The 288,358-nt window shown below is 38.2% G+C and overlaps 2 protein-coding genes and 1 non-coding gene across 3 annotated transcripts in view; 2 read left to right on the plus strand and 1 right to left on the minus strand.

Annotated features, from left to right (window-relative positions):
- The first annotated feature begins 2,648 nt into the window (after positions 1-2,648).
- Positions 2,649-192,650, plus strand: LOC124167252 (apolipophorins-like). Its single transcript, XM_046545138.1, has 58 exons — positions 2,649-2,721; positions 24,344-24,379; positions 25,666-25,910; positions 26,956-27,141; positions 28,070-28,219; positions 30,345-30,537; positions 31,055-31,322; positions 32,202-32,367; positions 33,390-33,572; positions 33,844-33,993; positions 37,564-37,711; positions 40,085-40,208; positions 40,696-40,855; positions 41,111-41,332; positions 46,664-46,846; positions 47,092-47,279; positions 47,381-47,528; positions 54,203-54,318; positions 55,278-55,495; positions 56,453-56,608; positions 61,816-62,031; positions 70,736-70,947; positions 71,261-71,386; positions 76,583-76,712; positions 86,460-86,623; positions 102,852-103,060; positions 107,555-107,802; positions 109,001-109,139; positions 109,598-109,988; positions 114,139-114,414; positions 114,867-115,079; positions 115,584-115,694; positions 118,320-118,512; positions 127,925-128,154; positions 128,442-128,618; positions 129,640-129,792; positions 130,570-130,735; positions 131,149-131,333; positions 132,178-132,398; positions 135,001-135,106; positions 136,358-136,550; positions 146,390-146,517; positions 160,957-161,029; positions 170,447-170,562; positions 171,829-171,969; positions 172,561-172,753; positions 174,141-174,346; positions 175,227-175,354; positions 177,313-177,421; positions 177,524-177,657; positions 178,379-178,530; positions 178,947-179,130; positions 179,784-179,919; positions 180,332-180,538; positions 180,633-180,759; positions 181,832-181,953; positions 182,193-182,384; positions 192,175-192,650. The coding sequence occupies exons 1-58, from the start codon at positions 2,661-2,663 to the stop codon at positions 192,274-192,276; spliced, it is 9,810 nt and encodes a 3,269-aa protein (XP_046401094.1). The 5' UTR covers positions 2,649-2,660; the 3' UTR covers positions 192,277-192,650.
- Positions 192,651-242,528: 49,878 nt separating this feature from the next.
- On the plus strand, positions 242,529-242,603 carry Trnan-guu. Its single transcript has one exon. It is a non-coding gene; the product is annotated as a tRNA-Asn (tRNA).
- A 5,214-nt stretch (positions 242,604-247,817) lies between these two features.
- The window catches only part of LOC124166851 (neurotrimin-like), a 495,488-nt gene continuing 454,947 nt past the window's right edge, over positions 247,818-288,358 (minus strand). The window contains exons 10-11 of the mRNA XM_046544557.1: positions 259,016-259,126; positions 247,818-249,210 (exon numbers count right to left, since the gene is read on the minus strand). Of these exons, the coding sequence (XP_046400513.1) occupies positions 249,053-249,210; positions 259,016-259,126 (269 nt within the window). The 3' untranslated portion in view covers positions 247,818-249,052. The remainder of the gene's footprint in view (positions 249,211-259,015; positions 259,127-288,358) is intronic.

Genomic DNA, 288,358 nt, shown 5'->3' on the forward strand with positions numbered 1-288,358 from the left:
AAACTAATATCATATTTGGATTCAGCACCCCACTTATACTTGAAATCAGCTTTAAAAGCTCCGGCACCAAAACCACTGTTGACCTGTGTTATTAATACCTTATCAAACGAGGAAAACTGTCCGACCTCAGCCAGTTTAAATAGGTGATTATCAAGAAATGTTTCCCTGACCTCTGTGCCTCATGCATGCATTGATAAACTCAGACGATGTCAAACTCCTATCAATTCGTATAGAATTTAGGTCCCTGTGACGTCACGTGGAGTGGAATCGTATGAGCGCCAATCTGGCCTTTTTCAAATGAGGTTAAAATTCACGATTGCCATTCGTCTAATCTGGGATTTCTAAAACCAAATAATTTGTATATTATGAATACACTAATGGTGGGTAAGGAATCGGAATCAATGCATTTCGTTTTCTTTGATGAAGGAAACTACCCCATTGTTATTCGGCGGCCCGGGATTTATCTCCATCGAAAGTGGTTCGTTTAAACTCAGTATTTCATAAAAAATATAATCGAAAAAATTAATTATTCCACAATTAGACTACTTTGCTAATTTTTTATTGTGCAATTTTTAGCACTGCAATTTTACCAATCTCAGCTTATGCTTTCATATTTAAAATAAAAAATTCAACCGAATAAATGTAAATACGTTAAAAATTATCACGAAATAAATAGCAAATGCTGAAGTTTGATACATAATATCAATATGTGTAAAAAAAAACCTTGTCATTAGTTATGTCGTTTTTATTAGTGTGAGTTGATTTCACTAGTTGAATGATCAAATTAGAACGTCTAGGCAATTTAAATGTAAAAGTGGCTGTTACCTTTAATTTCAATAGCGTGTTATTTACTGTCTGTGCCAAATCTAGGAAATACTTCTAAGAGCCATGACGATAATCTTCTCATTGAATACTAATATACGTTTTAGCTATATACTAATTTGGTTGCCTATTATTATGAAAAATTTTAAAGTTTAAAGGGTTTAAAAAAGGAAATTCCAATAGTTTTCTAAAATTATATTTTTTCCACTTCTCAAACTATCTTACTTATATTTCAGCCAAATTGCTTTCGGCTTTTCTCAGGATAGAATAATGTTTACTGATGAATTTTTTATCACCTTTGTAGAGCACATTGTTTACAGAAGTTTTTAATTATGCATAAATATTCTACTCAATTTCACAAGTCAATGATTTGGTTTTAAGTGCCACTCTGAAGAAGTCTTTCGCACTCGTGATATGCAAAAATACTCAATATTAGTCTTCTCTAATTTCAATGAAATGGAAACATGCTTATGTTCTTGTTCTATTTTTTAGCTTAAAAATATCAAAAGATTCTGATGGTAGTGTTGCTTCTTCCCAGCATGATTAAAAAATGTTAAGTGTTACGTCCTTAGGTTTTATTAAATATCTCATTCTCATTCGTCCTTAGTTTTTATTAAATATCTAGTGGAAATGAGAGAGGAGAAAATACATGATATTGTATATCATACGAACTTACAATTACAAATTCCCCTGAGATATATATATATATATATATAAAATCTTGATGAAAGCGCACTAAGCGATAATATAAATATGTGGCCGATCGAGGCGAACGAACAAAAATTGTACTACTAAAACATAGACACACGTAAAAAAAGGGGACACTCACAAATAAACGTTCAGACGTTTCAGCGGATTGATCCGCTATCCTCAAATCCGCTGAAACGTCTGAACGTTTATTTGTGAGTGTCCCCTTTTTTTACGTGTGTCTATGTTTTAGTAGTACAATTTTTGTTCGTTCGCCTCGATCGGCCACATATTTATATATATATATATATATATATATATATATATATATATATATATATATATACTTTACTAATATATATAATATATATATATATATAATACTTTACTTCATTCATTCACACGACGCCTTAAGCGCAAATATGCATATAAATTCACAGGTAAGGAAAGAAAGGGAAAGGAACATGGAATAGAAAAAGGACAAGGACAACGGTGCTGTGGTAGATGGAAAAAGCCAGAAATCAGAGGGTAAAAATGCGGCCTGACTGGGACTCGAACCCAGAACCTCCTGGTTGCCGGCCAGGTGCTCTACCAGTTGCGCTACCAGGACGCTTAGATTTACCATGATTTCGGCGGGGGTTTATATACAGTAAACTCCCTTTGCTTTGGCCCACAAGAGTAACCAATAGATGGCACTGGGGCAGCTCACCACTCACCAGCAGAAGGAATGGACGAGGACACAAGGATGAAAGGAAAGATACACACTCACACGATAGCAGGAATATATATATATATGTACAGAAAGGTATAATTGTCGTTTTCTGCACTCAACTTTGGCCTTCCTCTTTTTAGTTTTACTGGATGTCTGTTATCCAATATTTGCTTGGGCCATGCGATTCCATGCATTGGCTAAACCAGAGTAGTTACTTTCTTTTTACCTCTTCGAATTACTTATCAAAATCGTGCCTCCTTTCGCTGGTCGAATATGGTGGACCTTCCGAGAAGGGAGGAGAGGCATCGCTTCAAGGGTGGGGGTAGTCTCTCCGCACGAGGCTCCTTCCTGCCCTCTTCCAATGGGTGCTACCCCAGCGCCATCGTCCGCTATATAAACGTCGGTTACCGCCAAGGTAGCGGTCATGCCGCCTTGAAGCATGGCGAAGTGGATCGTTTTAGCGCTCGTGGCGCTGACGGCGCTGAAAGACGCAGCAACAGGTAAGTGGGAGAATTGACTGTTTTTTCCCCTCTGTCAGGACCATGGTAAGGACTCTCCCAGTATAACTCCATTCTCGGTTAAATAATTGTGCGTGAAACAGTGAATTAAATTATGTTTCTGAGGACCGAGTTGTTGGTGGAAGATCAATTAGCGTGCTCCAAGTATTGAAGTGTAAGCGCAGATGCTGTGGTTGCTCCTCAGCATTTTCCATTTATTTTATTGTGTTATTAGTTGAATAAAAGTTTTTATTTCAGTTTTTGTGAACTAGGGAGGGATGGTAAATGTGGGAGGGTGGACATTAGGGCGGATCGCAAAAATCGATTTTTTTCAAATCCATCTGGCCCAATGAAAAAAAGTTGTGGGACCGATCAAAAATAAGGGCTGAAAAATTTGAGACCTGTACGTGAACCCCTGACCCTCGCTCAAATGCAATTTAGGGGGGGAGGGTCAAAATTCGAAAAATATAATATTTTATGGTCATTCCCTATAGATTTTGCCGAGTTACTGCCCTTCTAGGGCAAATATTTCGTGCATTTTGACGTATCTGCCACCGTTTAGCCACAAAATTCCTAATTTGAGTCCGCGTCCGCGAAGAAAATATTCCAACGCCCACGCAGCGTCGCGGATACCAGAGCCGCAGGCCGATCCCTTCCCCTCCACGCTCGCTTCTCCCCCTCCCACGCCTCTAACACAGCAAAATTCATCCCGCGCATGCTGCTAGGAGGTCGTTTATCTTTCATAATATAAATCAGAAGATGGTAGACGGTAAAAAACGATGCGTAGTGAGGCGACTTATCCCTTATTTGGCGCCTCGTCGGCGTTAAACAAATCGATGTTACCAACTTTTATAGAAGTGATGAAATAATTTTAGACCTGCGCGCGCAGGAAAGGAAACTGCGGTCTATGAAGACGCCTCTCGAGTGGCTATGAAGGTTAGCGAACTATGGTGACGCGCTTCTCTTCCATTATGAATGTGACTAAATAGATTTAGCGGTACCACAGGAAGTACTAAAACTTACGGAAAATCTAATACTACTAATAGGCCAAAAGTAGGGTTTTATTGAAGTATAAGACTCAAACAATTTTAAAGGAACATTTTAAATTATGCAAAAATTTTGCGTGTAAGTGCATGGAGGAGCATAAGGTTCCCCCAATGAGAAGTATTTTGAGAGACCATCTGACGAAAAGAAAGATGATGGCTGCTGGATTGAACCCTAAAGAAACTCGACAACTGAGGAAAAAAGCACGGAAAAAAAAGATTTGATTAAAACTATCGAACTGGTGTGATAGGGAGTATTTTTGTTAAATATACTTAAACTTTGATGCAAATTACTAAGCACTTGATTTATTTTACCTAACGCTAGCGTGAGCTCTTGATATATTTCATCAAACATTTTGGTATTGCATAATTTGGTCAATTGTACGGAAGAGTTTCGTAAAAATAACCGAATTAATTCAATACGATTCTGAGTTTGATAACTTTTATCGAAGTTATGATTAATTTTACGAAGGTGATTGCTTGTTTGGTAAAAATTATCAAGCTCTACATTGCTATGCAAATTTGGTTTGATAGAATTTACCAAGTGTTTCGTAATCTATCGAACGGTCTATCGTTCCTCTTATGTTTATACCAATACACATTTGCAGTTGAAAGATTCTTAAACAGGCCTTACATAAAAGATAAGTTGGTAGAAATGCTTTTGATTTCATTATTTGTGATGGCGATAACGTTTTAATTTTGTTTACGTTCATTTTTCTGTTTTTTCCTGCTTTAAATTGCAATACTACCCGTTAGCTGGTGCATCAAAGACATTGATTGAATCGCATATTATCATAGATATTAAAGCTGTAAGGAGATGTTTGTGTATTTCGACACATTAAAACTTTAATTATAGGTATTCCTGAGGTATAATCATTCGCGATCATGTTTAATAACGTGATAAAAGCCGTGATACTACACCCAATCCATGCTAAGGATATCTCCCAGCACGTTAAAGCCATCTCTATATCGATGTAATAAGCCTGCAAATAAAGTATTCTTGCGCATCTGCACTAGATATTCATATGGAGTAACTACGTAATGCAATTGTGTGCATCAAGTATTCCTCTTAAGCATACAAAGGGAAACTGTAGCCACACCTTATTCACATTTCAAAACAAAGGTTAAATACTTACAATAATAATATATTACAGCGTTTAAGTTAGCAATTATTATGACAACCGATTTAGACTAGTTGTTAGAGTCCGTTGCTACCACGCGGAGGGCCCACGTTCAATGCTTCATGCAGGCTTGTTATTTTTCCACTTTTTTTTGTATTTTTTTTGCAGAAACTTACGCCAAACTCCTAATTTTATTATTTTCAATCATAATAGTGTTTTCTGGGTTGAAAATCTTTCACATGTGCACGCTACGTCGATTTTATTGCCCTTTCGATTTTGATAGTTTTTATCGAACTGCTGTAGCCATTTCGGTAACAATTACCAAATCAGTTTGATAGAATTTATCAAACTGGTTTGGTAATAATTACTGAATTTTTCAATGTGCCATATGAACCCAAAAGTTTGATAAATTTAATCAGAAATCGATAGTTCTAATCAAACTTTTTTTTCCGTGAGGGAATCGTAGGAATCGAGCGTTGAGTCATCATCGTCAATTCTTGCACGGGAAAATAGTATCAAAAGTTTTCTTCATGAATTCATCCGAAGAAAATTAAAATGGCGAGAAATTAGCCGATTTGTATCTCTACTTTCCTCATGAAATAAACATTAACGACTATAACCTCAAATTGGAAATTCTTCGGGGAAAATACGTCTGCCAACTGTGATAGAGGTATATGCAAGAACCAAGCAATAGCATTGATCGTTCCCGCAACTTTAGCTGACGCAAAAGTCATAACTTCGTAAGATATATCAAAGCTAGTGTACCGGAATTACTTACGTAGACAAAAAAAGATGCTAATTACTGTGAATAAGAAAAGAGAGGTGTCATCAAAGGGTCTCATTTTATTGGAATGAAAGACTATACTCTTGTCTGATGAAAAAAGGGAAGAGGACTTATCAATACAAGTTTATAGGGGAATTTGTGGTGTTAGTTGAAGAAACAGGGTCCCACTTTTGGAGGTTTGCCTCCTCCGTCGGAGGATTAGCAAAAGTTATAAAATCTGCGATTATCGATTCCTTTCCGAGTGAAAATTAGATACACAGAATTAAAAAGGATTTGATTATGATGGTACCAAGCGAATACCGCCCAAAAAGGAAGCATCATCCCTTTGCTATAAGCATAATTCCAACATCCCTTGCAGTGTGGGTAGACTCTTCTCGGGATTCCCACCGGGTTAATTTTTCCATAATGGCCAACATTTCAAGCTCCGACTGGGGGCTCATCATAAGAGATAAATTTTGTTGAACCCCAAAAAGAGTTTACCCACATCATTCGCCGGGATAGCATCAAATCGTATTTCATCCCTTACAGTGGTCTATTTGCTAATTGCACTATGTTGACTTGGGTTTGCGTCATAAACGTTGGGAGGGTAATCTAGGGACCCAAATGCGTTTCCGCAAGGATGCGTTTGGCGACCAATCCGAGATATTTTTTAATTGCTGGATTTTAATATCGACGTAAAGTACTACCCGCTGATGATATATTGGAGAGAGACTCCGGTTCCTTCGGCTGTATCCGAGCTTAGCGCTGCGGGATTTAAAAATCTATTGATGAAAGTTCAAATTTAAATTTCAATATTCCTTTTATTATACATACGGACGAGAGATTCGCGAAATAATTTACCAAAACTTTGTTGACAGCAGCAAAAGACAAGGAATGACAATAACATAAGAAATACAGACTGGAAAGCAGGTAATTGAATAATTCCTTCGTGATTGTTCCTCACTGGTCGATGCTGATAAATCAAATATTAGTAAGACTAACGAAGAAAGACGCACTTGGTGTGAATTGTGCTGCATCTGGGGCGTTCGAGAGGGGAGCGGGGAGGGTGCGCCGGCGGCCTTCACCCTTATTCATCTATTTAGTCACAGCTGTCGGACAATACCGGAATAGAAGTGCATAACCTAAGTTCCCAAACCTTCATAGCCACTCGAGAGGCGTCTTCATAGACCGCAGTTTCCTTTCCTGCGCGCGCAGGTCTAAAATTATTTCATCACTTCTATAAAAGTTGGTAACATCGATTTGTTTAACGCCGACGAGGCGCCAAATAAGGGACAAGTCGTCTCACTACGCATCGTTTTTTACCGTCTACCATCTTCTGATTTATATTATGAAAGATAAACGACCTCCTAGCAGCATGCGCGGGATGAATTTTGCTGTGTTAGAGGCGTGGGAGGGGGAGAAGCGAGCGTGGAGGGGAAGGGATCGGCCTGCGGCTCTGGTATCCGCGACGCTGCGTGGGCGTTGGAATATTTTCTTCGCGGACGCGGACTCAAATTAGAAATTTTGTGGCTAAACGGTGGCAGATACGTCAAAATGCACGAAATATTTGCCCTAGAAGGGCAGTAACTCGGCAAAATCTATAGGGAATGACCATAAAATATTATATTTTTCGAATTTTGACCCTCCCCCCCTAAATTGCATTTGAGCGAGGGTCAGGGGTTCACGTACAGGTCTCAAATTTTTCAGCCCTTATTTTTGATCGGTCCCACAACTTTTTTTCATTGGGCCAGATGGATTTGAAAAAAATCGATTTTTGCGATCCGCCCTAGTGGACATACTGGGGTGATTCGCTAAATGCCGTATTCAAACCTACCCGATCCGGTGGAACGCTTGAATAATATATTAAATCGAAGTCTGGACCAAAATTTTGGGCCGCAACGTTATAGTCCAGTGATAAGTTATCTATTTCCTATTAGTACAGTATTAGGGAGTGTTATTAAGGGAGAGAAGACTATCAAATCCCTATCTTCGTTCGGATGACCTCTGGACGCGTAGTTGAATTGTAACTTTTGAATTATATAATAACTGTAATAGTTTGCGATCTTTGAATAATGATTACGATCACGTGGGATAAATTTCGTGAAGTTTATTAAAAAGCCTCTGGATCTCTGTTGAATTTTCAAAGTAAGTGTTTTGGCCCTAGGAAAAGGAAGTGAAAATTCTATGGAGATAGAATCTATGTTCACGACTGAAAATCTAGTTTTTGCCTATCATTTTTGTCCCTATGCTATAGGTTGTGATCGCAACAAAACTTTTTTTTCGAATTTCTGCTTCTACCTTGATTCACGTGTGTCGCAGTATTTCGAGATGACACATAACTTTCTCTCAATCGGTCGTATTTAATCTTTTTTCGCGACGAATCACTCATTTACAACTTACGTTATCCACTCGAAATTTTCAGATTTAATATAGGAGATCTTTTTCAGCTTTTGCGTACATCTCGAGTATAAAAATTTTGCGTATGTGGAAGTATTGAGGTAAATTTTTCATAGTTCAGCTCCAAGAAAATGTCGACTTCGGTTTATTTTTTGCTTCCTGGAAATTCCTAGATGATAGCAGAAACTATTTACGAGTAATTCGCCTCGGAAATAGATCGGTCGAGTGGGATTGATGCGTACCCTTATCTGGAAAGTTAATTAATTATTTGAGGAAGTGATCAATATGTTATTCATAATTATGCCCGGTTGTTTAGTAATGCAAGAATTCTTGCCGCTGTAATTATATTAACATTGTCGTTAGCGTTGTTTTTTTTTGCCTTGATTTTGGGACGCATTACTTGTTAATTATGGAAAAGAGTGGATGAGGTGAAGTGGTTGGAAAGGAAATGGAAAGACTGATTCATGATGACCTAGACGCGGAGGGCTGGGAGGGGAAAGTTTTAGAGGAGATACGGAGGAGACAGAGGGTGTGAATGGAGCGAGTGAAATTATTTTAAGAGCCTGTTAGGGGGAAAATGTCAGGGAGAAGGTGGAGGAAGAGAACAGGAATGAAGGATAGAACGTAATGGAATATGCATAACTGGGAAGTGATGAGGTAAGTTGAAATTGTTGGTGGGGTGTAATGAGGTTATTAAAAAAAATGCTCCCACTTTATCCATTAGAATACCACTTAATAACATTTAGTGGACCATTTAATTTTCAACTATGTCTGAAATGTGAACATTTTATCGTAAAGAAAATACTGAGGCCTAATTTATAAAACAAAATAATGCGTATATAATGTATTGACTTCGGTCTTCTTCATATGCTCTGAAAATTTGAAGGTGATAGGGTGAATTTGAAGTTAGAAATATGTCAGGAAATTACATATGTATATTGTACGAGTGGAAATGATCTATACTCGTAAGAAAAGCTGTTCCCTCTCTGGGCTATGAAGTTAAACTGTGATCTTTCATAAGAGCCACCACTTATGTGAAGTATAATGTTATGTCAACTTTTTTTTTCTACTCCATTTATCAGAATCGCTCTGTTATATACTTGCTACAATATGTTGCATAGCACTCATGCTTTCAGTTTTATTTGCATAGCTATATCCAGGGCTAACCAATAAAGTTGCGGGAACTCGTGAGCATGGCGGTTGGCTAATTTACGCGGAGTGATTAGTAGTTTTGAAAACCGTTCGCATGATGAGATAGTTGGTCCTGATTTGAATCGGACAAGCTATCTTCTGAGTTTAATTATTAGATCACGCATGGTCTTCTTGATAGCTGGGCAGTATTAAGAAGACCTGCGCTGGCCTGACTGAACGCTTTGAACGAGATTCTGTGCTTTATGCCATTAAGACTGGTTGGCGACGCGTCGGCATGGCCGTCGCGACGGCTTCGCTTCAACTCCGCTAGATTGTCTCATATCCCGTCATGTAGTTTCGTAGCTGTGGTCAGCCTGGTCCTCAGGCACCCCAGTATTATAAATATGGTGCTCTACAAATAAGCGTCGCAGAATCTGATGAATAAGCACAATTTAGATTTTCAACTGTGTTTGTGATAATATATCCTTTGATTTTACTTTCCCCCTTTCAATTAGTAGCGTACTAATATATATATCGCAGTACCTAAAACGTTTGATATGTTCGAACATTTTCGAATTTTTCATGCGTTGCTTTATACTCCGTAATTATTCGAATTTTTCTGTACGCTAATTACTAGAATGTATTCGAGGAATGGACGAACGTATGCCTTGTGGCAATTTGATTAATATACCTACTTCAGGCAGGAGCAGTTAGATTTATGCGTTCCCCTCGTATTTCTCTTCTAGAAATATGTACCAATAGTATATGGTGATTTTTATGCTTTCTCAGTTATATTGTTTTTTAAAACGCTCGTAGACTTACGAACTTTGCTAGATACGCATATGAACGTTTCGATCCGATATATTATATCAGTGTGAGGCAAGCAATAATAAGTAATGAGGCTATTCAATGACAATTGCACCTAAAAGAACCATTGGTTATGATGTTGCACTCTGCATTCGAATGGAAGTGCATCTTGACGGAACGAAGTAAATGAACCACTATTTTAGGTCTTGTGCCCCCGATATTTCATTGTAACATTTTATTCAATTCCCGGCCCATTGTTCACGGAGTGCTCTCCATCATTTACATAATTAGGGGTCGGTCTTCCTCTACACAATTCTTTTACAATCAATCGTAGACTGATATTTTTATAATCAACTCTTTTTTATTGTTTTACATTCAGGAGTAATCATTGGGCCAAAAGTCATAAATTGAATCGCTTCATGCTATTTTTAATCCTCCGCTTCAGTTGAACTTGTAGTTGCCCCAGCTAAATCCAGTAATATCGAATACTCGTACTATAAATTTCCTGCGTTACGCTATTAGTCAATGTTATTAATTATTACAATTAGTTATTATTAGAATGAAACACTATGATTTAATCGACCAACTACCGGATAACGATGAATTTCGCAGAGCAAGAAATATTTACTAAATTTTACGATATATCTTCAGTGCCGGACTAATTTTTACAACTTTAAAACGTCCTCTAATTAAATTGTTGGTTTATAAGTTTTGTTCATGCCTCGTATTTTGATAATTTTTATTTGACTGTAACTAGAAAATGGAATCACAAATGTCGCCAGATCAATTGCTATCGTATATCTTGACCTCATTAGTTCAATCTTTTTGGAAGTGCCATTAAGAATTGATGATCTAATGGCTCGCCATTTTCGAGAAATGTTTACATCCAGGAACGTAGCTGATTCTTATCCATCCATCATTTTCGCTCGCGTTGGACAGCGATTATGGGGAACTTGCATGAATTTTATTTATTTCACAGGCGGACAGAAAATTATTTTCTGAATACAACAAAGAAAACCGCATGTATATCTGAGTTTTCCTTCGCGAGATTTAATGATAAATATAACGAATTTTAAAGAGCGGGAAAAACTCCCTCTCCCCCCAAGCCACTGCCGACGAAGCCTCGATGACGTCAAAGGTGCCTAAACATCACGCGAAGCTATTGTTGTGATTGTTTGTAATAGTTGCCAGCAGTTGTGAGAGCTTCGTTTGTTTGACGCGTTGATTATTTTATATTTAAAGATAAATATCCGACGATAGAGGCTTGGAAGCACTCATATTTTGCATTATTTATAATATTAATATCTGAGTAAGGGCATAAAATATATAAGTGGAGCAGTTAAACCAAAAATTTTATAATAAGTACCTAAATAACATCGTTGTAGGAGTCTGAGCCACGGTCATTGGAAGGGGGATACGTTAATTGTAAGTTGATGTTATCGACGGCATATCATTCATTTAAGTATGTAATTAGAACGATTTTGATGTTTACTAATGTCCGCTTAGCTTTTATATACAATAACTTCATCCGTTTATTCGTAGATACCGGAGAATTCGTCGTTTAGGACTGTCTGTGCTTGTATTATGGGGTGGATTCCAGTCAATGCAACTTTTGCTCGCTGATTGGAGACATCTAGGAACATTTTTGTGCCAAAATAGTGTTATTTTCAACGTGACATCTCCCGTTAAGCTACTGCTAATAATCACTGTGCCAGTGGTTGTAATGCACAAAGTTTGACAAGGTTGAAAAATATCGGCCAAGAGTTATCAGTGTTCCATCGTGATTGGATAGAAGGGATTACAACACCAAATATTATCCTTGATTTATAAAGCAATGGTTGTAAGAAAGCCTCTCACCAAATTTACCACTGAGCGCTGAATAATTTCGCCCCTAGAAGAGTTTGAAGTTTCAACTTGAATTCCGCGCCAAAAACGTATTTCTCGGGCGACGCCATGTTGTTGACGTGTGAACCTCATGATATCTGCATTACTTGTATAAGGAGTGCATTATCATAGGCGTTATTTCGAGTATAAAGAAATGGTATATGAAACAGAGAATTTTAAATGAGTGGGAGGAAACCTTACGTGTACTGTTGTGTGCCTAATGTGAATCTACCTCTCGTTATACTCAAGAAAAGTATTTTTTTATTGTGCCAAACGACCCAGACCGAGGAAGGTCGTACGACGAAGACCTGGGTCGTACGACGCTGCACGGAGACCGCATATTCCTTCAGATATGGGCTATTATAGAATTTGTGAGGGCCATTTTAATGTAAGTCTCTTCTGCTTCTCAATGGGATTTAGTTTCCATTACTCCTTATGTTGTCTTTGGCCACACATCGCAAAAGTTCGTATGTGCTTAAATAAATACGCGCTCAACGGGAAATTTTACTATTTAATTGCAAATAAATCATTATGTTTCAATTTAAGTTGATTTTAATGATTGTTTCGTGTGCATTTACTATATATTTGCCCCGGTTTTCACTCTTTGTTTCTATCTTGCGCATTAAAAGTCAACTACTGTAACGGAAAGGGTCTTCGACGCTAACCTGGTAATGTGTCAAATAGTACAAAGTAATACATTGTTATCACAAATTTGTACTCCAGGAAATACTACGATATAGTATTACTCACAGCAAGCAGAAATAAGCACATTTGAGTCACGGTGCCGCCAGGTATGTAAATAGAAGCACAAATAGTAAATATTAACTTTTCTTTCTTTTTTAACTTTTCTAATCTTACAGCAAAACAGAGAAACCAAAGGCAAATACGTACTGAATGAATGCTAGCAAATAGTTTGAACTATCATCAATCGAAAAAGAATAAACTTATGTCAAATTATACAATGTAAGGTGTGACTCCTCTCGCTAGACTTCAAACTGTACGTTAATGCCGACGTCATTATTTTATCCGCCATTTTTTCTTAATTAAAAAAAATTGCATTAGCTTCAATGCCAGCGAAATTACAAGTGCAAAAAACCTGCAAGTAAGAAAGAAAACGAGAGAAAAAGCTGAAAAAATTATGAAAGACTGTCCCGATCCCTCAACCTTTAATAGCACAGCTCAAATCGATGGCCACTTGGCCGCCTCGGAAACATAAAATTACTCAAAAAAGAAGTATTTAAAAAAGTAAGGGTGAAAACCAGCTCAATTATGCAGTAAATGCATACGAAATAATCATTACATCCTGCATAAATAGAAGCGGAATGATAAATTTGCAGTATAAAATAATTTATCCCTGTGAGTGCATATACGTATATATATATATGATTCATTCATTCTTCAGCTGACGAAGAAGCCTGAAGTGCTTCGATAGCTTCAAGTTTATTTATTCAATGTGAGTGTTTCTTTTTTGTGTCTCTGTGTGTATCGACATTAACTTAAACTATTTATATTACGTGCCACGTGCATTTCGGATTTTCCAATACATTGTATATATATATATATGTATATATATTCACTCACAAGCGGAATGTTAGTGGAGCACAGCAGAAAACTACGGAAGTAGTATGGGATACTAAATTTTCTTTAGAAGCATAAGTGGTGCCACAAACTTTGTCCCAAAACTTTTGAAAGTGACTGCACGTGAAATCAGACGTAACTATAAATGAACTAACGGATATTTTCATGTAAAAATACCATTTTTTAAAGTACGAAACTGACTTGAAGAATTATCAGGAGCGCAGTTGACCAAAGCGAGGCATCTACTTTAAAAATGCTGTTCCAGCGGAATTTGAATGCTAATCCTAAAAGAAACGGAGAGAACCCCAAACTTTCGCACTTTCGAGAGCAAGAAAATAGCTACCGTAAAACGGCCTGACTTTACCCCAAGCGGCCTGACTTTTCACCACCCCGTCAACAATGTTTCATTTCATGGAAATGGATACTATGTTGTCGATTGGGAGGGGTTTTTTATTTTTCTTGGATTCTTTGGCAACACTGCAAGACATTAAAAGGTTTTTCCAGTAGTCTCGGATGTTCTAGTGAAGGGTGCTGTTGATTTTGTGAGGAGGGTGTTTTTGTGGCACTAAAGTTTATATGCAAAAAGCTGGTGATTGTCGGCCTCCTAGACGCTTCCAGAAAGTGAGTTATGTATTTTTTTACTCTAAAGTTACCATAGATCACCTGCATAAATCATGTTTTTGTTCACATCAATCACTAAGAATTATATTAGCAAGTTTCTGGGACAACGTACCTTTTCAGAGAAATCCGGAATGACTTTACCCCAGACATATTCTTGGGGAAAAGTCACATTTCAGCTTCTCATTTCATGGGAATGTTCAATGTTTTATCGTAAAATTACTGTCGAATTTGAGTTTTCTGTTTTCCTTTCCCCTCCCATGTTCTTATACTTTATTTTCGTTCATTTTTGGTGTAGGTAGTAAAATGCCCTCTAAACATAAAAGAAAGCCAGGAGTCTAGTGTTAAGGTTGATACTTTCTAACATATAAACTCTTCAAAATACTCCTATGATGTGTCATTTCTCCAAAAATGTGTGTGTGTTACAATAGGAATAAAATGTTGGGGAAAAGTCACCCGATTGCCGCCTGACTTTGCTCCAACGACATTGAAAAACAAAAAAAAAAAATATATTTTGAATACTTAACTGATCTAAAAAGGTGATTTTCAGTAACTGTAAAATATCAACAATCTAGCCTGAAAGAAATAAAAATTTTTTAAAAATATTTCAAGCAATATTAAAACAAAAAATAAAGTGAGGAGTCAAAATATTTGGGGCAAAGTCAGGCCGTTTTACGGTACCTATAACTATAGCACATTTTAAAATTTATTTAATAATTTAATCCGGAAACTAAAAACCATAAATAAGTTGAGGATTTTACGATGGTATGTCCACAAATCAAAGAATCCACCATAATTGCCGTGATTACTGTCTCTATCAAAACTGTAAACATTTCATCTTAAGAAGTTTCATTTCAATGAAATGATTCGTTTTAAGACAAAAATATTGTTCATCGAGCCTCGGTTGATAATGTCAGTACATTTCGAGAATCACCCAGACCAAAATTAACGTTTTTTTTTACCATGATGATAAAATTTTGGCCACTATTTCCAAGAACCCAATATGTTTACGGCTTCTTCAAGAGTTACTCCCGCGGCATTCATGAGGTTCACACGTCACATGGCGTCAGCCAATAGAAGTACGTTCCGCGTCGTGGGCGTGGCCAAAGCTCCTAGCGGACATTTAAAGCTACCCAGACGGCACAGGAAGTTTTCGTACCTGAATACGAGGGTGGACCATCAAGATACAAAAATCGCGCTTAGGAAGTTACTAAAAAGGTTTTGTTTCTTTATTTCCTTTAATGACGAAAAAAGATGCAAGAGGACTGGCAAATTCATATGCATCGATAAAATTGTATCTCATCGATAAAACTGTATTCGGTCTGGGACTATTTTCTTTCGCGGGTGGTGCCATTGTGCCATATCCTCCTAGAAAGATCACATGCCTTCACAAGCTGGCACAAGCCGTTGGAGATCGCGTCGTCTACGTCACGTCTTACCACATTTCAGGGATTTTTGTGGTTAAGTTTGTGAAAAATAGAGTGTCTGGTAATGGTGAAGTTTCCCTTATTCTTTAATTTCATTCCCTGGGCTTCAGAAACGTGTTTGTGAGATATTTTTGTTAAAAATGTCTTTCGTGTGTGTATTGTCGGGATGTACCCTGACAAAAATAAACTCCACCATGGTGGGTACAGGAAGGGTGGCATCCTTCATGGTGGGTAGTTACCCTTGCACAACCCACGCCCTACCCACCATTAAGGGTAAGGGAAGGAGAGAAAAATCCTTCGTGTACCCTTCCTTGGAACTCCTTCCCTTACCATCCGTGTACCCTTCCTCAACCCACCATTAAGGGTAAGGGAAGGAGAGAAAAATCCTTCGTGTACCCTTCCTTGGAACTCCTTCCCTTACCATCCGTGTACCCTTCCTCAACCCACCATTAAGGGTAAGGGAAGGAGAGAAAAATCCTTCGTGTACCCTTCCTTGGAACTCCTTCCCTTACCATCCGTGTACCCTTCCTCTACCCACCATTAAGGGTAAGGGAAGGAGAGAAAAATCCTTCGTGTACCCTTCCTTGGAACTCCTTCCCTTACCATCCGTGTACCCTTCCTCTACCCACCATTAAGGGTAAGGGAAGGAGAGAAAAATCCTTCGTGTACCCTTCCTTGGAACTCCTTCCCTTATCATCCGTGTACCCTTCCTCTACCCACCATTAAGGGTAAGGGAAGGAGAGAAAAATCCTTCGTGTACCCTTCCTTGGAACTCCTTCCCTTACCATCCGTGTACCCTTCCTCTACCCACCATTAAGGGTAAGGGAAGGAGAGAAAAATCCTTCGTGTACCCTTCCTTGGAACTCCTTCCCTTATCATCCGTGTACCCTTCCTCTACCCACCATTAAGGGTAAGGGAAGGAGAGAAAAATCCTTCGTGTACCCTTCCTTGGAACTCCTTCCCTTATCATCCGTGTACCCTTCCTCTACCCACCATTAAGGGTAAGGGAAGGAGAGAAAAATCCTTAGTTTACCCTTCCTTGGGACTTAGCATTTTAAACTGAAGAAAGCATATCCTGAAAGAGTCTCCTTAGCTACTTTCACCTGCTAAAGAGTATTGAGTTCCGTACAAGAACGTAAGCAGTCTTTGAAAGCAAAGATAGACGGGCTACACAACTAATCTTTAAAATTTCCTTAAGGAAAACAATAATATACATATTCAGGGGCGTATCCAGGGGTGGGGTCCGGAGGGTTCGGACCCTCCGCCCCCCCAAAGTATAAAAACACAATCATTTTCCTTCATAATAGAAATCAAAATATTGAAAAATAATGAATTTAAAAAATATTTCTTTGACTATTGAAGTGTTTTCGATTATGAAAAGTGTTTGAATAAGTTGAATTCCAATACTTACTATCCTGTTTTTCAAAAATTTTCCCACCTGGTTTTGGACCCCCCCAAACGAAATTCCTGACTACGCCACTGTACACAATAGTTTCTGTAATTGTGTGAAAAAAGCTCATTTAGAAGTTCTTCCATTCACGTTTTAGGATGTAACCTATTTGTGTGGCTGACAATGAGACATCGCTAGAGCGATGTTCAGTATTAGAATGCCGATCTTATTTTCTGAAACGAAATAGGTGTGGTAGAAAAAAGTCACAGCTTTCTTCCACATAGGCCCGGATGCGATTCTCATCTTAAGATTTTGTAGTATAAGTTCCGTTGAGAAACTACTCCTGTCAAGTACCTCGATAGTCGAGGTTGTTAATTCTCTAGTTCGTGAACCTGTAATACGTAGGTCCAGGGTTCAAGACCACGTGAAGGTTAATTTTTTTATGCCCTATAACTTTAGAAATCACTGTAGCAACTCTTCCCCATTCGTTTAATTTAGTTTATTAGCGTTTTTTTAAATTTTTATGTTAATTTATGGATTTTTAGTTTTTATTTTATCCTACCCTTCCTGTACCCTTCATTGAGGCTGGCCAAACCCTTCCCGTACCCTCCAGGAAGGAGAGGGCGTACCCACCAATGTTCTAAAATACCCTTCGTGTACCCTTGCTGAAGGGTACAGGAAGGGTACACTTATCCTTCCTGTACCCTTCATCGAGGCTGGCCAAACCCTTCCCGTACCCTCCAGGAAGGAGAGGGCGTACCCACCAATGTTCTAAAATACCCTTCGTGTACCCTTGCTGAAGGGTACAGGAAGGGTACACCTATCCTTCCTGTACCCTCAATGGAGGGTAAACCTCTCCTTAATGGAGGAGTTTATTTTTATCAGGGTAATGGAAACTCCGGGACATGGTTCAAGTTTTTAGCTTTCCAAAAGATCCTGAGTTGAAGGAGAAGTGCATTTGGGCGATAAGAAGAAAAAATTTCACCCCTACGAAAAACTGTGAGGTATGTACTCTTCCTCGCTGTAATTATTTGGGTGTAATTTTAAGTTAGAAGTGGCTTCGGGATGTTGATGCATCAACATCCCGAACTATTCAGTGCTGAAGTACTATAGTACTATTCAGTACTAAAAATGGTGATTCAAAATATTGTAGCAGCAATTCGTTTGAAAATTCTTGCATTTTAGTTGTCTTTTTTGTATTAATTCATTCGGTGAACGTGTGGTTAAAAGGTGAAACTAGGAATAAGCTGCCAAGTTTATAGGATCGAATATTGCTTCTTAGCTTGCCCTATGGTGTTTTACACGTCGGCTTTCATCATTTCAAATTATCTCATGCTATAGTTTAAAACAATAAAAATATCAGGCATAAAAATATTTACTATATTTACGAGCCTAGTAATTTGATTTCTCATGCAGAAATGCCAAAAATTGGAAATGATTTGACCTAATAAGTTACATGGTATTTTATTATTTATTAATTTTAGGTGTGTGTGTGCTTCACATCGCACCTTGTGATATCGGAAAATAATCTGTGGCCTTGGGCGAGAAGACGAGGAGAAAATTCTTGCTGAATTGAAGGTGCCCAGATTGGAGGAAGGTACCATTGCTTCACTGTTACCTGTCGCCAAGAAGACAGACATTGTGGCAGAAGTGACATATTTGTGGATGTGGATTTGATTTGTGCAAGTTGATGCTGTGATAGTGGACGCTCATCGGAGAAAGTATTGAAGATAGTTTTTATGTATCGACCAGTCCTCTTTTAAATAATTTTCTAATCGAAAGAGAATAAGAGTAATTGTTTCGCTAAATTAGATGTGGGATAGAAGAGAAAATTGGAAATATTATTGTGGTTGACAATAGAAAATACATAATATATGTATTGTATTTCTGTGGGTTTTTTCTTTCCTGCCTCTTTAAAATTTCTTGTGGTGGTGACTTCATGCAAAGTAAGTATAAAATCGGAGGTGTGATCTAAGAGATAACATGTTTTATTTTACAAGTGTTTATGCTGGTGATTTGGCAGGACTTTCATATTTTTAATAGGTTTATACATTTACTGCAGTGACCTAGAGACTTACTCATCCCAAATAATTTTTCAAATACTTTAGCGCCTGATATGGGTAAGTTTTAGTAGCTGAGACTGAACTACACGTTAATTTTTGCTTGCATTTTGATGAATTCGATCATACTAATAGAAGATGTGTCAGCAATCCTGTTTCATCGGCAATTTTTATTTAAAAATTGTATTTCGTCAGGCTTTAGGGTAAGCTTTTTAATGCTCGTGGGCTATGTGATGTCTTATTTAGTGTCAAAATTAATAAGAATTTACTCTTATTAACATCTCAAGGTTTCCAAGTAAGTACGAGCCACTTAAGAATGCTGGATGCTGGGGATGCGTGAATTAGCCTTGAGAATCTCATTTTTCGCAGTTATTTAAGTGGCCGAATAAGTTTTGTAAGTTCTCAATAGGTAAATAGTACTGTATCATGGTAATTAGAATTCATGATGTAGTAATATTTGCCTATTGAGAACTTACAATTCATAATGATTCATAACATTCTCGCTACGGTTGGTAGCTATCGATTGTGTTGCGTTCGATACATTTTTCGATCTAAGATATATCTAATTTTCGACCCAATCGATTGAGATTAGCCTCATGCCCCGTTAACGGATCGTTGTGTAAATTTAGCCTCATGCCCCGTTCAAACATGCACAAAATGTTAACCAATTAAATCATTGTATAAAGGATTTCACAACAAATTTCGCCAGAAATAACCATAACATTTAGATGAGGACGTGGAGATATCAATACTTGTGCCGAATCAAGCCGAAATCTAAGCTTTTTCTAGTTAAACTATAACAGCAATATGTACTGTCTTTAACGCGTGAATATTCTTGAATGTTTTGAGATATTCTCTCGAAGAATCTAGTTTCTTAAAGACTTCACGGACTCTTGTGACTAGTTTTAGTTTTATCTCATCATAGCTGGGAGTTGAAGACATAATTTGCTCTATGGTAGTTAAAAATAAGCAGGTGAGGATTTATATAGCTATGACGGGATCCATTAAAAGTTACTAATAAAGGAGATAGGAACAATCTAAATATTAATTGATAATTTTGTAGAGGAATATGCCTTTGTTGGAGGATCCTTGGTCGTGCAAGAGTTATCAAATTAACTAGGGAAAGAATATATGAAGTGTTGTAATCAGACAAAGAGATTAATAAATCGCAATTATTTAATTTGAAAAATTTATTTTGGACACCTTCAATTCGGATTGAGTCGATATTATAATAAAGTCACCAGTTAGCAAAATATTCCAATTTGGAACGTAGCAAGGAGACATATCTACTGTCTTTACCGCATGAATATTTCTAAACTTGGGACAGATTCCCATAAAGAAACCTACATTCTTTAACGTTTTACCGACAGTTCGGTCTAGCTGCAGTTTCAGCACATGAAAACATTAATATTCTTTTGCTTCTTAATTTCCAGGATTTCAATTTTCTCACGCAGTATCGTCGTCAGTTGTTACCTGACACAATTCCACAACGAGGGCAGCACTGAGTTACGATGGTAACTTTTAGACGTGTAAACGTGCAGTAGTCGCGATCAACGTCGGTACGATCGTGGTGTAAACGGGGCATGAGTGCTATGTTCCTGCGCGCTTCGTATCCTATCGTACGTGCTTCATAGCGGACATTCACATGCTGCGTACGCGCTTCGTCGACAGGCCGCGAATGGAAATTATCCATTGACGAAAAGCGACGGAGCGGCATAGTATCCCCGTAGTCAATGGGTACTATGTTACATACGAATTAGATACGAAGGGTTCTGTGCCGTCTGGGTACTTATCTCGGTTAAAAATCGAATTTGAGCTCTGAAATTTGGCGTGTGTGTTTTTAATTTATATCTTTTTGGTTAAAAATAAAAAAATACAATTTCTAATTTTGAGTGTTCCCTCCTATTGTAAAAAGTGCTATTACGCTATCGATAAATGTCTAGCAGTAGTGTAAAAATTGTAAGTGGCATGCTAATCTCCGTTGTTCACCGTCGATATGACATTTCACGATCACGCTATTGAAATAAAAACTGTGTGTGATGTTTGTTATTCCATTATTTCAACGAATAGTAGTGAGAAAAGTCACTTGTGTGGGCTAATTTAAGGGTTTAAATCAGTGAATAAATAGTTGTTTTCATCATAACGAGTTCTGTTATTGTAAGTTGTACGTGAAGAATATAAGAATGTGACATTGACTTCCAGTTTTTGATAAGAGTATTTGCCTATTTCCAACTATATTTTTATGGTATATGCTAGTATATTGTTTGTGGATTTACCAATATTATTGAAATAGGTTGTAGCTTGTGTGTGTGTTGGCAGCAGAACCGATTCGTGATCTCACATGTGGATTGTGTGCAGACTGTTTTGCTGTGAATTCGTACCATAGGACGGATAGGACTACCTTCTCCGCTAATTCGGCGTTGCCAAATTCAACAGCACAGCTTACTCTGATGTCAACAGCACAGCTTACGATCGTTATCCTCCAGTATTACAAGTTTCTTTTACATCTCCATTTGCCGCCGACGTATAGCAATAATTTGTCTTAACAAATTCCGTGAGGGTCGTGGCATCAATTTTTGGTGTCCTAAAAAAAGGCTGGTGTCCTAACACCCCATGCCACACGCCTTTTAGGCGACTTGCGGGGTATTATGTAGATGTATTTCAGGTGTACTATTCGAACGAGTGGCAGCGTTATCATCCATTTTTCTGATAACTAAAACATACGAAGTGAAACGCTTGTACTTCAGCATCCCGATGCCACATTATTAATATCCCAAGTAATAATCTAGGCACAATAGCAATAGGAAAACTTGCCCAAGAATAACAGAACAAAATAAAGTGACGATGAGCGGCTAAATACTCCCTCAAAACAAATTTTACACCATGCGCTCAGCGTATTTCCCAACTCCCTACGGTTGTTGAGGCACCTATGACGTCACGCCTGGCCTCGGCAACGCTCGGGTGTCTTCGCGCAGTGGTCGGCTCAGAGAAAATTTTCTCGATTTAAATGCAATTTTTTTATTTCTTTTGATGTTGAATGGAGAAACTGAAGGTATTTTTGCGAGCTAATGTATCCATTTGACTGTAATCAGCTACCCGCTAGCAGCCTGCGTCGTATCAGCGCTCAAGCCTCCCTCAAGGTCACCTCACGGGGCGGCTGCGGGAACGAGAAATACGTCACACGGAGAGATTTCCAGGCATTCATACTTAGCCGTCGCATTTTCGCGCGCTTGAAAATTTTCACTTTTCATTTAATCGCGAAAAATAGATATCGTCACTTAAAAATCTAAATGCGTGAAATACGTACTCCAGGAGTAATAATCTTTCGATTTAGGCAATAAAAAAATAATAGGAAACCACCCTATTGCATCACCTATATATAATATGAATGTGGAAATCGGTGGAAATCAATCTTTCGCATTGGATTTCGGTTGAAAGTAAAATATGTTAAGCTTTTTATAAATATGTAAAGGATTGGGGATGGGTGCGAGCCTTGCCACTCTCTCATCATGCTAAAAGCTGGTGAGGGGAATAGGCTTTTAATATTATGAACTTATAGAAGTGACGTTGGCAGTTTAGGTAGAATGATATTATTCCGTGTTAATCGTCGAGGACGCATCCCACCCTTTTGACTGATCCTATTTTGATGTTTTTCGTGGCAAAATCATCTTTTATAAATTATGTTTTCGAAAGGAATTTTTACGGGATATCGAGTAGATCTTTTTCAATATTTGTATGTATTTCGCATTTAAAATGTATACATCTGAGGAAATAATGTTGTTAAATCTTGAAATATGACGTACAGACAAGACCGGAACTGGGAGTTATTTCGTTGGGGGGGGGGGGGGGGAAGGTCAGTTTAATAATTTATAACTTAATGATTACTGTTAACCCTGGATCAGTAAACGTTTGTCATTTTTACGAAGCTCCAAATTAATATTCCAAATTTTATGAAAATGCATGTTGTAATAAAAAATTACGTATGTTATAGTATCTTTTCCCCCGCACTTACAACAAAATTTTTTTACAAATCATAGTAAAAAGAATTATCGAAAAAATATTTTCAATGAAAGACTTGTGGCCTACATTATAAAGTATACAATAAAAAATAGTGTCGTTAAAATGACGAAGGCTTAGTGGCCACATGACTCTGAGCCAAGTTTAGTAATCTATAATTAAATGATTTTATGCGAAAAACGAATTAACTTTTCCTTATTAACTTGTCAAATGTTACCGTCCCTGAAATTGCCGCCCGGGCACATGCAACCTCTGCCCCACCCTAGTTCGGCGACTGGGTTCAGACTAAATTTTACTTGAAGGATCGCGTAAGTTTTCAACGAGAAACGCGTTTCTAACGAGAAATGCGACAACTACGAGTGGAATGGGATTGATGCGTTCTCCTCATTGAATTGCCTTCCTGAAAGGTGTAGGAATAGCTACTTTTGAGGTCGAATTAAAAACAACAGCAGCAGACATTTGACTGCTTGGGAAAATTAGACCTTGAAAACTGATGTTTTTTGCTGCAGACTATAGATACCATTGAAATGCGAAAGGTTTACACAGATAGTGCGTCAACTACTGGTTATTTTGCTGTAATAAAGATGGGAAACATAAGGAGACGTCGTCGCACGTAGTTTTTGGCTGGAATTTTTGTCTGGGAAATGCGGTGAAAGTGATTATACCTTACACTGGCCGTATGTACGCTGCACGCTTCCTAAATTTGCTTATTCGTTGGATAGTTAGTTCTAGAAGTGTGCGCCGGCAACGGAAACTAGTCCTCGCCGCGGTGTCTACGCGAAGTCTGCTGAAAATTAGATTGTGGATCTCTCGGAATATGCTCAATATTTCATCATAGTTTCTCTTCTTTTTAAGTCTTGGAACCCAATTTATTATTATTAGTGACCAATTCGCACTGTAGAAATCATCGGCGATAAGGTCGGCGCACACAACAAAAAAAAGCCAGCCCGCCGCTATGGAGCTTTTAATTCCTTTATTCCTTGAGAGTGCAGTATTAAGGGAATGCAAGATATCCATTATGGCGTTTGAATATGAGTGCAATTATTGCTCACTGACTTTCATTGTCACACAATTCAAGATCCCTACCTATCAGGCTCACATGAAAAGGGCAAGATATTTTATGCTTATCATTTCTGTGACTCTAAGTATAAAAAAAAATGGATTATACACTAACAAAAGGAAATATCACTGTCGTGAAATTTTACTTAAAATGCTTTTTCTATTGGAAGCATATAAACATACTTGCTTTGCCGGTTGTAGCTTACAATATCTGATTTTTCATATTACCCATGTAGTTTGTGAGCTCACTGTGTATTTTTTGCTTTGGTTGCAGTGGATGGGGTTGTTCTATTCAATTTTCGTTTCTAAACTTGTATTTTTCCATTTCAGACTCCCCCAGGAAATGCAGTAAAGGATGTGGAACTGGTATGTTTACTCTTAATCTTTATATCTTAATCTCTTAATTTTCTCATAAAGTCAGGGAGAGATGCATTTGAAAAAAAAACATTAAAACCAACAACAATTAAAAAATCTCAAAATATGTGTTTTTGTATCACTAGTGCTCACCTGGTCATTGCTTTTTGTTTTGGTATTTATCAAATTATCTAAGGCTCGTTTTTCGTATTTGAGGAAAACTGAAAAAAAAATTCCCAAGGCCAAATAAATTAATATCAAAATATTAGTTGCTTTTTGGTCATAAATATGTATGCATACAATGAATACTTAATGAAGACCATAATGCATCATTATCCCCCCTAGACCAAGCCTTATCCTCGTAGCCCTGCATTCCAATCTATTACAGTCGTTTTCCATTCTTTGTACATTTGAAATTACATATTATGTACTTCCTTAATCATCAAGACATGTCTTTCTTAGCTTTCCTCTATTAGTAGAGGAAATTATAATCCTTCTATTTCATTTCATTGGGATTAGTGTTATTAGTGCACCCTTTCCTCATTGCCCTTCAGTCAGTATTTATTACCATCCATATATCTAAGGAAGAAAAAGGAAAATATGATGCATGCATAACTGCCAACATTTCCATGTTTTCAAGTTTTCACTATGTGTGATGGGAATAAATTAAAATAATATCCTAGCCATGCTGCAACCACCATTACTTAAAGAGATTTTGACTGCGGTAGGAGCTTTATGCTCCAAAAAAAAGCCAACATTCAGGGCAGATCAAATTAATTTTTTTAAATATTATAATTATGGCGTTTGAATATGAATCAGGGGCGGATACAGAAAACACTCAAGGGGGGGGTGCAAAAGATATATTGCGTTGCCTTTACTTTTTATCGCGATATCGCAATAAAATGTGTCCTGCAACGGTCGCGAAAGCTCGCACGACAAAGCGCAACACGCAGCTGCACCCGGAAGCCATTATCAACGATGCCCCTCGCTGCGAAAACCTACGTTCAAAAATTTTAATTAATGTAATTATACACATATATAAGACAATGCCATCTTATGATATAAAAAAAGTCACAATTGTGGTTCTGCCATGTTTGCCAATACGGCCGGACCCGCAAGGGAGGGGCGCGCGCCCCCCGCACCCCCCGTCTGTATCCGCCACTGATATGAGTGCAATTATTGCTCACTGACCTTCATTGTCACACAATTCAAGTTGCCTATCAGGCTCTCATGAAAAGGGCAAGATATTTGATGGTTATCATTTCTGTGTCTCATATTCTCTTTTCTTAACCTTTCAGCCCCTCAACATGACTTCAAGTTCAATGTGCAACCGGGACATACGTATGTGTACTACTTTGAGGCATCAACTGAAACGAGCGTACCAGGTGCCGCTGTAACCTGTGAAGATGAGGAAGCCGGCGGACACAAGGCACCTGGAGGGCAGAGGTTGCATATAACTGGTCGGGCAGAATTGCATACAGGTGCAAACTGCGATCACGTTATGCAGCTACTGCAGGTCCATGTGACTGGTGCCGATGGCAAGGTAGGTAAAATTGGAATACTACATGTTTGGTTTATCTCATCATCAACAATCGTGTGAAAATTTTGATGTTTGCAATGATAACACATCAGATATGTGGGGGTTTCTATTAAGGGGAATTCCTTGGTATGTCCTATAATTTTAGTGTTGCTGAAGACCTAAATACTTTGAACTTACAAAAAATCAGATTGATTGTGGACAAGCTCACTTTGTGGAAATGCATTAGTAGTAATAATACAAAGAGCTATAGTAATTTTCTACACTTTTTAATTTTATTATGAGCAAATTAAATATTAAGTGAAAATTAAAAAGTGCTGAAAATTACTACAGTTGTTCGTATCATTATTACAAAAAATCTCTCTCTTCAGTCAGATTTGAAGGATAAAAGAACGGTGATTGGAATTCACTCTGCAAAATATGTGGGATGTTATTAAACGGTAAAATTTCTGGAATTAGCTAATTTTATGATTTAGACATACCATTGGACTATAAATCTTTGTGACAAGGAATAACTCAAATGACTAGACTCAGACTTCCCTGGCATGGCTTTGTTTCATGAATGGTTTTCCAGCCATTAAAATTCATGCAGTGTTTGCTGCCGTAATTAAGCCAGCAGAAGTTTTAGGGCTATTTAAAGTTTGCTAATGGCATAAAGTTAAGTTAAAATGGGCTGTATGGCCTGCTGGCAAATTGCTGAGTGATCATTCTCTGTATTTGCCTTGTTATTGCTTAAGACGGATATTATTTCATCTCTTTGCCTGAGTAGGTTGTGAACTTAAATCTATATAATCATTTCAAACAAAATATTTTCTAATATTATTTATTTGAATGTTTTGTTCTGTCAATTGTATTTTGAATCTAAAATTCTACATGTAAATAAGTATCTTATTTTTAAGTTTTGTATACGGCATCTGAGTGGTTACTTGTTGTAGTATAATTATGGAGATACAAAATTGATAGATGGAGACACAATTATGTACATTGTGTTGCTTTTTTAAATTTTGAGTCATTCTTTTGCATCAATTGTCATTTTATGTGACTCTTCCAGAAATTCCAAGATTTTGCCAGCTGTGAGAGACATCCTCTTGGTTTCTCATGGAACAATGGTCGGCTTGGAACTGATGTTTGCGTTGAGGATGGTGATACCCCTGTGGATGTCAACGTAAAACGTGCAATTCTGTCACTTATGCAAGTGTCGAAAGTACAACCATCTGGATCTGCTAGCCTTCATGAGGTAGGTTTCCTAGGAATACCCCATGAAATACTTCCATTGTGTTGGTGTTGACCATTAATTGCAGTTGTATCCTATAGTTGAGAGATGTGTCAGGCCATAATAATGCCAGCCTGTCACAGAAATAATTTAACTTGAGACACATCCAAATTTCTGTGTCTAGTTTTCTTTATGAAAATGTAAAGAAATCTTGAAAATCAACTTTTGGGAAACTAACCAAATTTAAGGCACTAAAGTTCAGTGTATTTAGGTGTTCCAGAAATTCAGCTTTTGTATTCATCTTGATTCCTGAAGTAATTCTTGCTTTAAAATTATGATTTGATTATTCCAATCAATGCATTAAAATGTTAAAATTTTTGGTTTTATGGCTATGTGATCAGTAGTTTTTGTGCTTCCAAAAATTCATGTCTTACAGGTTATTTTGGTGGAATGTTTTGTTAGTGGTATCTATTGCTTGTCCTTCAGGCATCTTCTGCCGGAATTGTACAAAGAGAAGATACTCACTGTTCAGAGCAGAAATTTTTGTCACCTAACCAACCATCTGACTGTACATTCCTTGAAGTGAAGTGGATTAACGTTATCAATTGTTGCATATGGGTTTGCAGTATAATTAACTCCTTGCATGACCTGGTAACTTATTTTATTTTTAATTAATCAAGTGGAATATATTTGGCTGGCTTAGTGTTTATCTTTTATCAATCTTGGTACCATGGCTTGGTAATTTTGTAGAACAATCACATTGTTTTTATTTAGGTTGAAATGAGTGTTTTATAATTCATGGTGATGAACAAATATATCATCTGATTCTTGTGACATGAAGGAACTAGTGCAGTATTCTTTCGTCATCATCTGATCTACATCAAAACCACGACAGAAAAATCTTGGTAATTTGATTCTCTGGTATGATTTTAATGTTCCTTTTTAATTTCAGACTGACATCTTTGGTGTCTGCCCAACAGATTTCACCTACCATGAAGAGGGTGGTGTACTTAAGGTGACGAAGCACAGAAACTTAAATCGCTGTGCACATCGTGAAGGCCTTCACAATAATTTCTTCTCCACTTACTATGATGAACCTTCGGTAAGAATGTTTGTCTTTATAATGGTAGAACTTTCTCAATTGCATCATTTTAATTCTGCATAATAGCTAATAATTTGCGAAATTGACTTAAGTTATCTCCTTTTTCAAATTTTAATTCCATAATCTGTGGAATGTTTACAATGACTTACCGTATAAGCGCGTGTAAGAGGCGCACCTTTTTTCCCAGATATTGCAGCCGAAAATGGGGGTGCGCCTCTTACACAAACTTCTTATCTTCCCCCCCTCCCCATCACCGGTTGCAAGTTCAAGGGGAACTGAGTGGCCTTGGTTTTCAGCGTGAGTCAGTCATCTGAAACCCTGGGTCAAAGTCAAGCGGCAGGTAGGGGAGTTTCTCCCTTAGTGACGTATTTTTAAAATGCTCCTGTTTGAATTTCTTGCAAGCATCGCGCCGTCACGTCGGTACCTCAGAGGTGAACATTGAAAAGATCGCGCGGGGTGATTCGCTCCGGAGCGCGCGCTAAATTTATTGCCACGAGTGGGCATCCCGCGGCATTTATACTGCATATAGTAATATTGGTGTCAAAACCTGCGGTTGAAAAAATTCGAACGAGTGTACTCATTGTTGGAATTAATGGTGGATAGAAGAAATCGGAAATGCTTCTAAGTGAAGAGCGCCGAAGGAGAGGTCGAGGGGAAGAGGGCTCCCTCCCCTCCGTATTTAAAGCTACGAGCGAAGGAGCAAGGGAAGAACACGTCCGATCTTGCATGTGACGTCGTTACCTTTAAAGCGAAGGGGCGAAGGCGCAGCAATGTGATATACGCAGTTTGCGTTGCCTGAGTTTCCAGTCCGTCTCGTCTTGTTTGAATGCGCTTATGCTACGCTTGTTTCTTTCGAAATTGTGCTGTTTCGACTATGTTGAATATTAGTAGCCTTATTTTAGCTATAAATCTTTGTGTCAATCAATTAGAGCTCAAAAAACTTAAATGCTGTAAGATATACGTCGCGTTAGGTCTAATTCTTTTTAGAACGTCGTGCGTGTCATACAATTGCTGAAAGATATCGAGATATCTTCGAGCTCAGAAGGTGACTCACGTAGCATTTGACCTCCAGAAACTCGGGGAATTGAACCTGGTAGACCGAAAAAGGTCAGTTGGTGGAATGGGGTAGGGATGAAACACGTTTCCATTGTTCCCCTGTAACTTGATATTTTCCTGTGGAGTCTCGGAAAGGAAAAAAACGGCAGAGGCATTAGCTGATGGAGAGCCGAGTGTAGTTCCGTTAGGCCCCTTTCACACACACCGATTTTGGACGGTCGGTAAAATATTGGCCGCTATTTTACCGGCGAAGCGATGCTTGCACACACGCCGGATTTTTACCGGTCAAACGATACGTTGCTAAGTTTTTGAGCCGGCATCGGCGATCCACAGTGACAATGGCCGGCAGCTAACCGGCATTTTGCTGGTGCCGGCGTGTGGTCGGTACGTGTGCAAGATCCAATGCTCTCCCATTGTTCACTGTTGGAATGTGGACGGCTGACATTTTACCGGCCGTCCAAAATCGGTGCGTGTGCATGGGGCCTTAAATCTACGACGTGGTTATTATCCTACGGCGCTGAGATTGCCCCGATTGTTGTTCAATCTCTTGGGAAAGCTCATGCCATTTGCCTGTCGTGTTTTGCCTTAAAATTTTCCACGGCTGCAATTCTATTGCAATGCTCCTGCGAGAGCTTTTAAACAAAATTGTTCGTGAGTAGGACAAGCAACGTAGAGCGATGGCGTATGCAAAGAGAGGATCGGAACTCTTTCTACTCCCTCTTATGCCGCCGCAGTTATCAAAATTTCCTCTTTCAAATAGTACTGAAAGAGGACATTTCGATAACTGTCGAAATTCCAGGCATACGTCTGCAACACCGCACGATAGGATAAAAAAAATGTCGCAAAATTTTTTTTCTTTATTGCTTCGATCCTCAAAATAGGGGTTCGCCTCTTACACGTGTGCGCCTCTTACACAAGCTTATACGGTATTTTTTTGAAGTAATAACTTGTTATAGATTTAATTTTTGTTTATTGTTCAAGTCGTAATTGCTTTCTTCATTTTATCTATATTGTAAAATGGTGTTATCCATTGGAAATAAATAAATGCCCTTGTCATGCCATCCCTTAGGAACTGCATTCATCGCCCCTGCTTCAGTCCACTCTTCAAGTTGAGCAGACCATTAAGGATAAGATGGTTGTTTCTGCTGTTGGTGAAGAAAGTTATCTTTTCCGTCCATTCTCAAATGGTGGTTCGGGTGCTCAAACGACTGTGACAACTAGGCTAACACTCGTCAAACATCAACCTAGCCCTGCTCCACCTGGTAAGACTTCTCATCAGTGAACCTCAAGAAGTGCGCAGTCTGTGATTGTTCTCAGAGAGCTGCCACCTTTGCTACATACAATTCTTATTCTTGATTGGTTCCTAACATCAGTTCTCGACCCATGATCTTGAAAAAAATTATCTCTTTAATGGGTCAGCCTTAAAAATCTAATAAGTAGTTCTTATCTGGAGTAATGCCACCGTTTAGCTTGTGGTTAAAAACCTTGCAATCTTATTATTTATGAATTCATACTTTCCTAGCGAATACTTCGAATGAACTTTTCCTGGGCTTTCCTCCGGGTAAGATAATGATAGGCAGTTGATATGTCACATTCCAATTCATTAGCTACTTTTAAGTTGATGAGAATGGGCTATGAATAAGAATAGGAAACATTCGGCTGGCTTAAATTTTCTTGCCCAGTGGTGGGTCTGAAGAATATTCATTCACCGGAGCTTATTGTTGTAGAAATGAAGTGTAGTTAATTTGTTCTAATTCAGTGTTTGTATTCTATCTCTAGTCACCAATGGCCATGGATCATCAATCCTTTTTGATGCCCACAAATGGAACCTTGGAGGGGCTAACCCTGAAGATCAAGCTACAGTTGAACACGTCACTCATGCTCTCAAGGCTGCTGAAAAATCACTTGTTGGAGGAGCCAGTACTGAATCAGCTGGTGCATTCCGTAGCCTCACCCGTGTCATGCGTTATGCCAATGCAGAATGCCTGATGAGTGTTTACTCTCAAGTGAAGGCTGGAACTGGGTTCACTAGCAAGAAGCTTGCCAAGTAAGTCTTGCATTTACTACACCTAAGGTACAAATATAATATTCGCAGCTATGGCGTTACTATGAGGGAGGATGGATCCGCCCCCCAATGCCTCAGATAAATTAAAAAAATATTTACAACCATTGTCTAGATTTGACTTATAATAACTGCATCTGCTTAAAGTTAAAGTTCATTTATCAATATAAAATTTTTAGTGCCAAAATGATGTAAAATGTATTTGGAGGCGGGTCATTTTTCAAAAATTTTCTTAGTAGCTTAGGTGAGGAGTTGCCCTCCCATACCCATCAAAGTATATTCCCAGTTGTGCCACTGCTACTCAGAAAAAATAAATTCAAATCTCTCGCAAAGAAAAATGCTTCAAATTAATCAATCATCTTCTTTGTTGTCCACAATTAATAAAATTAAAAGAAGAATCCAAATTTATAAAATATGATCTGGAGGACTTGATTTGTTGTGAAATTGTAAAGCTTGTATCCAGAGGACACAACAAAAAAGAATTAAAATATGCCACTTTTTTCACATCTATAATTCATTTTATATTAATTCCAATAATCATGAGATATGTGGCGGATAACCTGCTCATCTCACTGGAATGGGTGGTGATTGTATTTTTTATTTATTTATTACACTTTGAACCTCCCACAAATTTCATGTTTATTTGTTAAGTTCTGAAGATACATGCCCTTCTCACCCACACCAGTGTTATCAGTTTCCTGTTCAGAATTTTGTATACTGGTTCTTAGAAACTTATTTTTGTACTCAGTTTTGACTCAACCTAAACTTAATAACTTATATACTTCCTCTCTAAGCACACAAGATTTTTGTTTATTTAAATGTTTTTCTCTATTCATAAAAAAAATTATCTGTTCAATCCACCAGGTCCGTTTTTCTTGATGCTCTCCGACAAACTGGCACTGGTCAGTCAATTGAAGCAGTGGTTCAACTGATTAATGCTAAAGAATTGTCACCTGAGGTTTCCAAGCTGTATTATCTTGGATTTTCCTTCATCCGCCATGCCACGCGTGGATCCTTGAAGGCTGTTGCTGTAAGTATCAGCAATGCAGCCTTAAGCCTAGAAGGATGGAATGGGATCATTTTGACCCTTTTCCAACTCTGCGATTTCTTTACTTCTTATGAATGATATCAAGATCAATGATTTTTCACCAGTTACATTTGCTCAACTTAGGTAATTCTTTTGATCTTGGCGTAGTAAACTCTCCAAAAATATTTGAGGTATTTTCAAAGCTTTAGCTACAACTTTTATTTTGTTTCTGAAGTTTGGGAAGGCATGTTGTGATCCCTTTTCTTTTGAGCTGTATAAAAAAATCTCAGAAAAATATATTTTCCATTTTTGCATTCAAATTTGTCTTTGCTGAATCGCTAAATTAATCAAAGTCAATATGGTTGACCTGACAGCTAATAATGGCAATCACTCATAAATTAACCATTATATCCATAAGTAGGCAGATGAATGCATGTAGATTAGTACAAAATAGAATTATATCACGTCAAAAATTCTGATGGAAGCTGTCAAAAGACCTAGATCACTGTCAGAAGTAAGAACTGTGTAGTGTGTGCCCCTTGAAATTTTTGCAATTGCGATAATTTTTACATATGATACCATAAACAATTGTCACATGTGCTTCAATTGAGTAAAAGACTAGATAAGTACCAATAAATGGAAGATCCGTAGCAGAGTTGATGGAATTCAGTTAGTGGTCAGAAATAAAGCATCATTACGTATTTAAAGTGAGTCCAAATTATAAAAGTTTGCACCTGTGGCAAAATACATTAGGTAAATATTTACTTGTAAGTGGTTAATCTAAAATACTCATGTGTGTCAAAATTAGTTTTTCATGCTCGATCACTAGGTTTTTTTTCACTAAATGTTGATATAGTTGATGCAAGCATATTCAGGACCACTGAATGATAACAAGGATGTCATTTGACTCCTCAAAGTCTTTCTTGGGTGTAAAACAAGCTCTTTTCCGGGTGTGTTTAGAATAGTTGTAAAACAAGCTCTTTATTGTGTTCGAGCTGTTGATGATTTCCCCGTTTTGTTCTCAGTCTCTCCTTGAGTCACCATCATTACCACTTGCGGCTTATCTTGGAGCTGGTGCCCTTGTTGGACGTTACTGCTCTGAACATCAGTGTGATGACACTATTCCTGAGTTCAAAGTTCTTGTGGGAAAACTTGCTCACAAGCTTGGAAAAGGATGCAAGCCAGTCAACAGGGAGCACGAAAATGAGGTGAGAACATGCATTTGGCTTCAAAATTCAAATGATATTTGAACTTTGGTGACTGAAATTAAATAAATTTTAAATGTGATGAAAGAAAGTTTTATGAAATGCTGTTTTGTCCTTGCAGAAAGACTTTCCCATTTCTACGTAATTGCTAATTTGAAATTCGACAAACATGTTGTGAAAATTATTTTTACTACGATTGTGATTTTTTCTCTTGAAATTTTTGGTGCCATTTGTATGGTGTTATTACAGATATTTCAATTATTGCTAATTTTAGATTGTTGGAGCCCTTAAAGGCCTTCAGAATGCCAAGAAATTGACTGCTGAAGCTGCTGATGCCATCATGAAGTGTGCCGTCAACGATGTCCCAACAAGAGTGCGCGTGGCTGCCCTTGATGCTTTCCTTGGAGATCCTTGCCAACAGAAGGTATTGACTGGATTTACTCTTTACAGATTTTCATTAAAAATGCTGACAGAGGATCCTTTACAATATCACTCTCTTTTCAAAGGGAGGCACTGGAATTTATCCTCTTGCCCTAGTTTGTGTATGCTTTTTATAGCATTCCATATTTTAAATTTTCATCTGTCACAATGCAGGAATACAAATGTCTTGATTGTGTTTCTCGTATGCATGAAACTTTAACAAATTTGGCAGTCATTTTTGCATGCCCAAGCTTTAAAACCATGATTTTTTCTCATGAAGTCTTGGATGATCTATTTCTTATATGAGGGACAACAGTCATGATAAGTACTTTTTTGATTAGCTCCGAAGGATTTAGTCTAACCATAAGAATAAATTTTAGCCATAATGCCATGTTGTATGTGCTTATAAAATAATGTGCATCCGTGTTCTTGAATGCCAGTTGAATCTAAAAATCTCTTTCAAAGGTTTCACTGATCCAGTTTTAACTTATTGGTAAATTTTTCTGTAAATACAGTAAAACCCCTTATTTACACTTTTCCAGGGACCTCAGGAAAAAAGTGCAAATTGCGGGAAAATGCAAATATGTAGTGGGAAATGGAGAATTTTCACTTTTACTTATAAGTATACTTATTTGCTTAGGAAATGTCAAAATAAAATGCTGGCTGATACACTGAAACAGAGGATTAGTATTACATATATATTTATTTGAGATTAATGAAAGAGGATATTGTTAACATATGCAAGGAATTACCATGGCAGTGGCATTTCAGTGCTACTTGCAATAAGAAATCATTAAAACAATCTATTGTTTAACATATTACTTAGAAAAAATGTCTGATATTTTCAACTGCTTGGGCTTCCATTTTCTATTGATATCGTGTAGTTTATTTTCAATTTTTTGTACTTCATCTAGCATTTTCTCGCTGCAGTTTCCACCTAACAAGTAATTCCTTAGAGTGTGAACGGCATATACTACTGTGTCTTGGTATGAGGGTAAAGGAGTCTCTTCATCATCTGTATCCTCCTCATCTGCATCTTCCTCTAGGTGTTTATCCAAAATGTCATCTAAACTCTCTACCGCAGTTGTCACAACACATGAATCTAAGTTTACAAACTCTGAAAATGTACAATTTGTCTCAAGAAGATTCCACTCGTTGTCTATAGTATCATCATCACAAGTCAAGTCAGCTGGAATTTCATTGTCACTATCAACATGAAATCCTGCCTTTCTAAAGCAGTTGTATATTGTGGAGTCCTTAACCTGTTTCCAGGCCCATGATATGTAGTGTAAGGCATCCAGAACACTCAATTACATTGTTTTTGTGTCCTTACCACAATCATGCAGAGATATTAATTTTTGTACAATCATTTTTCGATAATGCACCTTAAACGAGTGAATGATTCCTAAGTCTTGTGGTTGGAGCACACTGGTACAGTTTGCGGGAAAAAATCTTAGCTGTACATTCCTTAAATGTACATTAGGTGGATGGGCTGGGCACTGATCAATGAAAAGGAGAATTTTTCTGTTCTGTGACCCCATTTTTGCATCCAGAGCATGAAGCTGATCCTCAAATATTTCTGAGGTCATCCATGCTTTGGTATTTGCAGTGTATCTCGTTGGCAACTGTTTTACATGCTTGAAACATTTAGGACTTTTTGATTTGCCAATCACTAGTGGCTGAAGTTTCTCACTTCCATCTGAATTAGCGATTAATAAGACAGTAAGTCTTTGTTTACTAAGGGCCCCTCCATGACATTGTTCCCGTCTGATGCACAGTGTTTTTGCTTGAAGCACATTAAAAAATAATCCTGTTTCGTCTGCATTGAAAACATCTTTTGGGCTGTAACCTTCCATAAGTCTAATGAGCTCAGATGCTTTCCACTGAGTTGCAGTCTCGATATTAACACTTTTACTTTCACCACTCACTGTCTTATATACAAGATTGTGCCTGTTTTTAAATCTATCCAACCAACCATTAGATGCCGTGAAATCTTCGATTCCCAATCTTGTGGCGATATACAACGCTTTTTCTCGTAAGACGACTCCATTCACTGGGACATTTGACGATCTTGCACCTGTAAACCACTCTTTCAGCATTCGCTCTAATTCTTCATACCTGAAATTCTTCACGTATTTTCTTTTTTTTTTTTTGACAAATGTCCGCACTGGTTTGAATGTTTTACAATCGCATCGCGGTTTTTCACAATCGTATTCAATGTTGAGACTGGCAATCCGAGTTGCTTCGCCAGATCGATGCGGGTTCCGGCATGGGAATCAACTCGCTCTAAAATTTTCACTTTGTCCTCAATTGAAAATGTCCGTTTTTCACCTCGCCTTTCCATTTTCAAGCAGTATAAATTCAATTTTTCGTACTAATTGAGGGTAATTTGGCAACACACTAGTATCTGAGCTTCCTCGCCGATCGACTAGCGCAAACTGTCTTGCAACTTAACCCTCGAGCGGGAGCACTGGCGTATGCCAATCTTCGGAAACCAAAGATTTCAACATTGTACATACATTCTGGTCTAGAATGGACTCGTGTATTCTCACAATGTTCTTTGACAGTTTATAGTGCAAGGTTTTAAAGTACAAAGTATTTTAGCAATTTTTTTAGATCGGCAAGAGTAACCCGACACCCGTGGCGTTAAATTACGCCGCGTGACCGGCCGAGTGTGTACCTTAATATCTGTATCACCTATAAATTTACAAGCTTGAGCTAGTTTTTACAATTAAATATAAATTTTAACAAATATCGAGTGTTATCATATAAAAGCACTTATCATGGACAAAGTATAACGCATCGCGCCCGGTCGTGTGAAAATATCAGGCGCACCCGCTCGAGGGTTAATAATTTTTAAAACTAATAATAATTAGCGATGCGCTATGACTTGAATGGGATAATGCAAGTTTCAATAAGATCTATATGAATTTAATTAGCGCAAAATTAAAATTTCCCTGTAACCCATGGCTGTGGAATCAAGTCAGCGCAAATGACCCCAGTTGTCGATCACGTTTTATAGTTCGGGCATTTAACACGTCTTCTTTCCTTTCAAACTTAATCATATCAAATTATGGACTAAATCTATGTTGTCAACATTCCAACTGGAGTTCTTACATTATAAATTACGTAGATGGAGAGTCAAACATCCCCACATTCATCTCATATCATGAATCTTTTTCCTCGCAGATGTAGTTCAAATTTCCGACACTAGTGGCGTTGCGTCCCGCCACTTTTAAATTCTTCCCGAAAATATTTCTTACGGCTCACTTTCCCTTGTATTTTAAAATAAAATGTGCGAAAGGAGGCAAAAAGATGGTTTGTAACGGCTTATATGCACGAGTAACAGTTTTAGTGGGCAAATTATTTTTTTTAGTTAGCGCACATCGTGATGCAGATAGCGGGAAAACGAAAAAAAACACGGCGTAAATACAGGGTTCCACATACGTTGGAGGGATAGGATTTTGGATGGCACCCAAAAAAAAACGTTCAATTTGCGGGAAAACGTAAATTCCGATAACGCAAATACGGGGTTTCACTGTATGTACTCATCTTATTCTATTCCTTTATGTAGCTAAATAAGACTGCACTTGAAATGATGAAGAACCGGGATTTAGATTCTGAATTGAGGATCAAGGCATACCTTGCTGTGACTGAATGCCCATGTGAAGCAGTGGCCAATGCTGTCAAGGAAATGATGAAAGATGAGCCCATTCATCAAGGTATGTTAATAGAATTAGGTCTCTAATTCATCTCCTTGCTTGTTACCCCTCTCACGTTATGAGGTAGGATTTACTGTTTGTACTGTGGTCACTCTAGAGTCAAAATATGATCTCTTCTTTTAATTGTGTTTTATCTTTTCACATCTTTTTTAATGTCTATAATCCATTTTCCTAGACTCAAGTTTTCAAATTCAAATCGGCATTGAGTTTTGATTAAACTAAAATTTAGTGTGAAAGCAGTTATTCATTCATAAACTTGTAACCAGATATGTGTGTGGTGCAAAACACTTGTATATTTCAACATAAGTGTGCTGGCATCTTTCATGTGTGACTGACAAATCAGCCAGTGCATGTAAAGATGATAGTATTTTCCCTATTCCATATTATATTTTGTTATTTTGGGGTAGCTATGCATTTTTGACAGATCCATTTCCAAAATTTGCATTTTATATTTGCGAGGGAGAATAATACGTGGTATTCAATTATGGACCTCTCCTACAGATTATGAAATGTGTCAATAGGGTTATTTTCAAGGAGCGAAGAATCCTGCATATCTTTACCCATGACAAAATACTGTGAGAATTACACCCATGTCTCGTATTGTGCAAGGGATGCGTTCCTTGGGGTCTTTGCGCTATACGAATTTGCGTTATACGAGAGCGTTTTAACATTGGGAAGATAGGGATGCGTTCCTGGTAGCATAGGTCTTGGGTATTGAATTTCCTCTAAAACATATATATTCCCATAAATAGCCTTAGAATACCTTATTTATATAGGTTTTTATAGTTTAAAGCATCTTTAAAGATAGTAGGCACGCATTCAAAGAGTTTTATTCACGTTAAAAAAAATTCGTACGTGCTTTTGAAATTCCGTCCTATCGTGCGGGTGGGCTAACATCTGCTATCTCAGGGGTTCGTAATGCATTGCCGGCAGTTGACGATTTTTCAAACCAGTCTAAAAACAACTATTGTGTCACCCAGGCCCTTTTGTCGCTCATCGAAATGACAGGCAAATGCTACTTTGAATGCCATTTCATAGCTAGCGGAGTTTATGAATGATAAATCATTTTAATTTGAAGTCCTCCGAGTCATTAGCAGCTACGTGAAACAGTCCTTTAAATGCCTTGAAACCTGACCCAGGTTTTCCTTCCCTGAAAATGAATGAACGAGAATGCATTCTTTTGCAAAAGAATATCGTCTCATCAACACTAAAAACTAGTTGAGGGGGAAAGGAGCCACTTTCAATCACTGCTTGGAGTTCATCAGAAAATGTTGTGATGACTGCGCTATCAACACTTGCAGATTCACCTGATTACGCCGCACTGAAAATACCTGCTTGCCGTTTAAATTCTGGAACCAACCGGAGCTTTCACTAAATGTCTCGGAACGATTACCACTCTCGTCTTTTTGTACTGATTCACTATGAACTTTCCGTATGTGTAGACCGCTTGGTTGAAGTTGGTGTGGCTGAGGTCACTGATGTTTTAACTTCGTCTTTATTCAGAATAAGGCATCGTGCGTTTAAACTTCCGCGCAATATCGCTTTGACGTTCTCCATTTTCAAAGCAATTGACCTTTATCAATTTCTCTTCTAGGTTTATGGTTTTTCTTGATAAATTCTTGATTTTTCTACCCGCATTCCTATTTTTTGCCATTTTCTCTTGGTTTTTACTCTGCATAGCTCTATCGATATCACCTTCTACTGCTGAACTGTATTCGCGAGACGCAGAGGGCCTACGACTGCGGGGAGGGAACGAAGCTATTGTGTTTGAGACTCTATAGGGGACCCTCTTATATGTTGACGCTATTCATGCACAACTCGGCCACCGCTCCATTTCTCCCCCGTGAATACCGATGACCTTGAAGGCTTTAGCGTAGACCCTCTACCTGGAAGTCAATCGCCCGATAACCTATGACGGCAAAAATTACGTCTCAACCAGTATTGCTGAAAAAAACTCATTTCCACTAGCCCCACGCTTAATTAATAATCTTAATTAACTCATTCTGTTTAGGAGACAAGATAAATTACTTCGGTAGGCCGGCTATCTGGACCCAATGACGAGTAATACTTTTGGCCATTGCACAGCAATGGATTTCGATTAATACATAAACAAAAAAGAAGATTTGAGGCAAGCATTAATAATAATATGCATAAAAATGATAGAAATTTCGTGTGTACTTAGCGCAAGTTCACGTTTTATCACGAGAGCGTTTATGATATTTGATTAGGCTACACTGCGTTGCAATGTTTCCCCGAGGAACGAATTTGCGCTATATCGAAATTGCGCTAATCGAAAATGCGCTATACGAGACATGGGTGTAATTAGTTGATTGTGTTATGACTTCCCATGCTGACCTTTTTTTCCCTTTTCAGTTGGATCATTTGTTTCATCACATCTTTTCACTCTCCGCACCTCATCAAATCCTGATAAGGCACAGGCCAAGCATTACCTGGGAGGAATCAGGCCAAAGAAACGCTATCCATTTGACCCCACCAAGTAAGTCTATTGCTTTTGAGGCTGGAGTTACAAAAATATTTTTTTGCTTGTGAAATTGCTGGTTGCATTGTATTGCAAAAGTTTTTACTGCATGTTAAAAAGATGCATCATAATTTAATGAATATTGAGATGCAAATAATTTGAATTAAGAAAATAATTATGTTAGACCATGAATTTTTTAAATTCTTATTTTATATTTTTAGATTGTAGAAAGAGTTTCAAACAGCTCTACTGCTGGCTTTATGAAATCCTCAGCCTGGTGAAGCCTGCAGTACAGCTGGGTGAGGCAGTTACTCTTTTATGAACAAATCATTGCAAAATGTAAAGATATTTTAAAGATGACCCGTAAAGATAAGAATACCAGACAAAATTAAAGGAATAATGCTTTATTTCACAGAAGTTATTAATTTTTTGATAACTTTTATAGCTTGGGCATCTTCATTGTCAAACTTCAATGTCATTATGATGCTATTTCTTTTTTAAATAGGTTCTCCCGTGCCTATGAGTCATCTTATTCCATGGATGGTCTCAATCTAGCCACATCTGCTGAAGGAAATGTCATCTTCTCTCAGAAGTCTTTTGTTCCAAGATCTGCCAGTTTGAATCTCACCACAAGCTTGTTTGGCCACAACTTTAACCTATTTGAGGTAGGAATAGTGTGTGATGGCTTAATTATCATGTGAATTTGTGTATATCATGTTTTTTTATGTGTTTCACTATTCACATTGTTCATTGTCAATAACGGGATTTCAGAAGGATTGATAGTTTGGCTTTTATTGGCCTGATTCAATACAGTTATTGTATGTATCTACACTTACCTATTTCATTAATGTATTATGTTTCATGTTCATACATTTTTGATAACTCAGATGCGATGTATTAAAAATATTTCTTGTATGTAGGTTGGAGTTCGTGCAGAAAATGTGGACTTGCTTCTGGAGTCTCTCCTTGGGCCCAGAGGTTACTTCAAGACTCACAAACCAAAGGAAATCATGGATGAAGTGAAGCACGACTTCGAGGAGGCAATGGAACACATCGAGAAGCGTGCCCGTGCAATACGGACCCGGGGCATGCATGTTCCTCGTCATGTCTTCAGAAAAAAGGTTGATGCTCTTGGAAAGAAGGTATGTCAATCAAACTTTGGTTGCAAATATTTGTTCCCTACTGAGGAGGAGGAGCAATAGCATCTGATTTTTGTGTAGAAATTGACCTGGATAGTTATAGCTTTTGTCCTTCATCTTCTCAGTGTGACTTTCTGGCTTAAAAAAATATCTGTTGGTTGTATATTGTAATCACTATGTACGTCATAGTGACTATTCCTCAATGTAATTAGTACTTGTTCAATGACAAAATATTGTCATTCAATTCCTTACTTATCCATGGAACTAAGGCATTTATCCTTTTGGATGACAGTATCAGAATTATATGTTAACACTTGCAATGCTGACCATATAAAACTCAAAATCATCCCCCTGTGCGGCTTCCGTTTTTTAATGTAAAACGCACGCATGGATGCCAAAACATCTGGGAAAAATATTGAAAATATTTTTTTGGCTCTAATTTGTTAGTTATGATTTCTTTAATTTATGACGTGATATCACGTCACCCGCACAGCGAGATTGGACGATGTAACCACAGACATACGAGGAAAATGAATTTGCAATGCTCTTCTAGTATCGCCATAGGTATTTTTCCTCTGCCATAAGAAAAATTTTGGTGAAGATTAATGTAATGCAAGTTATAAGTACGAGGAATCACCGTGATTATCTGTTTCATTTGAAAGGTAATTCCGCGCAAGATATTTCCGTATATTCCTTGTACAATTAATCCTAAGCATCGCGTAGGATTCTAGAATATTGGATAATTTCTTCATTTTCCTCTCAAGCTACTATTCTTGTCACAAATTCCTTTACTCGTTTCTTGTTTTCAGCTCCAATACCATTCCTCCCATTCGACCACCCGTAAGCTTCAGGCATTTAACAACAATGGGTTTGCACATAGCATTATTCCCTTCGCTGCAGCTGCTTGAGATGGATGGCACTCCGCTATCAAAGTTATTTTACGACGGTGGATTGGGGTGTCTCCTGGGGTGCACCACTCCAGCCGGTTGTTCAAAGGTTGGAGGGGTCACGAAGGAGAAGAGAGGGGTGGTAGTAAGATTTAGTCGGTCTGCTTGTAAGAATTGGACGATAGCTTTCTTAGGAGTGCCATCGGCACGTCAAAAAGATCGGGGCGGAATGAGAAAAGACTTTGCTGACACGTGTCCTTTTCATGTCATTGGGGTAGAGACTTCGGTGCCGGAGTAAAAATGGATATGGAGACAAACAAAATCAACCCACAACTTTCTCACAACTCTCTTCTGAATCAAGTCGTTAACATATTATTGCAATACGATGTACTCGAGTTAAAAATAAATACATTAAAACTGTAAACAATAGTATTTGCAAGTAAACATCTTACGAGAAATCTTCATTCATTCAGACCACGTATCACGGATCTTTCGACGAATATTCTGCGAAAATCTGAAAATTATGCAAATATTCACCGCAGTAATAATATTTTTCATGTAGTGCGAAATAATAAAATTTCGAGTAAATTATTAAATAATATTTATTGCTAGGAAGAAGGTGGCAGCATCTTTGCCCCTTCTAATGCACCCGTTCACCTAAAGCAATGATGACATTTACTGTCTAATTACGTGATGGGAAGACTGATTTCATAGCAATTGGAAATTTCTAGTCACGCCTTATTTATGTTTAATCTATAGTAAATAAAAAATGGAATCATTTGCCATAATAATATTATATTTACACAAAAAATGAAATACAATCGAACTGATGATTATTTCAATTTTATGTACATTTTATATGCAATTGCACAGTCACGTCTGTTTAGTAAAGCCCGAAATACGTCTTTCACAAATGCTATATCAATAGATATAATCTATATTACAATTTACAATCAATAAATTATAAATAAAAATCAATTGAAAAAAAAATATATAATATGATTTATGTCTTCTTGTGAAATGGAGAGAAGCACTCAGGACAGAGTGGAGGAGAACCCTCACAGTCAGGGCAAATGAATGAGGTCTCTTTCCTACGCCCGAGAGTGTAGCAATGCTTGCAACGTCGATATTTCTTTCTGCCACCTTCCACTTGGATCAGTTCAGGGAAATGGGATTGAGATTTGTTGGGTAAAAGTGACCTGCGATAGGAAATGTAGTACGGAAGGATAAGGGATTTAATCTCAGAAGGACGGAATTTACAAAGGGAAATGTTTTCGGTGGGTCCACGATAAAGAAAAAAGCTGTTGACAAGAATAAGGTGAAAGATGTGGATCCCTAACTTTTTATACCATTTTAGGGTTATCCTTTCAATTGGGTAGTATGACATCATTTGATCAAAATGGTCTATTCCGCCCATCGACTCGTTGTACTTCACAACGGCCTCAGGTTTAGGAATAACCCTATCTCCTCCTCGGGTCGGCACGTCGACCATGCGACTCCCGAGTTCGGAGCTGATCATCAGTACGTCCCTTTTGTCCTTCCACTTTAGAACGCAGATACCATCGTTAGTAAAGGCATCCGTAACTTCACCTTTTTTCAATTTAGCCTTTGCTACTTTGGAGGGGATGCCTTTCCGATTTGCTCTAAGAGTTCCAGTGCAATACGTTTTCCTCTCAAGGAGTTCGTGGACTAAATTGACGCTCCACCCGCTACCCCTCCAAAGAAGCATAGACTCGTCAATGCAAAGCTTTTGGGAAGGAATAATTAAGGAATCAATGGTGGAATGAAATGAATCTAAAAGGGGACGGATTTGTACAGGATATCATGAGGAACTGGATCGTTTGGGCCGGGGTTCGGAGAAAAATGAAGGGCATGAAGAATAAAAAAAATCGATCACGACTCATGCATTTCCGAAAGCAAGGGAGGTCAAACAAGATATCCGTGCTCCAGTAATCAGATATGTATCTTGTTTATAGGAATACTTCCCATGTGAAACAAAAGGCCTATAAAGGTAAGAAACTCTTCATAGGTCAATTGTTTCCAATACCTAATCCTTGCTTTCGGAGATTCATTTGTCTGCATAAGATGATTAGCGAATGTATTCGTCTGATCAACTATTGCGTGAACGAGGGAGTCTGGAAAGAGGAGACGGAAAAAACTAATCGGGTCGTTGGAAGGGGGTGGAGTGGTGAGGCCTGGATTTTCCTGGAAAGGAATATTTTGAGGGGTCACTGAAGTTCGAGACCACCGCAAAGGACGTTCGGATGGAGAAGGACTGGCGGCAGGGTTAGAGGGCTCCGGGAAAGAATGGGACAATGGGGATGGGCCAGGGATTGGCATAACGGGATCGGGCGTAGAAGGCGGCAACGGAGTACCTGACTGTGAGGGTTCATCCTCCTCCCCACTCTCCTCCTCGCTAACTTGGAGTCTTCTGAGAACTCCGACTCCCCGCTCTCCTCCAGAAGCTCCCGCAATTCTTCCTCCGTATAAGCTCGCCTATAGAGAAGGCGGAGAGCTCAGAGGGCAATCCCTGTGTCCTCGAAGTCGACGGCTGCGGGTCGTGATGCGACGTCATCTGACCATCGGCAGAGGTCGATGTATCAGCAATTACACCAGACGGCATCCACTCCCGGTCAGCATGTGACAATGGCCACTTTACACCTCGCTTATGCAGCATCTGCAATACGTACATACATTTTACATATATTTATGTAAAAATTCAGAAAAATAACAACAAAGAAGCACTTACGGTAAAACAGAGAAAAGATAAAATGATCCGAATAGCTTTAATTTAGCAATAACTTCAGCAGTGGTGTGACTAAATAATTTGATCGGATGTAAACCAATAATTACACAGTTATTGAGTGAAAAAGAGCTGTTTGATAAAGCAGCTCTTTAGAATCACTTTTACGCCAAGAACTGGGATAATATCCAAAGTTATTTACGATATTACTATAAATGTTAATTATTTTTATTTGCATTACTTGCATATATTAACAATTTAAGTACTTAAAAACTTACACTTATGATATGGATGATTTTCTTCACTCTCCCAAAACTGCCGCTTCACTTATACCGCCGCCGCCGCCACTGCTGAGAAGTTGCACTGACAAACAAATGAAGAGCGCAAAAAATTAGGGATATTTTACGTTGTAAAATAATAATGTAATAACAAAGTCCAATTTACATTAAAGATAAACTAATATCACCACTTAATACATTATTTGGATGAAACATAATACCATCAGAGAATAAAATATCGAAAAATAAAAGGCTCAACCGAAGGAAAAAGATTGAAATGAAAATTTATTTTCTCGATTTACAATAACAAACGAGGTATAATATTAAAAACATTACCTAACTAAGTTCAAGATAGGTAATAAATACAAATGAAACGTTACAATAAATTAGTAATATTCATGCATAAATGAAAAGAAATGTAAATAATCCCATTAAAAACGAGAGGGAAAATAAATGGAAATTGGCTTACCGTAAGGTAAAAGAAAACTTTTCTCCCGATGCTCCCAAGACAGATTGCTCGAAACGGTCTTCACTGTTGAGCTGCTATATCCTTATTGAGCAAGGAAGGGTCGCAAACGGTCGTAAAAAACATGAACCCAGCTCTTAAGGAGGGGTGGAACCCTCGGACCACACATGACGGGATATCACGTCATCAGCACCAGAGGATAGCGAGCCATGACGTGATATCACATCATGCCGCACTCAAGGGGTTAAAAAAGAGTTGAAATTCTGAGAAATATACTAATATGCACTGCACTCTATTTGTCTTGGCCCATGTTCAATGTAATAACAAGTATGTTATTAATTGGAACATGGCCCCATTGATTTGTGCATAAACATTATGAAAGGTGTATCACTTGTTTAAATTTTGTATTATTCACCTGCAGTGTCTTATATACAATTAGATTATGCCCAGGTGTTAGGGTTTGATATTTAGGGAAAAAATGAAATATCGAATGCCTTTCTAGTCTGTCAGTGGTTTCATTTTTATTTAAGGTCTCTTGTTATCAAGAAACTATTATTAATAGTGTTTATAACTAATATTTTAAATGTTACTTATATTCATAGAAATGTGAATTATAATTGTGAATGGGTTGTGATCACCAAATTTTTGAGAAGGCTCATATACTTAGGAAAATATGTATAAATAAGGAAATCAAATTAGTTGATTCAATATCCACTTGCTTTATTCACTAGTGGCTTATTGATGCTTAAATGATCTGCTACTTGGTCTGCTGGCTGGTGGATTGAAATGGTCAATGAATTAAAAATTTAGTTTGAGGGATGCAGGAAATCATATAAGAATTTTTTTATAATTCCAAAGGATTTTATCTAGAGAGAAGAAGGCTGTGGAAATTATTACATTTAAAATGTATTATTATTCCCCTTTACATATTTCTTGACATAAATGCTTCTTCTTTTTTAGGTTGGCCATTCTGTTGATCATGATGACCACAGCCTGGACGTTGACATTCATATGAAGCTTTTTGGCTCTGAAGTTGGTTGGGCTAACTATCACGGAACTCTCCCAAAAATGCCTTTTAAATCTGGAATTGATAAATTCTTTGACCATGTGGATGATGGAATCAATAAAACCAAGGACTATAAGGTGAGTGTCTTTATTGGTGCCAATTTAAGAATGATCCTTGTAATAGTCAGAAACTTTACCTGAAAATAAAAATTTTCGGGCCATCATCTTTTAAATTCTCATCTGCCAAAATTATATTTTTAGAGTAAATTAGGTTGACTGGTTTAAATTTGGAATTTTCTTTTGATTGATTATCCAAATGGGTAATTCAGTGGAAATTAGTTTCTATCTTAATAAATATAAGTTATCTTTTAATTTTTTTACAGTTGGACGTCAGCCCCAATCTTGCAATATTTGATTGTCAGCTTGTTTACCCAACTGGTGCTGGATTTTCACTGATTTTGGATGCTTCTGCGTACTCCTCTGTATATTTGAAGGTTGAGTCTCAGGGTGATATACTAGCTTTGATGAGATATCCTGGAAATTCAAAATTCCACATGAAACTCCTTCCAAGGTAAGACCCTGATTTTCTATAGAATGGGATTATCCCATATGGCATTACTATAGGGTTGTGGAAATGTAACTTAATATTTGCATTTTCTGTTTCATTTTTAGTGCTTCTGTTGAAATTTCTGGTGCTATGTTTGTTGATGCTTTCGCAAACGTCATGGCAGGTCTTGAGGTTGTTGGAAATGTTCATTCATCTACTGGATTTGGTCTTGATGTCCAAGCCCTTAAAAAAGGTTTTGGCATGGAAGTCAAGGTTAGAAGTCAGTTTTTATTTTGAAACTATGCTGAACCCTCTCTTTCCAAAAGAAACTTCAAGTACATAATTGGTGTAGAGAATTTATCAGACAATATCATGACTTGAATTAGTTTATTTATTCTATAGAGATATAATTAAGGAATTGCACTGTGAAGTGAGTTGGAATTAGAAGTGATTCCTAGCGGGAATTTTCCCTCAACTACATCTGAAAAATATACTGAAAACCTCGTAGACTTGTGTTCCACGTCCACTCATCTCTCCAGTAACATGGCATTCTAGCATATTACATTTGCCCAACCCTGATATTTGGTTCTGCATCCTCCACTGTTTAGAATCGGAATTTGAGATAGGTATTCTTAAAGAGGTGCATGTGTTAGGGGTGAGAAAATTTTTTTTCTTTTGCTATGAATGTAGCAGGGTGAAAGGACCTTTAAATACATATGTAGTATGCCCATGCTCCTATTGGTGCCTGACATGTCTGTAAGGTCACACTGAATTAAAGGTCATTTAAGGGAAAATCATAATTAAATCCAGCTGTGACAGCCAATAACTGGTAATTTAAATCTGTTGGCTAAAGACATGTAGTTAGTGTTGAATTTAATGCCTTTTATATAAAATCAACTTCTTGATTACTACGCCAATTGCAGGGAATCGTAAGGAACGCTTGAAATAACAACTGCACACGTCATATTTAACACCACAAACTGAACTGCATTTAACCTTTTCCCTACCGTATACGTACATATACGTGTGGACGTTTCCTGACCCGGGAGACCACGGGCGTATATATACGTGTGAGATTTTCCCGGTCAAGAAAACGAAACCCGTATATATACGTTTTCGAGCTCTCCCCCTTTCAGGACAGTCGTGGGTTTAGGTCGCCTTTGTCTCGGGACCCAACGCTTCGGGGTTTAGGATTAACCCTCCGAATCCGGGAGCAGGTACCCGGACCCTTCGTCTTTTATAACCTCTCTCAGCGGTAAGGGACAGCGGTCATACAATTGTTTATAGAGTCAATTTTCGAAATAAATATTTGTTCATTTCTCAAGAAATATAAACTAAGAATTGAATTGTTTGTCTTTTGAGCAGCGTTTACAATTTTTAAACGAAATTCTACGACAAATATTAACTTATATCTCGAGTTATGTATAAACATCAACATGGAAATTGTTGCTGCGTTAAATGCTTTGATAATGGCCTTAGAACTTCGTTTAAAATTTGACAATGCTCAGATAAAAATGAGGAATTATATTCAATGTCTGTAATTTACGTGCAAGCAACAATTATCCATTTGCTAAATACATATAAGCAATACATTAGTTGACCGCGAACCAATGCCGCAGGTATGGTCGTAAACCCGGAAAGGAGGGAGCACAACTACTCTTGGAGTCCGAGATAATACGGAGTCCCACCGTGGAGGGGTCGAAAAAGGTTCAGCGAGACCCTTCTTAACGAATGCCCTCCAAAAATGCTCCGTACCACGAGAAAGAAGAGTCTCTTGGGGAGCGGTACAGCAGTCAAGCTAAGACGAAAACTCCGCGGTCTCGAAAGGGTTAATACACTGACGCCAAGGTCGGTAAAAGCCTTTTACCGACCTTGACTGACGCCACCGTATGGAGGCGCCACAAACACCGCTTACAGATACATCCACAAGGGGGCAGCACATATAGATACAAAATAGCAGCCAAATTCAAAAATACATATTGAATCTTGTACAATCTTAACACCTCTCCTCAGGATTCAATATAAAAAAAATGAAACTTAGTGTATCATCAGCAAAAGGACAAAAATGGAACAAAAGAACACAGCTCAAAAATACTTCATAAGAGCAGTCATTAACATGTGTAAAAAAAAAAAAACTCAAAAGATACCTAACTTATTAGTTAGTTCTTTGGTTCTTGGACCAGTTAGTGATTTTGTCAGCAAGTCAGCTAAATTTTCATTTGTCCTAACATACTTAAAGACAATTTCTCCTCGACAAACTAGGTCTTTTAGGTAGTGAAACTTAACAGAAAAATGCTTTGACCTATCATTAACAGACCTTGTGCTTGCAATGGTTATAGCACTTGTATTGTCCGCAAGTATGGAACATGGCCTTGATACAAAATCTCCCTGACCTATTTCCACCAAAAAATCCCTTAACCACTCAAACTCTGTAGCACTTTCGTACATAGCCACATACTCAGCATGCGTTGATGATGTTGATGGTGACTTTTGCTTTCTACTTCGCCAGCAAATCACTCCTCCACCTAGAATGAAACAATACCCTGAAATAGATCTGCAATCACTCAAGTCACTAGCCCAGTCAGAGTCTGAATATACAGTAACTTTTTCATCAGTTTTAACATAATGTAATGAATAATGTTTTGTCCCCTTCAAATAATGCAGAATGTGCTTCACATTCTCCCAGTCACTTCTCACTGGGTCTCCACAATGTTGACTAACAAAACAAACAGCACTAGAAATGTCAGCTCTGGTATTTGTTGACAAATGCAGCAAAGACCCAACTGCCTTCCTGTAAGTATGTTCACAAAATTTTTCACTTACATTTCTCTCAAGGTTAACACATCCCATTTCAATTGGAGCACTGAACCCCCTAATGTCTAAAGAGAGGAACTCCTTCAGTATTTCTTCAACATAAATCTCCTGGCTAACAATCAATTCCCCTTTGGATGGTCTGGAGATAACCATGGAAAGAAAATTTGACACACTTCCCAAGTCCTTTATCTTAAGACATTCTGAAAGTTCAACCTTGACATTCGTTAAATGTTCCCTCTCACCAAACAGTAAAAAATCATCAACATAGACAGCTAATATCACCCCAGTTCTGACATAAACACAAGGTTCCTTAACACAGTCCTTGAATTTTAATTTCAATAGAATATCATGCAGGTGACAGTTCCAGTTGCGCCCTGACTGTTTTAGCCCATACATGCTTCTTTTCAACTCACAAACAAACATACCATGATCTTGTGAGGGAAAACCAGGAGGTTGTTCCATATAAATTGGAACTTCCAAAAAACTATTGAGATAAGCCCCAACCACATCAAGTTGATCAATCTCCCATCCCCTTTCTACAGCAAGTGAAAAGAGAGTTCTTATAGTCTTTTTCTGCACAACAGGGCTAGAAGTCTCATAATAATCTAAGCCATACACTTGTCGAAAGCCTTGTGCAACCAACCTTGCTTTCAATTTCACAATCACCTCCCCAGACTTTTTAATGGTGAATACCCACTTACTACCAATGACATTGGCCTCCTTAGGCCGGGGTACCACCTCCCATGTCTGTTGCCCCTTCATTGTGTCCAGCTCCTCCAACATAGCAGCTCTCCATGCAGCTGACTGTGGCCCGCTCAGGGCCTCCTGCCAAGTCTTGGGAACCTGTATATCATCTGGGTTGTTCTCTTCATACATTACCAGATTACAGCATGGTAGACTGCATGGAGCTCTCACTTCCCTTCTCCTTCCGGATCGTCTCGGTCCATCATCTGGGTTGGCCTCTCCTGCATCTTGAGTAGCCTCTGCCACTCCCTGTGAGGCCCCTTGGGTAGGTCCAGCAGCGAGATCCTCTCCTGGATCTGATGTGGCCCCTTGGGTAGGCCCAGCAGTATGATCCTCTCCTGGATCTGGTGTGGCCTCTTGGGTAGGCCCATCAGCAGGATCCTCCCCTGGATCTGGTGGATCATCTCCTTCTGTGAATACTACACAGGCTCCTTCCCTGGCAGGGCACTGTTGTTGAAGTCAATTAATGCCCCTGTGGGACTTACAGGGGAAGATATGTTCTCTGAACACCACATCACGGCTGATAATCACCCTCTTTAAATTCAGATCCCATAGGCGGTAACCCTTCACTCCCTCAGGATACCCTAGCATTAAGCACTCTGTCGCCCTTTCCCCTAGCTTGCCCTTCTGCTGGTTTTTCGGTACCCAAGCCCATGCCTGGCATCCAAACACTCGCAGTTTTTCCAGGTCACTCCTCTGGATTTCCTTTCCCAGCCATTTCTCCAGTGGACATGAGAAGTTTAGCGGAGTTGATGGGATCCTATTTCGCAGGTAACATGCTGTCTGAAGAGCCTCAGCCCAAAAGTATCCTGCCATTCCTGCATTGATTAGCAAGCACCTAATCACATGACTCAGTGTCTGATTAGTCCTTTCAGCAAGACCATTCTGTTGAGGTGTTTCTGGTACAGATCTTCGATGCAGGATTCCTTTCTTCTTTAAGTAAGTCTCGAAGTTGTCTCCAACGTATTCCCCTCCATTATCGCTTTGTAACTCCTTTATACTCTTGCCATGAAGAACTTGAGCCATAGCTCGGAAGTTCTTGAATTCTTCAAATACATCACTCTTGTTTTTAATGTCTACAGCAGTCACAAACCTTGATGCTTCGTCCACGAATGTGACCATGTACCTCTTGCCTCCTATTGATTGGGGTGTTATTGGACCCATCACATCAGAGTGGATTCGTTGAAGAACTTCCACTACCTTATCTTCACGATGTGGAAATTTTTCCCTCTTCATCTTCCCTTTAATGCATGTTTCACATTGACTATTGTCCATTTCCACTGAATGATCAGTAAGGTCCTCGAGTAACTTTGATTTCTTCAAGATCTCCACGCTTGGGTGACCCAGTCTTTCATGCCACCTAGTCAAAGTTGTCAGGTTAGCCGTCCTTATCTCATTCATTCCAGGCTGTTTGTTTTCCTCCTTAATTTCCTTCAACATGACTCCATTCACGGTAGTAATATAATACAATCTCGCCACTCGATAGGCTTGAAACAACATTTTCTCACCCTGGAAAATTCTCGTCGCACCTTGGAATGAGATAAATTTCAGTCCCTTTTCCTCAATCTGTCCCTGTGAAAGGAGATTATCTTCTAGTTCTGGGACATAAAGGGCATTCGAAAAGGTAATGTCCTTCCCGCCACATTCTTGAGATAAATGGAGCGTCACTTTACCCACTCCCGCAATTTTAAGGGGTGCTCCATCCCCAACCTTCACGATGCCACTATAGCTTTGGAAGTCTTGGAACAGGTCTCTTCGGGGGGACATATGATCCAATGCTGCGGAATCAAGAGTCCACACACCGTCGTTCTGCGGCAAATTTCTCCTCGTGCAAAGCGCCACATGCTCCCTTTGAATAACTGATGCGGTCGCCTCCAACGTCTTTTCATCATCCTCCGTTTTTCTTGGACATACGGCCGCAATATGACCCTCTCCGCCACAAGCATAGCACCAAAACTTCTTGTTTCGTGGTGGCTTGCTTCTCCGCGTGATTGGTGCGGCTCTTCTTGTTGAATACCTTGATTGGTGCGGCTGTGCAAATTTAAAAGATGTTTTTAGAGCAAGATGCTCCGCCTTGTTAACAGCGATGCGTGTCTCCTCCTCTTCCAGAAGGTACTGTTTCACGATTGCCAACTCCATGTTATTGGGTTGAGCCGTGAGGGTCTTGATGGTTATCTCATACTTTTCCTTCGGAAGTCCAGTTAAACATATAGCTGCTAACTGTCTATCGCTGAACCCCATGCCGTTTTTAATAAGGACCCTGTTCATATTTACAATATGATTACAGTACTCTTGCACACTCATGTCATCCCTTTTCTCAAAACTTGCCAATTCACGCAATTTTAACGTGGCACCATACAACGAGTTTTCATTGCACACTTTATCTAGGATGCTCCAGGCCTCCTTTGCCTCCTCACAGTCCATTACATCGTAAATGAGCTCATCACTAACACTCCTCATGATGAGAGCCAACGCCACGAGATTATTCTTGGCGCGTTTTCTAATCTCGGCTTGAGATAGTGCTGCTCCCGCAGAATCTGCGTATCCGACTATAGTCTCCCAACAATCCCTTACGAGCATCTCCGATTTGATCCTTGCCTTCCATCCATTGTAGTTCTTCTGAGTTAATTTCGGAATAGCGAAGGTCTTCTCATCGCGATCAATTGATGCCTCAGTCATCATGAGTTCGCTGGTGCACCGCCGATTTTCAAATCCCGTACAGTTTGTAACTTCACACTCTCAAAGCGCTTCCTTCTCGTCCTGGGCCCATTACCTGTTGAATTTAACGCCTTTTATATAAAATCAACTTCTTGATTACTACGCCAATTGCAGGGAATCGTAAGGAACGCTTGAAATAACAACTGCACACGTCAGATTTAACACCACAAACTGAACTGCATTTAATACACTGACGCCACCGCATGGATGCGCCACAAACACCGCTTACAGATACATCCACAAGGGGGCAGCACATATAGATACAAAATAGCAGCCAAATTCAAAAATACATATTGAATCTTGTACAATCTTAACAGTTAGACGTAGGTGGCCAAAGTAAGAGCACAACAAAAGAGGTGAGGTGTGGCTCAAGAGCGAACAAAGGCACCTCAAATAAACTAATGCATGCTGTGCTTACCATTAGATATATGTTCCTAGAAATATATCATACTCAGCTTGAGTATAATGTATTGCAAGGCTGTAACTACTTTCAGGTAACAAAACTTTCTCAGTATACTATTAATATCTCACTAAATATAGTGTCGAGACAGTGTTGTTGCTGCAAGAATTTAGTACCCCAATTCATTATTTGTAGAAATATTACATGAAAATTCAAATATATTTATTGCAAAAATATATTATATTGACCTTCGTTGTCTTTTTTCTTTAAGTTTGGTGTGCCCAAGCCTAAGCAAGAAGTTTTCAGCTTCCACTCTCAAGTTATGTCTGTGAGGAGAGAGAAGGGCCATGCTCCTGTTCATGCACCGGTGAAATTCTACAAGGTCAGGTTTGTGTGAATTTATTCTTTGTAGCACATTATCTGAAATAGGGTAGTTTCCTTCATCGAAGAAAATGAAAGGCGTTGGTTGCGATTCGTTACCCACAATTAGTGTAGGTATTCATAATGTACAAATTATTTGGTTGAAGAAATCCCAGTTTAGACGAATATGTTAATGGTCAATTTAAACCTCATTTGAAAAAGGCTAAATTGGCACCCATATGTGATGCCACTCTATGTGACGTCACAGGGACTTTGATGCTATATGAGTAGTCAGGGGTTTTCCATCGCCTGAGATTACCAATGCATGCATAAGGCACCGAGCTCAGGGAAATATTTCTCAATAAACACTTATTAAAATGCCTATGGTCGGAAAGTTTCCTTCGTTTGATAGGGTATTAATATCCTTATCTTCCTTATTTAATATTAATCCTTTTAAGCCAAGGGCTACCCGCCAGTAGGGTACTCTGCTACCTACAAGCAGCCTGCATCGAAGCGGTACTCATAGCCTCGCACCAAGGTGGCTTCACATGGCGGCAGCTGGAACCAGAATGATGTCACACGGGCTTTTCCCAGCATTCATACGTAGCCGTGGCATTTTCGCGTGCTTGAAAATTTTCACTTTTCATTTAATAAAAATAAAAGTAGATGTTAGGTAAGTCTGTATGTGGAGTTATCTCTGAGAAATGTTTATGTCGTACACAACACAAAAGTATTCCAAAATCAATGTGTCAAAATCAGTTAAATTTAGTTAACTTTAAATTGTGAAATTACTAGGTAATAGTTTACTAAATTTTACTGGTAGCTTTTTTTCATACTAATTAAGAATTTAAATACTGTACTTCACTATTACATAATTCTCTTTTTTGATAATCCTATTTTGGTCTCTGTGTTGACTTGTTATGAAGCATGTACCATGAAGACCTTTGGTTGAATTCTTATCTCCTTTAACCGTGACATTTTTACAGCAAATCCTATCTTGGCTGCTTCGAGCAACTCACTCCTCTGACTGGTTTGGTATTCTGTGGTGAAGTGAAATTCCCATGGGATGGTCTCTCATCAGCTGTCGTACCTAAACCAAACCAAGCCCTGTTTCCTTTGGATGGACCATTAAAGCTGTCATTCCACATTGAAAAGGAGAATGAAGCCCTCACCCATTATTATTTCCGTCAGTTTTTAGATATAGGTATATGTCTTTTCACTTATTAGACGAAGTTTTTAATATATTTTGATGATCATTTACTGCTGTGGTCAGCTTAATGATTTTTCATGAAGTCAAGGCCTGTTTAAATGGTACATTAACATGTAGGGATTAATGTCTAAATTTATGAATTCAAGAATGATTGCCAAAATGCATCGTGTAACCACCCAACTTGTGTGAATGCATGCAGAGAAAATAGAACCTGTTATAATTTGGTTCATGCATTCGTACATGTTCCGTTTTGGTCCACAAAAATCATTCATGCATACAAACAGTAACTCGTATATGTTAATGTATCGTGTAAACAGGCCTTTAAGTTTTATTCATGGTTTTTGTTGTAACGTGATGTGCCAGGAAGTTTTATGATCTAGCATGATGAATTGTTATGTGCCGCAAAACTTGCATAGTTTGCTAGTATGTAGGAGCTTTTAATAAAATTACTTCTTTGGATATCATTTCATCTGGTGAAAATTAAGGCCTTATGGGGTATGTAGCTCTCCATAGTCCTCGGTTTTTGTTGTAATGTGATGTGCCAGGAAGTTTTATGATCTAGCATGATGGATTATAATGCGCCTAAAACTTTCATAGTTTGCGTCTCTTACACGAATTTCTTATCTTCCCCCATTTATCTATGTTTTTCCTTTAGCCCCGATGCTTAAAATGGGGGTGCATCTCTTACACGGGTGAACCTCTTACACGCTTTTAACGGTTCTTATGGGAGTCAATACTTGTCATTGACAGATTTTACTACTGTACTGGAGTATTGTGTTATTGAAGTAAAAGAGGTTGATAGAGGTAAATTTATGGTAAGGGAAAAGAGTTATAGGAACTGTGTTAGACACTGTTTTAAAAGTTGATGAAAATGATGTTGTAGTATTAATGAAGAAAACTTGTAAAAATATGTTTCCTTATAAAAAATATGTCCTCTTTTTCATTTTCAAGACTTTTACTACACGCATTTTGAGATGAAATTTGATACACCAAACTCTAAAGTTGACCGAGCAGTCCAGTTTGACTTAGAGGCACGGTATGCACCCTATGGCGATAAGGCTATGAAAGTCGATGTTAAGACACCTTGGATTAAGTTCATCCTTGAAGGTAAGATTTTCCATGTTATTAGTTGAGGTTAAAGCAAAAAAAGTTTATCTAAATTAATTTTTTCAAACTTTCTCATCTGTCTCAAGCACCAATATATTAGGCAATGATGGAAAATTGTCAATGGGCTCATTCACTCAGACCTCTTTTCACTAACAGAATTTGGTGGATAGAAGAGAAAGAGAAGTCAAAATAGATAAAAAAAAGTCTTCCTTCTTAAGGAAATTTCATGTTGTCCTTCTTGACCCAGTATGTACTAAATTGTGGTCTCACCATATAGAGAAACTGTAATAAATTAAACTCTACTTGTTATTTGTAGTAGAGATGGGTTGAATACCAGATTTCTGGAACTCGAATATCGAATTCGAATATTAAATCATTGCTCGAATATTTGAATACCTCGGATACTATAAACTAGAGATGTGCGAATAGTACACGCGAATTCTCGAATACTAGAAAGTATTCGATATTCGAGATCTCGAATAGTTATGCCAAAGATACCGTCTCGAATACCTCGAATACTTTGAATTTCGAATACTTTGAATACATACACTGTCGCTCGCACGTCGTTGGTAGTTGACTCAGAAAAATTAAGAGAACTCTAGTCGTTTAGTGCATGCAGCGCCGTTTTAGGCAAGCTGACGAAATACATCAAATTCGCGGGTTCGAGCGGTGAAAAGAGTTCGACGTGGGGAACCGAAATTGATCGGATGAAAAAAAATCCGAAAATCCCAGGTGTCCCCCATCAGGAGAGCCTCAATGCTGTGGGATAGCAACATTGGTGCATTTCCCACGATCCGCTATCCCCCTCCATTCAGCATTCACCCCACCCAATCTGACGATTTCCTCTTCTCCGAAATCAAACAAAAGGTCCCAGCTCGCGCAGGGATCGTATTACGAAGACCTTGGCTTCGAAAAAATATCAAGTTACCGGAAAATAATAGAATCGCGTTTTACCCTTCACTCTTTCTCCCCCACTGACCATTTTCCCGCATCTACTCAGGGCCGTGGGATAGTGACATTGGCGCATTTCCCACGATCTGCAATCCCCCTCCATTCAGCGTTCGCCCCACCCCCTCCGACGATTTCCTCTTCTCCAAAATCAAACAAGAGGTCCCAGCTCGCGCAGAGATAGTATTACGAAGACCTTAGCTTCGAAAAAAATATCAAATTACACGAGAACAATAAAAACCTGTCTCACGCCCTCCCCCCTCAACTCACCCACTGACCTTTTTCTGGCGACCTGCTTCGAAGTTCCCCATTTCTGGAGGTCAACTGCTGCATGAGTCATCTACTAGCCCAAAAGTTGTCTAACAATGACTTTCGGCAATTGATATTACACTTTTATTGGATTGAAATATTAGTAATGTACGCGTAATTTAAAAAAGAATAAACGACCAAACACGACATATTTCTGAGTTTATTTAAGCATTTTACGCTGGAAAATAAATGCCGGAAAGACAAAGAAATACGACGGAGGCTTAGCATTTTGGCGTAATGCTCAAATAGGGGGTTTCCTATTATTTTTTTATTGCCTAAATCGAAAGATTATTACTCCTGGAATACGTATTAAACGCTTTTAGATTTTTAAATGACGATATCTATTTTTCGCGATTAAATGAAAAGTGAAAATTTTCAAGTGCGCGAAAACGCGACGGGTAAGTATGAATGCCGGGAAAAACTCCGCGTGACGTTGTTCTGCTTCCCGATGCCGCGAGTGAGGTGATCTTGGGGCGAGGTTCTGAGCGCTGATACGACGCAGGATGCTAGCAGGTAGCTGAGTACCATGCTAGCTGGTAGCGGTTGGCTTAAATAAGGATTATTAATACCTCATCAAACGAAGGAAACTTTCCGACCTTAGGCAGTGTTAATAGGTGATTATTAAGACCATGTTTCCCTGAGCTCTGTGCCTCATGCATTCATTGCTAATCTCAGACGGTGTAAAACTCCTATCTACTCATATAGAAACAAGGTCACTGTGACGTTACGTGGAGTGGCATCGCATGGGCGCCAATCTGGCCTTTTTCAAATGAGGATAAAATTGACCATTGCCATTCGTATAAACCGGTATTTCTAAAACCAAATAATTTGTATATTATTAATACACTAATGGTGGGTACCGAATCACAATCAATGCCTTTCGTTTCCTTTAGTGAAGGAAACTACCCTATTGTTTACATAAAATTATAATATTCCATCAATCTGCTAAATTCCTGTTTGAATCCTTTAAAGGAAATCACAATTACTCGCCAAAATCTTGGGTTTCCTGCTGCATAGGCGACCTAGTCAAACATTTCTGCATTCATCGTTTAGTATTCGAGGTATTCGAAATTCGAGATATTCGAATATTCGAGCAATGATTTGATATTCGAATTCGATATTCGAATTCGAGAAATCTGCTATTCGACCCATCCCTACTATAAACTATGAATGCGGGAATGTTTGACTCGGTTGCCTGTGCAGCAGGAAACACAAGACAATGGGGAGTAAGTTTGATTTCCTTTAAAGGATTCGAACAGGAATTTAGCTGATTAGTGGAATATTTTTATTTTATGGAAACAGTTGTGCATATAGTTGATTCAACTAAAGGCCGTATCACACTAGCGACTGCGACCGCCGCTGCGACCGCGACTGCGGCTGCAACTGGCCCGTCGACCAATCAGAGCGAGGCAGCAGTCGCAGCCAATCAGAGAGCTCTATTTAAATCTCACGCGCTTGCAGCAGACGTGTTTGTTTTGTTTACCGTAGCGAGGGAAGTTCAAGAAGGTTGTGAGATAACGCTGAGATAATTTCGGATTTTTAAAGTGATGATGGAAGCCCAGCATATTAGATATTGGACCTGAGTACACAGGTAACTAATAATGAAGTATGTGTTAACATATTTTAGGAACAATTTCAACAATTGCTGCTCTCTATCCATTCTTTGGGCTTCCGTAAACAAACAAGCCACAAGCAGAAACTTTCATACGTGCGCATGCGCGACCGTGGCGTGGGCCGCAATGTGTGATGGGGTGCAGTCGTAGCCACAGCCGAAATCGCGGTCACAGTGGCGGTCGCAGTCGCTAGTGTGATACGGCCTTAACATCTCTTTCAAATATTCTAAGGGGACACACCACCTCGCAAAAAATGATTGCATGCCGTCTCAACATTTACACTGCTACGTTGGATTTCTGTCTCATATACATTCTTATCTACCAAACGCCATTTCAGCGGCACGCCCATCTGATACTCGGCCTCATCCAACTTCTTATTTTCAACAGGTAGCTCTCTTTGCCCCCACTCCTGCTGTCACGTGCTAGCAGACAATCTGAGGCGTTTTGCAAAATACACTCGCTTCTCCACCGGATTTTCTTCTTCAATTATTTTCAGTCCATATTTGGAAGTTCTCACGAGATAAGCAGATGAATTCGAATTGCTAGCAGGGAGAAACCAAATATCCCTTCGTCTGTGACTGTAACAATAGAGAATTATAGCACAACTCATAAATTATAACTTGATATATGTTTTCGGAAAAAAATACCGCATCAACTTCCGAGAAGCTCTGCTGCTCATATGGAGTCTCGACAGAATGCTAAGTCTCCGTCGTATTTTGACATTTATTTCCTTGCGTAAAATGCTTAAATAAAGTCAGAAATGCGTCAGGTTTGGTCTTATTCTTCTTTAAATTATGCGCACATCACAATAGTAATATTTCAATCCAATAAAGGTGTAATATCAATTGCCGAAAGTCATTGTTAGACACCTTTTGGGCTAATAGGTGATTCATGCAGCAATTGACCTCCAGAAACTGGGAACTTAGAGGCAGGTAGGCTGAAAAAGGTCAGTGGGTGAGAAAAGGGGGGCGCGAAACACATTTCTATTGTTCTCGTGTAACTAGATATTTTTTTCGAAGCTCAGGTCTTCGTAATATGATCTCTGCACGAACTGGAACCTTTTTTTATTTCGGAGATGAGGAAAGCCTCAGAAGGGGGGCTAGTGCTGAATGGAGGGGGATAGCGGATCTTGAGAAATGCGCTAATGTAACTATCCCACGGTACTCATGCAACAGGTAGGCAGAAAAAGGTCAGTGGGTGAGAAAAGGGGGGAGGCCGTGAAACACGTTTTTATTGTTCACGTGTAACTTGATATTTCGAAGCTTTTTCGAAGCTTAGGTCTTCGTAATACGATCCCTGCGGGAGCTGGGACCTTTTCTTTGATTTTGGAGAAGGGGAAAGGGTCAGAATGGGTGAGGCGAGTGCTGAATGGAGGGGGATAGCGGCTCGTTGGAAATGCCCTAAGGTTGCTATCCCACGGCCCTGAGGTTCTCCTGGTGGGGGAAACCGGGGATTTTCAGATTTTTTCACCCAATCAATTTCGGTTCCCCACGTCGAGCTCTGTTCACCGCTCTAATCCACGAATTTGATGTAGTTCGTCAACTTGCCTAAAACGGTGCTGCATGCACTAAACGACTAGAGTTCTTCACAATTTTCCGAGTCAGCTACCAACGGCAGTGTGTGACAGTACACGGCGCGAAATTCAAAGTATTCGAAGTATTCGAGAGCGTACCTTTAGCATAATTATTCGAGACCTCGAATATCGAATACTTTGTAGTATTCGAGGTATTGGAGTATTCGTGGATACTATACGCACATCTCTAATTTGTAGACTTATGGACAGTCCCTTAGTTTTGATCTGCTCAAAAGAGGTTGATATGCTTATTTTTATTCTAATGTGTCATGTAACAATGCAATTTGGGGTTATTCCCCCAATATTATATTTTACTGGTAGATCAAACATTGCACGTATAAGCCATGTTTATGATATCATTTTTCCTATTTTACCTTTAAATTTGGGGGAAAAAAATAACTGCTAATGACCTCAGACCTATCAGATTAGTTACATTCATCTGCTAGATTTTCAGTAAACTTAGTTATATATAGGTATATATTTAATGCATCAATTCATTAACAGTTGTTTTAAGTTAGACTTGGTATGTGGTTATTTGGTGGGAGAGTAGCTGTTTGAGCATTAACCCTTTCACTACTGTGAATGTACCTTTCCATCCTCCCTGCGATATGCTTAATGCTTATGCCTCATGTGACGAATAGGTTTTCGTATATCATGCCGCAGGAAAAGGGTTAATATTATACTTAGTGGCCCTGGACATTGCTACCATGTCATATTTTTTGCAGTCTATGGGTGGTGTTTTATTCATATTTTTTTTTCCACAGGGACAGCCATTGGCAATGCAACGGAACATAGCTTGATGGGAAAATATGTAAGTGAAGGCAATGAGTACATGGCAAAACTGGGTCTGGTTTTGAAGTCAGCAAGTGGAAACAAAAGGGAGTACACTCCAACAATAGAAGTAAATACTCCTGAGAAGAAGAAAGTAGGAAAAGGACCTAAGGGGCAAAAAGCTGGTACCAAGAACTTAAGCATTGAAGGTAATTGAGCTAACATACCTATTTCATTTCTTGCAATGGAACTGATATGTAATAAGAACTCTGGTTGAATTAAAAACACGCTTTTATTTAGTAAGCGAATGATACACTATAGTGCATAATACACGTCCGTACTTGACCATGGCTACAATCCGAGAGGCTGTTGAAGTCCCCCAGTTCCTACCACGCCACCCAAGTGGCGCCACAGTCACAAACAACTGACACACAATATTAGCAGACAGCAGAACATACATAACAACTCTCCCCCCCCCCCCCCCCTATTTTTACAATACAAAAGCATAACATGTTGTCACATTAAACAAAGCAGACACACAACATCTGATAGTAATCACAACTCAAAAACAAAGTCTTTTAGGTCAAAGTCATCTAGGTGAGTACAAAGTCATCTAGGTGAGATGGAGGTTTGACTGTCCACTGAGGCCGAGATGAATTTGGCTCTGTAGCTGGTCTTGCTCCAGGGTTATCACAGGGCGGAGACCCTTCGGGCGGAGGATTTTGTATGGCCACCCACTCATCAGGCCAACCCAGCCAGGTGATGTTTTCAGGCGATTGAGGATAGTCCTCAGTTGCAGCTTGAACCTTTGGAATATCAGAGCAGGGATTAGTATTTACAATAATATTGGGATTTTTATTACCAATCCATCTGCGACGGAGTTGGTTGACATTCCTACGCTCAACGTGACCAGAGGCTGAAATGTTTTAAAATTATGAGGACCCTCAACTTCAGAAATTACACCCTTCAACCATGGCCCTCCCCGTCCATAATTCCTGTAAAAAACTGTGTCCCCAACAGTGAAGTAATTTGCAGACGCTTCCCTTCTCCCCAGCAAGATGGAGTTCCTCTTTCGCTCATTCAAATTTACATGAGCTGGATGTAGGTTGTCCAAAACAGTTTTCAACCTTCTTTCCATCAACAGCTCTGAGGGAGCTGACCCTGTGGAATTAGGAGTGGTTCTTAATGTGAGGAGGATGTTGGCTAATTCCTTTTCCCATTCATTGGCGGGCAATTTAAGCAGCAATCTTTTGACAGTCTGCACCATTCTTTCTGCCAACCCATTAGCGGCAGGGTTATAAGGGGGAGTTTTGTAATGGGAAATGCCATTATTATGAACAAAATCAGACATCTCCTCAGACCTGAAAGCAGGTCCATTGTCCGTGACAATTTCATCTGGTAAGCCATGAGTGGCAAACCAGCTGCGCAAATTTGCTATAGTGGTTTTTGATGACAGGGAACCCCGAGTGGAAGCTACCTCCACCCATTTGGACATTGCATCCACTAGAATCAAGAACGTATGACCCACTATTGGGCCAGCAAAATCTACATGAACCCTAGACCATGGCTTTGTAGGTATTCTCCATGGAATGGTGGGTACTTTAGGGGGATTGTTTTGCACTGAAGAACATTGAGGGCAAGATTTAATTAAGGATTCAATGTCCTCATCGATCCCAGGCCACCATACATAACTCCTGGCCAGCCCTTTTGTGCGTACGATACCTTGGTGCATCTGGTGTAGCATGGCTAACACTTGAGAGCGATAAATCGGAGGAATTATCACTCTGTTGCCTCTTAACAGACAACCCTTCAATACCGACAAAGATCCAGGAGGACCCCTCAGGTACCGTTGCACCTCCGGAGAATTTTCAGAGAAATCCCATCCATGTAGGACTCCGCACAGGACCTTCGACACCACAGGATCCTACCTTGTGGCTTCTGCGATGGCACCAGCTGACAGTGGGGAATGCTGTGCAGCAGATTCCTCAAGGAAAAGGATACCTGCTGGGTCAGGAGATAAATCCTCTCCTTCCTCCTCCAGGGGCAACCTGCTGAGAAAATCTGCATTCCCATTGTGGGAGCCAGGTCTATACAAGACATTGCAATCAAAATTTGCCAAGAAAAGACACCAGCGGAGCACTCGTGGGGACATAATATCTGGCAACTGCTTCCTTTGAGGGTTGAAAAGTCCCACCACTGGCTTGCTGTCACTGTATATGGTGAATTTTCTACCCCATAGATACATATAAAATTTAGTTACACCAAATATTATAGCCAAAGCCTCTTTGTCCACTTGGGAATAGTTTCTCTCAGCGGGCTTTAATGTGCGAGAGCCAAAAGCAATGGGCCTCTCTGTGCCATCCAGCATAACGTGGCTTATCACTGCCCCAATACCATGGGGAGATGCATCCCCAGCAAGCACAATGGGGAGATCAGGGTTAAAATGAATTAGTGCCGCTTTTGTCACTACATCTTTTACATAAGATAAACAATTGTCATGCTCACTTCCCCACTCCCACTTAGCACCTTGCTTTAACAGGTCATGCAGTACATGAAACTGGGAAGCTTTATTTTGGAAAAATCGGTCATAGTAATTCACTAACCCCAAGTAAACTCGCAAGCTGTCAACATTTTCAGGTTTAGGTGCGGATAAAATAGCACTTACTTTCTTGTCCGTGGGATGTATCCCCTCCACACTCAGTTGATAGCCAACAAACTCAATTTTGGGAACCGCAAATAGGCACTTGTCCAACCAAAGATGTAATCCTGCATCACCCAACTTGCGAAGCACTGCCCTCACTCTCTGCCATAGACCCGACTTAGTGGGGGCCTGAATGAGGATGTCATCCAGATAAACTAATGTCCCCTCCAATCCTACAAGGAGCGACTCCATAGTCCGTTGAAAGATTCCAGGGGCTGCACTGAGACCCTGACTAAGCCTGGTCACCTGAAAAAGACCCTTGTGGGTGTTTAGCGTCAATACCTTGGCAGTTTCAGCATCAACCGGCAGTTGTAGGAAGGCAAGGGACATGTCCAGCCTAGCAAAGTATTTCCCTCCCGCTAACTTCCCAAGCACTTCGTCAATTGTGGGAAGGGGGTAAACATCCCTCAAACTGTTTGGATTAACAGTGGAGGAGTAATCCCCGCATATGCGGATAGTCCCATCCCTTTTCTCCACATTTACTGTAGGTGTGGCCCACTCAGACACTTTGACAGGCACCAAAATACCTTCATGCACAAGCCGATCAATTTCGGAAGACACTCTGTTCAATAGGGCATAGGGAACTGGGCGAGCCTTACGGAACACTGGGGAGGCACCGTCCTTTAGATGGATGTGCGTTGGAGGGCCACTATATTTTCCCAACCCAGGGGCAAACACATGACTGAAATCTAATATTTCAGGGGGCAGGGGAACACTTGATGAGCACAAATGCACTCCATCCACACCAATGTTCAACGCGTGAAACCAGGAGCGACCCAGTAAGGAAGGCCCCGGGCCAGCAGCAACTAATAGAGTCAGTTCAGCCACAAAACCTCGAAATTCTGCTTTCACTTGGGTTTGTCCCAACACATTTAGTTTTTCATTCGACCACGTCGTTAAATTAATGGCACAGGGTTTCAATTTTAAAGAACTAAACTTTGATTGAAAAACTTGACTCCCGATAATGGTGTGGCCTGCACCGCTATCCACCTCCATAAGCAAAGGCACTCCTTCAATGTTTACTGTTATTTGTATTGGAGGTGGTGCTCCCGAGGAAGGGGTGAAAAATAACAAAGAATTAAGTTTACCTCCGTGAATTTGATCGTCTGAACCCAGGGGCGGCTCGATGATCGCATGGGCTGCGGCTGGGGTGGCACGGCGGTGCTCTCTGTTGGTGCTCTGGAACGGCTGCGGTGCTCCCTGGTTCTGGGCCCGGCGACGCTTGGCAAAGCACATCTTGGCCAGATGCCCAACCTTGTGGCAGTAGTGGCAGGTAGCATTCCTCGCAGGGCAGTCTCTGTGCGGCGTCTCGGCGCCACAGCGGTAACAGGTCGTACGCCCAACTTCATGCTGACGCCTGTTTGAGGGTTGATGGGTAGACCGTGGAGCCTGAGGGTTGTGGGATCTGTCTGTGCGGAAAACACTTGCATCTGGGGAATCTCTGTTATTAACCACCAACACGTTCTGATACTGCGCACGACTTGCACTTTGCTGTGCCTGTAGCTGCGACACGTGAACTTTAGCCTGTTCTGCAGCCATGGCTCTGTCTACAGCGATTTTAAGCGTGAGATCCTCGAAGTTCAAAGAAAATAACTGTTCTTTAAGCGAGAGGTTTTTCATACCTCTTAGGACTTGACGTAAGAGTGCTTGATTGAGGTCTGTGAATTTGCAATTATCAGCCAATTGTCGCAAGTCGGCAACAAAGTCCTTGAACGGTTCACCCGGATTCTGCATTCTCAAATCAAACTTTTCCCGTTCCACCCACACACACGTAGTTGGTATGAAATGCCGTGATAACAGCGCGAGTATTTCTTCAAAAGATTTCGCAGACGGTTTCTCCGGGGCACAAAGTTTCTTAACGAAGGCATAAGTGTGCGAGCCTGTGCACGACAGGAAAATGGCTCTTTTCTGCGTGGACGACACGATTTGGTTGGCCTCAAAATAAAATTGCAGTTGTTCCTTAAAGTCCTCAAAATCTGAAGGATTGCCTGAAAACTGAGGAACCATACCCAGGTGCATGCCTCCCACGGCACCCAACGCCGGAGATCCATTTACCGAATCCTCCGACATCGTGGCCAGGAAATGATTTTAAACACACTTTAATAATTAATTCAAGTAAATCATGGAACTATCAGCCCGCAGACACAAATATTTTTCACTTTAAACACTTAGGCGATTACTTCACGGCATACAGTTCACACCACGTGGCCAAAAGTTCGTCAATACAAGGTTTAGCACAAACAGGCATTAAAATCACAACAATAATCACTGCTAAAACACTTTTTATACACAAATACGCAATAATATGAGCAATTTTGTTTAAAGTTCGTAGACAGACAGTCCATGGTAAGAATTTATGAAACACGTGGTTAACTTATTAGCGCCAACATAAGGTTTATCTCAAATGTATTTTCCGGCAGGAATATCGCCAAACAGGCAGTATATATTAATTAAAAGTCAGTTAAAAAATAAACAGCATACATCCTTAGAACTTTCTCGCTTAATTGGCAAGACTTACGCACCACGTGGGGTAAAAATGTAGAAGTCCTCAATTGCACTCGGTTGCAGTCCAAAATTTCGTGGATTAGTCTTGAATCCCATCCTCGTCGCCATTCTTGATATGTAATAAGAACTCTGGTTGAATTAACAACACGCTTTTATTTAGTAAGCGAATGATACACTATAGTGCACAATACACGTCCGTACTTGACCATGGCTACAATCCGAGAGGCTGTTGAAGTCCCCCAGTTCCTACCACGCCACCCAAGTGGTGCCACAGTCACAATTACCCAAGGAGGAAGAAAAGTCAAAATGACATCACTTTGACCTCAAAATGACCCACGAAAAGTCACTATTCAGTCATAACTGTGAAGGTGACTTTTTGCGGGTCATTCTGATGTCAAAGTGACGTCATTTTGACTTTGAATTCATTTGTAGATGTTTTCATTTAAAGTGAGAGCATATAAAAAAATTATCAAATATTGTCTACGATACTGGCTCTCCCTGCATTCCAACCTGAAGGTTGGTTCGGAAAGGTGAGGGTAGAGCTCACCCCTGACACTTAATCACACAACCGCGCATGCGAATATCACACCATAAGGAGGGGGGCCAGTTCCTTTCCATGGGCTAGTTCTACAGATAATTATTAATTTTGGGGAGCCCAAAGCTTCACCCCAGGTTTGAACTCCTGGGACCCATCTCCCAATAGCTAATGGCTACATCCAACAGGCCACTAACTCAGTGGCATAGCCAGGTTTTAGGTCTAAATTTAAAAGCCTTAAAATTCTCCCCTCCTTCCTTTCCCTTATTGATACCCCAAGACGTGATTGCGCCACTTGCCCAGGGCGATATGTATCTTGAAATATCGGGATAATTAATTATATCGGGCATACGAATTCGAGTTTCGTACATTATCGAAAAATCATTGTCCGATAAAAAGGACCCAATAAAAGTATTGGGACTGATAGAATATCGGAACCGATAAAATATCACGATATATCGTCCAATAAAAATATCGGGTGCGATAAATTAACTGAGCCATTAAAAATATCGGAATCGTTAAAAATAGTCTTCCGATAAAATACTACGGAACTACTATTATAAGGTAGAAATATCCTTTCGATAAAATATAAAGATATATCATCAGATAAAAAATATTGGGCCTAATAAAAATCGCCATTTGATAAAATACTACGCTTGATAATCCGATAAAAAATCGCCACTGCTAAAATATCGCGAAATATCATCCAATAAAAATTGCTGCTCGAATAAAATATCACGATTTATTGTCTTATAAAAGCCGCAGCCGCGATAAAAATCGTGATTTATCACCCGATCGCGTCGTCGCGCGCGATAAATTATCATGTTTTGGCATAGGGAAATTAGTTTGGGAAAATGTTTATGGCTGGAATATGTATAGGGTTGGCCTTTGTTTAAGCTAGACCATAAATCGGTGCGTTAAAAACTTACTAATGTATGGTATATCGCGATATTCAATAGGAGGTATTTTTTCATCGAATTATAAAACGTGATATATTTTATCTGAAGGCAAATTTTTATCGGGCTGGAGATTTTTTTATGAAATGATACATCGTGGTATTTTATCGGTAGGCGATTTTTATGGGCCCTGATATTTGTATCGTCCGATACAAATATTGGTTTAGGATATCGTCATATTTTAATGGATATCGGATGATATTTATGATGATTTTTTTGTTCTCGATATTTTTATCGAATTTCGTCCGGGATTTAATGACGATATATGATAATTGTTCCTTAAAAATGGTCTATTACTCGCTTTTACCGCAAGAAAGTCCCCTGGATTTAATGACGATATATGATTTCGTCCGAGATTTAATGACGATATATGATAATTGTTCCTTAAAAATGGTCTATTACTCGCTTTTACCACAAGAAAGTCCCCGGGAACGAACCTATTTCGCCAAAATATTTCGAAGGAAATCCGTGACGCGCCATTTCTAAACTACAATGCGCCGCGGTTTTTTTAAATAACTCATCGGCGCTGATTGCTGCATTTGCGTAAGAAATAATTAAGCTTCTCCTCGTTTTCAATAATATTTTCGGTGAGAGCCCGTGCGTACGTCACTACGGGAATAATAGCCAATAATAAATATCCGTCTTCATTTCAAATCAACAATGGAGCGTTCGTTATCTGCCATTTCTTGATTTATTTACGTTTGTTTTTACAAACGAGACAAGAGATCGCAATCATACAGGAGAGGAAAAGGAAATGAAAATTTGCTTTATATTAATCCAGAAGATGGGATGTTTGAAGCAGCTAATATGCCAAAAGTTCTCTGGATGACGAGAAGGATTTAAACAACTTTGAAGAGCTCCTGAAAACCTCATCTCTCTTCAAATCATTTGTGAGTAAATTGACTGTTATCTGCTCTACATCATCCATCAAATTAACCCTTCTATTTTCCCTCCTTGAGCCATATGAAAAAGTTAAAATTTATTTTTGTTTCCTTTCTCACAGGTTTAACATCTTAGACAAATTGCAGTTGATCATACTGATGGAGTTTTCAGCCCATGCGACCAGATATATGTGTACAAATGAATTTGCTCGCTGCATCAATTGGGATGGAGAGCTTGGAAAAATTATGTTCAACAACCCCTACATCAATACCTTAAGGCTATATGCAGTTAGTATCAATTTTTCTATTTAATGTATCATCAAAATTAGAAACTTTCAGCTTCTTGATGTTATTTTTTCCTTTGTTTGCGGTCCCACGATGGAAGAATTTCCCTGAGGATAAAGTAATGAAAACGAAGGCAAAGATTCAGCGGTGGTTCAAGACAACTGCTTAAGCAACTAGAGGCAACTGAAGGAAAGGAAATGCAACAGAATCAACTGAAATGGCCAATGTAGATGATTTTTCTCGATTTGTATTTGAAGAGGGAGAAAAGAAACCTTAAAAGGAAAATTAAAAACAAATCCTGAGGAATTTCTTCTTGTAAAATCTATCTGTTTTTTGTTGCAATAAACCCTAATAAAGGTTGAGTTTCATATCTGAAGTGTTTAATTATCCCTAAATGACAATCTAAATACAAAAATTATAGTATGAATTGTCATTAGAAGAACAAATAGATTTGGTCACAAATAGTCAAAGTGAGGTCAAAATGAGGTCAAAATGATAGGTAGTCATTTTAGGTCATATTGACATCATCATGAGTCACGAAGGATGTCATTTCAAGGGACCATTTTGAGGTCACCGTGACTACCAAGCCATGACTTGAAAATGACATCAAGATGATGTCATTTTGACTTTTCATTCCTCCTTGGGAAACAACTGACACACAATATTAGCAGACAGCAGAACATACATAACAGGAACTATAGTGGCAAAAATTTTATCCTTACACTTGAACATGATTCACTTCACTGGCTTATTTTTGTGCTCAATAAAGCTATTTATATGTATTTCAAAGTCTTGTATAACTACTATCTCACATGTGGGAAGTGTCCAAAGTGGCAAGGAGGAGTTTGACTCAATGGTATTAGAATAGTGGGGAAGAAAATAAAGTGATACAATATGTATATGATGCAAAATGTTGCATCGTCTCAACTTTCAGTGTTCATAAATTTCAATGCATAAATCATGCATGAAAAAGTTACAGATCAAATGGATGTTTTTATCACCAAACCTAATTATTGAATGGGCCTTTCATTTCACCAATATCTCTTACAGGAACAATTACAATTGAGGATTATAATGCCCGCAATCCCCGCAATCCCCACAAGCGTGTCTTCACATTCAATCGAGTTAAATTGGTGACGAATAAAGCAAAATATGGCCTTGAGGGAATTGTTGAACGTGGTAGAGGTTATCATGGACATTCCTTCTCCTATGATCTAAAACTGAAATATGATACTGACCTTCGTCACTATTTTGCTCTCAAGGTAAGATAACTTAAAATTTAATTTTTAAATTCTAGGTTAAGGATTAGATAAGTGGATAAATTAAGTTCCTATAATTTAAAAAGGGGCTTTTGTTGAAAAAAATGCATTGCCAAAAGAGGCATGTTTATTACTTTCATTTTTCAATGTATGCACTTCAACTATCACTTTAGTGCTTGTTCAGCATTGCCGAGGAAGCCTGTTTGCAATTATCATTACCTATGAATGTAATGAAGTGCCTAGTGTAATAATTTTTAAAAGTAAAATAATGCTGATTTTCTTAAATTGACTTAAATATGTTGACTTTTTGTTTCAGGGCAATTTGTATGAATCAATAAAATTTCTGGAACATGGTTTGAAAGTCGATGCTGAATTCACGGCCTCTCAGTTCCCTGAGGTTGGATTCCATGTTAAATTGGATTCTCAGATCAAACCAGTTCATGTAAGTTGAAGTGTAAAATGGATATGTTTCCAATAAGTATGTAGATCTTTTGTTGATATAGTAGAATAAATCCAAGTTACTTTGTCACCATTAATTTTTTTAGTTAAGATATATGTTGCATTCTCTAATAGGAAAGATTTATTGGAGTTAAAAAAGTATCACATAAATTAAACTCCTTTTTTATCATAATCAAAAGTATTTAAATTTTTGATAGCATTATACTAGAGATGGGTCGAATAGCAGATTTCTCAAACTCGAATATCGAATTCGAATATTAAATCAAGACCTCGAATTTCGAATACCTCGAATACTAGAATTGCACAAAGCATATTATTTCTTTAAGCTTCTTATTTCTTACTAAGTTTCTGTTTCCCTTGATGAATGTATAAATAAAAAGTAGTGATGGGTCGGTTCGATTCCTCGATTCTCGGCCAAGAACCGGAATCGAAAACGAGTACTTGCCAAGGCGAAAAATCGATTCCGATTCCAGCAGTACTTCAAACAACAAAATATACGACCGCATTTCCAATAGTCATTTGAATTTTCGCGCCACGGAATCGTAATAAAAAAACACATATCTTCTTGGGATGTGCGAGTACTCGAAAATTCAAGTCGATCGAGTAGTTGGTACTCAACTCGAGCGTTTCGAGTAGCATTACGGATGTCGAGTCGAGTAGTTAAGGTAACAGAGCTTTCGAGGCTAGTAGGTCCAGCAATCTGCCGACAGGAAGCGCTATCATGAAACTCATGTAATAATGCAGTTTTTAAAGCCGATAAGTCATTCTAATGCCTTGGCCTGGTAGTTTCAGCTTGCCGAATACACTATTGTTGTTGTCGACGTGGGCGCCGAATACCTTTACGCCAGCCGTGGCGGCCGATCATCTTCCTACCCCGCGCACACTGGTCCGAAATCGGAAAAAGCTGGAATAAAGTCCAAAATGACCTTTTTGGGGATAGAGACTTGAAACTCAGCGTAAATACTCATAAATCATTACCAAATATTGATTTACATGCCATTTTACATAAATGCGAACCTTTAGTGAGATACAGAGGCCCAAACATGACCAATTTTTCAATGCCACACGAGATATCGTTTTTCCTCAAAAAATCTTTGAATTTATCCAAGTGGTTTTGCGTTGGTATGAGTTTTGTGGAATAAAAAACGCAATATTCCTTTGATCTGGTGCTTTGCCTATACTTTCAATGACTTTTGAAGATTTTGGCTCTCATCTGTCTGGTTTTAAAACACAAAATGGCCGACCCGTTTTTCACGTGAAATTTGACATTAAGTAGACATTATCTTTCGTTTACGAAAAATATAACTCGGAAAATTTGAACCACAATATAAAGTAGAGATTTCTAAAGAGTACTAATTAGAAATCTTGAAAAAAAAGTTTGCGACGAAGGAAATAAGAGCGATTTTTCAATCGCGCGTCAAGGCTGACCTACACGCCGCGGACCTCTGAGGCTCGGTAACTGAGGCCGATTTTTCAAGTTTTTATAAAAACATTAGTCCTGAAAATCGTCATTTAAAGCATGGATAATCGTCTTCATTGACTTAAAACACTAAACTGAGGATGTTAAAAAGGATTATGTATAGATCGACTAGACCATTTAGCGCATTACTCGAGTGAAAATACTAAGGATTGGATATTTTTCGGAACCATCCCGCGCGTAAGAAATATGCCTCGGGTATTGAAGTAAAGTGAAGCGATTAAGTCAGCATGCTTAAGAGAGAGAAAAATGAACTGTTTCCGTGAAAGGCAACAAGCGATACCCTTTTTCCCTTTCCACCCTCGCCGAGGTGAGTCGCGCGGTAGGGGGAGTTTTCACACCATAAGGCTCTTTTAGCCTTTTCTATTACTGCGTCCGTCCGACGTAATATTCATTTGTAGCATTTAGTTTCTTTCTTGAACTTAAAAAAGCAAGAGATTTAAAGGTTGATTGAATGACGTGAGAAGTATAGCATTTTTTTTAGCAAGTTTAGTTCTATAGTTGTTCGCTTCGTCCACTTGAATTCCATTAAGATTCAAGATCCAACAAATCGTTGGTATAATTTTTAATAAAAATTCCAAAGTCTCCGAAATCTTGCAATTTTGGTGGGAAAGTACTTGCCCAATAACACACATGTGTAGCAAAAGGCAATTTTCTGCAGGCAGTAATACTGTAACATGGAGACGTCAAAACCTGCTGGCTGAGCATGTAGAATAATTGGATTTTCTGCTTGAGAATTTGAAAGGGCCAAATATTACATGATTCATATACGTAGTATGTAATCTTTATTACAGCTATGAAAATTCCTGTACTCAGGGCTCTCCCTTGTAGTTTGGATATATATATATATATATTATATATATATATATATATATTGTCGACATATTATGAGTGCCAATATTCTAAAGTAATACCTATCATGTAACACCACTTTTCAGGTATGTTCTGTTTTGAAATTTAGCTATTATATTTTAATTACATAGTATAATGATATGAAAGATTCTTTTGTCAACTGACTCTTTCACAGAGTAATATTTTTAAAAGTAGTTTTCTTGTTGCCTGGATTAAGTGATATTTTTCTTGGAGCCTATGGCATCAGAATCGATGGAATCGGTATCGGTAGAATCGGAATCGAAATGTCAGAATCGGAATCGGGATCGGAATCGATAAAATTTTGGAATCGACCCATCACTAATAAAAAGTTATACAGTGGAACATTGACCTCGAGAAAAACGATAAATGCGGTAATGCTTGACTAGGTTGCCTATGTAGCAGGAAACCCAGGATTTTGGCGAGTAATTAAGATTTCCTTTAAAGGATTCAAACCGGAATTTAGCTGATTATTGGAATATTTTAATATTATGGAAACAATTTGGGCTTATAGTTGATTCAACTAACATCTCTTTCAAATATCCTAAGGGGGCACACCACCTCCCGAAAAAATGATTGCATGCCATCTCGGCTTTTACACTGATACGATGGATTTCTGTCTGATGTGTATACATGGTATATATTCTTATCTACCAAACTCCATTTCTGTGGCATGCCAATCTGATACTCGGCTTCATCCAACTTCTTATTTTCAACAGGTAGCTCGACGCTTTACCCTCACTCCTACTGTCAAGTGCTAGCGTACAATCCGAGGCGTTTTGAAAAATACACTCGCTTCTCCACCGGATTTCTTCAATTATTTTCAGTCCATCTTTGGAAATTCTCACGAGATAAGCAGATGAATTCGAATTGCTAGCGGGGTGAAACCAAATATCCTGAGAAAATATCCCTTCGACTGTGACAATAGAGATTTATAGCATAACTCATAATTGTAACTTGATGTATGTTTTCGAAAAAAATTACAGCATCAACTTCCGAGGAGATCAGTTGCGAGTATATCAAGTTTCTCCAGAATGCAAAGTCTCCGTCGTAGCCACAGCCACAAGCAGAAACGTTCATACGTGTGCATGCGCGACCGTGGCGTGGGCCGCAATGTGTGATGGGGTGCAGTCGTAGCCACAGCCGAAATCGCGGTCGCAGTGGCGGTCTCAGTCGCTAGTGTGATACGGCCTTAACATCTCTTTCAAATATTCTAAGGGGACACACCACCTCGCAAAAAATGATTGCATGCCGTCTCAACATTTACACTGCTACGTTGGATTTCTGTCTCATATACATTCTTATCTACCAAACGCCATTTCAGCGGCACGCCCATCTGATACTCGGCCTCATCCAACTTCTTATTTTCAACAGGTAGCTCGCTTTGCCCCCACTCCTGCTGTCACGTGCTAGCGGACAATCTGAGGCGTTTTGCAAAATACACTCGCTTCTCCGCCGGATTTTCTTCTTCAATTATTTTCAGTCCATATTTGGAAGTTCTAATGAGATACGAAGATGAATTCGAATTGCTAGCAGGGAGAAACCAAATATCCCTTCGTCTGTGACTGTAACAATAGAGAATTATAGCACAACTCATAAATTATAACTTGATATATGTTTTCGGAAAAAAATACCGCATCAACTTCCGAGAAGCTCTGCTGCTCATATGGAGTCTCGACAGAATGCTAAGTCTCCGTCGTATTTTGACATTTATTTCCTTGCGTAAAATGCTTAAATAAAGTCAGAAATGCGTCAGGTTTGGTCTTATTCTTCTTTAAATTATGCGCACATCACAATAGTAATATTTCAATCCAATAAAGGTGTAATATCAATTGCCGAAAGGCATTGTTAGACACCTTTTGGTCTAATAGGTGATTCATGCAGCAGTTGACCTCCAGAAACTGGGAACTTAGAGGCAGGTAGGCTGAAAAAGGTCAGTGGGTGAGAAAAGGGGGGTGCAAAACACATTTCTATTGTTCTCGTGTAACTAGATATTTTTTTCGAAGCTGAGGTCTTCGTAATATGATCCCTGCGCGAGCTGTGACCTTTTTTTATTTCGAAGAAGAGGAAATCCTCAGAGGGGGGGCTAGTGCTGAATCGAGGGGGATACCGGATCTTGGGAAATGCGCTATTGTAAGTATCCCACGGTACTCACGCAGCAGTTGACCTCCGGCAATGGAGAACTTCGATGCATGTAGCCAGAAAAAGGTCAGTGGGTGAGAAAAGGGGGGAGGGCGTGAAACACGTTTTTATTGTTCTCGTAACACGATATTTTTTTCGAAGCTAAGGTCTTCGTAATGCGATCCCTGCGCGAGTTGGGACCTTTTGTTTGATTTAGGAGAAGAGGAAAGCGTCAGAGTGGGTGAGGCGAGTGCTTAATGGAGGGGGATAGCGGATCGTGGGAAATGCCCTAAGGTTGCTATCCCACGTCACTGAGGTTCTCCTGGTGGGGGGAATCAGGGATTTTCGAATTTTTTCACCCAACCATTATCGGTTCCCCTTGTCGAACTCTTTTCTCCGCTCAAATCCACGAATTTGATGTAATTCGTCAACTTGTGTAAAACGGCGCTGCGAGTACTAAATGACTACAGTTCTCTACATTTTTCAGAGTCAAATACCAACGATGTGCGTGCGACAGTGTATGACGCGAAATTCAAAGTATTCGAGGTATTCGAGGCGGTACTTTTCGCATAACTATTCGAGACATCGAATATCAAATACTTTCTAGTAATCGAGGTATTCGAGTATTCGTGGATACTATTCGCACAACATCATACGTAATACTGATTTTGGAAAAGTGAAACTTTAATCGCTGATTTAAAATATTTTCAGGTTGAAAACATATTTGACTTGATTCATGGACCTGATCTCAAATCAGAAATGGCACACCTTCATATATCCAATATATATGTCTTCAAGCATGAGTCGGACAGTAATTACCATGTTTCAGTCAACAACAGAGGTAAGTTTAATAGGTGTTTAACTTAAGAAACTGAAAAGTACTTAATACATTGTAAAGATATCTGTTTCTAAAATCTTTACTATAAAATTATCTATTTTGTATGTTATTTTACTCTTCCTAACTGAAAAAGCCTTTCTTATGCATTCTCACCCATCCTCAGGTATAACTATGAACTTATCACACTACACACAGGAATTAATGACTGACCTGACCTCTATCTTATTTTTTAAACATCATGTTTACTGAAACCTGAGTCAGTGCCCATAAGGAGGAATGAAAAGTCATTATGACATCATCTTGATGTCATTTTTCAAGTCATGGCTTGGTAGTCACGGTGACCTCAAAATGGTCCCTTGAAATGACATCCTTCGTGACTCATGATTATGTCAATATGACCTTAAATGATTTTAAATTTTAAATAATTTTTTTTAAACATCATGATTACTGAAACCTGAGTCAGTGATGTATTTTAGGATGCTTAATAAATCAAGTTTTCATTTCTTTTGTTATACTGTAATCTTTAGTTGAGTATCTTAAAGTCATACTTATTTTGTAGTGCCCAGCATACTTTTTGGTCATATACTTCCAAATTTTTCAGCAAGACTAGGGATCTCCAAAATTATTCGCTTTAGGGCCTCACAGCCAATCAAACAATGGTTTGGGGACCAGCTATATGGCACATATGCATACTCAAATAGGTTTAATTCCATTATGATGATCAGTTGGGAAACATCACTCACTACTGTATGCTTCCATTTCAATTTTGTATAAACATAATGTCTATTATAACATTGGCTAATCTAGGCAAGGTACACATAAGTTTTGATCATTTGTTTATTTCGAGTGTTTGCAGGCACAAGCTGGTCTCATGAGGAATGTATGAGAGGGCCTCATTGGTCACCCGTGACCTGTAGGCTGTAGTTGGAGGTCACTGATTTAGAGAGATAATGATCAATCACATGTTTATGACCACTATTTTCTATTAACATAAAAATTAACTATTGCGCATTTAGAACCATTGAAAGCATACCTATATGCAAGAGAATGTTGCATATCACTTTCACTGCCACTTGGTTTACTGCTTCATTAGCTCTTCATATTTTATGGATTGTAACCCAGACGGCACAGAACCCTCCGTATCTAATTTGTAAGTACATAGTACCCATTGACTACGGGGATACTATGCCGCTTCGTCACTTTTCGGTAATGGATAGTATTCATTCCCGGCCTGTCGACGAAGCGCGTACGTAGCATGTGAATGTCCGCTATGAAGCACGTACGATAGGATACGAAGCGCGCAGGAACACAGCACTCAGGCTAATCTCAATCGATTAGGTCGAAAATTAGATACCGTATAAGCGCGTGTGAGAGGCGCACCTTTTTCCCAGATATTGCAGCCGAAAATGGGGGTGCGCCTCTTACACAAACTTCTTATCTTCCCCCCCTCCCCTTCACCGGTTGCAAGTTCAAGGGGAACTGAGTGGCCTTGGTTTTCAGCGTGAGTCAGTCATCTGAAACCCTGGGTCAAAATCAAGCGGCAGGCAGGGGAGTTTCTCCCTTAATGACGTGTTTTTAAAATGCTCCTGTTTGAATTTCTTGCAAGCATCGCGCCATCACGTCGGTACCTCAGAGGTGAACATTGAAAAGATCGCGCGGGGTGATTCGCTCTGGAGCGCTCGCTAAATTTATTGCCACGAGTGGGCATCCCACGGCATTTATACTGCATATAGTAATATTGGTGTCACAACCTGCGAAAAAATGTTGAAAAAATTCGAACGAGTGTGCTCATTGTTGGACTTAATGGTGGATAGAAGAAATCGGAAATGCTTATAAGTGAAGAGCGCTGAAGGAGAGGTCGAGGGGAAGAGGGCTCCCTCCCCTCCGTATTTAAAGCTACGAGCGAAGGAGCAAGGGAAGAACGCGTCCGATCTTGCATTGTCGTTGCCTTTAAAGCGAAAGGGCGAAGGCGCAGCAATGTGACATACGCAGTTTGCGTTGCCTGAGTTTCCAGTCCGTCTCATCTTGTTTGAATGCGCTTATGCTACGCTTGTTTCTTCCGAAATTGTGCTGTTTGGACTATGTTGAATATTAGTAGCCTTATTTTAGCTATAAATCTTTGTGTCAATCAATTAGAGCTCAAAAAACTTAAATGCTGTAACCCAGACGGCACAGAACCCTCCGTATCTAATTCGTATGTACATAGTACCCATTGACTAAGGGGATACTATGCCGCTCCGTCGCTTTTCGTCACTGGATACATTCCATTCGCGGCCTGTCGACGAAGCGCGTACGCAGCATGTGAATGTCCGCTACTAAGCACGTACGATTGGATACAAAGCGCGCAGGAACACGGCACTCAGGCTAATCTCAATCGATTAGGTCGAAATTAGTTATATCGTAACTCGCACGATCGAAAAATGTATCGAACGCAACACAATCGATAACTACCGACCGTAGCGAGAACCTTGATACGAATCATTATGAATTGTAAGTTCTCAATAGGTAAATAACACCATATCATGAATTCTAATTACCATGAAAGACTCACGACCGACAAAGTTTTTGTCGGTTGTGAGTTTTTCATGGTAATTAGAATTCATGATATAGTATTATTTACCCATTGAGAACTTACAAAACTTACTCGGCCACTTAAATAACTCTGCGAAAAATGAGATTCTCACGGCTAATTCACGCATCCCCAGCATCCAGAATTCTTAAGTGGCTCGTACTTACATGGAAACCTTGAGATGTTAATGAGAGTAAATTCTTATTAATTTTGACACTAAATAAGACATCACATAGCCCACGAGCATTAAAAAGCTTACCCTAAAGCCTGACGAAATAAAAGTTTAAAATAAAAATTGCCGATGAAACAGGATTGCTGACACATCTGCTATTAGTATGATCGAATTCATCAAAATGCAAGCAAAAATTAACGTATAGTTCAGTCTCAGCTACTAAAACTTACCCATATCAGGCGCTAAAGTATTTGAAAAATTATTTGGGATGAGTAAAAGTCTCTAGGTCACTGCAGTAAATGTATTAACCTATTAAAAATATGAAAGTCCTGCCAAATCACCAGCATAAACACTTGTAAAATAAAACATGTTATCTCTTAGATCACACCTCCGATTTTATACTTACTTTGCATGAAGTCACCACCGCAAGAAATTTTAAAGAGGCAGGAAAGAAAAAACCCACAGAAATACAATACATATATTATGTATTTTCTATTGTCAACCACAATAATATTTCCAATTTTCTCTTCTATCCCACATCTAATTTAGCGAAACAATTACTCTTATTCTCTTTCGAATAGAAAATTATTTAAAAGAGGACTGGTCGATACATACAAACTATCGTCAATACTTTCTCCGATAAACGTCCACTATCACTGCACCAACTTGCACAAATCAAATCCACATCCACAAATATGTCACTTCTGCCACAATGTCTGTCTTCTTGGCGACAGGTAACAGTGAAGCAATGGTACCTTCCTCCAATCTGGGTAACTTCAATTCAGCAAGAATTTTCTCCTCGTCTTCTCGTCCAAGGCCACAGATTATTTTCTGATATCACAAGGTGCGATGTGAATCTCACACACCTAAAATTAATAAATAATAAAATACCATGTAACTTATTAGGTCAAATCATTTCCAATTTTTGGTATTTCTGCATGAGAAATCAAATTACTATAGGCTCGTAAATATAGTAAATATTTGTATGCCTGATATTTTTATTGTTTTAAACTATAGCATAAGATAATTTGAAATGATGAAAGCCGACGTGTAATACACCATAGGGCAAGCTAAGAAGCAATATTCGATCCTATAAACTTGGCAGCTTATTCCTAGTTTCTCCTTTAACCACACGTTTACCGAATGAATTAATACAAAAAAGACTAAAATGCAAGAATTTTCAAAAGAATTGCTGCTACAATATTTTGAATCACCATTTTTAGTACTGAATAGTACTATAGTACTTCAGTACTGAATAGTTCGGGATGTTGATGCATCAACATCCCGAAGCCACTTCTAACTTAAAATTACATCCAAATAATTACAGCGAGAAAGAGTACATACCTCACAGTTTTTCGTGGGGGTGAAATGTTTTCTTCTTATCGCCCAAATGCACTTCTTCTTCAACTCAGGATCTTTTGGAAAGCTAAAATCTTGAACCATGTCCCGGAGTTTCCATTACATCCCGACATTACACACACGGAAGGCATTTTTAACAAAAATATCTCACAAACACGTTTCTGAAGACCAGAGAATGAAATTAAAGAATAAGGGAAACTTCACCATTACCAGACACTCTATTTTTCACAAACTTAACCACAAAAATCCCTGAAATGTGGTGAGACGTGACGTAAACCATGCCATCTCCAACGGCTTGTGAAGGCATGTGATCTTTCTAGGAGGATATGGCACGATGGCACCAGATGGCACCACCCGCGAAAGAAAATAGTCCCAGACCGAATACAGTTTTATCGATGAGATACAATTTTATCGATGCATATGAATTTGCCAGTCCTCTTGCATCTTTTTTCGTCATTAAAGGAAATAAAGAAACAAAACCTTCTAAGTAACTTCCTAAGCGCGATTTTTGTATCTTGATTGTCCACCCTCGTATTTAGGTACGAAAACTTCCTGTGCCGTCTGGGAAGATATACGTCGCGTTAGGTCTAATTCTTTTTAGAACCTCGTGCGTGTCATACAATTGCTGAAAGATATCGAGGTATCTTCGAGCTCAGAAGGTGACTCACGTAGCATTTGACCTCCAGAAACTCGGGGAATTGAACCTGGTAGACCGAAAAAGGTCAGTTGGTGGAATGGGGTAGGGATGAAACACGTTTCCATTGTTCCCCTGTAACTTGATATTTTCCTGTGGAGTCTCGGAAAGGAAAAAAACGGCAGAGGCATTAGCTGATGGAGAGCCGAGTGTAGTTCCGTTAGGCCCCCTGCACACTCACCGATTTTGGACGGCTGGTAAAATATTGGCCGATATTTTACGGGCGAAGCGATGCTCGCACACACGCCGGATATTTACCGGTCAAACGATACGTTGCTAAGTTTTTGAGCCGGCGTCGGCGATCCACAGTGACAATAGCCGGCAGCTAACCGGCATTTTGCTGGTGCCGGCGTGTGGTCGGTACGTGTGCAAGCTCCAATGCTCTCCCATTGTTCACTATTGGAATGTGGACGGCCGATATTTTACCGGCCGTCCAAAATCGATGCGTGTGCAAGGGGCCTTAAATCTACGATGTGGTTATTATCCTACGGCGCTGAGGTTGCCCCGACTGTTGTTCAATCTCTTGGGAAAGCTCATGCCATTTGCCTGTCGTGTTTTGCCTTAAAATTTTCCACGGCTGCAATTCTATTGCAATACTCCTGCGAGAGCTTTTAAACAAAATTGTTCGTGAGTAGGACAAGCAACGTAGAGCGATGGCGTATGCAAAGAGAGGATCGGAACTCTTTCTACTCCCTCTTATGCCGCCGCAGTTATCAAAATTTCCTCTTTTAAATAGTACTGAAAGAGGACCTTTCGATAACTGTCGAAATTCCAGGCATACGTCTTCAACACCACACGATAGGATAAAAAAATGTCGCAAAATTTTTTTTCTTTATAGCTTCGATCCTCAAAATAGGGGTGCGCCTCTTACACAAGCTTTTACGGTATATCGTAACTCGCACGATCGAAAAATGTATCGAACGCAACACAATCGATAGCTACCGACCGTAGCGAGAACCTTAACCCCTCAACGCCGTCATGCGTACCCAGTACGCGCCCTTTAAATTTCGTATGCCGCCGTCATGCGTACCCAGTACGCTTCCTGACCTACTGTTTATAATATTCTTTCTCCGCCAGATATTGTATGTTAAATTAAAACTAATTACTCTATCTTTTGATGAAATGTTTTTCCTTTCCCATAAAATATTCATTGCGGTTTTATGCCTTCAAGATTTTTAAAAATCTTTGATAAAATTCCGTTTTAAACCAGCGCCTTGACGACTTCGGTCCAAAAACTCATCGCCTTCTTTCAGCTGTTCTATCATGAAAACTTCCGCCTATTCTGCTTGAGAGACGTCTAGAAGGGTCAGCTACTTTAGCTTGAGATACGGTATCTTCTAAGCTCAATGCCATGTCTCCGTCTTCTCCTTGTTTGTCGTCACCTCGAGCCCCAAATGTGTTTGGTCCGCCTCGTTAGTCCTAAGCGTCCTAAGCGAAGGGGCCATGTGCTTCGCTCTGCATTTATTTTTTATTTTTTTTTTCTGGACAGTAATCAACGAAGATAAGATTCCATCTAAACAGACAGCGTATACCAGGAACCATTCGAGATATTTTCTCGTCTCTTGAGGGAGCTTCTAAACCACGAGCTTCAGTCCACCCAGTCCACCAGAGTCATTCATGCTGTGTGGTGTTCGTTCAGGCAGTATGCTGAAATTCTCATCGGGTGTACTTCCTGTGTGTGGTATTTTTTTATACTCGGGGATCCTACGAAATGGGAATAGTATTGAAAGGCAAAAAAGAGACTCGGAAGTCTGTTTGTGTGTTAGGCTATAGTAAAATCATTGGTGGGGCGAATTTCAAGGACCTGTTATTGCATTCGTACGTAATGGAAAGAAAACGCCATTACAAGTGATGCATGAAGTTATTTAGGAGACTATTGAATGAGGCAGTCCTAAATTCATATGCTGTTCACAGGAAAATCACATATAAAAATTTGACTTATCATTTCGCGTGCCATTGGGCGAGATAATATTTTTGAAATATCCAACGTCATACGAACTGTTTGGACTTGGCCGTCACTCATTACAAAATTTAGTCCCAAGTATCACAAAAATTGATTTCCTAAAGACAATTCCTGCAGCTGGGAAGAAATCAAAGTCTCAAAGGAGGTGAGCAGTTCGTGCGTAACATGGGAAATGAAGAGTTTGCGTGTACTGTTGTGAAAAATGTGTAGTGGGATTATGTTTGGATTGCTTCAAATCATGTCAGAGCAGATTTTCTAAGGTAAATCATTTGAATATTTGGATATTGACGTTCAAAACATTAGCATGTGATTACATATATGAAATGATACGGTAATAATGGAACAAAGTCAGAGAAGTGGGCGGAGTGGTAAATTTTCAAGTAGGCGAAACGGGTAATCCTATCGAAAGTATCCAATCTGTTATCAAATTTTCAACCCCAAATAACTAAATTACATCACGTCATTGTATTTTTTAAATGCATGGAATGTTAGAGACCTCGTAGCTTATTCGAAACCAAATAAAAATCTTTCAAAATTGAAAATTTATTCAGTTCATAAAAAGAGATACATAAAACAATAAATATTTTTTTTCCAATTGCTCGAAAAATTATTATATAGTAGCGCATTATAATATGCAAGTTTACAAAAAATTTCAACGATACTGATCGTATATTATCAAAGATATAAATTATTGAATGATTGTATACCAAAAAGGCGAAGATTTTTAAATCTCATCCGGCCGCTGAGATGGGATTTAATTAAATGCCTGCCGCGCTTGAGGGGTTAATACGAATCATTATGAATTGCAAGTTCTCAACAGGTAAATAATACTATATCATGGTATTTAGAATTCATGATACAGTATTATTTACCTATTGAGAACCTACAAAACTTATTCGGCCACTTAAATAACTGCGAAAAATGAGATTCTCAAGGCTGATTCACGCATCCCCAGCATCCAGCATTCTTAAGTGGCTCGTACTTACTTGGAAACCTTGAGAAGTTAATAAGAGTAAATTCTTATTAATTTTGACACTAAATAAGACATCACATAGCCCACGAGCATTAAAAATCTTACCCTAAAGCCTGACGAAATAAAATTTTTAAATAAAAATTGCCGATGAAACAGGATTGCTGACACATCTGCTATTAGTATGATCGAATTCATCAAAATGCAAACAAAAATTAACGAATAGTTCAGTCTCAGCTACTAAAACTTACCCATATCAGGCGCTGAAGTATTTGAAAAATTATTTGGGATGAGTAAAAGTCTCTAGGTCACTGCAGTAAATGTATCAACCTATTAAAAATATGAAAGTCCTGCCAAATCACCAGCATAAACACTTGTAAAATAAAACATGGTATCTCTTAGATCACACCTCCGATTTTATACTTACTTTGCATGAAGTCACCACCACAAGAAATTTTAAAGAGGCAGGAAAGAAAAAACCCACAGAAATACAATACATATATTATGTATTTTCTATTGTCAACCACAATAATATTTCCAATTTTCTCTTCTATCCCACATCTAATTTAGCGAAACAATTACTCTTATTCTCTTTCGAATAGAAAATTATTTAAAAGAGGACTGGTTTATACATAAAAACTATCTTCAATACTTTCTCCGATGAACGTCCACTATCACAGCATCAACTTGCACAAATCAAATCCACATCCACAAATATGTCACTTCTGCCACAATGTCTGTCTTCTTGGCGACAGGTAACAGTGAAGCAACGGTACCTTCCTCCAATCTGGGCACCTTCAATTCAGCAAGAATTTTCTCCTCGTTTTCTCGTCCAAGACAACAGATTATTTTCTGATATCACAAGGTGCGATGTGAAGCTCACACACCTAAAATTAATAAATAATAAAATACCATGTAACTTATTAGGTCAAATCATTTCCAATTTTTGGTATTTCTGCATGAGAAATCAAATTACTAGGCTCGTAAATATAGTAAATATTTGTATGCCTGATATTTTTATTGTTTTAAACTATAGCATAAGATAATTTGAAATGATGAAAGCCGACGTGTAATACACCATAGGGCTAGCTAAGAAGCAATATTCGATCCTATAAACTTGGCAGCTTATTCCTAGTTTCTCCTTTAACCACACGTTCACCGAATGAATTAATACAAAAAAGACAACTAAAATGCAAGAATTTTCAAAAGAATTGCTGCTACAATATTTTGAATCACCATTTTTAGTACTGAATAGTACTATAGTACTTCAGTACTGAATAGTTCGGGGTGTTGATGCATCAACATCCCGAAGCCACTTCTAACTTAAAATTACATCCAAATAATTACAGCGAGAAAGAGTACATACCTCACAGTTTTTCGTAGGGGTGAAATGTTTTCTTCTTATCGCCCAAATGCACTTCTTCCCTGAGTTTCCATTACATCCCGACAATACACACACGAAAGGCATTTTTAACAAAAATATCTCACAAACACGTTTCTGAAGCCCAGTGAATGAAATTAAAGAATAAGGGAAACTTCACCATTACCAGACACTATTTTTCACAAACTTAACCACAAAAATCCCTGAAATGTGGTGAGACGTGACGTAAACGATGCGATCTCCAATGGCTTGTGAAGGCATGTGATCTTTCTAGGAGGATATGGCACAATGGCACCACCCGCGAAAGAAAATAGTCCCAGACCGAATACAGTTTTATCGATGAGACACAATTTTATCGATGCATATGAATTTGCCAGTCCTCTTGCATCTTTTTTCGTCATTAAAGGAAATAAAGAAACAACACCTTTTTAGTAACTTCCTAAGCGCGATTTTTGTATCTTGATGGTCCACCCTCGTATTCAGGTACGAAAACTTCCTGTGCCGTCTGGGAAAGGTATGAAGGCTATTTGATGAGGTTTTACTTGCGAAGCTTTACATAAAGTTGGTTCATCAAATTTAATTAAATTTAAATAATTTTTGAAATCTTCACAAAGGATCATTTGTTTTATTTTCCTTTTTCAGTGACATATCCACTTGCTGGCTTGGAAGGAAAATTAATGGGAGAAGTCAAGCCAGGTCATGTACAATATGAAATTGATGCGAAATACGACAAGCACCAAGTGGACTCAGCCTTGGATTTCAAATATGGGGAGACTCCGGAAGAAGGATACGATTTCAAGTGGGGGGTAAGGAGAAGTAATTTAAAAGATATATTTTTAATGTTTAATTTTTTATTTATTTCTTCCACCAATTATATGACATCCAGTGACAAATACATGTAACCCTTTAGTTCCAGCGCCCACTATAGGAAAAAGCTTTCAATGCTATGAGTAGCATAAGAATATTTTAACCTTTCTGTGCAGAGCTCTTTTTTGGGGTGGAGTTATGCTGATATTTTTGTCCCTCCAATTTGGGACCCCACTCAAAGGGCACCCTGCCCTTACCCCGGTCACTGGACTATACCCTCTAATCCTGTCTTAGCATGAATGCACAGCCAACTTATTGTGTTACTGATGGCTATTTCAACCAAATATTGCATTTGATTTTCAATTATTTACTCTTCTAAAAGAAGTGCAAATTTTTTAAAGCATTGTGAAATTATAAGCAGATTTCTAGCGTCGATAATAGCAAAGTAAGTTAACATGAGGGACTAAGACTGTAAGTCCAGAAGTCCGTTATTTAATACTAAAATTTGGTTTCAAAATTACTTACCCACAGAGCGAAACGAAGAATCCATTTGAAAGTATTAAAAATTGTAGTATGCAACACAATAAGTACAGTGGAACCTCGATTTATCGTTTTTCAGGGGTTTGATGAAAAAAACGATGAATGCGGGAATGTTTGTCCTGGTTGCCTATGTCCCAGGAAATGCTGGATTTTTCGAATTATGACATTCATTAATGGATTTAAAAAAGATTTTAGCTGATTACAGGAATATTATTCCTTTATCGAAACACTTAGGTCATATTGTTGATTCGGGTTATATCTCTTTCAAATATCCTGAAGGAACACGCCGCCTTGCTAAAAAATGTTTCACTCCACTCGGAATTTTCGCTGCTATTATGCATTTCTGACCGATGTAAAAATTCTTATCCATCAAATGCCATTTCAAGTACATGTATTTACGAGAGAAATGTGCGTGTTATGCCTCAAACAACCGATTTCGCTGTCGCAGTGATTGGTTATGAGATGGATCAAGAAGGCCAAAAATAGTTAATTAATTGAAATGTTCCTTTCTTGCAATTAAATTTTTAATATGATTGAGGCAATGTGGTGTTAATCGTCAGCGGCACGCCCAACTGATCCTCCGCTTCATCCCACTTCTTGTTTTCACCGGGGATCTAGCTCTACCCCTACCCCTGCCGTCATGTACTAGCAGACATACCGAGGCGTGCTGTAATATTCGCGCATTTCTAGCCCGGATTCTTTTCTTCGTCTTCAATTGTTTTCAGTTTATCTTTTAAAGTTCTCACTCGTGTCTTCGAAAGGGCCATGGTCCGAAGACGAATAAGAATAAAACTAATAAAAATGAAACCGGACTCTATAGAACCCACATGGAAAACACTCGCCGGTTTTAAGTCAACCCACCCTGGAAAGTACGGAACCACTAGTACGAGGTGAAGTTCGGCACTAATGCTATCGCGTACGGCGTAAGCAGAGCTTACTGCAGAGGGTGAAGTATGACCATAAGACTGCGCAAATTTTTTATCCTACAGAGAAGGCAACTTACCCACTCATTTCTAACAATAAGTCACGTAGCTCTAGATGAGCAGATGAATTCAGATTGCTAGTAGGGAGAAACAAAATATCCTGAGAAGACATCTCTTCGTTAGCACCTCAGACAAGTGAGACTTGTAGTGAAACTCGTAAATTGTAACCATACGCCCTGTTTTAAAAAAAAATCTGCATTAACTGCCGTGGAGCTCACTATCAGCTGCGAGGATATCGATATTCGCCAGAAATCACCATCGTATTATTCCAACTATTTCCTTGCTTAATATGGTTAAATAACGTTGGAAATACGTCGTGTTTGGTAAAATTATTTTTTGAATTACGTGCACATCACTAATATCTCAATCTAATAAAAATATAATACCAATTGCTGACATTCATTTTTACACGCCTTTCGGGCTAATCGGTGATTCATGCAGCAGTTGACCACCAGAGGTGGGGATCTTTGAAGCGAGTCAGCTAAAAAAAAGTCAGCGGTCGAGAAAGGGGGAGGCGTGAAAAAGGTTTCTTTTGTTCTCGAATAACTTGATATTTTCTTTCAAAGCTAAGGTCTTCGTAATACGATCCCTGCTCGAGCTGGGACCTTTTTTTTTTATTTCGGAGAAGAGGAAAGCTTCAGACGGGGAGAGGCGAGTGCTGAATGGAGGGGGATACCGGATCTTGGGAAATGCGATAATGTGACTATCCCACGGCACTCAGCTTCTCCCTATTATATTTCAATCTCTTGGGGAAGATTTAAACTTTGTGTCTGTCGTTATTAGCCATAAACAACACGTTGTAAATACTTCGTCTTATTTTTGTCAAACGATGGATGTGGGAAAATTATACGACGGGACCGCGATCTTCGAACGATCAATGCGGGAAAACGATACTTTGGGGAACGATAGATGCGGGAATAAATTACATTGTCTTTATGGAACTTAATTTGGGACCAGGAGCGGCAAACGATGAATGCGGGAAAACGATGAATGCGGGAAAACGATGAATGCGGGAAAACGATGAATGCGGGAACGATAAATCGGGGTTCCACTGTATATCAATGCAAAAACCATAGACAGTATAACCACTTTGCAATGGATTCCTGCGGTGAGGATGATCATAAATCAGTGTGAGAGTTGGGTTTAACTGCGGAGGAGTGGCCCTAAGGTGGGTCTCAGGCTGGGCCTGAATGCATCGGACAGTTGCTACCTCAGCAGTCACTTCCTTTCCCTTGCGCTACGCTAGAGCCGACATCTGGTCTTTTACATTGAAAAATCCACAACAGCTATACCCAATGTTAGGTCATCTGTGTATGAAAATGCCTGTAGGCATTCTTAGTGAAAGAGTTGATGCAGCACATGAAAAATTCAGTGCAGCAATGTTTCCAATGTCCTTATTTGGGATTTTCCCCTCTCCTGCTTGCTTCTATGACATTTCTTTCTCAATCATTGGTAAAGTTTTTAATTTTCAAGTTTATATGAATGTTTGAGATGAATTTCTGTGAAAGTGAATGTAAATCAGAGCTTTGAGGGATATGTATGCATTTTGCAATGGAGTGCAGGGTTTAAATTTGAGCATTAATACATATTCTTGAATAATTTGTTTCCATAATGAGTGATTGGGCTATGTTGAAGCTACTATCAAAATATAATGTGAAAACTCAAGTATGCATGCAAATGTTGGGTTACCAATAGATTGGGTGAATGATTTTTATAAATTCTCCTGGAAATAAAAATAACCATGGTCATTTCAAAATTTTCTAGCAGAAGCTTAAGAGAACCCTTTTTTAACAATATTTATACTCTGTTGATGATAATTTTCTGTCTTACTAAAAAATTCATAATGTAATATCTATCCAAGCTAGCACATTATAAGTTATTCGAGAATCCAGACAAGGGAGACGCCAACTACCGGCCGAATTCGAAAGTAGAGCTTCGAGGGAACCATAGGTGGCTCGGCATTTACCGCAGGAAGCCACGTTGATCAAGCATTGGTATTGTTCGGTATTCTCTGATTTCTGTAGTTATTTTGTTGACATGAAGCTATCATTACGTCGTAAGCAATATATTTTATCCATTGATATTGTGCTTGAGGCTTTTAGTTTGGTTTTATTGCTACAATTCGTCACTCAACTACACAACGTTGGTAATATAGAACCACGTTGCGAAATCATAGGCATTGTAGGGTAGGTATATTCAGTTTCCTCTGGATAAATTGTTAGTGTTAAGCTTCGATAACTTCGTTAGTAATGTATTTTATGCATTTATATAAATGTGTGTGAGGTCTTTTAATTGATTATGATCACTGCAATTCATCATTCCCTTTGACGGTAAACCCCGACGGTGGGAAACCACGTTGAGAAATCATTGGCATTGTTGGGTATATTGTGTTTTCTCTAATTACACTCGACGGCAAAAACAAGTTTTTTTGAGCCCTGATACCATTCCTGCTAATTATTATGCAAAATGACCTCCTGAATCCGAACATGACATCCGCTTTCATCCATCACCTACCATTTTCAGGGGGAAGCCCCCACTCTAATTTTCATCACTTTCATACGTCTTGGAGGAATGAAAATGATTATATTTGAATTTATGTTTCTTATTAGGTTTTTTAGAGGTGAAAAGTTCTAAAATCTGATAATTAATGGTAAGGTTGTAGATTTGGGGGGTTTGATTTCCGTTAATGATTTTAAAAACCCATTAAAGTGATGAACCTTTCCTTTTTTCGCAATTTTTTCCCTTATTTTCTTCATTTTTCAGCTCCAATTTTATTTTCCCATACCCCAAATATCCTACAATGATGGAAAAATATACATATCAACAGATTATATCAGCAATAATAAAAATATTTAGGTATACGGCATAGAAAAAATAATGAAAATGTGTGCCAACAGTTGAGGAGGTACGCTACCATGCTGGTGCCCTCAATACCACACGCGCATCAACAAAGAGAAAAATAACCAGTGTGAAGTGAGGTAGAAGTTTCTCATGCAAAAACAGCAGTAGGCCTAATATATCAACATGCCCGCATTCAATTTCCCTGAAAATCTTCTCACAAATGTGATGATGTCTTTATAGAACCATTCCCTTTGTTAATCTGAAGCTGCTCCTAAATATTCTATGAAAATATCCAGGTGTGAATGAAGGAAATGTATTTTTAGTGACACGTTAAACCCCATGGCGTAATACGCTGACAGCAGCTCACACGTTTCTGAGCTCATTCTCACAGCTAACACACGTTTCAGAATCCAAGCCAAGCTCGATTTTATTTATAATTCAGGTGTTTCATGTACGTCGAATCTTTGAAAAGTTTCCTAATCTGGGGGTCCACGAGTTCCTTCCTTGGTTTTAGCCTCACTAATTGTAAGACGAGGAAATTAAGTTAGAAATTGAAATTCAGCTCCTGTCTTTTCGATTGCCTTCACAAAGTATTTCATCTGTCTTAATTTGATGTGCAATGGTGGCAAGTGAATATTTTCTGTCGAAACCAGGGAAACATAAGCAACATTTTTATAACCATGAGTAAAGCTTTCTCGCAGAGGCCAATTCCGTACTATGTACTGTTTTTCACGGGCGCGGCTGTTGTATTCACAAAGAAAGCAGCACTATTTCGTGAAGCCTGATTGCAGTCCCATGAGTAGAGCGACAACTTTCAGATCAGCACAAACTTACCAATTATAATCACGATAATTAATTCTTTCAAGGATTCAACTGAAATATCTGTACGTCTCCTTCATATCAGCAGAGTATGCAGACAGCACAGAAGGTAACTCATTCCCATTGGCCAACAGGTCCACTTTAAAGCTTGTCTTTGACGAATCCATAAACAGTCTCCATTTTTTGGGTCACATGGCATCATCAGTTCTATCAACAATGCATTTAATCACAGAAAAAAACAAGCCTTTACCTTCCATAAAAAGTAATTTCAGTGCTGACTGACAGGAAAAGATTTTTATGCCCTTTTCTAAGAGATTGTCATTCATTTACGCGAAACTATGTGCCATATGCTACAGTGGTTTGACCAAATATTTGGTTAAATTACTGTAACAAGTGGTGCAACAAACACTTGGAGCTTAATCCTAGTCCTGACCGCCAACTTGGCAGCCAAAGTAAAATTTATAAGCAGTTTTAAAAATTAAAAGAAGAGGTAATTGTTGCGATACTTAAGTCAATTCACCGCAAACATAGTAGAAGCGATGAGGATGATTTTAACACGGTAACATAATTACACATTTAATCACGGTAATTAATGATCACAACTCAAGCCCATATACTGACATTCACTTGGAAGAGGCCGGAGTGAAACAACTTCTACTGTAATCCTTGTGTAGGCTTTCGCGGTGTGGTGAGGATTCAGCGTGGAGGTTTTCGGGGTTACTACCGCGTAGATTCTGTAGATTGATTTGCGATCAGATTTGTCTGCAGAGATGAATCTTTGTAACCCCGAAAACCTCCACGCTGAACTTATACTGTTTTGCACAATTTTAACTATGCACTTGGAAAAAAAGGATCATCCTTGTCCAAAACAGCGAAAAATGTTGACTCTGCGATTGCTAGAGATACCGAGGGAAGATTACGACAACTTCAATACACACAATTGATTTGAGAGGCTGATACTTTGTGCAACTCCATTCTTAAGGAGAAAGAATACTTTTTAGCTGAAATGAGAATATAAAATCTTAGTCTTATATTTTTCGTGGAATAAGGAAGTATTACTTTTCCTTTTTGGCTGCGAAAGCTAAGAGAATTGCCGTCCAAGGCTAAGCGGGCGAGGCATTGCGAGGGCCAGCGTAGTAAAGCGAACCTTCCGAGGTATTGATACAAATTTTAATCATTGTTGCTATGCAGCAAAATATTTTTATTATTATTGCTGTTTCTTGTTTTATATATATTTTTATCATTCGGTGGAGGAAGACGTGAAATGGGAGCTGGAAAATTTTAAAAATACGTGAAAATTTGCGAAAAAATGGCAAAATTGATAATTCTTAATGCGTTTTCACACAATTTACGGAGACTTATTCCCCCCGAATCTACCTCCTTACCATATTTGCACCCCTCAAAACCCTTAGAAAAAATTTAAATGCTAAAGTAATCGTTTTAATTCCTCCAAATGACTGAAAAGTGATAAAAAATGGATGGGGGAGCTCCCCCGAATATGGTGGGTGATGGAAAAAAACGGAGTTCATATTCGGATTTAGGAGGTCATTTTACAGGAGAAGCAGCAGGAATGGTGTCAGGGCCGATAATCATGCCGTCCAGTGTTATTTTGTTAGTATTGTGATAACGTTGTAAGTAATATATGTTATGCGTTACCAATAGCCAATACTTTCCAAAGCCAATACTTTCAATTCACCGCCTTGCTGGCCAAGGCAACCAACGGAAATTAACAAGTCCCTCATACACTCTCCCTGCGTGGCACAGCCGCTATTCGTTGTTGCCCCTAGGTATCTATATACCTATTCATAACCAAGAAAAATCTTCCTCGATATATTTCAATTGATACAGCGGGATGCCTCGACGATACTTCCTACCACAGAGTTGTGCTCCTACTACGCCTATGCTATTATCAGAACACTAACCTCGCTGCGTCGGCCATATTGTCAGCGCCTGCAGCGCCGCCATCGGTGATTTGAGTCTCGAATTGAGATAAGGTGAAAGGAAGAAATAAGGAAGTCGCTTCTCAAGTAAGCTTGTTATGGGTTTCTTACGGCCAGGGCGACAAACATCCAGAGTAATGGCAAAATGGATGCCAAACTTTCAGCACTTCCGTAGATGCTGTTATTATCCCATCGTTTCAGAGTGTTATTTAAGGCCTTTATGTATTAAAACAATGTTTTTATTATTGGCGCTTCTATATTATGAGGAGAAATAACATCATACCGCCATAATTTGAAAATCATTCACATTTATGAACTGATAGCGAAACGAAGGTCGTAAGAAAAACACAATTTCACAAGAATACCGACGTACAATAATATAAAAATGCCGGAAGGAACATCTAATATACGTATTGTAGTCATCGGGTTATCAAGCCATAATTTAAAATTCATAAATGTTTAAATGTATGGACCTTGAATAATTTCAGCTTTTCATGCACATGCCAAACAAGTTTTTTTTACATAATTGGATATTTAATTGGTAACTACGCCTCCTAATATTATCGTCTGCCGCGGTGTAGTTGTTAGCGTACAGGACTTCGGGTACGCAGGACGCACGTTCGATTCCACCCCGATGTTAATTTTTTTCTTTCCGCCGCATGGATAGAGTACTTGTATTATGCTTTATATCTTCACTAGCCGGTTGCTTGCAGTTATTAATTTTTTTCTATTTACGGGAAAATCTGTTATCAGTTGTTAAGCCCAGGCCCCGCTCACTAGCCAGATGCTACCGAATGCCTATAGATGTCAGGGCAGTCGCCGCGAGCAGCGCCTCTGGCGGCTCGGCACTGATTTCTGCGCCAATTTTAAAATACGCGGGGGAAATCCAAATCGCTTTATTTGCTACGATTTTGATCTCATTACATTGCCAAAAAATTCTAGCAATCAGTAATTACGTTAATTTTGCTTACCGAAGAAAACGAAGGTAGCTTGATACCTCTAATGATAAAATAAAAGAGACTTTCGGGTGAATTCGGTGACTTACCTCCGTCTCTCGCCGTCTCTGTAGAGACAGTCAAATTACGCTGCCTGTCGATTGTCTTCGTCACTGATATTTGGGTATATTACTCCAAATATACGTCTGAGAGGAACCACGTTAGTCAGAGTTTGCTTCGGAGTCGAAGTAAAATGTCTTACGTCGGAGGTAGTTGCGCGGCTGCTTGGTGCAAAAACGTACAGGGAAGTTGCAGTAGATCGGGGAGAAACATTTCTTTCCTCCGTTTCCCTAAAGATGCGTTGAGGTATGTTTTCCGAGTAAATGTTGACGAACAGTCATGCAAATCTAACGTCATAATTATCGATGTGAATACATGACGATACTTATATGATTGAGTTCTTTTCTGCAATGTCTTTAAAGTTTTTTTTCCGGGGTGTCTACGTCATCATAGGCGGATCTAGGGGCACAGGGGAACGTGGCCCCCCCAGACCCTTAAAAAATATGCAAGATTTTTAATATCGTCCCACTATCATTGCGTTTATTTTATATTACGAGGTATCCTTGTACCCCCCCCCCCCCCCACACAACAAAATCTTGGATATGGTCTTGCTTGTGCCCCCCCAGAAAAAATCCTGAATCTGCCCCTGTAAAAATCATTTCACGTTTTGAAATAACAATCATGGAAGTAGACAAGATTGGATATTTTCAATGCTTAAGATCGTCAAATTGCATAAAGTCAACTACCGCTTGTTTTTTAATGTTTCACACAACCCATATTTTAATGGGTTATTCAGTTAAAAATTGTATCACGCAAACTATCCAGGTAAAGGCTTTTGTGTTTGAAATTTGAAAACATATTATGCAATACCAGTCACTCAAAATTTAAGCAGGTGGACATCAGTGGTGCCGACTCCACGGGGCCTGAGGGGACCTGAACCCTCCCCCTCCACCTGCCGTGCCCCCCATAAGGGAGCCTCCTCCCCCTAACTTCTTCCATACCACATGACCAAGGTTTTTTCCCCCCTCCCTCTTCTCTGTTAACCAATCCGTTCAACCTAATTACCTTCCTCCCTACCCCTCCTTGCCTGGTATAAAAGGATGTGATGGACCTCTGTAGAGTTCACCTGAGGATGACGTCTAACGTTGAAACCATGGTCGTGAATAAATATTAATGTGAAAGTACAAAGTTCTTCTTTCTTAATTTAATTACTAATAGGATTAGTCAATTATTTCAGGGCAGAGAAATGGGCAAGATTCTGTTTAAGGGAAGACCTTATTGATATGGACGTCAGAATCCTTCAAAATGTTAGGATATGCTCCGATCATTTTAAAGAATGTGACTTTGCCACTAAAAATCCAAGGGTTCTCTTGAGGAGAGATGCTGTACCAACTGTGGTTGAAGGTGAGTATTCTATCTACAGTGAGGTGATGTAATAATGCACTATATATTAGTATGCAAGTGGTATCATCAAAATAAATGTGTATATCAGTTGGAGTAGTACTTCCACAAGAAGAGCAGTTGGCTGGAAAAAATGCTGGAGTGGAAGAGCAGCATCAAAACCCAGGTGAAGTTCTGATGATCAAGATAAATTTGTCTACACCACTTACTTTATTTCTGTTCTGTACAAAATAATATTTCTGGTATTTTTTTTCAATTTAAGTGCAACAATTACATATGGAGGTAAATATGCCTCATGTTGCTGAGTCAACTACATTGATGGATTGTGACTCTCAAGAAATGGAAGTTGATGCAACCTACATGGATGACAACACATTGAGTCGTGTGATAGAAACTTTTCATCATGTAAAACCTGGTGGTGACTGCATTTTATTCTATCTTTATCGTCTTTTATCTTATAAGTGAATCAACATAGGGTATTGTTTTTGGCAATATATTGACATTACCTTTCATGTTAAAACTAGAACCAATTTCATTTGAAGTAAAGACATTGCAAGTATTTGGAATGCCTGTAGGAATGCTTTTTACTGTGTTCATTTTTGAAAACATTTTTCAATAGCCCATGATATTTTTACAGATGTGCAACAGCCAGACCAAAAAATGAATGACACTTGTGTTGCTGTGAATTCTTTTCCTGAAAAGGCAATGACTGGTATGAATTATACTAATACTGAACCTGAAAATAGTCAGCTGAATGAAGCCTCAGGTAATTAGCCATTTTTATGTTTTCATTGACTGGCATATAACACTTTCTCATTAAACACAAATCACTGCCATTCAATATTACCTCTAAACATACAGATTCTATGTTTTCATGAAATGATGATTAGGCAGGAGCAAGAAAGGGGTGAGGAGTGGGAGGGCAAATAAGGAGTAAGGAAATGGAAAACAAGTATGATGGGCAATGCAGATGGGAAGTCTGTGAGTTTTTGTGGTAAGGAGGGGTTTAGGAGAAGGGAATTTCAACCAAGAAATAGATATCAAAATTTTTCAAACTATCATTAAATAGGTCCCCCAATTCATTCCTGAAAGCATTAATTGTGTTTAAAAATACAGTGACAAGTTTAACAAATGTATTTAGCCATTTATAGACTGGAGTATACCATTTTCTCTCTCACTTTAGGAGATACAACACCAAACAGAAGAATACATGGCAGTAGTCACTGTACTCCCCAGACAAAGAGGAAGATGATTGGGTACCGGAGTAAAATAGCAGCTCTCCGGTCAAAGATTTTCCGGATGAAAAGGAAGGCTCCAATAGGTTACCAGGATGGTATAAAGGAAATTATTGAGAAATCAGCTCGTTACCTTAGTGCAGAGAGCATGAAATTATTTGAGGCACAATTGAAACTGACACATTTATCTAAACATGGTAGGAGATGGCCACTACTAATGAAAAACTTCGCCATTTCATTACATTACCACAGCCCTAAGGGTTATCGATTTTTGAAGAAAGCCCTATGCCTACCTGCTGAAAGCAGCCTAAGGCGATGGGTAAGCAGCCTTCCTAGTAGTCCAGGAATTAACATGAATGTCATTCATGCTTTAAAAGGCATTTCGAAAAATTTTAAGCCACAGGACTTGCCTGTAGCCCTCCTTTTCGATGAAATGTCTATAAAGGAAAATTTCTACTACGATCAAGGAAGTGACAAAATATTTGGCTTCAGTGACATAGTGGGATTGCCTGAGCCCAAGTATGGAAACCATGGCCTGTCTGTCATGATAAAGGGCATAACAAAAAAATGGAAGCAGTGCCTAGGATTTTGGACGACGCATGCCCAGCTTTCAGCCTGTTCTCTACTGTCCATCATTGAAAGCTGTATTAATAGTGTTAATACTACAGGCTTCAAAGTTGTGGTCATTATCTGTGACCAAGCACCAATTAATCAAGGATTGGCTAAAATCCTAAACATATCTTCCGAAAAGCCATTTTTCAAAATTAATCAAAATAAAATACACTTCCTATTTGATACCCCTCATTTACTTAAATCCATGAGGAACAATTTATTCAAACATGATTTTAATTTTGAAGGTAAAATTGTTAAATGGAGCCATTTAAAAAATTTATTTGACATTGATCATCCGCTGAAAAGAAAACTAATTCCCAAGATAACAGACAGGCATGTGTATCTACGGCCTTTTAAAAAAATGAGAGTCAACTTGGCAGCTCAAATATTTAGCCGATCAGTAAGCCTGGCCATGGCAGTGTATATAGCCTTGGGGAATTTAGATGCCAGTGCCAAAGAAACGGCAAATTTTTTGGAGTTCATAGACGATCTTTTTGATACCTTAAATAGTGACACTCTAAAAAATGAGCAACAAAAACTTAGATTTGCCATGCATGAGGGGAGTAATCACTTGCAATTTCTAGAAGGGGCTGCGAAGAAATTAAGCAAAAGCTTTTTTGTTGGCTGCAAAAAACAACCACCCAGCCTTAATGGGTGGCTGATAACCATCAATGGCACGGTTTCCCTTTTCCGTCATCTACAGCAGGAGTTCCAATTACAAAGGCTCGAGACTCGGGCACTGAACCAAGACGCACTGGAAAATATGTTTTCAATTGTAAGGCAACAGCATGGGTGCAATACTCACCCAAATGCTTATCAATTTGCTAAAGGCCTAAAACATATTTTACTAACATCCATCCCAAAAATATCTAAACACACTAATTGTGAGGAGGACTTGTCATCAGCTCTTGTGAAAGTTGGAGAATTTTTGAATTGTAAAGGTGACAAAATATTAAAGTCGGAAGTGCGGGAGGAGCAGTGGGAAGATATTCTCCTTGGAAAGTACAAGTACACAATCCTTGGAGACAAAAAGGTACCCATGGAACTTGCCATGGAAGTATGCCTGAAATACCTACAAGGCCATAAATGTGAGGCATGTAATGCCCACCTATTCAGTGAGGAAAATGAATACCCTCCTGAATTGCAGGTATTAATTCTTTTAGAGGGAAAACCTTTAATTTATCCGAACCAGGATACTCTTTCGAGACTAAATGTATGGGAAGAGGTGTTCCAAATTGTGGTCCATAAAATAATAGATAAAAAATATATCGCCATGAAAACTAAGTCAATTTTAATGCAGCATTTGAATTTTGTTTTGCCATGTAAAGAAGGTGCAGAAGAACTGCTTACTATTTTTGTAGCAGCAAGAATAAAATGGGAAGTTAAGTTTTTGAATAAAAAAATTAATGAGGAAGGGCATCAGGGTAAGGGGAAGTTACCCTTAAAATACCAAAAATAATTGCTGGAGTGTATGGATGTGAGTGCATGCCCATATGATGATCTGATGCAACAGATGACCACCATTCGAGGTATTGTCTGCTGAGTTTTATAGCTGAATGCACAATTTCTCCCATTTATTTTGAATAGAAAGCATTCAATATGCTATTTTAAGCATCCTTGTCATCTTAGTGTGCTTACTTTATTTAAAAACCAATTATTTTTTCAGGTGATTGGACGGTGGGAGCACAACATACACTTTGCATTGAATATCCCGAGCTAAGAGGCAGTTTTCACATATAAGAGACAGCTATATGCTCAAAGAGCATAAGAATGGTGACCAGAAAACGGCATGTGAAAATATTTGTATGGCATGGTATTTGGAGGAGGTGACCGAGAGATGAAGTCATTTGTGCCGCGAGGGAGGAGTATGGAAGGAAGGGTGGAGAGAAACCCGGCATCAGCATTAGCCTGCTCTTAACGAAAGGTGCCAAGGGGACCACGGCTTAAAATCTGATGGAGTGTTGCACTTGAAATGTCTTCCATACAACATTCAAGCAGGGATCAGGCAGTATCTGAAAATTCTCTGCAACCGCCGAATTTCATCCCGAGCCCACTGGGTGGGAAGCCAACACTCTAGCCACCGCAAGAACTTGATCTCCCAAAAATATTCGTGTGGTCAGAGAGACACTACAGTTGGAACTTTTTTGTTGGTGAAGGTTAACTGGAAAGTATGGATTAGGCAAGCAAAATGGAAGAGAAAAGAGGCTTTTAGAATTTTGCATAGCACAAATTAGTGATAATTGCCATGCGATGCTCTGCTATAAGCCAAGAATTATGCATAGCTTATTTAAAACAAAGAAGCTGAGATTAAATCTGCACCCAACTATGAAGAAGCAAGAATAGTAAAATGGTTGAGATAAGGATGTGCACTGTCCCCCTGTAATCATTAATGTTTACATTCAGAAAGTTATCAATGAAATCAAAGAGTAGGCTTAAGGTGTCAGTACCAATGGATCAACATAAAATATTACCCAGCAATTTGCTGATGATATGGCAGCCCTAGATGAGTCAGAGAATGATTTGAAGAATTTGATGGATATGGAAAGGACAGTGTCCATATATCGACTGAAAATCAACAAAATGAGCACTAAGATATTAGTAAACAGCAAAAAGGAGGAGGCTCAGGCAAACATTGAAGAGTAAAACAAAAACTTGAAGAGGTGAAAGAGTTTTGCAACCAAGGAAGCTGAAAACCAAAGCTCAAATGCGCAAAGACCAAAATACAAGCATAGTAAGGAAAAAATTCATCAGATGCTACATTTGGAGCAAGCTTCTCTTAATTGACAATGCTTTGTTTGGGAGCGATGCTTGGATGTTGACAGATTCGAAGAAGTCAGGAGTAGAGGCATTCGAAATATGGTACAACAGAAGAATGATGAAGATAAAATGGATCGTTCAATGGTGTCAGGCTCAACTTTGTGGAAGTTGAAGTTCACAAATGAAAAAACGACTTCGTTTTCTTCAACTAATTTATTTTGACGGTACTACCTACTACCGTCAACACCGTCAAAATAAATTAGTGGAAGAAAACGAAGTCGTTTTTTCATCTGTGATAAGATAGATCGATCGTGTGAGCAATGAGACATGTCCTGCTAAGCACATTCTAGACAGTGGGTGCAAAATGACAAGCAGTCAACGAGAATACCATTTCTGTACATGACGGATAGCTAAGTCATATTTTAAACACATACGATGGTGCAAACTTTATATGCACACAACAGGTGGATTTAGGGATGGATGAGCACGGGGCCGCGTGCCCCCCCAGACGCTAAAATAATGTAATTTTTTATACTGTTATCATTACGTTCATTTGTGTTTTGTGTATTACGAAGCATAAATTATTTAATTCCATATTAGTAAATTTCATGTTAAATTAAAGAGAATATTTCGTCCAGTAATTTTTATACCTTGTTTTCAATCTCAATTACGAGAAGATCAGTAGCCTGTCTGACCCAAGTACCCCCAGAAAAAACTAGATTCGCCCATGAGCATAAACAAACATTAGCGTAGAAAATATAAAAAAATCTCAGTTAATGACATTACTTGAAATGAAAAAATTAATATGCAAATAATCAATTTCAAAATACTGGTAATAGACTACTAACAATAAGATGCAATTATGTTAAAAAAGATAATGGATTTAACAGTAATGGTTATATAGGAATTTAAATGTTGGACGTCTCAATTTAGTCATGAATTTTTTATTGTTCTTCCATTTGCATTGCATTATTATGATTTTTACACTTGAGAAAATTAATAATTTCATATACATACAACAACGTTGCCAAGGGCCTTGCTCACTGATCATGCGAATGTCACAGCATCGTTTAAAGAGCCAACGACAACAAATTTGGTTTCCTTGAAGCAGTCACCTTGTCTTATTATGTTTCTCATCACGGTATAAACTAACGGGATTCACAGGCACATAACTTCACCTTTGTATAACCGTAGCATCAGCAATCACCTGATGAATTTCACCGAAAGTCCACTATTAGTGTTTTAAGAGCTCGGCAGCACTCCCTATAAGCAAGAAAACACTACGGAGACCACTTCCACACATGAACAAAGCAATAACCACATAGTAGCGCAGAATGTGGTCAAAATAATGATAAACACGGATCACCGTTTTGTAAACAAACAAAAAGATCCATCTATTATGACAGCAATCCGAGTGTAATCTATATCGATAGTATCATCGACTATCGATAGTGGGAACCTCTATCGATCGTGAGAGCCGCAATCGATCATGAGACCTACTATCGATAGCTGCCAAATAAGTCCGAGCCAGATGTCTCCACCGTCGAAAGAGAGATAGAGAGAGAGCCAAAAGCTATACTATAGGTCCTTACGGGAGTGAGCGAGGCCTGGTTAAGCCCTTATAAAAACTCGCTTAATTTCACCAATAGCCTTTAAATTCATGTCGAGATGAGCCGCGTAGCATGTGTAGTACGCTGTTCAGCCGCCTTTGGCGCTCCAACAGAAGTGACTTACGTTGCCTGAGGATATTTGACGGCATTCCTTACCTAAATGTCCCTAACATCTTACCCTTGCCTTATATAAGTCCCTTAGCTTACGATAAGCTGCTTATCAATTTTTTCCGTAAGAAAACCGTAAGAAACGGTTAACTCTCTTACTTTGTGCTATCTGGGATCTTTTAGCCTCATTGATGGTGTAATGATTTTTTTTTAATTTTTGAATGGGTCTTATGGAAATGGAAAAATTGTATTGCATTATACTGATAGAGATTCACTTATTTCAATTGTAATAATGGTTTAAAATTGATTGGTTAATGATGATCAAACTAAGTCAAATATGTTAAAAATTTAAATTTTATTTTCATATTGTTCATATGATTTTGTAGGTTGTGGTATTTGGAAATGGATTCCAACTTGATAGCAAGAGAGTTGTCTCTTCCCCCAAGAACTCAAAAGTAGATGTTTGCTTGGAGTTGAAGCATGGTGGCAGGAAATATGTACTGGAATCTGATTTGACTAATTCTAATGTTGGTGAAAAGCAGTTTGATTTCAGAGCCAATTCAGTACTTAAAATTCCTGGATATCAGCATTATAGGTAAGGCTATCACGCATTAATATGGATTCATTGAAAATTTGTGGAAAAACTTGTGCTTTCACTTATAGTTATAATTTGATTGCATCACAGATGACCATTATGGGAAAGAATGCTTTCATACTTTCTAACTTCGATAATTTAATGTACTGGATTCTTGTAGGTATAGATGAAGACTGCATTAATGAGAAATACTATTGCAAATGGTTTTTTTTATGCATTAAGCTAATGAAATAATTTAAGAGGGGTTTTATTTGCTATTGTTATTTTTTTGGAGCATTTTTGGAGCAAAAACAGTGAGTGATGTCTTCCACTTATCCATTTAATCAAACATAATTTTCATAACTACTTTACTATACTATAGCTTTCAAATACAGTGAAACTTCGATTTTACGCACTTTGATTTTACATCAAGTCTCGTTTTTACGCAGCGACACTCAAGTCTGGCCGGAAAGCATAGGGAATTGCAATGGTGAAACTTCGATTTTACATCTTTTCTTGATTTTATGCAGTTTTTCGAGTTTGCGCAGCATAACCCCAGCCCCAAAGAGGTCACTAATCTTGATTTTACACAGTCGTCTTTCGGCTTGTTTTGAAAATCCGACTGGAGCAATATGAAGTTAGGTTATTATTTCGTCTCAATGAGTTGCAAAAATGAATACAGGAACGGTTGAAATGACGCCGCGTTGTTGAGCGTGAAACTAAAAACATCGCGAATCTAATTATTGCTTCCCCCTGCACCCTCTCAGTAATATTTCAGGCTCCTTTATGAACCCGAATATCGCTCTTAGTTCAAATTCGCCGTAGAAGGATATCGGCACCTAAAATACACGGCAATCGCAATGTATGCGTAACTACTTTTGATTAAGGATAGATGATCGCCGGAGAAATTAACATTATCACCTTTCGTTTATTATTCGACTTATTGATCGACGCTGTTTATAACATATTTATTGTAATTACAGTAGATGGCCGTTAATCCGGAATTATGAACTACAGAATATATATGTATCCCTAATGGAAGGTTATCTAGAATTTTGCCAATGTTTTCCATCGCCCCAGCGAGATATAACGGCGAAATGAGTCGTTAAAAGTCCTCCCGTGCCAAAATGTTGGCTTCCAACGTGATCCAAAAAAAGATAGTCGTACTTCTAGTATGGACGTAAGTCGGTGGTGATTCAAGACGATGGTAAAAGCAGCATGCATTATCTCATTTTGCGGGCTAACTCTACATCTGCGGAACGAATGGTGGCGAGGGAAAGTTGCTTGTGTGGCGCGCTTACCAGAATTGACTCAACTTGTATCTCACTGTCAGTGGGTTTAAATTAAACATAGTTGGAACTTGAATAGCTATTAGCTTTACTCCGCTAGGTGGCAAGTTTTTATTTTTAACGGAACGGAAATATATACCCTCGGAGAATAACTCACGTCGTGAATCGTCATGTAATCATTGAAGTAAAATTCAAGACGTGAATGATAAGGCAGTCCCATTAAACTCAGGAATGGCTTAGTACCATTAAATCGAAATACAAAAAGGGTCCGGTACCGGTATCTGATAACAACACGTGTTGTTATCAGATATGGGGAAGCAAAATATTACGTGAAGACGAGTCACACGGCTTGCGAGTCGAAGGTCCCGCTGCTGAATTCGCGGAAGAATGCCGACAGAGAAGCTATTCCCGGTAGATTCAATCTACTAATGCTTAAATTTCGTGGGAAAATGCTTTTTTAATGCATAAAAATTATAAAGTGGGACAATTTTTCGGACTATTAATAATTTTTTTATTCATCACTGGCGGCATGACGGTAGTTTTTGGTTATCTAAATAGTTCACTTAAAAAAAGTGATCTAAACACCAGAAAAATCAGAACTTCCGAATATCCCGGGTCCTGTGTGTTCCGTATTATCTATGGTATGCTATTTGGAAGGAGGTAACTACACTCAAGTTGGGATAGGGCCATCTGTGATAAGTTTCTGCTACTGCCAGGACTTGAACCGGTGTAAAGCCTTTGTGATGTATTAGTGAAATTTTGCTCCCTCTTAATGGGGTCAATTTGAATAACTATCCTCAGATATCTCATTTTTTCAATCTCCAATCTTTGTTTGTCTGCCGGTGGTTAAACGGGTATCCTGAAAACTGCTTTTAATGAGAATATTTTCGAAAATTAGCTTTTCTGCGAGCATTTAGTGTCACCATTCCGAAATTTCTCCTAGGTAACAGATAAGTAATCTTAGTGCCAGAAATGCTGGCAATTTAACCATTTTGTTCAACCATGGGAAACATTGTTCAGGAATGCAACGTTGTTTCTCTTAGGGTAGCACGTCATCAGTGGTGTTGCTTGTGAGTAAATAATTAGCCTTCATTTTCTTGCCTCCAAATGAGTAATTGAATCCGGGAAACATATCTGATGTGATTGAAAACGATTTCATGCTCATTTACCGTAAAACTTCACATATGAGACTTTTTCTGGTTCCGTTTCTGGCTTAAATGAGAACTATATGTACAAAAAGGTATGACTAAGCCTTCTAAAAATAATGAGCAAGTTTTATCCTAAAAATTATACTCCTCCTCAATACCAACTCTTGATTTTACACAGTGCCCATATTTCGGTCCCTCCAACTGCGTAAAATAATAGTTTTACTGTATTCTAAAGTTATGAGGTTATGACAGTTTGATGTCCTGGTTCACACTAACTGAACATAAAAAAACTAGCCCTTGGTATTAAAATGTGCTCACCACGCTGTTAGCTTGCTGATTATAATCACCAATTTGATCTTTAGTTTGAAGGCATTTATTGCATTATTTTTAATACTCTTCTTTTAAAATAGTGATCATGGCATTTTTCTTTAATTTTTAACCCTATTTTATGTACTTGCTTTTTGTCTATTAAAAGTACCAGAACAAGGGTTTATGAAGCTTTGTTGGGCTTCATACCAAAGTAATTGGGCTTATATTAATACCAAAATTTCTGTTGCTCAGTCTGCCACCGTCTTCATGGTATAAAACAACACTGTTTAACTCGTAAAAAGAACAAGAATTTATTGGTTTAAAAAAATTTTATTTTGTGCTCTGAAGATGGCAGACTTACCCATAGGAATTTTGTCATTGATAAGCCCAATGACATGGCATGAAGCCTAAGAAAACTTCAAAAATATGATCCATTATGAAAGTATAAAATCATATACAGCACACTTCCGATTATCCAGGCTAATGGTGGGGAGAGGTGGCACGAATAATCGGAAAAACACAGATAATCCTAACACGCATTATTTTCTTGCTATGTTCATAATTTACGTAAATCCAACTCTTTATCATTTTTTATTCACTTGTTTTGATACTTTAGAGTGCCTCGATTTATTGAGAGCCTTTTTATGCCTCACAGCGATCTTTTGAGTGGCGATGACATGATTGTACTAGTATTCTTACCACTCCATATAAGACCTGGTTTAAAAAACCATGCAACCTTGGCTGTGTGATCAAGGGTACAGGAAAGTTGTTTGCACAAATGCTTCAAACCAATGCGAGACATCAGAAACTAAACTGTCAGGCACCACGCCACATAGTCTCGTCTAGCACAAGTTGCCCAGTTAGCAATTTCAGGACGCGGATCCGTGATCACGGAGGGAATAAAAAGGCAAAAAAATAATTCCGTTATACAAAGGGAATTCTAATAATAATAATAAAAATGTCATCTTTATTTCACAAGCGAATTTAGGACTAGGTAGTCCTCTCTTACAATTAACTTGTTTAACAATCACATACATGCATGCCCTGGGTGGTGGTCAAACCGCCCAGGCTTGATTCGAACCCGCAACCTCTTAGGTTAGCAGTCGGGGACTTTACCCCGGCACCACCGATGCCGGCAATGGAAATAATAATTTCTAATGGAAATAATAAGCCTGGTGTAGCTTAGCATTAAAATGCAGTAATTTTGGTGCTTTTGCGTCCAATTTTATTTTTTATCAAGATCGCGGAAAACATTGAAAGAGAGTGAAAATTATGCATGGATAAGTTGCACCCATATAATCAGGAGTCTGATGTATGTATTAAAGAAAAGAAAGATTTATGAAAGCTTTTCCTTCTACAAGAACTTCACTATTTGAATGTGTTTTGTAATACAGTGTTATTTCTGGCCTTTATCAACTAAGATACAATTGTATTATAAAGGTAATACATTAGTTTTTCAACATTGTACAAAATATAACTCTATAGTTTCACAATTGAAATCTCATGGTACATATTCCAAAAACTACACTGTCTGCATTATATGACGCCTGTTGGCAGTTTACTGTCTGCATTATGGGTAATGGATGTGAAAATTGTTAAATTGAACTGAAATTATTATCCCTCTTCATGGAAATTTATTTCCTTAATGATGTCTTTTCTCTCTCTGAAATATCTTGTTTAAGTTGGATATACATATTTGATCTTATATTATCCTAGGTCTTTCATTATCCTGAACATATTCACTAACAGTCATGCATTTTTGTCCTAAGGCTTGATGGAGGAGCAGCCATGGATGCTTATAGCTTCAAGACTCACTTTGAAGCTTATGTGGGGAAGGTATGCTATGTGAATTTAAGAGCTCATGGAGAGCTGGATAGTGATGGGCAATGCAAATCTGCTGAATGGTCATCATTGCTCCTGAACCATCTTCAAGGGTCTGGACATTACAGCTCTGATTCTAAGGGAACTAAAGGAGACTTCTTGGTTCACTTGATCAAGTCCGATAGGAAATTGAAAGGTTAGTCCCAGCAGTCTTACGGTGTCATTCCAGCAAATTCTGAATGCAGTGAAAGCGCATAGTATGCTCTCTGAGTGACTTTGTTCTATTAGAACTTTTGAATTACGTGCTTAAACATTAGGGTGGTCCTTATTTTAAAAATCGAACAATCAGGACCACCCTACTTAGACTTTTGTGCATATTAATTATGTCTTCAGGGGGGCAGGGAATTGGGGGAGAGGTCATGATTAATGTGAGGTTGGTTTAATTATTTTTAAATGAGGATGCCCTGTGATATTTTATATTTAAAGCAAAAGTGAAATTTTTAATTTTGTAGCAATAAGGAAAGTACTTGTAGATGGATAGGAAGTACTATGATAGCTTTAAGTGGTAGATGTTATACAGCTACAATGATAAAAATTTTTTCTCATTTTGGCAGTAGTCCAGGCTTACCTATTTGCTCGTTTGATTCTGCATTTATATGTTAAGGTTAGTCAGTTTTTAGATGATACCCTGAGAAAATGAGAAATTGCATACTTAATAAAGTCAATTTCTGTAGTATTATTTTCTCGTTATCAATTTTTATAATTTTATTTCTATAAGGCTTGTTGTAAATATCACTCATGGTATTTTGGTGAACATTTGATTTACTCACTTTCTGTGGCTAAAACTTAGCTATCCTCCATAAGCAGCTGTAGGTTTTAAATAATAACTTGTATCAATAATAATAATAATCTTTATGTATTCTCAGGGATGTAAATATTATGCAGCTTTTTATAGAAGATTGTGCAAGTGTTTTAAGCATGATGATGATATTTATAATAAATATTCCCATCAGAAAATTTCTTATAAATAACAGTTTGTAATTGATACTTATTAGAAATTTTTTATGAGAATCCTTATTATTATAAAAATTTTCTTATAAGAAAAGTTCTCATAGAAAAATGCCCGATTTCCTGCAAGAAATTTTCTTATCAGAAAAATTCCCAATTTCTTGTAAGAAATTTTCTTATAAGAATTTTCCAATAGGGTTATGGAGCAAAATGACCATACAGCATCATTGCACTCCTTGATCAAGACAATGGTAATGACAATTGAAAAGAATCATCTTTAAGAAATGTGCTAAGAAGCTTTTTATTTGAGTGTACGCAGAAATTAGTTATCACTGTAATGATATCATTATCATCATTGTATTTAATATGCAGTTTTTTTGCTATAGGTGATTTCAGCAATGTTCATTCTGAAGATGGCATCTGCAAAACTCTGGCAAATTTCTTCTGGGATGCTGAAAAAGACCCTAGCAAGAAGCTTCATTTTGAGAGTGTCAATCATGTGCAGCCCTCGTCTGTTGATTCTAAGTAAGTTGATTGAGATATAAGTTTATTTTTTTTTCAATTTTTCTTCATTCCATGAAATTCATCTAGAAACAATCCTGAGTTATGAAGGCCTTATGTATCACTTGTTCCTATCTTCAATGAAAATGGTACCTACTTAAACATTAAGCATTTTATATTTCAAAGAGATAACCATAGTCATGAAAAGGAATTTTTAAAATGAATTGTTCTTCCTAATGTACTCTGGAGAATGGACCGTATTGCGCGAGAAAAATGTGTGCTTAAGTTTTTAGAGTTTTAGAAACTGCCTGCTGAAGAGTTTATCAACCATTTTTTCTAAGTTAATAACTCTTTTAATTCCATTTTTGATCTGTTGCAATAGCTTTTACTATCCATTAATAAAAGAAAAATTTCATTACGAACGTGATAGCATGAATTCAGGAAAAGATTGGGCAAATCTTCATCTGATCTATATTTTTCAGGAACAAACTTGTGATATTGGGTGAAACAACCCAAGTTGATGTCAAGATTTCGGCACAAGGAAAAATGACTGTTGGGAGCGGCATAGTTGATGTAGACATCCACTTACCCTCTGGTCGCCATATATATCTCAAGTCTCAAACTAAAATGAATTTACCACTTAGCTCTGAGGGTGATAGTGATGGTGAAGCTCATGTGACCATCTGTGACAAGCATTCTGGTGGAGAAAGTTGCCTCAAGGTACACGAAGTGATGAGCAACTATAATCTTGAGAAGGGTTCATATGTCTGCTCGTCCGACAGCACCTATTTAAGACGTGATGGAAAAGAACTCAAATTTGGTGTTGAATTAAAGATTCTGCCCAAGGATGAGAAGACGGAAATGAGTGGAAAGGTAATCTTCTCTTTTATGCACATGCTACTTTCATGCTCCGATCAGCTCAGCCATGATTCAGGTCAGCCACTATGGCAAAGGAGGAAGATCTGTGCATCCAAGGTTTCTGCAACTACCCCAGCTGTTTACTGTTACGGAAATCAATATACATATCCATTACATGCAAGTTTTATATTTAGAAGAAGTGCTTGTGAAAGATGGTTCAACTTATGTTATGTATCATTTATTATGGGTTTAACACTAGGAGGACGGGAGTTTCGCTCTACCTAGAAGGACGGCTAGGGGTCATTTGACCCCTAAAATGTATTTTGGGATAAAACGCTTAATTTTCATCCAATATCCAGTTTAATCGTATTTATTATTGAATCAGTTTATTAAAAACACTATTTAGCATTATTAAATATTATTTCCATCGTCAAAAGTTAATAACAATTATTTTAAAGAATCATGAATTAAACCGTATTTAGTAGTCGATTGCAAATCTAATAATGAAAATACATACACTCAATACAAAAGTTGTGTTACATGTTTGAACAATAGGCGTAGGTACTGGGTTTACAAAATTGGTATAAATTTTTTAAAAATTATTACTTTGTTGTAAATCTCAGACAGACAGTATTTTTTCAGCACTATTTCCACAAAATATTTTTTTGCGCTGAATGCGTAGGTACGTTGGACGATTTATTCATCTACATCTAAATCTACACACTAACCCGCAAGCCGCTTAAAAGCGTGTGGCAGGGAATGATAGGACACCAGCCATTTGCACATGAAAAGGAATTTGGAAAATGGACAGGAAATTGGTGCAATTTGATGGTTTTTAGCACCTTTTTCTTTTTTGTGCCCGTGGAGAAATGGCTGTTTGATTTGGAGACGTGTAAATAAATTGATACATGCTATCCATCATATTTACTCCTGCTTTGTTTTTATTATAAAATAGGATGGTCACTGGTATTCTTTTATTTGTTTCGGAAATAGTTTTGTCTAAGATCATGCTGCTGAGTAAAGTATATTATTGTTCTAGTTTGCCTGATTCTACGTAAGAGTATGGCCTAAGGTATTTTTGAACACTCACGTTGAATGGATTACATGGTTATTTTAGGGTTTATGGATATTTGTGCGTCACGCCTGTTTTTTTCAGATCGTTCGTGCAAAGAGAAGTTTTCCATTTTCTTATGATTTCCTGCCAGCTGGATGGATGGAAAATAATCTTTGCCACAATATGGAAATTCATTAAGGCTGTATTTTCATTTCACATCTGTCAAAACCCAGTACTCGATTCCAAATTTGTCTGGTTTATTTGGAATATACCTCATAAAAGGACAGCTGCATTTTGTTGGATAGAGCTGTGCATTTGCTTTTATGCCAAAGTCGCCATCGGATTTACTATCTTGGACTTCGTCGCTTTCATCACACGCAGATGTTGATGGATTGGTCAGAATTTCTTTGAACTGATGTTTCCGATTCACTTCCAGACTGATCTTCAATATTCCCTACTGCTATTTGAATCGCGACGATTCTCTTCTCTTGATATGTTTCTCGACTTCTTACTTTCTTCCTCAACTCGCTACTGATATGCATGCGAAAAAATCTACAAATGAAAGCGCATTATGGTAGAATCTTCTCCAGTTGCATAGGAGGTATAGAGAGCTGGAGAGCATTAGAAATTCATACAAAAGGACAAAAATTTCAGATGTAACGCTAATTGCCATTTGAAAGGCAGGGACTCAACCGACAACCGTATCCTGATTTGTATCTTCCAAGAACTTGCAGTAATGCTTCTTCTACGACCTACATGCGCATTCCAAGTGTAGGATTTACAGCAGAATTTTACAGTCCACCCAACTCCTCCGCTCTCTGAAAAGGAGACAGGATTTTTCCCCAAGGCACAGCGTGCCGTCAACCAACCCCAAACCCCGACGGGGTCAGGCGGCACTAATGCTGGACACATGGCAAAGGGGCAAGGCCAAGCAACAGTGCCGACAGGCCAGAGAAATGAAGCAGTTATTCGTAAACCTGATGAGGCGATATTGAAAATAATGTCTTTAAGAGCTCTGAATCTTGACGGACAGAAAAAAAAGTCACGGGATACGTGATGATTTTCCGGTGTGGGAAATACAATAATCATTGAAAAATAAATAAAACAAAATTAAAATATCATAATTACGTGAATTTTCGCAAATCTAGGATTGAAAATGTTTTATTTCCCTTTGCTGCCCAAAAAATATCGAAAGATTGAGCACAACAAGCCGCTATGCCTAGGTTTTCGAATAAAGATAGGAGCCCTTGGGACGAAACTGGCATTGAACCGGGTACTTCCAGGTTCAAAATGAAGCAAATCATCTACCACACCAGCCTCTTGTTGATTATATGATATAAATGGCACAAAAGTGTCCACGGGCAATAAAATAGCGCGAAAACAAGTTGTGTGGTCAAATGACCCCTAGCCGTCCTTCTAGGTATAACATGTCATAAAAATTTACAACAAGACATTATAGTTGACTTTTCACTAATTTATCAAAATATAGACCAAAATGAACAAAGTGAAAAAGTTTAAAAATTAAAAAAAATATTTTAATAAGAGAAAAATTTTGAGTCCTGGATTTGAATCCTGAAAATGGGACAAATGACTCCTGCTGTCCTTCTAGTGTTAAATACAGTTAGTCCTCGTTTAACATCTCTTACCCTTCCTGAAAAATGTGACGATAAATGAAATGACGTTAATCGAAACATAATATCCCATAAGAAACAATGTAAAAAGTGAATATCGGCTTCTAGACCTCACAATTCCTACGCAAAAAAATTTTAGCGTATCATATCTGGGGCATTTTTTACGATGGGAATGCCAAGCTAAGGCATACATACGAGTTCCTGTCTTCATCGTCGACAATAGTAGCACTGACGTAAATCCTTCTCCAATTTTGTATCTTCCCGCATTTGCTTTTCGGCTTCGCTATGTTGGTCGCCTGGGCGAGCGTCGCCTGGGCATCATCATCGCTGAAACATCGTCGCAGTTACAGGCACCAAAATTATTGTGAACACGGCGAAAAAAAATACGACAAAAACTCCGAGTTCTACACGGAAAAATTCCTTGATATCACTTTTTAGGTTCCTGAAAACCATTATGTCAAGTAAAACCTTGCGCACCTACCTAAGATTTCATTTTGCAGAAAATTTCTAAAACCGTAATCGCAATTAACAATAAACACACCGTTTTACACTTAGTTTAGACTGACTGCATAACCGCCCACAAAACGAACAACCTGCAACGCCCGCCGCTTTGCGTTTTTTTCTCGCGCGAAATTTAAAAGCCTTGACGTTATCGTGAAGCGAAGGTGCGATAAACGAATGACGGTCTCAAAATTTTTGTGACGTTATCGCAAAATGACGTTAAACGGGGTGACATAGAACGAGGACTCACTGTATATGTATGTATTCATATTTCCATAACTTGAGGCTATCTACATTGCACCTCTTGCTCCCCTTTCGATGGGATTAATCCAATTCAATAACTTGAAGGCATAAAATATTTGTAATGATCTGATGCAATGTTTTAGACAGATATGAAAATGTAATTTTCATAATGTCCTTGGGTAAAAATTCAAAAATAGCTTATTTATATTTTATGGATAATTTATTGAAGTAGAACAAACAAATTAAAAAAATAAACTATGGCAAGTGACGTCTAATAACTTGGGTTTTGCAGAGAAAATGTTTAATATATTTTTTTTTGTAAATCATTTGTCTGATAAACAACTTTTTCGGCTAGTTATATCAGGATGGAATGGATAAAACTTAAAAAATTTCAGTTTCTCCGTTGGGCATTAGCATCTACATATTATGCGTTCAGTATCATCAATCATAGTTGAAATGTTGTTTAATTGCATTGTTTATCATATATATATACTCACTGTTCTTTCTTTAAAAAATGAGTGGCATGGTGTTTACAAGTTTTCTGTTTGCAATTTAATGACTAGTATCACTGTAGTAATATTCTTGCTTTGAATGAAACTGCACAACTCACATCAAACAAAAAGGTACCAGTGTGCAATTTGATTCTCTCTCTCTCTATGCAAAAAAAAAGCCCTTTATGCATCATATTTTCTAAAATTATGATGAAATCATTGATATTTTCAATGCTTTTCTTTAGGCCTATGTTAGTGGCTCTTTACTGGGACAAGTGAAACCCATGTCAGTTGAATGGGGTGGTGAAGCTGTGAATGGGGATTACTCATATCATGCTCTTGGCAAGCTTGGAGAAGATCAGTCATTGGGTGTGAAGGGTAAATTGGATTCCAGTGGTGACAGCGGCAAGACAAAGGTTGGAGAGTTCCACATTGACGCTCAAACCAATGTTGAGAACCTGAAGCACGTCTCCTTTGGACAAGTGGCCAAAGTTACTCATGTCTCTGCGGATGTCTATGATGTAAGCACAGTTTTTTATACACTCCTTTCCTAAAATTGTTTATTACGACTTGCAGTCATTTGGGGGCAAGGACTGAATGGCTAAATATTCAAATTATAATTTAAAATGTTATTATTTCATTCATAATTCTCAAATGTCAATGATCTGTATTTTATTGTTACTTTTGGATTTGATAATAATCATAAAACTTGGTCCATGATTGGGATACTAGCCTACTTTTACAAATAATGATATGATTCACTATTATGCAAATTTATTTAAATTCAGCTTAAGCTACCCCTTCATAATACTCTATGAGGCCCTACTACAAGGGTAAATCTGATGGTATATGTAAATTTAAAATGCCTGACATAAAGTTATGATAAGTGAAATCACTTTCTTTAAGTTATGCCAGTTATTATTCTCATTGACAATGAAGCTTAATGCATGGTCACTCTTCATTCTTTCTTCAGTTTACCTCATCTAGTGACTTGAAGTGGGGTAGTGACAAAAAGCTCACCCTTGGTGCTAAGGTCCATAAGGATAATCATAAGGGATCTGCCTCTGTTACTATGTGCCTACCTGGGGATACTGAAGATCATGTTGTGATGGTAGAGTGGAGTGATGAAGCTGTGAACCCAAAAGTTGAAGGCTCTGTCGCTTTCATGTGGCCTCAAGGAAAGAAGGTAATACATGTTGAGAGATTTTCATTATTAGGTTGATTCGATAAATACCCTGAGAAAATGATCATGAGACTTTAGCAGATTGCTTATTTTAGCATGAAAATAAATTATCAGAGGTTAGTGGGGACTATTCACTGCAAAAAGACCTAATAATCATCATTTTACATAAAAAACAGCCACAAAATACAGTCTACCTAGTTTTCTTACATTTAGTTTCAGGAGTGTTTGGGAAATGGCAAAATTTTTTCATGTAGATTCATGCATGAGAACCAGCATAGGTTAGGTGTTTGCCTATTGAAGCTAAATAATTATTTTATGGCATAAGACCTTAGGCTTATGGTCATTCATTAAACATTTCATACAGCACCAGTTATTGCTATTGAACTTCCTCCTCATTTCCTGTACGTGTATTAAATGGATTTTACCAAGAGTGGTGTTATTTTATTGGTTTCCAACTGTGACTTCCAGTGTGACAAACTTCTTAAATATCATATTTTGATTGAACAGATGAAATTTGAGATGCAAGCAGCCACCCCCAAGGATTCTCTGTCCCTCCATCTCACTGCTCACACACCAGTTAAAGGCCATGAAAAAATGGAGCTTATCCTCAACCATAAGGTAATTATGTGTAACATCTGTAATACTCGGTAACCTATTTATGTTCACCTTTCCCTTACCCATTCCTCAAAACAACCGTACTTTGTGTGTGAAAATTAATCCCATAGCTAACCATATTCATACTATGTCCTAAAATGTGAATACTAGAGATGTGCGATTAGTATCCACAAATACTCGAATACCTCGAATACTAGGTAGTATTCGATATTCGAGATCTCGAAGAGTTATGCCAAAGGTACTGTCTCGAATACCTCGAATACTTTGAATTTCGCGTCATACACTGTCGCTCGTACGTCGTTGGCAGTTGACTCGGAAAAATGAAGAGAACTCTAGTCGTTTAGTGCATGCAATACCGTTTTAGGCAAGCTGACAAACTATATCAAATTCGCGGGTTAGAGCAGTGAAAAAAGTTCGACGTGGGAACCGAAATTGATTGGGTGAAAAAAATCCGAAAATCCCAGGTGTCCCCCATCAGGAGAACCTCAGTGCCGTGGGATAGTGACATTGACGCACTTCCCACGATCTGCTATCCCCCTCCATTCAGCATTCGCCTCACCCACTCTTCTCTGAAATCAAACAAAAGACCCCAGCTCGCGCAGGGATCGTATTAGGAAGACCTTAGCTTCGAAAAAAATATCAAGTTACATGAGAACAATAAAAACGTGTCTCACGCCACCCCCCTCTACTCACCCCCTGGCCTTTCTCTGCTTACCTGCTTCGAAGTTCCCAATTTCTGGAGGTCAACTGCTGCATGAGTCATCTACTAGCCCAAAAGTTGTCTAACAATGATTATCGGCAATTGATATTAAACTTTTATTGGATTGAAATATTTGTAATGTGCGCGTAATTTAAAAAAGAATAAGACCAAACACGACATATTTTTGACTTTATTTAAGCATTTTACGCAGGAAAATAAATGCCGGAAAGACGAAGAAAAACGACGGAGGCTTAACATTTTGGCATAATGCTCAAATAGGGTGCTTTCCTATTATTTTTTATTGCCTAAATCGAAAGATTATTACTCCTGGAGTACGTATTTCACACTTTTAGATTTTTAAATGGCGATATATATTTTTCGCGATTAAATGAAAAGTGAAAATTTTCAAGCGCGCGAAAACGCGTCGTGTATGTATGAATGCCGGGAAAAACTCCGCGTGACGTCGTTCTGCTTCCCACTGCCGCGAGTGAGGTGACCTTGGGGCGATGCTCTGAGCGCTGATACGACGCAGGATGCTAGCAGGTAGCTGAGCACCATGCTAGCTGGTAGCGCTTGGCTTAAAAAAGGTTTATTACCTAATACCTTATCAAACGAAGAAAACTTTCCGACCTTAGCCAGTTTTAATAGGTGATTATTAATAGATGTTTCCCTGAGCTCTGTGCCTCATGCATGCATTGGTAACCTCAGACGATGTAAAACTCCTATCCTCTCGTGTAGAAACTAGGTCCCTGTGACATCACGTAGAGTGGCATCGCATGGGCGCCAATCAGGCCTTTTTCAAATGAGGATAAAATTGACCCTTGCCATTTGTCTAAACCAATATTTCGAAAACCAAATAATTTGTATGTTACGAATACACCAATGGTGGGTAATGAATCACAATCAATGCCTTTCGTTTTCTTTAATGAAGGAAACTACCCTATTGTTTACATAAAATTAAAATATTCCATTGATCAGCTAAATACCTGTTTGAATCCTTTAAAGGAAATCAAAATTACTAGCCGAAATCTTGGGTTTCCTGCTGCAAAGGCGACCTAGTCAAACATTCCCACATTCATCGTTTAGTATTCGAGGTATTCGAATATTCGAGCCATGATTTGATATTCGAATTCGATATTCGAATTCGAGAAATCTGCTATTTGACTCATCCCTAGTGAATACCTACATTGTTTATTTATTTATTTTATTTATTTCCATTACCCCATAAACAGCACATTTTCGGCCTTTACAATGGGGAGTTAACGATTAACAATGAAGGACATTGACATACGCCCATGCCCTGGATAAGGGTAACTTACCCGCTGGCGGGACTCGAACCCGCGACCTTCGGTTTGGCAAGCGAGGACTTTACCCCGCCGCCACCGAGGCTGGCATAATAATAAATTTGTTTGTTAAATTTTGTTAAAATACTTATCAAAATTTATCATATTATAACGTACTGATCATACTCTAATGCTATGCATATTTTAATGCTCGTGGAAATTCACTTAAAAAACTGAGGTAGACATTTTCAATTGTGCCTCATTCAATCACCATTGTTTCAATAAAATTGAGGATGAGAGTTTGTGAAGTGTAATTATAACTGTTGACCTAAGAAAGTATGAATTGGTGGCACATCTATAGAAGCTTTAGTTTTGTACATTCTGTGATATTCCCCATGGATGTGCAATTAAATTAGACTTTGAACAATGGTGTAATTAAATTACTACTTGTAAATATCACATTTTTATGAGATCTGTTCCATGATGAAACATAATTTGTGAAACATCGTAAAATAAATACCATAGCAATACATTGAAAATCTCTCTTACGGATTGTATATGTACATATATATAAAATTTCTTTATTTTGTCTTGTTGATCCTAGTTTTTCCATGGTAAATGACAAGTGTTATTCTTTTTATTTAGAACCTCAAAGCTCTTTATGTCATGGAGACTGATGTCACTCTTGTCGCTTCTCCTGAGCACAAATTCTCTGTTCATTCACGTGTGGAATACCCACAGAACAAGCGTGTTGTTGATCTCTCAGTTACTCGTGAAGGAGGCCCTACAAACAAAGTCCATGCTCGCTTGGAAAAGGAGGGAGACAATCACTTTGAAAGTAAGTGATATTCTTTAAGATATACTTAAGGGAGTAATTGGTTTATTTCCTGGATAGTGTAACTGAAGGACATAACTCTCATAAATTGATGATTCCTGTGATTTTTAGCTCAGAATTATTTCAGTTTGATTTTCCTCATCTGGTGGTCATTATCAATTAGGCTTAAATTTTTTATTTCAATTTTTAACTAAACAGATATTATTTTGTCACTAATTAATTTTATTAACCCGTCAACACCCACAGGTGCCATATGGCACCCAGTGCAGTGCTGAGCCAATACTCCGGCAATGCATTAAATATGTGAATTTTAGCAAACATTTTGGTGCACAGACTTAGTAGAAGTTTTCCTCTTTATTCAGTCAGTTTGAATTGTGTTCTTTGTGTTAAGTTCATGTATAAATATATGCATCATATATTTTAAAAGTGAAATATGTGTGAATTTAAAAAAACTTTGGGCGCTAACGGGTAAGCATGGTTTGTGGAAATTAGAGCATGCACTACTTAAAAGATTCAGTATGTGAGGCTGAGTGATAGTTTCACATTTTTAGGAACATATTTTTTACAGCATGAGAGTCCTTGGAAAAAATAATAAGTTTCTACAGTCTCAAGGCTTAAATGCAGACAGAGGAAGGGGTCCCCTTGTTAAGTGTGCGCTGTAATTTCCCTTTACATCCTATTAGGTGAACTGAAAGCAGACTGGGAAGGACAAAGTTTGACAGCCGAGTTGTAATTGCTGTCCTTTGGTTTGGGAAATGGTGCCCCTGTCGCAGTGGCGGCTGGTGGTAATTTATCTAGGGTGTGCATTAGAGCAGATATAGGATGATTTAATTATATTATGTTAATCCTAATCCATGAGCATCATATTTCGTTGTAATAGAATACATAGCAAGCAAAACATATCACTGGTACACTCTACCCTTAAAATTGCATGAACAGAAATAATATTAGCATGTATGAAAATAATTATTCTCAACACACCTTTACAAGTGACGATAGTTGAAATTCATTCTCTTTTCCTTACACCCTATGAGGAAGTAGTGTAGAAAACGGCTATACAGATGGCTCTGTAGACGGACTAGGATCCTGAGCGCAGGTAGTGTAGGTGGCGGCTACACCACTACACTACCTGCTAGTCAGTCACCAAAAACATGCGCGTGTGCATTCGCATGGTTTTGAGTCTGCTCCCATCGCCCCTTTGAACAGCACATACCCCCCCGCTTACCTCGTCCCGCCAGAGCTCCCTCAAGCGATCGCACAGACCGAAAATGCGCCCGGCATGATGCCACGGGATCGCACACTTGTAGAGCGGTGAATTCGAAAAGGAGATAGCTGTAGCATTCGGAGGCTCATGTTTCTTGCATATGCAGAGTGTACTTTTATCCTTCGCTTTGCAAAGGAATAGTTTTCTTTTATAATTTATTCATCTTTGGGTGTGCACTTGCTAACATGCGTATACGCACGCGCCGCCACTGCCCTGTCTTATCATTCATTGTATCGTATTCAAAATTCTTTGGCAGTCATAGCTACTCTTTCCATGAAAAACTCTCAATAGTTAAAAATTCATGTTTAAAAAAATTAAAGTAATGCATATTATGCACTATTAATACCACAGAAATAGGATGCATAGGGAATTGAAGTCCTTAACCCTTTATAACCCAACGTTGCTTCTAAGCAACATCAAAAATGTTTAAACTTTCAGCTCTATTTCGGAGATATCTGAACTAAGTATTATTTTTTAGTGTAAATTATAGTGATGAAATATTTAGCTGCGGGGATAATTATCATTGAATGTAAAATTTTCAAGTTTTCAAAATGAAAAATTTTGAAATTCATTAATTGTATCCACCAATTTTACAATGACTTAGCTGGCTGTGTTTGGCTTGCAGGAAACAAGAATGTTGTAGTTCTAATTCATTCATGACTTTGAGTTTTTTTTAAAGAGCAAAATCTCTCAGAAGTCATATATTTATCCCAGTGTACTGATCAGGGAATAAGGTAATATGGATGAGGAAGTGGAAGTAAGAAAAAGAGGAGAGGCATGTGAAATTCAGGTGATGGTTGCCAGCATCAGCAATCATGTTTAGTCTCTTTGGTAAAGTTTTAAAGTAGCAGATGTATTACCTGCTGAATATAAAAAAATGTGCATAGCTGGAGACAAAATGTTGCCTGAATATTGATTGACTGGAAATGAAAGGCAATATTGTTCACCAAAATAAATGTTGTGGACTTCTGTAAGTGTTCTCTATTCTTTTCTAAAGAGATTTTTCTTGTCTGATTTTTTATAGACATACCATCTACTTTATAGGTTCCTAATTAATTGTATAGTTATGGCTAATTTATCATTGATATGCCCATTTTTAATGTGAACCTATTCAATGACATTTAATTCGGTGAAATATAATGCATATGTATTTTATTTTCCGTATGGCTACATCATTGAATGATTAAAATAGTTATGTATTTCTTTTTTTGTTTCTGTGTATATTTAACCGTAATTAATTTGACACTGCCATATTTCTGTTCTACAGTGGAACCTCGATTTATCGTTTTTCAGGGGGATGGATGAAAAAAACGATGAATGTGGGAATGTTTGTCCGGGTTGCCTATGTCCCAGGAAATGCTGGATTTTTGCGAATATGGTAGTTTCCTTCATCAAAGAAAACAAAAGGCAATAATTGCGATTCGTTACCCACCATTAGTGTATTCATAATATACAAATTATTTCGTTTTATAAATGCCGGTGTAGACGAATGGCAATGGTCCATTTTTATCCTCATTTGAAAAGGGCCAGATTGGCGCCCATGCGATGCCACTCCACGTGACGTCACAGGGACCTAGTTTCTATAGGAGAAGATAGGAGTTATACATCGTCTGAGGTTACCAATGCATGCATGAGGCGCAGAGCTCAGGGAAACATGTCTTAATAATCACTTATTAAAACTGGCTAAGGTCGGAAAGTTTTCTTCATTTGATAAGGTATTAATAATCCTTATTTAAGCCAAGCGCTACCAGGCGGCAGGGCACTAGGCTACCCGCTGGCAGCCTGCGACGTATCAGCGCTAAGCCTCGCCTCAAGGTCACCTCACCGGGCGGAGGGGGAACCAGAAATACGACGTACGGAGAGATTTCCCATCATTCCTACTAACGCGTCGCGTTTTCGCGCGCTTGAACATTTTCACTTTTCATTTAATCGCGAAAAATAGATATTATCATTTAAAAATCTAAAAGCGTGAGATACGTACTCCAGGAGTACCACCTTGTCCGGTATAGTCCACAAATTTCCATAGGGAAGAATGACGCCTCGGTAGCTTAACTGGCTAAAGCACTCGGCCGGAAATCGAGGGATCCGGGTTCGAATCCCGGTCAAGGCGAATGATTTTTTCCCTGTGGATTTTTCGCACAATTGTGCATTGCGGGTGACTCCCGTAAAAGTTATCACCGTGGCTAGTCCCGGTATACTTAAATTCGTAATAATCTTTCGATTAAGGCAATAAAAAAATAATAGGAAACCACCCTATTATGACATTCATTAATGGATTTAAAAAAGATTTTAGCTGATTACAGGAATATTATTCCTTTATTGAAACACTTAGGTCATATTGTTGATTCGGATTATATCTCTTTCAAATATCCTGAAGGAACACGCCGCCTTGCTAAAAAATGTTTCACTCCACTCGGAATTTTCACTGCTATTATGCATTTCTGTCCAATGTAAAAATTCTTTTCCATCAAATGCCATTTCAAGTACACGTATTTACGAGAGAAATGTTCGTGTTATGCCTCAAACAACCGATTTCGCCGTCGTAGTGATTGGTTATGAGATGGATCAAGAAGGCCAAAAATAGTTTATTAATTGAAATGTTCCTTTCTTGCAATTAAATTTTTAATATGATTGAGGCAATGTGGCATTAATCGTCAGCGGCACGCCCAACTGATCCTCGCCTTCATCCCACTTCTTGTTTTCACCAGGGATCTCGCTCTACCCCTACCCCTGCCGTCATGTACTAGCAGACATACTGAGGCGTGCTGTAATATTCACGCATTTCTAGCCTGGATTCTTTTCTTCGTCTTCAATTATTTTCAGTCTATCTTTTAAAGTTCTCACTTGTGTCTTCGGAAGGGCCATGGTCCAAAGACGAATAAGAATAAAACTAATAAAAATGAAACCGGACTCTATAGAACCCACACGGAAAACACTCGCAGGTTTTAAGTCAACCCACCCTGGAAAGTATGGAACCACTCGTACGAGGTGAAGTTTGGCACTAATGCTATCGCGTACGGCGTAAGCAGAGCTTACTGCAGGGGGTGAAGCATGACCATAAGACTGCGCAAATTTTTTATCCTACAGAGAAGGCAACTTACCCACTCATTTCTAACAACAAGTCGCGTAGCTCTAGATGAGCAGATGAATTCAGATTGCTAGTAGGGAGAAACAAAATATCCTGAGATGACATCGCTTCGTTAGCACCTCAGGCAAGTGAGACTTGTAGCGTAACTCGTCAATTGTAACCAGACGCCCTGTTTTCGAAAAAAATCCGCATCAACTGCCGTGAAGCTCATTATCAGCTGCGAGGATATTGATATTCGCCAGAAATCAACATCGTATTATTCCAACTATTTCCTTGCTTAAAATGGTTAAATAACGTTAGAAATACGTCGTGTTTGGTATCATTGGTTTTTGAATACGTGCACATCACTAATATCTCAATCTAATAAAAGTATTATACCAATAGCCGAAATTCATTTTTAGACAACTTTTGGGCTAATCGGTGATTCAAGCAGCAGTTGAACTCCAGAGGTTGGGATCTTTGAAGCGAGTCAGCTAAAAAAAAGTCAGCGGTCGAGAAAGGGGGAAGCAAGGTTTCTTTTGTTCTCGAGTAACTTGATATTTTCCTTCGAAGCTAAGGTCTTCGTAATACGATCCCTGCTCGAGCAGGGACCTTTTTTTTATTTCGGAGAAGAGCAAAGCTTCAGACGGGGAGAGGCTAGTGCTGAATGTAGGGGGATACCGGATCTTGGAAAATGCGATAATGTAACCCAAGGCACTCAGCTTCTCCCTATCCTATTTCAATCTCCTGGGGAAGATTCAAACTTAATGTCTCTCGTTATTAGCACTTTCTATGCTGACCATGTAAAACTCAAAATCGACCCCCGGTGCGGCTGTCATTTTTTAATGCAAAACGCATGCATGGGTGCCAAAAGAGCTGGGAAAAATTATGAAAAAATTTTCTTGGCCCTAATTTGTTAGCTATGATTTTTTTTATTTATGACGTGATATCACGTCACCCGCACAGCGGGATATAAACGTAATGCGGGTTGCATACTATCGGCTTTTTCCCCGCGCCACCGTTTTCTTTCAATTTTTTTTTCTGCGATATGTATCCAGAAAAATGCGAGGAAAATGAATTTGTTATGTTCTACTGGTATCGCTATTGGTATTTTGCCACTGCCATACGGAAATTTTTGGCTTAGATGGATGTAATGCAAGTTATAAGTACAAGGAATCGCCGTGAACAGCTGTTTGATTGTGATGGTAATTCTGCGCAAGATATTTCGGCGTATTCCTTGTACTAGTAATCCTAAGTATCGGGGTAGCGTTCGATAATATTGAATAATTTCTACATTTTCTTCTGAAGCCACTATTCTCGTCACAAATTCCTTCACTCGTTTCATGTTTTCAGCTGCAATTCCTTTCTTCCCATACGACCACCCGTAAGCATTAGATATTTAACAAAAATTGTTTTCACATACCATTATGTATTCCCTTTACTGCAGGTGCTTAAGATGGGTGGCACTCTGCTTTCGAGATTATTTTCCGACGGTGTATTAGGGTGTTTCTTGACGTGCACCACTCCTGCCGGCTGTTCTAAGGTTGGAGGGGGTACGGAGATGAAGCGAGGGGTGATAGTAAGATTTACTCGGTCCACTTGTGAGAACTAGGAATTACCTTTTTGGAAGTGCCATCGGCACATCATAAAGATGGGGAAGGTATGGGGAAAGATTTTGCTGATACGTGTCCTTTTAGGGTCATTGGGGTATTGACTCCGTTGCCGAAATAAAAATGGATGTGGAAACAGAAATAATCAACCCATAACTTCCTCATTACTATCTTCTGAACTCAAGCCAATAACATATTTTTGCAATATGATGTTACCGAGTTAGAAATTAATGCATAAAAACTGGAACTAATAGTATTTGCAAGCAATCATCTTACAAGTAATCTTCATTTAGGCCACGTATCGCGGTTCTTACTGCGAATATTCTGTGAAAATCTGAAAATGATGTAAATTTTTACCGCAATAATATTTTTTCATTTGGTGCATAATAATATCAATTCGAGTAAATCATTCAATAATACGTATTGCTAGGAGTAGATTTGCAGCATCTATGCCCCTTATTACTTACCCGATTACCGAAAGCAACGATACGTTTTCTTTCTAATTACACGAGGGAAAGATTAATTCCATCTTGCTTGGAAATCTCTAGTTACTTCTTATTTATGTAAGAGCCCTAGTCTATTGAAAAAAGGAGCACATGACATGAAAAAAATATTTTATTTACCCAAAACAAATTCAATACAATCGAAATGATGACCATTTTAAAAATATATATTATATACAACTACGTACAGTCATGTATGTTTTACCAATGAAGGAAATACCTCTCTCACAAATTTTATAACAATATATTTAACCTATAATGCTATTGCAATATATGATACAAAAATATATAATACTATTTATGCCTTCTTATGAAAGAAAAAAAAAGCTCGGGACAGAGTAGAGGAGACCTAGCAGCCAATGTAGATATCTGCAGTCTCTTTCCTACGCCCAAGAGTGCTTGCACCACAATAGTGCAATACTTGCACCATGGATTCTTCTTTCTGCCACCTTCCTCTTGGATGAGTTCAAGGAAGTGAGATTGAGATATTGATGGTAAAAGTGGCTTGGGATAAGGAATGTAGGATGGAAGAATAAAGGATCTAATGACAGAAAGACGGAATTTATGAGGGAAATATTTCCGGCGGGTTCACGATAAATGAAAAAGCGTGCATAGCTCTCGGGAAGGAATTATTAGGGAATCAATGGAGAAGTGAAATGAATCTAAAAGGGACGAATTTTTTAAGAGGAATTACTCAGGCTCTGAATCGTTTGGGCCGGTGTTCGGTGAAAAATGTTGGGCTTGAAGAATGCTAAAGAATCAATCACGACTCATGTATTTTCGAAAGCAAAGCAGGTCAAACAAGATAGCAATGCTCCATTAGTCAGATATATTGGTTATAGGAATACTTACCTTGTGAAATATTAGGCCTATGAAGGTAAAACTCTTCATAGGTCAATTGTTTCCAATTCCTAACCTATTCTTTCGAAGATTATGAGAAAGTATGTCTGTATACGAAAGAGGGTGTCTGGGAAGAGACGCAAAAACACTTGGGTCGTTGGAAGGGGGTGGAGTGCTGAGAGCTGGGTTTTCTATGAAAGTGATATTTTGAGGGGTCACTGAACTACGGGTCCACCGCGAAGGACGTTCGGATGGAGAAGGACTGACGGTATTGCTTGAGGGTTCCGGAAAGAATAGGACAAAGGGGATGGGCTAGTGATTGACATAAAGGGATCTAGCGTAGAAGGAGGCAACGGAGTACCTGACTGTGAGGGTTCAACCTCCTCCCCACCCTCCTCCTCTCTAATTTCTAGCTCGGAGTCCTCAGAGAATACCTGATCCCGCTCTCTTCCTGGAGCTCCCCCTTCTAGAGAAGGCAGAGAGTTAAGAAGGAAATGTTTGTGCCCTTGCGGAGGTTTCCTCCCTCGACGTCGATGGCTGCAGGTCCTGATGGAAGGTCGAAGACTGCTGATCATCTGCAAAAGCTGATGAATATAGAATTTCACCTCTTTCAGGCGGCATCGACTACCGGCCAGCATGAAAAATTTTCCGTTTTACTCCTCGCTTCTGTACCATCTGGAATAAATACAATGTATTTTTTTGTAAAAATTCCGATAAATAACAGGATCAAAGTAAACACTCTCGGTGAAATTGGCCAAAGCTGAAATGCTACAAACAGCTTTACTAATGTAAAACTATGTTTAGGAACTAAATATTCACAATGGCGAGACAAAGAATTGAAAGCACCCATAAGCCATTGATTTCACAGTTATCGAGAAAATAAAAGCATTTTTATAAAGCAACTCCTTAGCACATCTTCGCCAATCCATGGGATAATGTGCAAACAGTTATTTGCAATTATAATAAGAATGTTTATAGGTGCATAATATACATATATCAACAATAAATATTATAAATAACTTACACTTTTTCCGTAAATAACTTCCTTCACTCTCGTAACATTGCCTCATGTCGATCCCCTCCCTGCTCAGGAGTTGCACTGACAAACAAAGGAAGGGTGCATTGGTTAGAGATATGTTACGTTGCATAAAAAAAATGTAATGGCATTTTCAAATTTACATTAAAGTTTAACGAATCACAGTACTTAATGTATTGATTGAATAAAATGTATTAACATCAGACAATAACGGTTCGAAAAATACTAGGCTCGCAAGAAGAAAAAAAAGGAAGGATGGAAAAAATATCTATACTCTCGCTAAACATTATTAAAACAGAATAAAAAATTAATAAACACGCATAATTAAGTTCCAGATAGTAAATACTTATCATTTGTAATATAAAACTCAAATAAAATTTGTCATATTCACGTATTAATAAAAAGAAATAAAAATAATAGCATAAAATACAGGGGGGTAAATGAATGGAAATTGGCTTACCTTAAGATAAAAGAAAAAAATTCTCCCGATCCTCCCAGGAAAGGTTGCTTGAAACGGCGTTCACAAATGCGCTGCTAGATCCCTGCTGAGCAATTTAGGGGGGCAAAATGTCATAATAGAACTGAACCGAGCCCTTACGGAGGGCCGAAACCCTCGGGGTACACATGACGTGATATCACGTCATCAGCACCAGGGGATAGCGCACCATGACGTGATATCACGTCATGCCGCACTCAAGGTGTTAGCCATAAACAACACGTTGTAAACGCTTCGTCTTATTTATGTCTAACGATGGATGCGGGAAAATTATACGACGGGACCGCGATCTTTGAACGCTCAATGCGGGAAAACGATACTTAGGGGAACGATAGATGCGGGAAAAAATTACATTTTCTTTATGGAAATTAATTTGGGACCAGGAGCGGCGAACGATGAATGCGGGAATGATAAATCGGGGTTCCACTGTATTTGATATCTTTCAGAAAAAAATTATATAAATAACATAAATAGTGATATAATTCATGAAATAATTTTGGTGATGACTTGGGATGGTCATTGGTTTTTTAGACAAATATAAAAAACCCGATATTGTTGATTTAAAAAGCTGAGTGGTGTTGGTAACATGAATCTTTCAGGGGCTGTTCTAGTACTTCCCAAGAGGACATTGACTGTTGTTGCTACCTTTGAGGCTAAACCAAATGTGGGCGAGTACGCTCATATTCATAGTGGAGTCTCTGTCTGGCTGGACAAAGAACGCCACCCAGAACTGAAAACATCAGGATCTTTTGTCGTTCTAGCCAAAGTGAAGGTTCCTGAATTAGCCATCAAGACTGAAGCTAAGCTGAGCCATCCTTCTCTGGGAAGGGTAAGTGCATTTCTTTTGTAACTGATACTTGTATTTCAATTAACTCTCGTATCCCATTGCATGCAGTTTATTTTGAATTCAATTTTGGCTAGAATTTGGGCTCATTTCTTTCATAAAAAGATAAGAGTTGGACCTGTATTTGGGAGAAGTTTAGAAACCATATCCTGCATTGAGTATGATAACCTAGAAAATGAATCTGTGATAATGTCAGACTGAGTGGAATTATGTGTAATGAATTTCATGTTTTTTTCACATTGAACTACATAGAAATATGCGATCATTTGCAGGATTTGGCTATCCGTGGAGAGTTGGAGTGTTCAGCCACCAACATTGAGTTTGATTCTAAGCTGGAGTTTGATGTCTTTGCTGAGGAAGATCAAAAGGTTGTTGTTTCCGCAAAGCTGGACAAGGTGATGCAAGAAAATGGTGGCAACCTGACTGCTATGGTGGATTTCAAGAGCAAGGTTAGCTTATAAATTTTATGCTTTGTCGTACGAAACATCCTGAGAAAATTTTCTGATCTCTGTAAATATGTATAATTAGCGGTGGGGAGGAAAATTAAATATTTTGTGGTATGATTACATACTTTTATACTTAACCTTCCATAGGGTATGTCAGAGTTTTCCTGGCCTACAAATGGTTGTGAGAATACCTATTTTTGTTTGAATTACCAATCGGTAACCTTAGCAATTTCAAAGTTCGATTTTCTTGCTACAGTACTGCCTGGAGCGATCTGGCCAGGTCGGCTATTGCCGAGGGCTCCAAGCATTGTGAGGGCTTAGGAGGCCCCCACAATGCTTGCGCTTATCATCAAGCAAATATGAAAGGTGTTATAGAAAAAGTTCAGATTACATGAACCAAAGTTCTTTTTGCAATTATAAAATTCTATTTTTTCATTACTTGCTTTATTTACAACATACTCGGTATACAAGTATTATATGATAAATAATTGAAATAAAATCATAATAAATAAATAAAAAATTACCTGATGCTTTTGCGAAAGGGTTGTACAAAAAGTTATTGTAGAGGTTTTTTAGATTTCAGTGAAGTGTCAGAGGAACAATTCATGTAAAATATAATAAAATCATAATATATGCATTATTAAATTTTACAAGCTGTGAAATTCTCGCAATTCATAGTATATTATATTGCAAAATTGCTATTTTTTATTAACTTTCCTCTAGTTTTCAAGATCCAGAATAGGGTAAGAATCCATTTCCGAGCATGCAATTTCCCAAAATTTTCTGGGGGAGAACCCCAGGCTAGGAGGGCCCTAATTTGAACCCTAATTAAGGGGCCCCAATCACCCCAGATGGCCCCTGAGTACTGCATTTTAATTTGGCATTATTCCTCTTGGAAAAATTATTGGATATCTCAGTGCAGCTAATGAATTTAGGTTTTGCGCTGTATAATGTAAATTGCTGAGGTTTTTTTTGTTGAATTTCCCCCATAACTAATATTTTTCCCCCATTTTGATTGTTTTAGGGCCAAAAAATTGATGCTGAATGGGTGACTTATGGATTTTATGCTGAGCGTTCTCTTGGATTGGGTTCATTTTTCACATACGTCAACCACAATAATGAGCACCGAGACACTGGAGCTGTTTTCCGGGTGAATCCCAAATCTCTGTTCCTTTTGGTAAGTCCATGAATGTTGTGAGAATACAATTTTTTCTTCGAAGAATGGGGAAAGGTAATCAGCTTAGAAATGTGGATGAATGGTCAGCTATACATACTATGTTACATGATAATAATTATTATTATTAAATTGCTACAAGTTGGCCATGTGGCCTGTTGGTAACATGAACATACTATGAAAACAATTGAAAATATTGTAAAAAAAACCCTTGAAACCTACTTCTTTTACTGACTTTTAAAAATACCTACGTAACTTTTTTGGGAAGGGCTAAAATATTTTTACTGGTAGGTCCTGGTCAAGAAGAAAAACTGCTTTACGTTTGTCCTTTGTGACTGGCACTTTATCTTAAGGATCCCATGCTTTTTCCTCACTCACTATTGTAAACATCCCATATAGTATGTTTCTTTTCCTCCTCTCCTTTAAACTCTCCCATCCCAATACTCTGAGCATATCTGTAACGCTGTCTGTTTTTTGTGGTTTCCTAACACATAATTATAGCTTTTCTCTGCACCTTCTCCATTTGGCAGTATAAGCCTCACGAAGAGCAAGGGTCATAATCAGTATTAAATATAACTTGCCATTGAATCAATTTGTGGAAATAACAGTTCAGCCATGTTTGGCTTGCAAATCATTTAATAGTAAATGATAAATAGTCTAGTCTTAATTAATATATTCTATTATTTCTTTTGATTCATTATCTTGTGATTGCTAGATTTGAATGGTTTATTGTACTTTTCTATCAAACTAAGTAAAATTTTTGTTTAAATTTTCTCTTAGGTCAAGGCAGACTCTCATGAAGTTCTGAAGGCTGATTTGAAGGCGGATATTTCAGAAGCTAAGCAGGTTTTAGTCAGTGAAATCGGTGTTCTCGGTAAACACACTCACGTTGATACGTATGAGTTCAGTGGTGTCGATTCATTCAAATACTCCTCACACGAGAAGGGTAAGTACATATTATGGTAATGAATTCATGGTAGAAAATTATGATAGACTTTATACATTTTTCCTCAATTATGCGAGGAAATTTTTCAATATCCCGTCCTGTCTTCGTGAAATTATGAACGTAAACTTCAATCAATGTGAGAAAATTTTTCATTGAAAGACTTACAAACTTCTAACAATTTTGCCCTTTCTTGTGGGGAAAAAATATTATGCGATATTTGCTGGTACCTCCTATCCATCACATGAGATTGGGGGAGATTCAGCTTGAATCCATCCCCAAATGACACATTTAGTTGATGGAGTTAGGTATAAAACTTTGATATTTATTTTAATGTCATACCTTTGAAAAAATTATTTGTAATGCTCTTGCAGCTGTTCGAAAATTGTAAAAAGTTACTCTCTTTCTCTCATCAGGATCACCAGATGATCAGATTGAAGCTCATGGCACTCTAGTCTGGGACAAGGCATTTGAAGTTCATGCTGATAGATTGAAAGGAGGACAGAAGGAGGTGTTGGCCCACTTGTTTGTGAACCTCAATAAGGAAAACTTCTTTGATGTCAAGCACACTTGGGAGCAAGACCATGTGAAACAATATGTGGTGAGTAAAATATTCTTAAAGTTCTGCTCATAATCTGTTTAGCATTGTTTCAAGTGTTCATGGGATTTTTGAAAGTACAGTAGAGCATCCGAGTAGGAGACTATCCATTATAATGTTGGCTGAGCCTTATCCAACTGTAGGAAATAATGGATGTTTTGGTCATGGTCATTGTGTCAATTCCATTGTTTTACATACTAATTGTTTTTCACGAGGTATCATTTATTGGCCTACGACTCACTAAAAATTCATAAAATGCTCATATTAAAAAAAAAAAAAACATTCATAAAATGCAATGAAGTGAATGAATACGGACAATTTAAGAGAAGTGAAAAGTAAGGGATACACACAAAAGAGTATTTATTGGGCAATACTGAGGAGGAAGATTGAATGAGTAAAAAATCCAAGGGTAAATTGTGGCTTGACTGGATCTCAAAATCAGAACCTTCTGATTTTATGCTGCAGTCCTCTCGCTTTCCTGCCCGTCCCCTTTTCAAATGAATCAGTTTTTAAATAGAATGGGTGCTACATACAGAGTTCATGAATTTATTGTCTCTTTTATTGTCTGTCTGGGATTTCCACTTCATTGGGATGGATAATATAAACCTCTTGTGTAATCTTTTGGAACTAAAATATCAGGATTTATCTTAATTGAGGTTTTACGAAGTGCATGGTTGAAATATTGATACATACATATATATTTATGAAATAGTATGTTTAATTTTGGTGTTGATTTGAATAGAGGTTGTCTTTAATTATGATGTAGGATATGTTACTGTGAATAGGGTACAGTCATGTGAGTTAATTTTATTGTATCTTAAATATGATTTCCTTATCCTTTTGACAGTCTGATGTGATGAATGACTACAAATTTATGCGCGAGAAAGCTGAGAAAATGGCAGATGAGATGAGGCAAAGGCTCCAGGCTGACGGGAAGCATTTCCTTGAACTTCTGAAGAAAGCTTCCCCTAATGTTAAACCTCTGTTGGAGTCATACCAGAAGCAATTGATTGAAATGAAAGATGAAATCCTAAATGATGAATATGTTCATGAAGTTGTAGTGGCTTTGTAAGTGGATATGAGAACTTTCCTAAATTTACAGCTTTTCGTATACAGTGGAACCCCGATTTATCATTCCCGCATTCATCGTTTTCCCGCGTTCATCATTTGCCGCTCCTGGTCCCAAATTAAGTTCCATAAAGACAATGTAATTTTTTCCCTCATCCATCGTTCCCCAAAGTATCATTTTCCCACATTGATCGTTTGAAGATCGCGGTCCCGTCGAATAATTTTCCCGCATTCATCGTTTGGTAGAAATGAGACGAAGTGTCTACAACGTGTTATTTATGGGTAATAACGACAGACACTAAGTTTGTATCTTCCCCAGGAGATTGAAATGCGATAGGGAGAAGCAGAGTGCCATGGGATAGTTACATTAGCGCATTTCCCAAGATCCGGTATCCTCCTCCATTCACTCCGCACTCGCCTCCCCCTGGTTGAAGCTTTCCTCTTCTCCGAAATAAAAAAAAGGTCCTAGCTCGAGCAGGGATCGTATTACGATGACCTTAGCTTCGAAAGAAAATATCAAGTTACTATAGAACAAAAGAAACCTTTTTCACGCCTCCCCCTTTCTCGGCCGCTGACTTTATTTTAGCCGACTCGCTTCAAAGATCCCCACTTCTGGAGGTCAACTGCTGCATGAATCACCAATTAGCCCAAAAGTTGTCTAAAAATGAATTTCGGCTATTGGTATAATACTTTTATTAGATTGAGATATTAGTGATGTGCACGTAATTCAGTAAAGAATGATACCAAACACGACGTATTTCTAACGTTTTTTAAGCAAGGAAATAGTTGGAATAATACGATGGTGATTTCTGGCGAATATCGATATCTTCGCAATTGATATTGAGCTTCACGGCAGTTGATGCGATTTTTTTTTCGAAAACAGTGCGTCTGGTTACAATTTACGAGTTATGCTGCAAGTCTCCCTTGTCTGAGTTGCTAACGAAGCGATGTCTTCTTAGGATATTTTGTTTCTCTCTACTAGCAATCTGAATTCATCTGCTCACCTTGAGCTACGCTACTTATTGTTAGAAATGAGAGGGTAAGTTGCCTTCTCTATGGGATAAAAAATTTTATTGTGAAGTCATATGGTCATGCTTCACCCTCTGCAGTAAGCTCTGCCTATGCCGTACGCGATAGCATTAGTGCCGAACTTCACCTCGCATGAGTGGTTCCGTACTTTCCAGGGTGGGTTGACTTAAAACCGGCGAGTGTTTTCCGTGTGGGTTCAGTAGAGTCCGGTTTCATTTTTATTAGTTTTATTCTTATTCGTCTTCGGACCATGGCCCTTCCGAAGACACAAGTGAGAACTTTAAAAGATGGACGGAAAATAATTGATGACAAAGAAAAGAATCCGGGCTAGAAGTGCGTGAATATTACAGAACGCCTCGGTATCCGGTAGCACATGACGGCAGGGGTGGGGTAGAGCAAGATCCCTGGTGAAAACAAGAAGTGGGATGAAGCCGAGGATCAGGTGGGCGTGCCGCTGAAGATTAACGCCACATTGCCTCAATCATATTAAAAATTTAATTGTTAGAAAGGAACATTAAACTGTTTTTGGCCTTCATGATCCATCCTAAAACCAATCACTGCGACGACGAAATCAGTTGTTTGAGGCATAACATGCACATTTCTCTCGTAAATACGTGTACTTGAAATGGAATTTGATGGGTGACAATTTTTACATCAGACAGAAATGCATAATAGCAGTGAAAATTTTGAGTGGAGTGCAAGCATTTTTTAGCAAGGCGGCTTGTTCCTTTAGGATATTTGAAATAGATAAAATCCGAATCAACAATATGACCTAAGTGTTTCGATAAAGTAATAATATTCCTGTAATAAGCTAAAATCTTTTTTTAATCCATTAATGAATGTCATAATTCGCAAATATCCAGCGTTTCCTGGGACATACGCAACCCGGACAAACTTCCCCAATCGATCGTTTTCCCGCATTCATCGTTTTTTTCATCCATCCCCCAGAAAATTGACAGTTTGAGGTTCCACTGTATCTATTAAACTAATGAAAATTAGAGACCTTTGTCATCTAATGTATTGATCATTGCTAAAATTGGCCTGTGCAGTGATAGATTTTATATTTTAACTAACGATTGCATGTTGTCTTAAGCTAATGATGCATTAAATTTTCTTGTCATATAACCCTTTCACTGCTGTAAATGTACCTGGTACATTCGCATGGCAGGCTGCTGTGAACGTACCTTTTCTTCCCCTCTACCATGCGCTTAGCACTTTTGCCGCATGTGAGAGGTAGGTTTTCGGAGATTGAGCAGCAGCAAAAGGGTTAATCTGTTCTATGTTCTGCTATTATGTGTGTAAACATCTAATTTACATAACATTTAATTGAAATGCACCTTTGTATTTCTCTATCAATTGCCATTTACATTGTTTGAGGTATCTTTTGAAATCAAATCTTACAGAAGCTTAGTATAATTAGGTATTTACAAATTTGGTTCTGTCTTTGAGCTTACAATAATTAAAGTTTTTATTTTTACTTTATCAGTTCTGGTATATCCTCTATAATTTCATGGCAATATTTACTTTGCACAAGTGATTTTTTAGTGTTCTGAAATGAAGTTTTCGTTTATAGGAAGAAAGCTGTCCATGCTCTGCAAGCAGCATTTGCTCAAACTATTGAAAAACTTCGTCACATGAATGAGGAATTTGAGAAGGTGTGGCGTCAGAATTGGCTGAAGGTAAATATTTTCCATTTTACTCTTAAGATTGTAGAAGTTACATATGAAAGTATAAACTCCTTTTCTAAAAATATATACTCATTCCCTTTATTAGGTGATGATTTATGTACTTTGTTAACAGTAAATCATGAAGTAATGGATATGAGCATTTTATATCTTGTAAAATTGTTAACTGATTGATTTTGTGATTTGAAAGTAATACTTATAGATGAAAAACATAATAATGGTATCATTTCTTCTGATGGATGATTTAAAGAGAGCTAATGTATTTGTGACATAATAGCTACAGTTTCTCAGACATCGCTATGACAAATTATTTTTCAATAGAAACAATACAGAATTGTGGTGATGCATTAATCATTCTTGGTGGAAATTAGTGTCAAAACCCTTGCAAATTCATCTACGTCCTACCCCGCAAGTTGTCACGTGTGGCAGGGGATGTTGGAACACCAGCCGTTTACACTTAAAAAGGAAATGCAAAATTACGATCAGCATATATTAAAATCCTTTATATTGTGGGGGAAGAACGAATTCCCATAGCCATTGGTTCGGCTAAATATTTCTCTTAATTTATCACTTCTGTCAGACTTGGAAATATAGTGGGTATCTAATATTATGTTCTCCGTGTCACTGTTAGAGATATATATTCTCAATTTTTCAAGCAATCTAAGCCTAGCTTGCAACCTTCCAACGTTTGCTTTAAGTCTTCAGCGGCTCCCAGCCTAATTCGCTTAACATCTGGGTAACCCTGTCTGTATGCCTGTAGAAGTTTTTGACAAACTGCACAATCTTCCTTTGCATTTTATTCAGTTCATGGATTGAGTCTTTCTGCATTGGATTCTGTATGCTTGCTGCATTGTTAAGTCTTTCTGCACTGGATTCTATATGCTCACTGCATTGTAGCTTCTTGTGAGAAGGATGATTTACTTTTCAGTGTAACTCTCCATTTTAAAGAATATTGGAAGTAGTGTTGGATGGGTCACTTAGTTGAGAATACCTTCAGATGAGAATAGAAGCTCAATATTTATTTGTGATGCCATATCTCTCCACATTGAAGTCTAATGACATCATATTCTTGTGGCCTTTTGTATGAAAAATTAAAAGAGAAACATTTGTTCGACTGCATGATACATGTTAGGATACATAAATTTTGCTCAATTTTCTTTGAGAAAAATCTTACCATGTCCCTTCAAAACTCTATCACCATAAAAAACAGGAAATCTAATGATTCTGATTGATCTTTTCTCCCAGGTTCTTTCTATCTATGACGAAATGGCTCCAGCTGTACGTGAATCAGTGGGAAAAGTGGTTGCTGCTGTTTGTGAAGGTTTTGAGAAATTCAGTCACTATCTGGTGGAAGCTCTTGAAAAAGTATTTGGATATATGCAACAATTCTCTGGTGAATTCAAAGCTGTTGGAAAGGTTATAGTTCAGTTCATACAAGGTAAGTATTCTCAACATTATATCATGCTGTCCATTTCTAGTTTGTTTGGCAGAAGAAGTTTGTTTGTTTGGTAGCTATTCTGTATTTTTTAACTAACTTTCAAATTTCATCAACCTTTGACAAATTTGATTTAATGGTGTTATTTGTCACTGTAATGACTTGACCCTACGATGGTTGCTGTGCAAGTGACGCTAGAGCGTAGCGTCCCATTTATTGTTTGGTGCCAAAACAAATAACAAACTAAATTATATCTAACAGGTTACAAACAATAACAATGACAATATATCACATCATCCCCCTCCCTAAAAAAAATTGATTGCAATTTTGCAACATCACAAAAAAAATAAAACTCTATATTGGAGAGAGAAGAAAAACCAAAAGGAGACATACTTCATGTTAATAAATTGAACATTACAAAGATGAAGAAAAAAAAACTTCACAAATCCAAACACTCCCTTCTTTTCCTCTCTCTAAGAGGGTACCTCCTTTGAGGGACACTGTTTCCCGTCACACTCTGGTCATTCACATTACCTCCCACTTTGGGCAGCCTCGGTCCCCAGACACTATTTTGAGACTCCCATCCCCACACAGATTGCACCGATCCCTCTTCTGAAATGCTAACCTCTTCGCTTCTGGGAGCTATTTCTGGAGCATCAGCTACATCTTCAATCTCCTCACAACTTGGCCTCTCCCTCATTGTCACCCTTGTCTCCCTGCCTTGGATTTGATTAATATGCCTGTGAATGAGATTCCCATCATCAGTCAAAATTTTGTAGTTCCTTGTACCAAGAACCTCTTTCACCACTCCCTTCACCCACTTCCCTATACCATATGGGTAAACTTTCACCATCACCTCTTGACCACTTCTAAACACTCGCCCAAAAGAACCCCCCTGAGCTCCTCCTTGAGCCCTTTGTTGGTTTGTAACGACCTCTCTCGTATTTGGCTTCACTACCGCAGGCCGAGAACGAGGGAGTCTTCCAAACATCAGTTTGCTTGGAGCTTCCCCCGTGGTAGAGTGATGTGCCAGTCTATAGTCAAAAAGGAATCTGGGCAAGGCAACATGCAAGGGAACTCCTGAGTGCAGTAGGGTTTTCAGTTTGTTCTTGAAAATCTTTACCATATTTTCAGCAGCCCCATTGATTGCTGGATGATATGGTGGAGAAAATATATGCCTAATACAATTCATTTCACAGAATTTTGCAAATTCTCCACCAGTGAACTGGGGGCCATTGTCGGTAACAATCTGCTACGGGAGTCCAAAGACAGAAAATGCATTTCTTAGGTGAGAAATGATCTCCTCTCCTGAACTAGTACTTAACTCCTTTACCTCTGGCCACTTTTTGTGGCTATCAATTAAAGCCACAAACATCTTCCCCACAAAGGGTCCTACCAGATCTAAATGTAGTCTTTGCCATGGTTTCTCTGGCCAGTCCCAACTCTTTAATGGTACCCTGTTTGGTGTTGGCTTATTTGATAAGCAGGACTCACAAGACTTTACCATCTTTTCAATGTCCTGATCCAACTTTGGCCACCACACGTATGACCTTGCCAATGATTTTGATTTTACCATTCCCAAGTGCCCTGAATAACTCTGACAACATTTTCAGTTTTAACCCTTCTGGCACTTTGACTCTATTTCCCCACATCAAACAACCTTGTTCCACTGTCAACTCATATCGCCTATCAAAATATGGCTTCAACTCCTCATCCACCTCACTTGGCCAGCCAAACAAGCAAAAATAAATTACCTTACTTACACATTTATCCACCCGAGAAGCTTTGCTAATTAATTAAAGTGTTACCTCAAAGGTATAATTACCTTTAAGATAACAGGAAGAAATTCACTTTCTCCTACCTGCGAATAGGAAATTTCCTCTGTAATATTTGACTCCTGCTCCACGGGTAACCTAGATAATCCATCTGCAACTAAATTTTGCTCTGCTTTGATAAACTGTACAGTGGAACCCCGATTTATCGTTCCCACATTGATCGTTTTCCCGCATTCATCGTTCACCGCTCCTGGTCCCAAATTAAGTTCCATAAAGACAATGTAATTTTTTGCCGCATCTAGCGTTCCCTGAAGTATCTTTTCCCGCATTGATCGTCTGAAGATCACGGTCGCGTCGAATAATTTTCCCGTATCCATCGTTTGACAAAAATAAGACGAAGTGTTTACAAAGTGTTGTTTATGGCTAATAACGACAGACACTAAGTTTGAATCTTCCCCAGGAGATTGAAATGGGATAGGGAGAAGCTGAGTGCCGTGGGATAGTCACATTATGGCATTTCCCAAGATCCGGTATCCCCCTCCATTCAGCACTCGCCTCTCCCCGTCTGAAGCTTTCCTCTTCTCCGAAATAAAAAAAAGGTCCCTGCTCGAGCAGGGATCGTATTACGAAGACCTTAGCTTCGAAGGAAAATATCAAGTTACTCGAGAACAAAAGAAACCTTGCTTCCCCCTTTCTCGACCGCTGACTTTTTTTTAGCTGACTCGCTTCAAAGATCCCAACCTCTGGAGTTCAACTGCTGCATGAATCACCGATTAGCCCAAAAGTTGTCTAAAAATGAATTTCGGCTATTGGTATAATACTTTTATTAGATTGAGATATTAGTGATGTGCACGTAATTCAGTAAAGAATGATACCAAACACGACGTATTTCTAACGTTTTTTAAGCTAGGAAATAGTTGGAATAATACGATGGTGATTTCTGGCGAATATCGATATCCTCGCAATTTATAGTGAGCTTCACGGCAGTTGATGCGGATTTTTTTTCGAAAACAGGGCGTCTGGTTACAATTTACGAGTTATGCTACAAGTCTCACCTGTCTGAGGTGCTAACGAAGTGATGTCACCTCAGGATATTTTGTTTCTCCCTATTAGCAATCTGAATTCATTAGCTCATCTAGAGCTACGCTACTTATTGTTAGAAATGAGTGGGTAAGTTGCCTTCTCTATAGGATAAAAAATTTGCGCAGTCTTATGGTCATGCTTCACCCCCTGCAGTAAGCTCTGCTTATGCCGTACGCGATAGCATTAGTGCCAAACTTCACCTCGTACTAGTGGTTCCGTACTTTCCAGGGTGGGTTGACTTAAAACCGGCGAGTGTTTTCCGTGTGGGTTCAATAGAGTCCGGTTTCATTTTTATTAGTTTTATTCTTATTCGTCTTTGGACCATGGCCCTTCCGAAGACACAAGTGAGAACTTTAAAAGATAGACTGAAAATAATTGAAGACAAAGAAAAGAATCCGGGCTAGAAGTGCGTGAATATTACAGCACGCCTCAGTATGTCCGCTAGTACATGACAGCAGCGGTGGGGTTAGAGCGAGATCCCTGGTGAAAACAAGAAGTGGGATGAAGCCGAGGATCAGGTGGGCGTGCCGCTGATGATTAACACCACATTGCCTCAATCACATTAAAAATTTAATTGCAAGAAAGGAACATTTCAAATAATAAACTATTTTTGGCCTTCTTGATCCATCTCATAACCAATCACTGCGACGGCGAAATCAGTTGTTTGAGGCATAACACGCACATTTCTCTCGTAAATACGTGTACTTGAAATGGCATTTGATGGATAAGAATTTTTACGTCGAACGGAAATGCATAATAGCAGTGAAAATTCTGAGTGGAGTGAAACATTTTTTTAGCAAGTCGGCGTGTTCCTTCTGGATATTTGAAAGAGATATAATCCGAATCAACAATATGACCTAAGTGTTTCGATAAAGGAATAATATTCCTGTAATCAGCTAAAATCTTTTTTGAATCCATTAATGAATGTCATTATTCGCAAAAATCCAGCGTTTCCTGGGACATAGGCAACCCGGACAAACAGTCCCGCATTGATCGTTTTCCCGCATTCATCGTTTTTTTCATCCATCCCCCTGAAAAACGATAAATCGAGGTTTCACTGTATTTCATAATCATAGGCTTGCAATATTACTGCCCAGCGCTGTAACCTATTGGTAGAGGTCCGTGAATTTCGCGAGCCGCGATTTCGCGAAATAACGCGAAATAACACGAAATAACGCGAAATCGGTTATTTAAAACGAAATTTCGCGTAATTGCGATTTTAGGTGGATTAGCGAAAAAATCATATGTAATGAGTCGTAATCTATTAAAACATAAGCCTTCATTGTTTAACGCTGCCGACGTTCATTTGCTCTATCTCATTACGATTCCAAGGTCAATAGGTTCGTTTAGTTTCGCGCATCCGCGTAGTATCGCGCACTGTGGTGATTTATCCGCCAGAATTTGCCGTTAAATTTATCACTGCCTCTTTCTTACCTGAAGAATTAGATATTATGAATTAATAATGCGCGGAAAGAAATTTAGCGTGGCCGCGGAGGAGCGGAAATACAAGCTCACACGCCCGATACGCGTCAATGCCGAGCAGTAATTCAGGCGACTCATCGCGGCGCATTAGACTGCGTTATTGGATAACTTGTTGCAGGAATACCTTGAGTATGGGTCTAATGTAACTATTTCGTTGACTTAAACACGGCCGCTGGCTGGGACCGGGCCGCCGTTCACGGCACGGCCCACAGCGTGGCAGAGTCGTCTCGTCTGAAAGCGGCCTGAATTTCACGGCGTCGTGACGTGAGCGGCGGCCGGCGAAAAGTCGTTTCGTCAGAAAGCGGCCTCAATGTAGCACTGCCTGTATTTCGCGCCGCGCCGTGTACGGCGCGCCGTACACGGCGCGCCGCCGGACCGGATTGAAATGGACGCCGTGGTGACCATGGCGGCCGCCAACGGCACCGTGCGTTAACTGCGCGGTTCGATTCGTTTTAAGACATCCATAGACACGTAAGGTTATTTGAAAGCACGAAGCGCTAGCAGTTGGGAGAAGGGAAGGAAGGAACAGGAAGGATAGGAGGAGAGGGGATTCTCCTTATTTGCAGACGGATCGTCGAATATTCAGCTCTCCACTGAGCTACAATGCAAAAAAATCATTTCGACATTGGCCAAATCTAATACCTAATTCTTCAGGTGAGAAAGCGTCTCATTCTAGATGCTTCAGGATCGATAAATGGGAAATAATTTTTCAAGTTTCTTTGAATCCGATTATGTTTTGTTATGTGCGCTTCTTTCTCTGCCTTTCCTGACTGATAGGCAACAGCTGTAATCAAAACTAAGCAACTTTGTTGTATCTAGCTGCTGTCCCATCTTCCCTCAACACCTGGGTGAGGGGTATCGAAAGGGAACCCACGACATGAAACATTTCAGACAATTTGTAAGTTATACAGTACTGCAGCTACCCAGCACTCAGTTTGAAAACACCACCGTGATAGGTTGTGTTTTGGGGTTAGACTGTTTTTTTTATCGTAGTTCCAGCTTTCAATATTGAACGAAGGATAGGAATTTTAAAATGCCAAAAGCTAGTGATACTCTTCACACCAGGGTAAGTGAATTTAGTTGAGAAGGATGTTATGTGAAAGACAGAGTATTACTGTGCAAAGTTTGTGGTAAAAGATTTTAATTCAAAAGATGTGACACTTTGTTAAAGGACATCAGTAGTGATACTCATGAACGTGCGAAAGAAAGGGGACCCACAAAACGACAGCTATCATTTGAACACACAGTCACTCACTCAAAGAAAGGAAAGGAGGAGCTTGTTGTTGCTACTACAGAAGCATTTTTAAAGGCTTTATTTAGTGTAGAGAAATGCAAAAATCCCGGAATGGCTCTCGAAGTATACACATATAAGGAAGCGGGGATTTTGCCGTTTGCTGATTGTATTAGCTAAGACTACATACTTGAACCATTCATATACCTTGAACCAATATAAATTGAACCACTTCTTTCATGTTGTTTTATTAGAAATTTTGTGCTATCGAAATTGTGTTAAATGTTAAGTAAAATGCTTAATAAAAGTATAGGTATTAATGAAACAAATACCATAAAATAATAAAACGCCTATACACCGGGAAAAATATAACATTATAATAACACCACCAAGATTTTCTATAACACCGAAATCACATGGTTTTAAAACGAATTTTAGCAAAAAATAAAACCACTTTCACGGACCTCTACCTATTGGCAGCCATTTGTGGTATCCCTCTATTTTCCCCAAAAATGTGGAGCAGCGGTTTATGGTCTGTTTTCAAAACAAAGTGACGACCATATAAATACTGATGGAACTTTTTCACTCCAAAAATGATGGCCAAAGCCTCTCTCTCTATTTGTGAATAATTCCTTTCTGCACTACTCAGTGACCTAGATGCAAAGGCAATTGGCCTTTCCTCTCCATTGGTGTATTTATGCAGCAGCACCGAACCTAGGCCAAATGGTGAAGCATCACATTCTATTATCACATCTACAGTTGGATCATAATGTGCCAATACCCTATGTGATGTGATTAAGCTCTTAATTTTCATAAAGGCTGCATCATAGTCTGCTGACCAAAACCATAGGACATCCTTCTTAAGAAATTCGTGCAAAGGAAACAGCACAGAAGCTAGGCCCGGTAAAAACTTGGAGTAATATTTTATAAGACCCAAGAAAGATCTTAGCTGGGGGACATCTTTGGGAGCTGGTGATTTTACAATGGCTTCCACTTTATCCTTCATAGCATTAAGCCCACTTTTATCAATCCTATGACCCAAAAATTCCACTGACTCGCAACCAATTTTACACTTTTGCTTATTTACTCAAAATCCAAATTTTTGCAACCTTTCTAGCAATGCATACAAATTTTTACCGTGTTCCTCCTCATTACAGCCTGTAGCAATTACATCATCCTGAAAACAGGCCACCCCTGAAAGGCCTTGAACCACTTGATCCATTATCTTTTGAAAAATGGCTGGGGTAGATGCAACACCAAATGGTAACCTAGCGTATCTAAAAAGGCCCCTATGGGTATTAATTGTGCACATACGCTGTGAATCGTCAGCTAAAACTAGCTGTTGACAAGCCTGGGACAAGACAATGGTTGAAAATGCCTGACCACCTTGTAACTTCAGAAAGACCTCTTCCACTCTAGGTAGGGGGTACCTTTCAATATTCAAATTTGAGCTTAAAGCAATTTTAAAATCCCCGCAAATCCTTACCTTCCCTGTGCTTTTCATTACTGGCACAATGGGTGTTGCCCAATCGCTAAAATCTCCTGGATACAAAATACCCAGCTCCAGCAATCTGTCAAGCTCCTCATTTACTTTATTTGTAAGGGCAAATGCTAAGGCTCTGGGAGCACAAAACACCGGTGTTGCATTTGCTTTTAAGTGAAGGGCGACTTCCCCCCCATGGTGGCCCACTCTCCTGCTTCTGCCATCTACGGGAGCTTCCTCCTGGCACTCCCGTGCCTACTCGATGCACCGCCTCGGCGTCGTCATCTTCATCCATCTCACCTCTTTCACCTTTCACATAATGCACTTCTGCTGTGCCTCCCACACCTTCCAAATTTCTTCCCTCTGCTGCATTTCTACTCGTCTCCGCGTACACCAGTGCCTTTTCCCGGGATGTGGCTATCTCCACTGCTCGGGCGAAAGTTAAACTTTCGTCCCCCAAATACAATGCCTGGGTGATAGCCGAGTCCCTGAGTCCCAGGACAAACTGGTCTCTCAGGGCCTCATCCAGGAATCGGCCGTACTTGCAATGACGCGACACGCTGCGAAGGCCAGCCGCAAACTCGGGGACACTCTCCTCCTTCCCTTGTGTCCTCTGGTGGAACTTGTGCCTCTCAGCAATTGCCAATTTCTGCGGGTTGAAATGACTCCTCAGCTTACTCTTGATTTCATCTAGCGAGCACTGCGATGGCTTCTTGGGCTCGCACAAATTATGCACGACTTCGTACGTCTCCTTCCCTATCGACGATAAAAGCAATGCTTTTTTCTTTGCTGCGTGCACCTCTTCCTCTCCCAAGTCCAAAACAATAAAATACTCGTCCAATCTCTCTTCATAAGACTCCCAATTGTCCACCCCCAACACAAACTTTTCCATAAAATTTGGCATCCCATCCTCGTCGCCTTGTAATGTAATGTAATGACTTGACACTACGATGGTTGCCGTGCAAGTGACGCTAGAGCGTAGCGTCCCAATTATTGTTTGGCACCAAAATAAATGACACTGAATTATATCTAACAGGTTAAAAACAATAACAATGACAATATATCACATCAGTCACAAAAACTTTTCCTCCTGTTGTCTGTTTGTCTTTTTTATGTGGTAATAATTTGTCATGGTGCTGACCAATCAATCTTCCCTCTTTTCCTTAGATTTTGTGATAGTATATTTCTTATATTTTGTTTTAGGTGCTTATTTCTTTTCTCCAGTATTACTTGCTTGAACAGAATTTATTTTAGCCTTGATAGCCATGTTTGGGCTAATAATTAGTAATGGCTCTCCTTTATGTGCTTTCTATTTCAACTACTACCATGTAATGAGGCCATGTTTGTTTAAGATGGGCTGGTGTAATCTTCTATTCTCTGTTTCATATGTAAATCTGAGGTAAGAGTGTGTCTTGTGTTTGTGTGATGTGATAACACTTTTTCAACATAAAGAGTGTATTGGCTGCGTTGAGACCAGAATTCAACTGTTCATCGATGGTTATTGACATATCATTTTGAGCGTCATTTTTGAAGATTAAGGAATTCAGGTATTTATTCATTCAGGAAAGGCATGGTTACAAAATAGAAAAATAGCAAATAGAAATCTGGATCTGTGATTCAGTGAAACATTTTCAAATTAGGTGGTCCTTGAAGCAGGATCATTTCTTCCCTATTCAATAAATGAATTACGTAAGGATAACTGTGATCAGTATGATTTTTTTTCTTGGATGCCATTGTACAGTAGAGAGAGTTGATAAACCTTTGAGAAATTATTTTGACCCATTTGTCAGCAAAATAGGTAGGTATGTTATTTGATATAATTTTTACCTGTAGAGTGCACAGCTTCTAAATGCTGGACAAAATTGATGATTCATATCAGTTTTTGAGTATCTGGAAAATTTTTCATGCCTTCATTAAGACTCAGTCTCATCCTAACTTGCATAATTTATATCACTTGATGAATTGATAGCTCATAGCTCGTATGATTTTGAATGTTATTCATGTGTGAAAACTTTATGTCACATTGTGTGCGTGCATGTATTTGTAAATATGTAATTGTCACCACAATGTTTCCTTGTTGTCAACCCAAAAATTTCTCCGTCATTTACTCTTTGTTAAATTATTGCTGAGACCTGATCGTCTATGTTTGAGGAATCATTTAATAGTGATAACTAAACTAAGGAATTTCTTCATATTTTTCCTGTCAATGAATTTTCAGTATTTTAGCACTCTTTTAAGTTTCAGAATGTAGCTCTGATGCATATCTCATTTTACGTGAGTCCACATTATGGAGTAGAAAAAGTTCTTAAGAGTATTTGAGCGAAAAGAAGTTGGAGCAGAATTTTCTCTCTTTGAATTTGTTACCTGCAAAATATGCCATGCTTTGGGAAGATAATGCTAATGGAATTCCTTGTATCTTACTGCAAAATTTAACAGTTGCATCATTTATTGCTGATCATATTGATATCAAGGCCATCACTGTTCTTTTGAACGCAATAGGTTCTTCATTTGTAATTTTTTGAAAAATTTTCATAGCCATCAGTCATGTTTGCATGAAAAATGTGGAAAAGATCTATGAGGCAACATTCATCTCTGATTGTAGAGAAGGAACCAAGTAACTTCATGAAGTGTGGATGATATAGTTTTCACTAATTTTGGAAGAGTGCAGTGCTTCAGTCATTAGTTTGAGATGGTTTTCTCTCTCAAAGTAGTTAATTTAGTGCTCATTTCATGAGTTTGTGGAAGACTTTTTTTGCATTACCGAAATGGGACTATCCTGTCCTTTCAGATGTGGCGCAAACTGTTGTCATGCTGCTTGACGAGGCTAAATTCAGATTTGAAGAGTGGAAGCGGATGGCAGCTGAGCACCTCCAGGCAGTCCCCGCTTTTGAAATGGTCAAGGAGTACTATGACGGGGTATGAAATTTTCCTATTATTGTTATTATATGAGGGTTATTCCAAAAGTAAGGTCCGGTTAAGAAAAACAATCAAAAATCAAATTTTTTTCCAAAACAATTGTTTTATCTACATTCCTTACAATTTTCTATGTAAATCTACATAATCCCAATTGAAAATATTCCAGTGAAAAATATTCAATTGAACCGTTCAATTGAAAAGTGACAAAAATCAATTGAAAAATATTCAATTGAAAAATTCAATTGAAATTCGTTACTTTACAATTGAACGGTTCAATTGAAAAAATTACAAATACATAAATACATCCAATATGGTAAACTTATTATTAGGTAGGATATACTTAACAATTACATTTCACGAATCCGGAATTCTGAATAAATAAAATATGTGAACAGAGATTAAAGTTGAAATATTTTTAGAAGCAGTGTCATAAAAACTTTAATTGGGCTTTTCCACATCTTCCATCACTTCTCACAATCATGAATAGTTATCGAAAAGCTGTATAGTTTTGCCATGATTATCAGAAATACTACTGTACCATGAGAGTCACATCTTTTACCAGTTCAAACAACAAATAGTTGTCGAAAGGTAAACGTTTTTCCGCGATTAGCGATAACAACTTCACCAACAAATATCTCACACGTCTTTATCTAAGAAAGGCTTCTTTAAAATACTAATTAATATAATTCTGGTTTTGCATTAAGCCAATATAACTTGTTTTTCACAACAGAAACATGTCACTCATGTTTATACAAGAACACAGGAATTTCACTTCACACAAACAAACCTGCGTGATACACACTATTCCGACAATGCTAGTAGTTTTTTGTCGGCGACGTAAGGCACTTATGCATAATTAAGTGAAATAAATATGCTTACATTTTAAACACAAACGTTAGTATAATCAGTCAAAAAACTGAAGGCAAACGATACATTACTAAATGAACGCACTTAAGCACAACAATCACATCAAGACTTCCACTATATCACTGAAGAGACACACGAATGACCTAACACAACGCTGTGGGGATCAAGCACAGGTTAAATAATACCGACATTAAATTGTCTTTTCTCCACAAGCAAAATTTTAACCACAATTGACCACAACCCAGTCAACCATGTGCATGTAAACATATGAATAACGGTATAACGGTATTTTTTATTTCAATTGAATATTGGAGAATTCAATGGAATATTTTAGAATTCAATGGAGTATTTGAGATTTCAATGGGATATTTGGGAATTCCATTGCAAATTTGAGAATTCAATTAAATATTTGAAAATTCAATTGTATCTTTTCTTCGAATTCATTTGAATTTCCTAATATTCAATTGAATATTGGTATTTTCAATTGGAAATTTGAAAATTCAATTGAGTGTTTGGATATTCTATTGAATACAAGGAAATTCAATTGAAAATTGGCATTTTCAATTGATTTCAATTGGAATTTTCAATTGAATCGGCTGATTTTTTCCAATAGGGATTTCCATACTTAATTAAACATTTGTCAGATCATTCAACAAGCTATCCCTAGTAGCACAAAAAGGATTATATCTAGATTTGATTCGTATCATTCTATGCACTGCATACATATTATATCTGTATAAAATGCATGCAAATGTCCTCTACCATGCATATAATATCCAGATATTATACGTATTATATCTGCTGCATTATATGGATTTTATACAGATTAAATATTTGTACATTGTTGTAATCTGAAAAAATATACACATTTTATGTATGTCTGATTATCCATTGTTACAACATAAGGATATTATTTATATATTTTAAAGATTCTGGTATTCATCATGTACAGATGCAGATATCCATGTTATATACATATTTATCACATGTAACAAAGTCTCTGTTTCTCTTTGTGGATAGTTGTAAATTGAGATATATTTCTGGGTTTAATACAACGCCTAATAATACTGGCATAACTCAAACTGGACAAACCTTGAAGAAAAACTGTTGATTGAAAGTAAATTGAAACAGTTACCAAACTTAAGAAAAACTGAGTTAAGAACTTTTGACATTAAGTTAAGTAACTTAAGCTAACTTTTCCAATAACTTAAGGTCAAGTTTTAAAACAAATACAACACTGTGTACTAAGTTACGAAACTGAGAACAGTATTACTGTGGAAAAAATAACTTCCAAGAAAACTTTACTGGAACTATAGGGTGGTTTCCTATTATTTTTTTATTGCCTAAATCGGAAGGTTATTACTCCTGGAGTACGTATTTCACGATTTTAGATTTTTAAATGACGATATCTAATTTTTGCTATCAAATGAAAAATGAAAATTTTCTAGAGCGCGAAAACGCAACGTGTAAGTATGAATGTCAGGAAATCTCTCCGTGTGGTGTATTTCTAGTTCCCGCTGCCGCCTTGTGAGGTGACCTTGAGGCGAGTTGAGCGCTGATACGACGCAGGCTGCTAGCGGGTAGCTGAGTACCGTGCTGGGTTGTAGCGCTTGGCTTAAATATGGATTATTAATACCTTATCAAATGATGAAAACTTTCCGACCTTAGCCAGTTTTAATAAGTGATTATTAAGACATGTTTCCCTGAGCTCTGCGCCTCATGCATGCATTGGTAATCTCAGACGACGTATAACTCCTATCTTCTCGTATAGAAACTAGGTCCCTGTGACGTCACGTGGAGTGGCATGGCATGGGCGCCAATCTGGCTCTTTTCAAATGAGGATAAAATGGACCATTGCCATTCGTCTAAACCGGTATTTCTAAAACGAAATAATTTGTATATTATGAATACAGTAATGGTGGGTAACGAATCGCAATCAATGACTTTCGTTTTCTTTGATGAAGGAAACTACCCTATTCCTACAATCAAGTTGAAATTCCCACCATTATGCATCGATTTTGCATACATCTCTTTTTGCAAAAGCATTGTTTGCTCATTTACTTACCAAGAATATTCTCAGCTTCAGCCATTTGTTGGTATCATTAGAGAAGCACTCTATGAAATAATATCATGCTGAGTCTTCCACAAACCTCAACTAATGAGCTAGAAAATCGTGACATGTTGGTTGTGGTGTGTACCCAGTACCATCTTGATATTTGATATGCAAATAGTAAAATGTTTGACTGCTAATGTCCATCACTTGAAGTTAAAGCGGTTCCAAATTTCAGGGATCAGGTGGTGCTTTGGAAGCTTTGTCAAACAGTGAGTGTGGGCAAATGGTAGGGCTACCCTCCATAGTGCTTTGAAGAAGGGTAGTCTACCATCTGAGCTGTGTAGGGAAAGGGTAATACTAACCCTCAAATCTAGGTTTCACATCAAATACATAGTAAGTGGTACATATACCGTATTTGCACGAATCTAAGACGAGGTTTTTTTTCCTCCTAACTCCTGCAGAAAAGAGGGTTCGTCTTACAATCGGATGCAAAATTCTCGACGTCAATCGGGTTGCATAATTTACGTCGGAAAAATTATGGACACATGAGTTTGCCACCTGATAGCTATACAACGAAAAATCAACGTCAAAAATAGCTTAACAGTAATTTAGCATATTTAATTTTGTGTTCAAGTAAAAAAAAAACATTTTCCATTTTTGGGCAGCAGGCAAAAATTCGGTGCGTGCCGATCAGCCGCCGGGTGCACTTCTGCCATGTCTGCGAGATTGCCTACTTTACCCTGGGTTCGGCTCCATTCAAGTTAAAGCTCGATCAACTCACAAAATGTTTGTGTGATTGGTTACAATTTACCTAAATTGTAACGTTAAAGCCTCAATGCCGTCGCGGAATAAACTGCTACAAAGTCGTTGCATTTTTCTCAGAGCAACGGTAAGAAGGCAACATGATTTGCCTCTGATTAGAGAGATCGATTCAGTTGCCTTTCAGAGTATTACGATGGCAGAGAAAAGAAGTTATTACACTCCCGCTTTCAAAAGAAAAGTTATTCAGTGGAATCCCGATCTATTGTACCATATTGATCATTTTCCCGCATTCATCGTCCGCCGTTTCTGGTCCCAAATAAAGTTCCATATAGGCAATGTAATTTTTTCTTGCATCTCCGAAGTATCGCTTTCCCGCAATGATCGTTTGAAGATCGTGGTCCCGATGCATAATTTTCCCGCATCCATCTTTTGACGAACATGAGATGAAATAAATACAATGTGTCATATATGGCTAATAACGACAGGCACATAGATTAAATCTTCCCCACGAAATGAAACAACCATTGGGAGAAGCTCAAAGCCGTGGGATAGTAACATAAGCGTATTTCTCAAGATCCGCTATCCTCCTCCATTCAGCACTCGCCTCCCCCCTCTGACGCTTTCCTCTTCTCCAAAATCAAACAAAAGGTCCTAGCTAGTGCAGGGATCGTATTACGAAGACCTTAGCTTCGAAAAAAATATCAAGTTACACGAGAACAATAGAAACGCGTTTCACGCCCCCCCTTTTCTCACCCACTGACCTTTTTCAGCCTACCTGCTTCAAAGTTCCCAGTTTCTGGAGGCCAACCGCTGCATGAATCACCTATTAGCTCAAAAGGTGTCTAACAATGAATTTCGGCAATTGGTATTATACTTTTATTAGGCTGAAATATTTGCAATGTGCTCGTAATTCAAAAAAGAACGAGACCAAGCACGACGAATTTCTAACGTTATTTAAGTATTTGCAAGGAACTAATTGGAAAAATACGATAATGATTTTTGGGGAAACTCTATATCCTCGTAGCTGAGCTTCTTGGCAGTTAATGCCGCATTTTTTTCCGAAAACAGGATATCAGGTTATTATCAGTTGTCAATTTACGAGTTATACCATGAGTCTCACTTGTCAGAGTTACTGACGAAGGGATATCTTCTCAGGATATTTTGTTCCTCCCTACTAGCAATCCGAATTCATCCGCCCATCTGGCGCTACGCCAATTAGAAAAGAATGGGTATCTTTGGGACAAAAAATTTCATGGCGCAGTCAAATGGCCATGCTTCACCCTCAGCAGTATACTCTGCGTATGCCGAACGCGATAGCATAGCTCGTACGATTGGTTCACTACTTTCCAGGGTGGCTTGCCTTCATACCACCGAGTGTTTTCCGTGTGGGTTTAATAAAGTCAGGTTTCATTTTCACTAGTTTAATTTTATTGGTCTTCGGACCATGGCCCCTCCAAAGAAACTATTAGTCGAATCAATAATAAGACCTAAGTGTCTCGATAAAGTACTACTATTCCTGTCATTACGCGCCAAAAATCCCTTGTTTCCTGGGACATAGGCAACCTAGCCAAACATCCCCGCATTGAACGTTTTCCCCTAGAAAATTTTTTTTCCCATAGTGGAGTTCCAAAAAAGGGGGATCGTCTTAGAATCGTGTTCGTCTTAGATTCGTGCAAATACGGTATTTGTATGGTGTAATAACGCATTTGTATATATTTTTATTCTTCAGGGATTGGTACACTGAATCACCGAGACCTATGGTTAAATATCCAATACAAGTTTAACAATTTTGCTGACTCAGTAGCGGATACAGCAAAAACTCAAGGGGGGGGGGGGATAGTATAGGTAGCACAAAAGATATTTTGAGCTACCTATATACTTTTATCGTAATGAAAAATAATCAAGTTACATGCAACATTTAAGATAGTTTTCTTTAACTGATTACACGCATGTACAAGACTATGCTTCTAATTATATAAAAAAGTTGCAATTTTGTTTCTGCAATGTTTGGCAATGTGTGCAGCCCCGCAAAGGGCAAGGGTGGGCAAAGCAAGAGACTAAATTTCAACTTTGACTGGAGAAGTTGCAATTCTTCGAGAACAGCCACTTGTTACTTAGCACATATTGCTTCTATATGTACTTCATTCGAGTCAGTACTTTTCTGTAGAAGTGGTAGCCTCACTTGTGCTAGGAAGAATGTAGTCCTCTTGCATCAATGAATTGGAATTATCTTCATCAGCCTTCACGTTATCCTCTCCGGGGATAGCATGGTCTATTCGCACCACCTTGGGCTCATCATGGTCCTGGAGGAGTTGAAGAATTTTTCTCATCACAATTATGGGGCAACCTGGAGAAACTGATATGTTCCGGCATTATTCTTTTTCCTTATCCTCAAAAGGCCTCCCATCATTTTCCAGTTCATGTAGTATTCTACGTCCTCTTCCAACTGTAAGGCATTAATGAAAAATATACTAAAAGCACAAATCAATACTAGATGATAAAGATCGCAGAGAATTAAATCGATGGCTTTGTTTTAAAATTGTTATCAATTAGTAAAATTATTTGACATATTTTCAATTAATAGTTATTCATTTTCAAGTAAAACCCTCCATAAACGTACGAGATAATTGAGAGAGAGTATACTTGCCACAAAGAACTATTAACAATGTGAATTCGTGAGAAAACTAATAATTTCAACTAAATCTGTCTGAAAGGATTGTACTTTGTTGTGATTGTTTTTGTTTGAATATGGCTGGTAATCTCCCAACTATCGTATTACTGTATTCATTTGTTTTCTGTTCTTCACCGGAAGTTGGTTCTTTTAATAAATTGCAGTTTCGCCATGTTATTCAACACGTGTGGTCGTGTTCATTTACCACTCCTCCTGAATCTAAAACCATCGTCCCCCCAGTAACTATTTACAACAGGTTATGGGCCCATCGCACTTTCCACTGCGCTGCTGAATTCAGATTTCTTTATTTTTGTGGTAAACCGTGTGGTAGCAAAGATGCAAGAATCTCAGGTCACTTCGCAGGCGTATGGTTTCGAAAAACTCGTTGGGCGGGAAAACTATTATGACTGGTCGTTCGCGATGACGAACTATTTACGTCGTAATGGATTGTGGAGTTGTGTCCAGGGAAGTGATAATGGCGAAGGTAAAGAACGTAGGGACGAGAAAGCTTTAGCAGACATTTGCCTTATGGTGCAGCCTGTGGTATATCCCCATGTAAGGCCAGCTAAAACGGCAAAGGATGCCTGGAATGCTTTATCCAAGGCATATGAGGATAAAGGCAAGTGGCGGTATGTATCCCTGCTTCGTTCTATGTGCCAAATGAGGCTCGAAAAGTTTGAAACCATGGACACTTATATCAGCGAGGTGATAATGTTGGCACACAAGCTCGAGGGTATCGGTGAGCCGATGGCGGAAAACTTTGTTGCAGCAATGTTGCTTCAGGGGCTGCCAAATTCGTATGACAATCTTGTCATGGCCATCACGAGTGGGGAGAATGTCTTAAATTTGGATCGTGTGAAGACGATTTTGCTAGACGAAAGCTACCGGAAGAGCGTGAGTGCCGGTCAAAATGCGAGTGTTCCCGAAACCACTGCCCTGTATTCCAAGGGCAAGAAGTACAACTCTTCGACCATGGCTGGGAGTTCATCAGTTGTGAAGGCGTGGAAGTGCTGGAACTGTGGTGAAAAGGGGCATCTTAAAACACAATGCCCGCAGTCGCAGAAGAAGAGGGATCCGAACGAGAACAGAGCCGAGGTTAAGGGAGAGAAGAAAGGAGAAAATAGGAAACCGCTGAGAAGTCTTCTGTGTGCCCTGTCGGCTGCATCGTGTGACTCAGATTGGTTTGTAGATTCCGGAGCATCCGTGCATATGTCACCCCATGAAGACCGTATGCATGATTATTGTCGTGACGTTGACAGTCATATTGAGATTACTGTCGGAAATAACGGTAAGCTTAAAAGCAGAGGTGTTGGATCTGTGAACCTAAATGTAAGTGATCACATTTGTGAACTTAAACATGTTGTGCATGTTCCTGGATTGAAAGAAAATTTGATTTCTGTAAGTCAAGTTGCCGACAAAGGGATCACTGTTGTTTATGATAAAAAGGGTTGTAAAATGTATGATGATGACTTTGTCTGTAATGGTACAGAACTAGCTACTGCAAGTAGAACGAGTAATGGGTTATACCGTTTGGATGTTAAATCAAATCAGGCATTTGTGTGCAATATTAATGATTATGAATTGTGGCATCAAAGAATGGGTCATTTGGGTATGCAAAATATGATATTGTTGCGGGATAAATTAAGTGATTGCATTGATTTCAAGTATGAACCTGCTGATGATTGTAATGCTTGTGTTCTTGGAAAACAGCACAGAAATCCTTTTCCTAAGGAAGGAGGTACTAGGGCAGATGAGGTACTAGGTCTTGTTCACTCTGATCTGTGTGATTTTGGTTCTAATGTAAAGTCATGGAGTGGGTCAAGGTACATTCTTACTTTGATAGATGATTTCTCTCGCAGAACGACTGTTTATTTCTTAAAGAGCAAGTCTGAAACCAAGCAGAGAGTGATTGATTTTGTAAATATGGCTGAAAATGTAACTGGTAAAAGGTTGAAAATTTTCAGGTCTGATAATGGAACTGAGTTCTTGAGTGATGAGTTACAGAATTTCTTTAAAAGCAGAGGAATCACACATCAGAGAACTGTAAGGTATACTCCACAGCAAAATGGTGTAGCAGAGAGACTGAATCGCACCATTCTGGAAAAAGTGCGATGCATGCTCTTTCACGCAGGAAGTCCTAAGGAGATGTGGGCAGAAGCAGCTAACACTGCTGTGTACTTATTAAACAGAAGCCCCCACAGGAGTGTCCCTGACAATGTCCCTGAGGTCCTGTGGTCAGGTAAGAAAGTCAGCTATGATCAGCTCAGGGTGTTTGGTTCTGATGCATATGCTCTAATCCCTGAGGAAATAAGGGGGGATAAACTAAATCCTAGGAGCAAGAAAATGGTCTTTGTGGGTTACTCTTCAGCTTCCAAGGGGTATCGTTTGCTTAATCCTGAAAACCCGAGAGAAATTCTTGTTGCTCGTGATGTTAAATTCATTGAAAATAGTTTCTCTGCAATTAAGGCTATTGGTAAAGGGAAGAAGGGTTCTTTCAGTATGCCTGTGCCTGTAAACTTAGATGATGATTTGCCATTTACTTCAGTGTGTAATGTCAGTGATGATGTTCATTGTCAGAGTGAAACAAATGCCAATGTCAATCACATTCATGGAGCAGAGAATGATATTGAAAATCTGTCTTTTGCGGATGCAAATGAGGTGCAAATAAATCCTGCAAATAATGTCGATGAAGGTGAAAGGAGGTATCCTATGAGGGAAAGGCAAAGGAAGGAATTTCCTGGTTTTGAGTTATATTTAGCATGTGATGAAAAGGTAGAACCTACATCAGTTACCGAGGCATTAAATGGTACTGATAAAATTCATTGGAAAGAAGCTATGGAAAGAGAGATCAGTTCTTTTCAGGAAAACGATGTGTGGGATCTTGTAGACAGACCTAAGGGTGGAAATATAGTGCAATGCAAATGGGTTTTTAAATTGAAGCGGAATGGGGAGGGAGAAGTGGACAAGTATAAGGCTCGCCTGGTAGCTAAGGGTTTCTCTCAGCGTTATGGTATTGATTATCTTGACACTTTTGCTCCTGTGGTGAGACATGATACCTTACGATTGTGTTTTTCAATTGCTGTTGCTCATGGTTTGCATGTACATCACTTGGATGTTTCCACAGCCTTTTTGAATGGTTCACTAAGTGAAGACATTTTCATGTACCAACCGGAAGGTTTTGTTTCAGATGCAAGTAAAGTGTATAAGTTAAAGAAGGCCATTTATGGCCTGAAACAGGCTTCGCGTTCCTGGTATGAGAGAATGGATGAAGTCGTATTAAGTGTTGGTTTTAAGAAATCTCAACATGAGCCTTGTGTTTATTTTTGGAGAGATGGTGCATCCATGGTTATAATATGTGTTTATGTTGATGACTTTTTTGTATTCTTTAATGATGAAGTTCAAGCTGAGAAACTGAAACAAAAGCTCCACTCTTGTTTTAAGGTAAAAGACTTAGGATCAGTCGTGGATTGCCTGGGAATGAGGGTAGAAATGGGTAATGGTAAAGTAAAGTTGAACCAAAAACAGGTAATTTTGAACTTGCTGAGTAAGGTGGGGATGGCAGAATGTAAATCTGTGTCAACCCCTATGGTTCCTGGCACTCGACTGACCAAGGGTGAATCGATAACGTGTGATAGTGTACCTTACCAACAAGTGATTGGAAGTTTACTGTATTTATCAGTGTGTACCAGGCCTGATATATCCTATGCTACCAATTACCTCAGCCAGTTCAACAACTGCTATGGAAATGAACACTGGCAGTGTGTGAAAAGAGTGTTAAGGTATTTAAAAGGAACAATTGATGCAGGAATAGAATTCCGAAGGACTGAGAATAATCCGGATATTTGTGGTTTTGTTGATGCGTCATTTGCTAATGACGTCAACAGAAAATCAGTGACTGGGTATGTTTTTGTGTCTGCTGGTGGACCAATCTGCTGGGAGAGTAAAAAACAAAGTGTAACTGCCTTGTCTTCAACCGAGGCAGAGTATATTGCCATTGACTCTGCAGGTAGGAAGGCCACTTACTTGAAGGGGTTACTCTCTGAATTATGTGGTAGGAAGGGGCCAATTCTTTTATGGAATGATAACCAGAGTGCACTAAAATTAGCCTCTGACAATGGATTGCATGCTCGCACTCAGCATATAGAAGTGAAGTTTCATCACATCAGGGAACTTGTTAAGCATAAGAAGGTTGTCCTCAATTACATGGAATCTGAAAAAATGATTGCCGATGTGTTTACTAAGGCACTTAATGTGACTGCACACCGCAAGTGCATTATTCCTCTGGGTATGGTTAATTGTAAAAATGCAATGTAAAGTTGGTAGATTAAGGGAGAGTGTTGTGATTGTTTTTGTTTGAATATGGCTGGTAATCTCCCAACTATCGTATTACTGTATTCATTTGTTTTCTGTTCTTCACCGGAAGTTGGTTCTTTTAATAAATTGCAGTTTCGCCATGTTATTCAACACGTGTGGTCGTGTTCATTTACCACTCCTCCTGAATCTAAAACCATCGTCCCCCCAGTAACTATTTACAACATACTTCCACTATGCCAGCAAAAGCAAAGATCAATCTAAATTGAGCGCAGAGATGAATAATCTTAAATAATTATTGGATTGAAAGTAGCAGTTCATTGATGGTCCAGATAGGGTAGATACACAGGTCGTGAAAATAATGTTCCAATTACTTACATTAAAATGGCCAGCACAGCAGTGAGAAGGGTTAATGCTGACAAAGGCATCTTCTTTAAATCTCTTCGTGCCACTATAAGAGCCACTTTTTCCGCGAATCCAGTGTAATTGGTCCGTTTACAATAGCTTTATCCGGCGTTGAATTCATTTTGATGGATACACAATGGCATGAAACAGTATTCTCTCGATCCCTTTTCGCCAGTCTTATCTTCGAAACACATATTATTTCTTCCATAACGCACTTCAATGTAAATTTCCTTGTAAATCACTATTTTACGGCACATACAAGGCACACAATGCTGTAACTAGGAATGTAAACAAAGTTTCGGTTGCTATGAAGCGATGTTTGATTTCTTCTCATGGTATAGAAGATGGCCGCTGATCTTGTTTGTGCAAGGTTCAAAATAAGATTTTAGTCCGTAATATTAACAAAAGTTGGTGATATATTGGGGAAAAATTTGTAATTTAAGTTTTTTATTGGACTGAGGAATAAATCTCAAATTATAAACATCCACAAAGAGAAGCAGAGATTTTAAAATATATGATAAATATATATACAATACAGATATGTGTATCTGTATATGATGTATACCAGAATCTTTAAAATACACAATTAATATCCTTATGGTGTAACCATGGATCATCAGACATGTATAAAATATGTATGATATACAGATTTGCAAATATGTATACCGATGTATTTCGAAATCTTAAAAATTTACAGATATAATCCTTTTGGTGCTATTCAATATATTGAATGGCTAAGTAGTAGAAATTGACCATCTGCGAAGATGACCAGTCTTTAACTGCTTCTTTCACTTCATCATCTGTGTCGAAGAGCTTGCCACAAAGAAACTCTTTTAGGTAGCAGAACAAGTACTCATTTGGCACCAAGAATGGACTGTACGGTGGGTGCTCCATCTGTTCCCATCCAAATTTCTTGATTAGAGTTTGCATATCTTACGCCGTACCCCCTCTCCTTTTCACACCCACTTGCGCACTTTACTGTCACTCATTTTGTTAGGACTGTTAACTTCAGTAATCTGCCGATGAATTTCTTCTGCTGAAATGTTTCTTGCAGACAAAAACCATATAATGGCCCTTATTTCACAATCGGTGGGCTGATCAATTGTCCTAAACATCGTGAACTGACACTATGAACATCACACAGCAACAGTAACAATGCTAATGGCGGCGCTTGATGCACAAGGCATGCTGGTAGTCGCACGCATGCGTGCTTTGTCCTTGGTGCCAAATTCAAAAAGTGATGGTGAATCAGACCTTAATTTTGGAATAACCCTCATACTTTATGTTAAACAGATATTTATGTTATGTTTATGAAGGGAAAACAAACTCAAAAACTTATTATGATCATTATACTTGTTGCCACTGTGTATAAGAGACACGTCTAAATGGCTTGATGGAACACAGAAACTATGCGTACAATTTAAAGCAGAGTGCATAGATATGTTTGGACTTACTTATATAATTGTTATTGTGATCTTATTGGATGCTGTGTAAGAAAGCATAGGAGATTTATTTCACTAATATTTTGACCGTTTTTAATAGTTTCTTACTTTATGAATTCCTGATTACCTCCATAATTAGGTTTAACCCTTTCGAGACGGCAGAGTTTAAGAAGGGTCTTGCTGAACCTTTTTCGACCCTTCCACGCTGGGACTTCGCATTATCTCGGACTCCGACAGTAGTTGTGCTCCCTCCTTTCCGGGTTTATGACCATACCTGCGGCATTAGTTCGCGGTCAACTTATGCATTGCTTATATGTATTTAGCATATGGATAATTGTTGCTTGCACGTAAATTGCAGACTTTGAATGGAATTCCTCATTTTTTTCTGAGCATTGTCAAATTTTAAACGAAGTTCTAAGACCAATATTAACGCATTTAATGCAGCAACAATTTCCATGTTGATGTTTATACATAACTCAAGATATAAGTTAATATTTATCGTAGAATTTCGTTTAAAAATTGTAAACACTGCTCAAAAGACAAATAATTCAATTCTTAAGTTTATTTTTCTTGAGAAATGAACAAATATTTATTTCGAAACCTGACTGGATAAACAATTGTATGACCACTGTCCCTTACCGCTAAGAGGGGTTATAAAAGACGAGGGGTCCGGGTACCTACTCCCGGATTCTGGGGGTAAATCCTAAACCCCGCAGGGTTGGGTCCCAAGACAAGGACGTCGTAAAAGGGGGAGAGCTAGAAAACGTATACATACGGTTTTCGTTCCCCTGGCTAGGAAAATCTCACACGTAAATATATGGCCGTCGTCTCCCGGGTCAGGAAATGTTCAGATGTATATATACGTGTATAGTAGGGAAAAGGTTAATGCCTTGTCAAATTATTTTACTTGCACATTTTTAAGGCATATTTGATTTGAAAGATTTTATTTGGTGATTTTTCATCTTTTAGGGAATTATTCTTGCTATTGATACTGAAACATCCTATTTGTGGGCTATATCTTCATAGGAGCACCTTCTGTATTTAATTTTTAAATACATCTAAAATCTTCAAGCCAACTATTTATTTGCTTGAAATGAAATATTTATGTATTATAATGTTAGCTACATGTGGGTTAAAATTTTCTCTTGTCTATACAGCCTGTTTTTTGAAGGCGGTTGTTTGCCATATTCCCCTATATCTGCAATTGCACTCAGTTCAGGGATGAAAACTTGAATTAGAGCCGCTGTTTGGTGCTTGTGATATTTAGGACCCGGTTCAATCAAGAAATTAGTCATGTTTTCTTTCCCTCCTAGCGAGCACAGATTGGTCTTTTGCTGCTATATTGTCGGCAAAATGATGTCAATTCACAGGCTAAGCTTTGATGTATGGGTGGCATGTTGACGTCAAGCACTCAGTTAATAACAGCAATTTTAATGTAAAAGTTATTATTAACAGAGCAAAAAAATTGGTAGTAGAGGAGCCACCAATAGTAAGATACATATACTAGCTCACCACCCACCACTCTTTAAGTCAAAAGCATTTCTCTGTTATTAGTCTATCAATGAAATGTGTCAATAGTTTTGACTGTGCTAGTTGGGTTGAAGCCTTGCTGAATGAAAAAGTTTGCTTTAAATTAGCTGAATCTTATCTCAGCTCAGTTTATTAAAAAATCAATAATGATTTAATCATTATCATTAAATATAAATGAAAATGAACTAAAAATATTTTATAATGATTTTGAGATGGACAGATTATTCAAATGTTTAAATTTTTCCATCATTATAGCTCTCAATGTTTTATTCTTGGATCTTACATGTTAGCTGTATCATTTCCTTTAGGTTTACATTTGACTAGTTGATCATAATTTTCAATTTCTTCTCTTGTCATGTGCATTCAGAAAATTCACAATTATCATCATTCACTTTCAGTTCATGGCTAACCTTCCTGAGACGGTGAATGGCGTCTTCTCTGAAGTCATAGCTACTCTGAAGGAAAGTAAAGGTTGGTCAAGATATCTTTTGCGCCCCCCTCTTGAGTTATTTTTCTGTATCTGCCACTGAGTAGCCATTAGTAAACAAGAAGTGTCCTTTAAAGGTTACTCTGTCCGTAAACTACAGTGGAACCTCGATTTATCGTTTTTCAGGGGGATGGATGAAAAAAACGATGAATGCGGGAAACCGATCAATGCGGGAATGTTTGTCCGGGTTGCCTATGTCCCAGGAAACGCTGGATTTTTGCGAATTATGACATTCATTAATGGATTCAAAAAAGATTTTAGCTGATTACAGGAATATTATTCCTTTATCGAAACACTTAGGTCATATTGTTGATTCGGATTATATCTCTTTCAAATATCCAGAAGGAACACGCCGACTTACTAAAAAAATGTTTCACTCCACTCAGAATTTTCACTGCTATTATGCATTTCCGTTCGACGTAAAAATTCTTATCCATCAAATGCCATTTCAAGTACACGTATTTACGAGAGAAATGTGCGTGTTATGCCTCAAACAACTGATTTCGCCGTCGCAGTGATTGGTTATGAGATGGATCAAGAAGGCCAAAAATAGTTTATTATTTGAAATGTTCCTTTCTTGCAATTAAATTTTTAATGTGATTGAGGCAATGTGGTGTTAATCATCAGCGGCACGCCCACCTGATCCTCGGCTTCATCCCACTTCTTGTTTTCACCAGGGATCTCGCTCTAACCCCACCCCTACTGTCATGTACTAGCGGACATACCGAGGCGTGCTGTAATATTCACGCATTTCTAGCCCGGATTTTCTTCGTCCTCAATTATTTTCAGTCTATCATTTAAAGTTCTCACTTGTGTCTTCGGAAGGGCCATGGTCCGAAGACGAATAAGAATAAAACTAATAAAAATGAAACCGGACTCTATTGAACCCACACGGAAAACACTCGCAGGTTTTAAGTCAACCCACCCTGGAAAGTACGGAACCACCCGTATGAGGTGAAGTTTGGCACTTATGCTATCGCGTACGGCGTAAGCAGAGCTTACTGCAGAGGGTGAAGCATGACCATAAGACTGCGCAAATTTTTTATCCTATAGAGAAGGCAACTTACCCACTCATTTCTAACAATAAGTAGCGTAGCTCTAGATGTGCAGATGAATTCAGATTGCTAATAGGGAGAAACAAAATATCCTGAGGAGACATCGCTTCGTTAGCACCTCAGACAAGTGAGACTTGTAGCATAACTCGTAAATTTTAACCAGACGCCCTGTTTTCGAAAAAAATCCGCATCAACTGCCATGAAGCTCACTATCAGCTGCAAGGATATCGATATTCGACAGAAATCACCATCGTATTATACCAACTATTTCCTTGCTTAAAATGGTTAAATAACGTTAGAAATACGTCGTGTTTGGTATCATTCTATTTTTAATTACGTGCACATCACTAATATCTCAATATAATAGAAGTATAATGCCAATTGCCGGAATTCATTTTTACACACCTTTTGGGCTAATAGGTGATTCATGCAGCAGTTGACATCCAGAGGTGGGGATCCTTTAAGCGAGTCAGTTAAAAAAAAGTCAGCCGTCGAGAAAGGGTGAAGTGTGAAAAAGGTTTCTTTTGTTCTCATGTAACTTGATATTTTCTTTCGAAGCTAAGGTCTTCGTAATACGATCCCTGCTCGAGCTGGGACCTTTTTTTTCATTTCGGAGAAGAGGAAAGCTTCAGACGGGGAGAGGCGAGTGCTGAATGGAGGGGGATACCGGATCTTGGGAAATGCCATAATGTGACTATCCCACGGCACTCAGCTTCTCCCTATCGTATTTCAATCTCCTGGGGAAGATTCCAACTATGTGTCGGTCGTTATTAGCCATAAATAACACGTTGTAAACACTTCGTCTCATTTTCGTCAAACGATAAATGCGGGAAAATTATACGACGGGACCGCGATCTTCAAACGATAAATGCGGGAAAATGATACTTCGGATATCAATATATGCGGGAAAAAATTACATTGTCTTTATGGAACTTAATTTGGGACCAGGAGCGGCAAACGATGAATGCGGGAACGATAAATCAGGGTTCCACTGTATTTCCATATGTAGCGTTCAGTATACACAGTGTCCTTTCCAATGGGCTAAAACCTTTCCGTTACTTGCGTGCTCCTATGACCCCAAGAGTTGCATTGACAGGAATAAATCTAATAAATTACCTCGGAAAGGGCCACCCACGCCAAATATGTGGAAGGGTAAGAGCCAGACGAATGGTAGTCCACGTGATGGTGTCACGTGAAAAACACTGTTGGAATTTAGTTGGAAAACCTTACCAGCTATCTCTTCTCTGAAAACATGGAGAGGGACCTGTTTGCAAAGGGCAGGTGTCATTCACGGCAGCGAGGTTGGCAAAGCATATAATTACGTTTGTACAGGTATCTTCATTCTTTGTAAAGGTGTCTGCTCGAGCCGCAACTCTCTTCTTATTCTCCTGCTGGTTTCAAAGGATAAAGACGTCGTCTCATTTAATACCTTTAAACTGATTCATTAGTGAATTTATTTTTCCCGGTTGGCTTCAGGCAGCCCTGGCAAAAATGAAGGAGGCTGATAACAGTGCTGGAGAGCGTTTACAGATGTTCTCTAAGGGTTCTGATGCGTTCTTAGATGTTTTCATTGCCTTTGTCGATGTTCTTCCACGTGTATTCGTGTTTTCCTCTTTTCTGCACGCCAGTAAACGCTGTGCTGATAAACCAGTTCAGAAATTCTCGAGGAAAACGGTAGAACACCTGAGAGAGTTTGCCTTTCTGCTCTGGAACACTCGTGAACGCTATCCAACTGGGCTGTGTGGGAACATAGGTGAATGCCCAAGAAAATGCCTACCAAGAGTGTTTTATCATTTCTGTTCGGAACACCCAAGAACGCCGTCCGCCTGGGTTATTATGAAATGCAGATTAATTTAAAAAATCAATCAACTCTCTTGAAAAGATGTAAAAAACCCTGCCATGAAAAGTTTCCCTCATTTCATAAAGAAATATGCTCTTCGAAATGTGATTTCACTCGTGCTTTTTTATCTACTGAGAGGAGATGAAACAAAAAAGATATTTTTCTCTGAGGGATTTATTCCTCAAGTCACAAGACGAAACTTAATTTTTTTGAACTCCCGCCCGTGATTTTGACCTATCGATTGTGGATTCCATCGATAGTCGATTCCACCAATAGTCGATTTCCACAGATACAAAAACACACCGCATCCATAACCGCTTTCACCAGCTTTTACATCCAACGGCCACATGAATAATGTTGCGTTAACTGTGTTGTGTTTGCAGTTTGCGAAATTGATCCTGCCGAAGTTTATCAGCCTCTTAAGTTCTTCATTTACTTGTTTCACCTCCACCTAGGTAATCATCTACCGTTATAACGTTTGTGTTTGCTGTTGTTGTTTGCGAAACTTGTCCAACGAAAGTTTATCAACCGCTCAAGTTCTACTTTTGCTTCCTTCATCAGAATCTGGGTAAGTAGAAGTGTTGCCATTGCTTCATTTTTTATTTTAAATGATGCAAATTTTAAATATTTGAAACCTTCTCACACTTTCTGAGACTGAGGGATCCATCTTCTATGGATTGAAAAACTTTGCATTTGCTTAAACTTTAATTTATTTTTGTGCTTGACGCATTTAATCACCATAGTGTGGGAGGAATGTGAACAAAAACTTCTCGACTTTACTATTTATTGAGTCTTTTAAAGTTATTTACATTTTTTTAATTGGCTGTTGTGTCATTAGTTTTGCTTCCTTTAAAATGTAATTGTATTTGTTGGTGATCAGAGCAGGGGCGGATCCAGGATTTCTTTCTGGAGGGGGCACAAGCAAAACCGTATCCAGGATTTTGTTCTGGGGGGCACAAGGATATTTCATAATACAAAACGAACGCAATGATAATGGGACCGTATTAAAAATCTTGCATATTTTAAAGGCCTGTTCACACGGTACATTAGCACGTACGGGTTAATATCTGAATGTATGAATGCGAAAATGAACGCCAAAATGCACCGTGTAACCACCCCACCAAAAGGTGGTTTACCATCCGGGATTGGCCCCTTTATTGTGTCTAATGAATTCAATCTCTTATGTATTTCTGAGATTGTGTGGTATATTTCTAAAAATATGTGTAATATTTTGTTAAAGATAATTATTTTCTTATAACAGTACACTGTGTTTTACATTTCCTCCGTAAACCCTGTTAGACCTGAATCTCACTGATTTTTTTCTTTACTCAATTTATTGTCAGCAAAAAGTCACAAACAAACTGGTAAGTGTTCCCACTGAACAATACAAAACACACTAGCATGTTACATGACTAGTGTATTACTAGGATGTACTAGTACTTCCATGCTTGCACTAAATATGTACACACTGGCACCAGAACAGAGATTTAGTTTTTGTTTTGCTACTTTAAATTCAGTTTTAATACAGCAATGCATGTCAACAACTGCATACAGGATTTTGCTCAATCAAGAAGAATATACTCAGGGTGTTCAGTGATTGGGAATCTTGAATTATTCATGATTTTTGGTCCCTCAAATTATCCCTGAATTTTTCTCCTGCTTGAAATTTCAAAGCTTTTATTTCAAACTCGTTTCCCATGAATTTTGTCAGTGCAAGGCCAATTTTCAGGCCTATTTTATATGCTTGCATGTATTCTTCACAATGCATTGATTGCATTTTAAATTGCACTTTAATAGTGCAAACACTGATGTAGATAACTATTTTAATTATGACAAATTTGTTGATATTCCAAGTGTAGCATTCGTAAGATAAGTGAATAATTTCTTTTAAAAAAGTAAGAATTTTAATCAGGAACATACCTTAATTAATATTAGGAATTTAATTAAGGTGATACATAATTATAGTATTAATTAAAAGTATTAAGTAAATGTACCCAAGCAGAGCCAAAGCACATTTAATGTGCCTTTAATGTGCATTCATAACAACATTAAATGCACATTGGAAATGTGCATTGAAAGCACATTTTTGTCCTACTTTTTATGTGCATTTAATGCGCATTAGGAATGCACATTAATCCAGCATTTAAAGCACATTTTTAGACTGGTCCACTAGATGATTATATTATATGAAATTACATAATAGCAAATTTTTCTCTTTGAGAGTAAAGGTAAAATTATGCAAATAATTATTCCAATTCTTTATCATTGCCACTTATTTATGGTACAACAAGGGCTCCAATAGAATTAAGTTTATTGTTGTTGTTGTTGACAAAGATCTAACATCGCCCTGACCATGCACCATTGAAATAAAACATGTTGGTAATGAGAAACAAATGACATAATTACTCATTCAATTTTTCCTAATCTCCCGAAGGAAAAAGAAAATAGTACATGCTTTTGACCACCATGGAATAAGAGTAATCTTCACCCAAAAAAGTTATGACCAATAAAAGAACAAGTTCCATTGCCTTGCAGATCAATTAAATTTTAATCGTCACTCACTGATGTACATTAGATTTCCATTTTTTTGGAATTATTATTAGTACAGTTATTTCTTAGCCAACAGCTCACAATCTTGGCTACCATTTTGGAGTCCGTAGCTGGATATTTAAACATTACTGCATCTGTAAAATAAATTACAGTCAATAGAGGCGTTGCAAATTAATATAACTATTCTGGGGAGGGGGGGGTGTTTGCATCGCTCAAAATATATCTCAACCATGTAACTAAGGGGTCATGTGGTACATCATATAAGGCTAGGAAATGTTGGTATTAGGATATCTGATACATACCACTGATAACTGAGGCTGTTTTCGTTCCATGTAGGCCCTTTTTATTCTCAGTGCCCCTCCAGTTTAGCTTCAATTTCAATTCCTTTGATATAATGAAGCGGCAAATATTTATCAGCATTTCCTCAAAACCTTTGGAGCTGTAGCTCTTCAATGATATGTACTTCGCCTGTGAGGAGACAAACATTTAGGTGTCAAGTAAAATCGTCACGATCGTCTCCCTTTGAGATAGCTCTATTTACCAAAGATTATATAGCTATTCACTCTAAAACAATGACCCTTGTCCAAAATGCTGAGTACATTGTAATCCAACATTAAACTTATATGTAAATCTACTTACAGTCATGATTCCTGTGTTCACGTGCTTGGTCTCGCTTGGTCTCGTTTGGTCTCGTTGCTTCCTTGCTTCTTTTCCGGCGTCCTCTACACGGCCACCACGGTAACTAACCCGTCATAGAAATAACGGAGTATTCCACGTAATACATATATCTCCATACTCCAGGGAAGTGAATGCATATTTTGCATTGCAAAATCATGAAACCTCACAATCTCGTTGGTTTTTTACTTAGAAGCATAATTATCGACGACGACTCAAAATTATTTTCGTGCTTAAATTGTGTACGACCAATATACCACTGTGCGGACAATTCGTGGATTCGCGACCAATGCACATGAATGCGCGTATAATGTGCATTTCATGCTATCAGGCGCTGCTTGGGTAGTGTTGTAAAATTCGTGTACATAGCTGTTATCTCATAAGATTGACCTGGAATTTTGTAAAATTTCCCTGGAAAACCTGGAATTCTGCTTGAATTTTTCTGCTTTCATACATATATACGTCTTGTATACTGTAAATATATATATATATATATATTCTTGATCTTTCCCATTTCATTCTCACCCACAATGCCTTCTCTTTTAACAATAACTACTATCTGCAAATATCTGGCTGCTCCATGGGAAGTAGGTTTAGCCCTTCTTATGCAAATCTTTTCCTTGGCCTGTTTGAAGAAAATTTCCTCACTGATTACCCTCTAAAACCTCTTCTTTGGCTCAGATACATAGATGACATTTTCATTCTCTGGCCTCATGACATCGACTCTCTCAATACCTTTGTTTCTTCACTTAACGCTTCTGCCTCAGTCTCTTTCACCTCTTCCATCTCCAAAACCAATATCACCTTCTTAGATGTGGACATACACCTTTCAGATAATAACAAATTCAAAACATCGGTTCACATCAAAGCTACCAACAAACAACAATACCTTCACTACAGCAGTTGCCATCCACCACACACCAAACGTTCCATCCCTTATTCCCTCTCTGTCCGGGGACACAGAATCTGTAATAACCCCGAAGACCTTCAAAAATTCCTCTCCAAACTCCACACCTCTCTTCTTCACCGCGGCTACCCCGAAAAACTCTTGTTGAACAAAATAAGAAAAAAACCGGCTATTCACAATAAACCCCGCGCAGACAAACATTGCTCTCCTTCTCTGCTCACAACCTACTTTCCTGGTGCTCATTTGCTACAAAATATATTGAAGGACCTGTACCCCATCCTTTCCAAACACAAGTCCACCTCTCAGATTTTCCCGTCCACTCCTCGGATAACATTTAAGAGACCGCCGAATTTAAACACCATATTTAAAGCCACCCGCCCTCTCCAAAAGTCGCAGTCAGTCACTTTCTCTACACCCTCACCTTGCAATCGTCCCAGGTGTAAAACCTGCAAGATATTCTCTCCACCCCCTGCCTCTTTTCTCCCCAAGCTTAAATTCCTACCGATTTTCCCCTCCACTACTTGTACTTCCACCAACATCATTTACCTTCTTCACTGTAATTTCTGCCCTGCTTTCTATATTGGCCAATGCACTACCCCTCTCAATCTCAGAATTAACAATCATCGGGCCTCCTGTCGTCCATCTTCCCCCCACTCCTCTCTACCAGTTCCTACACATTGTCTTTCACATGATTCTATTTTCAATCAATGCTACAAAGTATCCATTATTGCCTCCCTCCCTCCCACCGACTCCGCCCTCAACCTCCACACCCTCGAATTGGCTTGCATTTGGCACTTTCAAGCCAATAGCTTTCCAGGTCTGAACGTCGCATCCTAACCCCTATTCCTAACTCCCCCTCCCCATACACCTCTCCCCTTACCCCTCTTCTCCCTCTTCCAACCCTCTCCTTTCCTCACCATTCATACTTCAGCTGACAAAGAAGCCTGAAGTGCTTCGATAGCTTCGAGTTTATTTATTCAATGTGAGTGTTTCTTTTTTGTGTCTCTGTGTTTATCGATATTAACTTGAACTATTTATATTACGTGCAACGCGCATATCATATTTTCCAATACATTGTGTGTATATATATATATATATATGATGTGACGGTACGACTTGCACCGTCGTTTTTCAATGTTTTCATCGCGGTTGGTTACAGGTTTGAGCCATCGCTCATTTAAATTAAGCGGGCACAGCACTGTTAGAGCGGCGTCCCCATCAAGTACAAGGGTTTTTCGAGTGCCATTTTTTTTGGTATGTCACGTGAACGCCGCTATATAACGGGTGTTCACGAGGAGAAGGGAGGATAATTTGTGTTTGGAAGTGCGCGGAAGCAGAGAGACCTTCCGAGCCGAGATAAGGCAGAGCTCAGTGGGCGAGAGTCAACGGGAGATAAGGATTCAGTCGGAGTACGCGACTCATCGTGGGAATCACCTGCTGTTCTTCGAAGCCGCAGGCAGAGAGAAATCTGTTGGGCTCAACGGCCGAAGCGGTGATTCGACAGAGAACCACACCATTGACGCGGTAAAATACTCAAACCCATCTCCCCGGATAGTGCATTATCCACTCTCCCTGCTCGATCCAACATAATTCCTCAAAAAGAGACCCCGAGTGCTGTTCACTCGAAATTAGTGATTTGTGGAACAATATCATGCAACCCTTTGCCAAGTTTTTTCAACATTCAATAAGAAAAGTTGTATCACTAATCTCCCGTCCACGAGGTTTGCATATTCAAAGCGATTGTGCTGGACATTTCGCACAACTGGACGAGGAGCCTGTACATTCTTTGGCATTTGTAAATTCATCATTCATCCATTCATCCTATTGATTTTTTTTTGTATTAGAATTAGGTAATTTTGGTGGGGTAGTGTTCTTCGTCTTTTTGATTCATTTTTTTTTCATTTATGTATCACCATAAAAGTCAAATCATTCATCCCTCATTAGAACTAAGAAAGGGTATATCTTTGATTTTTGTTTTTGTACGGTCAATTCTGAAAATAAATGTGTAAACCCGATCATTCTGTAAGAGGTCGTTTCTATCTTGTGCTGTGCTCTGCACTGAGGTCAATCCATCCCCAGTATTTAGATACCTTTATCGCGAACGCGCGCCGCAGAACTATATATATGCTTTTTATGCTATGAGTTTTTTATCTTTATTTTGTGTCTTCTGGGATTCTGCCCAACCTAGGGTTTTTTTACGTTATATATGTGTGTTGTATACTGTAAACGTATACTGTATATGTGTGGTAGGAGGACATTTGCTGCATGCATTTGGTAGATGGTGGGTAGAAGGTTTTTATATGTATACAGTATACATGTATCTTCTATTGTATATGCATGTTATACACTACTTATACGTATACTTAATGTATAGCATGTATGCTGTCTGGGGTGAATCACGTCATCACTGAAGTCATGGCTGCTCTGAAGGAATCCGCTCCAACTGTGGAACTGACAGATTTCCTGAATGCCCTTGAAAACTATCTGAAGGTATAAATTATGTGACTTTCATTATAGTTTTGTTTGCCTGTCTTGTTGTTGAGGAATTCTCTAGTGGCAAGAGGATTTCTAGTGTCAGTGATATTTTTGTGATAGTTCGTTCAAAGTTCTTGTAATTTTAGAAGTTAAGTTTATGTAGTTTAGAGGCTTAAGATTATTTTCAATACAATAGTTTAAAATTTCTCTGGAGAATTTGAATATTGATTAGGGTTTTAATCAGTCATACCCGCCTCTTGTAGAGTTGAACCACCACAATTTTTTGGTAAGGTTAGAGTTGTAAGAGACCTGGTTTGATAACAGTGTTTTTTTATATTCCCAGGAATTCAATGTTTTGGAATCTAATGTATCGACAGTGAGCTTATTTAACAAATGATAACTGCTGCATACAGTGTGGAAAATATGAGCACTCATTGATGTTTATCAGCACTAGTTAATGTGGGCTTCTACATGAATTATTGAGAATTTCCATTGGCATCCTCATCCCTTTCTTGTGTTTTTCACTATTGCTATCTGATATCAATTATGACTACCTAAATCGTTTAAAGCTAACTTGCCCCCTCTCAGCAATGGGGTTGAGATTGTACAATCTCCGGGATCTCTTTGCTCCTTGGTGAGGATATTTTTTATGGGGTATAGTTTATTTGCATAAAGTTGCTGTTCAGGTCACCTAGTTTGTACTTTGCCCCAGGTCATCAATTTTGATGTATTCCCAAGCAATCCTATAAAGATTCATTGCATTATTGAAGGTGGGGAAAGAATAGTTGAAAGAGCCCCGGCTAATAATATGAGATCTTGTGATTCCTTTAGTTAAAAGTTAAAAAATGTCTACCTTCAAATTCAGCCGGTGAATTTTTATAACTGCATGTATAAGTGCAATGTGAAGTCTTCATTTTATATTTCGATAAATTCCATTTCATATATTCCATAAATTCATGAAGAAGTACCTACTAATTATATGAAGGCATTTCTTAAGGCATTTCTTTGTTCATAAACATATCATATTTATTCCATAAATGCTAACATCTATGTGCCACATGATTATATTTCTAGCCATGCAAAATTATCTACTTAAAATATTACTTTCTATTAATAAAGATTTCCTTGTAAAAATTATTGAACTCCTCTCCATCATAGTTACTTACATGATACATCGGCATGCAACTTAACAGTAATTTTTTATGGAATTATTAGTATTATAATTTCAATTTTTTTACCATATTATGGTTTATAAAGATTTATATATTTTATTTACTGCAGGAGCTGCAATATTCTGAAACAGATGATCAGGCAGAGTTGAAGAACTTATATTACCTCTTTGTGAAGGCTATCAAGTCTCTGGAAGATTCGGCACGGTCTCTAGGACATGACTTGTACCCGAAGGATTTCTCTCTTTCTCAGGTTTAATATTCTATAATGCCTTTCTTCTCTTATCTATCTTCTAGTTCTTATTTATTTCTCTTTTTATGGATTACAGTGAGCATAACAGAATGATTTCAATCTTTTCAAAATCTCATTAATCAGTAAACTGCAAACTACTGCGCATAAAAACTAATCCCTCTAAAATTTTATTACCTCTATTCTGGGTTTAATGATATTTATATAAAATTTTAGCCTAGTCAGGTCGAGTATGGTAATTTCTGGACCAAGCGATGCAACAATTCATGCGCCGACATATTGTCATTTTTCCAACTTCCTTGTGAATTTTCTATTCTCAATGCTTAGCCTGATGGGTAAAAATGAAAAGATAATGAGGAGCGTTACGAAAAAATATTGGTACTCAAAGCATTCGACTCGAGTACCAACTACTCGACTCGACTCAAATTTTTGAATACTCGTACATCCCTTGTTTTTAAGTTCATGAGAATTTTGATACTGTCAGCATTACAATAATCACAATTAAATAATCAGTATTGGTTTACTTGGATGCAATAGTTAATACTTGGTTGATTATGAAAAGTGTGGCAGAGTGCATTCTTCATTTTATCCAAGTTCCCCTTCTGGTTATTTGGATCTGGGCCAATGCAGTCCCTCTTCACCTTGGATGACATTGCTCGACTTCCATTCTTCTTTGCTGTCCGAGCATCTCCCTTCTTCTACAAGGTTGATGACTTCCCCACACCAAAGGAGCTCTTCTCTGAATTCGTACCAACACTTCTTAAAGGCCAACTTCCACCACAGGAAGGTAAGTTAAGGGTCATATCTACCTTTTATGTTTGTGTCTGCAGGGAAAGTGGTGGAGATCTTCCATCAATGAATGAAAATCAATGTTTTAGTTGTCTAATATAATTTTAAAGTCACCTAAAAGTATTCCAATTGCTTTTAGTTAAATGAATATATTATTAATATCCTCTGTACTAGTGTGTTTATGTCTTTCATCACAATCTAATGCTTCAGGAAGATAAGTCTATCCTTTTGGAGCATCAATAGAATGGGTAGTGGTGGGCTATTTAGTAACCACTCATGAGTATGTAAATGTACTCACAGTGTGTATTTGTATGAGGTTAAATTCGAGAGGGGAAAAGTCATTTGCTTTCTCCAGAATTTATACCGTGATTTTCAGAATCCTTTCTGATTGATTAAGCTAAAATATGTTACTCAGTCATTCTTTTTTCCACAATGGATTTTTTGTGGCTGTTAAAACATGGTGGTATGATGTTGCCAGTCATATTTAACCAAGTGGGAATTGCTTGCTTATGATGACAGCTTCACAAAAGCTAATGCAAAACTTGGAGTGCTGTAAAACTTGAACCTGTTCACTCATTGAAGAAGAGTGGAATAGTTAAAAGTGATCCATTTTTTTTAACAGTGCAAAAATTCAGCAGAGGAAAAGTTAGTCCTCATAACTGGGATACCTTACCTTACATACCTCTTATGTCTTTTACACTCCTATATACTAATCTGAAATGGAAAAAATACTTTTATTTCGTAGAATTATTTTACATTTCGTTGAAATATCTAATGACACAAATTTATTCGGTGAATAGCTGAATGTATCCTGAACCACCGCAACCACCACATCTCTCGTAGTATTCGGCCATTTTATTTCTACATAAGATTTTTCATGCATGTAAGACTACCTCTCCTTCTACCGATCCTTTGTTCACGACAAGGAAACTTTCTATTCCTACGTTTTAGCAGTTCAGATAACCAAATATAGTGTTCCTTTGAAGTTTAGTTAGTTTTCTCATGGATAAGTTTTTACTATGGTGTAAGGGGAATTTGGTAGATGTTTTTCCAATGTGTATCTTTTTATCGACATTTGGGCAAAAATATTTGAGTGGTTTTCCTGTAAGACATGAAAAACCTTATGTATAAACTCTTCTTGGGTGCGGGTAAGATTTTGTAAGAGCGCTCAGAAGATTTTTTCTTAGGTGCTCGTACAAAATCTTACCTGCCCGAAATCCTGAGAGGAGTTTGCACATATTGTTCACTGGAAAAGTGTAAAATCTTTCATGAAAAACCTTGCTTAAGTCGTACAATTTTATACTCATCTAATTTATTTGTTTCGGGATAATAATCTGCAATGGAGGAAGAGTTTTGTAGTTTATTTCAACTTCTTTCTTTTTAAGCTCATGCATTCCTTGTTGGAGGAGAGCACTTCTTCACGTTTGACAACAGGCATTACACTCTTAGTGGTTGTGCTTGTGACTATGTTCTGGCCCAGGACTTTGAAGATGGAAACTTCAGCATTGTAGGTCATTATGAAGGTGGAAAGCTAATGTCAATAACTTTGGTTGATCCCAAGGATATGTTTGAGCTTTCTATGGACTTGACAGTAAGTAATTTCTGTCTTTTAACTCTAATTTTGATTGTGGTACAAGCTTAATTTTCTTTTATTTGATTAGGTGTAAAAAGTTATTCATGGATTAGAGTTCAGAAATGCTCTCTCTGGAGTCGAGTCACATCTATAGATTTGTTGTGGAGTATAATTTTCCTTGGTTCTTACAGTGAATAATATGATGATGTTTTGAAAAATTTTTTCATTTGTCATCTGTTAATACCCAGTGAGAAATAGGTGGTGGAATCCACGTGGAACCCACGTGGAGATGTAACGTGGATACCACGTGTTTTTGGTCGTGGAATCAACGTGGAACCCACGTGGAAATTTGGTGGAAAAATTAAAACAGCAGTAGGTGCTGTCCTAAAACCATTAAAACCTCAACCACTCTATATCTAAACCTTCTATATATGTGTCTACGATTTTTCATGTGCTCTCATGGCTGCCTTTCCACGAATTATATAAAAATAGAATGTGCGATACATTTTCACATAACTAGCATGGTTTCAGGATGATAAATGACGCAATGTCACCAGAGAGTTAAGTTCCACAAATTAGAAATTCTATTTAACATTTAATGCTAATCACCACAAATCCACTTGAAATCAACGTGGATTCCACGTGGGTCCAACCACTCAATATCCACCACCACCAAATATCCACCACTCAACGTGGATTCCACGTGGATTCCACCACCCATTTCTCACTGGGTAAGAATCATTTTATTTTTAGGGCCTTTTAAATGAAGGATTTAACACAATATATGCAGTCATTTACTTTTTTATACCTGGGTGAAGAATTACTGTTTTAAAATAATGTTTTCCTCTGCATATGACTAAAAGTGATCAATTGTTCATTCTCATCATTAATATTTCAGCTTAAAGTCAATGGCCAACCTTCTGAATTCCCTGTGCGCCACAACACAATGTCTGCCTGGAGTGAATTTGACGTGGTCAGCATGAAGACCGCATATGGAGCTAAAGTCACCTGTGACAGGCGCTTCAAGTAATTATAGCACATTTCCCTTTTATTTTAGTGTGTTATGGATTTGTTTTTTTTTTACATAGAATGAAACTATGTTTTTCTCAATGAAAAATAATTTTATGCATTAGTGTTGGTTCATTTTGGTTATACTCAATCAATATAGGTAAATGAAACCAATTAAGAACTCATTTAAAGAAACATTTTTAACCTTCCTGTGGAACAGCGACATCAAATGCTCATTGATTTTGAATCGACATTGCCACGGAGATATCACATTTAATTTTCAACATCAAAGCATCCACGTTACTTTGATGCGGTTTCTATGTAAGCAATTGACATCCACTGGTCAACATAGATATTAGGTGGTAATTATGATGATAAGTGTAAATTGGTGGAAATTACATCGATTCGACATAGACTCAACAATGATGTTCTGCTGGGCTTATATTCAATGAGTTTTGTTAACTTCTGAGAATTAATCCTTCACTTTTTAGCTTCACAGAGACGAAAACTTTACCTAACTTGAAATTTCGTAAAATTTTATTCTAAAGTATTGTAACCGTTGCCATTTGGCTCGGTTCATGGATTATTAAAGAGGCGTTTACGAGGTAGGGAAGGCCTGTGTAAATTATGAAGGGTTGTTTAAATTTTGTAAAGGGTTATATAGTTTCGTGTAAATGCTTATGTAATTTTGAGTGAATGTGTGCGTGTGAATGAGAAGTGAAGTATGAATGACTAGATTTTGTATTTTTCCATCCCCCACCCCTCCCACGATTCTTCCGTCTACGAAGTGTGGAAAGTTCCGTTGTCTACGTGATTAGTAGCATGTTTTCCCCCACCCCACTGTGAAGCCGGAACACCTGCGTACGGAGGTGATGTAATCCTCCAACCTCGCCCTCCACAGAAACCCCCCTCCCCTCGCCTACGGAAGAATAGCCGAAAAAACCCTCTGTCCTGGGTTTTTCCATTCACTCATCCCCCTCCCAGAAAGTGGCTATATAAGCGGAGTGCGGGCGACGTGCAGTCTACTATTTTGCTGGAGAGGTCAGCCAGAGGCTCTGTTGGGTGACCCATCCATCCTGTGAGGAGAGAGAGAGAGGGAGGCAGCCCAACGTGGAAGAAGGCGCGATACTTAAACGGCGGTGACTTGGAAAGAGGAGATAAGACGGTATCTTCATAGCACGCGCGGCAGAAGACGTCAATCCACGGTGCCAACGAAGGAGTTCTCTTATCCCACAGCGATACTAGTCGCAATATTGAGCCAGCCGAGGAAATCTTCTCCACCAGCAACTCAGCGAGAGCGATAAGTACTCTAGCCACCAATATCCCCAAATTTCAACAGAATCAGAAGAGCCCCACTCCCCTCTCTCTTCCATTCAAGAGAAGAAGAACAGTGATATATTCCCGTGCATTTTTTAAATATTTTTTTTAAGTCCCCCCCGTGTCCCCGTGTGTGTGTGAATGGTTAATCGTAGTTAGTAGGACTATAAGTGATTATTTGGAATTGGCGTTTGTCATTTTTCAAGCATTTTGTAATATTTCACGCCAACAATTGTAAGCAGGGTCTATTTTCTTTTTTGTCATTTATTAATTGTTGTTACAGGGTATTTAACTGGCCAGTAGCAGTAGTTTAATCTTTGTTATTCAGTGAGTCATTTATTTATGTATTTTGTAGAACATTTCATAATTGAAGTACACATTAAACGTGTTGTTGGAGTTGTAAACTGTTATGTAAGCCTTCATTATTTCGTACGCGCCAGCCTCCATTCAGCAACTTACTTTTCCATTTCCTTTCCCCCCCCCCCCATCTCCCCTTGCCCTCGAACCACGACCCGCTCACCTTGAGCGATCCCTCCAAACTATCCTCCCCCCATCCCCTCTGAAAGTGAAACCCGGACGGACGGCATGGGTTACAGTATGGAGATATTGATTTAATTATTTAGTGGTGTATGTTTTTCTAAAGATAGTTTTTTTTTCAGGGATGTGTGCATGGTTTCCATCAATGGATATTACTTTGGTAAGACACGTGGACTTCTGGGAACCCTAAATAATGAACCTTATGATGACTACGTCATGCCAAGTGGAAAGGTGATAATTTCAGCCATATTTCTATTCAAACAGTGAAATTAAAAGTGTTTTTGTATCATGATAAATTATCTTTATTGCATGATTTTAATTGCCATGGCCTAGGTTGCTCCCACAGTAGACAAACTCGCTAATTCCTGGAAGGCTGATGCTCTCTGTGCTGACGTAGCCGCTCAGACCCATGTACATGAGCATGCCAAACAATGCTCAGATATATTTGCTGGCTACTCCCCAATGAGGTATGTACATTAATGGCTTATACGCTTGTGTTGCTATGGTCAGTTAAAACAACAGAAGATTCCGGTGAATTGGGACATAACGGGACTTGTGCACTTTGCCCCAATTAAGCGGCTGCCCCTGCAATCAGGCGAACTATCTTGTACATGGACATAAAAAACTTTTAAATTGTAGAAAGAAGACAAAAGAATGTTTATAATGCAGCATAAGTTTATTAAACTTTTAATTTGATTAATAAATCAGCGAGTTTTAATTTATTGTCATTTTTAAGAATTATAACAATTTAGTTAAAAATATTTTTCACAGCCTCGGGCGACGCTGAATGAATGTCTTTTAATAAGTCCTATTAAAGAAAAGTCCTATCCTCTTGCGGATAATATAACAACAAGAGCTTTCAAAATAGGGCAAGAATAGGAGCATTTGTGAAATATAAGAGTAAATCAAAGGAGGAAAATGTAAGAAAATAGTATTCTGAAAACAAATAATTTTAATTTAGTCGCGAGTATAGTGTCTATGTCGCTACTAATGGTCCAATAAAGCGACATGCTGTCCTAATTAAGTGGAAAATACTCTGGGATAACCTCTATTGGGTTCTATTCTTCAAGATCTGCCCCAATTAAGCGGCTGCCCCAAGTAACCGGTGGACCCATTAAACAGAATCTACTGTATCTTTAAACCATGTACTGTTTTCTTATGCTTATGATCAATATATTTGTTCTATAGGGTCTGCTTCCCAGTTGTGGATCCCGCTCCATTCAGAGAGGCATGTGATGCTGATATTGCTATGAGAAGTGGTGATGCATGCAAATTTTCAGCTGCATATGCTGCTGCTTGCTACTTTAATGGTGTCAAGGTCCGAGTTCCTGATCAATGTGGTATGTTTATTTTCAAATATGTACTCCATATTGATACTGCTGAGTAAAACAGTTTTAGTGAAAGGAAGGAGTTCTTCTGTAGGTGCTAAATTTCTGGCTAAATTATTGCAATTAAACAGTTGAGGATGGCACTTGTTAATGACAGTGAATATTATGGTGTTGTAAACATTTTTTAAACTTTTGCATCCAATTAGGTATTTTTTAATTGAAGCATGGATTGAATGCATAGAAAGTACGTAATGTAATGAGAATTTGTGAGTAAGGAGGGAGGGAATGTGAGGTGTTGCATACTACTTTCTGAGTGCATTTTGATTATCTCACAATTAATGCAATCAATAGTATTAGTTATCATTATACACTCTTTAGTCCTATTTTAAAATACCTTATGTGTCTAAAAAACTTTTTTTTTTTAACAGCTCAGTGCAAGGTTGGTGGGAATTCAGTACAGCATGGATTTTCAGTCAGTCTAAAGGCACCTCAAGGTAAAGCTGACATCGTATTGGCTGTTGAGCAAGCTCCCCAGAATGAAGTGCTACTCAAGGATCTCCTTGTCCCTCTGGTTGCCTCCATCACTAATGACCTGAAGGCGCACAAAATATTGTGAGTAACAGAAAATGCATTATTCATTTTAAATATGAAGATGTTTCCTTCTCTTAGCAGTGTTTTCCTTGTAGATACCTAAATTTATTTTGACACAAATTTCACTCATATTTGTCAACAAATGAAGAGTATTCCCAGTGAGAAATGGGTGGTGGAATCCACGTGGAACCCACGTGGAATCCACGTTGAGTGGTGGATATTTGGTGGTGGTGGATATTGAGTGGTTGGACCCACGTGGAATCCACGTTGATTTCAAGTGGATTTGTGGTGATTATCATAAAATGTTAAACAGAATTTCTAATTTGTGAAACTTAACTCTCTGGTGACATTTCGTCATTTATCATCCTGAAACCACGCTAGTTATGTGAAAATGTATCGCACATTCTATTTTTATATAATTCGTGGAAAGGCAGCCATGAGATCACATGAAAAATCGTAGACGCATATATAGAAGGTTTAGATATAGAGTGGTTGAGGTTTTAATGGTTTTAGGACAGCACCTACTGCTGTTTTAATTTTTCCACCAAATTTCCACGTGGGTTCCACGTTGATTCCACGACCAAAAACACGTGGTATCCACGTTAATTCTCCACGTGGGTTCCACGTGGATTCCACCACCCATTTCTCACTGGGTTAATGCTATTGAATTTCAGCGATGTCAAGTTCATCCTTATCGGTTACGGTGAGCATAACAACACATGGCCTAACATATTCACAACCAATGGACAGGTGGGATTTGACGGAAAAGGCGAGAATGTACATTTCCCAGCTCATACACCTGAAGACAAGGTAATTTTCAATATTTTCCTCGTATATCTTTTTTGGAACTTGAAGAAAGTCCGTGATTATGCTATTATTTCTCTGGTTTCCAAATATCTACCATGTATCCAACTGAGGACCATAGAACATGTTAATTTGATCATGCAATTGATTCTTAATGAGAGCTTGATGGCTTCCATCCATGTAATTTTACAATATCTTATCTTAACCATTTGTAAATATGTAACTTGATGATTAAAATTATGAAATTATCAGTGTAAATAACCTTGGATGATGCAGACACTGATTGCTGAATCTCACCTCACAACTACACATAATGTACTGCTTGTGGATAAGTTGTTGATGTATTGAAAGGTTACTTCATATGGTGGTGAACCAAAGTGTTTATCTGGCCTCTAACAGAAAGCCATATTTATTCCAGCTTGTACTTGATGGCCTTCATCCTGATGTGGAGAAGTTTGTCCAGATGGTTGACCGTTTGAACAAGCTGGTTAAAGTGGAATTTGCCAGGTTGCCTTACGCTGATGCATTCTACCTTGCAAGAGAATATCCATTCAGGCCTGGTGCAGCCAAGGCTGTCATTTCCTTGATGCACTCACGTTGCCTGTATTCACCATTGCCTGTCTCGGTAAGTTACTTATCATTTTAATGGTTCAAAAAATCACATTGAATTACCGCATTGTCAAAGTAAGTTGTTTAACAATTTGAATAAAACATTTCAGACTCAGTCTGTGAGGCTCTTCCTGCAAAAGAAACAGTATGAGATGTCTGGAGTTGCATTCCACGTCCTTTCACCCATCACGTTCACATCTGCCTCGAGAGACAGGAAGCAAATTAGGAAGGTTGTTGGTAAGTTATGAATTGAAAACAGTGTAACCGTCTAAGTTGGTGTTGTTTATTGTTCTGAGTTAGAGAAATATACTGTAGTACCCCGGGATAGGAGTGCCCTAACATATGAGGTATTTGAGATACGAAATGTCAAATGAGCAAAGTTTCACTTTGAAATACGAACCAAATTTGAGATACGTGTAATGGCCGGCTGCATTGCTGCACACAGCCAACCACTGCACCTGCGCCTACAGTAGCATTTAACTGACCAAAATATTAAAATTATTATTATATTAATATAAAAATACATTTAAAATAGTTTTTTACTTTTAAATCCGTTTTATTATGAAAAATGAAAAAGAAGAAACTATAATTGTGCCGTCACATGAAATTTCATTTTATTATGTTTTTATATAATATTTGTCATTTATAATTACATTCTTAATCAAAATCATGCTACAAAAACAATTGCGATAGAATTGTGGGAGAAACATATTATTAGCATTTCAATTAAGAAAATTTATTGGGGATACGATAAAATTGACATACAAGCAAGGTTACAAAGCAAATTAAACTCAAACTCGGTATCACTGTATTAATCATTATTGTATGAGTGCCAACCAAGACAGGATTTCTTCTGAACACTTTTCATAATTTATTTCCCGTATCTAATTTTTTTCATTCTCATGGTTGTGACAGGTCAGGGAAATCGAGGAAAAGGGAATACATAAAATGTCATACAATCACTGTCATCATTGGATGTATATGATTACTAAATAAAGCTAAATATATTTTTGTGTTATCTAGATTTTACTTTTCACTTATTTTTGCTTTATTTGCTATCTTTTTGTTTGAGAAGTTATGTTTGCGGGAATCTCTGGCTAAAATGACGTAAATTAAGTAGTTCAAGTGAAGTTGGAGTTGGATTAAGAAGTCTGAATTATGTACTAATTTTTATAGCTGGGCCATTTATATTTTTGGAATGTTATAGAAACCAAATAAGTGTGTGTTATTAACACATTATACATAATGGCAAGTTTTGTCTCATTTTTGTTTTTGAGAAATCTCAAATTTATATTTCTTACTTTGTCAGGCCTGGATAAGAAAGGTGTATTCAGCTTAGGAGATGCTAGGAAGAAAGTGCTTGATGGAGATGTTGAATTTAGGAAAGATTTGTCCTATGATGCTGATGTATGTGTGGATTTTGCTCAAGCTGTAAGTGTTCCATTTTTTTACTTTGTTATTGAAATAATAGATGTACGTTTGGGGTAACTTTTGAAATTAGTATTCTCATTAATATCAGGTACTAGCTATTTTGTGTGGCTGCTACTTAGCATCAAGGATAATTTTGCTTATAAACTTTGATTGTAATAATAGTAATCAACACTGAAGTTGAACTTGTGTGAGTTTCCCTTCAAATCTATTAACGATTTTCTTTCTTCCTATTACAATAGACAAATGGAGGTGCCTACAGCACACGAAACTTTGCTGAACTGCCCAAACCTGGATTCAAGAAACAATTCACGAATGTTGTGTCACAGAGAGTGGTTCAGTCCCTTTCACCTGAATTCACGGAAGAATGCACATGCCAGCTATACCATGGATGGCATCCAGTTACACGATGCAGGGTAACATCAAGGAAAGAGGTGAGGATACACAGGATGCAGAAGACTAAGATTATGAGGATTCCTTTCTTTTAAATAGCCATTACACTTATCATGGAAGGTTACTCTGAATTTCCACAAGGTCAGTTTTTCCATTGCAGCTGACTCGTCCATCAAAACATTGGCCGTGATGGAGAATGTGACCCTGTGGAAATCCTGAGTAATCTTCAATTGCACAATTCACCGGTAAAGGCTGCGATCATTCTTCAGTCATTATACTTCATAATAAATTTTGGATATAAAATTAATTTTAGTATTGTCAGTCGCACAATAACTTCTCTGATAGCATTTTGTTTACACCCTTTCACTCCTTACGAAAAATCTGTGTGGCAAGATATATATCGATGGCTAAGTCCTAACAGCACTTATCTCAAATTAGGCCGGTTTGAGACAGGTATCTTAAACAAAGTGTAATAACTAGTGATGGGTCGGTTCGATTCCTCGATTCTCGGCCAAGAACGGGAATCGAAAACGAGTACTTGCCAAGGCGGAAAATCGATTCCGATTCCAGTAGTACTTCAAACAAAAAAATATACGACCGCGTTTCTAAAAGTCATTTGAATTTTCGTGCCACGTAATCGTGATAACAAAACACACATCTTCTTGGCACAGAGTAAACAGAGAGGACTACTTTCTCCCTTTAAATTTTGTAATGAGGAATGCGCGCGTCGGCCATGTTCTAAGCACGTCGAAAGCGTATTCAAATATACCATTCACTGATTCGCAACCATCACGTCCACGGCCGATTCCCTGAATATAAAGTGAGGAACTCTGTGCTTTATTTCCCGATTATAATCGTTATTCCCACGCCCTTTTATCCTTCGGAGTTGAACCCGATTGCGGAAAGTTATTCCCCCATTATTAATATACCTTTCCCTTTGCACAAGTGGCAGGGGTTCAAACGCGCCAGTAGCCGTAGTCTTGCGAGTATTTATCAGACTTTAAAATCTTACGTAAGCCGAAGACTTGAAGCAAAGTCCATTTTTTTACACAGAATTATGCTACAAAGAAGCTAATAAGGCTTGAAGTATGAGTAGAGCCTGTATTTTCAGGCAGCTGTAGTTTCACAGGTATAATCGTCAGTTCATAATAGTCATTTCTCCAGCTGCTCGCTCGCATCGTATGCCCTCCACAAAGCTAACCTGTAAAATTCGGCCTCGATACCTTAAGTAAATCTTTTATTCTTTCCAAAACATCCCTCCTTGTATTGCGATTCTAAAGATCACTTCCTTCTTATTGCGAAGATCAACTAATTATTACGGATTTCCTAGTTGAGAGCTTCCATTGGCTATCACAAAGACCAATGTTTGCTCATTTTTACTTTTAGGACCATAGGCGCCGACTCCATGGGGCCTGAGGGGGCTCGAGCCCCCTCAATAATTCGTTTGGGGGGGCGGAGCCCCCCCAATAATTCAAGAAATTAATTAAGTTATGTTATGCTTTGTAAAATCACAAAAATATGTTGGTATTTTTTATTTTCCTTGTTTGACGATAGTTACCTTTTAAAATAAATTCAGTGATGATATAAAACAAATAATTATTACGGTATTAAACAGGTTAACTGAAAAAAGTGGTGTGAATCGTGATAGTGTTTCGGGGCTGTGACACACTTTGAACTTTTCCCGGTGCGTGAACCTTCGGGTACAAACTGGCGGGCCAAGAGGGATGTAAGCTGCCTCCCGGTTGATTTAAATGGAAGAATGACTAATTTTATAAGAATGGAAGAATGACATAAAAAATGTGTCAGGCTTGTAGAGTTTCCCGAAGTGTCGAGTTATAGAGAGTCGAGTTTTCGGGGTTCTAATATTGATCATATGACCCCTCGAAAAGGCTTTTTAAAAACTTTAAAACTCACTATTTTTCATCTAAAATTTAGAAAATTTCCCGGGGCAAGACCCGCGGTATGTGCCCCCCCAATATTTTTTATAAGTCGGCGCCCCTGTTTAGGACCACAACAGGCGATGAAATAGACGATCACGAACATATATATATATTTGAAATAATGTTTTATGAATTCACCTTGTGGTATGGTGTTATTATAAATTTAAAACTAAACCTTTTAGTATTCCATACAGTACTAATGAAAAACTCAACCGGTTTCGATCTTTTCAGGTCCTTGTCTAGAGGTTTACGATTAAGATAACGACCTGAAAAGGTGGAAACCTGTTGGGTTTTCAATGCATACTGTGTGGATAATAACAAAGTTTGTTTTAGTGTCCATAATATACATAATTATTAATTAAAATACTCATGCAGACGATAAATAAGTTTAACCTATTTGGCCTCTGTGTCAGCGCTTGGCGATGCTTTTTTGTCAAAGGCACTGTGATTGGTTGGTTTCATCCAATTGGATGAAAATTTAGAGCCTGTCCTATCCATTTGTACAAATTGGTGATTTGTACAAACGATTGGACCAAAAGCCAGTTGGATGAAATTTTGACCGTGGGACAGGGTGGGGGTAAGTTGCATCAAAATTTGATGCAAATTTATCCGTGGGACATCGGCTTTAGATGATGCACTGAAATATAGCAATGGCATCGAACCTCATGATGTTGTCCAATTATGGGAACATAAAAAATATTTATACCATAAATAATGTCGAACTTACCTTGTGAGATCTTTCGGGAAACGGAAAAAACTTAGGTCGCTTTGGGCATTCCTGAGTTATTCTTGCAATCAATCGCAGAACACCAAGTGTATCCTCCTCGCCTTTCATTATCCGCCATCGCATTTAGTGCTCGCCAAATAATGAAATTTGTATGCGATTCGCACTTTGAAACACGAATAAGATCCTGGATTCCACGCCTTAACCCTTCAAACCACGCTAAATTAAGACTCGATGCTTGAGATCATTAACGTGCTTAGAACATGGCCGGAAGCGCATTTCGCCATTACAGCTAAGGGCGCCCTCTGTCCTCTCTGTATACTCTGTGTTCTTGGGATGTGCGAGTACTCGAAAATTCAAGTCGATCGAGTAGTTGGTACTCGACTTGAGCGTTTCGAGTCGCATGACGAATGTCGAGTCGAGTAGTTAAGGTTACAGAGCTTTCGAGGCTAGTAGGTCCAGCTATCTGCCGACAGGGAGCGCTATCATGAAACTCATGTAATAGTGCAGTTTTTAAAGCCGATAAGTCATTATAATGCCAAGTGGCCTGGTAGTTTCAGCTTGCTGAATACACTATAGTTGTCGACGTGGGCGCCGAATACCTTTACGCCAGCCGCAGCGGCGGATCGTCTTCCTACCCGGACTACCCGTCTCCCTACACACTAGTCCGAAATCGGAAAAAGCTGGAATGAAGTCCAAAATGACCTTTTAGGGGATAGAGACTTGAAACTTAGCGTAAATACTCATAAATCATTACCAGATATAGATTTATATGCCATTTTACATAAATACGAACCTTTAGTGAGATACAGAGGCCCAAACATGACCAATTTTTCAATGCCACGCGAGATATCGTTTTTCCTCAAAAAATCTTTGAATTTATCCTAGTGGTTGTGCGTTGGTATGAGTTTTATGGAATAAAAAACGCAATATTCCTTTGATCTGGTGCTTTGCCTATACTTTCAATGACTTTTGAAGATTTTGACTCTCATCTGTCTGGTTTTACAACGCAAAATGGCCGACCCGTTTTTCACGTGAAATTTGTCATAAAGTAGACATTATATAATGTCTGACTTTATGACATGACAAGATATCTTTCGTTTCCGTAAAATATAACTTGGAAAATTTGATCCACAATATAAAGCAGAGATTTCTAAAGATTACTAATTAAATCTTGGAAAAAAAAGTTTGTGAGGAAGGAAATAAGAGCGATTTTTCAATCGCGCGTCATGGCTGAGCTACACGCTGCGGAACTCTAAGGCTCGGTAACTGAGGGCGATTTTTCTAGTTTTTTAAAACATTAGTCTTGAAAATCATGATTTAAAGCATGGATAATCGTCTTCATTGACTTCAAACACTAAATTGAGGATGTTAAAAAGGATTATGTATAGATCGACTAGAACATTTAGCGCATTACTCGAGTGAAAATACTAAGGATTGGATATTTTTCGGATCCATCCCACGCATAAGAAAAATGCCTCGGGTATTGAAGTAAAGTGAAGAGATTAAGTCAGCATGCTTTAGAGAGAGAAAAATGAACTGTTTCCGTGAAAGGCAACAACCGATACCCTTTTTCCCTTTCCACATTCGCCGAGGTGAGTCGCGCGGAAGGGGGAGTTTTCACACCACAAGGCTCTTTTAGCCTTTTTTATTACTGTGTCCGACCGATGTGATATTCATTTGTAGTGTTTAGTTTCTTTCTTGAACTGAAAAAAAGGAAGAGATGTTAAGGTTGATTAAATGACGTGAGAAGTATAGATTTTTTTTTTTGGCTCTACGAAATAAAGTTTAGTTCTTTAGTTCGTTCGCTTCGTCCACTTGAATTCCATGAAGATTCAAGATCCAAAAAAATCGTTGATATAATTTTTAATAAAAATTCCAAAGTGTCTGAAATCTTGCAATTTTGGTAGGAAAGTACTTGCCCAGTCACGCAAGTGCGTAGCAAAAGGCAATTTTCTGCAGGCAGTAATAATGTAACATGTAGACGTCAAAACCTGCTGGCTGAGCATGTAGAATAATTGGTTTTTATGCTTGAGAATTGAAAGGGCCAAGTATTACATGATTCATATACGTACAGTATGCAGCTATGAAAATTTCTGCACTCAGGGCTCTCCCTTGTAGTTTGGATACATATATATGGTCGACATATTATGAGTGCCAATATTCCAAAGTAATACCTATCATGTAACACCACTTTTCAGGTATGTTCTGTTTTGAAATTTAGCTATTATATTTTAATTACATAGTGATGATATGAAAGATGCTTTTGTCAACTGACTCTTTCACAGAGTAATATTTTTAAAGTGGTTTTCTTATTGCCTGGAATTAAGTTATATTTTTCTTGGAGCCTATGGCATCAGAATCGATGAAATCGGTATCGGTAGAATCGGAATCGAAATATCGTAATCGGGATCGGAATCGATAAAATTTTGGAATGGACCCATCACTAGTAATAACATTAAAAAATAAAATACAAGCAAAGAACAACTCTTTATTTGCAAATGAATACTTCTTTTTTAGTTTTATGAAATTTTGATTTTTAATTACAGTGTGCAAGTAAAAGAAATTAATCGTTTTTTTGCTCTCCTGAAAAGCTGTTGGTTTTGAGATATGTGTTGTTAGAACTTTGCCATCGGTATGTAGGTAGTGTAAAACATTTGTTTTTCACATGCCATGATATCATTTCATTCTTAGATAGTTGTGTAGTAGAATGAACCTTTGTCTCTCTCAGTTCATTAACAAATTTTCAATGAATTTTTGATTGGAAAAGCGGGCAGCTAAAAATGCAATTCTGACTTAGGTGCTTATTTATTATATCATTAAGTGAATTAAATTGCCTCAGGTACATTCTATAATGCACTTACTTTTAAATTGCTCCGTATGACTTGTGTACTTAAGCATTCAATGTTATGTGCATAAATACTCACTATAAAGCTAAATTATTGCTGCCACTGAGACATGCATGTTAAGGAATCAACAAATAATGAGCCTTTCAATCATTGAGGTATCGGGTGAGGGAGACTCCTTTTAAAATTCTACCGAATGCCTGCTCTAAATGGCTCATTAGTTTGCCCTACTGAGAGCTACTGTGACGTGGTGATGAGTTATGTTGGGGTAAATTTGATAGAGGACTTCAATCCTAGTAGATTCAATTTTTTTTATCTTATTAAAACTTTTCCACATTGTTTATATATTTTGTTTATATTTTCTTAATCTTTACTCATTTTATTCTCTTCTACTTTATTTAAATTCTAAGATTACTTTCCAGCTTAGCTGTCCTCTTTGTTAAAGATTATATTGAATATGCAGACCATTTTTGATTGAACTTATTCGTCGGTAATATTTGTGGCATCCCACCCCTGGCTCGCCCGGATACCAAAATAGAACCGGGGGAGATGTTGCACAAAAACAAAAGAAAATATAGAAATCCACGTGGATCCCTCCCGCATGGGACCTACGGGACAAAACTATGCCACTCTCTTCGTGCAATTCACATAAATTAAAAATATTCCCCTTCTTTGGAAATAATTGCGGGTGAGGGGTTCCCGATTCAACCTGATGGGTGACGTTCGGGCACTTATGCACTCTTCCACAATGCATTCACGGAAAGAAAACGAACGGGGCGAAAGGGATATTTTTCCTTAAAATGACCCGTGGAGGAATTAAAACAAAACACTCACTCAACACTTTCAGCAAAACAAAATATAATTCAAACAATAAGATTGCACATGACAAAACAAAATAAACCCTCTTATACACTAATGAAGTATGAATTGGTGAGAGCAAATTATGAAGCATCAATGATTAAAAAAAAACGCAACAATATAACTTGGTTTTCAAGATGAAAATCAGAATAGCAAATGATAACAACAAAATATAGTTCGGTTGTGAACACGTAAATAATGATACTTTTCAACTATTTCTTGATGGGGGAGGTAAATGAAAGTCCATCCCAACGAATGTTAATTTTACTCTGGTGATTAATTTCACTTTCACTGAGTAACGGGTGCGTTTCGTGACTGCCTGTCTTAACACTTGGCAGGAGACAAGAGGGGGCTTTTTGGGGGGGTAGTTGCGATCTTACTTTATCGTTGTCCGAGGTTAGACCAGGTTGGATCCAACAAACTCTCGTTCCATTTACTGCACTCCTTTCTCCCTTGTTGGAGGAAGCTGCATCCGGAACGGAGGTAATGCGTCCTCTTCAGCTGGTCCTTGCTCCTTCGGAAAGGGGGGGTCTCTTATTTCAGACCAATCAGTCTCGTGATCTGTTAGGCCCCTCGTCTTCTCTGCCGTGTGTCGCACCCAAATTCGGGCATGGGCTCCACCTGACACTCACTTCAAAATTATCTTGCTTCTTCTACGCGCACCACCTTTTTATTATCCCCCAACTTGGGGTGGGGTAACGCACAAGGAAAAGGGAGGAGGAACACACCATTCATGGGAAAAACCTGGGTTCCCTTCCTCCGACACACACTCACACACAACCATACATAATCGGCATAACCACATTCATCCCCACTTACTCATTCACGCTTTCCTCCACGGGCCGTGGTCTGGGGGGGGGGGGTGGGAAAGTTCTGTGGAATGGAGCGGGTAAATGGTAGGGAATAAATGCGCCGAGTAAAATGCACTTCGTAATGGGGTCTGAACTATTACATATTACCGTATTTGCACGAATCTAAGACGAGGTTTTTTTCCCTCGCACCTCCTGCGGAAAAGAGGGTTCGTCTTAGAATCGAATGCAAAATTTTTGACGTCAAGCGGGTTGCATAATTTACGTCGGAAAAATTATGGACCCCTGAGGTTGCCACCTAATAGCAATACAACGACAAATCAACGTCAAAAATAGCTTAACAGTAATTTAGCATATTTAATTTTGCGTTCAAGTAAAAAAAAATCCATTTTTGGGTAGCAGGCAAAGATTCGGCGCGTGCCGATCAGTCGCCGGGTGCACTTCTGCCGAGTCCGCGAGATTGCCTGCTTTACCCTGGGTTCGGCTCCATTCAAGTTAAAGCTCGATCAACTCTAAAAATGTTCGTGTGATTGGTTACAATTTACCTAAATTGTAACGTTAACGCCTCAATGCCGTAGTGGGATAAACTGCTACAAAGTCGTCGCATTTTTCTCAGAGCAACGGTAAGATGGCAACATGATTTGCCTCTGATTAGAGAAATCGATTTAGTTGTGATTCCGTGCCTTTCAGAGTATTACGATGGCAGAGAAAAGAAATTATTACACTGCCGCTTTCAAAAGAAAAGTTATTCAGTGGAACTCCGATCTATCGTACCCGTATTGATCATTTTTCCGCATTCATCGTTCACCGTTTCTGGTCACAAATAAGGTTCCATATAGATGATGTAATTTTTTCCCGCATCTCAAAAGTATCGTTTTTACCGCATTGATTGTTTGAAGATCGTGGTCCCGACGTATAATTTTCCCACATCAATCTTTTGACGAAAATGAGACGAAATAAATACAATGTGTCATTTATGGCTAATAACTACAGGCACCTAGATTAAATATTCCCCACGAAATGAAATTACCATTGGGAGAAGCTAAAAGCCTTGGGGTAGTAGCATAAGCGCATTTCCCAAGAACCGCTATCCACCTCCATACATCTCTCGCCTCCCCCCTCTGACGCTTTCCTCTTCTCCAAAATCAAACAAAATGTCCCAGCTAGCGCAGGGATCGTATTACGAAGACCTTAGCTTCGAAAAAAATATCAAGTTACACGAGAAAAATATGAACGCTTTTCACGCTCCCCCTTTTCTCACCCACTGACCTTTTTCAACGTACCTGGTTCAAAGTTCCCAGTTTCTGGAGGTCAACCGCTGCATGAATCACCTATTAGCTCAAAAGGTGTCTCACAATGAATTTCGGTAATTGGTATTGTACTTTTATTAGGCTGGAATATTTGCAATGTACTCGTAATTAGAAAATAGAACGAGACCAAACACGACGTATTTCTAACGTTATTTAAGCATTTTTAAGCAAGGAACTAGTTGGAAAAATACGAAGGTGATTTTTGGCGAAACTCGATATCCTCGTTGCTGAGCTTCTCGGCAGTTAATGCGGCATTTTTTCCGAAAATGGGATTTCAGGTTATTATCAGTTATCAATTTACGAGTTATACCATAAGTCTCACTTGTCAGAGTTACTGAGGAAGGGATATCTTCTCAGGATATTTTGTTCCTCCCTACTAACAATCCGAATTCATTCGCCCATCTGACGCTACGCTAATTAGAGAAGAATGGGTAAGTTGCCCTATCTTTGGGACAAAAAATTTCATGGCGCAGTCATATGGTCATGCTTCACCCCCTGCAGTATGCTCTGCGTACGCCGAACGCGATAGCATAGCTCGTACGAGTGGTTACCTACTTTCCAGGGTGGCTTGCCTTCATACCACGGAGTGTTTTCCGTGTGGGTTTAATAAAGTCAGGTTTCATTTTCACTAGTTTAATTTTATTCGTCTTCGGACCATGGCCCCACCGAAGAAACTATTATTCGAATCAACAATAAGACCTAAGTGTCTCGATTAAGTACCACTATTCCTGTCATTACGCGCCAAAAATCCTGCGTTTCCTGGGACATAGGCAACATAGCCAAACATTCGCGCATTGATTGTTTTCCCCTAGAAAATTTTTTCCCATAGTGGAGTTCCAAAAAAGGGGGGGTCGTCTTAGAATCGTGTTCGTCTTAGATTCGTGCAAATACGGTATTAAGGAAATTTGTTAAAATATTGAAGTTCTACGGCATAAACTACATTGTGTTTTGAATACAATTTTGATACCATAACTTATTTGTTTTCTCTCATAAATTGGCAATAATTTTGTATTTACTAAGAAAACAATATTTAGATTTAAACTGCTATGGGTATAGATTTATGGTTTTTTGGGAATATCCCGCGTCAGGTTATTAAAATGGCCGACGTTTCTTCTCCTATGCCGGAGACCTCATCAGGGCGAATGACCGAATGACATTCGGTCTCCGGCATAGGAGAAGAAACGTCGGCCATTTTAATAACCTGACGCGGGATATTCCCAAAAAACCATAAATCTAGAAACATGGACCGCGAAACCTTTAGTAATTTGCTATAGGTATGTTTGCATATTTATTTTTCATTAGGTTCCTACCAGGAGAAATTATTATGTTTTTTTCTCTTTACAGTCTGCAAGGTTAACTACCAAATCCGCCGAGCTTGAGCTGCGTATCCCAGCCCTAGGGCTGAGTGTCATAATAGGAGGGGTTAACAGCGAATCAGTTGAATGATTTGCTGCTGTTTGAATCTCAGACGAAGTGTATTAAAAGTGAGACAGACATGCCAGAATAAAGAACTCTTTTTGTTAGGTTTTATGCCATAAGGACAGTGATTTTTTTATCACAGGATGTCACTTAAATTATGTTGTTTGAGGAAGCAGAAAAACACATGAGACTGCTTTGTACACTTAAAACATTGAAGTAAATTAAATCATTTAATTCATAAGAAAAACATTAATATTCACATGAAGAGTTCATTATTAACAAGTTCTGATAATGAGAGACTGTACATATTTCACCTATTAAATGACTTGATATTTACGTGATAGTGAACCTGTTACCAATGTATTCTAAACCAAAACAGCAATAAAAGTGAATACCATCAAGACTTTTTAAAATGCGCTTTAAAATTCAATAACTGTAAGGAAGCGCATTTTTATATTTTAACTTGTAATGTTATGTGCATAAATAAGGAATGGAAGACATGGGGGAAATTGCTATAGAATCATGTTTTTATATTTTAACTCATTGTATGACATTACACTATTGGTAAAAATGTATAAATGCACTCTGGTTTCCAAATCTAGTAGTCTTATGTTAGTGAAGGAGAGGCTTTGTAGTTTGTACTGACTGGAACCATAAAGGTAGTGGAATAAGGCTTCACCCAGCCCTTGGTGTACCATCCATGCCTTGATAGTGGAATAACTATTTTTAAAAATTTCAGAACATTGAATTTAGCAACATATTTTGTATAAAAGAAAAATTCATAATTGGTTAACATATTAAAGGGCTGAAACTTAATCTGAATAAGAAGGTTGACTACTTTAAGTATGTACTTTTTTAAAAAATTATTCTAATGGTTTTCAGGTATTTTGATTTTTTGATGCTCAAGTGATGAAAAAATAGCCTAAATCCATCCAAAATTTTTCTATCCAATATCATTACTTCTGCCACAAATTGTAAACACTTACTGCAGTTGTGTCTGCAAGTTTTCTGGTATGCCAGGGTACAGTATTCATTTTGTCAACATTTCTTCACTCAAGCTCGGTGACGTCCTCAGGGCAGAGATGAATACTGTTTCATCACTTCCTTATGTATATACCCCCAGGACCAGTGAGGTACAAAGTGAGCTACCATGTAGGCCATTATAATAAAATTAGAAGAAAATAATTCAACCGGAAATTTATTTGCTGGTTTTTATTTAATTAATATACCACATTTGGAAATCGTTACTCAGAAGCATGGTGAGGGCAGTGGAGGATACAGAAAAAAACTCAAGGAGGGGGTGCAAAAGATATTTTGAGCTACCTTTACGTGTATTGTCATAAAAAAGTAATCAAGTCACATGAAAAACTTATGAAAATTTAATTTACACGTTGCGTATGCATGGCGAGAATTCTTGTCATTTTTTTCCTGAACGTTCCGGACGATGACGAAGTTTCTTGTCATTTAGGCGCGTCAACCTAAACGATTTTCAAGTCTACGATATGTATTTGTTAGTACGTTTTCAGTTGTTGTTCATTATTCATAATGAATTGATGCATCATAACGTTTGATTGGGTAAGGTTATATTCTAAACATTAGCTTTTTAACCATGTTTAAACCAAAGGCATATTTCTAATCCCAACACCTCCACCCAGAATCGGCGTTCCTAGGAATTTAAATACCCCAGTACGCAACGTGTTAAAACTGATATACGAGACAATACCATCTTATGATATAAAAAAAGTTACAACTGTGGTTCTGCAATGTTTGGCAATGCAGGAATGCTCATAAGGGGGGCGCACGCCCCTCATATGTATCCATGGTGCACCACTGAGTGAGAGAGGGCGACATCAAATCCCCCCAATGACTTTACACCTGACCGGCCCCAGGCTTGTATGAGGATGATCAAGAGTCAGTACGTCACTCACCTGTGCCATGAGAATGACATTCAACTAGTGTGTTGAAATATTGGTAAAATGATGTATTGAAACCCTATGTACCCAAGAATCTGCAGGCACAAACAATCAGCGTGAGAGACTGAAATCTTTCATAACTTACTGCAGTTATTTGCCATAAGAAAAGTTTTTACTGCCCTTCACATGGCAGGCTTGAGTAATACCACTTATATTATACTAATTGTAGATTTATTTTAGTTAATTTTGGTTGTGAAAAATACAGTCTGATTATACCATTAACAACTGTAGGTACAAATTTGTCATGTTGAAATTTAATAATTGAAAATGTGTATGCCAAATTTCTAAAGTGTGCTAATGGTAGCACATGACAGAAAACAGAACTTTGGGCGGGCCCGCAGGGAAAGACCCTCCATGCCAGGCACATTAGTCAAGGACTTTACTAAACAGGCCTCAATAGGGGGATTACAGAAAGAAAAATGAAGGGAGCTTTGCTATGAAAAGGAGTCTGCTGATGCCTCCTGGGGTAAGGATAGGAGCAGATGGGAAAGGATGAAGAATCCCAACACCTTCGTAAGGGTGATATGGATAAAGTGCTTAAAGAGTTATGTGTGCTTAAAAGTAGCATCGTTGTTGCTGCATTTGGATCAACTGACGGCATGCTGCCATGAAGATACCGACTATGCATAGTAACCATGATGACCCTTATGTTTCGTGGGTAAATACCGTTTTACGCGATGAATTATCATACGAATTACATTCTTGTTTATGATCGCTTGAAACGCCAGCTTAGTTTTACTCGGTGAAAAAATTAGGCGAATAATCGACTTAAAAAGATGCGCAGCGGGCGATATCACAAAAAGATAGCTCATATCGATTTGGCGATATTTCCGACCGCATACAGAAGTTTTGAAAGTCTCAGGTAGTCACAGATGACGGTGTAGTAGAAGGCACAGGGAATCATACACGCGCGTCGTCAAATGTTCTTCATTATCCCTTTAGAATTGCTCTCGCTTGTACAGCTTTCGTTCCTCAGTGAATCTATGGTATCCGGTGACTGTGCTTGGCCACGATGTATCCCTCGTCGAGCATTCTGAACGAGGGTTCTCGAAACTTCCCCCATCCTCTCGGAGGTTCTGGCGTGGATCGAGGAAAGAGCAAGGACGCCGCAGCGTGGACGAGCGCCGGTTGAATGGTGCCACAACGGTATGTTACGTATACTTGTGAGCTTGAATATTGTTTTGCATTTATTTGACCAATTTGGAGGGGCATAACATACGAAGTAGTGAGAGGGATTCAAACGATAGGTGATGGATAGTAGGGAACTAATTTAAGCAACCGCTGCTGTCGTGCGTTTTGTGATCCCGTAACGAAGTAATTAGTTTTTTCCCCTGCAATGCAATCATATGGTTATGGCTTCATATGATCATGGTAGAGGCGGTCTGGCCAGGTGGGCTGGTCGGCAATTGCCGAGGACCACTAGCTTAGGGGACCCCCGCAACGCTGCCGTCTATAATGAAGCGTATATGAAAGACGTAATAAGACTGATTAATTGACCAAAGCTATCTACGTTTTCATTAGTTGCTTTATTTACAACATACTCAAGTAAAAATATTATATAAAAATAGGTAAAATAAAGGTGGCGGAAGAAAAAGGGAACCTGATGCTTTTGTAAGAAGGGAATACGAAAAGATTATTTTAGAAGCTTTTTAGATATCAGATTAGTGCAGTGCCAAGGAGCAAATTCGCTAAATATGTAATGGAACCATGATATTTTATGAGATGTGAAATTTTCACTTTTCATAAAAAAATTTCAACAGAAATAGCTATTTTTATTAAATTTTATTTAGTTTCAACAAGCCAGAGTAACGTGAAAATCCAATTCCGCTCATGCAATTTTCTAAAATTTTCCGGGGGAGGGCCTCATCATGAGCCCTTGTCGAGAGCCTCCAATCGCCTCAGGCCACCCCTGGATCATGTCTTCAAGATAGTGCGGTGTGGAAAATTATTCGAAGGAAACTAACTCACTCTTCAAATCGTTAGGTATCCGAAGTCCTCTCCTATTCCATTCAGTAAATTAGACTACAAGTAATAACTTTATATGGGAAAGGACTGTACGTGGTCTCTTGCACAGACAAACCTTTCTCGCTGAGGCGTCAGTGCCACACACCTAAAGCGATAATTGAAAAAAGCTGACTATTAAGTCGGAGCAAAGGCTTCGCAAGGGCGGAGTCGCGGAGTCTGGTCGACACGGACTTTTTACGTTTGGGCGTTTTGGGTGGTCGTCGGGCGTCCGCAAAGCAGTCGTGCAAACGTCATTCCTTTGCAAGAGTTCTTCTCTGGCAAAAGGTAAAGAGAAGGAAATAAAGGAAGGGGCTTGCTCTATTTCCTAAGGAGTGGGCTCCTTATTGGGTACCTATTCTTATTCTTTCGAGCATGAAATATGCTTATTGCCATCTGAATGCTTGCTAGTTCCTAATTTCCGTTGGCAAAGTTAGTCTGAAAGGTTACTAATGTTCTCAAAATATCTCATGGGATATTACGCGCTATTCCAGTTAAAGGTTTGTTAAAGGTTTGTAGCCTATTAGTCACCTCAGTGGAACGACTGTTCTTGAAGTTTCGATATAGGCGAAGAAAATACATTGTGACACTCACGTGTTGGCTTCTAACCCTTCACTTAAGGAAGTTCGGCAATATTGGAGGGCCAACATGAAATGACTGCTTGTTGCCGTCGAAATGCGCCCACCGAATACACAGATATTTTTATGATTAATTCGTATGTACGCCCAAAAATTTTTCTTTCTAATCATTCTCTATGTCCATTTTACGCGAGACGCAATCGCGCAGGTTGGAACTGTATTAATTTCTCATTATATGGCGTAGAATTGCACGAATGTACGAGCAAAATTGGAACAGGGGCTGTTCTGCAATCTCACGTCCATTCCGTTACGCAGCAGGGCCGGAACTAGGAGTTTCGTCAGGGGGGGGAATGATCAATTTGCCACCCGCCTCCTTCCCTTATCTCCCCACCTCTCCCCTTCACTAAAATATAATACATCGGTAAGCTATTTTTTTAGAAGCGGTAGTTGAAATTACACACCGTATGCTTATTATTAAGAAGTTTTATTAATATTATAGTGAAATAATTTATAAATGAAACTTTATTGTTAAATAATTTATAAATTAATATTTATTGTTCAATAAATTAAATAGAAAAAAATTATGTATCTAAATAAACTTATCATATCCTGAAATCTGTCGCCAGCGAGTATGTGTCCCCTCTGCCACGTACTAGTTTCCGATCTGCGTTCTAGCAATTCACCGCTTTCGCAAATTCTGCTATTTCGCCTTGCTCTGCGATATGTGGTACGAGGCAACGGGAATACTGTGACGTCACCCGTCTGGCCCGCTCGGATCAGCTGAGATCAACTCCACCTTGCCTAATACCTTGCCCCTGACCCATTTTACCTTCTAACCCACTGACGAGAGTTGACGAGCGTGACCGACAGGAGCCGAAGGAGCAATGAATGTGCAAGCGTCAAGAGAAATCTCAGCTCTCTGCAGCTGTCTTCGACGGAGGTTAGGCGTCGATGGGGTAGCGGTTCGGCTATTATATTGCCCGGACTTGATTTGACGGCCATAGAGTAGGAAAATATCCCTACAGCTACATCTATATCTACGTAATACCTTTCAAGCCACTTCTAGGGTGTTTGGCAGAGGGTGATCAATCGCCAGAATGCAGCAAATCTTGTACTATCGTCTTCAAAAGTATATAGACACCCTGGAGTCCCACTTAACTAATGGAGCCGGGTCGGTGAAAAATTGTGAGGTTGGCATATAAAGCGACCTGCATCCCTCACTTGTATGCCACCAAGAGCCGACGAGGACGGAGGCGGACGCGGCCTAGCTACCGAAGCTGGAGTCAAACTGCAGGAGCATCGCCCAATTGGAATTAAGATAAGCGGATGGAATGTACAGGAGTAACTCACGTCCACGCTTACGTTGGGCCGTCGGAGTGTTGTCTTTCGGGCTCCGTGGCAGGGTTTTCCTATCTTGAGATTCATATTTGGACTCACGGTTTCCAATACATCGCGTCCCTCAGTGGCCCAGTAGGTCTATACTGTGCGCGGTAGTAGCAGTAAAGTTCTTGGGGGGTTCGAATCCGAAATTATAATACTTTTTTCACTTTTTATAGGAGATCTCATGAACATCAATATAATCTAAGCAGATGACTCAAGAAAAAGTTTTCAATATAGGGTAAAGGGGGGTGAATCGGACCAGCGCACAGTGGTCTGAAATCGAAAAAAGCTGGACAAAAGTCCAAAATGACGTTTTTTGAGATAGAGACTTCAAACTTGGCGTAAATACTTATAAATGATTACCAACTATAGATGTATGTGCCTTTTTACATCAATACGACTCGTAACCGAGATACAGTGGCCCAAACATGACCAACTTTTTAGAAATACGCGCGATCTCGTTTTTCTTCAGAAACCTTTGAGTTTAATCAGGTGGTGTTGCGTTGGCATGATTTTTATGGAATAAAAAACGCAATATTCCTTTGCCCTGATGCTTTGCCTATACTTTCCATGAATTTTGAAGATTTTGGTTCTCATTTGACTGGTTTTACAACGCAAAATGGCGGACCCGTTTTTCACGTGAAATTTGACGTAAAGTAGACATTATCTTTCGTTCACGAAATATATAACTCGGGAAATTCACATTATGGTGTAAAGTAGAGATTTCTTAATAATACTAAGCAGAAATCTTGGAAAAAAGTCTGCGACGAAGGAAATGAGAGCGATTTTTCGATCGCGAGTCAAGACTGTGCTACACGCCGCGGGACCCTGAGGCTCGGTAACAGAGGTCGATGTTTCAAGTTTTTTGAAACTTTATTCGTGAAAACCGTCATTATAAGCACAGAACCTAGTCAGTATTGATCTAAAACACTATACTGATGACATTAACAAGCATTATGGATCGACCGAATTGACCATTTAACGCGTTACTCGAGTGAAAATGCTAGGGATTGGATATTTGTCGGAACCAACGTATAAGAAACATGCTTCGGGTATTGAAGTGGAGTTAAGAGATTAAGTTGGCATACTAAAGAGAGAGAAAAACAAACTGTTTCCGTGAAAGGCAACTACCGATACCCTTTTCCATTTCCAACCTCGCCGAGGTGGGTCGCGCGGAAAGGGGCGTTTTATGACGACGAACAGCCTTTGAAGGTATTTAGCGGATTCTTCCTCAAGGGTTTTTCCCTTTCCTGAGCAAAAATACGTGTCAACTTGCAGTCTTATTTTGGAAAAGGTGAAGTAGTGTCGAGCTTGTTCTCCTAGTGTTGTGTCGTGCAGTAGTGTGATTGTCAAGTTCGTTTTGCCTATTGATTTCTTGCGGGTTTTTCTGAAATTCTACCTTTTCTCGGAGTTTGACGTCGCAGTGATTTTCCAGCTTAAATTTTAAACAGTAAGTTTATTTATTCTTTCCTTTTCAAAGATGAGTTGTTTTAGTTCATTTTTAATGATATATTTTAATTACCTATCGATTTTTACTATTTTTGTCACTCAGTAACCATGGCAATTATGATGCGTGTTCCTTAACTTATATTTATAATTTTCAATTCACCTCGTAGGGTTTCGAGCGCTTTTTGACGTACAAATGGATTCAAACCAAGTTACTCGTTTTGAGTTTCATTATGAATTATTACAAACGAAGGAAATGACACCAGGCCAAAAAATACACTTTTTGGATTTTTTGTAGCGGAGATTAAATGTTGAGAGCTACGAGGCTGCTAAAGATGGTCTCCGTGAACGACTTAAGTTGAGATTCTCGTCCTATTATGAAAAAATGTGGAGACAATATTGACGGAATAAGGAAATATTTTAGTGCTACATCTTCGGATCAACAGCTACGGTGGTGAATGATTTGAAGGCAATATAGAATCGACTTGTAGGTGTGATCAAATATCTTTTGGATTATCAACCTCACATTGCTACATCCGATTTTTTTATCGTACAGGATATAATTAATAAAGTTGCAGGCAAGAAAGAATACAACAAATCTGGAATCTAGTTCAATGGTGAAAATGCCTTTTTATTACGGCCAACATTCTTTGCAGGCCCGAGGAAATCTGAAAACACTCCTTGTGAACAGAAAATTTATATTTTAGAATGATTTTAGAGGAAAGATGGGGTTTATTGTTCATATTCCAAGGCCTTTATCAGGGAACATGAATGACGGTAACATCGCGATGCATTTCTTCGATTCCCCAAACTTGACCGATGATTAGACGGGTAATTGAGTAAATGTCGACTGTAATAGCATATGCAAACCATGCACTGTAAAGCATATGTAACATTCACGCATATTTGCATATGAAATGGTAATATAATTTATCTAAATTGTATGTTTTCATAAGAAAATGTAATGCACCATCAGAAGAAAATTAATTTTTCATGATTCCAGCTATCAACTTTGACCTCATTAAACATTTTTCCATCATTCTGAGGGCAATATCAAGTGGCATAACTTTAAATTATATAGCTTTCTCGGACTACTGCCAGAGAACTGCGGAGTTATTCGCTTAGATGTATCCCTGGTATTATATAACAACCACGATACATAAGATGCATCTGCATAGAAGCGATTTTGCAAAAGAGTTGACTCTTCCTATGGGACAATTATCTGAGGGGGCATTTGGAGCCCGGAATAAGGACACCCGTAAATTCCGTCTGAGATTCAACAGAAAGCACTCCAGAGAGGCCTCGTATGAAGACCTTTTCAAACGACTATTATTATCGTCTGATACATTACTTCCTCCGTCCTGGTATCAACTCCTAGGAGACCAAAGGAAATGCCAAAAGATTTAAGAGATCTTATTTTTTATGAGTGTAGAAGAGGAGCAAACGCTAGTGAGGAAATAAGTTCATCGGCGGATTGAAGGTGGAAACTCTATAAATGAAAAAAATACAATTCAGCAACTATCAGTTATACAATTCAATACAATTCAGTAAAGGAAGAACAATAATGTGTGACAAATATACATCCATTCTATTTATATCCCAATTTATGATTCTGCATTGATATTATAGGAAAGTTTAAGGTAATCCGTGGATTTCCATCGATGCTATATTTTATTCATATTTAAATATCCCTATACGGAGAGAGCAAAACATTATCAAACATTTTTCCTATGCATTTGCATGATTTTATTTTCAATTTCCATTTATTAGACATGTTGCCACGTATATTGACTTTGCGCTAGACGACCGAAAGTGAAATATTACCTGGTCAAGTTAACACTTCATTTAACATAACATTTTATAATAATGAAAAAATTATGAATTTAAATTTAAACTTTTTTCCTTTACACTAAAACGTTCCCCTATTGTACATCTCATGGTTAAATTAAAAAATGATAAAGACTGGGGAAAGAATCCGCTAAATACCTTCAAAGGCTGTTCGTCGTCATAAAACGCCCCTTTCCGCGCGACCCACCTCGGCGAGGTTGGAAATGGAAAAGGGTATCGGTAGTTGCCTTTCACGGAAACAGTTTGTTTTTCTCTCTCTTTAGTATGCCAACTTAATCTCTTAACTCCACTTCAATACCCGAAGCATGTTTCTTATACGTTGGTTCCGACAAATATCCAATCCCTAGCATTTTCACTCGAGTAACGCGTTAAATGGTCAATTCGGTCGATCCATAATGCTTGTTAATGTCATCAGTATAGTGTTTTAGATCAATACTGACTAGGTTCTGTGCTTATAATGACGGTTTTCACGAATAAAGTTTCAAAAAACTTGAAACATCGACCTCTGTTACCGAGCCTCAGGGTCCCGCGGCGTGTAGCTCAGTCTTGACTCGCGATCGAAAAATCGCTCTCATTTCCTTCGTCGCAGACTTTTTTCCAAGATTTCTGCTTAGTATTATTAAGAAATCTCTACTTTACACCATAATGTGAATTTCCCGAGTTATATATTTCGTGAACGAAAGATAATGTCTACTTTACGTCAAATTTCACGTGAAAAACGGGTCCGCCATTTTGCGTTGTAAAACCAGTCAAATGAGAACCAAAATCTTCAAAATTCATGGAAAGTATAGGCAAAGCATCAGGGCAAAGGAATATTGCGTTTTTTATTCCATAAAAATCATGCCAACGCAACACCACCTGATTAAACTCAAAGGTTTCTGAAGAAAAACGAGATCGCGCGTATTTCTAAAAAGTTGGTCATGTTTGGGCCACTGTATCTCGGTTACGAGTCGTATTGATGTAAAAAGGCACATACATCTATAGTTGGTAATCATTTATAAATATTTACGCCAAGTTTGAAGTCTCTATCTCAAAAAACGTCATTTTGGACTTTTGTCCAGCTTTTTTCGATTTCAGACCACTTTGCAGCGGGTGAATAGGAACGCTTTTCAAAAAGTGCGCTCAGACCCGAAACGGTATCACAGAAGAATGACTACGCTTCAGGCATTGCTTCTTTGTAATCTTGTCCTTCTACCAGAGTGAAAACGAGAACTCGACGACTGAATATAAGCATATGATACTCAGTCGAATGGAAGCCTGCCATAAGAGAGAGGTGTGAAATTGGATATTTAGAAAACCTCGTATATGTTCAAAGTAAGGTGACATAGTAGCACTTACTCAGATTTCAAGTTTTTCTTTCCTGAAAGGAAATTTAATACCATAGCTTTGACATTAGGTTAGTTTTTTGAGCCTTGTATGAATATCGGAGTTACCAAAAATGATACAAAATCATATTACTCAGTCGGGTGAAAAGGACCAGCACGCGCAGTAGTTCAGTTCCAAGCCGCTGGTCGAGGGTGAAGCATCGAAACAGTTATACTCAACAGGCATTTGGAAAACCTCCTTCTGCTACCGAAAAGTAAGTAGATATACAACTAATATTGATAAATTTATTAATTAAACTTAATGTTTTACATTAATAACATCAAATGTTTATAAGAATGTTCGAGGGAAAGTGGCTAAAAATGTATTTTTAGGCCATATTCTTTTATTGAAGTATTATTAGAAGTTTAATGGAACAAACCTATTATAATGACATTCTATATCACGTTATAGATATTTACTACGTAAAACGAGAAGGGGGAGAGATTTTCCCCGTCATAGAGGGGAATTATTACTGCGAGGAGCACGATTTACAGGCTGAGCGAGAGGTAAGCTACCTTCGTTTGATGTAACATTTGTTGTGTAGTGCTCCATATATTTTAACCAATTATTCGCTGAAACAATATTACAAAACATACGCATTTCGTGATGGAAATTTATAGTTAATAATTCACATTTCCCTAACTACATTCATTCTACATTACTCAGTGGTCTATGGTTAATCTGAAAGAAAGGGAGGTGATATAATGTACGTGATAGAGGGATTGCCAGAGTATTAAATATTATATATGGCGACCGGATTAGTTGTGGAACGCCTTACAACCTCTTTTTGATAGCGTAGCATTAGCAAAATTTAATTTAAAACGTATTTATGAAAGTGATAATTTTCGCTTACCGTTAATGATTTTCCTTTTGGATTAAGATGGGGAAGTACCGGCGAAAAACGGAACAGACATGGTCAGAGGAGGATATGAGAATGGCGCTGAAAGCTTTCAGAGAGGGAAGAAGCATGAGGCATTCTGCCGAACTTTTCCATGTTCCCCGTACCTGTCTCTATCGTAGGATAGTAGCGGACACGGAAAAATTGAAGACAAGAGGGGGGCAAAATGTCTTCTCAGTGGAAGAAGAGGAAGCATTATTTAGAAGAATACTTAGGTTATGTGAAATTGGGTTCGGATTGACAAGAGATGATGTCATGAAGGTGGCATATGAATTTTCCATTGAAAACAACATGAAAAACAATTTCTGTGCGTTAAAAAAACGAGCTGGCAAGGATTGGTTCTTGAATTTTATATCTCGGCATCCTTTAAGTCTTCGAAAACCCGAAGGTTTGTCAGTGGCTCGAGCTGAGGGTTTAAATAAGGAAGATGTAGACGATTTTTTTTTCAAAGTTAACTACTTCGATGGCTGAGGCTGGAGTTATGGATAGGCCTCACCTCATATACAACGTTGACGAAACGGGATGTGTATTAAATAATCGCCAAACCCAAAAGATTGTTGCAAGAACAGGATCTAAGGTAGTCATAAAACAGACGTCTATGGAAAGGGGGAATTGGTGACAGTTGTTGCGTGCTGCAATGCATGTGGACATTACATACCACCTTTTGTAATTTTTAAGGGGAAAAAGTTCCACGAAGAATGGGAGGATGGATTTCCGTTGGGATCTAAAATTTTTATGTCCGATTCAGGGTGGATAAATGAGGATCTTTTTTTGGAGTGGCTAAAGCACTTTCAAGCAAACAGGATTCCTGGCCGATGCATTCTAGTCCTCGATGGCCACGCATCACATAAGACTCTTCCTGTTCTACTGTTCTGTGAAAAGAATGAGATCACTCTCTTATCACTACCCAGCCACACTACACAAAGGTTGCAACCACTGGACAGGTCTTTTTTTAAACCATTAAAGACATATTATGATATTGAAACAAATGCGTATATGACAGCTTGTAAGGGGGATAGAAAGATAACTAAATTTAATTTTGGTCGGCTTTTTCGAAATGCATGGAGCAAAGCCGCAACAATTGGCAACGCTGAAAATGGATTCCGATCAACAGGAATATTCCCTCTGAATCCGGGTGTCCTGACGGAGTTAGATCTTCATCCTTCTAATCTCGGAAGCTCACACGCACCACAAGGTGCATCAACTCCTTTTTCGAAAAATCCATCTTCCGATCAAAAATTAACTGCCCTTTCCCTCCCTTTGAAGAAAGCCAATCCTCGACTTCAACATCTGAGGAATCGTCAAATACTTTGGGTAGGTCTTTCCATAATTTACTACCTACACCAGAAAAAATAATGAAAGTCAATGTGAAAAAGTCAAGAAAGCAAACTGCTCAAATACTTACTTCTCCAGATGTAATAGAAGAAACAAAGCAACGGCTGAAGAAACAAAATATTAGGAACATGAAAGGAACTTGCAGAAACTTATATTAGTCATCTTCAGATAGGGACGGCAATATTGAAAATGGGGAAATCTCATCTGATGATACGCTGTGTGGCTTCTGCTCCAAGTCTTATAATTGCGCGAATTCGTCAAAGTTTAGAGACTGGATTAAGTGCATGGAGTGTAATTGTTGGTACCATGAGCTGTGTGTAGGTGCTAAGGGGCTACATAAATTTACTTGTGGTAAATGTGCTTAATTGTTTTGGTAAATTTGTTCTATATGTTCACATTTGTGATGTATGTCTATTTGTAACGTTATGTTTGACTCTAAGAAGGTGTAGTCGAAATATCTCGAGACTGAACTACATTGTTAAAAGTAATGATGAAAAATTTCAAAATTTTATGCAATAAAACTTAAGAAAACTAAAATTATTAACATTATTTTACTGGTCCGATTCAGCCTCTCATCTGGTCCGATTCGCCCTCCAAGTCGTCGGGCGAATAGGACCATGCAGTCTCTTGAAGAAATTTCTCCAGGACCGTTCTATTCAGAGCAACAACGCTAAAAATTACGTTTTAAACGGGTAAAACATCAAGTCCTTGGCTGATAATGCTTTCATGATGTAACTGTTTACACAAACGAGGAAATAGACGATTTTCCTTTTCGTGGCCCGATTCACCCCCCTTTACCCTAGGTCAAAATAGTTTTCATCATAACATCATGTCTCAAAATGTGGCCATCTAAGATGTCTTGTGTTCTCATTAAGGTTTTTGCAATTTGCAAGGTTTTCTTCCACTCATCTGAGCACTTCCTCATCACATTTTATCTTCATTATTCTTCGGTAGCACCACATTTCGAATTCTTCCACCCTTGACTTTTCTGCTGCTGCCAACGTCCAAGCCTCGCTCCCATGGAGAAATATACCCCGTATGTAGCATCTGATGAATAATTTCCTTTCTTCTATACTTGTATCCTCTGCTATAAGAAGATCCTTTTTTGTGGAAAGCCAATTAAAGTATCCAACTTAACAATATAAAAACAAACGATATCGTCGCAGTCAGCCAATCAGACCCATCTCGTGATCTCGGACTTGGGCATTTCAAACTTGGTCCAAAGCGCAGAAGCCGAAAATCGTCGTTGTATATGTACACTCCGAGGGCACAATATAGTTCCAAATGATGTTACTTTGAGCAATTAGTTTATAGGCTAGCAGAGTTGTTTAAAAGAGCTTGATCATTTAAGTCGCTCGTAAAAACAGTTACCGGTATCCCATGAACAAGCTACAAAAAGTGAAGCGTTGTCATACCCACTCATACTACTTTTTCATGTAGAAATTTCGACCGCAACTCATAACGCGAAAACTACGAGAATAAGAAAAGTTAAAAAAAAACGGGCAACTCCCTTCATTTGACTGCAGACTGCAAAAAATTACCGCGTATGTACTGGATGTTATTCAAATAATGAAATTCATTGGAATATATAATCTATGGAAATCAATGGGGAATAAGGGTATAAAATCATAATGTAATGCAATTAGATAGCCAACCACGCCATCAAATTTTAATGCATCCCTAGGTAGGTACATTCAATGAAATATAATTTGGTTTTGGCATGTCATAGTGATATTGTGACGATGCTTTTGGTGACATGCATCGTGACATGTAGGAAAATTTGGCCATGCAGGGATAAATCACATTGACGCACCGAATTGAATAAATCTCCAAAATTAAAGCGTTCGATTAATATTATTTTAGCTAGTACAGTTCATCGTGAATGACCTACTGCTCTAACACAATTTTTCATGTCATTGTATGAACAGATGCGTGACAACTAACAATTTCGATTTTACAAGGAGCAAAGTAATATAATTTGGAACTTGATCACCTATTGTGATATTAGAACAGTGAATCAGCCCTTCGTTGCATGCCCTTATCAAGGAGTTCCTCTTCTTCTCAAGCATTTTCAATTCGTACTCTTGGAGATAGGAAGACATATCTGATGTACCTCTCCGCTGTCTTCCTCGCAGCTGAGTTTCACCAGCATTCCTCCCAGATATCCTGTTCTGCATTGGTACTGGTCTCATTCCTCCATGGATGAACGACAATAGTGTGGGAGTGATGTCTTCTTTCTCCACCTTCCCATGCATTGCCGTAATCCATGCTATTCGTCTGTGAAAAAAAGAAAACATACTGTTATTGATAACGTTTAGCTGATCTCTAATGTACTAAGAGAAACATAATTTGAATGGTGTCGTTCACATCGAAAGTCGCCACTCATTGAAAGAATTTTTTATATAAATTTTGGATACCTAAGCTTCAACCAAAAAATCATCCTTCCCGCGTATTTTTTTCTCCTTTAAGTTCAATGTGAGAAAGCACGAAATTCACAAATGAAAAAACGACTTCGTTTTCTTCCACTAATTTATTTTCACGGTACGACATGTTTCGACCTTGAGCGGTCATTTACGAGTACTCGTAAATGACCGCTCAAGGTCGCTAAGGTACTCGTAAATGACCGCTCAAGGTCGAAATATGTCGTACCGTGAAAATAAATTAGTGGAAGAAAACGAAGTCGTTTTTTCATTTGTGAACTTCAACTTCCACAAAGTTGATCCTGACACCATTGAAGCACGAAATTTGTCATCCAGTTTCCGCGAGTTGGTGATTTCATTGTATTTTCTTGTTCATTTATTCGATTTCAGGAGAATCGTATAATAAGGGGAGTTATCACTAGTATACCATTGTGCCACTATAGTGGCGGATTCAGGATAGGGAACAGGGGGGCTAGGTCCTGCGGGTCACTTCCCAGCACCAGGGTGGGGGGGGGGGGGGGTCGGAGAGGTAACGAAAAGTTTGAGGAATTGGAAGCTTGTAACAACACATTAACGTTGTCCAATTAATAATTTTTCAAAGAAGTAACTTCTTAAAGCAAACATTTTTGTGCATTTTAGGAATATGCGTTTTAGTGGCTATTCTCTCCCGTATATATTCGACAATATTACAATATTATATTTAATTAAGTGCTTATTTTATACTGCGTCACTGGATCTGCCACTGAATGCTAGCGAGAATGCAAATCACCCGAGACAAACGCACAAGATCAAGGCGTAGATGAGAAGCGGCGACGAGCTTGGATTGTGGTGTTAACATCATCAACTTTTGTGCGAGAGGGTGATAACCATCAAATTTTCGTCGCGAAGAACTCGAGAAGTGGGCGACGCAATTGAAAACGAAAAAATCAGATTCCTCCTTATCAAATAAGTTATCACAATTAATGTAAAAATAATGGTAAACGAGCTCTTTGAGAAAATTTCATATTTTCGTTATTTTTCTAACTTCAATCCTCATGAAAAGATATACCGTAAGAATCACTACCGAAAATGCATATTACCATTTATTAGGATTCTAATATGATTTGCAATGGCCTTTGACTCTCTGGAAGTAGAGAGAATGTTAAGACTAATAATTTGTTGTGCGATTAAGTCGTTTAAGGGAGCGTGTGAAATTGTTTGAATTATTTCACCATCAAGGATTTTATGAGTTCATTTCTTTTTTCAATTTTTGTGCACTTTGCCATGAATTATTCTCATACCTGTATCTTACTTCATCTACGATATTGATTGAAATATCAACATTACTCCTCCTTCGTGGTTACTCACTTAAATGCTAATTCCAATCGAAAGAAACAACACGAAAAAACGCTATCGTCCTAAACACCCTATAAGATCTACCGCGGAATCTACGTTTTTGCCTTTTCAAAGCTGGTCTCACGCACAAAATTCGATGATCGCCATAGCTCATATTTCGTATGTTCCTCAGAGAAAGGAAATCCTCTACCCTCGGCAAAAGTATTTTAACTCAATTTGAATTATGTACTTACATTTTCGGATGAATGTCTTCGGTAAATAGCGGATCGCAGATAGATCGGTGCTGGTGGATCAGCCTCAAAACTGCCACCAGGCATCGCACCTTCCCGTTCTTCCCATTCTTCTGTGGGCTCATGTTGGCATAGATAGCCAAATTCATATTCGGCTTGGAAGCGAGCATTCATCGCGTCCATTCCATGGGTACCAAATTCCATCTGGTCAGCTGGCTCATAAGGATGCTGGAAGACACTAGGTTGTTTTGATGGAAGGCGTTTTTCGTTTTTAACATCACCATCGATATGATGGTATTGGTTCTCGCGATCCATTCTATTGTCCCATTCCTGCCTATCGTTTTCAGGCAGCATACAAGGATAGTTGTTGCCGTCAACACGTTCTGATGGGATGCAAATTGGATTTGAAAAATCCCCTTCATCAGGGCATTGAGCATGATTGCACCCAATTAGTTTGTTACTGCCCACTATTTTCTCCTCTTGCAAATGCTGAGATTGCATGTTGCTTGGGTTCATAGCGTCACCTTCGGTGTCAGGATGATCGCAGTCCATTGTACTATCTAATTCCTTTGTCTCGTCTTCAGCCAACATAAAAGGATTATTTTGGACATCAGCACGTTCTATTGGGATATACATTGGCTTTGATAAATCACCTTCACCACGGCCGAAAGTGTCATTGCATCTCATTTGTGTGTTAATGCACAATTTTTTCTTCTTAGGCATAATATCAGAATTATCAAAATCTTGTACTTGGTCTGGTAAGAAGTGGCGTGCATCAATAACGTTATCGTTCCCATGAAAAGGAAGACAATCACCGTCAATTGCATTTTTCCTTTCTATTCCTTTTCTCTCGTTGACAGGATATACGATATCTACTTCTCCTTGGAAGTGTATATCCCTGAATCCCCTTCTCCCACTCTCTCCAGCTATTCTCTTCCCATCTGACCTATTAAAGCCATCGGCTTGTTTCGAATTAATATGGCGTGCATTTATTGCAAAACGTTTTGCGTTGAGGTTCCCGTTTTTGTAACCGTTTTCTTCATCCCAGCTTTCTGCCTTCCGTTTAGCAGGCACGCAAGAACGATATGAAGTGCCAGGATTTTTTGATGTGGAAAGCTGAGAACTTACCACCTCAAATTCAGCACTGACACGAGTATAGGTGTAATTTGATTCCTCACGTCTGCCTTTTGCCTTTATCAAATCACCTTTTGCTTTGTGGTTTGCAGTTTTGCGACCTAATCCCTCGTTTCTGCCTTCTGTATTCTGTTCTGTCGGCACGACAGAATGATTAAATGTGCCACGGTTCACAGGTTTGGAATGGATTGAATTTATTACCACACCTTCAGCATCTGGACGAACGTCGGTGTTACCCCTTCCATGGTCGTGTCCTTCTCTTTCCTTTTCAGCCGGCATGGAAGGACTGTTTGTGTCACCAGGCGAGATATCACTAGCGATGACAGGAGTTTGTGTCACTGGATGTTCTTGTAAACGCCTTCTTTTGGTCGGATTTGCACCATCACCTTCCTCCCCGTTGAGTTCGGAGCACAAAGCGTCGCTCAGGTCTTGTCCAATGGCCTCCGCGACCAGCAAGTCGAAGTGCATTCTCGGACGCGGAGGCATTGGTTCCCCTGGCTTTGGGGGATTCATGTTCTTGTGTATACCCGTGAGAGTTCCGGATGCCATGCCATTGAGGAGAACAAACAGGTGGATATTTCGCCTCTCCTTTTATTCCAGGCTATTTGTAGTAACTCCGACCAGGTAATTCAACCATATTTCTGCCTGATATAGAAGCTCGTTGGGCATTCCATTCAAGTTCGGTTGAATATGCTCCAGGTGGGCAATATATTCATAATCCAGCCTCTCCTCCAGGCTGTTGCCCAGCACACTTCCAGAGAAACTCGTTTCAACTCTCTTTAACAACCGTTCCATGATCTACGTGGCGGAAAATATAGATGGCGAAATCTCCTCTTTGGTATCAACTCCAAATCCACAGAGTGGAATCGATTCTGAGATGCAATTGCAGGAAATAAATGCAATCTCTTATTTGCAGGAGTTATATTCGAACTCTGCTGGTCGAAGTCGAAACTTCGCCGGATGTAGCTCACGGCAAGTCCCCGCGAGATGACTATTTTCTTCCTCTGCTACTCAAGTGATTGATGTAATATTCACTGTAACTGTTTTATATTGTAACCAGTGCGTTTAAACTTCGTTTTTAACACCGCAATATGCTATCGCATCCGCTCTCTATCGCTTGGAAAATCCAATTGATAAAATGTCGCCTTACGGCTACGTTTTACTTGTTGCCAGGGTGAACGAAAGTATTGTTGCGGCGCCAGATATGCCCCCTGATGGCCCGCTGTAGTATCGGTAGTATGGCCTTTAGCCCTATGCTAAATTCCATTATTTTGGGTTGAATTCCGTTCAATGTAGGATAGGACGGATGGAAAAATTATGCGTTTTGAAGATTATCATGTTCTCTGAGTGGTAAAAACCATTCGCATCCTCCATCCTTTTATGCCGGATACTGATTTTGAAGCATGTTTCGTAATGTTGTTTTTTTTTGATGATGGGGGAATGAATGAGATAAAATGATTTTCTGTATCTACGATTCGGCAAAAATCGCTCTTGATAAGAATACTTCTTACAGAGTTTTTTTTAAAATCATACTCCACTGCTTGCCGGAAGATGGGTTAGTAACTATTAAATTCAATGGCGTAGAGAGGTAACTCAGGTGGGCCGAACCACCCCTCCCCCGAAATATTGAGACATAAAAAAAATTAACCATGGAGCAGGGAAAATGTCGAAAGTGATAAATTATATACCCTTATTAAAAACGATTGCCCATGGAATATTCATTTTTTCGATTATTAAAAGTGTTAAAATCCTTCCCTCGGTACCCTGTTCTTGAAATATTATCCTCCTGACCCCCTGTTTTTGGATTTCCACCCCCCCTTCAAGCAAAATTCCTGGCTACACCATTGATTACATTTATTCAAATACATTCATGTCAGATTTAGTGGGAAATGCTTCATTGAAATGATATTGTTTTCCTCTTCGTTATCTCTCAACTGTCATTTTATGAAATGTTCTTTTCTCAAACTGTGTGACACAATGCTTCAGAAACCATTGCCCTTTTGGTTTCAAAGCCCCGAGATTCTTTTAAAAGGGCCTTGATGAATGAGAACAAGAATACTTTCATATGGTGGGAGATGTTAGCGATTATGAAAATTATGCTGGGACGATCATGTTTCTCTCCGTACCAAAAGTACAGAGACTCCAGTTTGAACGCTTATAAAAACCGTACCCTTTATAATTTTTAAAAATGATTTTGGTAGCATTACTTTTCTTGTTTTTTTTCTCGCGTTCATTTTTAATTTTGGTACGAACAGTAGGGGTATGCGCACAAATAAATTAATGGCTAGCCCTGGAATGAAGGAGCCACAATCATTTGGAACAAAGTGCGTTTCTATTTCAAAAGGCCGCCGTAGAGGCAGTTTTCTAAAAGAGAGTAGCCCAAAGGAATGCAGAATGAAAAAAGAAAACATGTGAGAAAAGCGCGAATGTGTGAATGATGAAGAGTTGTTGGTAAGTTAGATTGTATGTTACATAATCGATCGAGTATAGTACCCGAGCCTTCACGAAGCAAAAGAGTAGGAGTAGCTACATCACAGCTGCGGTAATACAACTCTTCATCATTCATACATTCGCGCTTTTGTTCCAAGTGGATTAATGGTTAGGTGTATTAGATAAGTGTAAAAGTGCGTGTGAACCTGATGTCATGTTTTGTGGACTGACTTTTGGTTGATTCTTTTCCACACTTATGCCCTAGGTGGGCGAATTATACTGAAAGTGTCTATTACATTGTATTAATTGCTTTCGCTGGAGTACACGTTTTGGAATATTCGTTTTTTTCCTGAACTACCGCCCCTTAGTTAATTTGATGCTAAAATTTTTGTAATGCGGATTACCTCGGAGGGTAGTTTAGTTAAAAAATCAGTTGTTTACACATACACCACTAAATTTTTCTTGAGTCGTCTGCATAGATTATGTTGATGTTCAGGAGATCATCTTTAAAAAGTGAACCAAGTATTATAATTTCGGATTCCAACCCCCCCCCAAATTTACTGATACTACCGCGCACAGTATAGATCTACTCGGCCACGGAGCGACGTATTAGTAAGAGATAAAGGGTGAGTCCAAATATGAATCTTAAGATCGGGAAAACCTCGCCACGGAGCCCGAGAGAAAACACTCCGACGGCCCAACATGAGCGTGGACGTGAGTTACCCCAGTACATTCCATCCGCTACTCTGAAATCCGATTGGGCTCATGCTCCTGGAGTTTGACTCCAGCTTCGGTGGCTAGGTCGCGTCCGCCTCCGTTCTCATTGGCTCTTGGTGGCATACGAGTGAGGGATGCAGGTCGCTTATGTGCCAACCTCACAAGTATTCACCGACTTGGACCCGTCTGTTAAGTGGGACTCTGGGGTGTCAACATACTTTTGAAATAGATAGTACATACAGTTGTTAATTGCATAATCAGACTGCATTTTCAAGACCAAAATTAACTGAAATAAATCTACATATTATGTCTCATTACTCAAGCGTGCCATATAAACGGCAGTAAAAAATTTGCTGATGGCAATTAACTGCAGTATGTTATGAAAGATATCAGTCTCTCCCACTAACTGTTTGTGCCTGTAGGTTCTTGGGTACACAGGGTTTCAATATATTATTTTACCAATATTTCAACACATCAGTTGAATGTCATCCTCATGTTGAGTGACGTACTGACACTTGAGCATCTTTATACAAGCCTGGGGCCAGTCTGGTACAAAGTAATTGGGGGGATTTGATGTCGCCCGCTTCATTGCCCATCACCCAGAGGCGAATTCATATGAGGGGCACTCGCCCCCCTTTTTTGAAAAACACGGTACTAAGTAGAGGGTTTAAAACTAATGTTAACACTTTTCTTGACCTTAAAAAAACTTCATTTGTCGAAGTAGTCTTTGGTAATAATCATGATTTTTCAGTATTTCGTCTTCTTTTATGAAGGAAAGTGATTAGGAAAATATATTTCGGGGAGTGGGAAGGGTTCCTGACCCCCTGGACCTCCCCCATCGCTACGTAACTGGAAAACGTGTAATATTACGCATATGCACATCTTTCCCGCGAAAAAATCACAAAATGTGCTTGTATAACCGGTGGTGCGGGGTCCCGCCAGACGTGCATCAAGCATGCAACCATTGATTCAGTGGCTCCATTACTGAGGGCGGCCATAAAATTCGGCTTATGCTTTGACGACTTCCCGGCGAATTCAATGGCAGTGATTCAACTGGGAATGCAATCAGTGCAATTGGAAAACTCAGTGATTAAAAGCGTCGATATTTTCTCTCGTTCCGCTGCGTGAGATAAACATACTTTTTCACCACTTTTTTGTTCACGCCCCACCCAAGATAAGTTAAAAAAAAGTGTTCAATAATTGACAAGCGAACAATCGGCTGCGGAAGGAAACCGAAATAGAATTGATTTTATGACGCTTGGGTTTGTTCGGCATTGTTTCCTATGTTATTTATATCAGATGTTGAACTCGCAATCGCTAAAGCCAATTGACAGATATGCGCTCTTCTTTTCCTGTCATTCCGCGAAGTTGAACAACTATTGTTTATTGTGCTCATTACTTTCATTACCCTTTGTTGTGTCCTTTCAATTTAGTTGTAGTCTATCATTCCAGCAGCTAACCCTGTCATGAATCAAATACTAATAGGTAAATTCCCACGCGGTCATTGCTTCCGTGCTTCAACGTGCGCTAGACAAATATAAATCTATAAATTGTGTGATAAAGTGCTCCTACAGCCGTAACATATTAAGTTATACGTTAAGGCTTTTGAAGTACTTCATCATACAATTACTATTCAAGGCCGTAGAGCTCAAATCCTTATATTTAGAAACATAAATGTATTTTCCAAAATCATTCATCGGCCTCCACTTGCTTAGTGAGTGAATGATTTTTGTTATCTTCACATGGTGGAAAAGTTCGATCCCTCCTCGGAATTTCCATGTCGAGCTGAAATCGCGCTTGGATTCACCACTTCCATCGAAATGATAGTTGAACTTGAAGGAATTAGTCTTTTAGTTTCAGGCAAAAATTTTACGTCCATTCAATTTTTCGATTAATTTTTACGCTTGATTTCGGCTTTATGTTGGAACAGGTTTGGTGATTTCAAATGCCAATTTTCCCATTTGCATCAAATTAATCCATCAGCCACTTACCTTCACAATAGAGTCTTTCTCCAATTTTTATTACTATCGATAGTGGCTGAGCAAGTCAAATATAGAGACCAATATTTTTTTTTCGATCCGTTGCTTACTTCACGAGCTACGCGCGAAGAAAAATACACGGATTTAACTCTCTCGATATAAGTTGATGACGTCACGCGTCTCTGCCATGTAGGTCCCCGTATCTCAGCTAACCTTATCCTCCCTCTCAACGGGCGCGCGTGGTTCTCAGTGGTTCGCACTATTATGTGCGATTCCTTTCCTCAATGAGCAGTTCTCCTCGAACGAGGTGAACCTAAACTCAAATGACGTCACCAACTCTCTAGTAGTGGGCGTCTACTTTCATATTTATTATTATTTATAAGAGAATGAGTGAACGGGATAGATGTTTTTAGTCGTAGTATATCTTTCAGTTCCATCTATAAAATTATTTCAATGAAATGCACGCTTCGGTCCAAGTGAATAAACCCATTCTATTCATGTTGGAGTCAAGTCGTTTATTGCAGCCTTCGGTATTCGATAATTATCTATTACCGCTCCAAGGAAGCACCATTGAAATGCATCACCCAATCCGGATCGCTCCACCCCTGAAATATTTTCAGGTTACATCCTTGGTTTAAGAGCGACTCTGTTTTTTATCTTGTGTTTATCCTCTGTTACTCATCTATTGGAAAAGCTATACCTATGTTATCATGAATATTATACATCACATTTTCATTTGCTTAGAAAGGATGTCTTGACAAGTCTCCGTGACCTATATAGGGTCTACTTATAAGATTTAGAATTTATGGAGAAACCATTTTTTAAGTCAAAAGGATGTCTTGACATCCGTGACCTATATGGGGTCTACTTATAAGATTTAGAATTTATGGAGAAACCATTTTTTAAGTCATAACTACAAGTAAGGGCGTGATTTTTTACGAATGCATTTTAAGAACGTTTTACATTCATTCCATTTAAAATTTACCTACATGATAATATAGGAGAAGAAATGTAATTAGGAATTAGTTAAATTTACAATATTATCGTATCAGTTTGCAGATGTCAAAGTGGATGAAGTCTGTGTGGAAAAGAGAGGAATTATGGAAAATGGACGTGGATTTTGGTTAAGTAGGCAGGGTTATTACTGCCATAGCGGATAAAGGTCGTTCTTTTGGGGTGAGAGGGCGGTTCATTACATTTCCCCGTCCCTCGGTGGTATGCAGTACACTAAAGCGATAATGAGTCAGAGGTCCGTTATGGGTAGACAAGTGGGTTTTATTCATAAATTTTTAAAACATTCTTAAGATTGTGAATAAAAATCATTTAGAGAGCCACCTTAGAGATTGCTTCGTATTCAGGGATGCCGACTTACAAAAAAATATTGGGGGGCCCAAACCAGGGATCTTGCCCCGGGAAATTTTATAAGTAGTGAGCTTTAGGTTTTTTAAGCATTTTAGAATCGTCATATGATCAAAATTAGAATCTTGATAACTCGAATCTCGTTATCTGGACACTCCGGGGAAAATCGACAAGCCTGACACATTTTTTCCTCACACCCATAACGAAATTTTGAGGGGGCTCGGGCCCCCTCAGGCCCCATGGAGTCGGCGCCACTGTTCTTTATCAGTGTTTTCAGAAGATGCTGAGAGTGGCCCCTCTATCCACTCATTAATCCGCCCCTGGTTTCAGGTCTGGGAATTCAGTAAAAATCAGGGCCTCTCTACCATGGCGCCAGGGAAAACTTGAATCTTAACATGCGAATCAAAAGAAACGAGCAGCGGGCTTGCGTCTTGGAAATTATAGGGAAAATTTGCCTTTGGAAACCCATTAATTTTATTTGGAATAAGAATCAAAATATATTGAAAAAATAATGTCGTATTTATGGACTCCAAAAATATAATCTAGTGATTAAAGGAGCGTTGAAAAAATTTAGAGCAATGAAGTTTTTTTTTTGCCAGGGGAAGCGTAGGATTTTGAATTCAGGAATCTTGCAAAAAACTGTTAGAATATGCGCAAGTTATAGACGCTAAGATAGCAAGAATAGGCGGAAATAAATTATGCAATCAGGGAATAGAAGTGTTGGAAAGTCCATTTTCTCTGGGGCATTGAACAGTCGCAATTGCGGAGAGTTTTCTCGTTTTTGTCATTTTATTACCTGGAAGTCTCTCCCAAAAAGGTGGAAATTTCGGGATGCTTATATTTAGGAGGTTGGTTGAGTCGGATCCTCTCGGAAGTTGGGTTAGAAGCTAAGGATTTAATTTGGGTAATAGTTACATTTAAACAATAGCGCTTTTGGTGTGGCTACAAGGGAGTAAATTGGTGGAGCTAGAGTTATATTTTTCAAGTGCTCGATTTACAAATTACTTCGATTTCTCGATGACTTTTTTCATGGAAAATGAGTGATGATTAATTACTATTGATTTCAGCTAAATTATCCTTTCAAGGTATATGCTTATGAAATTAAATATTTAAAAAATTTAATTCTGTAGCGGCAGCATAAGTAATGAATGGGAAATCGTTTAAGCACCTCTGTAATAAGTGTGCGCACGTTCTGTGAATAATATTACCGTCATGAAAACATGCGTAAATCATTTCAATCACTATTAATCTCTTATCAGGATAAAGATATAGCTCATGTATCCATAAAAACTTGATACAACTATTTAGATTGGAATCACGTAATGAGGTGATCAAATGATCTTCAACGTAGGTGGTGAAATAATTTTTATGTGGAAAAATTATATTCCTGCACATTAATTCCAAGAAATAATTAATATAAAAAGGAAATTATTATTTACTAGAATAAAATTAACTTTATCCATTCGATCTTCATCATTAGTCAACAATCCTACGATTGGTTTGACGCAGCTCTCTATTCCTCTCTCCTATCCTCAATCCATTTCATATATTAACGTATTTCTTCTCATGTGCATCCTTTATAACTTGTCCTTTGTAATTCATTCGGGGCCGTCCCTTGCCCTTCCTACCTTCTACCTGACCCGCTACGTTTGTTTTCATGAGGCCATCATGTCTCATAACGTGGCCAACTAAGTTGTCCCGTCTTCTGCTAAAGGATTTTAGAAGATTTCTCTTTTCTCCCAATCTTCTTAGCACTTGCTCATTACTTACACGGTCGATCCATTTTATCTTTATGATTCTCTGTCATCCATTTTATGTCATTGTCAACTTAGTGGCGATGATTGTACTGCTTTGAATGTTGACTTGATTCATCCTTCCAAAAACCGGAAAGAAGGACATGGAGCGCGATATGTCGCCGATTTATTCGGTCTATATTGAGGTAGTGATCAGAGAAATAACGCGTTCCTTTACTTCTCTAAATAAAGTGAACGGAGCCCGACTTGCTCCTTCCTGTTTGTTCTGCTCCAAAGTTTCAGGGCTGGTCTCGGGTTGATTTGAGTGTAGGGCTTGAATTGAATCTCTCTCAGCGGCGAAAAATATTTGGGAAGCGGACGCAAATTGATTTTTGTGGTCCCAGTAAACTCAAAAGCTTCCAATGCGATTTGCTACCTGCCGAAGATTTTTTTTTACTGTGCCTTTTATTTCCATCCTCTCCCTTCCCCCGCTGGCGAAGTTCTACTCGGAAGGTCCTTGGGGGTCGCCCCGTTATTCCCTGCCTACCCTTCTTTGCCTTTCTTCTCTTCGCTTCGTGTCATTTCAATCTGGTGGCGAATTTTCGACCGGGTCCGATTCTTTGGCGTGACCATAGGGCCGCTAGGCAAATATTCCATCTCTCTCTCTCTCATTCTCCCGCTACTCCCACGGGTTCTGTTGAATTTCACGTAGGCGCACCTACTATCGGCGGAAAAAAGATAGAACGCTGAGCTTTAAGCATTTGCATGAAATTCTGCCGGGCCTCTATAGGGTCGTGTAATATATCGTTTTACACAGTAGCGTAACAAGGAATATGCTATGGGGGGATGGGATGGCCTGGGTTGATCCCCCCAGCCAACAAAAAAAAAATATTTTGAAAAATGGCATGCCTTGAAACTCATTTTACATCACTATGGCCCTAGAAATTTAACATTAAGCAGCTTTAGTTATTGTGCGTCAAAACAAGACAATAATTTAAAATATTTTTTTAAATTTCCCTGAGAATTTGGGGGGAGGGGAATCTATGTCCTCATCTCCCCCCATAGTTACGCCAATGGCTTTAAACCTTGTTTATATGACTACAACGTTAAACCATTAACCTTTCGTCAGGCGCAATATTGGGATTGCTGAGTTCAGGCGCAATGTGCGACAGGCACAGATGTGAAAAAAATTATTTACTCTTAGCATGGTTCAGTGGTGCACCTTTAAAATTTAAAGCACCATTATTAGTGTAAACTAACACTTAAATGATTTCTTATTTACAATTTATATACCCATTTACACACTGTCATACAGCCCCGGACCTTTCCAGCAATGTGCGATTTAACGTGCTCTTTAGAATTTTAAGTATTATTATATGTAATGTATTTTAGCATCTGAACTTTATAAGATCAGTGTTTTTTTATTTGGCTATCTTATTTATCTAATAATACTTTTATTTTGCTCTATTAAGCCATTATTTTTCTTAATTATACTGAATTATCCGCCACTGATCTGTCTGCAAAAATGCGAAAAATGAAGGGCTGCACAGAGTGTGTCAAAACAAAAAAGCTACTATAAGCGCCAAGGGTCTATGCCATAGAGTTATTAAAGGACTATTACTATTATTGAACTATATACTCTAAGGTCTATGCTGCCTGATTTCGCAGACAAATGAAAAGAAGCTCGCGCTGTGCCTGTCAGATCCATTGCGCCCGACGGAAGGTTAAATAGTCGTTAAATGCAAAAGTTTAGCTTCTACGGTCGAAAGAGTGAAAATCAACCCGCGAAAAATTAGGATAACGGCTGAACGATCGTCTTCTTCATCTCATAACGGGCAAAATACTTGATTGGTGCATTTCATTGTTTTTTTAGTAGAGAGAAACTTTGTAAAAAATTGGAAGATACAATTGGTTTCATCTCTATCCAATCTGCTATATGTTTCGACGATAATTGTAATTTTCAAGTAGTAGAATACCTGATTTTTCAAACCTTTCATCATCACTGGTCAACAATCCTAGGATTGGTTTGACGCAGTTCTCCACTCAGTTCTCCTATCAGCTAATCTTTTCACTCCTACGTATTTCTTCTCTTTCACATCTCTCTTTACTTGTTCCATATATTTTGTTCGAGGTCTTCCTTTTCCATTCTTGCCTTCCACCTGTCCTTCGACGATTGTCTTCATCAGGCCATCATGTCTCAAGATGTGGCCTATAAGGTTGTTCCGTCTTTCCGTTCCGTCAAACCTTTATGCGATTTAATTTGTTTTTGCTCTAAAGATTTGGACTTTGTTATTCTCAAGCTTAAAAATAGCATTTTTTCTAAGCGATGGTCATCAAGAAAAAAGAAATGTGGAATGTCTTAATAGAAGAGTTTTCTCCTAATTTGTGATTACATACATTTAAAATTTTGGCTATGGCAGTGAGGGCGGTTTGGAAATGTATCCCGAAAGTGTGGAAAAACCGAGTAAATCAGTTTGATAATTGAATGGCTACACTATGCTAGTTGTGCTATCGATAAGTTCGAAGTATCCGTTTGAATCTCTTGGTATTTAAGGAATATCTTTGAGGAGTTGCTGGTGCCCGTTCCTACCCGTCACTGCCCTGAGAACCGGTGCAGAACAAAATTAATCCGTGACCAGAATGAAATGCTTAGGAAAGCTGCGTGACTCGTCAAAAATTACTGCTGGCGTGCTGACAGCGTTACTCAGATGTTAAGCAAATTAGAGTGGGAGCCGCTAGAGACTCGGAGGCGGTGCGCTAGGCTTAGATTTTTTGAACATTTTAGAATTGATATCTTTAAGAACGACACAGAGAATATCATCTTAGAGCCCCACTATACTACCAGGTCGGACAGAATTAAATATAAGCGATAAATTAAGAGAGTAATTTTGCCGAACGGATAGATATGGGAATTCGTTTTTCCCCCGAACCATAAACGACTTTAATAAATGCTAGTCGTAATTTTGTTTGAGCGTTTGGTTTTTATATGAAATCGGCTGGTGTCCTAACACCCCATGCCACTCGCCTTTTTAGGCGGCTTGCGGGGTAGTATGTAGATGCCCTTCGTGACCTTCTCATTTTCCCACCCACCTCACATCTTCGGCCGGACGAGAGGACCGGACAAACAGATTCTTTTGTAACCTCATCTTATCACCATTATCATATTATTCTCCTTGCCTACCGCGGGCGCTCCACATCTTCGGCTGGGCGAGAGCGCAATGGAAACGGGTTCCCAGGGCAGGCCCGCGAGGTTACGCTCCTGAGGGCCGGGAACCAAGTCGGTGACTTTTACACCCGTGCGTCTCAGGAGGGGAAGGACTGAGGAAGGTAAAAAGGCTAGTAGACGCCGCGGCGATGAGAGCGCGACGACGCCTCCAGGGAAAGGATATGAATGGAAGGTAGGAGATAGGGAAAAACCCGCGCCGCCCTAGGGAAGACGGGGTCCACTGCTAGCGAAACTAGGACTTAATTTTATTGATGGGTCGATTACATTCCTCGATTATTTGTCAAGAATCTGAATCGAAAATGAGTATTTACCAAGGTGAACAATCGATTCCGATTCCAGAAGTACTTCAAACCACAAATTTATATACGACCGTGCTTCTAAAGGCCGTTTTATACGGGACACGGAATTGCGCAGATTAGAGCTGCATTAATTTCTAAAATGGCGTGGAATTGCGCGAATGCATGAACGAAATTAGAACAGGGGATATTTTGTCATCTCGCGTCCACGCATTCTCGCATGTGTTCTAGCAATTCACCGCTTTACACGAAGCAATTTAGACTGCGCCTTCGTACACGCGTCAGATTGTGCAAGTACGTGCTCCGTGTAAAACGGCCTTAGCAGTCATTTGAATTCTCGCGCCACCTAATCGTAAAAACAAAACACATTCGAATCAGCGTAATGAGCGTTTCTTCCATGCAGTAGTCCGGTAGTCACGTTAAAGACATAAGTTCGGCTCTGAAATTTGGCAATTATGTTTCAATTATGTGGTGATGAGTGGGTAGATCCCCCTCCCCCAAAGCCTCAGGGAAATAAAAAAATCATTAAAAGCTATTGCCTAGTTTTGAAATTTAATATTTGCATCAGCTTAAAGCTAAAATGCCGGTCAAGGCGAATGATTTTTTCTCTGTGGATTTTTCGCACATAAAATTTTAGTGACCAAATGATGCGAACTATATTTCTAGGCATGTCATTTTTCAAATATTTTCCTGGACCCCCTCTTGCCTGGAGGAGGGGTCGCCACCCTAGGCCATCCTATCCCCACAAAGCATATTCCTAGCTACGCCACTAGAATCGGAGTCGAAATGTCAGAACTGGAATCGCTATAAGTTTGGAATCAACCCATCTCCGCTTACTTTCCAAACGAAATTAGAAGATTATTCTATAATAAGAATAATCCATCGATCATTTCGTTGAATGTGAGAGAGGGCAGGACAAACACTTTCTTTTGTATCCTCGTCTTAATATTATCATCATTTTATTCTCGTTGCCTTCCGCGGGCGCCCTACATCTTCGGCTGGATGAGAGGCCAGGACAAACACTTTCTTTTGTAACCTCGTCTTATTATTATCATCATCATTTTATTCTTCTTGCCTTCCGCGGGTGCTTCCTCCACCCACGCCACACAGAGGTCTTCACAACTACAGGACAACCTCTTTATCTCCCACTCCATCTGTCCGGCTGACATTCGAATCCAAGGCAAATCCAATTATTCTGCTCCTAGTTTCCGATCCTCTCAGTTCTGCACAGCTGGATTCGAATGACCCTCCCGTCCGGCTTTGCCATGATATCGTCTTCCCACGCGAATCAGCGCAAGGCCCTCAGTCCGGACATAACCTCCCCCCCCTTCCTCTCCTGTTCCAGCTCCGACTATGTAGAGAGAGAGCCGTCTCGCAAGCCATTCTTCCGTTCAGTCCACCCGAAACATACACCCCACTTGAAGCTACTCCCTCTCCCCTCTCCTACGACGGTTATTTCTCTCTATAAAATCCGTGGAAAGCTTCTCATATGGTTGAATTATTATCCGAATGGATCTCCAAAACGCTCGCCAGCATTTATATATATATATATTTCGACCATGTCCGACCACCTAGTAAGTTTGTGGATGACCGCTCCAGTTGGTCCTTGTGGTGTGTACGTTCGCGCTAGTTTAGGAAAAAAAGGTTCCTGCTTATTCGCGAATGGAAAATACGATTAAAAAATGTGCTCCCTTATTTTTCTACATTAGTTTTTTTATATGCTGGGATGGAAGTTACCCATTTATCTCCTGTCATGTTGGCTTTAATTATTCACGTTTATATTAAATCTTACGAAATGAGCATAATGGTCTCGATTCTACCCTTTTATCATTTTGTATTATGTCGCTGAATGTACTTAAAATAAGTCAATATTCTCCTCATATTGCTCAGCGAGTAAGTCACTTTTAAAGGACGACTTTTCAAGTTAATCATGGATAATTTTTACTGATAAATTTCTTTCTGATTTACGCTTCGGAGTATGGGTATAAGAATGAATTGATGATGCGTTGCATTGATATGCAAAATTGTTTGCCAACGTTTATATATATTTAATTTTTATCTTCTTCATAGCTTATTTACAAAGATTTCTTTTTACTGTTTTTTTGTTTTATTAAATATATAGACTTATAAGGCTTGGAGAAAGTGTAGAAGAGAGCAACACATCGAGGAAAGTGATTTCAACTCCTTCATAATCTAAATATTTACGCTCCGGATCTATGTTCTAAATAAATTTAAATTAATACTGGTACAATGTTTCAGCCCAGTAAAGCATTAAAAATGGCCATAGTTTTTTCCTGTTTATCGCTAAGTAGGTACCTTTTAATGCCCTACTTATCTTATTACGTAATCGCCTTTGGATCATCATCAGTGTTGGAATTATATCGCTGGTTATATCACGGGCTGCGCCGCGCCGGAAGGGAACGTTGTCCTTGAGTATATCCTGAGTTGGGAGTGGGAGCATCATTAACTCCTTCGGAAGGCTTCGTCACGTGGTGCGTGCGGGTAACGAGGTTTGTGTAGTACCCCTTGCTTCGGTCCATATTGTGGAACCCCAACATAGATGTTGCTGCCGTCAGTTCCGTAACAGACAAACATGTTTTTGATGAGTTTTAGCTGAATTTTAAATTTATAAAAATCACCCTAAATCAGGTTTTGTGAAATATTTCACTGAAAGCGAATTTTTGTTGATTTTTCGCCTGAGATTTTTCTCATAATTGATGGGGATTGTAACCTCGATTTAACAGAGAATTTTGAAATTTCAATGAGACAAAGTATACCTGATGAAGTAATTTTAAATGATTCATCCTATTTTATATGTTCTCCATTGATATCTATATTACAAATGGAAAATTTGGTTTTAAAAATAATTTTAGATTTCGGAGAGACTAGGTATTGAGAAAAATTATATTTGAAAAAGTTACATTGGTTTTGACGAGGTCCCTTTACCTCTATTTTACAAGAAATTTTAAAAATGTTTTCATTTAATAAGATGCATAATGTTCCTATTGCTTCGGTTTTATACCCTTCACTTGGCTTTACTCCTTTCATGCGCCTATGGCCTAATAGAGCTTTAAATCTCTAGTTCCGGGAAATAATTCCAGTCATGACCGACATAACCCCAAAAATTGACCTGTTTTAGCGCCAGTACTAGACTAAATTAGCTCCATTGCAGTTTTTTTCTTTCCAAGTCCATTGCTAGTCTCGTGCGGAAAAGAAATCCCTACGGTTTTTTTTAAGTCAATCAGCAAGTTAGCCAAAAAAATTGGATACTCGATAGATAGAGTATTTGCGAAATCCTTTAGTATAATGTGAGTAGTTTGTAAATGTAATAATAATACCCTCTGCCATCATAGATTAACGAACATTTTGCGTTGTACCATCTCGGGTAGCGTTGTACCACCTCAGCATTAAAATTTTCAAACATACTTGGTATCGTATTATCAACGGCCTCCTGCATTGCTAACAAACTTTTTCCATGCATCGTTAGACCCAAGGAAGAGAGTGGCGTCTTGAAATCAGAGAATGAGGCCGACAAGTGCTGCTTTAACCCTTCGAAATACGTCTTATGGAATAAATATACCTTTCTTCTCTACGCAGGCTTTCTATCGGAGACGATATGGAGTTATCCGTGCACTGCCTTGTCACTATGTAATACCAGCTACCGCCTCAGTTCTAATGACGAACTTGGGAAAATACTTTTTTTTTTTTTTTTTTTTTTATAATATTTATTGCAGAGATTAGAAATTTTACAAAAATTGATAACATTAATCAAAGATGAAATGTCATTTACAAGAAATACAATGTGAAAAAAAAGTCTAGGTCCCGCTAAGCCTTTCAAGGCTTGTCAGCAGGTGCCTATTAGTTTTTTTTTTTTATTCGTGGTCGTACATTGTCTTTTAAAATTGTGTATCTCATAATGTTTCCACTATTACCAAAAACATATTATAAAATTATTAGGAAGCAAGAGTACATACATAAATACACATTAACATTACAGGAATATATGTATTAAATTTTTTTTTTTTATATATAACGTGATTGCATTGGAGTTATTTCTTGTATTGGAAGAAAGAAAAAATATATATGACAAAATAAAGACAAAATATATGTATCTTTCTTTATACATGTATAAACCATAAATTTAGGTTAATTTTTAACAAAACAATGTTTAAAATTTTTAGCAATATAATGTAATAAAATTTTTTAACAATAGACTTTTTTATAATATAAGAAATTTAATGGCAGAGATTAGAAATGGTAGCAGAAAAGGTTATAATAAAACTTATATAACTGAGTAGTAACAGTAACTTATAACTTTAAGCAAAAAGAAAATAAATGTATTATCACATTAGCAAACATGAATTCTCACTAATAATGTTTCCACTATTGCCAAAAACATATTATAAAATTATTAGGGAGCAAGAGTACATACATAAATACACATTAACATTACAGGAATATATGTATTAAATTTTTTTAAAAATATATAACGTGTTTGCATTTGAGATATTTCTCGTATTGGAAGAAAGAAATTATATATGTGACAAAATAAAGACAAAATATATGTATCTTTCTTTATACATGTTTAAACCATAAATTTTGATTAGTTTTTAACAAAACAATGTTTAACATTTTTAGTAGTATAATGTCATTAAATTTTTAACATGTGTACATAACATAACAAATTTTTAACATACATACAAGACAAAGAAATAAATGTATTATCACATAAGCAAACATAATTCTCATATATCGGTATCATTATATTTCTCTAGTAACCAATGTCTCAGACGCGTTTTTAGTAGAGAAATATTTTCTATTGATTGCAAATTTTGTGGTAGCGTATTAAACAATTTAGGAACTACGTGTTCCAAGGTTCTTTTCCCGTGAGCGTTGATGAAACTAGGTACATTATATATTCTAGTACTTCGGAGTCCTATATCGTGTGTTACATTTCTTACAGTTTTGTAGCTATTGTTAAAATAGTTGTCTGTTATTAATATGTAGTGTAATAAATCGCGTATTGGAAGCATGTTTAGATTTTTGTAAATTTTAAAGACATTTCTTTCTCTTGGATCCAATTGTAATACCATATTGTTTTGGATTTTTTCCACCTTTCTCAACAGGGTTTTATTTGTGGAGCCCCAGATCGTTAAACCATATCTGAGTACTGCTTCACCGAGACTTAAGTACAACATTTTTTTAAATTGAATTGGTAAGGTATATTTCACACAATATAGTTGGTACAAAATACATCTAAGTCTATTACACAAGTGATTAATATGTTCACTGAAGTCAAAATTTTCGTCTACGGTCAATCCTAAATATCTAAAGGAGTTGACTTGGGAAATAAATGAACAGGAATATAAATGACAGTTACTCTTTTTATGGCCAGGGTTACCAGTATGAAGGCATAAATGCGTATGAAATCTTAATTTTATTAGTTTTCTCGTTGCCTTGGCATTTCGGAATTGCATGGTTACCGTTTTCTTATCATTTATTACTAATTTATTGTCATGGCACCAGCACTGTATCGCATAGAAATCCTGTTGCATTTTTTCCTTAGCCATTTCAAAAGATTTGCTGATTGAAACTAGCGCTATATCATCAGCATACATATATATTTTAGAATGATTAATATATTCTGGTATGTCGTTTACATATATACAGAAGAGTATTGGCCCTAATATAGAGCCTTGTGGCACACCAGAGGTGACAGATTTAATCGTGCTCTTATGTTCAAATAATTTTACAAGTAATTTCCTATTGGTGAGATAGCTTTCTAACCATGTAAGCGGTATTCCTCGTATTCCACATCGTTCCAGTTTTTTTAAAAGGATGTTGATATCGATAGTATCGAAAGCTTTAGTGAAGTCGATATATACAGCGAGAACGGACCAGTTCTTATTTAGGCTTTTCCGTACATCTTCACTGAAGTACTCCAGAAGCGATCGTGCACTTTTATTTCTTTGGTACCCATATTGATGTGTAGTGATAATGTTGAATTTTTCTATGAAGTTAATTAATTGTACCGCAAAATATCTTTCTATGACTTTATCCAAGGAGGGTAGAATAGAAATGGGACGATAATTGTTTGTGTCGTTTTTCTTTCCTTGTTTATATATCGGTCTGATTACCGCTAACTTTAAATCGTTATGTAATTTACCTTCAGTTATGCTTTTGTTTATCCAGTGGGTTGTTGCAGCAATGATGTCATGTTTACAACTGAGATCGATCATTCTTATATTATCGTGCCCTGGGCATTTATTTTTTGATTGCTGTAATATACTTTGGATATCAGCTGGAGTTGCTGGCAACAATAAAAAGGTAGATGGAATTATTTTTTTAGCACCAGGGTTGAGAATGTGTTGTGAGCATTGGGGCAGTATTTTTTGTATGTCATTAGTGAATTGAGATGCAAAGGATTCGCAGACATAGTTTAAATTAATATTCTTAAAATTTGATTTTATTTGCATATCAATGCTTTTCTTACTGGTGACACCCCTAAGGCTATTGATCAGTAGCCAAGTCTTCCTAATGTCGTCTTTGTTCCTTTCGAGATTAGAGCGAACATAAGAGATTTTAGATCGCCTTATCAAGGAAGTTACCTTATTTCTTTGGGTTCTGTAATTATTTCTGTGCACTTTGTTTGTTGTATTGGATTTGTATTTTTTGAATAGTGTGTCTCTTATCTGTATTTCTGAATAAATAGCATTATTCATCCACGGAAGTTTAAATGTATTATTACCGATATTTTCCCGTTGCCTGATTTTAGATAATGAATAAACATGATTTAACTTTTCGCACAGCTGCTGATAAATGCTGTCAGAATCATTGAGTGTAAGTAGTGTCGACCAGTTTATTCTGTTTATTAATTGTGTTACCCTCCGGTCGCAAAGATGAGTAGATTGTCCCATAACCTTATCTTCAGGTAAGCTCTTATCTGTGTGTATGAAAACACCAACAGGAAAGTGATCAGATATTTTTGTTTTGATAATGAAACCATCAAGTTTTGAGTGGAAACCTTTAACGTTAATGTGATCCAAGCATGAAGCTGTCACTTTACGTTTTTTTATTTCTATTCTAGTGCTTTTTGTGATACAAGCAGTGAGCCCATTGGATGCAAGTAAATTTTTGTATGCGTCCACATTAGTATCTTTTTTCGATTTTAGATTCAAATTAAAGTCACCAATCAATATAATCTGGTTTTCTGATCTACTTTCGAGGAAGGATTCCAGACTAATGAGGAAATCCTTCTTCTTACAATGTGGTGGTCTGTAAACACATACTAATAACACTGTGTTAGAATCATAAACCATTTTCAAGATCAATGACTCGCATTCGTCCAACTCGAAATCAACTACCGTTGCAGGCAAGACCTCCCTCAGAAAGACAATCATACCTCCACCCTTTCGTTCTTCCCTCAGTTTATGGAAAGAGTTGAAACCTAGTAGGTTGTAAGGACCCATTTCTGATGATTTTATATTGACCTCAGTCAACAAACATGCCAATACCTGACCCCTATTATTCAGCATATTGAGCAATACTTTTACTTCATCCCAACCTTTCTTCAATGACCTCACATTCAACGAACAAAAAATACAACCTTTAAACAAATTTACATTATTCAAGAAACCACCAGTGCTCTCATAGGATTTGCATTCAACATCACTAGCTATTGATGACAATGGATCCATGATGCCAAAAGATCTTTCAATTTCAACAGCAAACAGATAGAACACTTAATGTGTCTTATAGTGTTAAATACTTAATGACAATAACAAAATCAGTAATAAGAAACAGGAATATAATCAATTGAAATATATATTATATCAATTTACATAGGTCATTTTCATTTTCCACTTTAATTATTCGGCTGGTTTCGTTTTTTTTGACAAGTATTCCACCATTTCTATACCAGACAAATTTGAAATCAAGTTCTTTAGCCCTAGTCCTAACTTGCCACATCAAGTTTTTGAGATAAGGAGTTAGACTTTCATTGATGTATATTTTTGCATTAGGGTACTTTTTCCTGTTCTCAGGGCTGTTCAAGGAGGTTCTGTTGATTAAAAGAGATTTCCTCACAACTTTGCTGTTAAACTCAACAACGATTTTTTGTAGCTTTGTTTTAGCCTTAGGAAGGACGAAAACCTCAGATATAGTTCTGCTATCAATTACAACGCCAACATCCTTGGCAACATCGATAACTTTAGCAGTCAGGAGCTCACTGCTATCACTATCACCCAAGGGAATACCCACAATTTCTAAGCGGTTTTCTAGCTGTTTTTGCTCCAACCGGTTAACCTTCTTTTGGAGATCACAAATAAGAGTGTCTTTCTGTTTAAGTTGTTCTTTTAGGTCACTGATAGTGTTATTCAGCTCACCCACAGTGTTCTTAAAAGCATTTATGGTACTCACAAACTCATCATAGCCGTGGCTGAGGAAGGTAAGACTCTTCTTAATTTGTAGTACATCCTCCCTCGTGAGAACAGCATCAGTGGAACAGCTCTCTCGTTGTTCCTCAGCTGGCTGAGCCTCTACGGATGCAGCTGGTGGATTTCTGCTTTGCTCATTTTGCTTTGAATTCTCAGCACAACGACAGGTAACACATCTCCAAGCCTCTTTTTTCTTCGAGGACATAGACCTATATGTCGACTCTCTGATGCCGGCACAGTTGAAGTGAATTCTTGACGAGCAGCCGTAACAATTGACGAACTCCTCGTCAACAATATCTTCTTCACACTTGTTGCACTTCATGAAGATTTCAAATTGCTTTGTGAGTTCGTAAATAGTTAGTGTTTGTTGATTAGTGCTACGTGATACGTATTAATCACAATATGCAGACAACTTAAGGCACATGTATAGACGCTTTAGGCTACAGAGCTACACACGTCCGACCACCATGAATGCCGGATGATGAATCTCCATGGATGATGAATGCCGCATGCCGGATGATGAATACGTTGCTAAGAGGTCTAGAATTTTCTTACCCCTAGTATGAGTATCTGCTCGCTTAGTCAAGAAATTTAAATAGAATGTCAAAATCAAATTTTCGCACAGCTACTTGTTTTACCTCCAATTCTAAAACTATATTTCTCCCAATCGATCGATGGAACACTGAAATCACTGCCAATTATGACGCTATTACGATTTTTTGAGAAGCACAACGCCTTATATGACATTGTAACTCAAGCACCGAATTTTGGCTTGAATATGGTAGTCTATAGTTCGCGTATATAAAGAATCTCTTTGATAACCTTTTGATTGAACACCAAATACTTTCCAAATCAATAACTGAAAAAAACTCTGCCCTGTTTGTGATGTCATCTATGATCGGAATGAAAATATTGCTCTCGTTTTTCGGTCTTTCCTGAAAAATTGTATAGGATGTAGGGAAGAAATACTATATAATTTGTCATGCATTTATTTCATGAACTTATTTCATTGAAATATTTTCCTTGCTATTACTTAGATAATTCTCTCAGCTTCCTGCATGTTTTCCCCAGTAGGATTACTTCCTTTTAACCCTTTATAATCCAATGTTGCTTCTAAGCAACATGAAAAATGTACATATACATTATATGCTCTGTTTAGGAAATATCTATACTACGCATTATTTTGTTGTGTTAATTGTAATGACGAAACATTCAGCTGCCACGATTATTATGATTGATTGCAGCATTTTCAAGTTTTCATAATAAAAAATATTGAAATTTGATTTCTCCCAAAAGTAGCTTTGGGTTGGAAAGGGTTAAAGGATTTTGAATGACTGGTGCAGCGTTTGTTAATCCACGATAACATGAGGTCAAACCTCGCTTGGGCAATTAAGAACCTGAAAGTTAATCTGAAGCTGAACCGGAAAACATAGTGTCCGTTGTAAAACCCTTAAAAAAAAGAAAAAAGATTTTATTTCGAGGTCTGGTTTAGAACTCTGATGTAGCTCAACTGCGAAAAGTAGGGATTTTCCAGTTTTTTCTTCGATCCACTTCAGATAATTCCGAGGAAAAAATTCAATTTAGGAGGAATCAAGTACGTTGTTCAAAGCGCTTAAATATATCGATTGTTGTAATTAAGCCCCCTTAACCCCTTCTACTTATTTCCTGAATATCGTGATCCTATGCTCTATATATTTTTTCTGTGGTTCTTTTTAACCGGAATGGTAGGTAATGGAATGGTATTTTGTAGTTTGCATTCGACTTTGAACAGTGAAATCAAAGATCATTATTATTCAATATTGTTCATATTTTACACCCTCTTCCCGTAAGAGCATCGAGAACACAGCTATCGCTCCTCGGAGAAAATAATTGTATTCCTTCCAATGGATTAAATTCAATAAATATGAGTTCTTTACATACATTATGGATGTTTTAACGTCGTCATACTTTCAAAATATTTATGTGTTCCCCTAAATAGTGTTGAAATTATGAAAATCTGACCAAGAGCTATTCTCGTCTTTGCGCGATTTGGCATCTCCAGCGTAGGTCATCTCCACTGTAGGTCACCGCCTATGTATTACGGCAAATTCTCTTCTCTTCCGCTCGTATAGGAGTAAAATGCCCAAAAACATTTACGTTTACGTGACGGAGACGAGTGTGGAATAGGAAGGTTTGTTTGTGGTGCGATGACTTAGCATTCAAGGTCAGAGAGACATTTGACTGGACGGTGTTAATGAATATCTTCGCAGGAGGCAGTTCGCGGTGGCAAGGTGTTGTTGTGAGTGAAACCTTCAATTGGTTTGATGATTCATTCTACTTCTTCCCTCTTCCACTACGATGCGCCAGCCTGTCAGAAAGTCTAGTTGGTCTAGTGATTACGGCGTTTGGTTCAGTAGTCCAGGTTTGATGTCCGTGTTCACGCACCAATATACTTTTTTCCTCTGGCATGTTTTGAAATTTTTGGTGTATTTTAAAGACGAAATGTCTTTTGAAGAGAAGTGTTGACCTGTTTCAAGTCCGTGATGGAAGGTGATCGAGTATATGTATCTTCCGTTTAATAGTGAATTTTGTGCTTCATGTTACCAGTGGTTTGGACATTTTTCCTGTGTGCGAGTTCTGCTTAGCATATGGTTTTGTACGGACGTCTGCATCGGAGGTGTCTTATCCTTGGGATTGGCGTGTAAGTTGAATATATTGCATTGGTTTGTAAATGCTCAACTTGCACCAACTAGTCTAATTTTTTCAGGTCTTCAATTAGATGTGGGTAGTGCAGCAGTGCTCTGCATTTGACGTTATTAGCATTTTCGTGAGACTCGCTTAATTGTCAATCAGAAAGGTTTCAGTAATGTGGGATGGAGAAAATGTTATGCATGATAGTAGAGCTAGTTAAACATATTGATTGCTGCTTTGGTGTTTTGCATGATGATTTCTGTTTAAATTATTTGTTAGTATTTATTGTGATGACTTATTAATGCTGAGGAGTGCATGCTGAGAGCATAATCGCATGCTCATTATTTTGTCGCGACAGATTTGAAAATCAAAGTGAAGGCCCCATTCGATCTTTTTAGGGTAGGAATAACATGGCAGCCAGGTAGTTTCGAATTTGACGGTCTTGGAATCATTCTAGTAATATCCCGGTTACACCGCGCACATACCGACCTCGATCGGAACCACGGCGCGTTTACACGTCTAAAAGTCACCACCGTATCTCAGTGCTGCCCTCGTGGAATTGTGTCAGATAACAACTGACGACTTGACTGCGCGAGGAAATTGAAAGTCTGGATACTAGGAAGAAAAAGAATATTAGTTTTTTCATGTCCTAAAACTAAAGCTAGACCGAACTGTCGGTTAAAACTTAAAAAAATGTAGGATTCATTATGAGAATCAGTCCAAAATTTAACAATATTCATGCGATAATGACGGTTGATATATCGCTTTGCTACGTCCCAAATTAGGATATAATCAGTTGTTAACTGGTCACCTTATTATAATATCGACTCAATCCGGCTTGAACGCGTCCAAAATAAATTTCTCAAATTAAATAATTACGACTTAAGAATCTTACTGTCTGTTTAAAACACTTAATATTTTCAATCCCTTGTCAATTTGAAAACCCTTGCACGACAAACGATCCTCAAAAAATGCCCAATTCCTCTAAAAAATTATGAATTCCTATTTAGATTGTTCCTATTTCCTTTATTAGTAAATTTTAATGGATCCCGTCTTAACTATACAAATCATCACCTGCTTGTTTTTAATTAACACAGACCAAATTATGCCTATCCAGAATGATGAGGTAAAACTAAAACTAGTCATAACTGTCCGTGAAGCCTTTAAGAATCTAGGATTCATTGAGGGAATATGCCAAAAAATTTAAGAATATTCGCGCATTAAAGACAGCACATATTGCTCTTATTAATTATCTAGAAAAGACTTACATTTCCTTAAACCGGCTCAAGTATTGATTTCTCCATGTATTCATGTAAATCTTATCGTAGTGTAAACGGGGTATAGCAGATATCTGTCAAATGACTTAAATTTTCGCGGACTACATTCGTTCGTATACGTTTTGTTGGCCATTGAGATAATCCGCGTCTAGATTTTAAAATCTTAGAATGAGAAAACTCTTTCCAGCACCCACCACCCATAAATTGATGCTCTCTAAAGGCGACACGGCCATTAGCCCCGATGAGGTCTCCGGCATGGAATACGAAACGATGACCATTTTAAAGTCTTGATGCGAGTTACTCCAAAAGCCGTTAATATTAAAGAACTGATATCTTAACTATTAGATATCTAAACGTAAACTTAGCAATGTATGTTAATAAATTAATTAAGATTTTCCTAGTGGATACGGTGGATGGTTATACCCGGGCTTTTACTCCTTGAAGTACTCATTCCCTGAGAAAGGCAGCAGCTGAAGCTGTCGAAACGATGTATACGAAAGATATGCAGCCTACTCCAACCCGGTTGGAAGCCCGAAAGAATTTCATGATTGCTATGAAAATGTTTCTTGAAATTATCTTATAGGTTTAGTAAATTTTTCAGTCTACGTTCTGACAGAGGTTCCCATCCGAGTTCATCGAAGAGGTTAGTTACAGAAAGAAGACTATCGAAGTGTTGGCTTCCCACCCGGTGGGCTCGGGTTCAAATCCCGGCAGTGGCAGAGAATTTTCAGAGACTGCCCGATCCCTGCTTGAATGTTGTGTGGAGGACATTTCAAGCGCAACACTCCGTCCGTCGGATGGGACGTTAAGCCGTGGTCCACTTGGCGCCTTTCGTTAAGAGCAGGCTAATGCCGACGCCGGGTTTCTCTCCACCCTTCCATCCATACCCTTCCCTCATGGCGCAAATGACCTCAGCTGTCGGTCGCCTCCTCCAAATAACATACCATACCTAGACTATCGAAACGACTTCATGTATCTGGAAGTTCTTTGCACGCGTTCTAACCTAGTTTGTAAGCCTAATTCATAAGAATCCCAAAGACTGGCAGCGTATTCTAAATTGTGACTAACGAGGTAGAAGTAGCTAATTTCTCTCACTTTGTCGTGTACTTTCCAATATTCTTTTAACAAAATCCAATTTACGGTTAGCTCGACCTGTTACTTCCCAAATATGTTTATTCCTCAATCGGTCTAACTCCAAGATTTTTCACGGATTCTATAGTCTCTAATTGGGTACCCTGAATGATATAGCTATAATGTGGGGAGTTATTTTTTCCAGAAATTCATTACTACGCATTTAAAAAATTTAATTCTAACTGCCATGTATCGCACCACGCTTGGATAGCAGCAAGGTCATTCGTTAGTTCATCCCTTTCATTACTGGAACGGATTTCCCTGTAAATCACAGCGTCGTCTGCAAATAATCGTACCTTACTGTGCACTATTTCACCGTTTCGTTTTATGAAGAAGGAATAGGAGTAGGCATATAACATAACCCTGGGAGACGCCAGAAGTGACTCAAACCTCGTTGGAGACTGCTACGTCTAATACTACTCTTTGCACGCGGTCGCTCAAAAAGTTCTCTTATCCAGGTTATGACATTTTCATCTAGGCCGTAAGAGTTCAGTTATATTAATAACTTTTCATGGGGCACTTTATCAAATGCTTTTTTGAAATCAAGAAAAATCGCGTCTGCTGGAATGTTATCCTCTCCGGAGACTAAAATATCGAGGACGAAAAGCGCAAACTGGGTTTCGCATTATCTACTTTTCCTGAATCTACGTTGAGTTCTCATTAACAAGGTTTGCGCGTCAAGGTGTTTCATTACTGAGCTGACTACAATGTGTTCAAAGACTTCGCATGAGATGGATGTTAAAGATATTGGTCAGTAATTAGATGGCTTTACCTTGTCTCCTCTTTCCAATGTTAGCGTTAAATTAACAATTTTCCAGCCATGCTTCGTATTACTTGATGGATTCACTGAATATTAACTGCAAGAAGGCTATTTCTGAGGCTAGCTTTTTATATCAGCAAGAAGGGATGTCGTCTGGATCAGGTGATTTATTTGGACTGAGCTATTTCAATAAATTTTCCATTCCGTGGGTATTAAGTCAACATGCGGCATCTTTTATATGCAGAGATTATCTACTGACTCGGATGAGTTTTCAGAATGCTCAGTCAACACGCTCTTGTTATAGGAATTTAATAAATTGGTTTTATCGGAACTGTTAGTCAACACATCTCCATTATCGTTTCTCAGCGAACATACTATAGATATTTTACCTTGAAATTCCCTAGCATAAGACCAAAATGCTTTAGGGTTATCCCGTAACTGTCTTCAAGTGTGTTTATTTTAAACTTTGTGAATGCATTCCTGAACGCTTCCCTCGTGGCGGCTGTAGACAACTTATATTTTTTAATTATTAACTCGCGTTCATAATCGGATAAATCCGTGCTGACTTTTTCATTTTAGCATGGCACGGTCTCTGTTGCCTCAATGAATTTCTCACTTCTGCGTCATACCATCTCGGTTTACCACCTTGTTCTTTTAATTTACTAGCGATATAGCTTATCATTCCTGAAGTTACGAGGGAAAGAAAAGATTTCCTAAAGCCATATACATTTAACTTTGTTATTGATTATTGAAACGCAGAAAAACATTTTACAGATTACTCTTTAACCCATCAACAACAGCTTTTTTAAAATTGAAAACTTTTCGTTCTTTTTTAACAATAATTCAGCGGTATTTGAAGAAACTTAGCTGTTACTACTCTATGGTCACTCATTCCTTCGCCGATGCTCACCTTTTTTTATCTGATGAGGTATATTTGGCGATAATAAGTCAAGAATACATTCTCATCTGTTAGGTAGGAATGCTGTTTGAAACAATGTATTTGATGTAAAAGTGTGCAATAATGCCTCGTAAAAAGTAAGTCTTGCATTCGTCTCTAGATTCAATTTAAAATGATGGGAATATGGTAATTGCTAGTAAGAAGCTCTCGTGTCTTCTTTCTTACAAAATATTCAGTTAAAAATAATAAAAAAATATTCAATGTTCTTCTTCCTAATTGTCTCACATATTTCATGCAAAATACCTCATCATTGGCATAGTTGAAAAAGAATTTCACCGGTAGCCCATTTGGGTCAAACTTGATGCATAGTACTGTTATGTTGGCAGCCTGCGCGCTGTGAGTCATGTGGGCAGCCTGCGCGCTGCCGAGTGTTACGTCCGGGCAGAGTGCTGTTCGGGCGGTTGACGAGTTGAGAGAGGTCGCAGTCTTTCGTTACTCATGTCTGTGAGACCCAAAGTGAAATAAAGTCTAAAAGCCAAAGAGTAAGATTGTTCTTCTTGTAGACAGCTTCCTTCGACATAATATCTGGCGACGAGGAAAACTGGCGAACGTGTGCTATCTTTCAGCAGTAATATCCATGTTAAGAGAGCGTGATTGTAATTGAGGTTTTTTAGTCATGTCGAAACCTCCTATATTTGAACCCGGAATCGAGGACTTTGATTCCTTCGTGGAAAGACTTGAGTTATTCTTTCTCATAAATGGCACCGAAGACAGACTCAAGAAAGGTCATTTCTGTGTGAATCTGATTCCGGGCGTTTATGCGGAGTTAAAAATTTTATTAGCTCCAGTAGATTTCGCTAAGGCTACATATGATCAGTGTGTGCAGGCTTTGAGTACTAGGTATAAAAAGATAAGTAAGGTTATACCTGAGCGTTACAAGTTCAATTCTCGTAAGCAACAATCAGGGGAATCCTTACAAGACTACGTTTCTGAGATCAAGCGTTTATCAACGAAGTGCAACTATGGCTTGTTCCTGGATCAAGCATTGCGTGACAGGCTGGTGTCGGGTCTACGGAACACGTCTATGGTGAGTCGTCTATTATCAGAGAAGGACACAATGTCATTCGACGAGGCTTGCAGTATTATTTTCGAGATGGAAGCGGTAGAGCAGTCAACATTGGTGATGGCCGGTTCGAGTTCTGACTCTTTTATGGTTTCCTCCAAGTCTGAGGGTTCGCCTTCATTTGAACGTGTTGCCGCGAGGAAGAGTTTTCGTTCTCCCGTGAGGTCGACGTCATACCAGTCGAGGAGGGGGTCATCGCCGAGGCGAGGGTCTCCATTCCGGGGGCGTTCGCCATCACCTAGTCAACGCTCGGAAGGAGGTCAGAAGAAGAGGTGCCGGTATTGCTATTCCAGACATACTCCTGATAAGTGTCCAGCTAATAAGTGGTTGTGTTACAATTGTGAATGTCAAGGTCATACAGCTGAATTCTGTGGCAAACAACAAGTGAATTTTGTTGTTACTGGAGTCAATGTATCTGTGAATGTGTTAAAGTCTCAGTCTGATTCATTATTTGTGAATATTGTTATTAACGGTAAATCTGTGCGGTTCCTTGTTGATACTGGGAGCTCTATTTCGATTTTTAGTTATGATGTTGCAAAGGAATTGCAGTTATTGTCGAAAATTTTGCCCTACTATGGTACTATAAAAGGTGTTGGGAATCACTTATTAGATGTGATTGGAAAGTGTGAGGTTAGTATTTGTTACGGCAAGTTGAGTACAATATTTTCCGCTGTAATTATAAGAAATGTATCATGTCCTGCTATACTGGGTCGCGATTGGCTGTCAGTATTAGCACCAAATTGGGGTATTACGTTATTACCTCATTTGTATAATGAGGGTGAGGTTGGTCTAATAAGTAGACAGGAAACTGGTATGTCCGTTCGGTCTAGCATAGAAGAGTACGTTCAGTCCTTGTCAGTGAAATTTCCTAAAGTATTTTCTAAACAGAGTAATGATAAACCAATTGAAAATATTAAGGTTAATCTAAATTTGAAAGAAAATGTTCCTCCTGTTTTTCATAAAGCATATACGGTTCCTTATGCATTGAGAAATGAAGTAGGCCTTGAGTTAGATAGATTAGAGTCTAAAGGCATAATTACTAAGGTGAAAATGTCTGATTGGGCAAGCCCTTTGGTTCTTGTTCCTAAAGGTAATGGAAAGATAAGATTGTGTGCCGATTTCAAGGCAACTTTGAATAAGTTTTTGAAGGTGGATCAACACCCTATGCCTATACCTGAGGATATTTTTAATCAGTTTACTGGCTGTACGGTGTTTTGTAGGCTAGACTTAACTGAGGCTTACTTGCAATTAGAAGTGCATGAAGCTAGTAAGGATTTTCTAGTTGTTAACACAATACGAGGTTTGTACAGATTTAATCGTTTGTGTTTTGGACTGTCTCCTGCATGTGCAATTTTTCAGTCTGTTATTGACTCCATTTTAGTAGGAATTGATCATGTGGCACCATACTTAGATGATATTTTAATTGGTGGTAAAGATCTGGCTACTTGTAAGGAAGTTTTGAATAAGGTCATGATAAGATTAGAGGAATATAATGTCAAACTGAACGTACAGAAATCTGAATGTTTTGTCAACTCTCTATTGTTTTTGGGTTTTGAGCTGTCAGGTAAGGGTAAAGTTCCTTCTGCCACCAAGATTGAGAAAATTTTGTCAATGCCACCACCTGAGAATTTGACACAGTTAAAAGCCTTTGTTTCTATGTTCAATTACTACAGAAATTTTGTTCACATGTGTCCTGACATTTTGGAACCATTCCATGAACTTATGAGGAAAGATGAACCATGGGTATGGTCTTCGGAGTGTATGATTGCCTTTTCCAAATGTAAAACAGCTTTATCTGAAGCTTCTATGCTTGTTCTGTATGATCCAAGCAAAGAGTTAATTTTGTCGGTGGATTCCAGCTCCTTTGGGGTTGGTGCCATCCTAAGTCAAATTGAAAATGGTGAGGAGCGGCCTATTGCTTTTGAATCAGCTACCTTAAATCAGTCCCAGAGGAACTATTCTCAGTTAGATAAGGAAGCATTGGCGATAATTTTTGGTGTAAAAAAATTTCATAAGTATTTGTGGGGGAGGAAATTTACAATTTTCAGTGATCACTTGCCACTGAAAACAATATTTGGGGAACAAAAAAAAATTCCAGTTATGGATTCTTCTCGATTAATAAGATGGGCTACCACTTTATCGGCTTATAACTACTCTCTGGTACATAAAAAAGGAACTTTGATTCCTCATGCAGATGTATTGTCGCGTTTACCATCTTCAGATAGCATAAATGATAAGGAAGTGTTGTTTACATACTTGTCCACTCCCATGTTAGATTTAGATGAAGTGAGTGAGCACACTCGCAATGATAAGTTGATGAGCAGAGTCTTGGAGTATGTTTTAAAAGGTTTTCCAAATTCTTGTGCAGATGAATTGAAGGTTTATGAACGAAATAAGTGCGCCTTATCTGTAAGTAACAATTGTTTATTTTTTGGTGACCGAATTATTGTGCCTAAGAGTTTAAGACAGAAAGTATTAGAGATAATGCATTTTAATCATGCGGGTGTTGTACGATCCAAATTATTGGCACGTTCATATGTGTGGTGGCCTGGATTAGATAATGATATTTATAACAAAATAGCAACCTGTGACATTTGTCAGTCAACAAGGAATAGAACAAATAACAAGTACCGTCAATCGTGGCCATTTGCTCATTTTCCTTGGGAAAGGGTTCATGTGGATCTATTTGATTTTTGTGGAAATAAATATTTGATAGTGTGTGATGCATATTCGAAATGGATCGAATGCTTTATTTTGAGGTATAGGTGTGATTTCAATGCGGTATTGTCCAAGTTGGCTGAAGTTTTTTCAAGATTTTCCTTTCCAAAGACTATTGTATGTGATAATGGACCACCATTCAGTTCTCATTGCATGAAGAATTTTTGCTACAATAAGGGGATTAAACTGATGTTCACTCCTCCATATTCTCCTCAATCAAATGGGCTGGCTGAGCGTAGTGTCCAGACCTTCAAAAATTTGTTATCAAAATTTCATTTACAAAATAGACACAGAAACGAAAATGTTATCACTGAAGAACTGTTACTTGACTGTCTATTTGCTTATAGGTCTACACCGTCCTCGGTGACGGGAAAATCACCGATGTCGATGTTGTTAACTAATGAGCCAAATGTTCCTTTGTCGGGTCTCAAAAAAAAAGTTACATTTAAGAGTGGTTTAATAGATGAAAAGGTCACAGAACACAGGAAATCATTCAAAATATTTGAGGTAGGCCAAGTAGTATGGGTTAACCCTAATAAAAAGCAAGAATTTGGTGTCAAATTCGAATTGGGAAAGGTTATAGAGAAGGTTAGCAATTTTGTTTATATAGTAAAATTGTCCAATGATGTTGTGGTTAAAGTACATGTAAATCAGCTCAGAGAATTTTATGATAATGCCCAGCTACGCAATTCTCTGGCGGCTAAAGTTCGCAATTTGCAAACTAGTAGTGGTGAGAGTGAGCAATGTGAGGTGAATGATTATAAGGAGACACAAAACGAATTGCGGAGGTCTGGACGAGTCATAAGGAAACCGAATAGGTATTCCGACTCGAACTTTGCTTAAATTTGTATTAGCTTGAATCTGGGATATGCCCATTATTATTGTAGTAATGTCTTTTGTTAAGTATTCGGTGTTAAGTCATTTCTTATCTAGTCAGTCTGTTAAAATATAAACCAATCTTGTCATTTTGCTATTGTTTTATTATTTGTCAACTAAGAGGGGAGAGTAGTGTTATGTTGGCAGCCTGCGCGCTGTGAGTCATGTGGGCAGCCTGCGCGCTGCCGAGTGTTACGTCCGGGCAGAGTGCTGTTCGGGCGGTTGACAAGTTGAGAGAGGTCGCAGTCTTTCGTTACTCATGTCTGTGAGACCCAAAGTGAAATAAAGTCTAAAAGCCAAAGAGTAAGATTGTTCTTCTTGTAGACAGCTTCCTTCGACATAATAAGTACGAATGTGGGCATTGCTACTCTATTTTAAATCAAAATAAGATTCGATATCACCGACAAGGGCGTACCCATGATCAAAACTAGAGGGGGGCATTCCGTGGTCGTTCAAGTTGTGACAAAGAAAAGGTTAAAGAAACAAAAATTTCAAGAAAATAATAACAGAACTTTATTAGTAAAAAATATTTCAACTTTAATATTATTTTTTATGCCAATATCACTTTTTTTGGATTTAGAGTTCAAAACTATCGTGTTGAACTTAATTTACTTTTTCCTCTAGCTGCTCCCTGTTGCCCCCCGCTGGGTACGACCATGATCGTCGAACAAAACGACTTTTAAATTAATGGAAGCCGATTTCACTATCGCCTCCGTGGCGCAATCGGCTAGCGCCGTTCGGCTGTTAACCGAAAGGTTGGTGGTTCGAGCCCACCCGGGGGCGTTTTTTTTTACTATACGCAAGGGGACTGCGTAGAGGAGGACCAATTCCATCCCATAGAAGGCTGATTTCTGTTGCCGCTTCAGTCGCATTTTAATCGGTTTTCAAAAATATCCGCGGCGCGTTGATGAATGCAATGCGACCCACTTTTTTTTATAATATATTGCAGCATAATGTTTGAAACTGCGAGAAATATAATGGAAAAGTAATGAATTTGACAGATCATATCATTATGTGTATTTCGGATAAATCCCGAATTACACCTTATTTCCCCGTTTCCCCCGAAAATTTATTTAATTTTAGCTGTTATAAGTGCATTATAAATTGGCAGTTTTGCTGTATGTGTACCACTTTATTTAAAAAAAATAAAAATAAGAAACTTGGATCAATTTGTCCATCAACGACACTAATGGTGACTTTTTTAAACCAATTTAAATGCGCAGTAGTTGACAACACATTTAGAGGCAGACTTGAGAATCCTCTTTTGTAATGTTCGTGAGTGTACGCTTCTTACATTCCCTAAAATTGTTACGTGCGGCAAAAAGTCGTAGAGTCGACCCTCTCTGAAATCTACAGAAACCCAAGGAAAAGTTTTCGGAACGCTGAATTTTCTATTTATCACTGTGTTTTCTGGTGCATCTACTTTTTGGGGGCATTTTGGGGTCGAAAAATCGATTTTTCATAAATGTAATTTTTCGAATCTAGACCACGTGATACGTGGAGAAACCAGTTTTGAGAGCGATCGGAGCACTTTAAATTTTGGAAAAATCGTGCACTTTCATTATTTCGTGAATTACTATCTCAACAGCGAAGGGAGATACGCTTTTGCGTCATATGATTCAACAAAAATCGTAAGAACTGGCAAAGTGATTGGAAAAGGCCGAAAACTTTTTCCGTGGGGTCCTAGGGGTCAGTTTCTCAGCGAGGTGGGGTTTTGGGGGATAACCCCCCCCCCCCCAGGAAGGAAGGCTACGCACGTTTGAACCTAATGGTACTACTGTTCGGGAACAGAGGGTGTAAATGAGCCACTAACTACACAGTCTTACGAAAGACCAATTTTCATAGAGCGGTGAATTCTGCTGTTGTATTTTATCGTTATCGAGAAGAATTACTTCTTGAAACTCTCCAGTATTAAATCTACTTCCATGACATTTTGCTTATCGTACAATCTTCATTAGTACGCAGAATCTCAAAATATCCTTCATATCGTTGACAGATATTTCACGATTAAACTAATTTGAAATAATTATTCTAGGATTTTAACCTCGGTCAGGAAATGATGCTATTTACTAATGTTGCTTAACTATTAGGGATGGAGATGCATACAATTAAGACCTCCGACTCATTTTTACGGGTTTCAATAAAAACTTGGATTCATTGTTTGATAGTTATCATTGGAAGGAGTGAGTAGCCTTCACACGAAGAGGATATTACAGGATTTTGACAGTAGTGCAGATACTAAGGTTCGTATTAAAAGTATAGAGATTCGAGTTTGAACGCTTATAAAAATCATAATCATTAAGATATTTTTGTTACTTTGGTACCATAACTTTATTGTTATAATTCGCGTTTATTAATATGATTGAAAAAGTTTGACCCTACTAGATAAATGTCGATATTAGTGCTTACACTAATAAAGTACCGGCTTTTAAAAGCCTTTCCTAGTAAACCTCGAATTAAGCATTGGCCAACGTTAAATGAGCATTAATAACTTTACAAATTTTATACATGTTATTGAATTACATAGGTTCTTTTAGCGTAAATCTTAATTTTCAAACCTTTTCCACGGGTATTACTGTTTTTATTGAATTTTTTATGAAACAACATTTTCTAAGCAACTGTTGCCCGTACGATGTGAACTTATTTGCCGTCATTGGCTAGTCTTCCATATATATGTGTATACATTATCAATTGTTTACATGCATGCGTTGATTTTGTAACGATTTTTATATTTTGCCTGGCTGCTCCGCCACTTGGCGACAGCACGGTGCTGATAGCCGCTGTTATTACCGATCGGACTACGGAACTGAGGATGTTTTAGTAGGGATTCCTCAGCAAAGCTATGGTGCGTTCCAAGGGCATACCTAATGGATTATTTTTGCGCTTAACCATTCCGTTCAAAGGACTAACTGTCAATCTTCCTGGAATAGCTAATTTCCAAGTTCACGTATCCATTTTCTATTAGATTTTGCTGATTGAGCTTATGATTTTTTAAAAATCGTTCCTCTGGATCATTAGCCATCTAAGAAACTTCCCATAAATATCCGCTTTCTCAGTTTGTTAATTAGTGTAGATAATTATTTTTTACGCTCATTTTAATTCAATTTCAATCATCTAAACTCCAAAATTATGGTTTTGCCATTTGTTTCTCCCCTCTTGCGTATTTACTGGCAGTTTTCAGCTGATGTTTTTTGTCCTGTTTTCGCTTACTTCTTTATTTTTTGGAATTTTTAAGGTGGTTGGTACCTACCTAGGGCTTTGTGCGAACCAGGTGGTATGGTATTTAGATACCTGAATATCTATTTGATACTTAATTATCTGCCGTTATTTCGTGGTTTTTACTTTACAGTGCGTTGACGTAACTGAAATATATTTGTATGGGCTTATTGCATGTTGGGATGGGAACGATTTATAGTGATCCCTGACACTGTTAACCTTATAAATAATATGTTTAACACTAAATTACCGCCAATTTTATGCTATTTGCAATTCTATATGCAATTTTATGAACAAAAGAATAATTTAAACTTAGCATAAATCCATGGTTTTTGATCTTTTAGAAGTCAGTATTTTATCATTATAATTGCTTCGAATGATTAGAAGTTCGTTGGAAGAAGAAATCACTTGTCCAAGTAAGCTGTGTGTGCAATGGCTGGGAATCATGTTCCACAGAAGTAGTTATTTCTCCACCTACCCCAAAACATAAAACATGGACAGGTTCCCTTCATAGTAATCGGCAGTTTTGTCTTTGCATGAACGTGGGAGTATAATTTACTAGAACGCGTAACATTTTTACAACCGTGTGGTGTGCTTGTGGGAATCCTCTTGCATGTTGTTGATTGATCACCCGCGGCCAAAGTAAGTGTCTGTGCATAGAAAATGCGGATTATTTTCGCTATATGATCTTATCTGTATCCGCTGTTGTCTCTCGCTACTGTTGATGCTAAGAATTACATGCTCGAAAATTAAAAGGTTTCTTGACTTTAAATTTGGGTAGGCTTAAGTAATAAAATTCATGTGTAATGGATTGATTACGCTTAGAACTGGATCTTGTATTGAATCTTAGGAGTTAAAGTTTTGATGAGATGTAAAAAGATGTAAAATTTTAATAGCAGTAATACAGCAGGAACACAAGTATGGATTGAAGTGTATGGAAAATATTGTTTTGTATAATTTTTAATATATTTCGGAACTTTTCCTTATTAAGTTGATTTCATCTTGAGTAGAACGTCCATAGGTGATTTTTACAAGTTTATTGAGGCTCCAAAATGTACCTGCAGCAAAAGGTTTAGCTGAGAAAATTGTTTTAATTTCAGTTATGATGAAAAAATCCTTACCTTTATAATAATAAAATATAAAAAATCGTTAAAACCTCCCAATTTTCCCAAAAAAGTGGAAACAAAAAACATGATCTGTTCATTTCATGCATTCATTCCTACCGTACATATCGCTCTGTATGGCAGCAAAACTGCATTACAGAAATATAACTGGCACCATGAAAATGTATTGCGCTTTCTGATTTGTGGCCACCTTATTTCTCTTTGTAAACATTTTTGGACGTAACATTCCTGAGGAGATCCATGTTCTGAAATAACCTTTTAAAGTTATGGGATATCCAGTCTGAGCTGACGGTAATCCACGAACTTAGTTTAAAATGGAATAATCCATCTCCATATGCGAAGGAGTTCTATCTCTTGTCCTTTGTATCTTCTAATTAATGTGCTGGATAATGATTAATTTTCTTTATCATTTAAAAAGACAAGAGTTGGAAAGTAGTCTGCAAAAAAATATTAATTTACCTTCCCCCTCAGAATTTAGAACGTTAGATTATTGTTTGATAACGTGGCGAAAATAGTCTTGATGACAGCTCTCATTAAATCAACGGGTTAGGAAACGCCTTTGATGGATTAAATTTCCTCACAATCTGATCGTGTACCCGCTTATCGCGAAATAGAATTGCTCGCTGTAAATCTGGACAGAGATCTCCGAAATTGCTCTCAACTTTGGGATCGTAAAAATGAATCTGATAATGAAAAGCCATTCAGAGCGTATTTATGGGCTAAGTTGTTAATTTGTTGCGGGAAAAATGATAGGATTATGTTTTTCTTTCTTGGATGAGTTTCAAAATAAAAAAACAAAGTATCATTTTATTTAACCACAGTAAAATCGACTTTATAATTGAGGGCCTTTCAAGTCAACGGGTACAAGTGCATTTTTTTTTAATTTTGGAGGAAAGTAAAAACAAGGGAACACAATATTGTTGTTGCCAAGGGATACAAGTGAATAACTGATAAGTATACATATGTAGATTCAATGATTCACTAGTCTCCCTTTACCCCACCATCCATTATCTTTGATTATCTCCAAAATTATAGATATTGCACTTGTTCCCCTTGGCTTCTAGAGTCCCTACTTATAGTTCCGAGTTTCTCTTCTCGATCTTGTATCATTGCTGTCGCCTGTAGTATTGCACATTGCAAAAATGAGCATACATATCGATGGCTAAGTTCTAACAACACGTATATCAAAAATAGCAACTTTTCAAGAGAAAAAAAACTATTTATAATATTAATTTTATATAATTTTAATTGTAATTAAAAACCAAAAAATACATAAAACTGGAAAAGAAGCATACTTTTGCAAACAAAGAGTTGTTTTTTGCTTTGAATTTTTTATTCACAGTTTTAGCAGTATTAGCTCAGTCCGGCCAAATTTTGAGATGCGTGTTGTTAGAACTAAGCCATCGATATGTTATTTTCAACGCATAAACTTTGAGCGGAAATTTTTTTTATAGCTAAATAATCCATCCGTGGCGATATTGCGGTGGGCATCATAAATGATACAAATTAACGATGATCACCCCTGCAGTTTTGCTTCATAATATGCGTGTTGACACCACATTGTCATTTGGTAAAATACCTTCCGTCGGCGTATGAATGGTCATTGGTCCTGCCATGAGAGTGGTCAGGGGGAGAGGAGTAGTCCAGTGAAGTCGGCTGAATGTGACTTAATTTATTGTATTTTTAGAAACAATACATATAAACTCTCAACAAAAGTATTCGTAATAATGATACAAATAATGTTTTCTGTCAACGAAAATATTACCTGACCCTGACCAACAGTGTACAAGAGGGCATAATTTTTGTTCGTTTATTGGTAACATATTCATCAAGCATATTTTGTTAATGGCTGGTAGTCATGGAAATAGTCCTGCTAGTTATTTTTTATTTGAGTTTTCTGCTGGTGTTGACATTTGTATCATCTTATGTCATCGGTATTTCAGCTTTCATATATAACTTTCGAAATATTTTTTTGCTGTCAACGGAAACATAAGTTTAGCTCAATGGTTACTGCTGATACATGCTCACAAATTCCCTGTAATGTGAATGATTATATACATAAACTCTGTTGATATGGACTTTTCAGGCCAATATGTTGCAGGACAGTTGGAAATAGAACTTTAGCACTTTTTGAAGTATCTAAATATCACTCCACGTACTCGTGTCTTTAAAAGCTAAAATGGCTCAGGATATCCACTTCTTTACATAACACACTCTATGAATTCTTGGGCCATTGGTATGATTTTGCAGTAGCTTGAGCGTTCTTCACCGTTCTCAACCAATTCACTTTCAATTACATCTTACACTCAGTTTATTTCTCGAGAAAGTTTGTCTCACATGATTCGGCAAGATCGTGAACCTTTTAACACATCATTTTTCATACTCATGTCACTCAAAATAATCGGAGGAAGAGCTCTTTCTACCCTTTGATGCTGAGCGTATTAAAACTCTTTTTATTTTGCGGGAAGCCTCGGAGAACAATCCTTCATATATTTATGCAACTCCTACAACTTTATTGAAATTGGATTAAAAAAACCGCTTTCCACCGTTTCAATGGCACAATATATTTTTTAGCTAACCGTTCATTATATCAGTCGTTATAGTTTCTGGAGGTAGAGCCATTTTTTTACTTGTTTTTTTTATTATTATTACGTGTCGATTTTCAAGCACTCCAAGAATATGAATTTGGCCCGGAGAGTAATGATGAGGACCGACACATTTCAATTCCCTTCAGCGCGAGCGTTTCATGGAATTTCATTTGATCGGAGTGACTTCCCCTTATTTTATTTTTCTCTGCCACTAAGCGGTGCCAGTTGAATCTTGCGTGATCCCTTCCTGTGTTCAAGACGAGCTATATCCGAAGCTGCGGCGTTGAGGTCACGGCTTCTGTTGTCAGTGGAAGGTCCAGTACACAGCCCCCATGGCGAGCATCGTCCAGATGGCTGTGCAGCCCGAGTCCTGTGCAGACGAGGGCTTGACAGCGTGGCCGAAGGACAGGAGCGACGCCTCGTCGTCTGTCTGCAGATCCGGATCATTCATGCCGTCGTATTCTGGAAAAGCAGATGAGAGGAAGGAAATGAGTTTATTTAAGCTAGGATCAGTGGCGCCGACTCCATGGGGCTTGAGGGGGCCCGAGCCCCCTCAATAATTCGTTATGGGTGTGGGGAAAAAAGTGTCCCACTACGTACGGAGTTAATAAATAGTTTATTATATCATACGCATAGTGTTGTCATTTGTTATTGCGCGCAGCGCCATATTGGATTTCTCATTTCCCCTCAAACCCCTCCGATTACGCTCCCTAGAATAACTTAGGAGCGTACGGAGTTACCGGACTTAGAAAATTTTTGGCAAAGTCCCTTTAAAAGCTTGTCGATTTTCCCCGGAGTGTCCAGATATCGAGATTAGAGTTCTCAGCGTTCTGATGTAGATCATATGACTCTTCGGATATGCTTAAAAAACTTAAAAACTCACTACTTATAAAATTTCCCGGGGAAAGATCCCCGGTTTGGGCCCCCCCAATATTTTTTGTAAGTCGGCGTCCCTGGCTAGGATCAACCATTAACCGGTGACGTGCGGTCTGAGAGACCGCTGCGTTTTTAAAAATTATGAATATTTTCAAAATTGGTGTTTCAAAATATCTATAATCCTCGGGAGCGTCATAATTTTGTATTATAAGGATATGGCACTCTTAAAATTTAAGGTACTTATTATTTATTTCTGAAAGTTTGCAAATGAATTTGAGTAGCGGTCTGTGGGACCTCACGTTACTAAATTGGAAAAACCGATAAACGTAATGCCGGTGGAAATGATTCAAAAAGTTGTTAAAAACAATTCCTAGTAATGTTTCAAGAATAATAATAATAATAATTAATAATTTTCAATGAAGCATTCTTAGTTGCATTAGAAGCATTTATTAACGTAGATAATTAAGTACTTAATTAAAAAAATTACCATAATTAAAATAATAACTCAAGTTTTTTTGATATCAGTTTTTGAGCCTGGTTCAAATAACATTTTTTACTGAAAAAATTGGCATTAAATAGTATTTAGAATGCATAATATTAAATATAAGTTTTAAAATAGTTGAGAAGTCAAAGAAACATTAAACTAAACAATAAAAATGACTTTGCAACGTTTTACGAATTTTTGTTTTATTGCGGTCTCCCAGACCGCACGTCACTGGTAGTGTAACAAGAATTACACGTCACTGGTTAAGGGTTAAAACTACATGTGGAAGAATCGGGTACAACATTATACTTGGAAATTGTCTCGTTTCGCCGTTTATCGCTATCACTACCTTGGTGGCATCGATTAATTACGTGAAAAGATTTTGGCAATTGTTTGACCCCCTCCTCCCCCTTTGGCGAGTTATCATGAGATTTGACCCCCTCCCTCTAGTGTCACTTGTGATTATTCAAAATTCGTATTTTCAGTGTAAATACATTAGTCTGTTATTTCTGAGTGTAATCGAGATGGAATAAGTTTTTTGAATTTTGGCGCACTTGCTAACATTGTACCGCTATGCTGTAATAAATGAGCGTCGTCTTCCGGTGATGGTTTCCTATGTTGGTGCGTTCTTTTTTTCCTCCACGATAAGTCCAAATTTATCCACTGCCGATTTAATAATCTCAACATAGTCTATGCTTCATTGCGATGAATTTATAAAAAAAATTAAAAATATATTTTTATTTACAATTAGATAAGAAGGGCATTTAAGATTACTGAGATCATACTTTGTGGGAGTAACAAAGTGTCTGTTATTGATAATATGGAGCCCTTCCACCCCGTACAACCTTCAAGTTTTGATTTAATTACTGAGATCACTCTTTTACACTGTTTCTCGTGGAAAAAAATACGTGTTACTTGCCAGGACCCCGCTTCCCCCACGTGAGATTGGGTGAGAATCGGCTTGAATCCGTTCCCATCTCGCCGCTAATTAATGCATCCCCCATTAGCAACTTATGTGGATGCCAAGGAGTATTGTCAATATAAATGCGTTAATCTATGATTCATTGCGTTGAATTTATTGAAAGACAATTTGCTTAGTTATTTTCTCAGTTCAGTCCAGTTTTCTCACAATTTTAAACTGTTCCTTGCCGAAAAAAATTACGTGATACTTGCCAGGACAACGCCCTCTCCTCCACGTAAGATTTTTTTGTGAGATTCGGCTGGACCCCTTCCCCCATTTAAACGGCACACGTAATTAATATGCCCCCTTTCATGATTTTATTATTATTTTGTTGAGAATTAAACCAACGTTGAAGTATCCAAATTTGCAAATCCGAAGACATGAGTGACCCCAGGGGAAGGCGAAAAAATGCGAAAATGTCGCACTTTTGTTTTGGAAACTTGCTTTATTCTTCCAAACTGTGCGTATTTTGGTATAATTAGTTATTTAAAAATTAGAGATGAATAAAAATCCATCAAAATTTGATAAAAACCGGCCCTGTACGCGTATTACTTCCACATAAACAGCACTACCAAATATAGGCCTGTTTGTCGCAAAAAGTTATTTTTTTACGCTTTGTTCATGTTTTAAGCCGACTATTGGCCATAAAATTTCTTTACTATAATAATATTAATTATTTTAAAATGGTGAAAAACAAAAAAAATAATATCACATTATTGATTTAGCATGATGGGATTAATAACGAATTAGTTTTTGCTTACACGAATTTTATTCACCCAAACGGTTTCGGCACTTTGTGTCATCATCAAGGGCAATTTTTCCAGTGATTCAGATGTGGAATATTCTGGCCCGCTTGTTTTAAGTGAATTCGTAAATTTTTTCAACAGAAGAAATTTGAAAGGCACAATTCGGTTATCATCAGAGATTGTATCACTGGCATTTTTAACAATAATTCAAAATGATTGGTATCCTGGTAATCATATCTCACGTAGTTTGAAGCTATCGAATTAATCACGAATTGTATATTACGATGCGGTGTGCTTTATTTCTTCAAGTTCGCTCCGTTTATTTTAGCCCTTGTGCAATTTCCGTCGCATAGAAAGAGGTTAATTGGGGTCATTCATCCGTGGAAGTTGACCATAGAATTTTCAGTGGCGAGAAAAAATAATTTGTTTTCGTTAAGTCAAAATTATTTCAGCTCGGAAAAAAATACGAACGAACATTGTATATATTTATTTTCTTTTCCACTCTCAGTCTGCTTTACATGATGGAAAATGGACGATGGCTTTAATGAAGTGGATGCCTCTTCGTGAAAAGTAATTATTCCGAACAATTTATGGACCTTTTCCCCAAGGGGGGTGAGATATGCTGCGAACAAAAACAGCTTTAGTGCCAAAATCCCGAACAATGAATGCAGCAACAAAAATTAAAAGACGCGAGAGTTTGTGGATTTTAGCATTGAAACAGGTTAGCAGATCCTTTGTTATACTTTCAAAAAAAACTAAGGGCGTGCGTTCAGCTTTAGAAGTATCACTAGCGCGAAAATACATGTTTTGAAGGCGGTGACGTATCCAATCTTTCAATCAAATTTGGTGGAATTTCGTTTTGAAAAATGACCTGCGTTATTGTATATACAGTGATTACATGTCCCACGATGAAGTATAGAGAATGTTTTGGCTAAATGTTTAACCTTTGAATAGTTAAAATGACAGTAATTAGAAGTCAAGGCTTATATTACCTCTGTCACATTTAATGTGCAGCATGCCTAGCATAGAAGGCTTCGCTATCTTTTTCCTCAGCCTAGCACTACTTATTCATTGGCGCTATGTCTAGCGTTAATGAGTGTATATCTTTCGATCAGTGTGAAAATTTTTTTCTGTGGCTATTTGTCAGTTACATCCTCCTATTTAAGCGTAACTAAGTTTTTTTTCCGCGTTGTGCCATGCCTGGAATTTTTTAAAAATAACTTGTTATATGTATGATGACGTACTGGCCCTGTAGGTAGGACATTTGAATACTGATCCTGGGTCCCGGAATAAGCCTTCGGACCCCCAAAACCAAATTTCTGGAAATGCGAATCGGGCCGGGGAAAGAATGTGGTCTCCGCCACCCTTAATGAGCGAATTTCACACACCTTCGGCTTAGTATGGAGTAAGCTCTACCTTTACCAGTCCAAGCCAACCTTCGGGTTGAATCTCTGAGTGATATTTTAAATTACTGGATGCTAACAACCTTAAAATAAGTTTCCAATGGACGTGTATGCTTATTATTATTTCTGCCACTGCTAGTGAGGTTATTTGTTGATATAGGTAATATTTGTAATTAGGAGCGTTTCCCAGGGGGCTGGGGTCATAGTTATTTTTAGTCCCTCCACAATTTACTGTTACTATATATGTGTTCAATTCGCCTCCGACGTGATGATGAAGAGTATATGCGGGATCTATCTTTGTGCTCAGTTTTAAATTTGATGATATTTACGCCATTAAGAGATAAAATGTTTCTTTTTTAGCAATGCTTGTTCCGGCTTTAGTAATTTTTTTAATCTTGCAAGTGCAAATCATTTGGTATGGATATGATTATTTGTAACAAGAGTGGAGGAGGCTCTTCTCGTAGTTAGAGATTAGATGTGAAGCTACGGCACACGAGTAATTAAATGGAAGAACTGTCAAATATCATTGGATAGATATGATAGTACATTTTGAGCATAAGAATACAAAGCGATTTGTTTGGTGTGAACGGCCTATTCGAAAATTAGGGTGCACACATAATGGAATGTGTCATGGGAACTCATTGCCTGGAAAATATTTTAGTAACACCTGTTCCAGCGTTACGTTTGTACGTATTAACACGCACGAGTTTATGTCTGATTACTTGAACGATTTTTTTGGACCGGAATGGAACATGTACAAATGCTTGAATCAAATTAGAATAGGTTCTATTTTCTGCTCATACATTCGCACAAGTTGGGTTGTTACATGGTGAATTTTGGCGTTCATTCTTTCGTTCATTCATTTATACATTGATTTATACAATTTAATCTACCGTATAAACAGGCTAGATATTAAACTGTCTAATGCGAAAAATTTTCAATTAGGGTGCTGATAGAAAACATAATCAAGTCCTCAGCTGCTTCTATTTTGGAAGTGTAGGAGAAAAAGCAAGGTGTATTATTGATTTTTTTTCTTAAACGCTGTTAGGTAATTGAATTAGGTAAATAAAACAAAAAAGATAAAATAGATAATATAGTTGTTCATTTGGTTTTCCACTCGAAGTCAGCACAGAATAGAGACTCACTCCCTTGACCACCAAGGTTTTGCATATTTATTCTGTCAATTTCGTTACCTAACACTGTTTAGAAAGAAATCACTTGTACCCCTTGCCTTCTCACCCCATCAAATGAAGTATCTAAGTTTTTGTGTAGTTAGAGGTGACTTTTTTTTGCAATCAATGGTTTCTGAACTTCTTTTAACGTTTTGTACTCCTTAAAAAGACGATAACGCTCAATTGTAACTTGTCCTTTATGATGTGTTGGATAAACATCCTTTTAAAAAGAGCTGCCTTACGTGGGCAGACTAATATCGAGCTCACCGGAAATCTTTTGAAATATATCTAATGGGAGCCGCTTAAAAGGCTTGTATCCCCAGGCTGTGGAGCGGCAGCTTTAGTCATCATTGAATGCTTACGCCGTGTAAACAGTGGAGGGTGCGTGCTGGTTTAATCGATTCTTAATGTCTTCAGATGGCGATAGTAGGAGGGAGTGGGAGGGGTTTTCGATGTGATCATAATGGCACGTTATCTTTCTTTATGGCCCGTTCCTTTCCTGCTGTCATATTCCTTGCAAGCGCCCACATTGGCGCAGTCGCGCTAAGTGAAGCCAGTCACTACAGCGACGCCCCTAATGATGTCGTAGCGCTCGTTGCCGCCAACCAAGCCGAGGCGTCGATCATCACACCTTTTCTTCTTGGGGATGGCGGTGTTCCCGCTAAAGGGGTTGGTGGGGACGTGATTGGGTCTTTTTAGAGGAAAGTGCCTTTGTCATCAAAGAATCTTTTTATGAATGCTATCGCTCCCTTTTTTATTTCCATTAATCTAGTCGGCGTATCTTTCTCTCCGGGGAGGAAAATGCCTAAATCATGTTAGCGCACAAAGGAGCCAATCCGGTCCGCAGGGTCGCTTTTGGAGCCAATGAGGTGTTGACGATGCAATTATTCGCTCAAGTATCTGCGTAATGTGATAGCTGAGCTCAAACCGATTTTTAATTGACTCTCAATCATCCTTTTGGGGTTCAAAATAATTTTCGTCGCCTGTTTTCTTTACTTTTCTCCCAAGAGTCACGATGTTATTAAAGTGCTTTCATAATCGTAAAAGAAGAGCTGAATTTTTCGTTTTCTTGAATTGTGATAATTTTTGATATATTAGGTTTTTTTATATACTCTCGTGGTTAAAAATTATATTTCATTGATAGTATTGATGTGCATATTTTTTATTCCTTAGCCCTCTAACTTGGGGCATTGCAGAGGTAGCTGGTTATTACTTTATTTATGTTGTATCTTGCCACGTATTTGTAAAAAGTTTTTACAGATACGTGGCAAGAAGTCGTTAATTGTAGTTTTTGGCTTGTTGAGCGTTTAAATTCGCTTGTTAATGTGACTTTTTGTATCATCTTAAGAATAATATCATTTTGCATTAGGTTTTTGAGTATGGAAATTTGATACGGAATGAAGGAGTAAGATATGTCATTTCAGGATGAATATTTTTGCATCTTAACGTGTGATTTATGTTTTTTTGAGGGAATTATGTTATTATATTGATGCGTGTGCTGTATTAAACCAACAAGCCTTGATTTATGATTAAAACATTATCCTAATTATGCATATGTTTCGAAGTCGTATATCCTGTGATGATGACAAGAAAATTCATGACGTATTACCACAGAAATTGTATTTGGTGAACCAAATACGCGATTATTAAGCATTTAGTGTGAGTTATGTAGGCACTGTGACGAAAAAAATGTTTTTTTTTTTCAAATAGAAGTTTTAAAACGTCGAATGAAAAAATGTTTTTTTCCTTATGAAAAACGTTCTCCTTTATTAAACTTTATTTTTACTTGGAAAGTCATGGTGTCTAATCATATACGTTTATTGTATTCCTATGCTCTAAAAACTGATTTATTACCTTTTTTGAGGATACGTTGAAAATATTGAAATATACCGTGAAGTAATTGCACTCAATGAGAAATATGACGTTTGTCAAACCACAAGTCAACTATCATTGTCAGTTGTCTCGATCACATACCTCTCAGGGACTCGTTATATTTAGAACTAATATATAATATGAAGGAACGAAGTTATTTCAGGTAAATATAAGCTCTTAAACTTTTAGCAACTAGCAATTGAAGTTATTTCGGCAATTTAGAACAATAAAATTCATTTGAATACACTAGACGGAACATTTTATACGCTCATGATATGAAATCCTTTTGTTTTTTCATCGTAAGGACGATGCGTTATAATATAAGCACGTATTCCTATTAGAGGATTTATTTAATCTTTAAGATATAAAAGTACTTGAGTGGCATATTTTTATGTTGACCGTGATATTTATTTCTTATTTTTGGGTTCTCCAACCTCTAAATAATAGCTTGTTGGAATTAACGAGGGCGCATTGAGTTAATCTCATGTAGTATTAACGATTGATTTAAATCCTTTTTGTTATCCTCTACTAATTCCTACCCTTATTCCCATGTCCTCGTAGTTCAAAGCTCAATTAATGCTAGAAATAACAGGTGGGATTTTATCTTAGGTTTCTCCGATGAGCTGACATTTTATGCGCTAGTAAGCTAAGTGTAACAAGATAAACATAGGGAAATTTTCACTTTCTACGCGAAATTTAATACATACACCTTCAGAAAGAAATTCTTCAAAGTGATATCTTTCACCATCATCCTGAACCGTTTTTTGTCGATTCATCTATTCATAATTCAGAAAAAAATAAACGAAATTCTCTATTGCATCATAAACATCATCACTGGTCAACAATCCTAAGATTGGCTTGTCGCAGCTATTCACTCAATTTTCCTATCAGCTAATCTTTCACACCTTCATATTTATTCTCTTTCACATCCTTCTTTACCTACACTTTAAAAATAAATATTTCAAAAAGATATACATTTTAGGGATGTATATTTTTTGACTTATCGCCCAAAAAATGATAATTGTGCAAATGCTATGGTACAAATTGGACACGAGAATACAAATCCATAGAAAGTACGAAGAACAAATACGTTTTTACTTCCAAGGATTATACAGGTCATATTTAATGCGCTGCAAAGCCTTTGGCGAGACTGATTTTGAAACTGCGCGATGGCAATTTCGCGCTGTCTGGCTAACGGTTGCCTAATTATTTTAGTTTTTCTCAGTTCTCGCAGTTTGTGTGCAGTTGACAGGTTCATTACAAGCTTTTCAAGATATTCCTGAATTTTTACAACTGAAGACGCATCAGCGCATTGAGATGACAAAGGCCATTTAACGCGCTTTAGGAGTTGAAAATCATTGGAATGAAAAATGAATTATAATTCAATGAATAAACCAATTTAAATAAAGTCTGGCACTAAATTAAGCTTTTATGTGAATACATTTTAATGTAATCTAAATACACAGCCGTAATTTGGTTCAGAATCAAGCATATTCGTCAACAGACTGTGTTTAGCCTTTACCTACGGCTTATTTCCAGTGAAATATGTAAGGGTTTGGCTCTCTTTAACAATACCTTCATTATGACTTTGATGTATGGAAATATATACTGTTTCAAAAGAGTTGGAATAAAAAAATATGTTTATTATGAGTAGAAAATTTCATTTTTAAACGAGGCAGAAAGTTGTGTGTGTGTTGAGCCTGATCAATATAAATATTTTTATGTTCTGTGGAATGATAGTGGAATTTAAGATGGCGTTTTGGTACGGTATTCCATGCATAGGCTGTACCTCGCCTCTACAAGTCACAGTGAAATGTTTAAAATTACAAAATTACGACCGATCTTTTGCAAGCATGATTTGAAGCGGTATGAAGGTTTTAATTTATTGGATGGCTTGAAAATACCAGTTATTCTGAGTTTTCATGCATTTTTCTTTACTAGTTCAGGTGAAAACGCTGGTCTACAGTAGGCACACTGTTACATCGCACTCTTTGTTTATGAAAAAATGTGGTTTTGCCTGAATGCCAACTGTGAATTATTTATTCTCTCGCCACTTCAAATATTTCAGCTCCCTGCCGTATCGATGTATAGCCGGAAGCTTGAATTGTGACAACTCGATGCATGCTTCATTATGCATAAAAGATTAACTTTGAAAAAACATAGTTGTTGTTTTGGAAATTCATTAATATTTTTTAAGTTTTATTTTAATTAATTAAGAATTATTCTTACTTTACTGTGAAGACATTTTTTTATACAGTCTTAAAAGCTCATTTGATTTTTGATATGTGAAAAAAATTGGGCAATAGTTTTCAAAAGCTGATAAGATGACCGAACTTTTGAGTGTGATGTGAAATGCAATTGCATTTAGGTAACCATTTAACATTTAAAATAATCTCATTTTAGGAATCCATCTTTGGCCAAAAATTCGTAGTGGTGAAACATTTAATTTATTGATTTATCTTTTGAAAATTGAAATTATATTTTGCAGTTTGCGTGATTTGAGTGAAGTACTGCACTAAGTAATTATTTGAATTCATGAAACACCTCTCCCATTACGCCTCTTTATGGAGGGGAAATGTGTGACTGAAAACATCTAAAGAAGTTTCAGTTATTGATTCATGGTGTGGAAACATCGGACATATTAAATAAAACTCCTAGTTATCCTCAATCTTGATCGTACCTTTGAGTACGTAGTAATGATATGAATTCAATGAACTGATAAGGAAAGAAAGTGTGGTAATAAAATAACTCACCTCTATCACGCCATTCCTCGACTTCGTAATCGCCTCTTGCAGCTCCATTTTTCATAGTGTCTGATTTCCTATGGTTATCCCAAATCCGGATATTCTTCCCTTTTCCTTTCGCTGTAAAAAATATTAATGAATGTTAGTTTGAGAGATGACAGTAAAAAAATGAATAGAGACAGTGGAAGCATTAGGAAAGATGCATCCAAATGAAAATATGCTTCAATTTAAGTATCACAATGCAATATTATTTAATATAAGTTGAATTAAACTTTAGTATTAGTACGTTACTTGCTAGTTACCTCCTTCATACTCTCTTCCGATACAGAATATAAGCATTAATTTTGTGTACTCCGCTAATACATAGTCATTCTTACACTTTTTATTTTAAGGAGAGAGTGTAATTTCTGTTTTTTTGTCACCGAACACGACCAAGTAAAATTTTATCGAATTTTTGATTTTTTTTCGTATTTGGGTTGGGAAATACCCGAGTGCTTATATTTTAACTTGACAAGTAATTTAATAAACAAGGGAGAAATCGTACGAAAATTGATATTTGCCTTGCCATGGCGTTAAAATCCCTTGTGATTTAAATTTCATTAGCAAACCGTTGATCGGAAAAACTGGCTGAAATGATATATATGTGTATGCGCAAACGTAGCCAACAGAGTGCAGCTAAAATAATGACAATTTACGGAATTTGAGCCTGGTATTTTAATTAGGAAATCATGGCATTGGTGGGCTCTTAATTAAACTGCAACCTTGAAGTACTGGATAGGTTATTGCTAACCACCGCGGGGGAGTTCCATATGGGTTTAGATTGGACTAAATATGCATCTTAGTATTAATTTTGAATAGGGATAACTTCAATATAATTTGCATAATATGAGAGTTGAATGAGAGAGAACTCGCCTACAATTCAGTATTCACTCACGTTAGTGGCAAAAGCAGCTGTATCAGGGCGATATGCTGACGAATAGCGCATGTAATCTATCCTATTTGATTTATTAGAACAAGCACGATATTATTACTATTAACAGTTTGGCATGCTTGAAATAATCATTAAATGAAAAGGTGTTGAGCGCCAGAAAAGGGTTTTACGTTCAGAAAAGGTGTGTCACCATAAGCCTTTGAATTATTCGTTACTTGGATCGAGAAATATTTAGAGCGACTTTTTCGACTCTTGGAAGGTAACTTTTTGTAACGGAACTGTTCATGGTTACTACGCTATTCATTCTCTCATATTGAGATTGGCCAAAGTCCCTCAAGTACACCCGCCTCTGCCGATTGAAGTCGTTGGGCCTCATTATTTTTTAAGCAACAGTTTGTGTTGTTATTTTGTTTTTATTTGCGGTAATTAGGTTAATGGATTGATTTTGAGAATAAACTAGATAGTAATACACTGAAAAGCTTGAGATGTTTTGTAAATAGTAATAGTTTCTTAGTCAGTATCAATTCTGACTTAATTATTTTGCATGAGATGGAAGATAACGTTTTTAAATTAAAAAAAATTACATTTGGAATGCAAAAGGAAGCCGAGCGCTTGAATTCTTCAAGCGAGAATTCGATAGGTAAAGAGTCACGTTATTGTCACGTGACTTCGAGTATTGCGTTCATATGCGGTTAGAATAGCGAAAAAGTAGCTAAAAATGTTCTAAAGAAGGATTTGACAGAGACCATGCCCATTTAATGATAACAATGCATGACGTTGCGCTAGAAATTATTCCGTAGATGAGGATAAAAGCGTCAAAAGATCTTTGTGAAATGAATCATTTTCATAATGCAGAGCTATTGAAAAATATATGACTGATGAAAATTTTCTATTATTCATCGTTCATATTCGTACGAATTTTATTGTAAAAGCTATACACCAATTTATTTGGTCATATTTTGCGGAAAAATCAATGCCGTACTTCGTAATTTAACAATTGCGCATAACCTTAGTTACGATAATATAATGTGTATGAAAGGGAAAGTCGTTATTCAGATCGTTATATTTGAGCGTTTTTATAAACTCGCTTAGTTGTTTCTCACCTTGTCCGGGTCAAATTTTGCAACTCAATTTTAACCCACTTTCCGATTAGCTATCAAGCTGAAATTTTCAGTATAACTCAGAAACAGATGCCAATACAATATTCCAACACTTCCGTTATGATTTTAGCTGAATCTCGATTGTTATCCAGAATGTAAAATTAAATATGAATATTAGTTTAAAAAATTACCACCAAAATCCAATGGGAGCGCTGCGATCATTTGAGAAAACGAGAATGATAGTCGTCATCCGAGGTCCTTCGGTCAAAACCTTTACACTTAACAACACAGCTTTATGAAACTACAAAACGCAGTGAGCTACAGTTAGTCACATTTTAATTGACGTTAAATATAAATTGAGGGCTATAGTTTAACATTCGTCCAACGTTTTTCGTTGCATTTGAAGCAACTTATGTGTAAACAACGTTAGGCTCATAGAAAACTTATTGCATTCCTATTAGTTCGCGATAAAAACGCAGTATTTTTATTAGATTATATTTTTATTTTGTATTATTATTATTTACATTACTTTTAATTGGAAATCAATATCGATATAAATCGAGATTGATGACAGTTATAAAATAAAAATAAATATTCTGACGTTACAAAGTGGGCGTGCCCACTACAGTATGTCTTTATTACTTTAGATATGGCCTCCTTTGAGCACATTCGTGGAATGCGGTTGAGGAGGAGGGGGTCAACTTTTGGGGGTGGGGTGAAAACTGCCGGTAGAGAGACGTCAAGGGAGGCGAGATGAGGAATGGGAGGATTGGAGGGTGGGAGGTTGTAGCAAAAGTGGTGGATATCATCCTCAAAAATGGGAGTGGGATGGGGAACGTGACGTTTAGAGGAAGGGGAGTTGTGGGGCGCTGGAGTTTGGTAGGTGCCGGGCGAAGTTGAGGAGGCATTTGGTCTTGAGGGCAGAAGGCGGGTTCGCTTTCGCCCGGCATTGGGAAAACTCGTGGGCCACCCGAGCCCTCGTATGTATGTGAGTAACGGGTTCGGATGATCCAGGTAGGTTGAGAAACTTTTTCCCTCAACCCCTCCCCTCTGCTCTCTTCCAACCGAAAAGCTTCTCCTCAAGGGGTCTACCCGGCTGTGTTTTGTTTCCCTTCACGCCAAACTCTACTTTTTTTCTCCTCCTCCTCCTCTTCTTTTGGCTCTTCCCTTCCCAGCTGGATGTGAAGGTTTTTGGGGAAAAGGTGGAGGATATCCTTCTCCATTTTCTTCCATATTTCTTACATTTTTTCTCCTCCCTTCCTCCCCTTACTTGCTCCCTCTTAGGGAGGGAGGTGTTAGTGGTATGGGATATGGAGGTGATCGGGAGGTCACTGGGGAGGAGAGTGTAGGTTTTTTGGAATGGGTCAAAAGTTTTTATCCCCCTCGCGCCAAAGAGGATGATTGGGGTTATGAGGGTGGAGATTTAGGGGGTGTCCGCCACCGTGTGAGGGAGAAGGAAAAGGGTTGTGGGCATGGTGCAGTAAAGCGAAGACAAAGATGGTGCCTAAGAAGGAAAGTGGCGTAATGTTGTCGCGTGCACGTGGACCCTTATGACGGAGGACTGATTTTAGAATAAACCTTTCTTTTCAGACATTTCAGACAAGGATAAAGCTATTATACACTAATTAAAACGTGTTCAGAGGATGGAAAACATTCTGAAATTCACAAGTTTTAGCTACTATTGTACACTTGGTACTTAGAGTATTAATATTTCTCATACCCACCTTGAGATAATTCCATCATTTGCGGTTACGTAAAGTCTTTATGCCAAGGTATGGTATTTGGAGGACGCGACCGACAGCTATAATACATTTCAGTAAACGATGCATAGTGGGCAAAAATCGAAAAAAGCTGGCCAAAACTCGCAGTAGCCTTAATTATAGATAGATTAATGAAAAGTTTTGCATATTGAGTATTTTGAATATGTGAAGAAACTTATTTAGGATGATTTATTCCACAATATTGTTTAGGAGGGCGATGAAAATAAAAAAATTAAAGATACGTTATGCGGGAATGATATTTGCCAGGAGCAAGTCGAAATATTTTATACGGTAATATAAAACTAGAACTTCTTCCACTGATAAAAACATTACAGCTACCAAATGGCTGCGAAAAGGGTAAATGATGATTGAAAACTTTTAACGGGTGTTTAAAATTGAAATTTTAGTAGTTGAAGTGAAATAATATAAAAAATACCATAAATAATTATGTTGTTGCTAATTGCTGAAAAACAATGGCTTAAACTCCTTTTCTGAGCCTGAGGTTGAAGACTCCTCATCTTTCAAAATATTTTCTTCTATCACCAGAAGATTTTTCACGCCCCCTGGTAATTTTTTACTTTACGGTGAACCCCCGCAGAACAAGAAATATAAAGAGCTGATATAAGCAGAAGCCTAAGGAAAAGGCCATGGCTAGCGGAAATCCTAGACATTTTACTGGTATGCTTCTCACGATATCTTCTTATATCCTTGTGCCGGGCTTCCAGTGCATCTTCCCAAGAGAAAGAATGGCTAGTTTCATCATTCCGGCTCCGTGTATTAAAAATTTGTGAATAGTTGGTGGCGTGTGATGCCATGGATAAAGTTTTTCGTACAGTTTAACTGTTTTAAGACAGTAAAATGAGAAAATGTCATTTACTAGAAATCCAGCCGGAAAAAATCTCAAAATTACTGAGAATTGGGTAATAAGTCGTACAAAATTCCTAGAAAAGGATTTGGCATTGCACTCTAATAATAATTTTTAAAGCTTTATAGTATCTAATAAATTTATACTAGCGTTGTATATTCCCCAATAGAACAATATTTACGTTTTGTCCGCACACCAGGGTAACAAACATTGAGGTATTTTGCAAAAAATGGAGGTTTGGACTTCGTGATTTTTTTTGCCACTTTTTGAAGAATAATATACATGCAACAAAGATAAATAAATAACAATGAGTTAACGTATTTGGGTATCTAGGCATTCTAGTACAATACTATTCAACTTTTGGATCAGTACAAAATGGTAAAAAAATTGGGTTTGCCCAGCTTTTTTCGATTTCCGCCTACTGTGCGATGGAATTCGCTTAACGCACGGTCCTTCGGAATGGATTAATAACATGCTGTAAAATTAAAACTTAGCTGGCATGCTAATGTTCTCATGGAAGCTTACGTAGCCGTGCCTTCCTCGATTTTTGGAGCGGGAATGTCTATTTAAAAAAAAAAATCGGTTGCCGTCGATGGAAGGATATTACCTGGGAGCTAAAATTTCTATTTATTATCTTTGCCAATTTTTAAAGTTGTCAGAAGTGTTGAATTGATCTTAATGTCACCATTTATCGGCCGCAGTTATTGTGTGCAGGGGACCCAGTCCCTTTCTTTCTGTGAGTTGTCGGAAAGGAAGTGACTTTCTACTACCCATGCTCCACAGGGAGTCGAGTTTTTCAATGCGGCTTCGAATGGGACGCTCGCTCAGACATGTAATCGGAATCCATCAAAAGAATTCGGTAGATATAAGGGAGATATATGTTATGACCAAAAATACTTTTTTCTCATTCACCTATTTTATCGTAGATTAAAATAAATATCTTCGTGAGTTCCTTCCCTGTTTTCGGCAGTTGATGACGACATAAGACATAAGTATTAGTAACTCGTTCAGGGGGAAAATTTATTGAGGGAAGGAATCGCTCACAATAGTACTAACAAGAACTAACCTCACGCGGCCCATCACAATACCGAGGAGTAGCTGGGAAGCAGCGATCTGGTTCATGGGGAGGTCGTGACGTCTTTAACTTATCTGCGACAGGGTTAAGGATGTCGATCATTCGCCACGAGTAGTCAAAAGGTAGACGACGGATTGAATAAATAAATGAAATGGGTCTCTATATTTTTTAAACTCTATTACAAATTATTGGATCAAATGGATCGACCAAGTAATGAGAAAGTCCTAAGAAGAGTAGGAGGGAAGAGAAGCCTTATGAAAACCTTGATAAGAATTCGGAAAAACCTTCAAAGCCACAGCTTGAGACATGATGGCCTGATGAAGACGATCCTTGATGGACAAGTATATGGCAAGAACGGAAAAGGAAGACCTCAAATAAAATATATGGAACAGCTGAAGAAGGATGTGGAAGACAGGATATGGGTTGGTGAGAAAAGACTAGCTGATAGGAGAATTGAGTGGAGAGCTGGGGCAAAGTAATCATGGAATTGTTGACCAGAGATGATGATGATCGCAATTAACTACTATGTACATTGGGCGAACTATCCAATTCAATTTCTGCACTGAGATGCTTTCGAAAAAGGCAATTCGGGCTTCCAGCCGGGCAAAATGGCAGAATGGAGGGAGACCACCCGGCTGGAAGCCCGAATAGCCTTTTTCGAATATGTTCGCCGGGAAAGCATCAGATCTTAATTCACTGAGATGCTTTGTTGGCTGTTCTGCACACCATATACTCACTTACTTTTCTTTTATACCTCCGATGCATTTCACACCAAAGGCTCTGCGTATTTGAATAAGTAAGCTTTCACGAGAACTGCGCTATTTACATGTTTGATATACAGCACTACTTCCTTTTTTGATGGAAAAAATCCTTCCTAATCTGGAGTATTGGGAATGAACATTCAGAAATAGTTTTGTCTGTTGGTAGTGTTTGGGGAAACTGTGATTTGCAGAAGAAATCAGAAGACACCACGTCCTTTTTTAAAATTGTATTTCATGTTTCATTTGCCGAATTCGAACGCAATGGACACTCTATATTTCAGAGAGCACTCAGTGTCCACTTGGTGCGTCCACACCGATCCCTAACCATATTAGCTTCGTTTGTTTTTGATCTTTAATATCCCCATGTAAGTTCTTTCCGGTAGCGTACATATGAAGCCTGTTTGTCAATATTAATTTTCTCTGAAAGCATACAGAATCATTTCTCTTATGTGAAGATCCTGCGCTCAGAATAAACATCCCCTGAAAAGCTCCGCTGGAAGTAATATAACTATTCTTCGTCATAGGAATGTATTACCTTCCATTTGCTAAGATTCGTTCTTGTGGTGTTTATTTTTTAAACCAATTCGTTACTAATATATGCCATCGATACCTGAAGGTGCTTCTAGCTGTTAACATATTAAGTATTAATAGAGGTGCTGATGATAGGAATAGAGACTATAATTCTAAGGAAGAAAGCGATCACGTGTAGTAACCGATTTTGGTATGAGATTTTTCGGGTGATTGTAGGATTCATATAACGTTTTTGTTTACATCCAAATGCAAGGATACTTTTCGTTTGCTAACTTCATGCCCTGTGGCAATACTTAGCTGACGATGTGAATTCCAATACTGCAAGCTGGGGTTCAGGGTTTTACTGCAGTAAGTATAAGGTTAGTATAAATTTACGAATGAAATGTACGTGAACCGGGAATACAGCATTTATACATTCATCGCATCTACGATGCTATTTGACATTTAAATCAACTGATAAATAATGACCTTAGATTATTTCCGGAAATATAATGATCCCTGGCTAAATTCTTGTCATAGATTAAATTTTTATTATGATAATTCATGAGCAATTGAAGGAATACTGTAGCTATACCGCTACATGAAAAGTTGACTTCAGTGGTCCTCTGAAAAGTTTCCCCGACATCTGACAACTGACACTACTGGAGCATGTTCAGCGCTTCGCTTTATTTGTAAATTCGATTCCATTGGTCGCATTCAAAAAGCCGTTTGATAAAATTATAAACGATTATCAATGTTTGTATGAGCATTTTAATTGTCTTTATCGATGTTTTAGGTCTATATCGTGCAGAAGATATATAAGGTCACATATTAGTAATAAAGTAATTTTAATTTAGAAATCTACTTTAGCGAGACTGCATGAAATTATGCTTGATACTTAGATTCGTCTACAACAATTTTTAAACGCAAAATTTACCTATAGTGATCCATTTGATAATACGTCCGGTGCCAAATCATACCAAATAGGGTATGATTTGGTACCGGACCGGACAAAACCTTCAATGCGTGATTTGCTTTAATTTAATTGGTATTTTTCAAAAGAATTTTGTACCTTCAACATTTATATTATCGGTCATCGACCTATGTTCATTTATATACGTATGTTTGTAGTGTATATTTTCTGGTTGCTCGGATATTACATTTCGAGTAGGTTATCTGATCGTCTGTGGCCCAGTATCTCTCCGTTTCCCTTTTTATCGGAAACTTGTTTGTATCCTTCCAATTCTTTTAGAACTCTTTTTCTTACGGCATCATGTGTCATGCATAATGCTTTCACTTTTATTTCGTCCAACAAATTCGTTTTATTTATGTAAGATCTATGTATGCTCAAAATATTTCAAAAGGCCATCAACAGACATTAAAGCGATGCCTCTCGTTTAGCTGAATGTCACTGTTGGGTTTAGCATTAATTGAATTGTTTCCTTATTTTGATTCGCGTCGAGGACACCTCTTAATATTTTAAATTTAGAAGGATAATAAAATCGAGGCAAAAAAGACCAATCAAACTAGAAGTTCTCCAACGGAATTGAATGGAAAATTTCCGCGAGGTCGCTTAATGAATTTTTGACCTTTTCCTGAGCTGCTTATACTTAACGAACCTTCTCTGCATTGGCCGGCAATAGTCTGGCATCGATTGAGTGGAAGTCATTTATTGCTCAATTTGCTAGAGCCATATTATCAGTGAGTTGATTCGATCTGTTTAGTATCTTTTCCGGTATATTTTCCTCTATCAGGAATTGTATAATGAACGAGTGCAGATTGCTTAACTACGATGAAGGTTAATGTGACGTTCTTATCACATAAATTTGTCGCTTTCTATGGCTCTAATTTGGAGATTGCTAACGTCAAACCTGACCGTGAAATTCTTTATAGTAATTCAGTGTTGGTAAAGTTGTACTTGTTTGATTAGTCCTACCCATGTGGACTTCAAACATACACCCTAATTTTACAAATATCGCTTCAAATGTGATAATGATCTCATTTATCACCTATTAAGATGTCCATTTTTGTACGTTTATTTCGTTTCTGTGGTGAGTGCATCGTTAAAAACGGCATGAACTGTAGCGTCGTGTGACGAGCAGAAGTTAAATTACATGTATTTATGCGAATTGGTGCTTGCGCTCACACCTGCGTTGAATAGTTTCACAGTAAGTGATTCGTATTAAACCATGCACGTTCATGTGAAAGGCTGTTATTCTGCTGTTCGTGGTGGCTACTGTTGGTTGCTATTATCGATCGGTTTTCTCATAAATTCCTTTTTTCTCTTCTCTTTCGATTCCTTTCACTCTACAAGAAGGCAACTTCTACTGAACGCAGTCAGGCGCATAGGCGCAAAAATACCTAAATGGCGTGTTTAGATGCAATCATTTTCGTAGCGTTTCTATAGACATATTTCAACGCTTGGATGATATATTTAACTATTTAATGTGGGTTCAGGCATAGTTTCCGCCATTAATTAGGTGACATTCTAGCTAGGCACTGTTTTTTTTTGTACAGTTGTATGTCACTGTAAGCTGACATTCCTTATTCTATTTCCATAGCTATGGTAGTGGAAACTTAACGCTTTTTTATAATAGCCTTTCAAACCAAGGAAAAGCAAGCCTTTTAAATGCAATATGTTCCTATGCCTTTCACTTTCTTTCATCACCGCGAAGCAGTATGTCAACTACTTCATCTATGTATGCATGCGCGTGGCCTTGACTTTCATTATATATAAGCTGCTGATACTGATGCAATTATAATAAAACTACAGAAACGATGAGTTCAACTTCTTTTTCAAATTCGGAAGTGAAGTATTTTCGTTTCGTATTCTCCTCGGTGTATCGAAAATCAACTAATTCTTTCCGTTGCCCAACATTGCCACAGTATTTTTTTTACCGTTTTTAGTACTCGCAGAAATGAGTTTTCATAACTTCTGTTCTATATCACTTATATAGGTAGGTTTATGATCGTCATCTCTACAGTAATGGGCTAGTTATCTCAAAGTACATTTCATATCCTCCGAAAATGCCTCCCTGGATCGCGTTTCCTCTATCGTCTTCAGGGTACCTCCAAAATGAATCTTTATATATCATGCATAATGCGTTTAATTTAAATGTTAATACCTTTGTGTCTGAAAAGTACTTTCTTTCTATGATCTCTTTCTATAATCTTATTATTTCTTGAAAATAAACGGCAGACGTTCAAAATATTATGATTTTACTTTAAATTATTGTAGTGAATATAACGCCGCATTTAACCGACCACCATTTATATAGGCTTAGATTGCTTGAACAATTGAGAATGAATGTCTTGAAGAGCGAAAGGGAGAATATAATACTGGAGCCCCACTATATTTCCAGGTCCGATAGAAGCGATAAATTAAAAGAGATTTTTGCCGAACGGATAGATATGCGAATTTATTTTTCTCCCAAACCAAAAAGGACTTTTATAAATGCCAGTTGTTGGTAATTTAGTTTGAGCATTTTTTTATGAGCAAATGGCTGGTCCTAACCCCCCTTGCCTCAGTCGGCGGCTTGCAGGGAAGTATGTAGATGTAGATGTGTATGCAAATATTTGCGTTTAAATTTAATTGGTAGATTCGGTACTTCAACCTATATTGGTTTCCGCGGCGTAGTCTATGATAAACGTTTAGAATTCCGGGTTTTCCAGCCGCTTTCGTTGGCATAGTGAGACAACAGTTTAGAAAGCCATCCAACTTTTATTTTTAGATCGAAGGTGAGAAGCGCTGCCTTGTACATGGATTGCTAAACATATTTCCACAGATTGGCTTTTATTCCCTCCGACACGTTGCCAATTGGGTTGCCTTTTCCACAGTTAAATTTTCCAATCTGAAAAATTTCTGTAGACAGATTTTTTCAGGCTTAATCTTGTGGAATCCTAAAAAAATTAATAAATTTCCCGTAACTTTTAAATTTATAACTTACTATTTCTAATCCAAACGATTTTATCTGGTCTTTCTTCGATTGGCTTTTATTTTCCAATGCCTTTGTCAACAGACCGAATATGAAAAGAAAAAATATTGAATCAAATGGAAGAGGAGCTTTTAGCCTCTTCAAAATCAATAATGACTAGAGATCCCGGAATCCTGTACTCATCACGCAGCAGTTTTGGCATTTACTTCGTTTCTTAATGGAAATGTTTTTCGCGAGGATGCTTGGTAGACGGTGTCGAAGAGTGTCTATTGTATGTCACGAGAGGCGACTCAACCCCTTTCTCAAATCTCCCTTCCCGCCCCTCCCTTGCCTCCGATCTCATACATACCAGGGTCACACTCCTCCCGGGGGTACCTTACCCTGTGCGTGCTTCCCATGGTCGTCGCAGGGATTTTCGGCGCCCGCCTGTGCGAAGATGGGGTGATTATAAGGGTGCAGAGGATTTCCAGAGGGTTGTCGAGGTGGTAAGATGGAGGGCTATGGTGTTTTTTTTTAGTATCGTTGCAGGGAACCTGTGTCCTCTCGTAGGTGGGCTGGTTTTTAGGATAGAAGGAATCAGCGTATTCACCAGTAATGCAGAAGTACGAGGACCTAATACTCCTCAAAGGTTTATTAAGCGTCTATGGTGGTTAAGTAATCAATATTTTTAATAAAGGTATATGTTTATGCCTTAGTACAGGAATACCCAAACTAATGCCAGCGGGCCACATCCGGACCGCCAAACAGACCCCTGTGTGTTAAGTTACAATTCTTACAATTGGCTCATCTAATCTGGAACCTGATTTTAATGAAATTTTGAAGTCAAAACGACGGTATGATTCGTCACCTTAATTTGGTTACATAAAACTAAAGGTATCTATTTAGCATATCCTGATTTTTTCCAACAGGATATTTTAAAACTTTTTCCATGTTTATACTCTAATTTTTGAGTAAATTAAATTACTGGTACTGATTTATTTTTTATTCCTTCGCCCTGCAAAAATTTGTGAGAAATATATTATGTGGCCCTTGCATTGAAAACTTTTGAGACCTGCCTTTTTACATTAATCATGCGCGATAGGGAACTCTTAATGAACAATTTAAAAAATTTTCTTTAGATATCGGGAATCACAGTTTATTTTAACATAAGTACAGTAATATAAGATTAATTGGCGATATCTCAACAGTTATTGTACCTTCAAGCTTGAAAGCTTGTTTTCTTCTTCTATGTTTTTAATAAATCTGCCTTGGCTTCAAAGTTATCATATGATTTTCATCGGAGATCTCAGTTTAAATACACCCGCAAGTAATACATGCTAAACATAGTCTTCGAAATATCCAGTAGTTCATACTTATTTGCCTTAACTATGTGGAATAGGATTGAATTTGTTGCATGAATCGAACAGCCTTCAGTTAAATTCAATATTTGATAAAATACGTTAGTGTACCGTAAATTATACATCTGAGTTTTTAAAAATCATTTCCTGATCTAAATGTGTTTCCAAGTGCTGAACGCTGCTTATATCGTATTCGATACCTTCTGCAAGATTTAAAATTTTTTAAGCGGATTTAATATTTTTCTGTTCTATGTCTGTAGAGGAATGAGGCAAACGCGAATTTTCTGCGGGAAATACACTTCCAGGTCTGAAGAGGATAGTGAATCTTGGATTTCTTCCGGGAACTGGTGGCTATAATACTGAGTAGGAAGCCTACATATTTCCTTTATCGTCTTGAAGTTCAGTGCAAATGATTAGGCTTGGTCTCTAAAATTTCTCTGACCCGCTCTTCTCTCATTCCATCATTGGGAATATTTCTTCAATTAGACCTGCGTGAGCATCGAGGAATTTCCCGTCATCCTGAAACAATGCGCTATTTGTGAACTACTCCTTTGCGAGGGTAAGCGTGCTGGAATAGAATCTGAAATACAAGGGGAGAAAATCAACGGTGTAAAGGCGAATATGATTTTTGGGGTGGGAATTTCTCTTGAAGAGCGTAGATTCGGCAAGGATTTTTCTTTTAAGTGATTCTGCAAGGGCCTTTGCCTATAGAATCCTTTTAAGAATTTATAATTAACTTCGAAGTTCCAAGTCATCCGAAAACAGTTCACATGTCAAATAAATGGTTTGCGAGTTCACTTCGTGGAATAGTGGCATGATGGAAGTCATGATTAAAAAAATAACTTTGATATACTCCACACCGTATTTATAAAAATATATAAAAAAAATTCCATTTTTACCTCTTAATATTGAAGTGAAATGGTCAAAACCTGTAGAGTTATTTAAATAAATAGTGTGTGGAGAATAACAAAGTATTCTTGTATTTATCAGATCACATGTCGCTCAGTGAGGTTGCATGCACATGTCGGAGTTGATACATCGGTATTTGCATGCTATCTCAAGCGGGGGTCTGTTGGATTCGATTACATAGAATGCACTTTGAATCTTCACGCAAATATCGCATGAGAAGTAGAAAGGAATGCCTCATTCACATTACGATCGTCCGTGCCGTCGTCCTAACGATAGTTGACCGAACTAGCCGTGTGAATGCAAGTTCTGACTATAGTTGACGTAGTTCCGAACGTTGCCACTTTACGATGGTTAGGCGCTGGGAGACCGGAAACGGAAGCGACAAGAGAAAGACGAAATGCTCGTGAAGCTCTATTTTTTTCATGGACATTTCATGGATTTGTCCTTGGAAGGAAGAATATGGGCGGAAGAAAAATAATTCGGTAAATACACGTTGAAAACAGTAATATCTTGACCATGCATATATCAACAGCTTTGCTAATCATCAATTTCCCGTTCACTTTAGATGTCAGCACTAGAGAGCAGCACAGGTTTCAACCATCGTAATGTGAATGCACGATAGTTCCGACGACGGCTCGGACGATCGTAATGTGAACGAGGCAGAACTATTCATACATTTTTTATTGTTGATAGGGTGAATTCATATTCCCTCAAATAATATAAACTTCCTTTGAATCTCAATTTGGCATTGCCCTTTTTATTAAATGTCTTCTCTCTTAAACTTTCTTTTTGAAGGCCTGGTTACACGGTACATGAGAATGTACAAGAAAATGTGAGAATGTCTGAATCTCAGAATGAACGCGAAAATGCACCGTGTAACCACGCAAAATGTAAGAATATAAGAATTTATGAACGCCTGCTCTAATTTCATTCAGACAATCATACAATTTGAGCTCAGAGTCACCTGGTGGCAGAATACGAAAACGACACATTCATTTCATCTGGCTTGCATAGGCGACTTCTTTGTTTACGTACGGCCCCGATAGTTATTTCGATTTGATATGATCTTGCTTGACTTGGATATCTCACTTATTGGATATAGGTAGCGAAAGAATGGAACACAAGAAAAGGGGATGGGTAAAATGAAGGATCAGATGGAAAGGCGCTGAATGTATGAACCGCGAGAATTGTCCAAGATTGAGATATAAATGATCGTTAAAAGGTCATAAAAAGCATGTGATAGGCAAAGAAATAAGATTCAAGTGCTATATACGCTGTATTTACTCAAGTTCCTGTTTTTGAATCGAGACCGACTGCAAAGCGAGTCGAAATTTTAGGTGTTGCGTTGACATGTAGCGAACGTTATGGGCATCGCAGTAATAAATATTGAATTTACCTTGCCAAAAGCCTCATATTTCTCGTATATTCCTGTAGCGTGCGCCGATTCACAGGAGAAGGATGGAGAGAAATCACGACACACTCGCTTTCAAATCTAATATTCAACTGCCTTTATTATGTCCTGTTTATTATATCACAAGGCTTACGGGCACGAGAAATTTTGAAAATGTGCTTTTATTATGGAACACTACTATCCAACAAAATTTTAACGATATCGGCGAAAGACACTTTGAGAATATTCCTTGTTAGGGGCTCCTTGTGACGAGAGGCCGGCCGCCCATTACATTCCTTATTTTTCACCGTGGTTTAATCGTAATCAGTATTTATTCTCGTAAACAGCCACTTTCCTTATAATTTGATCCTACAATGGGTAGAATGATAGGTACATTTATAGAGTTGTTTACAAAGTGAAATAAGTAACTTGATAAAATCCTGCGGTAACCCTGATTTAATAGTGTACTTACGTTGAGGATATCCCGTTGACAATATAGATAATGTATTTGACTCCATTCTGCGGATCATCAACCCCTCATTACTCTTATTTTTGTCCCTTCGAACACAAGCAAAAAACTTCTCCGGCGAGTAAATAGAGGTACTAGACGTCGGGGCACTTTATATGGTTTTATGGGATACACTATTTATATGGTTTTCACACGTTTTTCTATTGAAGGTCCATGCTACAATATACTTACTGCATTAAGCAAATGTTGTAGGTGTGTAACGTAGATCACCATCTGCAATCAACTTATTTTAATTTAGTCTTTCCAAAGCCCCCCAAACAATCGCCTTTATTTATTTCAACAACGCCTTGGCAACCCAATATATTCACAATCCGAAGTTTGACGTTAAAGCGGCAATTATATTCGCCAAATTTGCGTTTGAGTCCCTAAATAGACAGTTTTTCTATCCACTTCCTCAGTCTGTCATCAGTGGATTCCAGGCCGTGATGTAACGCGCGCACGCTCCGTCACGTGTTTTCAAACAGTCGATGAAGATTATTTTTAAAGACTCATATCTCAGCTATAAAACATTATTCATCCGCGAAATTTTCGGCAAGTACATTTGAGGTAAGGATCTTATTATTCTAGTACTTTAAAAAAAGTTTGCATGTTCCCCATTGATTTATATTTGAAGTTGAAATAATTTGTTGCGCATTAAAAATTGTACGAAAAAATGTCCGAAAAAATGTACCGTGTAACCACCTACTCGTGCATCTTGTCCATGAGAATGTACAAGAATCTGTTCAGAAAACCATTCAGAAAAATGTACAGATTCTTGTACATTCCAATGTACCGTGTAACCAGGCCTTAACAGTTCCCTTCCCATTATAAATAACACATAGCAACGTTCTTTTTTAAATAAACAATCTAAAACATCAACTCAGCAAAACATACATTCACATATAAATTAACCCCTTGCGCTGAAATCAGATCTAGTCATGAAAGTCTAGCTCGTCATGAACTTCGATTGCCAAATCGCACAATTAGTGTAGCTCGCCATCAGATTTTCACAATTTTATAACTATTTAGTATAATATAATATGATGATAATTCAACTTTATTGGGCGAGATTGGGACTAGGAAGTCCCATATTCCATCTTAGGTGGAACAAAAAACATATTTTGAAATTTTAGCAAAGTTAAAACATCCAAAATGTACTTAAATAACTCATATTTCATGAAATATTATTAACTGGAAGTAATAAAACGATTTTCTACGATTAGTGATAGCGGTTTTCTCTATATATTTTTACTATATACTTTACAGTTGCCGGCCTCGGTGGCGCCGGGGTAAAGTCCCCGACTGCTAACCTAGAGGTCGCGGGTTCGAATCCCGCCTGGGTGGTTTGACCACCATCCAGGGCATGGATGTATGTGATTGTCAGACAAGTTAATTGTAAGAGAGGACTATCTAGTCCTAAATTCACTTGTTAAATAAAGACGACATTATTATTATTATTACAGTATGAAATATTAATCACATTTTATTTCACTTTTCTACGTTGATTAAAAACTACAAATTATGATTTCACTTCCCAACATTCCATTTAAAGTGAACTACAGAAAATAAATATAGGATAGGAGCTCGCTATTAAGAAAATAAATTAAATTGGACGGGGTTAACTTCCTCATGATACCGAGAACTAGTCAAGTAATGAGGAGTCGTCTATTCAAAGGCAATACACTAGCTTGACTTATGCTGGCGTTAATCACAAATTAATGATTAAAAAAATAACATCGCAAAATGTAACTAAGCCCAATTGCTATTCGCACCGTTGAAATGTTTCATTTTTATGTTAAGGTATTTTTTAGGGAAACGCAGTAGCTGTAGTAAATAAAGATCTTGGCTGCTGATCATGGGTTCCCGAGTTCAAACCTTGAATGAAGCCTTCTGATGCCCCTTAATAATTCCTGGAAGTGAGAGTTGGAATAGGGAAAGAAATTACTGCCCCCTTCCCTGCAAGTGTGGAGTACACACGCTTGTGACTTATTCGTGGATGATCTTGTAGTATAACCCATTGGCGTAAAATGGGGGGAGGGGTGAGGGAATAGTTCCCTGCCCCCCACCCCCCCAAAAGGCTCAGAAAAATGTTTTACCTGTTCTGATGATTTCCCGCGGAATTACGAATGAAATCGAAATTTTAATTGCAAAATTGGTGTAAAATATATTTATAGGCATGTCATTTTTAAAGTTTTTTGTCGAATCCCCCCAGGCTCCCTAATCCCCCTAAAGCATATTCATAGTAACGCCACTGGTATAGCTATGTATTTTTTTCTTATTAGTAATTAGTACTGATAATTAAATATTCCTCAATGCATGTTTCTGAATTTCTCAGTACTTCTAACGTTTCAGGAAAGCAATTTAGGTGGAAGGGGCTAGTGCAATCAAAAGTTCAAATAAAATAAAATAAAATTACTTTGTTTTATTCCACACTTTATTTTAAATTGCACGACCCGGGTTTCAGCATCTAATGCTATCATCAGGCTATCATCACCTGATGATAGCATTAGATGCTGAAACCTGGGTCGTGCTATTTAAAATAAAGTGTGGAATAAAACAAAGTAATTTTATTCTATGATGAAGCACTTTCACGAACTAACGCCTGAGATTTGAGTCTTATAGTTCAAATTAAGAACGAAATTAAATAAATATAGTTAAATAATGAATAAAAAATGGAGATGAAAAAAGGCACGACGTTACAGTAGCATCTCTCCCCAATGCATCAATACCCATTCCTTCTCTGAATCATCCCGCGTAGATAGGGAAGGATTACTCCGCGAAACACTACCTTTTCCTTCCCATTGCTGAAAATTGAGGGCGTATACCAGGGATCTTCAATATTTTTTAATGCAAGGGCTCAAAATCCAGAGAGCCACAATGCTTCACGTTACCTTACCACCACATCAATAAAATAAAAAAAACACGTAATTTCATAGTGTTCACATTTCAAAATAATCTTTATTGGTTAAAGAGTTCACTCAATCTTTGCGATTTTTGGCATTGTTTATTTTTGACGAGTGCGTCGATAATTGGTTTTATTTTTGTAGTCGAAAATATTTTAGTTAGCCTCTTGGGGACGCAAGCAATTAGCTGGAAGGCCGCGGATTGAAGACCATTGACGTACACGGGCTCACTCAATCCACGCGGTGCAGTCGTACGGGGGGGGAGGGGGGGGGGGAAGGAAGTGGGGTGGTTTTTGTGGGGGGTTGTTGTCATGGGGATGGGATTGTAGTGGTGTGGCCGAGGGACTCGTGGGGAAGACGGGGGTGCGGAGGGGGGTGCCAGGTGAGACGGTGCCCAAGAGAGAGAGGAGGGGTAGGACCCCCGACATGACAGACGGCAGCGCATGACCAGAAACCAGAATGGTGTGTCGCCTCTGGTTTTATCGCGTCTGCCGTGAAGGGGGTTTGGACTGGTCCCCGAGGCGGAATTCCCAAGGAAGGAGGGAAAAAAAGTACTGCCAGGGTGAAGTGTGAGGTTACTGTGTAAGGAGCGGGGGGACGAAATCCGAGAAAGGGGCGTCTACATGAATGTAGATCTACATGGTAAGCTGGGCAGCTGCCCTCTAGGGATAATATCTTGGAGGGTGCGTGGACAATTACCGCGGAAGTAATACTACGTTGTGTTGCATAGTAAGTTAGCATAGTAAACTTGCAGCACAGTATAAAAATGAGAAATGGCATTAGGGAATTTCCATGAAAATATAAACTTTTTCTTTGAAATTAAAATTTAGGCTCTAAATATTTCATTCTGGTAAAACAACGGCTAAATGATTTAATTTTAAGAAATTAGTATTTGAAACATTCGTTCAGTGGTGTTACGCTCAACTATGTGGAAGTTAATATTCGAAATTGAAAAGGAGACTTCGTTGACTTCCTCTGATGTATTTCGTCCGTACGACATGTTTCGAACCATGGAGGTCATTATCAAGTCTCTCCTCCTTTCGTGGGAACGAGAGCCCATGCACTTGATAATGAACTCTATGGTTCGAAACATGTCGTAAGGACGAAATAAATCAGTGAAAGTCAACGAAGTCTCCTTTTCATTTTCGGATTTGAAACATTATTCAGAGCTGCTGACTATTTTCGACGGCTATAGCATCATTCTCAAGACAAACAGGTTTCTTCACCATGAATTTCTCATCAATCCACTAAGTCACGCCAAAGTCAATTGATTTCAATATTGCCTTTCTAAAAGTTTTCAAATTATACTTCGATTCAAAGAGTTTTTAAAATGTTTGAAATCATTACACTAAGTAGGTTGACCTTGAAGTAATTCCGCCATATGTTAATTTGGGGTATGTTTAGAAGGTATTTGGATTATTTACTTTGTTTCTGTATATGAAAATCACCTTAATTAATGTTTTTTGATAATGCTTAGTTAGAAGGTTGATAATTTTTTTTTCGTATTTTACGATTTTATCATCATATCGTTTTGCATAGTTTTCTCAAAAGGTAATTCCGTCACAAATGGAATTGCCCATTCAAACTTACCATGCTGGCCTTCGTTTTGTAGATCTGCACCACTGTCCAGTAGGCCGGCCCTTATTTTTCAGAATTGCGAAAAGTTATGTTTTCCTGGTCTCAAAATGATCCAAATGGTGTTCATATTCACGTGTTAAAATTTGGTTACTTTAAAATAACGGCAACCCGTGCCCCAAGGGCCCTAAGTACTAAGGACCCTCAATTGAGTTTTGTGGGGCCGAAAAAGCGCAATTTATATGTAAAACGTAAAAGTAAAGCCCTTTAGGGCCGATTTTCTGTTTGTTTTAACCTATTTCTAAGCGTTTAGGAGATATCGTCCGTCGTAATGCAATCGCCCCCCCTTGGGCGCCACCCCGCACCGCGAAACCGCTGAGGTATGTCCCGCACCACTTACTAGAGACTTCCCCTCAACCCCCTCCCCTCCCTCGGCAAAGACTTTGCTCCTGATGACAAGATTTACATGTTAGTGGTACAGTATTGAATAGGTTGTTCCTCTTGTGTCATGATTTATGTTGTTAAAGCCTATAATGTCAATTTTAACCCTTTAACGCCGTCCTATACACTGGGTACCGACCCCTTAAGCCTTGATTTTTTGCCGCCAAACGGCCGCGAACCATTCCAGCAGGCTTTGTTCCAAAATGCTTTTTATGTACAAAATATTATAAGCATGTGATAGAAATGTGTCTTTGAATAATAAAGGAATGAAGGGAATGAGCAGGGCTTCCAGGGCTCCAACAGTAGATAGAAATATTCAAGGAAGAAGAAACGAGGCAGTCAGTTCACGGATGTAGATCACTGTGGATAGATAGAGATAGTTCTTGTGTATAGTGTGCAAAGGATAGAAGGTGCTAAGTTTTTTAGGATGCAAGGAGAAAAGTGGTGAAATAAATACTTTATCATGAACGTGACGTTCATTTTAAGAATAGAACAACAAGGAAAGGCATGTAATCAAGACTAAATCCAGGCATTGAACTGATTGGAAAAGAAAGTGAAGAAATACTCGGCTCAAATTTACCGACAGTGAGAGAAGTACTATGTATTTTCTCTATCACCTAATGGGTTCGAAATTTATAAGACTTAGTGCGAGAAAAACCGTGAGAAATGCGTCTCATCCATAGTATAAAACTAGAATTCCTGTTGTTACGGAAAATAAGGCGATTGGTTAAATAGATTTCAATATATTCAAGAAGAAAAGAAAAGATGTGGTTCTTAGCTCCTTTTGTTGCATTAGCTTCCATCAGTGACCCGCAGTTCCTACAAAGACTTGTTAATTACGAAAGTGCTAACCTAGACATAGCGAAAGCAGCACAAAAGAGGTTTTCCAACCACTTGTGGTACATGAGTGAGGAGTTGGTAGGCCTGTCATTCTTTGACGGATCCATTTCTAGGTGTGAAAAAAAACGTGATACGCCGTATGTGGTCTTGTGTGGGAAAATATGATCCACCGAAGAAGGCATTCTATAAACGTAAAGACATGACTAAGGTATCTATACCAAATTTTGTCACCACTAATTCGAGAAAGCTACTTAATGTATTGTAAATATGCATTTCATTCTTTGATGTGAACATGCGAGAATGGGATGAACATACAAGAACGATTTGCAAATTATTCGGGGTCATCAAGTGGGAAATGATTGTGCAGCGAGAAAAGTGAAACTTATTCAAGATTTTTAGGCAGTCACGTTGAAGGAAGAGAGCTTTCAAAATTTATTACTAAGTGTGACTTTTGATCGCAATACAACCCTTAAGTGCGGAAAGGCACTTTCATTGCCAAATATAGGATGTCAGTGAAAAATTAGAAATACGATGAAAATCTATTTTATTTTGGTTAATGTACCGAAATTCATGGACAGAGTGAAAATAAATTGATCTCTTGGATTGGAAGTATAATTATGGCAATTAAATTCTTTCTAAGGTAAGCACATTTCTTCAGAGGCTAGATCTTGACATCAGGAGCAAAGTGTTTGCCGAGGGAGGGGAGGGGGTTGAGGGGAAGTCTCTAGTAAGTGGTGCGGGACATACCTCAGCGGTTCCGCGGTGCGGGGTGGCGCCCAAGGGGGGGGATTGCATTACGACGGACAATATCTCCTAAACGCTTAGAGATAGGTTAAAAAAAACAGAAAATCGGCCCAAAAGGGCTTTACTTTTACGTTTTACATATAAATTGCGCTTTTTCGGCCCCAAAAAACTCAATTGAGGGTCCTTAGTACTTAGGGCCCTTGGGGCACGGGTTGCCGTTATTTTAAAGTAACCAAATTTTAACACGTGAATAAGAGCACCATTTGGATCATTTTGAGACCAGGAAAACATAACTTTTCGCAATTCTGAAAAATAAGGGCCGGCCTACTGTCCAGGCCTTTTTCAATACTTTTTTGTTATTTCTTAACAACCAACCTTAAATGCAAGTAATAGTTGTTTGATCTCATTTATAAGTATGAACTATTGTTTTTTTAGTTTATTTATTTAGAGATTAGTACCACTTTGTAATAAATAGAAAAATATGATTTTTTCAAGAGACGGATGGCGTCATATTTCGCCCATAGAACGCAAAGAGTTAAAGATGAAGAAACCTTATTGCACCCTCACATAACTAGTTTTGTTCTCGGTACATTAATATTTCCATTTATGTTGTAAAGTTCCTTAGGGTTTGGAAGAAATGATTATCTAATTTGATTTGCTATTGTTTCGATTTACTTATAAATTTTTCCGGCCTCGGTGGCGCCGGGGTAAAGTCCCCGACTGCTAACCTGGAGGTCGTGGGTTCGAATCCCGCCTGGGTGGTTTGACCACCATCCAGGGCATGGATGTATGTGATTGTCAAACAAGTTAATTGTAAGAGAGGACTATCTAGTCCTAAATTCGCTTGTGAAATAAAGACGACATTATTATTATTATTATTATTATAACTTTTTCTCAGGAATGATAAAACCAAAGCCACTTAACATACTAAAAAAAGTTCAGAATCACAACTTATAAAAACAAAGCAGGCATATAGTTATTTTGAAATATAGTTTTAAGAGGCAGATAAAAAAAATGTAAACACCAAATGACGATTTTACTGCGTAGTAAAACTAAGCGATATTAAATTATTTTGAAATCGTTGGAAGCTAAGCCTTATCTGAGAAAAGGGGAATGGACACCCACGTGTATGTTGATCTTCATGGTAAGCTCGGAAGCTGACCTCTGGGGACCAGATCTTGGACACGATATCCTACCGCGTGTATGACATAATAAGGAAATTGCAACATTGGCATAATATCAGAGAAAAATCTTATTTTCCTCGCCATCCATACAAGTTCTGCTCTTGATACATAAAAATTTTTGTATTTATTTTGTAAAATTCTCGAAGTTTTGGTCGAAATTATTGACTTATTTGCCTGGCTAACGTTTTAAATGATTTATTTTTATCATTATTTATTGTAGCATTATCATCAAAGCTGATAATGCTACAATAACGACACTTTTTAACAATATGGCAGCCATATAGTTATTTTGAAACACGTTTTAAAAATTAAATAAAACACTCGCCTACTATATGCTCAGCATAACCGCAATTGATCGTGAATATTTACGCTTTCGCTGTTCAGTAACCGTGATGAATTAACAGCGCAGTGAAACTAGGCGATATTTTATTAGTTTCGATGTAGGAAGCAAAGCCTAATTATATTTACCTCAAGACTATTTAGCAATCGTGAGTTTTCCTCCCTTGCACCACCGGTTATTATTATTAATTATTCCGGGAAACATCTTACAGGTATTGGCTTACTTGTGGACTGATTTCTCCCCCAAAATGTACAATCATTTGCTACCACTAATGCAAAAATTTAATCAACCATAATTGTCCGTACAATTAGTGACTACGTAATTACTCACGAAGCTACAAAACGTAACGAACCTACGTATATTATTGAACGTGCAGACATTTCTTAGGGTTATATACCAATGTGTAGTGGAGATCCTGAAGTTGATATGCATTTACTGAATACAAGGCTGATTATACGAGACTGTAGATTCGGCATTGGGCCTATTTACAAGTCACGATATTTAAGGAAAGATTGTCTGTGTGCATTTTTTCTTCACTGCACTCTAATGCATTTTGCGATAGCCCAGGTTACATTTGAGAGGAGCAATAGGGAATTCGGATAATTTTAAATGCAATTTAAACAAAAAAATACCACTTGGAAATCCTAATTAGCAAGTTAGTCCAATGAGTGCTATTATTTGGTTACTTTTAACTAAAAAACTGAGAAAACGTTCATTTAGTTGCTCGATGGAACCTCAATGCCTGCTCAAGTGTAGGAATAGCGTGGTGGAAGAGAGGCAAGTGCTAGGCAAGGAAAGGTTAGCGTAGGAGGAGGTAAAGGGAATGTGTGTGAGTTGCAGAGAGAGAGAGAGAGTGACATCGTCGACTTCCTCAGATCAATTATGGTGATTGGATTCACTCGTCGCGTGAGAAGGGACGCAGGGGGAGTGTAAAGGGTTGGATGGAACCGGCGCGAAGGACTGAACTGAAGTGTCGCGTCGCAGGGAAAGGGGTTAGAGGGGGGAAGGGTTTTTCTTTTATTTTTGGAAGGAGGGGGGAGTGGGAAGGGGATTTGGAAGCGGCGTGCTCGTGGAAGAAGACGGGAAAAAGGAAGAAAACGCGATTCGGGAAGAGAGTGGGAGGAAATGCGTTTCGGAATCAGTGAGGGGTGTTGAGGGTTGAAAAGCACGTTAAAGGGGTGCGGACGGGTTAGAGTAGGAACAACGAGCAACGGCTGGTGGAGAAAAATAGAGCTATCTCTCTCACGAGTGAATCGTTCGTTTTGAACGACTCATTTTGATGAGCCGAATGAATGGGAATATGTTATTCCTTTTCAATGGTCCGTGCTGCTTCAAAAGGTTCTAATATACCACATGGTTAATGGACATGAAATATTTTGAACGATTCATTTTGAAGAACCGCAAGAATTGGATCATTTTATTCGTTTTGAATGATTCATGATGATTAAAATGGCTCTTATATGTATATCACTTGGTTCATAGACATGCATGATCATAGAAAGCTCCTCTGGCGTAATGAAAAAAACCCGCATTTTTCGTCTTTTTTGTAAGGGCACTAACTACTATGCGCCGTTATGCAGAAGAAGGTCTTAAAATGGCCCACTTATAATTTGATCACATCAATAACAGTTGCAATGATATTTATAAATGTGGTTCCCTTTAATCTGTGGCCTGGCGAACCCATTGCTAGCAGTCATCTAGCTTTCCTGAGTTCGGAGGTTTTGTACTTACAGTGTAATGGCTGGATAATGGTCCTCTATCTTTTTGTCCAGTTTTTGGTTTTATCAATTATGGGATTCATGATGAATCGTTACATAAAGGGAAATTGAACCACGCGGAAAAGAAGATGGTCCGTAGTAATACCCAGCACTAAGGATTCTGGACTTAATTAATTCGACGATAGCCAAAACACAATTACCATCGCAATAATGATAAGGAGAATTTTAAGTATGGTAAAATATAAAGAAGAGTATTTCAGGAAAAATTCTGCATTAATGTTCTAGACGATTCATTAAAAATCTAAGCAATTAGATTATTAATAATTTTAGATTTTTCTCTCAGAAATATAATTGATATTAACTTTAAAATCAGCTTCACCTATTTACATACAGTGATTCGCCATCGATTTAACGACAGATAAAGGAATAACCCAAGCCTTCACTGGCATTAGAAAATCGTAACAAGGAATAGTTTCCCTGATGAGGTCTAGATGGAGTTTCAATCGGAAAATTCGGCAACTTGCGCGGCGCAGTGCCTCCTCCCACTATCTGCCAATCAAGCCCTCCAGCTTCTAGCTTCACCTGGCTTAGGGTTCACGATGCTTACCCAGTCTAGAGGATCCAAGATACCGTGGCACTGGTCCATTTGTCCTTGTAGTGTGAATGCATGCCGTTCATACTCTGGCTTTAGCAGGCCTACCGAGGTCATCAGGATCCTAAAAAACTTCCGAAAAAAACGAGCATTTCGTGAAGACTAGAGTATGGAAACTGGTTTGCGTCCTAGGTTTCGGATAAGGATGTCAAAATTGGGTCTTCCTGCGGGGATCATATCTAACTTAGCACGCATATCGATATTTCTTTCGAAAGGATGAAAGATAAATATAAATGTGATGAAACACCATGTGAAAAAACTGATCGAGATTACATTAAAGGACAAAATTCGCACATTTTACAGAACTTTTGACTTAGTTTGATTACATCATTTTATTTTTTTGCAAAAATACATGCAAAAGAGGTACTTAAGGTAAATTTAAAATTTGAGATCATTATCCATGATTTAATCGCGCATAGTTGAAGGAACACTTACTTTGTGGCTTAAGCAATAAATTTATATAAAATAGCTTTCTTTGCAAATTATTCCCAAATGTGCTTAATGATTTTTTTACGCAAAGGAATTAATTTTACGGATGAGTGGAGAAATAAGCATTCATCATTCTTCGGATTTGTGAAAGTTAAAGAAAATTATCAATTATCTCTCATCTCCCGGAGAATGCTCATTAGTGACGCGGGTTCTGAAGATGAAGTAGCCAATGTTTTTCTCCAACCATAAGGCTAAATAGCACGAGAAATACACCGTTCAGCACTTTTCCAGAGTTACGCTTCTGCCAGTCGCCATCACTTCTCGCGGAGGTCGTCGAACGAGGAAATTGATAAAAGGAAATACCCGAGGGAAACCGCAAAGACCATACACATCCCATGTACTCACATCTGTCACCTGGTATATTTAATCTTCTGGCAAGCAGAGAATTGAATTGGAGATATTGGAAAGCCCACCCTAAGAAAACCAAGATCAATCGGTTCCGGTGGCTGTACCACCACGCGCTCGATTCAAAGAACGCCACAACATAAGAAGATAGATGTTGCCACAGATGGTGCTCCATAGAAGCATGCAGTGCCATTTAGTTCGTAGTTTTTGTTTTGATCTGCATTTTCGATCATTCTGCAGTCATAAGGCCAATCGGATCTTTTGCACGAACGAGGCGGTCTCCTAAACATTACATAGGTCGATGGATGGTTTCGATGTTATACCTCCTCAAAACCCTAGAAATTTTTCTCGATATCGTAGAAACATAGGGCAAAAAGGCCCTGGCTGTCGGTTTTGTTAGGCCCTCCTTCATATCCGAGCTCCGAGGCAAACCAGGACAGAAATCGCCAAACTGAATTTGACGAATTAGGAGCAATCGCCTCTCGTTACCGAGGTTACGTTTTGAATGGAGGCACAGTAATTGTTTAATCTCCTTAAGGCTATCCTCTCCGGACAAATTTGAGAAAATCACATGGAAATAAAGTTGGCCCATACTAATGCCCGATGCTGAGGATTAAGGACCTAACGCGATGATAATTAAAGCATAATTACCGCCACAGTAACGATAAGAGGTATTTTAAGAGATAGATTTATGAATATTTAGATACGCCACTGGCATCCTTCATTGTTTTAATTAGGTTTACAAAGTGAACACTTACCATGCTGACCTTAGTACTCTAGATCTCTACCCCAGTTCTAGTCATGTTCAATACTTCTTTGTTTTTTTTCTTAACAAACGACATTTGATGCGAGAAATAAGTGCTTGGTATCATTTTATAGAATGAATTTGGATTTTTTTCATTTGTTTATTTAGAGGTTAACAACACATTGCTGTGGTGTGGTAAACTACGATTATTTGAAAAACGGATGACGTAATATTACGCCCGTGGAAAAATCGAAAGATTTCTCGTGGCGTAATATCACGCGCACAGCGCGCAAGGTGATTTTGAACGATTTGAAAGAACGATTCATCGTGATGATCCAACTCATATGAATCGAATCAGCCGAATGAATCGAAAAGTCCACTTCTAGTTGAAAAGCACGATGAAGGAGGAGGGTGTCGAGTGAGAACGACGAATAGTAGTGATGAAGGAAAGACTGAGTAGCACGCCGCGAGATGAGGAGTGGTGAAAATGGGAAGGAGGGCTTGCGGAAGAATGCTCAAGAGGACGCGGAGTCGAGGCGGAGGGAAATAACAAAGGCTGGATGGTGGCGAACGAATAAAAAAAGGCTCCTCGATGCACTCGTTTATCGTATTATTTTTAAAATCCGTATGCGGGTCAAGTGGTTCCAGATGAATTTATTTATCATAAATTCTCCGTATGAAATGCTTTGGCGGCTTTTGTGTAATTGGCTGGTTTATGATTTTCCCCCTACCGACTGTGATGGAGTTTGGGAAGTAAAAGGATAAGATCTTTTTCACATTTTGGCGTACTTCATTATTTTTATTTATCGGTGATATAATGTCAACATTCTTTTTCCGTTTCACAGAAAGGGTCGTGGAGAGTTGGTGATATCGCTCTATTCCATCGTCCAGTCACCGTAGATTTCAACTTTGGCTGGTTTCACATGGTGGAAATATCCTCGTTTAGCAAGGTAAATACCATTTTCTTCGTTGATTGGATAACTATAAGAGCATGAAAGTGGCACATAATTTTTAATTACATCCATATTTTGTTACACATTTCGAATTTTTAGATTCCTACGAGTCTAATGTGAGAGCAGTTTAGACGCGAGAAAATAGCTGTTTTTTTAAAATTTAAATTCCCCTTTTTTGAGAAAAAAATCCTTCAATAACCTTGTCATTCCATGGAATAATCTTATTATAAACAGGAATATTGAAAAAAGTTATATCTGAGGTAATTATGTCTTCTTAAATAAAGAAAATAAAATTAAGTGAATAAAACTGATGAGATGAATGGTTGTTAGCGATTAGATAACTCGGGTTATCGTGGTATCTGTAGACTAGTGGAGGGAAGATTCAGAAAGCAATGGTAGGGGGCATTGTACGTATTTAGAAAAACAGACCAGTAGCCTAATATAAAATAAAATCAAATGATAACAGAAAGACGGCATTTTAGTAATAACCATCGACATATTTTCAACTTGCATTTAAATAAATAGGGAATGCCATTATTTGAAATGTTATACATTGAAGAACAGGCTAAAATGGCAACAGGGTGGTTTCCTATTTCTATAATTGCCGAAATCGAAAGATTATTACTCCTGGCGTACGTATTTAACTATTTTAGATTTTTAAATGATGATATCTATTTTTCGTGATTAAATGAAAAGTGAATATTTTCAAGCGCGCGAAAAAATGACGGCCAAGTATGAATGCTGGGAAAAGCCCGTGTGACGTCAATTTGGTTCCAGCTGCCGACGTGTTTGGCACCTTGGTGCGAAGATATGAACGTCGCTACGATGCAGGCTGCTAGCAGGTAGCGCTTGGTTTAAATAAGGAGTATTAATACCCTATCAAACGAAGGAAACTTTCTGACCATAGGTAATTTTAATAGGTGATTAATAGAGATATTTCCCTGAGCTCTGTGCCACATGCATGCATTGGTAATCTCAAGGTTGTTTTACACGAGGCACGGAGTTGCGCAGGTTAGAACTGCATTTATTTCTAAAATGGCGTGGAATTGCGCGAATGCTTGAACGAAATTAGAACAGGGGCTATTTTGCCATCTCACGTCCACGCATTCTCGGATATATTCTAGCAATTCACCGCTTTACCTGACGCAATTTTGACTGCGCCTTCGTACACACGTCAGATTGTGCAAGTACGTGCCCCGTGTAAAACGGCCTTCAGACGGTGTAAAACTCCTAACTACTCGAATAGAATCTGGGTCCCTGTGAAATCACGTGGGGTGGCATCACATGGGAACCAATCTGGCCTTTTTCAAATGAGGTTAAAATTGACCAGTAACTTTTGTAA

The sequence above is a fragment of the Ischnura elegans genome, chromosome 10 (assembly GCF_921293095.1).
Source record: "Ischnura elegans chromosome 10, ioIscEleg1.1, whole genome shotgun sequence".
NCBI lineage: Eukaryota > Metazoa > Arthropoda > Insecta > Odonata > Coenagrionidae > Ischnura > Ischnura elegans.

Coding starts and splice junctions, on each gene's coding strand:
- LOC124167252 (XM_046545138.1), top strand. CDS start 2,661: ATGGCGAAGTGGATCGTTTTAGCGCTCGTGGCGCTGACGGCGCTGAAA. Junction 71,387..76,582: donor CTCAGATCAAACCAGTTCAT/GTAAGTTGAAGT, acceptor AAATATTTTCAG/GTTGAAAACATATTTGACTT. Junction 182,385..192,174: donor GGGTAACATCAAGGAAAGAG/GTGAGGATACAC, acceptor TTCTCTTTACAG/TCTGCAAGGTTAACTACCAA.